At 42.7% G+C, this 288,358-nt stretch overlaps 3 protein-coding genes across 3 annotated transcripts; 1 reads left to right on the forward strand and 2 right to left on the reverse strand.

Annotated features, from left to right (window-relative positions):
* The first annotated feature begins 74,882 nt into the window (after positions 1–74,882).
* LOC137384497 (myosin-4-like) lies at positions 74,883–145,935 on the forward strand. Its single transcript, XM_068058635.1, has 39 exons — positions 74,883–75,083; positions 75,192–75,335; positions 75,418–75,574; positions 75,706–75,733; positions 75,835–75,955; positions 76,065–76,157; positions 78,382–78,445; positions 78,543–78,641; positions 79,020–79,123; positions 79,476–79,614; positions 83,088–83,206; positions 83,301–83,450; positions 83,559–83,729; positions 83,824–84,124; positions 84,230–84,300; positions 84,739–84,826; positions 85,772–85,889; positions 85,998–86,121; positions 86,447–86,583; positions 86,723–86,978; positions 87,071–87,313; positions 87,427–87,603; positions 87,698–87,843; positions 89,288–89,378; positions 89,489–89,878; positions 89,999–90,125; positions 90,221–90,339; positions 91,376–91,572; positions 91,662–91,845; positions 91,936–92,101; positions 92,217–92,341; positions 95,523–95,831; positions 96,048–96,251; positions 96,350–96,475; positions 96,598–96,768; positions 96,895–96,999; positions 97,136–97,231; positions 102,491–102,630; positions 145,890–145,935. The coding sequence occupies exons 1-39, from the start codon at positions 74,883–74,885 to the stop codon at positions 145,933–145,935; spliced, it is 5,847 nt and encodes a 1,948-aa protein (XP_067914736.1).
* Positions 145,936–146,025: 90 nt separating this feature from the next.
* LOC137384498 (myosin-4-like) lies at positions 146,026–176,693 on the reverse strand. The gene is made up of 39 exons (XM_068058636.1): positions 176,490–176,693; positions 176,246–176,389; positions 176,005–176,161; positions 175,046–175,073; positions 174,820–174,931; positions 173,271–173,363; positions 173,046–173,109; positions 172,846–172,944; positions 172,589–172,692; positions 172,361–172,499; positions 171,692–171,810; positions 171,452–171,601; positions 167,681–167,851; positions 167,253–167,556; positions 167,070–167,140; positions 166,691–166,778; positions 166,390–166,507; positions 166,179–166,302; positions 165,954–166,090; positions 165,588–165,843; positions 160,698–160,940; positions 160,279–160,455; positions 160,028–160,173; positions 159,850–159,940; positions 158,878–159,267; positions 158,652–158,778; positions 158,443–158,561; positions 157,872–158,068; positions 155,325–155,508; positions 155,068–155,233; positions 154,591–154,715; positions 154,158–154,466; positions 153,777–153,980; positions 153,543–153,668; positions 153,284–153,454; positions 153,075–153,179; positions 152,843–152,938; positions 152,580–152,708; positions 146,026–146,145 (listed from the first exon to the last, which is right to left on the reverse strand). Exons 1-39 carry the CDS (start codon positions 176,691–176,693, stop codon positions 146,026–146,028), a joined length of 5,907 nt encoding a protein of 1,968 aa, XP_067914737.1.
* A 1,063-nt stretch (positions 176,694–177,756) lies between these two features.
* Positions 177,757–227,206, reverse strand: LOC137384499 (myosin-4-like). The gene is made up of 39 exons (XM_068058637.1): positions 227,003–227,206; positions 224,076–224,219; positions 223,834–223,990; positions 223,656–223,683; positions 223,443–223,551; positions 222,842–222,934; positions 222,600–222,663; positions 222,407–222,505; positions 222,110–222,213; positions 221,886–222,024; positions 220,701–220,819; positions 220,409–220,558; positions 220,153–220,323; positions 219,740–220,043; positions 219,571–219,641; positions 216,561–216,648; positions 216,347–216,464; positions 215,616–215,739; positions 215,383–215,519; positions 215,042–215,297; positions 210,765–211,007; positions 210,491–210,667; positions 210,265–210,410; positions 210,091–210,181; positions 209,607–209,996; positions 209,385–209,511; positions 208,952–209,070; positions 208,484–208,680; positions 208,209–208,392; positions 207,958–208,123; positions 207,726–207,850; positions 205,189–205,497; positions 204,635–204,838; positions 204,418–204,543; positions 204,120–204,290; positions 203,827–203,931; positions 201,426–201,521; positions 199,644–199,778; positions 177,757–177,900 (listed from the first exon to the last, which is right to left on the reverse strand). Exons 1-39 carry the CDS (start codon positions 227,204–227,206, stop codon positions 177,757–177,759), a joined length of 5,934 nt encoding a protein of 1,977 aa, XP_067914738.1.
* Positions 227,207–288,358: the final 61,152 nt, after the last annotated feature.

Here is a 288,358-nt window from a genome sequence, read left to right on the forward strand (position 1 = left end):
CCTGTTTGTGCTGGTTTCTTTGCCTTATAATTGGAAAGCAGTGAACAAGGATTCACCAAGGGGGAACTAAAAACACGGTGTGTTTAAAATTAAACCCTGTTACAGTAAGACCAGGTGAAGGCTGAAAGAGAACCTAGACCTCTTTCACACCTGGTCGTAACACTAGTTAGAACATAAGAACATAAGCCATTGGAGCAGGAGTAGGCCATTTGGCCCCTTGAGCTTGCTTTGCCATTCAATAGATTATAGCTGAGCTGATTGTGTCTCAACTCCGCTTTCCTGCCTGCTCCCCATAACCCTTGACTCCCTTGTAAATCAAACATCTGTCAAACGAAGCCTTGAATATATTCAATGACCCAGCCCCCACTGCTGTCTGGGTAGAGAATTCCAGAGATTTGTGACTCTCAGAGAAGAAATTCCTCCTGATCTTAATCTTAAAAGGAAGACCTTTTATTCTGAAACTGTGACCCCTAGTTCTAAATTCCCCATGAGGGGTAGTATCCTCTCAGCATCTACCCTGTCAAGCCCCCTCAAAATCTTATATGTTTCAATAAGATCACCTCTCATTCTTCTAAATTCCAATAAATATAGGCACAACCTGCTCAAACATTCCTCATAAGACAACCCCTTTATGGCAGGAATCAACCCAGTGGACCTTCTCTGAACTGCCTCCAATGCAAGTATATCCCTACTTAAACAAGGAATCCAAAACTGAACGCAGTACTCTAGGGGCTGGATTTTACTAGCTCGTCAGCGAGCTTTCAAAATGGCGGTCTGCTTGCGTGGACTGCCTGTCGTGGAGCCGCTGCGATATACAGCACGGCAGCTCATTATCATCATCGTGACGTGCCGTCCCCCCCAAATGACGTGGAAGGGGCGGGATTTCCGGCGTTGGGTCAGGTGAGCATCACGTGCTGGGTCCCTATTTAAAGGGAAGCCAGTCCTGCATTAGTGTATTAAAGCCTCAGAAGGAAGCTGCATACAGAAGATAGTGAAGTGTTGTGCTCCTGAGAAAGCTATTCATTTTTTGCACAAGCCAAATAAAGAAGATGACAAGATGACAGAGGGGCATTCCAGGGTGGCCCCATGGTTCAGTGATGCCTCCCTGCTCACTTTTCTCCAGGCTGTGCAGGCAAGGCGAGAGGTCCTTTTCCTCAGTGATGGCAAGAAGAGGCTCTCCTGCCTGACCAAGTCAGCCTGGCTGGAGGTGGCAGAGGAGATCAGTAGCTGTGGCGCCATGTGGCGTGACTGGGTACAGTTTCGCACACGTGTGCCACTGCCATGCCAAAGACATGGAGGTTGGAAGGGGAGGAATGGCGTGACAAAAATGGCTGAATGTATGAAAGAACATACCCTTGTCTGCTGCTCAGAGCATGGCACCTACATGAGTGGCTCATGCAGTAGTGCATACCGAGCATCCCCCACCTTTGGGCCCAGCATACCTCTTGTGATATATGTCGTGTTGTTGATCTGCCATGCTTAATATCTGCTTCATTGCTCCTCCAGTCTAAGAGGGCCCACAGTGCAAGGGAGGCGATTCGCACCAGTGGAGGAATGCCACATGTGAGAAGGCTCACAGAGGCTGAAGAGGAGGCCCTGGAAATTTCTTCAATTCACGTTGACCGCTCATTCGAGGATGTAGAGCTCGGGATCCTGGATGAACATACAGCCATTTGATATGCACAATGATAACTGTGATATTGTTATTGTTTGAGACACTGTTGTCATAAATGTCACATGCGCAACATCAAGACTGACAGTGTGCTCTTCTACATAGGAGCAGGAGTAGGCCATTCAGCCTTTTGAGCCTGCTCTGCCAATCACTGCAATCATGGCCATCATCCACTTTTAATGCCTTTTTCCCACACTATCCCCATATCCTTTTATGTCATTGGTATTTAGAAATCTGTCAATCTCTGCTTTAAACATACTCAATGACTGAGCTTCCACAACCCTCCAGGGTAGAGAATTCCAAAGATTAACAACCCTCTGAGTAAAGAAATTTCTCCTCATCTCTGTCCTAGGTGGCTTCCCCCTTATTTTGAAACTGAGACCCCTGGTTCTAGACTCCCCAGCCAGGGGAAAAATCTTACCTGCATCTACCCTGTCTATCCCTTTAAGTATTTTGTAGCTTTCAATGAGGTCACCTCTCATTGTTTGAAACTCTAGAGAATACAGGCCCAGTTTCCCCAATCTCTCTTCACAGGACAGTCCCACCATCCCAGGAACAAGTCTGGTGAACCTTTGCTGCACTCCCTCTATGGCAAGGGGACCAAAACTGCACACAGTACTCCAGGTGCCGTCTAACCAAGGTTCTATACAATTGAATCAAGACTTCACTACACTTGACTCAAATCCTCTTGTGATAAAGGCTAACATATCATTAGCCTTCCTAATTGCTTGCTGCACCTGCATGTTAGCTTTTAGTGACTTATTGACGAGGACACCCAGGTCCCTTTGTACATCTACACTTTCTAATCTCTTACCATTTAAGAAATACATTACACATCTGTTCCTCCTACCAAAGTGAATAACCTCACATTTTTCCATATTATATTCCATCTACCATGTTCTTGCCCACTCACTAAGTCTGTCCAAAACCCCTTGAAACCACTTTGCATCCTCCTCACAACACACATTCCCACCTAAAATAAAAGCAAAATACTGCGGATGCTGGAAATCTGAAATAAAAACAAGAAATGCTGGAATCACTCAGCAGGTCTGGCAGCATCTGTGGAAAGAGAAGCAGAGTTAACGTTTCGGGTCAGTGACCCTTCTTCGGAACCTTATTCTTATTACACATTCCCACCTAGTTTTGTGTCATCTGTGAACTTGGAAATATTACATTTAGTCCCCACATCCAAATCATTGATATATGTTGTGAACAGCTGGGGCCCCAAGTCCCAAGTACTAATCCCTGTGGTACCCCACTAGTCACAGCCTGCCAAAGCACGAATGACCCATTTATTCCTACTGTCTGTTTTCTGCCTGTTAACCAATCCTTAATCCATGCCAGTATATTATCTCCTATCCCATGTGCTTTAATTTTGCTAACCAACCTCCTGTGGGGGACTTTATCGAAAGCCTTCTGAAAATCCAAGTATACCACGTCCACCGACTCCCCTTTAACAATTCTGTTAGTAATATCCTCAAAAACTCCAACAATTCGTCAAACATGATTTTCCATTCATAAGTCCATGCAGTCTATGCCCAATCAGATCATTATTATCCAAGTGTCCATTTATCACATCCTTTAGGATAGAGTCTAGCATTTTCCTTACTACTGATGTATGGCTAACAGGTCATAGGGAGATACAGCACTGAAACAGGCCCTTTGGCCCACCAGGTCTATGCTGACCATCAACCACCCATTTATACAAATCCTACATTAATCCCATACACCCTACCACATCCACACCGTCCCTCAATTCTCCTACCACCTACCTACACTAGGGGCTATTTACAATGGCCAATTTACCTATCAACCTGCAAGTCTTTGGCTGTGGGAGGAAACCGGAGCACCTGGCGGAAACCCACGCGGGTACAGGGAGAACTTGCAAACTCTGTCGACAGTAGCCAGAACTGAACCCGGGTCGCTGGAGCTGTGAGGCTGCAGTGCTAATTGCTGCGCCGCTGTGCTGCCCCAGGGTCTGTAATTCCCTGTTTTCTCTCTCCCTCCCTTCTTAAATAGTGGGGTGACATTTTCTCCCTTTCCATCTGCAGGAACCGTGACAGAATCTATAGAATTTTGAAAGAGATCACCAATGCATCCACTATCTCCATAACTATCTCTTTCAACGCTCTGGGATGTAAACTATCAGGTCCTGGGCACTTATCATCCTTCAGCCCCATTACAACCTTCTTACTAATACTAATTTCCTTCAATTCCTCATTTTCCCTAATCCCTTGGATCTTTAATTCTGGGAGATTTCTTGTATCATCCTCAGTGAAAACAGACACAAAGTAATCATTTAGCTTCTCTGCCATTTCTGTATTCCCCATTATAAATTCTCCTGACTCTGCCTGTACTGGACCCACATTTGTCTTAGCCACACGTTTCCTTTTTAGGTACCTATAGAAGCTTTTACAGTCCACTTTTATGTTTTTTGCTAGTTTACATTCATACCCTATTTTCCCTTTCTTTATCAGTTTCTTTGTCCTCCTTTGCTCCATCCTAAAATCCTCCCAATCCTCAGGTTCACTATTATTTCTGGCAATTTTATAAGGCCTTTTCTTTTAATCGTATACAATCCTTAACTTCCTTTTGGGGTTTTTGTGCTTTGAAGGAATGTATAGTTGCTATAAACTATATAATAATTGTTAAATTCCAGAAAGCTTGTTATGGAAGGATAATGCTGGAGCTGATATTTACTCAGTTTCACATTTATTGTGCAGAGTAAAAGGATTACAAACATGTAGCTTCTCACTCAAAACCTCTCCCAGTCCCAGTGAGTGTCTGCTTCGAAGTGCTCAACTAAAACCCCAATTAACACCCTTCACCTGCATATAATCAAACCATTGACATAGAATTAACAGATTCCCTTCTTTCTTTTACAATACAATTTAGATTAACACGCTCGAAGATTTCAAAATAAATTCCATATTATGCACAAAGTATTAACATGCTCAAAGAAAATTTCAAATTAAATCAAAATAAATTCCATAATGGGTAAAAAGTTTTTTTTTACATTGTAAGACCCCCTCCTCTAGCACCTCTAACAATTTCTTTGTACTCACATTTATTTTTGTGAAGCAATCGGATAGCTGATGACTTGCATCTACCCATTTAAGTTTGGAGATTTTCTTTCTCTCCAACATTTGTTTCAATCCAGCAAGATCGATACATAGACTTTTCTCAGTCACACTTTTTGTCGAATGTACATTGTCCCACAAAGAATGATTATCCACATAACATTCAATGGGTATCCTATCTTCAGGATGTCCCTTGTTCAGAATTTCACCCAAAATATTCGACAAATAGAACCCCATGTTCACTGCCTCCACAAGACCCAGTGTTTCCACAGCTAACTTGCTTTTAACAACGCATTTTATTTTCTTAGCCTCCCACTGGGACTAGGAAGACAGACAGAGCGAGAGAGAGAGAAAGAGAGACGGAGTGGAGGTTCAAAAAGCGTGCCAAAGCCCCAGAGTCAGAGACCGGAGACAGACAGAGCGAGAGAGAGAGAGAGAGGGAGAAAGAGAGAGAGAGAGAGGAGCAGGGGAAAATTCGAAAAGCGACATCAGAGTGACGTCACAATCAACAGAGAGAGCAGGGAAGAAGCTATCTGTTTGGTGAGTATCTGATAAGTGATTCTAATCCTACCTTTAAAATAGTAAAGTGGTAAGCTTAATAAAATATATTTAAAAAAAGGAAAATAAAATAAACAATTGAATAAGATAATTAAGTAGTTCATTAAAACACATTAAGGATGGCAAGACAGGTGATGTGGCACGGCTGCAGCATGTGGGAGCTCCTGGATGCCAGTGTGATCCAGGGCAAACACGTCTGCAGTAAGTGTTTGTGGCTCGAAGAGCTTCGGCTCAGAATCATTGAACTGGAGTCCGAGCTGCAGACACTGTGACACATCAGGGAGGGGGAAAGTTACCTGGACATTTTGTACCAGGAGGCGATCACACCCCTTAGGATACAGTCTTTTGATTTGGTCAGTGGTCAGGGACAGGAGACTGTGGCTGCAGCTGAGGCAGGTAAGGGGACCCAGAGGGCAGGAGTGTAGGAGCCTCAGCCTTTGCGATTGTCCAACAGGTCTGAGATTCTTTCAGCTTGTTTGGATGAGAGTGGGGGCTGCAGGGTGGATGAGCAACCTGACCATGGCACCATGGTACAGGAAGCCATTCAAGTACAGGGAGAGAAAAGGAATGTAGTGGTAGTCGGGGACAGTATAGTTAGAGGGATTGACATTGTTCTCTGCAGCAAAGAGCGAGAGTCCAGATAGCTGTGTTGCTTGCCAGGTGCCAGGATTCGGGACATCTGCTCAAGGCTGGAGAAGAACTTACAGTGGGAGGGGAAGGATCCAGTTGTCATGGTCCATGTAGGTACCAATGACATAGGCAGGACAAGGAAAGAGGTTCTGCATAGTCAGTATGAAGAACTAGGCATCAAATTAAGAAGCAGAACCTCAAAGGTAATAATCTCTGGATTATTACCTAAACCACATGCAAATTAGCATAGGGCAAATAAGACTAGAGAAATTAATGCGTAGCTCAAAGACTGGTGTGGTAGAAGTGGGTTCGGGTTCGTGGGGCACTGGCACCAGTACTGGGGAAAGTGGTGACTGTACCGTTGGGATGGTCTACACCTGAACTGTGCTGGGGCCGGTATTCTAGCAAGCCAATTAACTAGGGAAGTAGAGAGGGTTTTAAACTGAATAGTGGGGGCAAGGGATCAAATTTAGGAAGATGTGGAAATCAAGGAGTAGAAGCAAGGCAAGAGAGGAAGGTATTAATATGGAAAATGAGAAACAGACTGTGACAGGAAGGGACAGAGCATACAAAGCTAAGAGTAAGTCAACAGATAAGGCTAGACGTTACAAAAATAATAAATGGACACAACTAAAGGCTCTGTATCTGAATGCACACAGCATTTAAAACAAAACAGATGAACTGAGAGCGCAAATAGAAATAAATAAGTACGATCTGATAACCATTACAGAGACATGGCTGCAGGACGACATAGATTGGGACCTGAATATTGAAGGGTACATGGCATGTAGGAAGGACTGGAAACTAGGAAAAGATGGAGTGGTAGCTCTGTTAATTAATGGTAGTATTAGTGCAGTAGAGAGGGATGACCTAAGTTCAGGAGACCAGGACATAGAAGCAGTTTGGGTAGAGATGAGAAATCATAAAGGCAAGAAGTCACTTGAGGGAGTGGTATACAGGCCACCTAACATTAACCACAATGTAGAATGAATATAAAGGAAGAAATAATGGCAGCTTGTCACAAAGGTACTGCGATAATTATGGGGGAATTTAAGCTACATATAGACTGGAAAAATCAGATGGGCAGAGGTAGCCTAGATGAGGAGTACATAGAATGTTTTCGGGATAATTTCTTGGAACAATATGTTCTGGAGTCAACCAGAGAGCAGGCTATACTAGACCTGGTATTGTGCAACGAGATAGGATTAATTAATGACCTCATAGCTAAGGCGCCCCTAGGTAGCAGCGATAATAATATGATTGAATTTTACATTCAGTTTGAGGGAGAGAAGAGTGGGTCCAACCCTAGTATTTTAAACTTAAATAAGGGCAATTATGAGGGCGTGAAAGCAGAGCTAGCTAACGTGAACTGGCAAATTAGGTAAGGGATAGGTCAGTAGAGATGCAGTGGCAGACCTTTAAGGGGATATTTCAGAATACACAGAATAGATACATTTCAATGAGAAAGAAAAAATCCAAGGGTGGGACCTGCCATCTGTGGTTAACTAAAACAGTTAAAGATAGCATCAAACTTAAAGAGAAAGCCTATAAATTGCACAAAGATGGGACACAGGTCGGAAGATTGGACAGAGTATAAAAAACAGCAAAGAAGGACTAAAGGATTGATAAGGAAGGTAAAATTAGAGTATGAGAGAAAGCTAGCTAGAAATATAAAGACAGATAGTAAGTGTTTCGATAGATATTTAAAAAAGAAAAGAGATAACAAAGTGAGCGTTGGTCCTATAAAAAGTGAGTCTGGAGAATTAATAATGGATAATACGGAGATGGCAGATGAATTGAACAGATATTTTACATCGGTCTTCACTATTGAAGATACAAGTAACATCCCAGTATTAGCTGTAAGTCAGGAAATGGAAGGGAGGGAGGAACTCAAGAAAATTACAATCACCAGGGAAGTGGTACTGAACAAATTGTTGCAGCTGCAGGCTGACAAGTTCCCGGGTGCTGATGGACTTCATCCTAGGGTATTAAAAGAAGTGGCCAGTAAGATAGTTGATGTGTTAGTTTTAATTTTCAAAAATTCCCTAGATTCGGGGAAGGTTCCTTTAGATTGGAAAATAACGAATGTAACTCCTTTATTCAAAAAGGGAGGGAGACAGAAAGCAGGAAACTACAGGCCAGTTAGCTTAACATCCGTCTTAGGGAAAATGTTAGAAGCTATTATTAAAGATGTTATAGCAGGGCCTTAAAAATTCAAGGTAATCAGGCAGAGTCAGCATGATTTTGTGAAAGTGAAATCATGTTTAACCAATTTATTGGAGTTCTCTGAGGGAGTTTCATGTGTTGTGGATAAAGGGGAACCAGTGGATGTATTGTAATTAGATTTCCAGAAGGCATTTGATAAGGTGCCACATCAAAGGTTATTGCAGAAAATAAAAGCTCATGGTGTAGGGGGTAACACATTGGCATGGACAGAAGATTGGTTAACTAACAGGAAACAGAGAGTAGGCATAAATGGGTCATTTTCTGATTGGCAAGATGTAATGAGTGGTATGCCACAGGGTTCTGTGCTGGGGCCTCAACATTTTACAATTTATATAAATGACTTAGATGAAGGGGCCGAAGGTATGGATGCTAAATTTGCTGATGACACAAAGATAGGTAGGAAAGCAACTTGTGAAGAGGACATTAGGAGGCTACAAAGGGATATAGATAGGTTAAGTGAGTGGGCAAAGACCTGGAAAATGGAGTATAATGTGGAAAGGTGTGACATTGTTCACTTTGGCAGGAAGAATAAAAAAGTATTTATCTAAAAGATGAGAGATTGCGGAGCACTGAGATGCAGAGAGATCTAGGTGTCCTAATGCAGGAATCGCAAAAGGTTAACATGCAGGTACAGCACGTAATTAGGAAAGCTAATAGAATGTTATCGTTTATCGCGAGGGGAATTGATTACAAAAGTAGGGAGGTTATGCTTCAGCTATACAGGGTGTTGGTGAGACCACATCTAGAGTACTGTGTACAGTACTGGTCTCCTTATTTAAGGAAGGATGTAAATGCTTTGGAAGCAGTACAGAGAAGGTTTATTAGACTAATACCTGGAATGGGAGGGCTGCCTTATGAGGAAAGGTTGGACAGGCTAGGCTTGTATCCGTTGGAATTTAAAAGAGTAAGGGGCACATTGAAACATATAAGATCCTGAGGGGTCTTGACAGGGTGGATGTGGAAAGGATGTTTCCTCTTGTGGGAGAATCTAGAACTAGGGGTCACTGTTTAAAATTAAGGGGTCACCCATTTAAGACAGAGATGAGGAGAAATTTTTTCTCTCAGGGGGTCATGAGTCTTTGGAATTCTCTTCCTCAAAAGGCGGTGGAAGCAGAGTCTTTGAATATTTTTAAGGCAGAGGTAGGTAGATTCTTGATAAGCAAGGGGGTGGAAGGTCATCAGGGGTAGGTGGAAATGTTGAGTAATCAAATCCACCTCCAGGCGCGTATCCATTGTCTCTCGAGATAAGGAGGCCCAAAAGAAAAGAAAGAGAAGAAATTCAGCCATGAACATATTGAATACTTCAAGGGCCGAGTGGCCTACTCCTGCTCCTAATTCGTATGCTCATAAGCTAAAGTTCGTTTAACGACCCCTTTTTATTTTCTTAGCCTCCCAAGTTGAAAGGCAACATTTTCCATTTTCACCCATCAGAAATATTATGAAGCCAGCTGCAATCGAATACCTACCAGGAAGATTAGCATGTGAAGCATCACTAAAAATTATTAGCTTCATGTTCTTTGGGTCACCTAAGGATGGGAACCTCAGGACACATTGCTCCAGATTTAGCTTTTTCAACGTCTTATTCGCCCTTAAAACACTCATCGTTTGGATGTTTCATCATCATGCTTTATTCCAGCACATCAAACCTAACATCAGGCCTAGTTTGAGAGCCCAACCAGTTTAATTGACCCACCAGGCTTTGCAATTGCTCAATCTCTGCTTTGGATAGATCATCTTTCTGTGATGACCTAACACGATTAACCGGGATGGGAGTAAGATTCTCTAAATAGGATTGTTGATTCAAACTTATTCCAAACTTAGTCTGCTTATTATCTAAACCAATATATTTAAAGATCCCACAAGCCTGACTCCCAATCTTAAATTCTGCCCTGATCTTATTAATAACATTTCTCAAAATCCGCAGTACCACCCCATAAGAAATCATCAACGTGCATCATGAAGATGCTGGAAAGTTTCCCTTTATGATACCAATAAAAGATTGCAGGATCTGCTTTTAGTTGAACACAACCAATTTTCAACAAAACAGATCTCACCGAGAAGTACCACACCCTGGAAGCTTCATGAAGGCCATAGACGCACTTGTTCAGTTTCCATAATTTTTCTTCTGTATCTGCTGTCTCTTTAGGTGGTTTCAGATATATTTCTCGCTGAAAAGTATCACCTTGCAAAAATGCAGCTTTTATGTCAATGGATCTACATTCCCATGAATATGTGGCCACAAGAGCCAAAAAGATTTTCAAGATTACTTTTCTAGCTGTGGGAGAGTCCACTCTAAGATCGGTATCCCCCAGTCGCTCTTCAAAACCCCTCGCAACTAATTTCGCTTTAGCCTTCTCAGTTCCATCGGGAAGGAGTTTTTCAGTACAAATCCATCTATGTAACAAGGCTGGCTATCTCCTATCTGGTACCTCAGAATAGACTCCAAACTCTCTCCAACTCTCTAATTCCTTATGTTTTTCTTCTCTTATTAGTTTATCCTCAAGTTTATTGGCAGCCACCAAAACTTCACGATCATGAGGAATTCTGATTCTAGTTCTATTCTGAGACTGCCCTCTCGCCTTCGTTTCATTGTGGAATCTGTTCATACTACAGCCTCTATGAGCATTTTCATGTTTTTCGGAACTATTGCTAGAAGATCTCCCTCGTACTTTATCGGAGGTTCTTTCTCCAGTACGTGATCGCTTCCTTATGCAAGAGTCAATCCCTGCCCTACTATCAAAACTTGTACTGTGCTTTCTTACCCTCCACTCTTTCACCCCATTCTACCAATCATGGCTCTGGCTTCTTGGCCATCATCTTGAACATTTAACCAATATTTAAACTTGCCTGTAGATTTTCCTGCACACCCCACAATTGTCGTATCCCTCCATTTATCAGACCCCTCTGGAATATATGTCACCTGAGTACCTACTCGAGGCAACTGGTCTTTGGATGTGATAGCTCTTTGCTGAGCATCATGATCGGTTACATTACTATCCAATTCCTGATCTACCTGTGCCTCAGGACCTTCATCACAAAACACATGAGTGTTTGAGGTACAAGGTGCCTCTTTTCCCTCTAACAGCTGCCCAGATTCTGAGATTTTGTAATCAACCCCGATTAATCGTGAAGAATGAACCTTAACAGTTTGATTTCCATGTTTGATAACTACTGTCTTACCATCATGACCGATTACCTTACCAGGGCCCTTCCATTCCCTATGATCATCTCTTTTATAATAGACCAAATCTCCTGAACTAAATACTGCCTCAGATGGCTTTATATGATTCCTCAGAGCTCTGCGAATTTTTTCAGAGACCTCAGCCTTGATGAAAGCCTGTCTCCCTGCATGTAAAGCTTTCAAATGTGCAGAAAAAATGGAACTAATTGCAGTACCTTCTACAGCAGGAGGACTGTCGCACAGTACAGAAGGAAACTTGGGATTCTGCTAATAGACCAATTGATAGGGACTATATCCTCCAACCATCTGAAGCGAATTCCTCGCATGAACCACCCATGCCAGGGCAGTTGTCAACTTGCAGTTTGGCTGGTCAGCTAAGATTTTATGTAACATTTCATCAAACACTGCGTGATTCCTTGCACAAAGCCCATTGCTGAAAGGACTTTCAGCTGCAGTATTCATAACCATAATGTTCATGTTTTCACCCATATCCCTGAACTTGTCATTGACAAATTCCCCTCCATTACCAGTCAGAAACTTAACTGGTGCACCAAGACCAGTCTGTATCCATTTCTCCATAATTTTGTCTATAATCACCCTTTTTTCCTTGCTATTTATTATTGTAGAAAGACTAAATCTATTTGCTTGGTCCATAAAATGCAGTGTGAAAATATTCTTGTCTTTGTCCCATACCTTTAAATCCAGGGCAACTACCTTATTAATGTCACGTGCCACTGGAAGGCTGACAATAGGACGCGATGGTGTCCTCCGATACTTTTTACATATTTCACACTTTTCACTAATCTCTTCCAGTATCCTCGTATACTCTTCATCAATCACACTTGCATCTTTTCATCGGGTTTTTAATCTCTGACAAGAAGGGTGAGCAAATTGTCTGTGTAACTTTTAGACAATTTGCCTTTTATCTCTCTGATTCATAATACCTGATGCCATCAATAGATTTAGATTTAGATTTAGAGATACAGCACTGAAACAGGCCCTTCGGCCCACCGAGTTTGTGCCGACCATTAACCACCCATTTATACTTATCCTACACTAATCCCATATTCCTACCACATCCTCACCTGTCCCTATATTCCCCTACCACCTACCTATACTTGGGGCAATTTATAATGGCCAATTTATCTATCAACCTGCAAGTCTTTTGGCTGTGGGAGGAACCCGGAGGAAACCCACGCAGACACAGGGAGAACTTGCAAACTCCACACAGGCAGTACCCAGAATTGAACCCGGGTCGCTGGAGCTGTGAGGCTGCGGTGCTAACCACTGCGCCACTGTGCCACCCCAACACTCTGACTAGCAACATCAGGTTTTGTTAAGGGGATACAATAGTGCCCTGACTGGGTAAATTGCAAATTCGCTGGCTTCCCAAAAACAATTGCCTTATCATGCTTCCCATCAAGTTTCATCTGTGCTTTTTTCATTGAAGGCTTACTCAAGAGTAAAGGTATCTCACTGGAGACTACATCAGTACTGATAAAGTGGCTTACCCCAGCCATTTTACATGGAATTACTACTCTCTTCAGTGACTTCAATGTGTCATCATCACCAAACCTAAAGCTGGTAGTGATTTTATACTCCTTAACCTTGCATCGATCCTCACTACTGAGTGAATCCAAATAACACTGTAACCAATCAGTCCCACATACTATTGATGTACAAGCACTATCCAGCATCACACAGTTGAACGAATGCACAACCAACACATTCATCACAGGACTAAAACTCCTTGTGACCAGTACAATTTGTTCAGATTCATCAGTATCTTCCTCTTCTGCCTCAGAATTCTCTGCGTCATGTGTTATTTTGAAGACTCTGCCTCTCCGCTTAGGGCAGTTCATTGCATAATGATATTTTGAGTCACATCTGAAGCACCTATTAACTGTTCCTTGGGCATTCCTGGGATTCACTCACCTTTGATTGCTATTCCAACCCAGTCTTCCACTGTAATATTCAGACCTGCTAAAGCTGCTTCCATCCTCATTCCTCCTGTCTTTAACTCCTCCATTGTACTTAGACCTGCTTCCAGTACCTGAATTATTTCTAAATCTTATAAACATCGAGTCCTCCATTCTTTGTGTCACCGCAGAATGCCTTTCTTGTTCTACCAGGACTGCAGGAAATGTCTGTTTCCCCAGGAATTTTTTAAGGCCACAGACATTTGATCCAACAGAGTCTTTGTCCAAGAACCGAACCCCAGTTAGAACCAGGAGCCTGTCCATATGCGACATCTGAGCACAATCTAGCAATTTAAAAGCTAACACTGAACCAGGGATCGCCAAACTGAATTTCTTCAATCTTTTATACAAGTCTGTTGAAGTCCATGATATATTCCTCCATTGAATAACCATCTGGTTTCCAAAATCTATCAAAGTCTGATGATGCCTCATATGCATTCAATAGGTCATCTTTCTTGTAAATTTCATCCAAAAATTCTAACAGAAGATGCAACCCTTCATCAGTATCCAACTGACAAGCATCCAGTTCACAAAACACTTTACTTCTGATTTTACTTTTGGTAGGAAGTGACAATACCAAGGCCATTCCTTGTTTCCTTTTTGGTCGAGGTGTAACCCGTGACCACATATCCACTTCACTCTTCCACTGGTCATATGGTTCAGACTCCAAAAATACCAGAGGATAATCATAACCTGACAATTTGCATGTGCTTTCTGCCATATCCTTCACAATAGACCTTGAGATTTTAGCTTTCTATCAAAAAAAATCCTATTTCCCAACTTTCAGCTTTAGGCAACCACCCTCTGCTACCACGTTAAATTCCAGAAAGCTTGTTATGGAAAGATAATGCTGGAGCTGATATTTACTCGGTTTCACATTTATTGTGCAGAATAAAAGGATTACAAACATGTAGCTCCTCACTCAAAACCTCTCCCAGTCACAGTGAGTGTCTGCTTATAAATGCTCAACTAAAATCCCATTTAACACCTTTCATCCGTATATAATCAAACCATTGACACACAAGTAACAATAATTCTTGGAAGACTATCCATTGTCTATGCACTGTCATACCTTTTTAATGTATTTTCCCAATCCACCTCAGCCAATTTTCCCCTCATACCTTCATAATTTCCTTTGTTCAAATTTAAAACCCTGGCTTCAGATTGAACTACATCGCTTTCAAACATAATGTAAAATTCTATCATATTAAGGTCTCTCATTGTATTTTGCAGGTCAACACTCTGAATCAATCCTAGCAGCCCACGACACCTCCCACACCTCAGAGGAAGAGACATCCTCCAAGGAAGCAGCATCCCATGACATGAACTTATGTTTCATTGTTAGCCACTGCTTAAGCTGCAGCACCCATTGAAGAATCCTGACCAAAGCAGGCCTAACAACTGCCCCACTCATCGCTGTTAAAACTTCTGGGAGAGGTCCTAAATCATGCTTTGCACTCCTTGTTTATACAAGCAAGGAAGCTAATGCCTGTTTAGCTGACTGTCAATGAGGCCCGGAAAATTGTCCAATGCAATTTTAGGTTGGACCTTTTTAGGATTCTTTGGGCTGCAGGAAATTTGTCTTTGAAATTAGGCCTCAGCGCATTTAATTTCTGTTGAATTTGGCTTGCAGATGAATTCTACTGTTTTACATTTTCTTTTAAAGTCCGTTTTTTTCATTTTTAATATTGCAACTCATGTGCAGGTCGATTACTGAGAAAAGACGACAAGTGGCCATTGTTCATGTAAGCTGTCATGCTATTTGATTATGGAAGGTATCAAAATCAATTACTGAATTCATTGTACACATGTTGCACTTTTTCACACAATGCCGAATAATTTATCCCTAGTAACATAAAATTTCATTTGCCACTGGTCTGACCGATTGCATAAATGATCTAAGCCTCAGTACAAATCATCAACTGCATCCTGTCTTCCTGCTGGTCTTCCCATTTTGGTGTCACCTGCAAGCTTACAATTAGTTACAAATCCAACAAGTTTATGTAGTTTGGTAACAGGAACCCAAACTATCACTCCTAAGAAACTACTCAACAGTTGACAAGATGGAAAAGTAACAAGAAAAAATCAAAGGTGATGACACTCAACGTAATAATTTCAGTGAGTTAAAAGGGGATTGGAAACAAAGATTGGGGCAAGTAAACCAGCAAATGAGCAATGGGAGGCAGCCAAAGAGGAGATAGTTCAAGTACAGACGAAACACATTCCTGTGAGGAAGAAAGGATGGGGATCCAAACCTAGAGCTCCATGAATGATTAAAGAAATTGAGATTAAAATGAAACAGAAAAGGAAGGCTTATGATAAATGTCAGATTAAGACAGTAGAGAATCAAGCAGAATACAGAAAGTATTGTCCCAGACGAGGACTGAAAAAGGAAATAAAGAGGGGCAAAGGGAATGGACAAGTAAAGATTAATGGACAATATAAAAGATAACCCTAAAGTCTTTTATAAATGCATAAAGATTAAATGGATAGTCAAAGGAAAGACAGGACTGATTAAGAGGCCAATTAAAAGGAAATCTTCTTGTGGAGGCTGAGGCACTTAATGAGTACTTTCCATCAGTCTTCATGAAACTGGGGGTGCCAACGCTACAGTAAAGAAGCAGGTAATAGAGCAATTGGATAGGATAAAAATAAAGAGGTACTGAAAGAGTTGGCAATGCTCAAAGTTGAAAACTTACCCTGTCCAGATGGGATGCATCCCAGGTTGCTGAAGGAAGTAAGGGTGGAAATAGTGGTATTTTTGGCCATAATCCTTCAATCCACTTTGATATGGTGGCGATGCCAAAGGACTGGAGGGTTGAAAATGTCAGGTAAACAAGTAAATGAGCAATGGAAGGCCACCAAGGAGGAGATAATTCAAGTACAAAAAAGAACTTCATACACCAAACTATCTGTTCTTTCCACTTCAGCAATACATCCTAATGTTGGCTTCAGGACATGAAAATGTTTGGAAAAAGAGGGTTATAAAAGTTTATAATTTTCTGCTGCAAATGTATCCACTTTACCTGTCTCAAAACTGATGAATGACCAAGCAGGCCATGTATTCTGCAAATATATCTGTTGCTACAAAGCAAAACAGATGTAATTTTGAGTTGATTCTTTTCAGGGTGAACAAACTGAGCTAAAATAATCTAACACATTGAACTATGTTTTGCAGCTGTGTTATCTCTATACTTTGATGGTTTATTGACTTTGCATCTGCAAAAGTGTAGTTTTATTGTTCTAACTTACAATTTTTAGTATGTGTTCCTAAAATAATTGTTAGTTTTACCTTAACCAAAGCAGATTGAATTTTGCTCTTGACCCGCTCAACTGCCCTCTTTCTCTTTTCTGAGGCTTGTCACCTACATCCAATGGCTGAGATGAGAGATCTCTGTTTTTTGAATAATATATGCATTGCAAAGTCATAATATTACAGCAATCATTTAGTACCAAATTTTCAAATGAACAGAAATAGTAAAGACACATGTTGTTGATTCTTATTCTCTCTTGATTTAAGTTGATTCAGAGATTCTTTGTAGGATTTTGTTCTCAATTTAACCATCTCAAAGCTCAGAGTGAAGGCTTCTTTCTGAGTTGCTTCCAGTTCAGCCTGGCCTTTCTTGAATTTCTGCTTCTACTCTGCTGGAACCTTTATTGTACAATTGAGCATTTAATATGGAGCACAGGCCATGCAATGTTACTTTCTCATAATCCCTCCGTATTTGACATTCCCATATCTATCATAAGGGGCTGAATTTTATGAGGCCTCCAGTGCAGGGGCCATGGGCTGGAAAATTCTTCCGGGAGAGGCCCGCCATGACCCCCGACACTGAGAACGATTTATGTGAAAGGGAAACTGTATTTAACAAATCTATTAGATTAACCGCTACACAAGAGGTTCTGCCTTGGCCCTCTGTCGGGGACCCCCATTGCCATCTCAATTAATCGCCCTCCATCGAGGACCCTGTCGCTTTAAGGGATGAGCTCCTGCCTCCAGAGCTGCTTCTGCAGTTCTGGCATTATCACTGGGAGCGGTGGCCACTGCCAATACTGCAGAAAGCTCTGCAGTACTGAAGAATGGATGAGACCCCGGGACAGGTAAGTGGGGTGGGGGTCACCAGGGCCATTCAGGCAGGCCCTGGAGACATGTGGGGGGCCGGTGGTTGGTGAGGGTAGGGGTAGAGGTCTTCCTGGGGGACAGTCATCACCGCTGGGCAGACCCTCTGGGGGCCCTGGATTGCCGCCAAAGGAGGGACCCTTCCCCAACCCCACTAGGCGGCATCCCCATGCAGCAGCAGGCCCCTCTGCCTTCAATTAAACTAAAGTGAAGGCAGGAAGAGGCCCTTACGCGGCCATTAAATTTTCACAAATACTGTAGCTGCTCCAAACTCTACTCCTTCTGAACCCCCATGGCCTTGGGTTAGAATCATATAAATTTCAGTGCAAGTGTTAATTCAATTCAATTAGTACCCGTACCTGTGTCGGATCTACCTTGAAGCTAACTCCATAAATCCCATTTTCCCATTTTTTCCCTTAGTATATTTTAGCTTTTCTCTTCAAGTATTCCTCTAATTCCATTTTAAATACTCTGATTGACCTGCAGAAATGCATTCTGTATTTTAATTCTTCATGTGAAAAATATTCTTGTAACTTCTCCCTTTATACTTTTGGTATTAATTCAAAAATTATGCCTCCTAAATACTCATCCAAAGACAGAAATAATCTTTCACTATTTACTTCTGAAACCCTGTCAAAACTTCAAAGACTTTCATTAGATCCTTCTTTACCTTCTCTGTTCTAATGAGTACATATCCCTGATTATTATATCTCTCCTCATAATAATATTCTCTAATCCCTGCCTATCATTCTAGTAAATTTATGTGGCATGTTTCCCAGGCCTTTAATATTCAACACTGCACACAATTATAGCCTAATCAATCGCCCATAGAGATTCATCATCACATTGTTGCTTTTGATTACAATGCCCCTATATACAAAACCAAGATACACATTTGTTCTTTGTATGGTTTCTCTTCCTACGATCTTGCTTCTAAAAATGTACATTTCCATATACTCTTCCTAAGCTTGATTCAGAATTTTAATGTTTACATTATATTTCCATTCTCACCCACCCGAATTATGTACTACTGTACTTCATTTTCATCTACGTTGGGGAATATCTGCCATATATCTGTTCATTTCTAACCTGCGCATGTTTTTTTTCACTCTGCTGTATTCACCCTCATCATCTGTCAAGATCCCTGATTTAATGTCTTTATGTATGTGGAGAGCTCACACCATAAAAGCCAAAGGCATACCATTTAACATCTTATCAATCTGTTTACTCTCTGTCCTATCAACAACTTGCCTTTTGTTATCTCTTGCCCCACCTCCGCTTTATTTGTTTAAAACCTATTACATTTCTAACCTTTGCCAGTTCTGATGAAAGGTCACTGACCTGAAACATTAACTCTGCTTCTTTCTCCACAGTGCTGCCAGACCTGCTGAGTATTTCCAGCATTTCTTGTTTTTATTTCAGATTTCCAGCATCTGCTGTATTTTGCTTTTGTTTACTCTTACCATCAGTTCTTGGATCCTTCAGCCATCCCACTGCCCATGCTGCTACATTACCTTTAATGCCATGGGCCTTTATCTTCACACATATTTTCATCCTGCTTTATCAAACACATTATAACAATGTATCCAGTGAGCTTCCATTGTCCATATCGTTGATTTTTGTAAAATGGTTCAGCTGCCAGGAAAAGAAGACTGAATAATTTCCATCTCCGCTGTCTGTGGCGCATTATGGGTATATCCTGGCAGGACAAAATCACAAATGTGGCAGTCCTCTTAAAGGCATAGCTCCCAAGTGTGTTGGCACTAATCAAACAGAATCGGATTGGTGGATCGGACATGTCCACAGGTTCCAAATCTGTGACCTCTACCAACTAGAAGGACAAGGGCAGCAGTTGCATGGGAACACCACCACCTGCAAGATTCCCTCCAGGTCTAAATGCTGAAACTCTCTTCCTAACAGCACTGTGGGTGTACCAACCTCACATAGACTGCAGTGGTTCAAGAAGGCAGCTCACCACCACCTTCTCAAGGTCAATTAGGGATGGACAATAAATGCTGGCCTAGCCAGTGATGCCCATATCCCATGAATGAATTATAAAAAGGATGGAAGACAGTCACATACCCAAGGAACTTCTGTATGGTGAGGTAGCCGGGGCCAGATGAACAGTGGAGGAACCAAAGTTCCACTTTAAGGATGCTTGCAAGCATGACATGAAGGCCCTAAATGTCGACTATCGAACTTGGGAGTCACTAGCTGGCAAAACGGGGAAATGGCGATACATCCTGTGGACTGATGTGCACTACCACGATGACCAGTTACTACAGCAGCTTGGCAACAGGCACCAACATCAAAAACAACAACTGACAGCGTCACTTGGCAACTTCCTATGCAACACTTGTGGCAGAACCTGCCTCTCAAGGATTGGCCTTCACAGCCATCGACAAAGATGCACCAAGGGAAGACACCCCACTCAAATGGATTGTTTGCTGTACGTCGTAGAGTCATAGTCATAGAGTCATACAGCATAGAAACAGGCCCTTCGGCCCACCGCATCCATGCCGACCATAATGCCTATCTATACTAATTCCACCTGTCTGCATTAATTCCATATCCCTCTATGCCTTGCTCATTCAAGTACCTGTCCAGATGCCTCTTAAATGTTGCTACTGTTCCTGCCTCCACCACCTCCTCTGGCAGCTCATTCCAGATACCCACTATTCTTTGTGTGAAAAATTTACCCCTTTGATCCCCTTTAAACCTCCTCCCTCTCACCTTAAATTTATGCCCTCTAGTTTTAGTCACTCCTACCATGGGAAACAGACTCTGGCTATCTACCCTATCTATGCCTCTCACAATTTTATATACCTCTATCATGTCCCCTCTCAGCCTCCTTCGCTCCAGGGAAAACAGACCCAGCCCATCCAATCTCTCTTTATAACTCAAGCCCTCCAAACCAGGCAACATCCTTGTGAATCTTTTCTGCACCCTCTCTAGCTTAATCACATCATTCCTGTAGTGCAGCGACCAGAACTGCACACAGTACTCCTAGTGCGGCCGAACCAACATTATGTACAACTGTAACATGACGTCCCAACTCTTGTACTCAATGCCTCGGCCGATGAAGGCAAGCATGCCATACGCCTTCTTCACCACCCTGTCCACCCCTGTCCATCATCTTTTGTAGATGAAAGGATGCCAATCAAAAGTTTCAGCTTTACCCTCCTCCATTCCTTTTTTAACTAAAAAAGTGGAACGTGGTTTCAAATTTGGAAAATCAGTACAATTGAATACTCTATAATATTTTGCTTTAATAATGCTGCAAACGAAACTAACATGTGGGACAGGGGTGGATGGAGTTGTGATACCATGTTAACACAACTTTCTAATTGAATTTCAACTTGTCTAACAAATAGTCGTTTGGTAGTACAGAACTTGAGTATTGCTGAAAATAGAGACACGTTGTCGAAGTTTTCGTCTTGCACTCATCAGGACAATCCGCAAGAATACTGTATGAGAAGAGAGTGCTGATTGGTTAGCAAGTGAACTATGATTGGTCGAGGTGTTGCCATGGAGAATCCACCAGTTAACATTGACTGACCGTTAACTGCCAAGCTTTGTTTGAAATTTAAACCAGGCAGCTTGACTCTGATTGGTCAAGGCATTGCCCTGAGGAATGAACCAGCGAATGGCTGTCGCTTATTTTGTTTAGCTGAAACAGGCGCAATGTTTGTACATATTCTTTCTGTATGCAAAGAACAGGGCCCTGTGTATTAATATATGTAGCTTTCAGTACTGCAAATGCACCCTACTGCGAGCCCTACTGACAATCTTAAATTGGTTGTCAGCATAAATTTTAGCACACTGACAATTATTTAGCAAATGTTGTCCAATTTTGGAATCACATATAATTTTGGACACTGGGTTTTGAGTTTTGCAAGCATGGGCTGGTTGGATACGGCCTGTACCTTGCCCATTGCGAACAGCAGAGGGACATGTTGATACAGTCCGCCAGTCTTTGGGATGTACAGCCTGTATACCTAGCATCACACTCGCATTGTAATTCATATATCACATTACTCATTTGTGTGATAGACAGGACATCCTTTTGGCTTGACGGCAGTATCCTGCTAGTGGCAAACACCACACATATTGCTACTGCATAGTGGAAGCGTAAAACAGCCAGCTTCACCTGTTGCTCAAATTTTTGGGATACATTACACTTCCAGGGTAATTTGAGGTAGACTGGGCACTTTTCAGGGCCAAAAATTACGGCCTTCGGCCTATTCATAAGTTTGCGCGATATACAGCGAGAAATGATCTGATCAGGGGAGCCATTGTTATGAAGATGTCTTTGATTCGCCCTATTTCAGCATCAAGCTTGCATGGTGAGCAAATGGCTCGGGCCCTACTTATGAGGCTGCCGATAAGGCCAATCTTATAGCGTGTGGAACTGTAAGAATCTCAATGCGTGTATTGACCAGTGAAGGTAGGTTTGCAGTAGATCGTGGTAGAGAACCCCTTAGCAGATTTCTCAACTAGTACCTCAAGGAAAGGGAGCTCATTTGACGGCTCCATTTCAAAGGTGAATTTGAGTGCAAGATGGAGCCCATTAAGATGTGTAAGGAAATTATTACATGCAGCAATAATTCACTTGCCAACCAATCAGCACTCTCTTCTCATACAGTATAAAGTTGCTGTTTTCCCTTACATTGGTATTCTTGCGGATTGTCCTGATGAATGCAACACGAAAAGCTTCTACAACATCTCTATTTTCAGCAATTGCCTAACAAAATTAATTCAATATATTAAATAGAAGATTTTTCAGGTTCATTACATTTCAACTTCTGAGTTAATGTAAACGCAGGAAAAGGCCGAGAGTTTGTACAGACGATACATAACGTATGCCCTGATCAACTGTCACGGCATTTGATCTGTGATATTTTGTGTACATCCTTTCTGAACCTGCTGCTTGTAGTAAGGTGCTGGCTAACAACCAGTGTGCGAGTGATAATGACTAATTAACATGCAGTTGAGCTTCATGTGTTATCTTTGGAAAATAAATAATCAGCAGTTTCGATCAAATTTAATTTTAATCTATTAAGGTTTGTTTTCTCCCTATGCGTTTTACTTCGGATTCGGCTGCATTAGCATCCCCTACCTTGATTTATTCGCCTAATGAGAACAATGTGCACGGCAACTGCAATAAAAGAAAAAGATAGATGAATCATCCGTATGTATTACTGAAAAAAGAAAGCGCTATTTAAAAATTATATATAATACGGTTTACAAAATCGTTTCATTTTACGTGAGTCAGTCTCAAAACAATGTATATTTTCTTGTACAACTACAATGTATACAATGTATAACTACAAAATAAAATTTCTGTTACGCACGATGAGATGTTTCAATAACTAACTCAAAATACTACAAATTTCATTCGGAGTGTGACTATAATATCGTGAATATTCTAATTAGCTTGAAGAAAATCAATGACGGAGAGACTTGATGGGTGGACGCCTAAAGCGTCCAATGTTCTGTGGAACAACTTATATACACAGTATTTTTTGTCTGCACAGCAGGTTCCGTTCCCACTTGTAATTTCAAAAGCCTGAAAACCACATTTGATTATCACATCAGGATAAAATTAGAGAAGCATTGTCAGTAGTTTTGTGTAGAATTATCAAGGCATTAATCCAGACCTCCTCTGTCTCCACAACTGACCACGTCAAGTTCGCATGCAGCAAATTTTATCAAATGCAAACTCTTCAACGATTTGAACCTTTAATCATAGGCAAGTGGCTCTTTCTTGGCCGGCATAAACTGCAAATAAAATTCAATGGGAGTTATTTTGGCCAAAGAGTGAAAAGAGGCACTAAACAGATGTGCTAAGAAACGCTTGTTTTGAACGTTTGGATTTAGCACAGAATTTTCCACTTAATTGATGATTATCATGATTTGAACATGTCTACAAGCATGTGTTATGACTGAGGCAGGAGGAGTGCACTGTCTTTTCTAGTTCCCCTTCTCCACAGGTCACAACATAGATTTAAATGCTTACCCAGTTACGGATACAGTCAATCATATATTCTACTCTTCATCCTCCAATAAAATACACCAACCAGGTTTCTTTAATAAACAACATTATCAGTTTATTATAAAACAGGACTTATCCAGTAGTGAAGCAAAGTGTTACGACCAGGTGAGAAAGGGGTCTAGGGTTCCCTCTCAGTCTTCATCTGGTCTTACCTTAACAGGGTTTAATTTTAAACACATGGTGTTTTTAGCTCCCCCTTGGTGAATCCTTGTTCACTGCTTTCCAATTATAAGGCAATGAAACCAGCAAAAACAGGTTTTCTTAGGTTTAAAGAAGAAAGGTTGAAATTTATTAAACTTAAACTCTAATTCAGTTAACACCTACGGATACACAACGCGCCCATGCTAGGATGCATACATGATACACACATGCAGATAGAGACAGAAAAGAGCAGAAGAAAAATAAAGTGGAAAAGTTTGAGGCAATCTCTGAAGAGGGTTTTTGTTATGGTTCTTTGATCTCACTGTAGGGTCCTTGATTGTAGGTAGATCTTGCTTTTCATTGGGGTTCAGTATTCTTCTTAAACCTTGTTCGCTATAGGAGACTTTTCTCTCTTGGGGTTCATGTGTCTTCCTTGGATTTGGAGTTCCGTGAGAAAGAGATGGGACCAGACAGGAGAGGCTGCGGCGAGCCAGCCAGGCAAGGTCTTTTCAGTCCAGGAACAAACAGACGCTCTTGAGTTCAAACTGTTTGTACAATTCAGAAAAACCCAGGTTGCCAAGTAGGTTAATCATGTGACTAGCTGATCTGACCATGTCTGTTTGTGGATTCTCTGGTCTTAGCCGAGCCTGGAATGTCTCTGCTTACACACAATACCTGGCGCTCAAAGTCCATTGTGGGTTGAATTGGACAGGGATTAGCCCCTTTGTCCTTCCAAGTACTGGATGTTGGTATTCAAAAATGTTTTTCCAGACAAGGACCTGGTGATTTTTTTAAGCAAGTCCTTTCTTCACGTCAGCAACAGTTCGAAATTTAATGTCCACATAGTGAAATTAATATGCCTCATTCTTAGCAGGTGGGGGGGGGGCGGGTCTAGCATGACACACAGCAGTGACACACAGATTGAAATATGAAAGTTCCCTTTTTACCTTAGCCCTTCACCACCACCACCCACCCCCCATCCCCACACACACACCGGTTAACCAAAAAATTAGAGATTTTTTCTGCAGAGCTCTTTTACAAAAAAACACACACACACAGAAAAAAAATACTCTGGCCAAATACTTGTGAATTGTTGAAGAAAACGGATGAACTATGTTGTGTCCCAAAACGGCATACAGTCTGGCATCTGAGTGCACGTAGACAGGTCACTGGGATCTTTTCTGGAGCAGCTCTTTTCCAGCAGCATCGAGAATTAATCTGGCAAGCTTTCCATGAGCTCCTCAGGAGAAACACAGCATTGCACAGAGACAAGAGAAAGAAGGCAAACTGGGTGTTTCTCTCTTGGCAGGTTGATTTCCAACTGCTTTCACTCACAGTCCACACCCCAACTGAACCAAAACAATATCTCAGAAGCGAAACCAAACAGCAAGTCTGAATCTCCTGACCCTCATAAATCGTTACGTCACTTCTCTGTAAACATCTCCTCCAAGGTTTCTGTTGTTTATTGAGCTTAAAGCATGTGACTTCCAGTAAAGGTTGTTTTCAAACAAGACCTCAAGTGTCCTTCTGGCGACGTTTTTTAAAAAACAAAGTCCAACATGTATGGGATTACTTCAGTTCTTCAACAAATCCATTTCCACAATTCTAACACACAAATCCTCAAGAATTTTTTATTTTTTTTTAAAAGAAGCACCTTCATAACACATCCATCCTTGGAGGAATGAAACACCATTTTAAAATGCATTTCATTACAAAGTATGGAAAAAACAGAAGATGAAAAAAAATTAAAACACATTTACACACTCATTTTCATTCACCCTTTACCTGCACCGAATACAGTTCTGCTTTATACCATCTTTGCACTCAGATAACTCAAAGTAGATTTAAATCCTAGACAAAGCATGCACAATTACATTATGTTCCCTGCAATGTGGATAATCTTTCAGTGATAAGGTTGCAATAGTAAACTCCATCGAAGTAGTCTGGCATTCTGGTTTTTGAATTTTTCTACAAAGGCTACTGGGTTATGATCAGTATATACCAGTGTCTCTCTGTCATCGTGGTGGACATATAATTCAAAATGCTTAAGAACTAGTAATAAGCCCAGGGTTTCCTTTTTCACTGTTGAGTATTCCTTTTGGTGTCAATTTAGCTTTTTGGAAAAGTATCCCACTGGCCTTTCGACACCTGATTCATCGTCTTGTAACAGGACTGCATTGACCCCCAGGGCACTAGCATCAATTGCTACCTTGAAGGGCTTAGTGAAATTTGGGGCAGCCAACACTGGTTCACTAATCAAAATGGCTTGCAGCCTCTGAAAAGATGTTTGGCACTCCCCTGATCACCCTATCTTGATTTTCTTTTTTGTAGCAATTCTGTCAGTGAGCAGCTTTCATACTAAAATTTGGTGCAAACTTGCGGTAGAAACCACACATCCCCAGAAACCTCATGATTTCTCATTTAGTCTCACGGGTAGGGAACTCCAGCAATACTTGCACCTTTGCTGTTCTTGGCACCACTTGTCCTTGCCTTACTATATACCCTAGGTAGGTTACCATCGCTTTTGCAAATTCACTTTTGGCAAGGTTTATTGCTAAATCTGCCAAGTGTAATTTTCTAAACAGAGCTTCTAGTTGTTTCAAGTCGTCCTTCCAAGCGTCACTGTATACCAACACATCATCAAGGTAAACTACATAATTAGGAACACTGGCTGCCACTTGGTTCATTAGTCTCTGAGAAGTGGCTGGGGCATTTTTTTTAGCATGAATGGTATCACTCGGCATTGGAAAAGACTGTCTGGTGTGACAAAGGCCGATATTTCTTTATCTCGGGGTGTTAAAGGAACTTGCCAGTATTCCTTTAACAAATCTATTTTTGTAAGATAAGTGGCACCGCCCACTCTGTCAATACAGTCTTCCAAATGAGGAATTGGGTAGGAGTCTGCCTTTGTTACTGCATTAACTTTTCAGTAGTCTATGCAGAATCTAGTTGAACCATCAGGTTTAGGCAAAACACAACTGGTGAACTCCAGCTGCTTTGACTGGGTTCAATTAGGTCATTTTCCAGCATGTATTGGATTTCTGCTTTTGCCTGGGCCTTTTTCTTTGGACTTAAGCGATAAGGATGCTGTTTTATAGGAAAGGATCCATCCACATCATGTATAGCTAAGGTTGTACATTCTAGTTTGTCCCTATGACCCCTTTAAATGCTGTGAATAGCCTTGCTAGGTCTTCTTGTTGTTCTGCATCTAAATATGAAAGCATAGTGTCCAATCTCCCTGACAATTCCGTATGAGCTAACCGAATAGTAGGAGGTTCAATTTGGGAATTGTCTAGGCCTTCTTCTGCCTCATCCTCACTATCCCTTTCATCTTTCACTGTCCCTACTACCTGACATACCTGTGTTTGCTTATTCTCCTCTTGGCGATGATATTATTTCAACATATTGATATGACACAGCCAATTTTTTTTCCAGCAATCTGGGGTATCAATCAAATAATTTACTTTACCAATTCTTTTGACCACTTTATATGGACCACTGAACCGTACTTTCAGCTATTCACCCTGTAAAGGCAGTAATACTAACACCTCATCCCCTGGTTGAAATATTCGGGTCTTGGCATGCCAGTCTGCTCATTTCTTCATGGTTGTTTGGGAAGCTTTCAAATGTTCCTGAGCCGCTTTGCAGGCTCTTGTGAGCCATTCCCATAACACGGATACATAATCTAACACAGAAGATTCGTCCCACTGTTATAAAAACCTTTCTTTAATTAGTTTTAGAGGACCTATTACCTTATGTCTATAAACCAATTTGAAAGGACTAAAACCGGTAGACTCATTAGATGAATCCCTAGTGGCAAACAAAATAAATTCTAGCCCTTTATCCTAATGATGGGGATATCCATGACAGTATGCCCTGATCATCGTTTTGAGGGTATGATGGTACAGTTCTAAAGCCCCTTTTGTCTGTGGGTGGTATGCTGAAGAATTTAACTGTGTTATACCCAAATTACTCATAACATCCTGAAGAATTTTAGACATAAAATTGGAACCTTTTTGGTCTTTTATGGGCCTTACTCTTTTCTTAGTTATCCTCTTGCTCTTAATGTATCGACAAAACATCTTTGGGTTCACCTAAATTTTGCTTGTCAATACTCTTTCATGCTCTCTCTTAGCTTTCCTACTTTCCTTTTTATTAGGGGCGGAAGATGTTGGTATTGTTCTTAACGAATACTTTGCGTCTGTCTTCACAAAAGAGGGGGATGATGCAGGTATTGTAGCTAAGGAAGAGGGGTGATGATGAAGCAACAGTCAGGTCACAGTCAATATATACATTACAAATTACACCTTAACTATCAGATACAACAGAGATGGGTCTCATGGCTTCACTGGACAGTCCACCCATGTTAGCTGATATTATTAACAGTACACTCTCCTCGGGTAGTGTTTTCACTACCACCAAACCTCCCCCCCACTCCCCCACACCCGCCCCCCACCTTTTCAAATCTGTTGTCTTAGATTATGATTAGATTAGATTAGAGATACAGCACTGAAACAGGCCCTTCGACCCACCGAGTCTGTGCCGAACATCAACCACCCATTTATACTAATCCTACACTAATCCCATATTCCTACCAAACATCCCCACCTGTCCCTATATTTCCCTACCACCTACCTACACTAGTGACAATTTATAATGGCCAATTTACCTATCAACCTGCAAGTCTTTTGGCTTGTGGGAGGAAACCGGAGCACCCGGAGAAAACCCACGCAGACACAGGGAGAACTTGCAAACTCCACACAGGCAGTACCTGGAATCGAACCCGGGTCCCTGGAGCTGTGAGGCTGCAGTGCTAACCACTGCGCCACTGTGCCGCCCCCAAAGTCTTCACTCTACTCCTCAAAAAACCTTCCCTTGACCCTCTTTCCTTGCAAACTATTGCAAAATCTCCAACCACCCTTTCCTCAGAAATCCTCGAGCACATTGTTGCTTCCCAATTTGTGCCCATTTTTCCTGCGATTGCATGTCTGATTCCCGTAAATCAGTTTTCCGGCCTGGCCACAGTACTGAAATGGCCCTTGTCAAAGTTACAAATTACATAATTTGTGACTGTAACAGTAATAAACTTCCCCCCTCATCCTTCTTATCTTATCTGCAGCCTTCAATACGGTTGACTGCACCATCTTTCTCTGCCTCACCTCTGTCGTGCAGCTGGGTTGAACTGCCCTATTGTGGAGTCCTATCTAGCTAATCGCAGCCAGAGAATCACCTACAATGGCTTCTCCTCCCACTCCCTCTCCATTACCTCTGGAGCTCCCCAAGGATTTATCCTTGGCCCCCTGATATTTCTTGTTTATTTGCTGCCCCTTGGTGATATCATTCAAAAACACATCAGGTCTACATGTATGCCAACGACACTCAACTCTATCACAGCAACAATCTTTGGACCCCTCCACTGTCTCTGATTTATTACACTGCTTGCCTGATATCCAATGTTAGATGAGCAAAAATTTCCTCCAACAAAATTCCCAGAAGACTGAAGCCATTGTCTTTGGTATCTGCCACAAACTCTTTCCCTTGAACACTTTTTCTAACCCTGGAAATTTTCTTCAGCTGAGTAAGACAGTCGACAACTTTGGTGTTGTGGTGGACCTGGAGATGAGTTTCTGACCACATATCTGCACCATCACCAAAATTGCTGACTTCCATCTCTGTAACATTGCGTGACTCTGACCCTGACTCAGCTCATCTGCAGCAGAAAGCCTCATTCATGCCTATGTTACTTCTAAACTTGACTATGACAATGTTCTCCTGGCCAGCCTCCCATTTTCCTACATAAACTTGTTGCTCATTAAAAATTCTGCTGGCCGTAGCTTAACTCACACCAAATCTCATTCACCCATCGTCCCTGTACTTGCTGACTTTCACTGGTTCTCAGGAGCTTCATTCTTATTTTTAAACCCCTCCATAGTCTTTGTCCCTCCCTAAATCTGTAGCCTCATCCAGTCCTACAAGACATCAAAATCTCTGCACTCTTCTAATTCTGTTACCTTGCATAACCCTTATTTTAACTGCGCCACCATTGGCAGTCCTACTTTCAGTTACCTGAGCTCTGGAATTACCTCTCTAAAAAATCGCTCCACTTCTCTACCCCTCTCCCTCCTGTTTGAAGATGCTCCTTAAAACCTATCTCTTTGATCAAGCTTTTAGTCATCTGTCCTGAAATCTCCTTCTATACCTTGGTGTTTTCATTGACCTCATGCTTGCTAAGCACCATGAGACATTATACAAAGTTAAATGCATGAAATAAATGTAAGTTGTTTTTTATTGTTGACTGCCACAGGCAATGCCATCCTGGCTGTGCTGTAATGTTTGAGTCTTCATCGTATGAAGCCACAGATCTCTGTAACGGCCTCCTTGGTAAAGTACAGCCTCCTCATGCACTGCTGTTGGATCCTGTGAATGTAGGAGTACTGTTCTCTGAAGACCTAGGTGGATAGAGCTTCCTACTGAGAGCCCTCCTTGCTTACTTGTCTTCCCTCCCTGACCCTCTCTTCTGCAGTATCTGGTACTGTTCTGTCTGTCCTCATCTCCTCCTCCAATTCCTCATACAGAGCAAAGGGGAACCCCTGACAAGATACCCATGATCAAGCACTCCTTTAATCCTGGTGACTTCTATAAGGTAGAATAGGCAGCACTCTCTTTTTTAGGTGAAGTCCTGAGAGAATATTCAAAAAAAATGTTGATAGTGTTGGCAAGTCTTTACAAACTATCCCAGAAAATCTCCCAATGTGTTTCAAGAGTCCTCTTCAAAGCTCCAGCAGAAAGCGAAGAGTGAAAGCTGAGTATGGCTTTAAGTAGTGCTTAAAATCATTAGCAATGACTTTCTAACTTATTCCTGCTCAGCTGGTCGCAGTTTGGAGAGGTCCTTAAATGAAGTATTCGCCACAAAAATTGCATGCAGTCTTTTTACTGAATGTTAGCAGGTAATTTAATTGTCAATCAGCCCTCTAACGATCCTCTAGGCAGCTGCTCCTAGCATTGTCTTCAACTCCTTTACCAAGTTGGCCTCTTGCGTTAAATATGGGCTGAACTGGTGTTGTAGTTTAAGACCCCATCTTTTTCACCTCTTTACTCTTTTGTGTCTAAAGTATTCAGCCAAAATTACCCCCAGTAAATTTACTCACATCAAAATATTTTGTCGTCTAGAAGTTCAGTAATTTCTTAATTGCTACTTTAGATTAGGAAGCAAAGCCAAGACCTTTTGCACACATTTAGATCAATGCATGGCATTTACCAGGGGTTTATTATTTTAATTAAAATACAAAAATTGTTTCACCACTCCTGGAAATTTCACATGGACTACATGCAGAAAGCATCATGTTTCTTGCCCTCTGGCAGGATTCTAATAAATTTTGAATCTTGCTTCATCGAATTGTTGGAAAATTGTGTGAAAGTGCCAATTAAATGGCAAAAACAGTGTGTTGGAGAATAGAACTTCTGGCTGCCTTGACATTTAGTTGACATAGACAAATTCAACTGTCCCATGAAAGTGAAGAGGTTAAGCAGAATTAAACAATGTATGCAGAATTAAGAAATGTGAATTAAAATAGTTAAGTCAGGATGGGAAAAAGACAGACAAGCTGTTATGGCAAAGACAGGATTAGGGAGTGAAGGTTGATGGTTGGGATCTGTACAGACTTCACAATATGGAATGTTTGACTAATGGTTGACGAATAGATAATGGACCCAGGCTAGAGACATCTGGACTGGGCACTGATAAAGACTAAGAATGGTGTATTCATTACAGTGCATGATCAATCATCCACTGTTTGACCATATTGCGTGAGAAAACAGGATATAAGTTTGTATCCTTGTGTGTAAATCAGAGCATGCTCTCAGGACTGCCTGAGGTGGACTCTCCTTACATATGCTCTAATAAATGATCATTTACCTGTACCTGAGTCTCCTCGTGTGGTGATTGAGTTGTCCCACAACAAAAGTATATGAAAGGAAATATTGGAGGTCAATTAATATGAGAATTATTATGTAGACAGTGAATGTTTGTGATTGGATGCAGGTGGGAGTTTAAGTCGGGAAAAATTCTGAGCACATTGGGAAGCTGGCTCCAATGACCGATTTTCGTATTTCACTGCAGTGATTTGGCTGTGTGCTCGCAAGCTCCTCAGGAGAGGTGGGTGTCAATTGATACGTTAATTGCTCAATTAAAATGATATTGATATGGGTTTTGCCATTTAACATTGGGTGCATGGGTTTCCTCGGTTTCCTGGAACCCGCTAATGAAAGCAAGATGAGATCACAGAGGCAATTGAAAGGGCTGAAGCTATGACAGGGAAATATGCCACTAATTATTAAGTGCTCACAGCTGCTTTCTTACTTGCTTGTGTGAAAGGGTTTGTATATGGTACTTGTGCTGAAATGATACTTCAAGCACTTTGGAAGTTACTTTATACATCTTGGATGTATCATCTACAGGTTGGAGGTCTGATCTATCAGCATGGGTGCCACCTATGCTGTGTTACTAGACTTCAGATAAGGACCAAAATGGCCAGCATCAGGAGCAACAGCCTGCTGCTCTACAGGCCATTCCCAGCACACAGCGTCTACAGGCAGAGGATAAGCTTCCTCACCATGTCGGAACACCAGAGTCTCAGAAGGCTCAGGGTATTCCATCAAGTGATAGCAGACATTTGCAGGCTGCCAGAACAAGACGTACTGCCAGCTGGACCTTTTGGTCATGCTTTACCAGTGGCTGTTAAAGTCACCACCGCACTCACCTTCTTTGCTCTGGTTCCTTCAGATCCTTCTGTCAGAGAGATTTGCAGGATATTGCAGCCAGCTGCACACAAATATATAAGATAGGTGACTTATGTTTTCTTTGCCAGGGCCAGCAATTACATCAAACTTTTCCTGCAATGACACCAGTCAGAATAAATGGGCACTCGTGTTTGTGGCTCTGACTGGCTTCCCACAGGTGTAGGGCATCATCAACTGCACGCACATGGCAATTAAGGTCCCCCAGTTCACCTAGGGATGTTCGACAACCACAAGGACTCCACTCCATCGATGTGCAGCTGGGGTGCAACCACAGAAAGATGTTTATACAGGATTCCCAGGCGGTTGCGATGATGCTTTCATCCTGTGTCAGTCCACCCTCCCTAATCTCTTTGCATCTTGAAGCAAAGTTACCAGCCAGCTGATCAGAGACAAGGGATACCCACTTAAAATGTAGCTGAAGACTCCTCTCAGAAACTGAGGAATGAAGCCAAGGAGCAACACAATGAATGCCATATGATCACAGAATGTTCAGTAAACAAGCCACCTGTATGCTGAGGATGTACTTCAGGTGCCTCATGATCTGGAGGCGCCCGTCAGCACACACCAGCCAGGCTTTTCAGAATGCTGGGATGTGCTGCACTCTGCAGAATATTGTGCAACAGCAAGGTTTAGACCTTCAGCAGGGACAAGACTCAGAGCACAGAATCTCTTCGGCTGATTCCAAGGAAGAGGAGGAGGAGGAATTGGTGGAAAATGATGCGTACAATGCAACAATGGCAGTCCAAACTGCTGCCCTCATTATTGCAAGGTTCACTTAGGTACCACCAGTGCACCCACCTAACAACCATCTGCAAAAGTCACTTTTTCTCCACCTCCCCCCACCCCTAATCCCACTAACACAAAGTAGTCCTGCAAACAATCAAGCCTCCCTTTCACATTCCCCCATTGCTTGACATCAATTCATGACTTCCCATTCACCATTATACACCCGAAAAGGCCATTTGCCAGCCAGCAACCAAGAATGCAAGACAGGAAAGTAATGGAAAAGAATATTTACCTGGTTCAAACAGACACAGGAAACTTACCAATCTAACAAGGTGTAACAAGCGCATGTACATACCCTTGTGCAACTACAATTTTTACTCTTCCTTTTCCAAATACTTCAATGTAGTGCAGCTCCTCTGGCTTCAGCAGAGGTACAGACAGGCTCGTCTCATCCCTGCTCCGACTACTGAGATGCTCATGGCCTATGTTCTCTGGGTTTTAGAGCCTGTGAGGGCCCTGCCACAATTTGCTCCACCTACACCTGTGCAAGGGCAGACTTGGCCATCAGGACAGGAGACAGCATGTAAATGACTAACTGGGGGTCAATGGGTGAAAAATGGAAGCACGAGGAGCAGAGTCCCTTTTCCATGTCCCATTTCACCATCATCCCTCCATTGGCCGAGCTGCACTTCCCTGCTAGCAATGTGCTGAAGAACACTTTGCTAGCAGATCAGTGGGGTGATAAAAAGTATCATTCATTCTAGTTAAGCTGGTACGCATGTTGCGCAAGCCATTTTTGAAAGCCTGTATGTCTTTAGTTTAGTTTAGAGATACAGCACTGAAACAGGCCCTTCGGCCCACTGAGTCTGTGCCGATCATCAACCACCCATTTATACTAATCCTACACTATTCCCATATTCCTACCGCATCCCCACCTGTCCCTATATTTCCCTACCACCTACCTATACTAGGGGCAATTTTATAATGGCCAATTAACCTATCAACCTGCAAGTCTTTGGCATGTGGGAGGAAACCCACGCAGACACAGGGAGAACTTGCAAACTCCACACAGGCAGTACCCAGAATTGAACCCGGGTCGCTGGAGCTGTGAGGCTGCGGTGCTAACCACTGCGCCACTGTGCCGCCCCAACCATCTTTCTAACTTGTCCCATGGAAGTGTGTCCTTGTGTGATTGCTGTGTTTGATGCACCATGCAGTTGGCCACTAGTCTTTCCATGGAAGAAAACATCATTACAAAGACCTGTGCCATCATGCCACTCATGTTTGAGGTGGTCTCCTCCAATCTCTCTGCAATGATGCACAGTGCAGCTGGAATGCCTGTCACTACATCGCACATTCTCTGCTGCTGGTCAAGAAGTATCCTATTTGTTGATGACCACACTAAGGTGCAGCATCTGTGTCCAGTTGAGCAGAGCTAGGAGATTCCTGCAGACTCCCCCTGCTCGCCTTGATTCCACCGTCTGCTTGTACACTTTGTGAAGTGTGATTCATTGTGTGAAAATGCAACCATCTTTCTAACTTGTCCCATGGCAGTGTGAGTATCTGAGCTGGTGCATGGTCTGCATAAGTCCTGCGATGGAGCACCCTCAGAGGGAGTGAGCTGCTCTGAGCAGTCATCATTGTCATGGGCGACCAGGACCACTCCTGCTAGAAGGCCCTATGGGAGATGATAGACATGAATGAATACTGTCAATGCAGAAATGCTTGAAGTGGTCATTATGCACATGATCATATTTTAGTGTCAGTTCACATCAAGTCAACATGACTGAGTGTTGTATGGCATGTGGCTGGCTAGGGATTTAATTCTGCCACAAGGTAGCGGTGAGGTTCCCATCTCCGATGGCCAGGCAAGCTGCAATTCCACTGATATCCAGTGCCTCCTCCTCTGCAGATTTCAATCAAGGGATGGCTGGAGGGTCACCTTCACTTCTCTGCCTCAACCTGGTGTTCTCTGCTCTCTTCTGCCAGAGGGAAAGAGGAGACCTTTGAGTGAGAGTGATGGCATGTGTTCACCCAATGAAAGGAGAGCATTTGTTGAGGGTGACAATGAGGGACAGGCATGAAATCGCATAAGGATGAGTATGAGTGTCAGTGATGGATGGTTAGATGGGGATGCAAGGAAGTACATAGAGAGAAAGAAATGGGTGCATCTACAAGGTAAGTTGTTGTGAGGAGTGAAGTGCTGAAATAGGCTTGAGAAGGCAGAGTGAGGCGGGGAGTGTTAGGGTGATATACACATCAGGGACAGAGAAGGCTGAGGGGAGATCTCATTGAAATGTACAAAATTTTGAGGGGCCTGGATAGAGTGGAGGTGAAGGGTCTATTCACATTAGCAGAGAGGTCAGTGACGAGGGGGCATAGATTTAAAGTGATTGGTAGAAATGTTAGAGGGGAGATGAGGAAAAACCTTTTTACCCAAAGGGTGGTGGGGGTCTGGAACTCACTGCCTGAAAGGGTAGTTGAGGCAGAGACCCTCAACTCATTCAAAAGCAGTCTGGATATGCACGTCAAGTGCCATTAACTGCAGGGCTACGGACCAAATGCTGGAAGGTGGGATTAGAATAGGTGGATAGTTTTTTGACACAATGGGCCAAGTAGCCTCTTTCTGTGCCTTAAACTTTCTATGATTCTATGATTTTATGTAGGTGAACATTTCTGGACAACCCACTTTACAGGAAAATGCCTGTTGCCATGAGGTACACTAAACCTGTTTGGATTAATTATGGCATAATGGCATAGTTGGAATTAGAAATTCATCCAATGTGCAACCATGGCCACCAAATTTAGCTCTGTGGTGCCGCTGGCAGTCAAGTAGCTTCCGACCACTTCTGGTGTGACTCATACAGTGCCCCAGTTGGGAAGAACCCTAGCACAGGCAGGCCATACATGTGCCAGAAGATTGTGAATTGAAACAGCCTCTCAAGCTGATTTGACACATAGAGTCATAGAGTTTTACAGCACAGAAACAAGCCCTTCGGTCCAACGCACCTGCGCTGACCATCAAGCACCCGTCCAAACTAATCCCATTTTCTAGCACTTGGCCCATAGTCTTGTATGCTATGGTGTTTCAAGTGCTCATCTAAATACTTCTTAAATGTTGTGAGTGTTCCTGCCTCTACCACCCCTTCAAACAGTGTGTTCCAGATTCCAACCACCCACTGGATGAAAAATATTTTCCTCAACTCCCCTCTAAACCTCCTGCCCCTTACCTTAAATCTATGCCCCCTGGTTATTGACACCTCCGCTAAGGGAAAAAGTTTCTTCCTATCTATCCTATCAATGCCCGTCATAATTTTGTATACCTCAATCAGGTCCCCCCTCAGCCTTCTCCCTTCCAAGGAAAACAACCACAACCTATGTAGGCTCTCTTCATAACTGAAATGCTCCAGCCCAGGCAACATCCTGGTGAATCTCCTCTGCACCCTCTCCAATGCAATCACATCCTTCCTACAGTGTGGTGACCAGAACTGTACACAGTACTCCAGCTGTGGCCTAACCAGCATTTTATACAGCTCCATTATAATCTCCCTGCTCTTATATTATATGCCTTGGCTAATAAAGGCAAGTATCCCATATGCCTTCCTAAACACCTTATCTACCTATGCTGTTGCTTTCACTGATCTATGGACAAGCACCCTAAGGTCACTCTGACTCTCTGTACTCCCTAGGGTCCTACCATCCATTGTATGTTCCATTGCTTCGTTAGTCCTCCCAAAGTGCATCACTTCACACTTCTCAGGATTAAACTCCATCTGCCACAGCTCTGTCCATCTTACCAGCCCATCTATATCGTCCTGTAATCTAAGGCTTTCTTCCACACAATTTCCGACACCACCAATTTTCATGTCGTCTGCGAACATACTGATCATACCTCCTATATTCATGTCTAAACCATTAATGTACACTACAAACAGTAAGAGTCCCAGCACCAATCCCTGCGGTACCCCACTGGTCACAGGCCTCCATTCACAAAAACAACCCTTGACCATCACCCTCTGCCTCCTTCCACTAAGCCAATTTTGAATTCAATTTGCCAAATTACCCTGGATTCCATGAGCTCTTACCTTCTTAACCAATCTCCCATGTCGGACCTTATCAAAAGCCTTACTGAAGTCCATGTAGACTACATCAACTGCTTTACCCTCATCTACACACCTAGTCACCTCCTCGAAAAATTCAATCAAATTTGTTAGACATGATCTCTCCCTGACAAAGCCAGGCTGACTATCCCTGATTAATCCCTGCCTCTCCAAGTGGAGATTAATCCTGTCTCTCAGAATTTTTTCCAATAATTTCCCTACTCACAGGCCTATAACTACCTGGTTTATCCCTGCTTCCCTTCTTGAATAATGGTACCACATTCGCTGTCCTCCAGTCCTCTGGCACCTCTCCTGTGGCCAGAGAGGATTTGAAAATTTGTGTCAGAGCTCCTGCTATTTTCTCCCTTGCCTCACATAGCAGCCTGGGATACATCTCATCTGGGCCTGGGGATTTATCCACCTTTAATACAGCTAATACTTCCTCCTTTTCAATGCTAATTTGATCAAGTATATCACAATCCCCCTCCCTGATCACTACACTAACATCGTGCCTCTCCATCGTGAACACAAATGAAAAGTAATTATTCAAAACCTCACCTATGTCCTCCAGCTCCACACACAGATTGTCTCTTTGATTCCTAATGGGCCCCACTTTTTCCTTGGTTATCCTCTTTCCCTTAAAATACTATAAAACGCCTTGGGATTTTCCATTATCTTGTCTGTCAGTGATTTTTCATGCCCCCTCTTCGCTCTCCTAATTACTTTTTTAAGTACCCCACCTACACTTTCTATATTCCTCTAGGGCCTCCGCTGTTTTCAGCACTCTGAATCTGCCATAAGCCTCCTCTTTTTTCCTTATCCAATCCTCTATATCCCTTGACATCCAGGGTTCTCTTGACCTGTTGGTTCTACCCTTCACCTTTACGGAAACATTTTGGACCTGAACCCTCACAATTTCCCTTCTGAATGACTCCCACATGTTCTGTAAACTTGAACGGCAAATGTCCAGTAAACATCCTCTCCTGATCGCGTACAACTGAACATGTGTTCAGCTGCAAAAAGGACCCCCCCCCCCCTCAATTAGTACTGTTTAAAGATCCAACCAGCCAACTTGCAGGTGAACCACTTTGGAAGTACTGTGGTGTATTTTTGTAGGAGTTCTGGTGATTTGTTGGATTTAGGACATAGTGTTGCTGCATCCTGACAGAGAGGTCAAGGATATTGTGACCTGTCCACTGAAAGGCTGTTACATTTATGGAGGCCTCTCGGTCTGCAACACGACAGGGAAATGAAACTGAGGCTGCAGAGAGGGGAAGCTCTGCACAGAGGCCCCACACACACCCACACTGGGAGCACTTGGCCTACCTCTACATCAGTCAGAAGCAATGCCTGAGGAACGTACAATTCAAAGGTGATCACAGAATTGTGCCATCTCTTTCAACGGGATCCACAGCCCCATATCAGGGTGAGGATGGCACTATTAGTGGCCATCAAGGTCACTGTTGCTCTCAACTTCTACGCCAGTGGATCCTTCCAGGTGGGAATAGGTTACATCGCCAGCATTTCCCAGCTCGCCATCCATCGCTTCATCCAAGAGCTGACGGAGGCCCTGTATGCCATGAGAGAGAACTTCATTGTGTTCTTGCTAAGAGCAAGAGAGAGCAGCAATATGAGCAGGCATGTAGCTTTGCCAGTGTAACAGGGCTCCCAAATGGTGCAGGGAGCCAATGACTGCATGATGTAGCTCTGCGGGTCACACATGTAAACAGGGAGATGTACTGTAACCACAAAGGGCTTCACTCCATTAACGTGCAGATTAATTAACAGACTAGACATGTACAGATGTTCTCTCGCAATGCAGTGTCACGCTACTACCCTCAATAAAGGAACCCGCTATTTAAGTGTTAGTCAAGTTTCAGATTATAGAAACAGGAGTAGACCATTCAGCCCCTTAAACCTGTTATGCCATTCAGTTAGAACACGGCTCATCTATAGCTTAACTCCATCTATCCAACTCAGTTCCATAACTCTTAATACTCTTGCCCAACAAAAATCTATCAAGACCAGTTTTTAAATTTTCCAATTCCGACTACGCAAAGACCACTATGTTAGTGAATGTCTGCTATCCTGGTAGCAGCCTCCGTACCTTCATCTTGAGGCAGTCTGCCATTCCTACCATCTTCAGCCCACCGTGAAGAACCATAGGCTGGCTGCTTGGCGACAAGGGATTATACACAAGGCTCATTACTCCCCTCTGCCATCCAATCTTGCCAGTACAACAGGCCTACAACGAGAACTGTTGGGTGCACTGGAATGAATGTTGAGACCTCGATCACCGGACGCTGCATCACCGGCGGGTATGCAAAGGCTGTCATGGAGTTGGCCACCACTTCCACGCCGGAAAGGATGGGCTCCAACCTCTGTGCAAAGCCCTGTGCCAAGTTGCAGCCAGACTCCTCCATGCTTCTTGACAGTGACAACAGGTACCTATGAGGCCTTCCCTGTATGCATGCTTATCAGCATTCTCCTGTATGCCACCCCATTGTGGTCCTTATCTGAGTCCCCTGCAGTGAACATGTCTGCAACATTGTCCTTCAGGGAGATGGCAAATAAACCTTGGCCAGGCTGAAGCCCACTCATGTCCGGTGAGTTACCATAAACTGATCCCGACTATACCACCATCTAAGGTACGTGCAGTGCCAGTGTCTGAGCAGGTGGCTGTGAATATCAGATCAAGTGACAGTCCTTCCTCCTACAATTGTGCTCTTCTTCTGGCCCTTCATTGCCAGGCGCCACTGGCCGGCCAGGCAGTAATTCTTGGGTATCTGAATGCAGAAGTGCAGAAGAGAAGGGTTCAGGTGGGGGAAGGAGAAGGTGGGATAGAAAGTGAGAGGTCCATGATCACACCACTCGCAGCTAGCACTTCATGTCAGCTAACAGGATGAGGGTGAGGTGTAATTTGAAAAGGGGCATAAAGCAGAAGTTCTCAGTGGCGGCGGATGCAACAGCCTCTGTCACATCCTGCCTCATGATACTGAGCACAGTGTCCTCCAGCAAGCTTCAGAGAAGGGTGGCACAGTGGCGCAGTGGGTAGCACTGTAGCCTCACAGCTCCAGCGACCCAGGTTCGGTTCTGGGTACTGCCTGTGTGGAGTTTGCAAGTTCTCTCTGTGACTGCGTGGGTTTCCTCCAGTTGCTCCAGTTTCCTCCCACATGCCAAAGACTTGTGGGTTGACAGGTAAATTGGCCATTGTAAATTGCCCCTAGTGTAGGTAGGTGGTAGGAGAATTGAGGGAAGGTGGGGATGTGAGAGGGAAATGGGATTAATGTAGGGTTAGTATAAATGGGTGGTTGATTGTCGGCACAGACTCGGTGGGCTGAAGGGCCTGTTTTTTTTATTCATTCATGGGATGTAGGCGTCACTGGCCAGGCCAGCATTTATTGCCCATCCCTAATTGCCCTTGAGAAGGTGGTGGTGAGCTGCCTTTTTGAATCGCTGCAGTCCATTTGAGGTAGGTATACCCACAGTGCTGTTAGGAAGGGAGTTCCAGGATTTTGACCCAGCGACAGTGAAGGAACGGCAATATAGTTCCAAGTCAGGATGGTGTGTGACTTGGAGGGGAACTTGCAGGTGGTGGTGTTCCCATGTATTTGCTGCCCTTGTCCTTCTAGTTGGTAGAGGTCGTGAATTTGGAAGGTGCTGTATCAGTTTCAGTGCTGTATCTCTCTATGACTCTAAATGCAGGCATACCTATTCCCTCCAGTTCTGTTCTGCTCCCTGCAGTTATGGGCCACCTTATCCTGCAAGACAGAGGGAAGAATGTTAGTGATTGTGTTGCTTTGTGTTTAGGTGATGTGCCTGCCACATTAGAATAGCTAGAGATATCAGGAAGCAGCAAGAGTTGGATGTGAGGCTGTCAACATTGGAAGATGTGTGAGGGTGAGATGGATTATCTGCATGCTAGGCCTTTGTCCTGAGTGTGATGGAGATGAGGTGTATTGAGAAGTGTGCAAGGTTGCACATGTGGTGAGCAATCGCTGACCTTGACTACCCACGTGAAGCATTGCTGCCACATCATGAGAGAGAGACTCCGGCACTGCCTTCCTGGCCATCTGCTCCCATTCCCTTCTGAGGGTGTTCCTTGAGGGACTCCTGGCCCACTGCAGAATCCCTCTCTCTCCTCCTGCAACCTTCTGGACTAAGGCCCCCAGTGCCGTATCTGAGAACCTGGGAGCCCACTCTCTTGGCTGTTGCTCCATTTGATGTCCTTCTCCTTACAGCCCTGGGAGTACAGGCAGTCAGCAGCAGCTTCTGCATATTGAGTGCAGCTCCCCTTGCAGAGGGACAAACTGACTTTAACAGGTGTCGGCTAGCTGGTACACGTACTTGCCATGCATGCTGCTGGGCCTCTTGTTGAAGATTCAGCTAGCAGCCTGGGTTGCACTTGACTGAATGCTACAATCATTTGAATGCGAGGCAGCACAATGTTTACATGCTGCCTGCCTCAATGGGACTGGAGGCGGCCTGATCACAAATTGCGACCCCCATGCCAGAAAACTGAGGCAAACCAATTTTTAGCCTCATATATTTAAATTGACAATTTATCATTTTTATTGCACATGGTGTTGAGGAAGAGACATAAATACTATGCACATGCTTTCCAAATTTAAATATTATGTTACATAGTTACTTGATACCTTTAGTTCAAAGGAGAGTTATATTTCAGTCTGAAATGTAAACACTAGCTGCTAACGTTAATAGCAGCCTTAATATTTGCAACATCCACATTTTAGAGGGCAATGTAACATAATCTTTCAAGGGATAGTTGTAGATTTTGAAGTGTTGGTTATTCATGAAACAAAATTTGTTATCGCTTTCATAAAACTGTAGGTTCATTTAAAATTATTTAAATCTCTGTTCAAGGCATTTTTGAATATAACAATTAAATATCTTTTTAGCTTCATTTTTCATTAAAAAAACTTTCATTCTTACATCTGCCATCACCATGCACCAGTCTGTACTCAGGAGGATAATTACATGCAAGAAAAATTGGTTATCCTTATGTCTGATGTTGTAGTGAGAGGTCTAATTTTAGGCTTGGAGCTCTCAAAGCATCAGAATTAGAGCCACTGTCAATCATGAATATTAGTATAGTACAGCATTGGTAGGAGTTTACTTACTTGATATTTAACTCACTTAAAGAATTAACTCATTTTTGCACACTAACAGTGTGTTAAGTTTAGTTTATTTTCCCTCCCATTTCAACACACTTACAGGAGCACACAGCTTTACGTATTACGTATACTTTGTGTTTGGATCTGCTATGGCTAATGTACAACTGAGAATTCAATCAGGAAACATCTGCAATAATAGCATTGAATCACCCATACAAGACATATAAGTGTTCTGCTCTATGCAGGGCCCAATAAGCCTGCCAGGCAAACTTAAATGCCAAGGTGAGCAACAGGGATGATTGTCAACTACGTTATGCTGATAAATATGGGTATGACTGTCAATTGCTTTGCACAGCTACATTTACCAATTGCCTTGTGTTGGTTCAAATGGGTATGTAATTAGAATACAGGTGTAAGCCATGTTTAGCTAAATAGTTGGATTGAAAAGTGTAAACTTAAATTTTGTTAATTTGTGTGAAATGGAAAACAAAAGGACACTGAGTGTGAAGGTCTGCATTGAGTGTGAAGAAGGAAGTTTGGTAAGTGAGTGAATTGTCGGGTTAATCTCTCAAGACTAGTTTTTGTTTTGTTTACATCTAGCAATTAATTGAAATTCCTGTTTCAGTTAAGAGGTAAGTTAGGTTTCTTGCAGTTTTAAACAGAGGTATACTAACACTCTGAGAGTAGCTGTAGCTAGTTAATTAGTAGCTAGCTTAAACAGGTTTCTGAGCTCTAGCAGAGCTCTAGTAGAGCTGACACAGCATTGTTTTCAGACTATAAGTTCAGGGGACTCTCAGTGCTGCTTCTCTGCATTGAGTGCTGTTGGAGGGCAGAGTGTGAAGAAGGGAGTTTGGTAATTGAGGGAGTTCGGTAAGGAGGGCAACTATAAATGAAGAAGAAAATAAATTTGAGTGCACAGAGTGTAAAGTGGGAGTTTGGTGCGTGAGCGAGGGGTTCCTTTCTTTCTTTCTTCTACCTTTTTGCAGCCTCCAGAAGCTGCCTCTCTCTTTGGTAGAGGGGAAGAAGTTGATTAGTGAGTAACTAGTAAGTTATTTAACTTCTCATTGTAATAAAAAAATTTTAAAGTTATGATATGGCAGGTCAGCTCGGTCAAGTGGAATATACGTCCTCCGGTATGTGGGAAGTCATGGACGCACCACGTGTCCTAGCCGAATACCTTTGTCGGAATTGTCACTGGCTGCAGAAGCTTGAGCTCCGGGTTTCGGAACTCGAGCGGTGGCTGGAGTCACTGTTGTGCATCTGCGAGGCAGAGGACTACGTGGATAGCACGTTAAGGGAGGTGGTCACACCGTATGTTAGGAGCATGCAGGCAGAGAGGGACTGGGTGACCACCAGGCAGTCTAACAGAATTAGGCAGGCAGTGCAGGAGTCCCCTGATCATATCTTGCTTGCCAATCAGTTTTCCATTTTGGATACTGGTGAGAGCAATGGTTCCTCAGGGGAGTGCAGCCACAGCAAAGTCCGTTGCACCACAGGTGACTCAGCTGCACAGGCAGGGAGGAAGAAGAGTGGACGAGCAATAGTGATTCGGGAGTTCAATAGTCAGGGGATCAGACAGGCATTTCTGCAGCAGTTAATGTGACTCCAGGATGGTGTGTTGCCTCCCTGGTGCCAGGGTCAAGGATGTCATGGAGTGGCTGCAGGACATCCTTCTGGGGGAGGGTGAATAGCCAGAGGTCGTGGTCCACATTGGTACCAATGACTTAGGCAGGAAAAGGGATGAGGTCCTGACAGCAGATTTTAGGGAGTTAGGAAGGAAATTAAAAAGCAGGACCTTCAAAGCAGAAATCTCAGGATTACTCCCAGTGGCACATACTAGTGAACATAGGAATAAAAGGATTGATCGATTGAACGGGTGGCATCAGATTTCTGAGGCCAGGTGGGACCAATACAAGATGGACGGGTTACACCTTAACAAGACTAGAAATAACATCCTCGCAGGGAGATTTGCTAGTGCGGTTGGGGAGGGTTTGAACTAGCTTGTCAGGGGGATGAGAACCTGAGGTGGAGCTCAAATTGGAAGGAAGTAAAACTGGTTACAGGAAGTAGAAAAGTAGCAAGTGACATGAATAGGCAGGCGAAACAAAGGCAAGCATCAACTAGGCTAAGAATGCAGAATGTCAAGAATACAAGGTTAAGGGCACTCTACCAGAATACACACAGCATTCGCAACAAGGTAGATGACTTAAAGGCCCAAACAGAGGTAAATGGGTATGATCTAATTGCCATAACAGAAACTTGGCTACAGGGTGACCAAGAGTGGGAACTGAATATTCATAGATATTCAACATTTAGGAAGGACAGGCAAAAAGGAAAAGGAGGTGACATTGTGCTGATAATAAAGGATGGGAGCAGTACAGTAGTAAGGGAGGATCTCAGATTGGAAGAACAAAATGTGGAATCTGTTTGGGTGGAGCTAAGAAACAGCAAGTGGCAGCAATCATTGGCAGGAGTTGTTAATAGGCCACCAAACAGTAGTGGTAGTGTGGGACATGGCATTAATCAGGAGATTAGAGAAGCATGTAGCATGGGTAATACAGTAATCATGGGTGCTTTCAATCTGCATATAGACTGGGTAAACCTAATGAGCACGAATGCTGGGGAGGATGAGTTTCTGGAGTGTGTTAGGGATGGTTTTCTAGAGCAGTATGTTGAGGAACTGATGAGAGAACAGGCTGTTTTAGATCTAATATTATGTAATGAGAAAGGGCTAATTAATAATCTTATTGTGAAAGAATCTTTAGGGATGAGTGACCATAAGAGGATAGAATTTTACATTATGTTTGAAAGTGAGGTAGTTCAATCTGAAACCAGGGTGTTAAATTTGAAAAAGTAAATTATGAAGGTATGAGGGGCAAATTGGCTGAGGTGGATTGGGAAAATACATTAAAAGGTGTGACAGTACATAGGCGATGGATAGTCTTTCAAGAAATATTACATAGTTTACAGTAACTATACATTCCGTCAAGGCATAAAAAACCCAAAAGTAAAGGTAGTCAACCGTGGCTAACAAAGGCAGTTGAGGATTATATAAGATTAAAAGAAAAGACCTATAAGGTTGCCAGATATAGTAGTAAATCTGAGGATTGGGAGGATTTTAGAATACAGCAAAGGAGGACAAAGAAACTAAGAAAGAAAGGGAGAACAGAATCTGAATGTAAGCTAGCAAAAAACTAAAAACGGACTGTAAAAACTTTTGTAGGTATGTAAAAAGGAAATGTTTGGCTAACACAAATGTCGGTCCAATACAGGTAGAGTCAAGAGAATTTATAATGAGGAATAGAGAAATGGCAGAGAAGCTAAATGATTACTTTGTGTCTGTCTTCACTGAGGAAGATACAAGAAATTTCCCAGAATTAGAGATCCAAGGGATTAGGGGGAATGAGGAATTGAAGGAAATTAGTATTAGTAAGAAGGCTGTATTGGAGAAATTAATGGGGCTGAAGGTTGATAAGTCCCCAAGACCTGATATTCTACATCCCAGAGCGTTGAAAAAGGTAGCTATAGATAGTGAATGCATTGGTGGTCATCTTCCAAAATTCTATAGATTCTGGATCGGTTCCTGCAGATTGGAAGGTCACAAATGCCACGCCATTATTTAAGAAGGGAGAGAGAGAGAAAACAGGGAACTACAGACCTGTTAGCCTTACATCAGTAGTAAGGAAAATGCTAGACTCTATTCTAAAGGATGTGATAAATAGACACTTGGATAATAATGATCTGATTGGGCATAGTCAACATGGGAAATCATATTTGACAAACCTGCTGGAGTTTTTTGAGGATGTTATTAACAGAATTGATAAAGGGGAGTCTGTGCACGTGGTATACTTGGATTTTGAAAAGGCCTTTGATAAAGTCCCCCATGGGAGGTTGGTTAGCAAAATTAAAGCTCATGGGCTAGGAGATAATATGGATTAAGGATTGGTTCACAGGCAGAAAACAGAGAATATGAATAAATGGGTCATCTTGCGTTGGGAGGCTGTGACTAGTGGGGTACCGCAGGGATCAGTACTTGGGCACCAGCTGTTCACAATATATATCAATGATTTGGACGGAGAGGCCAAACGTAATATTTCCAAGTTCGCGGATGACACAAAACTAGGTGGCAATGTATGTTGTGAGGAAGATGCAAAGTGGCTTCAAGGGGATTTGGAAAGACTTAGTGAGTGGGCAAGAACATGGCAGATGGAATATAATGTGGAAAAATGTGAGGTTGTCCACTATGGAAGGAGGAACAGATGTGTAAAGTATTTTGCAAATGGTAAGAAATTAGAAAGTGTAGGTATACAAAGGGACCTGCGTGTCCTTGTCAATAAGTCACTGAAAGCTAACCTGCAGGTGCAGCAAGCAATGAAGAAGGTTAATGGTATTTTAGCCTTTATTGCAAGCGATTTGAGTACAGGAGTCGTGAAGTCTTGCTTCAATTGTATAAACCTTGGTTAGACCGCACCTAGAGTACTGTGTGCAGTTTTTGTCCCCTTACTTTCTCTCTTCTTTGGCCTCCTTGTCTCGAGAGACAATGGGTAAGCGCCTGGAGGTGGTCAGTGGTTTGTGGAGCAGTGCCTGGAGTGGCTATAAAGGCCAATTCTAGAGTGACAGACTCTTCCACAGGTGCTGCAGAAAAATTTGTTTGTCGGGGCTGTTACACAGTTGGCTCTCCCCTTGCGCTTCTGTCTTTTTTCCTGCCAACTGCTAAGTCTCTTTGACTCACCACACTTTAGCCCTGCCTTTATGGCTGCCCGCCAGCTCTGGCGATCGCTGGCAACTGACTCCCACGACTTGTGATCAATGTTACAGGACTTCATGTCGCGTTTGCAGACGTCTTTAAAGCGGAGACATGGACGGCCAGTGGGTCTGATACCAGTGGCGAGCTCGCTGTACAATGTGTCTTTGGGGATCCTGCCATCTTCCATGCGGTTCACATGGCCAAGCCATCTCAAGCGCCGCTGACTCAGTAGTGTGTATAAGCTGGGGATGTTAGCCGCCTCGAGGACTTCTGTGTTGGAGATACGGTCCTGCCACCTGATGACAAGGATTCTCCGGAGGCAGCGAAGATGGAATGAATTGAGACGTCGCTCTTGGCTGACATACGTTGTCCAGGCCTCGCTGCCATAGAGCAAGGTACTGAGGACACAGGCTTGATACACTCGGACTTTTGTGTTCCGTGTCAGTGTGCCATTTTCCCACACTCTCTTGGCCAGTCTGGACATAGCAGTGGAAGCCTTTCCCATGCGCTTGTTGATTTCTGCATCGAGAGATAGGTAACTGGTGATAGTTGAGCCTAGGTAGGTGAACTCTTGAACCACTTCCAGAGCGTGGTCGCCGATATTGATGGATGGAGCATTTCTGACGTCCTGTCCCATGATGTTCGTTTTCTTGAGGCTGATGTTTCGGCCAAATTCGTTGCAGGCAGCCGCAAACCTGTCGATGAGACTCTGCAGACACTCTTCAGTGTGAGATGTTAAAGCAGCATCGTCAACAAAGAGGAGTTCCCTGATGAGGACTTTCCGTACTTTGGTCTTCGCAGCATATTATTGCCATAGAGGGAGTGCAACGAAAGTTCATGAGACTTGTTCCCTGGATGATGGGACTGTCCAATGAAGAGAGATTGGGGAAACTGGGCTTGTATTCTCTGGAGTTTCGAAGGATGAGAGATGAAACCTACAAAATACTTAAAGGGATAGACAGGGTAAATGCAGCTAAAATGCTTCCCCTGGTTGGGGAGTCTAGAACCAGGGGAGACAATTTCAAAATAAGGGGGAGGCCACTTAGGAAAGAGATAAGGAGAAATTTCTTTAGTCAGAGGGTTGTGAATCTTTGGAATTCTCTCCCCCGGAGGGTTGTGGAAGCTGAGTCAATGAGTATGTTTAAAGCAGAGATTGACAGATTTCTAAATACAAACAATATAAGGGGATATGAGGATAGTGCTGGAAAAAGGCATTGAAGTGGAAGATCAGCCATGATCATATTAAATGGTGGGGCAGGCTCGATGGGCTGAATGGCCTACTCCTGCTCCTATGTTCCTAATATTTTGTAAGTACCAGAATTGATCACAAGTCGTGGGAGTCAGTTGCCAGCATTCGCCAGAGCTGGCGGGCAGCCATAAAGACAGGGCTAAATTGTGGCGAGTCGAAGAGACTTAGTAGTTGGCAGGAAAAAAGACAGAGGCGCAAGGGGAGAGCCAACTGTGCAACAGCCCCAACAAACAAATTTCTCTGCAGCACCTGTGGAAGAGCCTGTCACTCCAGAATTGGCCTTTATAGCCACTCCAGGCGCTGCTTCACAAACCACTGACCACCTCCAGGCGCGTATCCATTGTCTCTCGAGATAAGGAGGCCCAAAAGAAAGAAAAGAACCAGAATTAGCACAAAATGCAGATATGGTCAGTAAGAGCTGGCAAAAAATTGATTAGCTATCCCATGCACAGACTAAATGAGCTGACTCAACAATGTACTCACTACTTTTCAAACTTCAACTCGGAAAGTACTTTTTTCATTCCACTGTTTCTGCAATATGCAAATCACCATGCAGCCCTTGTTTCTTTCTGAAAAGTTGAATCTCAAATGATGCATAATATTGTTTTCTTTATTAAAAAACTATGTCATTGAATAGGTACTGCCAGACCAGAATAGTGGTAGTTTGCAACAAATAATGGCCACTTTTAGGCACCAGTCACAAGGCCAACAAATCCTTCCTAAGTTGTGGTGCCCAGAACTGAACACAGCACTCCAGCTACGGTCAAACTAGGGTTTTGTATAGCTGTGGCGTGACTCCTAAGCTCTTGCATTCTAGTTTTCTAGATATAAAGGCCAACATTTCAGTAACCTTATTGATTTATTTGGTACCTTTTCATGACCTTTTAATGATCTAGCAACATGGCCCCTTAAGTTTCTTCGGACCATTTAGAAATTGGGACGTTTGAGTATCCCATCTTGGAGAGACCAGGTTGTCATTAACATATGTAAAGCAAGTTCCTATGGTGTAATTGGGAGCCCAATTTGAAATTAATGCTTCTGCCCAAGTTTCCCATGGGTCACAATGCTGCAGCAAGGACTGCACGTGCAGCAAGAACAAACGATTCAGCAACCCTCATTTGATGAGGATTCTAATAGTGAGGAGGAAGAAGATGGGGTGGGGGGGGGGGGGTGGGCACAGCACCAGACCAGCCAATCACATTGCTGCTTGAGATGCTGGAGGTTCCCCAATAGCTTGAATGTTCAGTTAGTCTCTCACACTGGGCCATAGTAATTATAACAATCCCTGATCTCCCCTGCCCCCACTTCCCTTACAAAAGCACTCCTGTAATCATCCATCCACACATTCCATGGGCTGGATTTTACTAAGCCCATGGCGTCGGGCTCCATGGCAGTGGGGTGGGGGGAGCAGGGGGTGCAGTGCTGGAAGATAAGTCGTGATGTCTCGGATCGTGTTTTTGGGATCCTTAAGGGGGAGGGGGAGCAGCCCCAAGTCGTGGTCCACATAGGCACCAACGACATAGGTAGGAAGAGAGATGGGGATTTAAGACAGAAATTCAGGGAGCTAGGGTGGAAGCTTAGAGCGAGAACAAACAGAGTTGTTATCTCTGGGTTGTTGCCCGTGCCACGTGATAGCAAAGCGAGGAATAGGGAGAGAGAGGAGTTGAACACGTGGCTGCAGGGATGGTGCAGGAGGGAGGGTTTTGGTTTCCTGGATAATTGGGGCTCTTTCTGGGGTAGGTGGGACCTCTACAAACAGGATGGTCTTCACCTGAACCAGAGGGGTACCAATATCCTGGGGGGGAGATTTGCTAGTGCTCTTCGGGGGGGTTTAAACTAATTCAGCAGGGGGATGGGAACCTAAATTGTAGTTCCAGTGTACAGGATGTTGAGAGTAGTGAGGTCAGGGATAAGGTTACAAGGACGCAAGAGGGCACTGGCAAGCAAGAACCTGGTTTAAAGTGTGTCTACTTCAACGCCAGGAGCATCCGGAATAAGGTGGGTGAGCTTGCAGCATGGGTTGGTACCTGGGATCTCGATGTAGTGGCCATTTCGGAGACATGGGTAGAGCAGGGGCAGGAATGGATGTTGCAGGTTCTGGGATTTAGATGTTTCAGTAAGAACAGAGAAGATGGTAAAAGAGGGGGGTTGTGGCATTGTTAATCAAGGAGAGTATTACAGCGACAGAAAGGACGTTTGAGGACTCGTCTACTGAGGTAGTATGGGCCGAGGTTAGAAACAGGAGAGGTGAGGTCACCCTGTTGGGAGTCTTTTATAGACCTCCAAATAGTTTTGAGATGTAGAGGAAAGGATAGCGAAGATGATTCTCGACAGGGGCGAGAGTAACAGGGTAGTTGTTATGGGGGACTTTAACTTTCCAAATATTGACTGGAAATACTATAGTTCAAGTACTTTAGATGGGTCAGTTTTTGTCCAGTGTGTGCAGGAGGGTTTTCTGACACAGTATGTAGACAGGCCAACCAGGGGCGATGCCACATTGGATTTGGTACTGGGGAATGAACCCGGCCAGGTGTTAGATTTAGATGTAGGTGAGCACTTTGGTGATAGTGATCACAATTCGGTTAGGTTTACCTTAGCGATGGGCAGGGACAGGTATATACCGCAGGGTAAGAATTATAGCTGGGGGAAAGGAAATTATGATGCGATTAGGCAAGATTTAGGATGCGTAGGATGGGGAAGGAAACTGCAGGGGATGGGAACAATCGAAATGTGGAGCTTATTCAAAGAGCAGCTACTGCGTGTCCTTGATAAGTATGTACCTGTGAGGCAGGGAGGAAGTTGTCGAGCGAGGGAGCCGTGGTTTACTAAAGAAGTTGAAGCGCTTGTCAAGAGGAAGAAGAAGGCTTATGTTAGGATGAGACGTGAAGGCTCAGTTAGGGCACTTGAGAGTTACAAGCTAGCCAGGAAGGATCTAAAGGGAGAGCTAAGAAGAGCAAGGAGAGGACTCGAGAAGTCATTGGCGGATAGGATCAGGGAAAACCCTAAGGCTTTCTATAGGTATATCAGGAATAAAAGAATGACTAGAGTTAGAACAGGGCCAATCAAGGATAGTAGTGGGAAGTTGTGTGTGGAATCAGAGGAGATAGGGGAAGTGTTAAATGAATATTTTGCGTCAGTATTTACAGTAGAGAAAGAAAATGTTGTCGAGGAGAATACTGAGATTCAGGCTACTAGGCTAGATGGGATTGAGGTTCACAAGGAGGAGGTGTTATCAATTTTGGAAAGTGTGAAAATAGATAAGTCCCCTGGGCCAGATGGAATTAATACTAGGATTCTCTGGGAAGCTAGGGAGGAGATTGCAGAGCCTTTGTCCTTGATCTTTGTGTCATCATTGTCGACAGGAATAGTGCCGGAAGACTGGAGGATAGCAAATGTTGTCCCCTTGTTCAAGAAGGGGAGTAGAGACAGCCCTGGTAATTATAGACCTGTGAGCCTTACTTTGGTTGTGGGTAAAATGTTGGAAAAGGTTATAAGAGACAGGATGTATAATCATCTTGAAAAGAATAAGTTCATTAGCGATAGTCAGCACGGTTTTGTGACGGGTAGGTCGTGCCTCACAAACCTTATTGAGTTTTTCGAGAAGGTGACCAAACAGGTGGATGAGGGTAAAGCAGTGGATGTGGTGTATATGGATTTCAGTAAGGCGTTTGATAAGGTTCCCCATGGTAGGCTATTGCAGAAAATACGGAAATATGGGATTGAAGGTGATTTAGAGCTTTGGATCAGAAATTGGCTCGCTGAAAGAAGACAGTGGGTGGTGGTTGATGGCAAATGTTCATCCTGGAGTTTAGTTACTAGTGGTGTACCGCAAGGATCTGTTTTGGGGCCATTGCTGTTTGTCATTTTTATAAATGACCTGGAAGAGGGTGTAGAAGGGTGGGTTAGTAAATTTGCGGATGACACTAAGGTCGGTGGAGTTGTGGATAGTGCCGAAGGATGTTGTAGGGTACAGAGGGACATAGATAGGCTGCAGAGCTGGGCTGAGAGATGGCAAATGGAGTTTAATGCGGAAAAGTGCGAGGTGATTCACTTTGGAAGGAGTAACAGGAATGCAGAGTACTGGGCTAATGGGAAGATTCTTGGTAGTGTAGATGAACAGAGAGATCTTGGTGTCCAGGTGCATAAATCCCTGAAGGTTGCTACCCAGGTTAATAGGGCTGTTAAGAAGGCATATGGTGTGTTAGCTTTTATTAGTAGGGGGATCGAGTTTCGAAGCCACGAGGTCATGCTGCAGCTGTACAAAACTCTGGTGAGACCGCACCTGGAGTATTGCGTGCAGTTCTGGTCACCGCATTATAGGAAGGATGTGGAAGCTTTGGAAAGGGTGCAGAGGAGATTTACCAGGATGTTGCCTGGTATGGAGGGAAGGTCTTCCGAGGAAAGGCTGAGGGACTTGAGGTTGTTTTCGTTGGAGAGGAGGAGGAGAGGTGACTTAATAGAGACATATAAGATAATCAGAGGGTTAGATAGGGTGGATAGTGAGAGTCTTTTTCCTTGGATGGTGATGGCAAACATGAGGGGACATAGCTTTAAGTTGAGGGGTGATAGATATAGGACAGATGTCAGAGGTAGTTTCTTTACTCAGAGAGCAGTAGGGGCGTGGAACGCCCTGCCTGCAAAAGTAGTAGACTCGCCAACTTTAAGGGCATTTAAGTGGTCATTGGATAGACATATGGATGAAAATGGAATAGTGTAGGTCAGATGGTTTCACAGGTCGGCGCAACATCGAGGGCCAAAGGGCCTGTACTGCGCTGTAATGTTCTAATAGTTGCGGCAGACGCCCGCCACGGAGACCAATGCCGGGAGGGCCGGGCCCTATTCTCTAGGCGCTGGTGAAGCTCCGTGGTGGCTCTTCGGCGTGCGGCCCGCATGAGCCTACCGCCAGCTCTTAAGATCCAGCCCCACATCCGCCAATTGGTGTTCATCAACTCATGTCTCCATATTCAGCAGGAAACAACTGAATGCAGAGTTGGCACTTACCATTCAAGAATGCGGAACATAGGAAATAATAAATTAAATGTGATGTAACAAATATTCAAAGACACTTAAATGTTTACCCTTGGTGAACTATGCAGTCTTTTTCTTCTTATCCCCACCATTTCTATATGGTGCTATCCCTGTAGGTTCAACACAGGTAGTAGCAGTCTGCTCTGATTTTTGTCCTGACTTCTGAGGTACCCGCGGCTAATGATCTACAGGTGTTGGAGCCTGTCAGGGCCTTTCTAATGACTGCTCCGTCTACACCTCTGCAGGGGAGGCTGGGCTAGCGGGAGAAGTGACAGCATGTTGGGTGCTAGTTCGGGATGGGTGAGGGTGCCAACAGGTGTAATGTACAAACTCTTTGAGACAAGTTTGTATTTTCATCTCCCTCCTTCTCCTGGTCCAGGGGAACATCAATCCTGCCATTCTGATGGAGAGCAGCTTAGAGGAGATCAGTTGGAAGCAATAACCTCTTTAATTTTATTTTTCATTGTGCACCGTCTGTTCATTTGAATGCGCAGGACCTTTAAATATTTTTGATTGACTGCGCACGCACTGTACCTATAACCTGTGAGTGACGTGTGCGATACATTCCTGGTTGCTGTGTGGCTGCATGCACATGCATCTTACAGTGAACATTGCTTGGATGCCCAGTCTAATCTGTCTACCAGAGTCTGTATCATACCTGCCCACTCGCGGTAAAGATGCAAAAGCCAGAAGTAAAATGTTAATGAGGCATCCCCATTGAAATTGAACATTCCCATGCATCCCATGATATTGTACGCTTGTCACCAGCTATTGCACTCCCCCCTCCCCCCACGCCTCCATTACTGTCTCCGTGTTAATACCAGAGCCATGGAATGAAACACCTTGCAAAGTTGCATTCTGGCAATGAAAGCTATCTTGTTTATGTTATATTGTTTTTCCTTGAGGCAGGCCTGGCTTGGGAGACAGCATTAACACATAAATTGAAGACTACACATGTTATTAAAAAGACTAAAACAACAATATACTTCAGATTTGTTTTACACCATTCTTGTAACACATACATTAGCATGTCAAGTCAGGGGCAAGGCAATTTATCATCACTAGTAGAGAAGCCAGAATCATCCCACAAATATTTCCATGTCATTTAATAGGTCTACAAATGGAAGAGATAACTTTCTTGCCCCATAGACTAGAAATATAGCAAATTTATAGCAGAAAAGGAGGTCATTCGGCCCATTGTGTCTGTGTCAGCCAAAAAAAAGAGTTAATCCAGCCTAATCTCACTTTCCAGCTCTTGGTCCATAGCTTGCACTTCAAGTGCATATCCTTTTTTTCAAATGTGCTAGGGTTTCTGCCTCTACTACCCTTTCAAGCAGTGAGTTCCAGACCCCCCCCATCACCCTCTGCTTAAACATTTTCTCCTTCACTCCCCTCTAATCCTTCTACCAATTACTTTAATTACTTGTTATTTTACTTAAATTATAAAGTTAATATTATAATGTTATTAATGGGCTATGTTGAGTGCGTATTATTTGCCAGGGCAAACAGGTATATAAGATACCCCTGTGATGACCGCATCCAGAATAAGCAAACATTGGGATGCATATCTGGCTGGCTTCCCATAGATGCAGGGTGCCATCGGCTGCACACGTGTGTCAATCCAAACACCCTTGACCAGCCAGAAGCATTTGTGAACTGCAAAGAATTTCATTCCATCAATGTAAAGCTTGTGTACAATGACAAAAAATGGTATATGCAGGGCTGCATGAGATTCCCAGGGAGATGCCTAAATGCTGGGAGGTCCAACAAAGAATCATAAAATGGTCACAGCACAGAAAGAGGATGATTAGCCCGTCATGTCCGTGCCTGCTCTCTCCAAGAGCAGCTCCTTTGGTCCCCGTAGCCCTGCAATTTTTTTCTCTTCAGGTGCTTATCCAATTCCCTTTTGAAAGTCCTGATTGCATCTGCCTCCACCACTCTCAGGTAGTGCATTCCAGATCCTAACCACTCACTGTGTAAAAAAGCTTTTCCACATGTCACCATTGTTCTTTTGCCAACTGCCTTAAATCAGTGTCCTCTGGTTCTTGACTTTTCCATCAATAGTAACAGTTTTACTCTATCTACTCTGTCCAAACCCCTCATGATTTTGAACACTTACATCAAATCTCCTCTCAACTTTCTCTTCTCTGAGAAGAACAACTCCAGCTTCTCCAATCCATCCATGTAACTGAAGTTCCTCATTCCTGGAACCATTGTCGTAAATCTTTTCTGCACCTTCTCTAAAGCCTTCACATCCTTCCTAAAGTGTGGTGCCCAGAACTGGACATAATACTCTAGTTGAGGCCAAACCAGAGTTTTATAAATAAAAGCAAAATACTGCGGATGCTGGAAATCTGAAACAAAAACAAGAAATGCTGGAATCACTCAGCAGGTCTGGCAGCATCTGTGGAAAGAGAAGCAGAGTTAACGTTTCGGGTCAGTGACCCTTCTTCGGAACTGACAAATATTAGAAAAGTCACAGATTATAAACAAGTGAGGTGGGGGTGGGGCAAGAGATAACAAAGGAGAAGGTGCAGATTGGACCAGGCCACATAGCTGACCAAAAGGTCACGGAGAAAAGGCAGTCCAGTCCTACTCAGGCCCCCTCCCCCAACTCTTTTTCCGGTACATTGATGACTGTATCGGTGCCGTTTCCTGCTCCCGCCCCGAACTAGAAAACTTTATCAACTTTGCTTCCAATTTCCACCCTTCTCTCACCTTTACATGGTCCATCTCTGACACTTCCCTTCCCTTCCTCGACTTCTCTGTCTCCATCTCTGGGGATAGGTTGTCTACCAATATCCATTATAAGCCCACTGACTCCCACAGCTACCTCGACTACACTTCTTCACACCCTACCTCCTGTAAGGACTCCATTCCATTCTCCCAGTTTCTCCGTCTCCGACGCATCTGCTCTGATGATGCTACCTTCCATGACGGTGCTTCTAATATGACCTCCTTTTTCCTCAACCGAGGATTTCCCCCCACTGTGGTTGACAGGGCCCTCAACCGTGTCCGACCCATTCCCCGCACCTCTACCCTCACCCCTTCCCCTGCCTCCCAGAACCGTGACAGGGTTCCCCTTGTCCTCACTTTTCATCCCACCAGCCTCCATATCCAAAGGATCATCCTCCGCCATTTCCGCCACCTCCAGCGTGATGCCACTACCAGTCGCATCTTCCCCTCCCTTCCCCTGTCAGCATTCCAAAGGGATCGTTCCCTCCGCGACACCCTGGTCCACTCCTCCATTACCCCCACCACCTCGTCCCCGTCCCAGGGCACCTTCCCCTGCAATCGCAGGAGGTGTAATACCTGCCCATTTACCTCCTCTCTCCTCACTATCCCAGGCCCCAAACACTCCTTTCAGGTGAAGCAGCGATTTACTTGTACTTCTTTCAATGTAGTATACTGTATTCGCTGCTCACAGTGTGGTCTCCTCTACATTGGGGAGACCAAGCGCAGACTGGGTGACCGCTTTGCGGAACATCTCCGCTCAGTCCGCAAGCAGGACCCTGAGCTTCCGGTTGCTTGCCATTTCAACACTCCCCCCTGCTCTCATGCTCACATCTCTGTCCTGGGATTGCTGCAGTGTTCCAGTGAACATCAACGCAAGCTCGAGGAACAGCATCTCATCTACCGATTAGGCACACTACAGCCTGCCGGACTGAACATTGAGTTCAATAATTTCAGAGCATGACAGCCCCCCATTTTACTTTCATTTTTAGTTATTTTTTCTTCCTTTTTTTTACATTCCTTTTTACATTTTTTACAATCTTTTTTTGCATTTATTTCATTTCATCTTAGTTTGTTCAGTTTGCTTACCCACTGTTTTTTTCAGGTTGTTTTTCTTCAGGTTTGCACTTGCTGCTGTTCAATATTCAGTGTATTCACACCTAATCTGTACTAATGCTTTGTCTTTCAACACACCATTAACATATTGTTTGCCTTTTCTCCGTGACCTTTTGGTCAGCTATGTGGCCTGGTCCAATCTGCACCTTCTCCTTTGTTATCTCTTGCCCCACCCCCACCTCACTTGTTTATAATCTGTGACTTTTCTAATATTTGTCAGTTCCGAAGAAGGGTCACTGACCCGAAACGTTAACTCTGCTTCTCTTTCCACAGATGCTGCCAGATCTGCTGAGTGATTCCACAAGAGTTTTATAAAGGTTCATTATAACTTCCTTGCTTTTGTACTCTATGCCTCTATTTATAAAGCGGTGATCTCGCATGCCTTTTTAATCACTTTCTCAACCTACACTGCCACCTTCAATGATTTGTGCATATATACCCTCAGGTCTCCTTGTTCATGCACTCCCTTCAGAATTGTACCCTTTATTTTATATTGTCTCTCCTTGTTCTTCCTATCAAAATGTACTACTTCACTGCAATAACTTTCATTTGTCACCTGTCTATCCATTCCATCCACCTGTCCATGTCCTCTTGAAGTCTATCATTGTTCTCCTTACAGTTCACAATACTTCTAAGTTTTGTGCCATTCGCAAATCTTGAAAACATGCCCTTCACATTCACGTTTAGATCATTGATATATATAAATCAAGAAAAGTATTGGGCCTAGTACCGCTTCCTAGGGAATCCTATTTTAATTCTTCCTCCAGTCCGAAAACAACCATTCACAACTCTGTTTCCTGCCAACTTTGTATCCATGCTGCCACTTTTCCTCTAATTCCATGGGCTTCAAATTTGCGAGCAACATACCAAACATGTTTAGACCTGGGATGAACCTGAAAGGATAGCTGCTTGGGGACAAAGGATTCTCCCTTTTAAACTTGGTAATGAAAGCTCTAATGAACACCACCAATCAATGACAAGGCAGGTACAACTCCAGTCACATGACAAGGAGATGTGTCATCGAGCAACCGATTGGCATGCTGAAACTGCACTTCAGGTGCATGGACATGTCTGGAGTGTCTCTGCAGTACTTAACATTGAGGATCTTGAGAAAAATCGCTGTATGTTGTATGCTGCAAAATATAGCATAGGGATATGGAGATCGGGCAGGAAAATGGAATTGAGGTCAAAGATCAGCCATGATCTGATTGAACGGCGGAGCAGGTTCAAGGGGCCATATGGCCTACTCCTGCTCCTATTTCTTGTGCTCTTATATTCTTATGGGTGAGGTGTAAAAACATTCTGAGAAATGTGTGCACTTGCTTCTCCCTTCTTGCCATCCTCCCTCTCCTGGAACGGCAGAATATCAGGCTTGCCTGTCTGTTTGGAGGAGATCAGTGATGCATTAGAAACCGATGTCTGGTCTATCTGTCAGCTGTGAAGCCAGTAGAAATATTGGTGGCTAGAGTATGCAAAATTTCCATTTGTGCCTGCAGGGATTCGTTTGTACACCTTGATACAAGTTCCCTAGAGACAATGCTGGAAAATTGCATTGGAAAAACCCAGTAACATCTCCCTACAAATAGGTGAGCTGGACTCCTCCATCTCCTGTGCCCTTGTAGAAAGCATGCCTGGCAAGACTGCCATTACCTCGCACAGGTGATTCTGATCCTCAAGCATTATCCTTTTCATTGATGACCACCTGTGTTCTGCATCTCTGTTCTGCTGAGCAGAGTTTGAAGAGGACACTGCCCTCAGAAGCATACTCTCTTCAGGTGCATTTGATCCACTCTTTCTTCATGCTCAATTGTACTGTGACAAACACCAGATGACATTCCAGCTAACTGTATCTGCCCCGATGACTACCACACATGCCACCTGTAATGGTGCACCCTCAGCTGGAACGTGCTCCTCTGAGGAGTCCTTTTTCTTTCTGGTCAGGAGCTCACATTCTTGATGGCCCAGGAGGAGAGAAGAAAAGGATAAGATTTAGTAATGAAATTTTATAAATATTGAAATTTACATGATCAGATTTGATGATGTGCTGAAGTCAACTGAAGGTGACTTTGTATTGTGGGAGATGTCGGTCTGAGAGTTTAATGCTGTCACCCTACTCTGATGGACTGCCAACCTTATCATCTTCAATGGTCAGGGTGACAGAGATGCCGCTTATATCCAGAGTCTTTCACTCCACTGGGTAAATTTCAACAATTGCTGGAGGTCCGCCATCGATCATTGCCCTCTCCTCAGCATTCCGTGCTCTCTTTTCTTGCAAGGATGGCATAACAGAGTCGCACTGAGGACTGGGTGCATCCATTGGATGCAGAAAATGCAGTGAGGTTCACAATCTGTCAGATGCATTTGAGTAACGTGTTCACAGTGCTATTTGAGGCTATGTGCTGAGAATTTGGGGAGCTGAATGAGGTGGTATCACATGACATAATATTTGGGCTGACTGGCAGTGGTCAATGGAGGAAACGGGAGATGAGGATGTGAGGGGAGTGAGGTTGAGACGAGATGCATATAAGCAGTATGATAGGTGCTGATGAAAGTGAGGTGGGTATGAGGTGTGCAATGAATGGAGTGCAACTGACAAAATAGAGTGAGAGGGGTTTCACTGCCTGATCTAGCTGCACATAGACATTTGTTGACCTTTCCTGACCTTGAAATATTTGCAGCACTGGGTCCAAGACCTCATGGTCAAACACCAGTTGCTCACGTCTTCTGGCATGTCCATCCATGCTTTTTCTTCCCACTGCTGGGAAACAGCACCTAGCAGAAAATTCAAGGAAACATCTGTGATCCTGGGGGCAACCTACCTTCTTCTTGCAGCAATACCACACTTCTTTGTCTTTTTGGACAAGTTCAATTAACTTCCAGACCCCTTTTTCCATTTCAGTGTTGCACTGGGCCTTTAAAGAGTCACCGGGAAAAGGAAACATTAGGGTGGGCACCATGCCTGCTCATGCATAATTAAAATCAGTCAGGCTTAACCGTCTTGCTATGTGTGTTCGTCAAATGCAAGCATCCCACCACCACTCCATTCTCCATTCCTGTCTTTGGTTTAATACTTGTGTTACACTGTATTGGCAACATAGTTTACATGTGATGTTTGAGTAAAGTAGCTGCTTAGTAGCAAGATACCAGTATCTTGGTATCAAGCTATTGATGACAGTGGGCTAAGTGTCAAATAGTAAATTTCTGTCATTGCTGTATGACAGCCAACTTGACTGTTGCCTGTCACTCCATCTCTTAATGAAGATGTAAAAATGTCATGGAAATTCCAGGCCTAAAATTAGACATCACACTACAACCTCAGCCAGAAATTCTTACCCCTTTTACTTCCTGCATGTTACACAGGATAGAGGGAGCGGTGTGCATGATCAAGTGAGACTTGAGGATTAGGGAAATAACAAAATAGAAAAACAAATGTAGAATGGTGGTTAGCTGTTATATTGAAAACAATGGCAGATGAAACCATTTTAAATTAGTCTACAACTTTATGCAATTTTGAATAATTTTTAATTAATAAGTAATACTTGGCTTTTATAGCAAGGGGGATGGAATAGAAAAGTAGGGAAGACATGCTACAACTGTACAGGGCATTGGTGAGACTGCACCTAGAGTACAGCGTACAGTTTTAGTCTCCTTATTTAAAGAGGGATATACTTGCATTGGAAGCAGTTTAGAGAAGATTCACTACATTGATTCTTGGGATGAAGGGTTTGTCTTAAGAGGAAAGGTTGAGCAGGTTTGGTCTATACTCCTTGAAGTTCAGAAGAATGAGAGGTGATCTTATTGAAACATTTAAGATTGTGAGGGGGCTTGACAGGATAGATGCTCAGAGCATGTTTCCATTTGTGGGGGAATCTAGAACTGGGGGCACAGTTTCAGAATAAGGGGTCTCCCATTTAAGATGGAGATGAGGAGGAATTTTTCTCTCAGTGGGTCATTAATCTTCGGAATTCTCTACCTCAGACTGCAGTGAGGCTAGGTCACTGAACATATTCAAGACTGAGTTAGACAGATTTTTGATCTATAAGGGAGTAAAGGGTTATTGGGGGCAGGCAAGAAAGTGGAGTTAAGGCCACAATCAGATCAGCCATGATCTTACTGAATGGTGCAGCAGGCTCAAGGGGCCAAATGGGCTAGTTCTGCATTTCTTATGTTCTTACGTTCAAATCACAAATATTCCCTGAACTATTGCGCTGTTCTGATCTTGAAAATGTGGATGCTGCAAATATCTGGATTACTATAAATATTAGGCTGAAAATATCTGGATTAATATATATATTATGGGGAGGCAGTTGTGTCGTGGTATTGTCACTGGACTAGTAACCCAGAGACCCAGGGTATTGCTCTGGGGGCAGGGGTTCAAATCCCACCAAGGCAGAAGGTGGAATTTGAATTCAATTAATGAATCTGGAATTAAAAGCTAGTCTAATGATGTCCAAGAAACCATTGTCGATTGTCGTAAAAATCCATCTGGTTCACTAATGTCCTTTAGAAAAGGAAGTCTCTGTCCTTAATTCATCTGGCCTACATGTGACACCAGATCCACAGCAATGTGGTTGACTATTAATACGCTCTGAGATGGCCAAGCAAGCCACTCAGTTATATCAAACCACTACAAAGTCAATCAGGAATGAAACCAGACGGACCACACGGCATTGACCCAGGCACCGGAAACGACAACAGCAAACCCAGCCCGGTTGGCCCTGCAAGGTCCTCCTCATTACCATCAGACAAAGTTGGGAGAGCTGTCCCACAGACCAGTCAAACAGCCTGACATAGTCATACTCATGGAATCATATCTTACAGACAATGTCCCAGACACCAACATTATCATCCCCAGGTATGTCCTGTCCCACTGGCAGGACAGGCCCACCAGAGGTGGCGGCACTGTGGTATACATAGAACATAGAACATAGAACATACAGCACAGAACAGGCCCTTCGGCCCACAATGTTGTGCCGATCCTTTGTCCTCTGTCAAGGACAATTTAATCTATACCCCATCATTCTCCTTTATCCATATACCTATCCAAAAGCCTTTTGAAAGTCCCTAAAGTTTCTGACTCAACAACTTCCCCGGGCAAGGCATTCCATGCCTCGACCACTCTCTGGGTAAAGAACCTTCCCCTGACATCCCCCTTATATCTCCCACCCTTCACCTTAAATTTATGACCCCTTGTAATGCTTTGCTCCACCCGGGGAAAAAGTTTCTGACTGTCTACCCTATCTATTCCCCTGATCATCTTATAAACCTCTATCATGTCACCCCTCATCCTTCTCCTTTCTAATGAGAAGAGGCCTAGAATGTTCAGCCTTTCCTCGTAAGACTTATTCTCCATTCCAGGCAACATCCTGGTAAATCTCCTCTGCACCCTCTCCAAGGCTTCCACATCCTTCCTAAAATGAGGCGACCAGAACTGCACACAGTACTCCAAATGAGGCCTTACCAAGGTCCTGTACAGCTGCATCATCACCTCACGGCTCTTAAATTCAATCCCTCTGCTAATGAACGCTAACACCCCATATGCCTTCTTCACAGCCCTATCCACTTGAGTTGCAACTTTCAATGATCTATGCACATAGACCCCAAGGTCTCTCTGCTCCTCCACATGCCCAAGAACCCTACCGTTAACCCAGTATTTTGCATTCATGTTTGTCCTTCCAAAATGGACGACCTCACACTTTTCAGGGTTAAACTCCATCTGCCACTTTTCAGCCCAGCACTGCAACCTATCCAAGTCCCTTTGCAGACGACAATAGCCCTCCTCGGTATCCACAACTCCACCAACCTTTGTATCATCTGCAAATTTACTGACCCACCCTTCGACTTCCTCATCCAAGTCGTTAATAAAAATCACAAACAGGAGAGGACCCAGAACTGATCCCTGCGGCACGCCACTGGTAACTGGGCTCCAGGCTGAGTATTTACCATCTAAGACCACTCTCTGCCTTCTATCAGTTAGCCAATTCTTAATCCAACTGGCCACATTCCCCACTATCCCATGCCTCCTGACTTTCTCCATAAGTCTACCATGGGGGACCTTATCAAATGCCTTACTAAAATCCATGTACACCACATCCACTGGTTTACCCTCATCCACTTGCTTGGTCACCTGCTCAAAGAATTCAATCAGGCTTGTGAGGCAAGACCTACCCCTCACAAAACCGTGCTGACTGTCCCGAATCAAGCAGTGTCTTTCCAGATGCTCAGAAATCCTATCCCTCAGCACCTTTTCCATCAACTTGCCTACCACCGAAGTAAGACTAACTGGCCTGTAATTCCCAGGGTTGTTCCTATTCCCTTTCTTGAACAGGGGCACAACATTTGCCACCCTCCAATCACCTGGTACCACCCCCGTCAGCAGAGAAGATGAAAAGATCATTGCCAGCGGCTCTGCAATTTCATCCCTTGCTTCCCATAACATCCTTGGATATACCCCGTCAGGCCCGGGAGACTTGTCTATCTTCAAGTTATTCAAAAACCCCAACACATCTTCCCTCCTAACGAGCACTTCCTCGAGCTTACCAGTCTGTTTCACACCGTCCTCTTCAGTAATACACCCCTTCTCATTCGTAAATACCGAAGAGAAGTACTCATTCAAAACCTCACTTATCTCTTCCGGCTCAACACACAGTCTCCCGCTATTGTCCTTGACCGGACCTATGGTCCCCCTAGTCATCCTCATATTTCTGACATACAGTCATCCTCATATTTCTGACATACAGTCGGGAAGAAGTTGCTCTTGGAGTTCTCAACATCGACTCTGGACCCCATGACGTCTCATGGCATCAGGTTAAACACGGGCAAAGAAACCTCCTGTTGATTACCACCTACCGCACCCCCGCTCAGCTGATGAATCAGTACTCCTCCATTTTGACCACTTGGAGGAAGCACTGAGGGTGGCAAGGGTGCATAATGTACTCTGGGTGGGGGACTTCAATGTCCGTCACCAAGAATGGCTTGGTAGCACCACTACTGACTGAGCTGGCCAAATCCTAAAGGACATAGCTGCTAGACCGGGTCTGCAGCAGGTGGTGAGGGAACCAACAATAGGGAAAAACATATTTGACCTTGTTCTCACCAATCTGCTTGTCGCAGATGCATCTGTCCATGGCAGCATTGGTAGGAGTGACCACCGCACAGTCCTTGTGGAGACAAAGTCCCATCTTCAGATTGAGTGTTGTGTGGCACTACCACCGTGCTAAATGGGATAGACTTTGAACAGATCTACTGACTCAAAATTGGGCATCCATGAGGCGCTGTGTGCCATTAGCAGCAGCAGAATTGTACTCAACCACAATCTGTAACCTTATGGCCAGGCATATCCCCAATTCTACCATTACCATCAAGCCAGGGGATCAACCCTGGTTCAATGAAGAGTGCAGAAGGGCATGCCAGGAGCAGCACCAGGCATACCTCAAAATAAGGTATCAACCTGGTGAAGCTACAACACAGGACTACTTGCATGCCAAAGCAGCAAGTGATAGACAGAGCTAAGCGATCCCATAACCAATGGATAAGATCTAAGCTCTGCAGTCTTGCCACATCCAGGTGTGAATGGTGGTGGACAATTAAACAAATAACAGGAGGAGGTGGCTCCACAAATATCCCCATCCTCAATGATGGGGGAATCCAGCATATCAGTGCATAAGATAAGGCTGAAGCATTTGCAACAATCTCCAGCAAGAAGTGCCAAGTGGATGATCCATCTTGGCCTCCTCCTGAAGTTCCCAGTATCAGAGATCCCAGTCTTCAGACAATTCGATTCACTCCACGTGATATCAAGAAACGACTGCAGACACTGGATACTGCGAAGGCAATGGGCGCTGACAACATTCCGGCAATAGCACTGAAGACCTGTGCTCCAGAACTTGTCATGCCCCTAGCCAAGCTGTTCCAGTACAGCTATAAAACTGGCATCTACCCAGCAATGTGGAAAATTGTCCAGGTAAGTCCTGCACACAAAAAGCAGAACAATTCCAATCCAGCCAATTACCAGCCCATCAGTCTACTCTTGATCATCAGTAAAGTGATGGAAGATGTTGTAGACAGTGCTACCAAGTGGCACTTGCTTAGCAATAACCTGCTCAATGACGCTTAGTTTGGGTTTCGCCAGGGCCACTCAGCTCCTGATCTCATTAGAGCCTTGGTTCAAACATGGACAAAAGAGCTGAACTCAAGAGGTGATGTGAGAGTGACTGACCTTGACGGCAAGGCAGCATTTGACCAAGTACGAAATCAAGGAGCCCCAGCAAAGGTGGAGTCAATGGGAATCAGGGGTAAAACTCTCTTCTGGTTGGAGTCATACCTAGCGCAAAGGAAGATGGTTGTGGTTGTTGGATGTCAATCATCTCAACTCCAGGACATCACTACAGGAGTTCCTCAGGGTAATGTCCTAGGTCCAACCATCTTCAGCTGTTTCATCAATGACCTTCCTTCAATCATAAGGTCAGAAGTGGGGATGTTTGCTGATGATTGCATAATGTTCAGCACCAATCACAACTCCTCAGATACTGAAGCAGATACTGAAACAAGACCTGGACAATATCCAGGCTTGGGCTGATAAGTGGCAAGTAACATTCGCGCCACACAAGTGCCAGACAATGACCATCTCCAACAGGAATGAATCTAACCATCTCCCCATGCCATTCAACGGCATTACTATCACTAAATCCCCCACTATCAACATCCTGGGGGTTACCATTGACCAGAAACTGAACTGGAGGAGCCATATAAATACCATGGCTACAAAAGCAGGTCAGAGGCTAGGAATCCTGCGGCGAGTAACTCACCTCCTGACTTCCCAATGCCTGTCAATCATCTACAAGGCGCAAGCCAGGAGTGTGACGGAATATGCTTCACTTACCTGGATGAGTGCAGCTCCAAAAACATTCAAGAAGCTCAACACCATCCAGGACAAAGCAGCCCGCTTGATTGGCACCCCATCCACAAACATTCACTCCCTCCACCACCGACGCACAGTGGCAAAAGTGTGTACCATCTACAAGATGCACTGCAGCAACGCAGCAAGGCTGTTTACATAGCACCTTCCAAACCCGTGACCTCTACCACCGAGAAGGACAAGGGCAGCAGTTGCATGGGAACACCACCACCTGCAAGTTCCCCTCCAAGCCACACACCATTCTAACTTGGAAGTATATCGCTGTTCCTTCACTATCACTGGGTCAAAATCCTGGAACTCCCTGCCTAACAGCACTGTGGGTGCACCTACCACACATGGACTGCAGCATTTCAGGAAGGCGGCTCACCACCACCTTTTCAAGGGCAATTAGGGAACGGATAATAAATGCTGTCCTAGCCAGTGATGCCTACATCCCATGGGTGAATAGATAACAAATTAGCCACCCACCTTTAAATTTCAGACTCAAATACAACATTCAGTTGGCTCAAAGTCTTTAGTAACTCTAACATAAAATTTAAAGTTACATAACATACATAACATACAAGGTAGATACAATATTTTATTGTTCATGCATCTTGGCATTGTGCCACAAAGTAGGAGGACATGGGATTAAGTATGTGATGTGGTGAACTTCTATTCTCATCACAAAATGTACAGAATAGACAGGAGGATCTATATCATGATGCACATGGAAAAATCACAGGGTGAATCAAGTCAAGCACATTTAGTTTATCTGTCAGTAAGTCGATCAAGAGCATCATGGTATAAACATGTGAATGGGTTGCCTAGCTATCCTCTTCAACACCAAATCCAGCATTGTCTGCGACATGGTTATAATTTGGAGATTTAGCATGATCATCTTTTGCAACAGTTTAACAGGAGTGGATCGACTTAATTACAGTCTGAAAATTGCACCTTTTATATAAAAACTCTTATTAGGTACTAAAGGTTCAACAATTAGCCTCCTTGAACCTTATTGAACCAACAACGTCTGGCACTATGCTTTCATACACCATTTATAATGCTGAATATTAAGCACAGACCACATCTTAGAGAATAATTAATATACCTATTAAAATTAAATGAAAAAATTAAGCACAAAAATACTGGAAATGTAACAGATAATTCAAGAAATTAATCCATAATGGGTTAATTATCCTTTTTAAGAACTTACGAAAAGTATTTTATTTTTGAGCAGCAATGTCCTGTTTACTGGCTATGTAAATTCAGTAGTTTATTCTCTTTGATTCACATTCATTAACAGAGCAACATGCTACATGTTGTGACCAAGTGAGAAAGAGGTCTAGGGTTCCCTTCCAGCCTTCGCCTTGTCTTACCGTAACAGGGTTTAATTTTAAACACACTGTGCTGAATTTTAATGGCCCCTCGACACCGTGGGTAGCAGCGCAGGAGCCATTAAAATGCTGCGGCGAGAGGCCCGCCTCGTTCCGCAACATCGAGAAGGGCCCACCACATATTACCGGCACCGGCGGCAGGACCTCGGTGCGGCCCCCCCTGCTGCACGGCAGCACCACCACAATTAACATATGGTAAATGGTACTTACCTTTGCTAATTATGCAGCCCTCCGCCTCTCCATCACCACTTCCTGATTTTTTGACGAACGGGCGGCCGTCACTGGCCGTCCCATTCACGATTAGAAAAGCCGGCAGGTCCACAGAGACAGAAGGTTTCACGGCAGAAGGTAAGTTTCTTTTCAGGGGTCTCACTCTGCATACTGGAGGGAGGAGAGATAGGGGGATACACAGGGTCTCACTCTACATTCTTAAAGGGAAGAGGGAGAGGGGCATTACAGGGGTCTCACTCTGCATACTGGAAGGGAGAAGGGAGGACGGAGGAGCGGGCATTACAGGGGTCTCACTCTGCATATGGGAGGAGGGGGGATAATTGCGGTGGTGCTGCCGTGCAGCAGGGGTCTCACTCTGCATTCTTAAAGGGAGGAGGGAGGGGGAGGATACACAGGAGTCTCACTCTACATTCTTAAAGGGAAGGGGTTTGGGATTACTGGTGGGAAAGCTCTGCTGGTATGAAGGGAGGTACTGTGTACCATCCCTCCATTAACAGTGTACGCTCTGTGTTTGTTCATGTTTGTGAAGGAGCAATGGCACACTAGGCACCCTGTGTGTGGGGAGGATGCCAGAAAGGGCAGGAGCATTAAGGTTATATGGATGGTGGGGGCAATCTATTCATCCAGTAGGATCTTGATGTGGTCATGCTGTGCCACTCTGAGTGCTGGCCAAGATGGGCAATGCCATGGCATGCCACATAGTTGATCCAGGAAAGCAGCTGATGTGCCTGTCAACACCAATCCCTGCTGTGTTAGGAGCATCGAATACATGAAGGGTTCAACTTTACTTATCACATGGAAATAGGTATGGCTCATCCTGCATTGTGTGATCCTTTGGTCGTGAGGATCGGTATGCATCAGAGGCAATATCAACAGGCAGGTACGATCCAGGTAGAGGCCCTCGGTCGTGAGGTCACTCATGTGCCCATCAGGCTTCCTGCCAGGCTACCACCTGCAGATCACCATTAAAGGAGCCCTCTCAATCTAGGTGATGCTGATATGTGATCACCGCAGATGCTTGCTGTGAATGTGTGACTGCTTCTCAGGCAGCTGCCATGTCACCTGGGTCTTGCACCAGTCCCGGCTGCCACTGCTGTTCACTGAACTGGCTCAGATGGAGGGGTGGCTTCTTGGAGATAAGGGCTATCCTTTGCAGCCATAGCTCCCGGCACCAGTGAGAGACCCCAACACTGTTACAGAGCAGAGTTACAACACCAGCCAGTGAGCTACATGAGCCACCACTGAGCAGGAGATCGGCATGCTGAAAGAGCGCCTCCAATGCCTGTATGGATAGAGTGATGCCCTGTACTACGGGCCGAAAAGGCCAGCTCCTTTCTTTGCTGCTCTGCACAACTATGCACCCAGTAGGGGCTAGGCCTGGCATGATGAGGAGAGACGTCAACAGGATTCCTCATCGGAATATGAGTACTCTGAGGACCTACAACATGAAAGACGCATTGGAGGCAGATGGCACCCAGGCTCTGCACGCAGGCTAGTAGTGAGCTAGGGATGTATGGAAGTGGCTTATCAGACAAAGGCTGTCTGCTCCATAGGAACCGACATGAGCTCTGCAAGCCACACATAATCCTCGCACACCTGCTGTGCACCAGTCCACATCTGCAACATCCCTGTGCAAACCATTAGATGCAGCAGCTGATTGAGCCAATGTCCATGTCACAGCATCTGTGGAGACGCTCATAAGTAATGGTGACATGGCAATGATGTTATTGCATACGTTGACTCTCCTAAAGGGCCAACGGTGCAAAGGGATGTGAGATTGGTGCTACATGCTGGCACACATCATTCACACAGAGAAAAGGACACACATGTTGGTGAGGAACATTTAGTGAAAGATGTATTTACATTGCTGTGACACCTGTGCATTCCCATTTGTGTCAGTGAGCTACCTGTAAACCTCTGTAATGGTCTATTGAAGTCTCACGTTCTGGAATGTGCAAATTTAACATTATTCACCCAGGTATAGCATACCTACGAGAAGGAATGTTACACTTGAGTGCTTCTCCCAGTTGCCTCCAGAGAAGTCAGCAAATAAAGAGGCCAGAAGCCAGTAGGGCCATCATGATGGAGGTGAAGTGACAGTTGCGGTTGAGGCCTTTCAACCATCATTAGTGCTTGGAGCCTCCTGCCTCGAGGAGCTGAGTGAACAGGAAGGCAGCTGTGTATCTGATTGACTAAGCAGATTGAAGGATTCTAAAATTAACAGTGCAAGGACTGAGAAGAAAGTACAACTTACAGTGAGTCAATTCAATGTCAAATCAGGTATAGAAAGAGAAATAAAGGGAAGGGAAAAAAGGTTGGATTACGAGATTGAGAGAGAAAAGAGACATGGGGGACTTTAATTTTCATGTAGACTGGGCAACCTAAATTTGCAATTATAGTATAGAGGAGGAGTTCATGGAATATATACTAAATAGTTTTCGAGATCAGTATGTTGAGAAACTAACTATGGAACAGTCTATTTTAGATCCAATGGAAAAGGGTTAATTAATAAACTTGTAGTAAAACAGCCTCTGGAGGAGAGTGATGCAACAATAATTGAATTTTATATTGAGCTTGAGCATGATTTATTTAAGTAAAAAAAAGGTTTTAAATCTGAACAAAACTAGATAAGTAGAAGGGTGGAAACTAGTTTAAAAGGTGTGACAGTAGAAAAGCAATGCAATATTTAAAGAATTAATTCATTATTTATAACATATATACATTCCTTTAACAAAATTCCCATGGGAAAAGTGTTCCATCCATGGCTAATAAGAGAAGTTAAAGACAGTTTTAGATTAAAGGAAGAGGCTTATCATGTTGATAAAAAGAATAGGAAGCTTGAGGATGGGATAATATTGGAATTCAGCAAATGATGACCAAGAAATTGATAAAGAAAAAGAGAATATGTGAGTAAACTAGCAAGAGACATAAAAACAGATTGTAAAAGGTTAGATAAGTATGCAAATAGGAAGAGATTTATGAAAGTAAATGTGGATCCCTCAAAGGCAGAGGCAGGAGAAATTATAATAGGGAATAAGAAAATAGCAGAGACATTAAGCAAATACTTTGTATCTGTCCACATGTTAGAAGCCACAAAAAACATTCTGGCAATAGAGGCAAACCAAGGGTCTAGTAAAAATGAGAAAATTGAAGGATATTTTTATTAGCAAAGAAATAGTACTGGAGAAGTTAATGGGACATACAGTTAACAAATCCTCTGGGTCTGATGGCCTGAATCCTAGAATTTTAAAGCGATAGCTACAGATATAGTGGATGTGTTGGTTTTGATCTTCCAGAATTCCCTAGATTCTAGAATAGTCCCCATTGATTGGAAGGTAGCAAACATAACTTCACTATGCAAGAAAGGAGGGAGATAGAAAGCTTGGAACTATTGGCCAGTTAACCTGACATCAGTAGTAGGGAAACTGCTAGGATCTATTATTAGGGATACAGTAACACAGCACTCAGAGAATCAGAACATGGTTACACAGAGTCATCATGGATTTCTGAAAGGTTACTGTTTTTTGAGATTGTAACTAGCAAAGTAGATGAAGGAGAACCAGTGGATATAGTGTATTGGGATTTGTAAAACGCATTCGATAAGGTGCCACACAAGTGGTTATTACTAAAGGTTACGGCTCATGGGATTGGGAGTAATGTATGAACAGAGATTGAGAATTAGTTGACAGACATAAAATAGAAAGTTGGAATAAATAGGACATTGTGGATTGGCAGGGTGTAACTAACAAGGTACCACATGGAACAGTGCTTGAGAATCAGCTGCTTACAATCTATATCAATGACTGAGATATGGGGGCCAAGTGTAATATATACAATTTTGTTGATGATACAAAGTTAAGTGCAAATGTAATCTGTGAGGAGGATGCAAAGAGGCTGCAGAGGGATATAGACAGGTTAAGTGAGTAGGCAAGAACATGACCGATGGAATATAATGTGGGGAAGTGTGAAGTTCTCCACTTTGGAAGGAAAAATAGGAAAGCAGGATACTTCTTAAATGGTGAGAGATTGGGAAATGTTGGTATTTAGAGGGATCTGGATGTTTTTGTACATGAATTACTGGAAATTAACAGATGAGTATAGCAAGCAATTAGGAAAGCAAATGGTGTTAGCCTTTATTTCAAAGGAATTAGACTTTAAGAGTGAGGGAATCTTACAGCAATTGTATAGGGCCTTGGTGAGACCACTCCTGGAGTACTGTATACAGTTTTGATCTCCATACCTAAGGAAGGATATACTTGCCTTAGAGGGACTACAACGAAGGTTCACTAGACTGATTCCTGGGATGAAGGGATTATGCTAAAAGGAGAAATTGTGTAGACAAAGCATATATTCCCTAGAGTTTAGAAGAATCAGAGGGGATCTCATTGATACATTTAAGATACTTAAGCAGCTTGATAGAGTTGATGCTGGGAGGATGGGTGGCTGGCTGAGGAGACTAGAACTAGGGGTCACAATCTCAGAAAAAGGAATCGGCCATTTAGGACTAAGGTATGGCAAAATTTCTCCACACCAATGGTTGTGGATCTTTGGAATTCTCTACTCCAGAGGATGTTGATGCTTATACATTGAATATATTCAAGATAGGGATTACTTCTGTGCCTATTATGCTCTTATAACCTCTAGATGTCTCAAAGCATTTTACAGAAAATTAAGGTTTTTTTTGAAAAACAGCAACTTCACACATATGAACATACGAATTAGGCCACTCAGCCCCTCGAGCCAGCTCCGCCATTCAATAAGTTCATAGCTGAACTGATTACTCCACATTTCCACCTATCCCGATAACCTTTCACCCACTTTCACCCCGTTTAATGCATTTCAATGGTGAGACAGGCAAAGACATGCCATTTTCGCAAAGCAACTGAGAAAGCAACTTTTACATTTTTGAGTTAAACTGTGCATTTGCCTCTCATCCAAAGTGCATAAATAACAGCAGAGCTTTATCACTATTCTGACAGCAAAATCTGACAATGTATCTTTTTTGTTGCAAATTGCCAATTTTTTTACAAATGAATATTGGTGAGTGCCGTTAATTTGCCATTATTTATCCAGAAATTTTTGGATCAATATGTGTAAAAGCCTGTAAGAAAGGTATCATTTTCTATTTGATATTTCAGAAAAAAATACATCTCAGTAATTTTGCATTTTAATTAAAAATACACCCAACTAAACTTTCTATATTGATGCAAGGTGCCGTAGCCATACTTTCAAAATATATATTAACAACAAAGGAATGAGTAGATTTATAAACAGCACAGTATTTTTTGGCGAACAGATTTCTAAATTATAAATGCAGCCTGTGCTTCTCAAGAAAGTGCCACCTGTTCTGCACAAGCCTATTTTAAAGGTTCAGTGGAATGACGATTCTAAAAACTGGACTTGTTATATGTCAGCTTTATATGTTCAACTTATATGGATACACATGATGATGACTGGGATTAATGTTAAAGAATTCCAAACCAAATTGCTGACGTTGTTTCTGTAATTATATCCTGATATTAGAATATCAGTTAATTCAATAAGAAAATCTGCTCATCAGGGTTTTTTATACTAAATATAGGAATTGAACCTGCTGTGCCCACAGAAAAAAACATATATATATGTTGTCTAGAGAACACAGAAAACTGCTGGTGTCCAACCATCAGGGTAAGTTTCTCACTAAATTTCTTTATTTTAATTAGGGTACCGATATTTTTTTTCTCAGTAAAGCAGAGGGGAAAGGATCTAAGCAAGTTATGTAAAATATTAAATTATATAACAGAAAAATAAACCATAAAATTATGTCAAACTGTGTAATGGCCAAATTACATAATTGTAATTGGTATATTTAACTCAGATAAAAATAAGTAAAATTAATTTATCTATTCTGTCTTTTCTTCTGCTAGAATTGCTGTGGAAGATTTTTATTCTTACCTGGGACTGATAAAGGTAACGGATGTTAAGACAAGCAAATGTAAACTACATTCCTTGAATAGAAAATTAATCAGATGAGTTTACTATCAATGTCTGAAATTGAGCTTGATGGCAAGTGCTGGGTATCTTTCAGACAAAAGACATCCAGTTTAATTAGATGTCCGTTAGACACTAATGATTGCCAACCGGTTGTTATCCAATACTGCACTACAAGCAGATGGTTCAGCAGCCATAAGCACAGCATATTGTAGCAGTCCAATGACATATAAATATTGCACACTGTAACAGTGGGGGTGGGGCGATCATCATTTCCTACAGTTACAAAACACTTAATCTAAAAGTATTTAGTGTAATCGAAACGAATTATACGAATATCTACATTCCAACGAACGATGAGTAAAATCACTGTCAAGCAATACATAAATATATATCAATATGCTAGACAAATGAATGTTAACATTAAAAGATATGTTAACACGGTGCTTTCGAACTATTTGTCTCGTTGCAGCACTATTAAATCAAGCAGTATATAATTGCTCTGGTTCTGAAAATTTAAAGCCACATTCGGTCTTTTGGCAGTAATACGTGAGTGGCAGACCAAAGTCGCGTTTTAGTTCCTTTTAAAAACTACCAGGAAAATCGCAACAATTTGCTTCATGTGAGAAACAGTTACGCTGGGTATAATATATGGTTCATCAAGGCTCTTTATACAATCTTATAGTCCTGAACATATAAACTGTATTTTACAATCCGGTGTCCATCAAATCACCAGAACATCAATTTGAAGCTTACACTAAATAATAAACGATGCGATATTTAGCAGATCTCGCAATTAAATGCAACGACTTTTAACAACATGCTATCAGATGAACTCTACTTCGTGAATTACTGTGACATGGAACAAATTCAAATAAAACAATGGATCATCACAATTCAGAAATAAAGCGATAGGAATTAATTGTTTAATTAGTTAATCTGTCCCCTACAAGCAGTAGCTAATTAGATTAAGTTCAAACGTGACATCTTTCTTTCAAATAAGAGGAATTATTTACTCGTGTCAAGAAGTAATGCACTAAAATATGCTGACTTTATTCGGTATTACATTATTTATACAAATATGCATGTACACTCTAGCAATAAACCGAAGCCATGGGGGATGCGGAAATGGCAGTGTTTGGAGTGGCGGCGCCGTTTTTGCGGAAGTCTGATAAGGAAAGACTGGAAGCTCAGAATCGACCATTCGATGCTAAATCTGCCTGCTATGTCCCTGACGACAAAGAATTGTACGTTAAAGGGACAGTCACGAGCAAGGAGGGTGGCAAAGCCACAGTGGAGACATTGGATAAGAGGGTCAGTTGAAAAACTCAAAATAAGTAAATCATCCTGAAAAGCCTGACTTGTCTTCACGAAAACTACATTTCTTTAAATAACACGGTAGGTCTGCTGATTATTTTTCAGACAGTGACTGTCAAAGAAGACCAAGTTCTCCCAATGAATCCGCCAAAATTCGATAAAATCGAGGACATGGTCATGTTGACCCACTTGAATGAAGCATCTGTGCTGTATAACCTCAAAGAGCGTTACGCAGCCTGGATGATTTATGTGAGTACAATAGCTTCAGATTACAAAATGAAAGCGATAATTGAAGAAATTCAAGATGGTTAATTGCTTTTCCCGACTTTAGACCTACTCTGGGCTATTTTGTGTGACCGTGAACCCCTACAAGTGGTTGCCAGTGTACAACCCCGAGGTAGTGACTGGTTACAGAGGCAAGAAGCGACAAGAAGCTCCTCCCCACATCTTCTCCATCTCTGACAACGCCTATCAGTTCATGCAAACTGGTAAGTATGTATGTAGGCTTTTGATTTTTTTATCTGTTCAGCAGTTTTTGATTCTCGTTAAAACGAGAAGGACGGAACAAATTTATGCAACATTCTGTTATCTGCACTCTCAACATTGATCTTATTTACAGATCGTGAAAATCAGTCCATCTTGATCACGTAAGTGTTGCTGGTTTAATATATTCCCGCAAAGATTGGTCGTTAAGTAGTGGAATTGGAATTGACTCCATTTCTTCATTTTCCACTCTCGCTCCTTCCAGCGGAGAATCCGGTGCCGGAAAGACTGTGAACACGAAACGTGTCATCCAGTACTTTGCATCAGTTGGAGCCTCTGGGGACGCAGCCAAGAAGAAGGAAGCTCAACAATCTGGGAAGATGAAGGTTAAATAAAACTGATACTATAAAATGTGGCAACTTTGTTGTTTAACTGTAATTCATTTCTTCACTTGGTAAATGGTCCAACTCCTGGTAATCCAAATTATTTTTTCAGGGGTCCCTGGAGGATCAAATCATCCAGGCTAACCCATTGCTGGAAGCCTTTGGTAATGCCAAGACAGTGAGAAATGACAATTCATCTCGCTTCGTAAGTGTCATGAGCATTTGCTGCAGTTGCATATATTACAGCCCATAGTGTATAGGATTCTTATTAACAGATATGGTATATAAACTATTTCTGCTGGTTGGGGAGCTTAGGGCTGGAAATCTATGGCCCCCAAACCAGCAGGCATGGATGGGGGAGGTAAAATTGAGTGGGAGGTGGGGGATCCATTCCCAACCCCTTCCCGCTGCAATTTTACACAGTGGCAGTGAGAAACTGCCCACCCCAGGCCAATCAAGGCACTTAAGTGGCCAATTAACTGGCACTTCAGGGCCTCCTCCCACTGCCACGGTCATTTTACCAATGACACCTTAATGGCCACCTCAAGAACCCTGCCTGGTAAAACCAGATGGCCTTCTTGCAGGCTTGGGAGTGCTTCCTGATAGGGCACGCTGTGCCCCACAGAGGGCCGCCCTCGAAGCCCCAACCGCCCCCAACACACAATATTCCGTCCGCTTCCCCCCACCCCCCTGCCAGCTCCCCTTGCCTTGCTGGGCCTGATGGCTTTTCCTGGGCGAGGCCCTAAAAACTTACCTGTCTTCCGGGGCCATCCTTCACCTTGCTTGCAATAGTTGGGTGTAGTCCCAGCAGTGGCCACCACTTCCAGTGTCGCTGCTGGACTAAGATCTGCCAGCCCGCTCATTGGCTGGCAGCTCCATTAGGCAGGATTCCTGCCTCAAGGAGGTGGAAGTCCTGCGCAAGACCAATTAAAGGTTTCTGGAGCATAAAATCCCAGCCTAGCTCCCCAGGCCCGGCGGAGGTGGGCTTGCCATTGACATTTCGGCAGTTGTGCGGGGCCTCCCACCAACACAAGATTCTGTCCAAAGTCTAGGGGCATGGTCTAAAAATTGGAGCCAGACCTTTCAGGTATGAAATTAGAAAACATTTGTACACACAAAGGGCTGAATTTTATTCGGGTGCTGCACTCTGCAGCGGCACTCTTTAATCTCAGCGCAGCTCCCGCATTCAATGGCAGCCGAGGATCCCCCATGATATTAAGCGCAGGGGCTCATTTAAATAGTGGGGGCGGAGTGGCCACCCCCGATGATATAAGTCCTCAGGAGAAATTTAAATTTTTAAAGGTAAATTATGAAGAATTATTGCCTAAAAATTACAGACATAATGGAGGCCCTTTCCCATTTCCCCCCCCCCCCCCCCCCACCCCCAATTTTTTTTTAAGGGACATCGGCATAAAATAAAACTTTATCAACCTGTACTTTCCCTTCCAACCTCTTTACATTTGCCCTTCAACCCCTTCCCACCATCCCCACATCCAATTAAAATTGATTTTCCCACTCCTCCACCCCTCCCTCCCTGAAAATTTTATTGCTTCCCCCTCTCCACCAGGTTCTCGCCCGGAACTCTGTATTGAGTTCCGAAAGCGCGCGCAGCACGAACGGCGGCCGTAATATCGGAGTGGGACGGCTACCGCCTGCAGGTAAGTATATTTAAATATGTCAAATGTTCATTTGCATATTTAGATGAAGGGCCCGCCGCCATGCAGCTGGGGTGGGGGGGGGGGTGGGGGGCTGCACCATGGTCCCAGCGCCAGTGGTAATATGCACCGGGCCCTTCTCGACGTAGTGGGTCAAGGCCGGCCTCTCCCTGCAGCAGTGGGTCATCCTTGCTGCTGGTTTAATGCCAGCTGTGGGGGAGGGGGGGGGGGGGGGGGTGGGGAAGAGGTCCTTAAGTGGCTGTTAATAGGCCTCTTAAGGACCGCAGGTGACCTCTGGGCAGGAAGGCAGTCTTCAGCCTATCCGACCCCCAACAAAATTGCAGAGCGACAGGAAGACCCTCCACCTCTTTGCCAGAACTCAATGGGTCCTCCAGAGTCCTAGGTTGTCCCGGGTGGGGCAGGGGAGGGGGGAATAAAATTCAGCCCAAGGTGTGGTAGATGTGTGGAACTCTCTTTCACAATCTTGATCCTACACCAATTATAAATATTAAGGATGAGGTTGATAGATTTCAAAGCTGTAAAGGGAGATGGGCAAAGGCGGGTATATAGAGTTAAGTCCCAAATCAGCCATGATCTCTTTGAGTGACGACAGAACAAGCTACAGGCCATAAATGGCTTATACTGTTCCTAAGTTGCTATGTCCCTAACAAATTAATGTAACAATCAGGCTGTTCCAATAACACAAATTATATAGTGTGCATGTTCCGATATCATGTTTCAAATCTCTGATTTGAATAACCTTTACATTTTAAGGGTAAATTCATCCGAATTCACTTCGGCACCACGGGGAAACTGGCTTCTGCTGATATTGAAACCTGTAAGTGCTGTTGAACTTGTTTTGCTATAAATCAATTTTTGGACTTACACACAGGTTCTTCAGTAAATCTACATTTATATGTGTACATTCTCTCCAGATCTACTAGAAAAATCCAGAGTAACATTCCAGCTGAAAGCTGAAAGGAGTTATCACATTTTCTACCAGATGATGACTAACCATAAACCAGAAATTGTTGGTAAGGAATGACGTTTTGGAATGTTACTACCTTCAATTTTTTATTGTCTGCTAATATACAAACAATTTATTTTTGCAATACATCTTTATCTCAGTCTATAATTAGATAGATAGAAATAAAACCCTAGTTCATCTATTATAATTTAATGACTTTTATTTTCATACTTCCCTTTCAACTTTATCTGATTTTCATTTTATAAGCCTATCTCCTGTCTATATTGCTTTCAGTGGTGTCTTAGTACAGTGTTGAATTAAACTAATTTTGAGACGTTGGCTGAAAGGTTTCCCCTTCCAAACAGTAATACTGGCGATATGGTACCTTTCTTTCATTTAGTTAATCAAAAGTTTTCTGACAAAATGTTTATTTTGCTTTCTGCAGAGGCTTGTCTCATTACCACCAACCCCTATGATTATCCATTCATCAGCCAGGGTGAGATTACTGTCAAGAGTATTGACGATACAGAAGAATTGGTTGCAACTGATGTGGGTAACAGCTGTACATCTTTATTTATATTTTCTTATCCCAACTCGTGCATCTTAAGGCATATACATTTTTGCGCAGTCATCACCAATAACCCATTTTGCTATAAAAATGCACACATTTAGAATGAAGATGTAGAATATACATAGAAAAGGGTAATAATGAAAAAGATGTCACCAGCAGTGTTTATCTGCACTGTCAGAAAGGAAGTTAAAATTTAGAATTTTTGAATTAGAAGATGCAACATAAAAACATTTTAAAGTAAATTTTAAAAGTTTCCACAAAGAGTAGATGAAGCTGTTTCAGCATATGTATCTTTTTGTTGGATTCTAACTCTATTGTTTGAATTTAAAGACCGCTATAGATATCCTGGGCTTTATCACTGAAGAGAAATGGGGCATCTACAAACTCACTGGTGCAGTCATGCACTTTGGTAACATGAAATTCAAACAAAAACAACGTGAGGAGCAGGCTGAGCCCGATGGCACAGAAGGTAACAATTACATACCTCTCACTTCACTGCAGTATTTACTAACATATATACTTATTCAAAATAATATTTCAATTCAACACATATAAACAGCGGTATAACTGCACTTGCCTGGTTCCATTCTTATCTATCTAATCATAGCCATAGTAGCACTTGCAATGGCTTCTCTTACTGCTCCTGTACCATTATCTCTGATGTTCACTAATGATCAGGCTGAACAAGACTGTTTGCAACCTTGGTGTCATATATAACCTGAGATGAGCTTCTGACCACATTTCCATGCCATCACCAAAACCGCCTATTTCCACCTCCCTAACTTTGCCCAATTCAACTGATCTACTGCTGATACCCTCATCCATGCGTTTGTTGCCTCTAGACATGATTATTCCAACATAGTCCTGGCTGGCCTCCACATTCTGTCCTCCGTAAACTTGAGGTCAAGCAAAACTCTACTGCTCGTGTCCTTCATTGCGCCAAGTTCTGTTCCCCCATCGCTGATCGACATAGACTCCTGGTTAAGCCATGCCTCGATTTTAAAATTCTCATCCTTGTTTTCAAGTCCCACCATGGCCTCTTCCCCCTCCCTATCTCTGTAATCTCCTCCAGCCCCACAACCTTCCGAGATATCAGTGCTCATCTAATTTTGGCCTTTTTGAATATCTCCAATTTTAACTGCGTCCGCTGCATGCACTGGAAGCAGCTGATATGGTGCTTTTATGACATCACTCAGTTCATGCAGCTGATGTGATACTCAACTCTAAATTTGGACCATGCTAGTCCAAATTCACTTCCCACTCACTGAAGATCAAGCATTCAGCTGCAAGGGTTGCTCAGTACTAGCAGGGACAGGGACCCAAATCGCAGGTTAAGTAATGTTGAATAACCTCTGTCATTGCAAAGTCTCTGGAAGCACTAGAGTATTTTTGGAGGTGTTGTGCTGAGTTCCCGGATTTGGCAGGAAATGTTTGCCACATCCTCACAGGAAGAGCAAAGGATTTGGTGACCTGTTCCCACAAAGGCTGCAACTGGCATGGGGGCTGCAGTTGAAGTGACTCTGGGACTGCAGAATGACAGGGAGGTGAAGCTGAGACTGCAGAGATGGGAAGCTCTATGTGAGGGCTTTCTGCCTGAGGGCTCTCTGCCAGCCAGGAACTGGACTCCTCCTTGCTCTCTGGGAGGCCATCTAATCCATACAGCATCTCTCTGTGCACGACCTGTATGTGCCCTTTAGAGATCCTCATCCGAGTCCCCTGTAACAGAACTTGTCTGCAACCTTGCCTTCTGTTGAGCTGGCAAACAAATCATCCTTTACCCCTGGCCTGGTTGCAGCCCACTCATACCCTGTGACTCAACAAGTGCTGATCTTAACTCTGTACTAGCTTCCAAGGAACGTGCAGGGCCAGTATCTAAGCTGGTGCCTGCAAATATCAGATCATGTGATAGGGCATTGTTATGACCGAGGCAGGATGAGTGCACTGTTTATTCTAGTCCCACTTCTCCACAGGTCACAACATATATTTAAATTTCCCCACTTACCAATACAGTCGATCATATACGCTATTTTTCTCCAAAATAAAACACACCAACCAGGTGTGTTTTATAACAGTTTATTATAAACCAAGTCTTAACCAATAATGAAGTAAAACATACAAGTTGAAATATTAAAGCCCCTTATTTATCCTAGCCCACACACACACACACATGCTTACACACCAGTTAAGCAGGAAAAAATATAAAAGGGATTTTTGTTTACAGCTGTTACAAAGAAATAGAAGGAATAAAAAAACATCATTTAGGCTGAAAAGGTATGGAAAGATGTCCTTTTGTCGGTTTGGTGTCCGAAATGTGCAAAGACAGCCATCACTAGGATCTTCCTAGAGCAGTTCTTTCCAGGTGATGTTGAAGATCAGTCATGGTAGGCTTTCCAAGAGATGCAGCTACAGAGGCTCCAAATAGGTCTTACAGCAGGAATGCAGCAACAAGGTTTTGGTTCCCACATATTCGATATACAAAGTTCCTTTAAACATACAGGGTTTCTTCAAATACAGGAGGAAATGGGAAACTGCCACACTGTATACAGGGTTTGTTTTCAAAAGTGAGAAAACTGAGGTGTTCTTTCTTCCGGCAGGCAAAATCAACTTACTGTTGTAACAGTTCAAAATGAAACTAAAACAGTTCAGAAGTCAAATCACCTGACGTCCATAAATATTGGCCTGTCACTCCTCCTTTGTAAATATCTCTCCATGTCAAAAATAACCCCTGCTGGTTTTTTTGAAAACAGACACATTCCAGTAACTGTTTACAGTTCAAACTCAGTCCAAACCTTCTGGCAACCTCCTTTAAAAAAAACACCCAAAGTTCCAGCATCTATGGAATCCTGTTCCATTTTAAAATACAAATTCTCAAAATTTAACACAAAAATGGAAACACTCATAACAGCATATTCACCAGTGCTGTGCTGCTGTTCTTCTCCTCCTGGTGCTGTTAGCGATTCACAGACAGCAGTTCTTTCCTGTCTGAAAACAGAAAATCAGAAGGGGAAGGTTGGGGTAGGGAAACAAGTGGAGGGGTGGGAAGTAGGATGTCCATGGTTGCACCAACTGCAGCTTGCTCATCATGTCAGATAGCAGGATGAGGGTGAGTTGGGTGTTGAGAAGGGGCATAAGACACAAATGTACCATAATCCTCAATATTCTCAGCAATGCCAGATGGCATGGGCGCAGTCACAGCTGGCCCCATGATGCAGAGACCCATCTCCTCCATAAGGTTCAGGAGATGTCCTCTGCCAGTTCTGCTCTGCTCCCTTCTATAGTGTGCCACTTTGTCCTGCAAGAGAAGGGGAAGGATATCAATCATTGTGTAGCACTGTGGGTGACGTGCCTGCCATAGCTGAATAGTTGGAGGTATGTGGAGGTAGCAAGCGGTGTGTGTGAGGCTGATAGCATTGGAATTTACAAATTCCAATGGCTTAACATTTCAAAGAAAGCCCCTCCATTGGACTATTCAGTTTCCATGTGCAAGTGGTATCAATGATAAAAACCAGTAGGCTGCTACAATGAGAAAAGACAAAATTAAAAGTTTGTCAAAATAAACCTAACTGAAGCAAATTTTCAAATTGTATTGACCTTTTAACAATAGTGATTGCATTTGAAAAGTAATCCATTATTTATGAAAAGATTTAGGACATTCAGAGGATGTGATACTGCTTGATAAAGAGCTGTTTTTTTCATTTACCCAATTTGCCTAAAGTCATATAAAATATGCAATACAGAGAGAGTCTGCTCTTGTCATATTCACATCTGTGCAGCATTATTAATCTGAAAATCAAAAAGTGTGTAGGTGTTCAACTAACATTTAAAAATATATAAAGCAGTTAATTAAGTGGCAGAAAAACATATTTAATGTTTTTTTTACCCCAAGCATCAATTCATACATAGTTCACAAATATAATTAATTCCCTTTTATTTTTTGGTCAGATGCTGACAAGGTTGCTTACCTGACTGGATTCAACTCTGCAGATTTGCTAAAGGCTTTATGCTATCCCCGAGTAAAGGTTGGCAATGAATTTGTAACCAAAGGTCAGACTGTTCAGCAGGTACATTTTCCAAGAATTTTAGTAAAACAATATTTAAGTAAACATTTAATTTAGGCTGCTGCTTTAGGCTAAAGCGTATATTGTGTTCTTTCAGGTCTACAACTCAGTTGGTGCCCTTGCCAAATCAATTTTTGAGAAAATGTTCTTGTGGATGGTTGTCCGTATCAATCAGCAATTGGACACAAAACAAGCCAGACAGTTTTTCATTGGTGTGCTGGATATTGCTGGGTTCGAAATTTTTGATGTAAGAATCAGAAACATAAATATCAACAAAATAAGTTAGTTAAACTTAACAGCATTAAAACCATAATCCAACGATTAAATAATACTTTAAATTGCTCTACATGTTCAGTTCAACAGCTTGGAACAGTTATGTATCAACTTCACTAATGAGAAACTGCAGCAGTTCTTCAACCACCACATGTTTGTTCTGGAACAAGAAGAGTACAAGAAGGAAGGAATTGAATGGGAATTCATTGACTTTGGTATGGATCTGGCTGCTTGCATTGAACTCATTGAAAAGGTAGGTGAAACAATGTACTTTGTTAATGTGTATCATTTTATTAATTTCAAGAATGAAAACTAGCTTGATGTTAATATATGTGTGGTAACCTCAGCCCATGGGTATCTTCTCAATCCTGGAAGAGGAGTGCATGTTCCCCAAGGCATCAGACACTTCTTTCAAGAATAAACTGTATGATCAGCATCTTGGCAAGTCAAATAACTTCCAGAAACCCAAGCCTGCCAAAGGAAAGGCTGAAGCTCACTTTTCACTGGTCCATTATGCTGGCACTGTGGACTACAACATTACTGGCTGGCTGGATAAGAACAAGGACCCCCTGAATGAAACTGTAATTGGACTATTCCAGAAATCATCAGTAAAACTTCTGGCTCAACTCTATGCTGCATCCACTGAAGGTAAAATTCCACTACATTCAAATGTTAGTATTGCTTTTTGCTCGCATTGTATTCTTCCCTTTCTTAATAAGTTTAGAACAAACAAACTTCTTGTTTTTTTTGTAGCTGAAACCACTGGCAAGAAAGGTGGCAAAAAGAAGGGCTCTTCCTTCCAGACAGTATCTGCTCTGTTTAGGGTATGAATTTCTCTGACATGTACATTTTACAACATGTACTGAATTAAGTCTTAATAAATTTTAGTGGCTAGCAAAACATTGATTTCAGTGTGTCAAATAGGATTAGTAAAATACTCTTGTACTATCGATAGAATCATAGAATGGTAACAGCACAGAAGGAGGCTGTCAGGTCCAGCGTGTCTGTGCCGGCTCTCTGCAAGAGCAACTCACATAGTCTCACTCCCCTGCTTTTTCCCCATAGCCCTGCAAATTTTTTCTCTTGAGGTAATTATCCAGTTCTCTTTTGAAGGCCTTGATTGAATCTGCCTCCACCACACTCTCAGGCAGTGCATTCCAGATCCTAACCACTCGTTGCCTAAAAATGTTTTTCCTCATTATTGTTACAAATAACATGGGATGAAACTGGAGATCAATATAACTTTCTTTTTCACCTCACAGGAAAACTTAGGCAAGCTGATGACTAACCTGAGAACTACGCATCCACATTTTGTGCGATGTATAATCCCCAACGAGACAAAGACACCAGGCAAGTGTGATTCCCTCGCTATACACTACGGGCTGGATTTTATCAGCCCCCCAACATAGGGGGTCGTGGCGGGGGTCCTGTAAAATACCTCTGGGAAATGCCCGCCACAGGCCTTGATGCCAGGAAGGCCCCGCCCCACATTAACAGCAGCGGCGAGGCTTTGTGGCGGCCCCCCCCCACCCACTGCTTGGCAATGGAAACCTCATTTAAATACGGTAATAAATGTTAATTAATGAATAAATACTTACCTCATCATGACGGCTGCCCCACTTCGATATTCTGGCTGATTGCCAGAACTCCCGCGGGTTCGGATCTCCATTCGGAGATCTGAGGTGGGACACTGGTGGGGAGGAGTTAAGTTTTCAGGGCAGGAGGGGGAGGGGAAACAGGGAAAACTCTTGTGATTGGTGGACGGGATGGTGAGAAGGGGTTGAAGGTGAAAGAGAATAAAGTTCGAGAGGGAAAGATTGGGATTGGAATGTCAGTTTTTTTGGGGGGAGCAGAGGGAAACTAATAAAGATTTTACACATTTTGTGGGGGGTTGGGAGAGAGGATTGAAACTGTTAATAAAGTTGTCAATTTAATTTTCATGTCCTGCAACTTTAAAAATGTAAATCGAACTGAAGGGCTGGAAGCCCTTTAAAAATGGCACCTGACGCCATTACCGGGAGGGAGTGCCTGCCCCCTCTACGTCATCGGGGGCGGTTGAACCGCCCTGGCCATGAAAATGAGCCGCCACGCTAAATATCGTGGCGGCTCCATGGAAGACACCTTGCGCGTGCTCCGTGCCTTTTTTGAAGCTTGAGCTGGAAAAATTCAGCCCTACATTTACCAGAAAATAAATCACAATTGAAATCAGTAATGGATGCAGTCCTGTTTTTGATTTAATAGGTTATAAGAAAATACTTTGGTGTGCTGATTTAATCATTGGGTTGCATCCAACAGGTGCCATGGATAACGTCCTTGTCATACACCAGCTGAGGTGCAATGGTGTGCTTGAAGGTATCAGAATTTGCAGAAAGGGATTTCCAAGCAGAATCATCTACAGTGACTTCAAGCAAAGGTAATGAATCTCAAACTATACATTTCAATTTTCGTTCCTATGAAATTGTTGAGTATATGCATTTCTAATGAGAAAAACAATAACGTGCTTAAACCTCTAATACAACAGATACAGAATTCTTAATGCAAGTGCCATTCCTGAAGGTCAGTTCATTGATAGCAAGAAGGCTTCAGAGAAGTTATTGGGGTCCATTGATGTAGATCATACACAGTACAAATTTGGACACACAAAGGTAATTATATTTAAAATCTAAGTTTCTCACTGTGAAATAATATGTTGATGAACCTATGAACACAACTTTAAATTTAAGTTGGAAAGCATCAAAGTTGCCTTATTGCTCCTGTGTTATTACGGAACTAGACACATGGAGCTATTCCAGACCAATTACAAACTGCTCCACGAGGATGAGGACAAACCAATTGCATGCAGTGCAAATGCCACACAGACTTTCTAGTATCATTTCAACAAAACAAAAACAAATTTAATCATGTTTTTAAAATTGATTATATTTAGTACGTTGAACATGAAAGGTGAACACTTGCTTCAATTTATTTAAGGTGTTCTTCAAGGCTGGTCTCTTGGGTACACTTGAAGAGATGAGAGATGAAAAATTGGCACAACTCATTACCCGCACCCAGGCTCTTTGCCGTGGATACCTAATGAGGGTTGAATTCAGGAGAATGATGGAAAGGAGGTAAATATCATCACCTAGGAGCATCCAAAAATATATTTTCCAGTAAAAAGTATTTTATACAATACTATACTATTTAACCCTTACACAAAAAAGCTACAAGACGATTGTTATGAACTGTGTTGCCCTGACTTTCTTTTAGGGAAGCACTGTACACTCTACAGTACAACATCCGTTCCTTCACAAATGTCAAACACTGGCCATGGATGCAATTGTATTTCAAGATCAAACCTCTCCTGAAGAGTGCTGAAACTGAAAAGGAAATGGCGAATATGAAGGATGAGTTTGAGAAAACTAAGGAGGCACTTGCCAAATCTGAAGCACGAAGGAAGGAATTAGAAGAGAAAATGGTGGCTATTGTACAGGAAAAGAACAATCTTGAACTTCAAGTCCAAGCGGTATAAACATTTGCAATTTTAATATAACACACTTTGTATATAATTTATAAAAGCCGTAGCCTGGTATAATTCATTGTATCACTTTTTTGCAGGAAAGTGAAACTCTGGCAGATGCAGAAGAAAGATGTGAGGGACTCATTAAAAATAAAATTCAATTGGAGGCTAAAGTGAAGGAAGCTAATGAAAGATTGGAAGATGAAGAGGAGATAAATGCTGAACTCACAGCTAAGAAGAGAAAACTGGAGGATGAGTGTTCTGAACTGAAGAAAGATATTGACAATTTGGAGCTCACCTTAGCCAAAGTTGAAAAAGAAAAACATGCCACTGAGAACAAGGTATGAATAGATGATTTCTACATTTGATAGATATGCAATTCATGGAAGGATTTTCATATCTGTTGATGCATTTCGTGAAATTCTTCTAAATATTTTATCCTTACTGAACATAGGTTAAAAACCTCACCGAAGAGATGGCTAGTCTTGATGAAAACATTGCTAAAATAACAAAGGAAAAGAAAGCCCTCCAAGAGGCCCATCAGCAGACTTTGGATGACCTTCAGGCTGAGGAAGACAAAGTCAACACTCTAACCAAAACAAAGACTAAGCTGGAACAACAAATTGATGATGTAAGTATTTTTAAACACAACTAAGTCAAATGGGGTTGACAATATCATCATTGTTTAAAGCAAATCCGGACAAAACATGTTTTTCTTCTAAAAGCTTGAAGGTTCTCTAGAGCAGGAAAAGAAACTTCGCATGGATCTTGAACGTGCTAAAAGGAAGTTTGAAGGTGATGTGAAGCTGTCACAAGAAACCATAATGGATTTGGAGAATGATAAGCAACAACTAGATGAGAAGCTAAAAAAGTCAGTCTTCATCTTACTATAAATCTGGGACTTTAACTGCTTTGTTCGCAAATTGTTGCTTGAGTTCTAAACCCACCTACTATATAGTTGATCAGCTATCAAATTTTGATTGGCAGATACTGATTCTTAGGTAGCTGATTTTCCAGACTTTGAATACGTGAACTCATAGGAACAGGAGTAGGGTGATCTGTATCCTAATTCCATCCATCTGCTTTGGATCCATATTTCATAATACTGTGGGCTAGCAAAACTCCATCCATCTCAGATAACATTTGTTAATTGAGCCAGCATCTACTGCTTTTTTTGGGAGAGAATTGCACCTTTCTACCAAGCTTTGCATGAAGATGTGCTTCCTAATTTTCGTTCTGAAAGGCCTGGCTCTGATTTTAGGGTTATGTCCCCCATCAGAATAAAAAATTTAACTACCTATCAATTCTTTTTAAAATCCTAAAAACCTCAATCAAATTACCCCTTAACCCTCCATATGCATGGAAATACAAGCATATTTTATGTACTGTCTCCTCATAATTTCATCCTTGGACCACTTGTCTGTAGTTAGATAAGTTAGCGAGTGTAAAAACATTTTTCGTAAAGAATTATATGATGGTAACTCAGAATTAAGGCTTTATTCTAAGTATCCCTAGCTATCCTATTTCTATTGTTGACTAATTGGGTTGGATTTTATAAGCTCGCCACCAATCTCATTTCAATGTCTCATTTAAATGGAGGGGGTGGAATGGTCGCCCCAAATGATGTAGAACGCGGCTGCTCCTTCGCCGGCAATGGCAGCTGGCATCAACGTGCAGGTGCCAGTGCCAGTTTTAAAGGGCTTCAAGCTCTTCAACCGATTTTTACATTTTTAAAGAAGCATAGCTTTCACATTCTTTGATTGTAAAAAAAAATTCAATAAAGGGTGAAAGCCCCTCTACCCCCCTCCCCCGCAATGACCAAATACTTTATTTTTGGGCCTTTCCCACCAAAAAAAGCTTTATTCCCAAGCCAAACTACCCCCCCCCCCCCCCGCCGAAAATTTCACTCCTTCTCCCTCCCGACCAGTGTCACGCCTCAGATCTCCAAATGGACATCTGAAGGCGCTGCGGTGCCGACCACCTGCCGGAATATCGGCGTGGGACGGCCATTGGGCAAGGTAGGGTTTTTTGGCATTTATTTTAATATGTAAATGAGGGCTCCGCCTCCGAGTAGGGGTGGGGGCAGTGCTGCACCGAGGCCTCACCACCTCTGGTAATATATGGTGAGCTTTCCCAGAGCAGGGGTCATGGTGGGTGTCTCCTGGAAGAATTTTCCAGGCCCCCCTGCCATGATCCCTGACATCGGAGGGCTGGTAAAATTCAGCCCATCATACCAAGGAAAATAATTGGTTTCCTTTTGTAAGTTCATTGATACGCAAAATCTGTATCTTTATTTTTCTTTCATATTATTAAAGGAAGGAATTTGAAATCAGTCAGCTTCAAAGTAAAGTTGAAGATGAGCAGGCTTTGGCTTCCCAGCTACAGAAAAAGATTAAAGAATTACAGGTGATGTATAGGTCCAGAGAAATTAAATGAGATGCTACCTTTGTAAGGATTATATGCATTAAGTAATGCTATTTGTTCTAAGATTATAAAAGGCACACATTTATTTTAAGGCTCGCATTGAAGAGCTTGAAGAAGAAATAGAAGCTGAACGCACCTCCCGTGCTAAGACTGAGAAACAGAGAGCTGATCTTGCTCGGGAACTTGAAGAAATCAGTGAACGACTGGAAGAAGCCGGAGGTGCAACTGCAGCACAGATTGAAATGAATAAAAAACGTGAAGCAGAATTTCAGAAAATGCGCCGCGATCTAGAGGAATCTACCCTACAGCATGAAGCCACGGCTGCTGCTCTTCGTAAGAAGCAGGCTGATAGTGTAGCAGAACTTGGAGAACAAATTGACAACCTGCAACGTGTGAAACAGAAGCTTGAGAAGGAAAAGAGTGAGCTGAAAATGGAAATTGATGACCTTGCTAGCAATATGGAATCTGTATCGAAAAGCAAGGTAATGTTTTGGATGTTTCTGAACCTCATTCCCTCACCTAATTATATTACATTTAAATAGTTGCGGCTTTTCTCACCTACAGAATCTAAATTATTTGAGAATTCTGTATATTGGTTTTAGGCAAACCTTGAGAAGGTGGCCCGGTCTCTTGAGGACCGGGTTAGTGAACTAAAGACCAAACATGATGAGCATCAACATCTGATCAATGATTTATCAACTCAAAAAGCACGTCTTATAACAGAGAATGGTAATTATCAGTTCCATAATTTTGAATTGTTGTCACATTGGTTTGCTCATGGTATTATTTTGCTTCATTCCTTTCAATCCCTTCTGATTTTGCAGGTGAACTGAATCGCCAAGTAGAGGAGAAGGAAGCCTTGGTATCTCAGCTGACAAGAGGAAAACAAGGATTTACTCAGCAGGTTGAAGAGCTCAAGAGGCAATTGGAAGAAGAAACAAAGGTACAAGGATAATGCAAGCAAGTTTTAACAAATTTTATAACGAGAATATAATACTTGATGTATTCATATTGATTTTTAACCAGTTCATAGATTCTTTTAAGTGTTGTTGCAAGCCTGCGATTTTATAAAGTAATAGATCGTGTTATATGATTTTGACTGCTGATTGATTTATAATGGTACTTTTGGAAGTACAAACGTTTTTAGTGATGTTGTGACAAAGTACAATATATGCTTAAGCATAGGCTTTATTGGGCTGGATTTTGCAGTCAGTGATCAATGAACGGTGCCAAAGGTTTGTTACACTTGCAGTTGCCATAGGCTTTCTATGGGCTTTTTTCACTGGAAGCTCCTGCCAACCAACATCTGCCAACCCAGCACTCTACAGGGAAATCTGGAAGATGTGTGAACAGGGCAAGTAACTGTGTATCTCCTTAGCCAATCAGATTAAAAAATCGTTAATAAGCAGCACAGAGTCTGAACCAGAAGTGTCGGTTAGAATAGTGAATTCTATGTCAAATCAGGTACAGAAAGCAAAATAAAAAGAGGAAATATTGAATTAAGAGAAAGATAAAGGAGACAGAAGGAAAAAAGTTTTTTAAAAATGTAATTTACTTGTTTTATTTTTTTTTAAATATCCGGCAATAAATAAGGTCTGAATGAATGAGACTCCACACTTGTAAAAGTTTTTAGTGCCAGCGACAAGGTTGTTTGGTAGTAATTAATATACCATTGAAAGGGTCCTTACACTGGAATGGACAAGAATTAACTTTCTTTGGAGAGTAGTTCATATATACTTGGCATGTAAAGCAACTTCACAATGTTTAATGTATTTGAATGGTGAGTCAGCTTTTGGAGGAGCAGGGCATCTCAGACAGCAACTTTTTGATTTCCACATTTAACAGTACAAGTATGTTTGCCAGAAGTTGATTTACTCCTAAAGAATGGTGAGAACTGATAGCTCAGTTACTTTTACTGCAAAATCTGGTCCAATCCAATTAATTGCATCTCATTATTATCAGTTCTTGATCAATTTCAGGCTAAGAATACCTTGGCACATGCTCTGCAATCTTCCCGCCATGACTGTGATTTGCTCCGTGAACAATTTGAAGAGGAACAAGAAGCAAAGGCCGAACTCCAGCGTGGCATGTCGAAGGCCAACAGTGAAGTCGCTCAGTGGAGAACGAAATATGAAACTGATGCAATCCAGCGCACAGAGGAACTGGAGGAGGCCAAGTACGTTATAATTAAATCGTTTTCATACTATTCATTCTGTCAATTAATATTTTATGCGACTTCAATAACTTTTGTTTTGCCCTTTTCAGGAAAAAACTTACTCAGCGTCTGCAGGATGCAGAAGAGCACATTGAGGCTGTGAACTCCAAATGTGCTTCATTGGAAAAGACAAAACAAAGATTGCAAAATGAAGTGGAGGATCTTACGATAGATGTGGAGAGGGCGAAGTCAACAGCAGCTGCTCTTGACAAGAAACAGAGGAACTTTGACAAGGTAAGAGTCATATCCCAAAGACCTGGTCATATTCTCCCTCTTTCTCTCTCCTCCCATTTGTTTTATACCTTTTGCAATTGTATAATAAAGGTTCTGGCAGAGTGGAAGCAGAAATTTGAAGAAAGCCAGGCTGAACTGGAAGCAACTCAGAGGGAAACCCACAGTTTGAGTACTGAGATCTTTAAGATGAAGAATGCGTATGAGGAATCCCTGGACCAACTCGAAACTCTCAAACGAGAGAACAAGAATTTGCAGCGTAAGTCTTGATCTCTTGTTACTTCAATGTTTTAGAGTGCTGGAATTTTTAAATTTCCACATTTACCTTAGAGTGTTTTCATTAGAGTTACTATAATTTTTTTTTTCATAAACAGAGGAGATCTCTGATCTGACTGAACAGATAGGTGATAGCAGCAAGGCCTTCCATGAGCTAGAAAAAGCAAAGAAAGCTTCTGAGCAGGAGAAAAGTGAAATCCAGTCTACTTTGGAAGAGGCAGAGGTAAAATTATTTATTTTAGAAATTCATATTAAAAGATTTTTACTTTAGAACAGCATTTGTTGAAACCAATGTACAAAATATCTATATTACATTTAAAATCTTACAGTAGATACAAACCTTTTATCATTCATTCTTGGGATGTGGGCATAGCTAGCTACGCCAGCATTTATTGCCCATCCCTAATTTCCCTTGAGAAGGTGGTGGTGAGCCACCTTCTTGAACCGCTGAAGTCCATATGGGGTAGGTACACCCACAGTGCTGTTAGGAAGGGAGTTCCAGGATTTTAACCTAACGACAGTGAAGGAACGGTGATATAGTTCCAAGTCAGGGTGGTGTGTGACTTGGAGGGGAACTTGCAGGTGGTGGTGTTCCAATGCAACTGCTGCCCTTGTCCTTCTAGGTGGTAGAGGTTGTGGCTTTGGAAGGTGCTGTCTAAGGAGCCTTGGTGCATTGCTGCAGTGCATCTTGTAAATGGTACACACTACTGCCACTGTGTGTCTGTGGTGGAGGGAGTGAATGTTTGTGGATGAGATGCCAATCAAGCGGGCTGCTTTGTCCTGGATGGTGTTGAGCTTCTCAAGTGTTGTTGGAGCTGCACCCATCCAGGCAAGTGGAGAATATTCCATCACACTCTTGACTTGTACTTTGTAGATGGTGGACAGGCATTGGGGAGTCTTATTCACGAGCCATAAAATTAGTTTTCATTACTTTTGGTCATAATTTAGTATCAACATTGTCCATATTTCAAATTGAATTTTCCTATGTCAACTATAACTGCAATATCCTGCCGTTGCAATACCTTCAGTTCTTGTCACTCAGCCTCACTATCATGAATGGTACCATAGCACTTTCATTCCCATATTTCAGCCTCTACTATTTCACTACTCAACTAGTTGCTTATCCATGCATCTTCTCCCACTGCAATTTAAAAGAAAACCACTGTTGCAGTCCCCACTGCCTCCTAGCCTGGCTTCCAGCACCTCCGAACTGCTGTAATTTAAATTACTGACTCGTGTCATTTTTGCTTTTGTCTACCTTGGGCATTGCCAGATGCTGGCCATATCTGAACCTTGATTTCAGCAGATCCTTCTCACCAGTTCCACTCTGAATTTTTTGTAAAATTCTGTCTGCCTCAGGTGTTGTATCTCAGCTGGCCCTAGCCCTGTTTGTGGTTGTTATATGTTTCTTTGGTACGCTGCCACCTTAATTATTCTAGCTAGAGAGATTCTTAGTCTGTAGTAGACAAACATTACTCTTTATTACATTATAACTACTTACTCTCCACACTATCCTGTGACTCCTCCAAAAGTCATGCTGCATGTATTCTCGAGTCTCTCTCGCATGTGGGGCTGGATTTTGTTCCCAGCCCGACATCGGGTTCTGTGACAGGGGGGTGGGGGAGGCAGGAGCATCGGAGCGGCAACGTCTGCCATGGAACCCGACACCAGGATTGCTGGGCCTGATCTTCCCGGCACTGGGGAAGCACCATGGCGGCCCCTTCACTGCTCTGCAACGGAACCCTGCTTTCCATATCCTAATTAGATCTCAGCAATAATTAAAATGTAATCCGCAGTAATCTTACTTTCAGTTCCCGATATTCAAGTGGGATGTGCGGCACTCACGCGCCTTCACTTTCCCATCCAGGGAAAGCTGGCGCCATCAAGGTGGGTAAGGGGTCAACTTTGTACTATGTACTGCATTGGTGGGGGGGGGGGCAGAAAAGATGAACTCTACACTATGTATTGGGTTGGGGGGGGGGGGGGTGGAGGATGGAGGATGAACTCTGCCATATATACTATATGGGGGGAAGGGGTCAACTCTGCACTATGGATTGTATGGGGGAAACGGGTGAACTCTGCGTTATGGTATGCTGCTTGTAAGGCTGGCAGCCTTTTAAAAATGATGCTGGCACCTGCTCATAATTGAAGATGGCGGCCGCCGTGCATATGCAAAGTGCTCGTCACACACAAGATCACAGCGGCATGGCACCCACCATTTTCTGCACCTGCCGCCGCTCCCGGCAGCGGGAGAACAAGATCCAGCATGTGATCTGTTCCATCATGGTAGGTGGTATTCATTACACTCTCTCAAGATTTACCCTTTCAGACCCTTATACTACAATGGTGGTCTTAGCCTGTCAGGCTTCCAGACTTTCTCCTGCTGCTTTCCCCAACTCAGCCCATTCCCCATCTATTGACCCTGCTGTTGATTTTCAGAACCACATTAAGCCTACTCTCCCTTCTGTCAGCTGCATAAAATGTTTAAAAAGTGGAACCCTGCTCCTGATCTTCAGTCCCCAATCCCCAATATATTTTGGAAGCAATAAAATTGCAAAATTAGTAGTATACTAGAATTTTAAAAATTCACCTTGATCAACTGAAAGGCATCACTAATTCATACATTAAATACCTTTAAGAGGATTTTGTGAGGACCTTTCAAAAATCAAGTTTACTTAACTTTGGGCGAGATCTAAATTGTTGTCATGACATCATATTGGTTGGATCCAAGTAATGTATCAAACTTTTTGCAGTGCAACATGCTAAACCTTTAAAACTCTTTTCTCATATGTTCTCATTTGATGATGCATTGCTAAAGTAGGAAAGTAGATAAATCGGAATCTTTGAAGGAATCTGATCGTTCACAATAGTGACATCCCTATGTAGGTCCACAGCTTTAACAAGCTGTAGCTACAATTATTAACACCATGAGACAGGATTTTGGTGGTCAAATGGGGGCAGGAACTGAGACTGGTGGGCAACCAGTTTCCGAAGGCCAGCCGTCGTGCCCGTTTCCTGAGGAGGAGGAGAAAGTAGCACCCAGCGACCCACCTCTAGCCAATTAGGGCGACCTCTGGGAAAATCATGATTGGTGACTACTTCTCCCTCAGAAAGGGGTTGGGACTCGGAAATGGTACCAACGTCAGTGTCCAGACCCCAAAAGGAAAATCCTGTCCCAAATTTTAAAATCTGGAATTCAAAATGCAAGGGCTCTTGACATTAAGAAACTTAAATGATTGCTCATCAAATAATATTATAGCAGTTGCAGCATTCTTTTGTTGAAATAATTAAAAGTTAACATAAAGATGCTTGCAGTTAGTACACACTAGCAAAGGTACCTTAAGCACTTCTTATAACTACAAATGTATGACACATTGAAAATTTTGGGCGCGGTCCTTTTGCAGGCTTCTCTGGAACATGAAGAGAGCAAGATCCTCCGTGTTCAGCTGGAGCTGAACCAAGTAAAATCTGAAGTTGACAGGAAAATTGCAGAGAAAGATGAGGAGATTGATCAGCTGAAGAGGAACCACCAGAGAGCTGTGGACACAATGCAAAATGCCTTGGAGTCTGAAATCAGGAACAGAAATGATGCTTTAAGAATCAAGAAGAAAATGGAAGGCGATCTAAATGAAATGGAGATTCAGTTGGGACATGCAAACCGTCAGGCTTCAGAAGCTCAGAAACATCTCCGACACCTGCAGGGTCAATTAAAGGTCTGCATAATAATGCATAAGTGCTTATTTTTCATTTTTATTGGTGAGAGTAAACAAACTATTACTTACCAGTAACTTTAGACATTTAAATTGCTAAACAAGTAAAAAAGGAACTTATTATTCACTGTGCTACTACTGAAAATGCAGCATACAATGTAAATGTTAAGTTTACAACAAAATGTTACATTCTACTAAATGCTTCCGTGTTGTGAATAGGATACCCAGTTACAGCTGGATGAAGCTTGCAGAGGCCAGGAAGACTTGAAGGAGCAATTGGCCATGGTTGAGCGCAGAAGCGGCCTGCAACAAGCTGAGATTGAAGAAATGAGAGCAGCACTGGAACAGACAGACAGAGCTCGCAAAATCGCTGAACAAGAGCTGATTGATGTCACTGAGAGGGTACAGCTGCTGCACACTCAGGTTTGTCTACACACAAATGTCCGTTTGGGCTAAAGTTTTTTTTTAAACAGTTTACACATCCTACAAATCAAGTTCTTACAAATTGATTTTTCCTGCAGAACACGAGCCTCATCAACACAAAGAAGAAACTGGATTCTGACCTGAATCATCTTCAAACTGAAATGGAAGAAACAATTCAGGAGTCAAGGAATGCTGAAGATAAAGCAAAGAAAGCTATCACAGATGTAAGTCAGAAGTTTTCTCCATATTTTTACAAATACTGATTGTCTCACTTCAGTTACTTTGTTAATGTTATTTCAAACTTGAGCTTGAATAATGATTTGCCTAATTACCTCACGGTTATAAGGCTGCCATGATGGCTGAAGAGCTGAAGAAGGAACAGGATACCAGTGCTCATCTTGAACGAATGAAGAAGAACCTGGAGCAGACTGTAAAGGACTTGCAGCATCGCCTGGATGAGGCTGAGCAACTGGCAATGAAAGGAGGAAAGAAACAGCTCCAGAAACTGGAAGCCAGGGTAAGTGACATGATTGTACTATTGTATGCTGCATATATTGAAACAACTTGGAAAAAATAATTTGAAAAAGCACTGTAAAATTTGCATGGAGGTCAAACAATTAATACCATTTGGTGACTGGTTTAGGTGTGCGAGTTAGAAAATGAACTGGAAGCTGAGCAAAAGCGAAGCAGTGATGCCACCAAAGGTATTCGGAAATATGAAAGAAGAGTCAAGGAGCTGTCCTATCAGGTATTGTACAGTTTTCTCGTGTCAATTTCAGAATTCTATAGTCTTATTATCTGCAGTGGCATTACGTAGTGCCACCAAGACTAGTTATTATTTTCATGATATATATGTAAATCTTGTTCCATTGTATTATTCTCAGTCAGATGAAGATAGAAAGAATATTCTGAGACTGCAGGACTTGGTTGATAAACTGCAGCTAAAAGTTAAGGCCTACAAGAGACAATGTGAAGAGTCTGTAAGTAATTCTTCCTTTTAAACCTCAAGGATAAAATATATACAACTGCATTTATATTTCTTTAAAAATATTTTTATAAAATCATATTATAGAAATTTATAGTAAGGTTGTTTAATAGTTTTTTAATAACAGCTACAATGAATGTCCAACAATTGCTGTACTTATTGTGACGACCAGGTGAGAAAGGTGTCTAGGGGTCTGTTGCTGTCTTCACCTGGTCTTATTGTAACAGGGTTTAATTTTAAACACACTGTGTTTTGAGCTCCCCCTTTGTGAATCCTTGTTCACAGCTTTCCAATTATAAGGCAAAGAAATGAGCATAAACAGGCTTTCTTCGGTTTAAAGGAGAAAAGTGAAATTTATTAAACCTTAAATTTAAACTCTAATACGGTTAATGCTTATGGATATATGACGCGCCCATTCTAGCATGCACACGCAATACACACATGCAAATAGGGACAGAAAAGAGCAGAAGAGAAATAAAATGGAGAGGTTTGAGGTAATATCAGAAGAGTTTCTTGTTTACTGCGCTGTGTTTCCAGCTCACCTTAGAATCCTTGATTGTTAACAGCTCTTACTTTTTGTTGGGGCCCAGTATTCTTCTTAAACCTTGTTCACTGTAGGAGACTTTTCTCTCTTGGGGTTCATGTGTCTTCTTTGGTTTCCGAAGCTGGTGAGAGTGAGATGAGAACAGACAGGAGAGAGGTCTTCTTAGTCCAGGAGAAAAGTGCTTTTTGATTTCTTTCCCTGTTGAAAGTTCAAATTCAAAAAACTCCAACAGTCAGTCGTGTGACTAAAACTGGTCTGACCACTTCTTCTGTGTATTGGGGAAGCAAAAGACTGGGTCCCTTTGTTCCAACACTGTGTTACTATGCAAATGTCTTTCCAGTCAGGGGCTTGCAATTTTAAGTTTTAATGTTCATGTGGCGAAATAATGTGTGGATGAAGAGTCTGTAAGTAATTCTTCCTTTTAAACCCCAAGGATAAAATATATACAGCTGTATTGATATTTCTTTAATTTTTTTTAATAAAATCATATTTATAGACGTTTATAGTAAGGTTGTTAGTTTTTTTAATAGTTACAATGAATGTCCAACAATTGCTGTACCTATCAATCATCAATAATTTATATTTACATAAGAATGCATGGAACTACCTTAGTAAGAAGGCGGCCTGTCTAATTTATTCTCAAAGGAAAAATCTAGATTCTTCCTAATCCCTAAAGAAATTCAAGTGCAAAGTTAATCTTTTGCCATATCTCTACTATTTAGCCACATCCCATTTTGCTTTGCACACATTCCTCCCCCATCCCTATGACAAAAGCACAGAGACTATCCTGTTCTATGTTATATTTAATCATCTATTGTAATAACCTCCATTCCCATCTCCAATCAGTCATTCATCAAGCCCTTTTTGAAGGCACTAACTGATAGTCAGCTGCTTTGATATGAGTCAGCTTTAAGTTTTTAAATTTTAAACAGTTCTTCTAATTTTAAGCTTGCCATCTAATTTAAATAGCCTGCATATATCTATGTCAAATATGCTTCTCAATAGTTTGAAGACTGAACTATGTCCTTCAAAATTGGCTGAGGAAAAGCCCACCCATGTGAGTCTATCCTGATAGAAAAGAGCCCTGAGGTGTAGTTATCTTGCTTCACTTATCTGAAGCTGCCACAATGAATCAGTTCTCTTTGAAAGTCAAGGTGCCAACAATTGCCCACAGTATTCCAAATGTATTCTCATTAGTGATCTGCATAAAATTGAAATAACATCTCTCAATTTCTTCTTCTTTGGTCTCCTTGTCTCGAGAGACAATGGGTAAGCGCCTAGAGTCAGTGGTTTGTGAAGCATCGCCTGGAGTGGCTATAAAGGCCAATTCTAGAGTAACAGACTTTTCCACAGGTGCTGCAGATAAAATTGGTCGTCGGGGCTGTTACACAGTTGGCTCCCCCCTTGTGCTTCTGTCTTTTTTCCTGCAAACAGCTAAGTCTCTTCGATTCACCACTCTTTAGCCCTGCCTTTATGTCTGTCTGCCAGCTCTGGCGATCACTGGCAACTGACTCCCACGACTTGTGATCAATGTCACAGGACGTCATGTCGCGTTTGAGGACGTCTTTAAAGCGGAGACATGGACGACCGGTGGGTCTGATACCAGTGACGAGCTCGCTGTACAATGTGTCCTTGGGGATCCTGCCATCTTCCATGCGGCTCGCATGGCCAAGCCATCTCAAACGCCGCTGGCTCAGTAGGGTGTATATGCTGGGGATGTTGGCCGCCTCGAGGACTTCTGTGTTGGAGATGCGGTCCTGCCACCTGATGCCAAGGACTTTCCAGAGGCAGCGAAGATGGAATGAATTGAGACGTCGCTCTTGGCTGACATACATTGTCCAGGTCTCGCTGCCATAGAGCAAGGTACTGAGGACACAGGCTTGATACACTTGGACTTTTGTGTTCCGTGTCAGAGGGGCCATTTTCCCACACTCTCTTGGCCAGTCTCAATTTATAATTAATTAAATCTTGGTGCTTATTTTATTCTTTGATTAAACTGCTTAGTGGGTTTCACATTAACGGAAAATCTACAGTGAATGGTCAATAATCACAGCAAAATGTTTTCTTCTTCATTTTTGCTGATGAGACACCCTTTCATCATCTATGCGTTTGCTGTGTTGTTTCAATATGCATTGTTTTATAATGATCTCCATTAATTAGGTGGTCTGCTTAGGTGGTCCAGATTTATTGAAGCTTTTTATTTCCCTTATATTTCCCACCTGGCCACACTAACAGTAAATTTTATAATATTACACAAGAAAAACTGCTCTACCAAGTCATTAATGAATATTGTGAACAGCAGAGGACTTGGAACAGTTACCCTTGGATCTCCACTAGTCCCTGCTCTCAAACAGAGCTTTCTCATTTACCACCTTCAGATTCCTGACCACCTCCAGGCACTTACCCATTGTCTCTCGAGATAAGGAGGCCAAAGAAGACCTTCAGATTCCTATTGCAAATTCTCATCACACTATTATAATAAAAGCAAAATACTGCGGATGCTGGAAATCTGAAATAAAAACAGAAACTGCTGGAAACACTCAGCAGGTCTGGCAGCATCTGTGGAGAGAGAAGCAGAGTTAAAGTTTCAGGTCTGTGACCTTTCATTAGAACATCAAGGTTCAAGGTTCTAATTTTGAGGCACCCTCTCTGTCTCTGGCCTGACACAGTTGTGAGTGCCTCTCCCGGTAGCACTGCTGAAGCCTTCAGAGCTGCCGGCCCTCTGACTGGGCCAGCAGTGTGGAGATCCCACCCGCAATACTTAGATGGACGGGGGGCCTGGTGGCGGCCAATTAGGAGGCTGCCTCTGGTAAAATTGCCGAGCAGGTCCCACCGCCTGCAAGTTCGAGTTCGTGACTTTCATTTGGTCCCAACGTCAGAGTCCTGAAGCCCACAGGAAAATTCAGCCCATTGATTCTGGCCACAAGGAGACTTCTTCAATAATTCTGAAGTGATTCTCTCTCACTATGTGAGGTGCACCCTGCACAAACGGGGCTGGATTTAATGGGTCCCCGGAGACAGGCTAAGATGTAGGGATGCCGACAGAATTTCGACAGAAGGCGAGGAGCGGAGGGCCTGTCACTTTCCCATCGCCCCGCCTCCCCATGGCACCACGATTAAGTAGGAGGTGGGAAAAGCCAAAGACGGCCTTCCCGCCCAGAAGCCAATTGAGGCCTTTTTATGTGGCCTATTATTAGCCAGATAAGGGTCTCTTCCTGCTGCTACTGGGATTATTCTAGCAGCTGAAGGGTGGGGGTCTCCCACTGAAGTGAGGCAACCTCCCTGCCGGCTTTGGGGGGCATTCCTCCTTGGACAGTCTGTGGCCCATTGAGGGCCCCCGCCGGCAAACAACCCACCTCTGGTAACACCCTTCCCCTGCACTCATCGCCACCCTTCCCCTCCCCCAATTGCCAGGGCCTGCCAAACTGGCCCCGGCAACCCCGCCTCACTTACCTTCTCTTCGGGTCTCCAGCGATAGGCCCACTCCCAGGCCTCCTGTAGCACTGGCAATGGCTACCACTCCCGATTGCGCTGGGGATACTCCTGAGCTGCTGGCCCTCATTGGCCAGCAACTCTTGGAGGCGGGATCTCTTAAGTGACTGAATGCTGTTGAATTGCCCTGGGGAGGGGCGAGGCGAGGGCTGCAAAAGTCTGAGGCGGGATTCCCAGTGCCTTTACAGCCCGGCACTGGGAGCCCGCCAGCACAACTAAATCCAGCCCACGGACTTCTCCTGTGAGGCATGCAAATTTAGATTGACAGGCAGCTCTCTATGTAATGATGGCATCAATAGGTCCATTAATTAAGGAGGAACTCTGATGTGATAAACAAAAGAGAAAATGTTGTAAATGCTCAGCAGGCATGTGTATTGGAGAAACAAAGTTAACATTTCAGGTCAATGACCTTTCATCTAATGAAAGATGATTGACCCAAAACATTAACTATGTTCTCTCTCCACTGATGGTGCCTGACCTGCTAAGTATTTCCAGCATGTTCTGTTTTTATTTCAGAATTCCAGCATCCACAGTATTTTGCTTTTGTGATAAAGAAACGTTGTCTGCAGCTCCGCTTAAATCAGCACCTACGTAAATAATGAAAAAGAGTAAGAGAGGCTTGCCAACTGTTCCTCAAATGAAGCCAATCCAATGCACCTATAGCTGCCATGTTCTGACTGAATTTGTCCTATACAGCGGACCCCAAATTGTGAACCAACCTAGCAAAATGTCAGAAACGCAAACAGAAAATGCTGGAAATAGGTCAGGCAGCATCTATGGAGAGAAAAGCAGAGTTAACGTTTCACGCCGGTGGCCTTTCGGAAGAGCTAAATATCAGTCAGAATTCTCCCTTGCATGCCAGTGTCCTGGTACATGATCCCCACTGGGTAGCTGGCAAGTTCAAGGGAATTAGTGATGGTCTGGAATTTCCATGATCGATCTCAGATTAATATTCCATTATACTCTTAAAATTAACAGTATGTAAGAAATTGATTCAGATCTTCTCACAGGTCAAGACTTAAGACCAAAGGTCCCTTAACTAGAATAGCGTGTAGAGTTTAATCAAAAGCTTATATGTTAAGACTGTTGTGAATGTGTATTTAATATATTTACCATTTCTTTATTCTTCATTTAAATGCACTTTTCAGTGACTATTCATTTATTTTAAGCAATGGGAAACATTTTGTACTGATCATTTCTTGTATGTATTTTCTTTAGGAGGAGCAAGCCAATGCTCACCTCTCCAAGTTCAGGAAGGTCCAACATGAGCTAGAAGAAGCTGAAGAGCGTGCTGACCTAGCCGAAACCCAAGTTAACAAATTTAGGGCTAAGAGCCGTGATGTTGGTGGCAAGGTAATGCAAATAATTTTAAAACAGATTAAGTTACATAATAAAATATATATTAAATTACAATATGACTGCAGTTATACTACCACTTTCACATCAGTGCAAAGTCATTTGAGTGTGCGGCAACACAAAAAAACAGCAGTAGACTTTGTCAGCTCTGCCAACTGACTCTCAAGAATACTCAAGTAACAGTAGTCTTGCATTGGAGTAGCACAAATCCAGTTTGACACACATTTTAAATTGTTCAAGTTCCTTTTTGATACTGCAAGGTGCACTGACAATATCATTGATGTCTAGCAGCGGAGCATTGCATTCAATAAATAGTCTAAGACTAGTACCTTTTAGTGTAACTGGGTGGATGTTCTAGTTTAAATTAGTAATACATTAAAAGCATTCTTCTCATTGTATTAACTGAATAACTTGCATTTTTCACATTAGACAGCCAAAGAATAGAAGAAAAGTTGAAATACTCCAAAGAAGATATTTGCAAAATGTGCATTTCTTTGTGACATAATTTTGTAACTTTCTTTAATAAGTTTAGTCCTGTCCGGAGAAATAAAATCGCAATTCTAAAAATTCTTCCTTGTTGTACTGTTTTTGAGTTCTGAAAATACATTTAATACATATGCAAGTCTTAACGATCAAAAAGTTCTCAAAATGTTATTGCATCACTGAAACCAGTCACAATTTATAGTTTTTATTGTTCTTTTCATTAAAGGAATGCTCTGAAATATAAATCCACGTTGAGATAAATTTAGGTGTTGCTAATCTACTTCTGATCAAGTCTGGTAAAATTGGACTTTTCCTAAACTATTGCGACCAGGTGAGAAAGGTGTTCAGGGGTCTTCTACTGTCTTCACCTGGTCTTATTGTAACAGGGTTTAATTTTAAACAAACTGTTTTGCGCTCCCCTTTTGGTGAATCCTTGTTCACTGCTTTCCAATTATAAGTCAAAGAAATGAGTACATCAGCTTTTCTTAAATTTCACTTTTCTTCTTTAAACCTATTAAACCTTAAACTCTCATTCGGTTAACGTCTACGGATACACGCTGCGCTCCACGCTAGCATGCATACGCGATACGCACTTGCAAATAGAGACAGAAAAGACAAGAAAAGTAAAATGGAGAGGTTTGAGGCAATCTCTGAAGAGGGTTTTTTTACTGTGCGTCGAGCTCACTGTAGGGTCCTTGATTGTAGGTAGTCTTGCTTTTTGTTGGGGCCCAGTATTCTTCTTAAACCTTGTTCACTGTAGGAGACTTTTCTCTCTTGGGGTTCATATGTCTTCAATGGTTTCTGAAACTGGTGAGAGTGAGATGAGAGCAGACAGGAGAGAGGTTTTTTTCAGTCCAGGAGTAAACAGCCTTCTGAGTTTTAATTCCCTGTTGGAAGTTCAAATTCAAAAAATTCCAACAATCAGTTAATCATGTGACTAAACTGGTCTGACCACGTGTTCGTGTATTCGGCCATCTTAGCAGTTAACCTGGAATGCGAGCCTTTCCACCTTCAACGTCTGGTAATCAAAAGCCCATTGTGGATTAAATTGGAGCAGGGAATAGCCCCTTCGTTCTTTGAAGTACTGTCTGTTGATAAGCTAATGTCTCTCTCCAGCCAAAGTCTCCAATTGTTTTTTTAAAGCAAGTTCTTTCTTAACCAACAACAGTTTAAAATCAATGTTCATGTGGTGAAATTAATTTTCCTCCTCCTTGGCAGGTGGGGGGCTTGCCTGGCACTATCTTTATGTTCATTGTCACCTCATCTACTAAATTATGATGTTCCCAAAAGATAAAATTTATGTACCTTTTGATAATTGTTAATGTTATTAGGGTGCCCATTGTTAGGTGAAAATTAACATTTAAAATAGCATAGATTTTGTCAAAGATAAAATAATGCTTGGCAATCTCCTGTGGCTTTGCACAGAGGTAGTCAGGGCCGTCCACAAGTCAAGAAGGTTAATTAGACAAAGGAAGGGAAAGATAAGCATGAATAATTGTAGAAGCAAGGTTAAATGATGGGCAAGGAAGGGGAGAAAAAGAAATACTTTTTATTTGTTCATGGAATGTGGGCATCCCTGGCAAGGCCAGCATTAATTGCCCATTGCCAATTACCCCTGAGAAGGTGGTGGTCAGCCACCATCTTGAAACACTGCAGCCCTTGTGGTGTAGGTAAACCCACAGTGCTGTTATGGAGAGAATTCCAGGATTTTGACCCAGCGACAGTAAAGTAATGGTGATATATTTCCAAGTCAGGATGATGTGCGACTTGGAGGACAACTTGCTGGTTGTGGCGTTCCTGTGCTCCTGTTGCCCTTGATCTTCTAGGTGATAGAGAACCTGGATTTGGAAGATGCTGTCGAAAGAGCCTTGGCAAGTTGCTGCAGTACATCTTGTAGATGGTACATGCTGTTCCCACTGTGTGCTGGCATTGGAGGGAGTGAATGTTTAAGGTGGTCGATGGGGTGCCAATCAGGTAGGCTGCTTTGTCCTGGTCGGTGTTGAGTTTCTTGAATGTTGTTCGAGCTGCACTCATCCAAGCAAGTGGAGAGTATTCCATCACACTCCTGACTTGTGCCTTATAGATGGTGGACAGGCTTTGAGGAGTCAGGTGAGTTACTCGCCACAGAGTTCCCAGCCTCTGACCTGAACTTGTAGCCACGGTATGTGGCTGGTCCGTTAAGTTTCTGGTCAATGGTAAGTCCTCAGGATGTTGATGGTGGGGAATTCAGCAATGGTAATGCTGTTAAATGTCAAGGGGAGATGGTTAGACTCTCTCTTGTTGGAAATGGTCAAAGCCTGGCACTTGTGTGGCGTGAATGTTAGTTGCCACTTATCAATCCAAGCCTGAATGTTGTCTAGGTCTTGCTGCATGCGGACACATACTGCTTTATTATCTTAGGAGTTACGTATGGGACTCAACATTGTGCAATCATCAATGAACATCCTCACTTCTGACCTTAGGATGGATGGAAGATCATCGATGAAGCAACTGAAAATGGTTAGGCAGAGGACACTACCCTGAGGAACTCCTGCAGTGTTGTCCTGGGGCTGAGACGATTGGCCTCCAACAACCACAACCGTCTTCCTTTGTGCTAGGTATGACTGCAGCCAGTGGAGAATTTTCCCCCTGATTCCCATTGGCTTTAATTTTATTATGGTTCCTTGATGCCATACTGAGTAAAATGCTGCCTTGATGTCAAGGGCAGACACTCTCACTTCATCTCTGGAATTTAACTCTTTTGTCCATGTTTTGACCAAGGCTGTAATGAGGTTTGGAGCTGAGTAATCCTGACAGAACCCAATCTAGGCATTGGTGACCGGGTCATTGCTGAGTAAGTGTCACTTGATAGCACTGTCGATGACACTTTCCATCACTTTGCTGATGATTGAGAGTAGGCTGATGGGGTTGTAATTGGCTGATTGGATTTGTCCTGGTTTTTGTGGACATGACATCCCCAGGCAATTTTCCATATTGTTGGATAGATGCCAGTGTTGTAGCTGTACTGAAAGAGATTGGCGAGGGGTACTGCTAATTCTGAAACACAAGTCTACAGCTGGGATATTAGTGGGGACCATAGCCTTTGTTGTGTCCAGTGTGCTTAGCCATGTCACGTGAAGTGAACTGAATTGTCTGAAGACTGCCATCTGTGATGCTGGAGTCCTCAGAAAGAGGCAGAGATGGATCATCCACTCGTCACTTTTGGTTGTATATGGTTACAAATGTTTCAGCCTTGCATTTTACAATGGTGTGCTGGGCCTCCCCACCATTCAGGATGGGATGTTCGTGGAGCCTCCTCCCCCCATCAGTTGTTTAATTATTCAGCATCATTCATGACTGCATATGGCAGGACTGCAGAGCTTTGATCTGGTTGTGGGATCGCTCTGAGCGCTATAGCATTCTATTTCTGCTATTTAGCATGTTTATAGTCAAAGGGCTCCCCTCTTCTTGTTCTCTTTATTTGACCTCAACAGATTTATTTCCTTTTTAAGTGGATATACTTCCCAATTCAGTGAGTGTTTAACTTGTTTACAATCCGTGATCATAAAAAGAGCCAACTGGACAGGTTTTCTCAAGTTTAACAAAGAAAGAGGTTAACTTTATTGTACTTAAAATGATCAAAGTAAAATAATAAACTACGCTCCAAATTACACGCACGCATGCACACACACAAACAAATAGGTTACAGAGGGAGGAAGGATTGATTGGTTGAATTAGAGTCCAGAGAAATAAAAGAGGTATACAGTTTATGGAGGTTGCTGACTTGACTGGCTTCAGGCTGAATTCAGTAGTCCTGAGGTTTCCGGTTTGAAGATGTGGATGCTGATTCAGTGCTAATCTGAGAGACAGCAATGCAGCTGATTTCCTTCGAGAGAGGCCTCTGTCTGTTTGTTCTGGAAATTTCTCTCCTGTGTAGCTGAAGGAGGTTTCTTTCTGGGAATGTTCTCTCTCTCTCGCTCCCTCCTCAGGCTTAAGTAAGTAGACAGAATTCGAAGCTTGCAAGGTTTGAGTGGTCAGCAGACAGAATTCGAAGCTTGCAAGGTTTGAATGGTTTATCTCCAACAGTTTAATATTCAGATTTCCAGCCAGTGGATTAAAAAAAATCATCCTTCAACCTAGCATGTTTTCGTGACAATGGACACTGAAGTCCCCAAGCACAGTACATTCTTGCTACCCTCAGTGCCTCTTCCAAGTGGCGCTCATTTTGGAGGACTACCAGCTCATCAGTTAAGGAAGGGTAGGAGGTGGTATTCAGCAGGAGGTTTCCTTGTGCATGCTTGGCCTGATGCCAAGCGACTTCATGGGATTTGGAGTCAATATTGAGGACTCCCATGGCCACTCCCTCCCAACTGTATACCACTGTGCTACCACCTCTGGTGGGTCTGTTCTGTCGGTGGGGCAGGACATACCCAGGGATGGTGATAGTGGAGTCTGGGACAGTGGTTGTAAGGTATGAATTGGTGAGTATGACAATGTCAGGCAGCTGCTTGACTAGTCTGTGGGACAGCTCTCCCACATTTTGGCACATGTGCCCAGATGTTTGTGAGAAGGACTTTGCAGGGGCTGGATGTGCCTTTGTCGTATCGATGCCTAGGTCAATGCCTTTGTGGTCCTTTATTGTTTTATTCTTATTTGGCTTTTCTATCACAGTCTGATACAACTGAGTGGCTTGCTAGGCCATTTCATAGGGCAGTTAAGAGTCAACCACATTACTGTGGGCCTGGAGTCACATGGGTCATACAAGGTAAGAACATTAGTGAACACAGGAGGGGTTTTTATGACAGCATAATAGTTTCATGGTCACCATTACTGAAACTTTTATTCCAGATTTATTTAATTAATTGAATTTAAGTTCCCCAGCTGCCATGATGGGATTTGAACTCATGCCTCCAGAGCATTAGTTCAGGCCTCTGGATTGCTAGTCCAGAATCACAGAATTGTTACAGGGCAGAAGGAGGCCAACTTATATTGCACCTTTCATAACTTCAGTACTTTCCAATGCACTTTACAACCAATTAAGAACTTGCAGTCACTGCAGGGAATACAGCAGCCAATTTGCACACAACAAGTTCCCACAACCAGCAATGAGATAAGGACCAAATAACCTGTTTAGTGATCTAATGTGAGGGATTTGATCCAGCACAATCGGGAGAACTCCCTTGCTGTTCTTTGAAATAGTGGCATGGTATCTTTAACGTCCACATGAGGGAGCAGATGGGACTTCGGATGTAGCTCTCATCCAAAAAATGGTACCTCCGACAGAGCAGCACTCCCTCAATACCGATACTGGAGTGTCAGCTTAGACTATGTGCTGAGGTCTCTGGCACAGTAATTGAAGAGGCTTAAGCAAGGGAAGGGGTATGGTAGGGAGAGAAGAATGACAGTAGAGGGGGTGCGGGAAACACCCTTAGTGGAGGTGCAGCTGACGGAATGGAAAAGTACCTCAGTGGGGAGACACACTGCTGTTCCAAACATTGAGAGTCTGATTTTCAATAACTTAGGTAGTAATTTTTCTAACAGTGAAGAGGCTTTGAAATTTGAAAAACGACACAGGCTCCAATGTATTGCTTTTAATAGACCCTGAATTTTCAGACAGTGAAGAGGTCTTAATAGTTCAAAAAAAAAGACAGGCATGCCCATCTATTCTGGTAAGAATTCTTCATTCTGACCAGGAGCAAATTTCTCTGGGTTCATCCCTGAGATACATAACATGAACATGAGCATTGAAAACCCCTATTACAGTGCCACCAATGGGTGCAATCAGTATTGTAGGTAATTGTGGGCATTTTTTAAATGGGATTTTCCATAGTATTAGGTTCGCAAAAAGGCCTAGAAATATGCTGCAAAATGGTCTCTTAAGCTTCTAATATGGCAAGCAGAAAGCAGGGCACATTTCTGGCCGGGAGTCTGCCATCTGCCCTAATGGATAAGGTGGTCGTGTTGGCATCAAAAGTGTATGTCAGGCATATTAAAAGCCTGAAATAATTTATATAAATTAGGGTCCTGATTGGCCCATTCTCGATTTTTGAATGCCATGTGCTGAACTCACACAGCTTGTACTGTGTTAACCTATAGGAAGACACCCACATTTACTTGAACGTGCAAACTTCTGGAAATACACAGTCGGGACAGGAGTGCTCCTCCAGACCCCAGATTAAAAGAGCACTGTTGCAATCCCCCCACCTTGGTGGCCACTAATTTCCCTCCCACCCACTGGCCTGGCCACCAATTGCCACAACTGGCCAGAGATCCCCTTAACCTGACCAGCAACCACCCCCAACCTCCAACCCGACCATCAATTGCTCAGCCCTGGCCTGTGGTCTGATCTCCTCCCACCACCCATCCTCAACATTCAATCACCAATTTGTCCCTCCCCTTGTTCAAGGCCCCATCTCTCCCCTCCTGGTCACTGATCACTCCCCCTGGCCAACATTAGCTCACCTTTGCCCCACTACCCTTAGCTTCTAATCACCCACACTTAATAAAGCGGCTTCCTCCCCACCTCTGCCCCCAGCCACAATTACACTACCCTACCCCCCTGTTCCTCCCATTCTGGTTATCCCCTTCCTCATTTATCTGAGGTCTACTGCTGCCTGATCTTCAATGAGGCTTCTTGGGTGAGCTGGGGAGTTTAAGAGGCAGGTCGCCTGGCTCACAGGAATGAGGCCTAAAGTTCAATATTGGGGGTGCATCAGGTTTCATCGTTCAAGCACAGGGACTGTACCCTGTGCCCCTTCTGCCTGAAAATGGGTACACTCGAATATCTAGGCCAAGGAGTTATCTCTGCATTTTAAAATGTACTATTCTTTAGAATATATTAAATAAAATAAAAATGCGGAATTCTGGAAATGCACAGTAGGTTCATCTGCATCTAAGAAAATTTAGACTTTACTGGAAGAATGTCAGCCCCTATATGGGACAGAACAAAACGAGAGACAAAATAAGTCAAAAGTCAGCCTGACTCCTGTCACAAAGAAATGGTGGATTTAATAGTCTACAAATAGTATTGCAAAGCTGGAAAATTGAAGTAGTATTGGATAATATATAAAGATTATCAAGTCAGATACCTAAAATATAATGGGCTTGATGTTCCTGGAAATTTACACCATTAGAGCAAGGGCCCTGGAAAGAGGCAAAAGAAAGAGGAAATTATGGAGTAAGGGGCTAACACCATTAATTATGCCACTCGATATTTTCCTGGGACCTTTACACCAGTCCACAGTTACCCTCGCTGTAAACAATGTGAAATTAATTATCTTAGATCCAGCCCATTCAAAAGAGCAGCAATGGTGCCCTTTCTTGATTCATGCTAGCTTTCTCACCACTTTACAGATATGTGGTAATGAAAGGCATAAATGGGTACTTGACATATGATTGCTTTCAAAAATGAAAGATAAAAAAGCCACCGATTGAAAACTTCAGCAGACTTGTGCAAGTCTGATGCTAAGTTAAATACATAAGAGATCCAATAGGATAGGAGGACTATAAAGCTAATGTGCATATTGTTTTTCTTACTCTGGCTATCCCTATCAATCTAAAGTGCTGCCATTAATGCCTTATGAACCTCTACCTTCAAATCGTCTGTGCTTCCACAGCACTGAGCCTAATTACTGCTGTGTCTTTTTTTTAATTAAAACATATTACCTCACACTTATTGCCATTGAATTCCATTTGCCACTTTGTAGCCTATCCGCCCATCATTTCAATAATTATGAACCTGAATCATTTTTGGAAATCTCCCTTTCACCTCCACATGCAAGTGAAGCCTTGTTTCTGGTTTTCAATTAATTACAAGGCACTAATATTTTTATGTTAGAAGGGTCCAGCTGAAAGCAACAGTGTGGGTCTCCCACTATCAGCTGTACTTAAGAAATCTGGACCCCAAAATTGGGTTCCATAGTGCCACTGGTGTCAAAGCTATGGGAGTTCAGAGGTGTTGAAAATGGCAGCCAATCTGTTTCCGGCCACTTCCATTACAGCCCACGCCGCTCACAGTGCTTCCAAAGGCGATAGTGTGGGCGTGCTGTGCATGCGGCAGAAGCATGGAGAGTGGGCAGATTGTGCCGCTACTCAAGTGTCTAATGCTGATTTGGCGCCCGACCTGCAACTTTGGATCGAACATACGAATTAGGAGCAGGAGTAGGCCACTCGACCCCTCGAGCCTGTTCCACCATTCAATAAGTTCATGGCTGAACTGTTTACTCCACATTTCCACCTACTCCCGATAACCTTCCTCCCTTTTGCTTATCAAGAATCTATCTACCTCTGCCTTAAAAATATTCAAAGACTCTGTTTCCATTGCCTTTTGAAGAAGAAAATTCCAAAGACCTTCTGAGAGAAAAAAAATTCTCCTCATCTCTGTCTTAAATGCACGACACCTTATTTTTAAACAATGACCCCTAGTTCTAGATTCTCCCACAAGAGGAAACATCCTTTCCACATCCACCTTATCAAGACCCCTCAGGATCTTATATGTTTCAATCAAGTCACCTCATACTCTTCTAAATTCCAGCGGATACAAGCCGAGCTTGTCCAATCTTTCCTCGTAAGACAGCCCGCCTATTCCAGGTATTAGTCTGGTCAACCTTCTCAGTACTGCCTCCAATGCATTTACATCCTTCCTTAAATAAGGAGACCAGTACTGTATACAGTACCCCAGATGTGGGGCTGGATTTTACCCTCGGCGGACAGGATTTCGTCACCGCCTTTTGTGTTGGTGGCGAACCCACGTCTGCCTAGCCTGGGGATCCGTCCCCTATTTTACGGGTCCCCAGGCTTTAATTGTCCCGAGGCAGGACTTCCACCCGCTTGAGGGAGGAAGTCCTGCCTCAGTGAGCTGCCGGCCAATCAGTGGGCCAGCAACTCTTAGTCCCAGCAGCGCCACCGGGAGCGGTGGCCACTGCTGGGACTGCAGCCCAGCTGACACCATGGAGCCTAGAGAGTGGGTAAGTAGGGGCAGGCCTCACCAGGGGGATCAGTTGTGCCCTGGTGAGGCTAGGGTGGTCGTTTGGGGGGAGGGGGCATCTTGGGTCCCGGGGGTGGGTTGGGAGGCAGGGGCAGGCCTCAATCGGGCACCCTGTGCCTGACTGCCATGGCCTCCCCCCGGGGCGCGGAAAGGCCGTCAGTTTTCGCTGGGCGGCCTTTCACGCCCCCAGCACATCCGCTTGCCACGGGTAAAATACCCGTGGAGGCGGCGAGGGCCCTTAAGTGGCCTTTAAGTGGCCACTTAAGGTCCTTGATTGGCCTTGGGCGGGCGGGTCGTTTCCTCCCCCCGCCCGACCGCCGTAAAGTTCACTGGAGGCGGGAGCTGGGCGGGTAGGCCTCCTGCTCAATTTTGCGCCACCCCCACAGCATCATCCTACCTGCTGGGGCAGCGTAAAATTCAGCCTGTGGTCTCACCAATGCCTTGTATAGCTGAAGCATAACCTCCCTACTTTTGTATTCAATTCCCCTCACAATAAACAATAACATTCTATTACCTTTCCTAATTACATGCTGAACCTGCACACGAACCTTTTGCGATTCATGCACTAGGACACCCAGATCCCTCTGCATCTCAGAGCTCCGCATTCTCTCACCACTTAGATAATATGCTTCTTATTTATTCTTCCTGCCAAAGTGAAAAATTTCATATTTTCCCACATTATACTCCATTTTCCAGGTCTTTGCCCACTTCACTTAACCTATCTATATCCCTTTGTAACCCCCTTATGTCCTCTTCACAAGTAACTTTCCTCCCTATCTTTGTGTCATCAGCAAATTTAGCATCCATACCTTCGGTCCCTTCATCTAAGTCATTTATATAAATTGTAAAAAGTTGAGGCCCCAGCACAGATCCCTGTGGCACACCACCCGTTACATCTTGCCAAACAGAAAATGAACCATTATGCCTACTCTCTGTTTCCTATTAGCTAACCAATCTTCTTGCTATGCCAATATGTTACCACCTACACCATGAGCTTTTATTTTCTGCAATAACCTTTGATGTGGCACCTTATCAAATGCCTTCTGGAAATCTAAGTACAATACATCCACCGGTTCCCCTTTATCCACAGCGCATGTAACTCCCTCAAAGAACTCCAATAAATTGGTTAAACATGATCTCCTTTCACAAAACCATGTTGACTCTGCCTGATTACCTTGAATTTTTCTAAATGCCCTGCTATAACATCTTTAATAATAGCTTCTAACATTTTCCCTAAGACAGATGTTAAGCTAATTGGCCTGTAATTTCCTGCTTTCTGTCTCCCTCCCTTTTTGAATAAAGGAGTTACATTCGCTATTTTCCAATCTAAAGGAAATCTAGGGAATTTTGGAAAATTAAAACTAACACATCAACTATCTCACTAGCCACTTCTTTTAACACCCTAGGATGAAGTCCATCAGGGGACTTGTCAGTCCGCAGCTCCAACAATTTGTTCAGTACCACTTACCTGGTGATTGTAATTTTCTTGAGTTCCTCCCTCCCTTTCATTTCCTGACTTACAGCTAATACTGGGATGTTACTTGTATCCTCAATAGTGAAGACCGATGTAAAATATCTGTTCAATTCATCTGCCATCTCCTTATTATCCATTTTTAATTCTCCAGACTCACTTTTTATAGGACCAACGCTCACTTTGTTAACTCTTTTCTTTTTTAAATATCTATAGAAACTCTTACTATCTGTCTTTATACTTCTAGCTAGCTTTCTCTCGTACTCTACTTTTACCTTCCTTATCAATCTTTTAGTCCTTCTTTGCTGTTTTTTATATTCTGTCCAATCTTCTGACCAGCCTCCCATCTTTGTGCAATTATAGGCTTTTTCTTTAAGTTTAATACTATCTTTAACTGTTTTAGTTAACCACAGATGGCAGGTCCCACCCTTGGAATTTTTCTTTCACGTTGAAATGTAACTATTCTGTGTATTCTGAAATATCCCCTTAAATGTCTGCCACTGCATCTCTGTTGCCCTATCCCTTAACCTGATTTGCCAGTTCACTTCAGCCAGCTCTGCTTTCATGCTCTCATAATTGCCCTTATTTAAGTTTAAAATACTAGTCTTGGATCCACTCTTCTCTCCCTCAAACAATACCGCACCTGCCCCCACCTGCTCCCCCACCCCCCCCCCCCCGCCCCAACTAGCGAGATTTAAAGGCATCAGCATGTGACTCTCAGGTGAACTGCTTTGACTTTATTTTGTTATTGCAGAGTTAGTGGACGTACTGTGTACAGTGCTGTTGGAGGAACTGTCACAAGTTTCGGGTGTCAGAAGGGAGTGTTGCTGGACTTCTCCAAAGAGTTCAGTCGAGTTTGAAGGCCTCTCAGCTGAAAGCCTCATCGGGGTTATTGTTGCAGTCCCTCTTGGGCTGCAGCATGACAGGGAGATCGAGCACAGGCAGCAGAGAGGGGAAGCTGTGCACAGAGGGAAAAAGAGAGAACGGCTCTCAAAAGAAGGCTCTACCTGCCTGAAGTCCTACCTACCTTTGGTATTCAGAGGGCACTTCTCCTACTTCCACTTCAGGCAGGAGCATTGTCTGAGGAGGCTACAATTCATCGAGGAGGTGGTCACTAGACTATGCCACCTCTTCCAACCGGACCTGCAGCCGAAGAGCAAAGCAAGGACGGTGCTACCAGTGGCTGTCAAGATCATGGTGGCCCTCAATTTCTAAGCCTCAGGATTCTTCCAGACTGGAACCAGCAACATCACCAACATCTCACAGTACATCGCTACATCGGGGAGGTCACAGAGGCCCTGTACACATAAAGAGGGGACCTCATGGTCTATACTCTAAGCAGACAGAAGCAGGAGGAGCAAGCACAGGGGTTTGGCAGGGTATCAGGCTTCCCAATGGTGCAGGGAGCAACTGATTGCACGCACATGGCTCTGTGGGTACCACATCTCAACAGGCAGATGTACCAGAACCGCAAAGGATTCCACTCCCTGAATGTGCAGTTGGTGCATGACCATTCACGAAACATCATTTAGTTGATGCCTGCTTTTCCGGCAGTCATGATGCCTTTATCCTATGCCAGTCAGCCACTCCATTTTCAAGTCACCAAAACGAACCAGAGGGTGGCTGCTTGGTGACAAGGGCCACCCGCTCTAGCAGTGGCTCCTGACTCCCCTCTGCCGCCCGCCCTCATGTAGACAGTGCCCATACACCATCACCATTAGTGCAGAGTGGCTGCAGTGTGTACCATCTACAGGATGCACTGCAGCAATTCATTAAGCTACCTTCCAAACCCATAACATTTACCACCTAGAAGAACAAGGGCAGCAGAGGCATGGGAACACTACCACCTACAAGTTCCCCTCCAAGTCACACACCATCCTGACTTGGAAATATATCATCATTCCTTCAGTGTTGCTGGGTCAACATCCTGAAACACTCTCTCTAACAGCACTGTGGGTTTATCTACACAATATGGACTGCCGCAGTTCAAGAATCAGCTCACCACCTTCTCAAGGGCAATTAGGGATAACCAATAAATACTGGCCTTACCAGCAATGCTCGCATCGCGTGAACGAATAAAAAAAAAACAAGAGCCATATTGCGTCCAGATACATTGTTGAGTTTTCTAAAATAATTCTGCTGCCTGGACCACTCAGGGAGAAGCCCTACAATACAATACGCATCACAGCATGTCTCTAAATTCGTGCTGGTCTTCTGCATTCTAAATAACCTGGCTCTCATGCCCTTGCCACCAGGTCTTCAGCAAGAACCTCAAGAAAGGGAGAGGAGGAGAGGGAGGAAGCATCTGAGACACTATTGCTCCGGACAGGATGTCCGTGAGCAACTAATTAGACTCCAGTTCCCCTGAAAACATTTCCAGGTCATCATCAGTCCACAACTCCCCATCTTGCTGTCATCACTCATCTCCTCAAAAAACCAACCTTTGACCCCATCATCTTTGCAAGTCCCATCTCCAACCTCTCTTTTCTCTTCAAAGTTCTTGAATGCGTTATTGCCTCCCAAATCCATTCCCATCTGACCTGGAACAGCATGTTTGAATGCCCCCAATCAGGTTTCCACCCCTGCCACATTACTGAAACAGCTCTTATCAAAGTCACAAATGGCATCCTAAGTGATTGTGACAAAGGTAAACTTTCGCTCCTTGTCCTTCTTGAGACACAGTTTACCACACCATCCTCCTCCAATGCCTCTCCAGCTGGAGGTGACTGCTCTCCACAGTTCCCTTCTTGTGGTATCATGGTAATAGCTTCTCCTACTCCTACACCGTTACCTCTGATGTCCCCCAAGAATCTATCCTGGATCCCCTTCTATTTTTCAACTAATTTCTGCCCCTTGGTGACATCATCTGAAAGCACTGCATTCGTTTTCACATGTACGCTGACGACACCCAGTTCTACCTCACCACTTCTCTCAACTCCTCCACTGTCGCTAAATTATCAGACTGCTTATCTGACATTCAGTACTGGATGAACAGAAGTTTCCTCCAATTAAATATTGGGAAGACTGAAACCATTGTTTTCAGTCCCAGTTCCAAACTCTGTACCCTACCTACTGACTCCATCCCTCTCCCTTGCAACAGTCTGCAATTAAGCCTGTCTGTCTGTTCACAACCATGGTGTCACATTTGACCCTGAGAATGAGCTTCTAACCTCACATTCGTGCCACAACTCAGACTGTGCATTTCCACCACCGTAACATCACCCAACTTTGCCCCTGTCTGAGCTCATATGCTGCGGAAACCCTCATTCATACCTTTGTTACCTCTAGACTTGACTATTCCAAAGCACTCCTGTCTAGTCTCCTGTATCCTACCCTCCGTAAACTTGATGTCATCCAAAACTCTGCTGCGCGTGTCTTAACTTACACCAGGTCCCATTTCCCTATCATCCCTGTGCTCGCTGACCTACATTGGCTCCCAGTCAAGCAGCGCCCTGATTTTAAAATTCTCATCATTGTTTTCAAATCCCTCCACGGCCTCACCCCTCCCTATCTCTGTAATCTCCCCCAGCCCCACAACCCTCCAAAAAACTGTGCTCCTCTAATTCTGGTCTCTGATTTTAATCGCTCCACCTTTAGTGGCCGTGTTTTCAGTTGCCTAGGCCCCAAGCTCTGGCATACCCTCCCTACACCTCTCTGCTTCTCCACCTTGCTTCCCTCCTTTAAGACACTTCTCAAAACTTACCTCTTTGACTAAGCTTTTGGTCATCTGACCTGATATCTTCTTCTGTAGCTCAGTGTCATACTTTGTTTTATAATGCTCCTGTGAAGCGCCTTAGGACTTTACATTACGTTAAAAGTTGTTGTTGTTGAGGGCCTCCTAGCTTCATGGAAATATCACATCTCTCCTCCTTTGTATCTCCTGGACTAATGCCTTCAGCGCAGCATTAGAGAACCTGGGAGCCCTCTATCTGGCCTGCGGCTCCATTAGTATTCTTTTTATTCTTTTTGAGAAACATATTTGGAGACAGTTCCACCATCTGCTGTGACCAGAATTCATCTCCCCTTTAAGTGGTGCAGGCTGGATTTAAGAAATGGAGGTCAGCTTCTAATTATGCTAGCCACACATACACACATCTGGGCCCCCTGCTGAGGGTGCAGCTAGTCTGCTGCATGTTTAGTGCTGGTCTACATGCCACAATCATGGTGATGAGCAGGCAACACAAAGTTTGTATGCTACCTAAAGCTTGCGTGCTGCCTATATCACCTCGACCTGGCATGGAGTAATCGCGCATTGTGATCTCTGCACCCCAAAACCAGGCTTATCAAACTTTTAACCCTTGAACCTGAAGACATACTTTTATAATGGATTTTGCAAACTGCAATCAGGTCTCCCTTAAACGTGAAAGCATGGAATCCATTCTCTTTAACAGGTCACCCGCTCAACTGGGTCACTGCAACCCCAGTGGATACTGTGTGCAGCATTTCATTTTCCCAGTAAACTCAAAAGGTATTTGTACAAAGTATTTGAAGCCTTTTTACATTATATTTTAGTTCTGTTCCCCAAATCAATTGTATATGATGGGCTGGATTTTGCCGACCCCAGGCACGGGTTCCATGGTGGATGAGTGGGAGGGTGGTCTGAAGATGCCTCCAGGAGAGTGCTGCCATGCACACTGACGCCGGGAGGGCCCAGCCCGATATTATCGGCGGTGGTGAGGCCTCATGGTGGCCCTGCCCTGCCACTCGGCAATGGGACTCCAATTTGAATACTTAAATAAATTAGAATGAATTAATTAATGAAGCTCACGTCGCCACCTGATGTGCCGCTGCAATATTCGGCCTGGTGGCCGGCACTCCCGCGTCTTCGGATCCCCATCTGGGAAACGAAGCACCACACTGGTGGGGAGGGGTGAGAGGTAAGTTTATCAGGAGGGGAATGGGGGGGCACAAGGTCAAATTAACATCAAGGGGGTAGGGGATGGTGGGAAGGGATGTAGCTGAAGGTTTCTGCAGTTTGGGGGGTGGGGTGGTCAGATGGTAAAGGTAAATGTTTTGGGGAGGGGAAAATAATAAATTTCATTGTTATTTGGGGGTTGGAGACAGGCAAAAGAAATGTACTTATTTATTTTAATTCACTTTACCTTGAAATATTTAAATTAGCCGGTAGGGCGAACAGCCTTCATACCGGCAGCTGATGCCGCTTCTGGGGACGGACAGCCCACCCCCTCTACGTGATCGGGGAAGGTGGCCCGCCCCGGCTATTTGAATGAGCCGCTGTGCTGAGAATCACGGCTGCTCTGTGACACGTGGCCTGCCCGCATTATCGCCCGCCGCCGAAATCAGCAGCGGGCACATAAAGTTCAGCCCAATTTTCCACAGCACTGCTTTCATCTCAAATACTGAAGTAAAGAAAGACGCCACAGCCATTTTCTGATGAACCCACACGTGTTCAAATGGGCTGCATTGAACATAGTTTTCTAGATCTAGGGAAGCGATTAATTTCGATCTAGTATCGTGCAATCAGACAGGGTTAATTAATAGCCTTGTAGATCAGGAGCCTCTGGGAAGATTGGTCATGATATAATGAATTTTATATTGAGTTTGTAAGTTATTCTGTTAAGTACATAACCAGGGTCTTAAATATGAATAAAGCAAACATGTAAGCATGAGGGATGAGTTGGCTAAGGTAGATTGGGAAACTATATTAAAATATATGATGGTAGATCAGCACTGACAAAGAGTTAAAGAAATAATTCACAATTAACAAGCATACATTCCCTCAAGGAATAAAAACTTCATGGGCAACGTGGTCCAACCATGGCTAACAAGAGAAGTTAAAGATAGTATTAAAGGGAAAGGAACAAAGTTGCAAAAAAAGTAAGCCTGAGGAATGGAAGGATTTTAGAATTCAGCAAAAGATGACCAGGGAAAATAGAATGACAATAAACTATCAAGAGATATAAAAACAGTTTGTAAAAGCTTCTAAAGGTGTGTAAAAAGAGAGTAGCAAAAGTAAATGTGGGTCCCTTAGAGGTAGAGACAGGTGAAATTATACTGGGGAATAAGGAAATGGCACAGATATTAAACAAATATTTTGTAAGTGTCTTCATAGCAGAAGAAGCTCAAAGCATCCCCGAAATAGTAGGAAACCAAGGGTCTGGTGAAAATGAGAAATGTAAAGAAATTAGTATCAGTAAAGAAATAGTACTGGAAAAATTAAAGGGATTAAAAGCCAACAAATCCCCTGGATCTGATGGCCTACAATGTAGGGCTTTAAAACAGATAACTATAGGGATAGTGGATGCATTGCTTTTGAACTTCCAGAATTTCCCAGATTTTAGAATGGTCTCAGGGGTTGGAAGGTAGCAAATGTAACTCTGCTATTCAAGGAGGGAGAGAGAAAACAGGGAACTATAGGTCAGTTAGCCTAACATCAGTAGTAGGGAAAATGCTAGAATCTATTATTAGGGATATGGTAATAGGGCAATTAGAAAATCATAACATGGTTCAGCAGAGTAAACACAGATTTATGAAAGGGAAATAGCATTTGACAAATCTGTTCGCATTTCTTGAGGTTGTAACTTGCAGGGTAAATAAGGAGTAAATCAGGGATGCAATATATTTGGATTTTCAAAAAGCATTCAGGAGGTTTTTATACAAAGTTAGGCCGGACGGGATTGGGCTAATATATTAGCATGGATTGAGGATTGGTTAATGAATAGAAAACAGAGTAGGAATAAAAGAGTCATTTTCAGGTTAGCAGGCTCTAAATAGTGGGGTACTGCAAGGATCAGTGCTTGGGCCTCAGTTATTACAATCTATATCAATGACTTAGATTAGGCGACTGAGTAAAATGTATCCAGGTTTGCAGACAATACAAAGCTGTGGGAAAGTAAGCTCAAGAAGATGCAAAGGGATGTAAACAGGTTAAGTGAGTGGACAAGAACATTGCACATGGAATATAATGTGGAGAAATATGAAGTTATCCTCTTTAGTAGAAAAACATAGAAAAGTAGAATATTTTTTAAAAGATGAAAGATCAGGAACTGTTGGTATTCAGAGGGATCCGGACATCCTTGCACACGAATCACAGAAAATTAACATACAGGTGTAGCAAGCAATTAGGAAAGCAAATGGTATGTCAACCTTAATTTCAAAGGGATTTGAATACAAGAGTAAAGAAGTATTACAGAAATGTTATTGGGTATTGGTGAGACCACACCTGCAGGACTATGTACAGTTTCAGTCTCCATACCTTAGGAAGAATAGACTTACCTTAGATACAACAAAGGTTCACTAGACTGATTTCTGGGATGAAAGGATTTGCCGATGAGGAGAAATTCAGTGCACTAGGCCTCTCTCTCTCTCGCTCTCTCTTTGGCCTCCTTGTCTCGAGAGACAACGGGTAAGCGACTGGAGGTGGTCAGTGGTTTGTGAAGCAGCGCCTGGAGTGGCTAAAAAGGCCAATTCCAGAGTGACAGACTCTTCCACAGGTGCTGCAGATAAAATTTGTTTGTCGGGGCTGTTACACAGTTGGCTCGCCCTTGCACTTCTATCTTTTTTCCTGCCAACAGCTAAGTCTCTTCGACTCGCCACACTTTAGCCCCGCCTTTATGGCTGCCCGCCAGCTCTGGCAATCACTGACAACTGACTCCCACGACTTGTGATCAATGTCGCAGGACTTCATGTCGCGTTTGCAGACGTCTTTAAAGCGGAGACATGGACGGCCGGTGGGTCTGATACCAGTGACGAGCTCGCTGTACAATGTGTCCTTGAGGATCATGCCATCTTCCAGGCGGCACACATGGCCAAGCCATCTCAAGCGCCGCTGGCTCAGTAGGGTGAATATGCTGGGGATGTTGGCCGCCTCGAGGACTTCTGTGTTGGAGATACAGTCCTGCCACCTGACGCCAAGGATTCTCCGGAGGCAGCGAAGATGGAATGAATTGAGACATGGCTCTTGGCTGACGTACGTTGTCCAAGCCTCACTGCCGTAGTACTGAGGACACAGGCCTGATACACTCGGACTTTCGTGTTCCGTGTCAGTGCGCCATTTTCCCACACTCTCTTGGCCAGTCTGGACATAGCAGTGGAAGCCTTTCCCATGCGCTTGTTGATTTCTGCATCGAGAGACAGGTTACTAGTGATAGTTGAGCCTAGGTAGGTGAACTCTTGAACCACTTCCAGAGCGTGGGTGCCAATATTGATGGATGGAGCATTTCTGACATCCCATTACATGATGTTCGTTTTCTTGAGGCTGATGGTTAGGCCAAATTCGTTGCAGGCAGCCGCAATCCTGTCGATAAGTCTCTGCAGAAGGTCTTCAGTGTGGGATGTTAATGCAGCATCGTCAGCAAAGAGGAGCGCTCTGATGAGGATTTTCCGTACTTTGGTCTTCGCTCTTAGACGGGCAAGGTTGAACAACCTGCCACCTGATCTCGTGTGGAGGAAAATTCCTTCTTCTGAAGACTTGAACGCATGTGAGAGCAGCAGGGAGAAGAAGATCCCAAACAGTGTAGGTGCGAGAACACAGCCCTGTTTCACACCACTCAGGATAGGAAAGGGGTCTGATGAGGCGCCGCTATGCTGAATAGTGCCTTTCATTTTGTCATGGAATGAGGTGATGATACTTAGTAGCTTTGGTGGCCATCCAATCTTTTCTAGTAGTCTGAAGAGACCAGGTCTGCTGACGAGGTCAAAGGCTTTGGTGAGATCAATGAAAGCAATGTAGAGGGGCATCTGTTGTTCGCGGCATTTCTCCTGTAGCTGGCGAAGGGAGAACAGCATGTCAATGGTGGATCTCTCTGCTAGAAAGCCACACTGTGCCTCAGGGTAGACATGCTCAGCCAGCTTCTGGAGCCTGTTTAAAGCGACTCGAGCGAAGACTTTCCCCACTATGCTGAGCAAGGAGATTCCACGGTAGTTGCTGCAGTCATCGCGGTCACCCTTATTCTTATAGAGGGTGATGATATTGGCATCGCGCATATCCTGTGGTACTGCTCCCTCGTCCCAGCACAGACAAAGCAGTTTATAGAGTGCTGAAAGTATAGCAGGCTTGGCACTCTTGATTATTTCAGGGGTAATGCCGTCCTTCCCAGGGGCTTTTCCGCTGGCTAGAGAATCAATGGCATCACTGAGTTCCGATTTTAATGGCTGTACGTCCAGCTCATCCATGACTGGCAGAGACTGGGCTGCACTGAGGGCTCCACCCAGCGGTCCATTTGCTTGCGTTGGTCAGTGATTGTGTCCCCTGATTTAGATTTGAGGGGGGCAATCTACTTGATGGTTGGCCTAAAAGCTCTCTTAATACCATCATGCATTCCTCTGATGTTTCCAGTGTCAGAGGCCAGCTGAATATGACTGCATATGTGTTGCCAGTAGTCATCTGCGCAGCGTCTGGCTGTTCTTTGTGCAACGCTTCTGGCTGCTTTAAGTGCTACGGATGTGAACTCGCTGGGGGCTTTCTTGTAGTTCAGCAGTGCAATGCGCTTAGCGGCTATGACAGGTTCCAGCTCTTCAAAGTGAGATTGAAACCAGTCTGCATTCTGCTTCACACGTTTGCCATAGGTGGTCATTGCTGAGTCATAGATGGCGTCTCTGATGTGGGCCCACTTCATCTCTCCATCCCCTGTAGGAGAGTTTTGAAGGGCTTTTTCAAGTGAATTTAGAAACTTATGTAACAGCTGTGGATAAGAAATTCTGCTCGTGTTGATGCGCGGGCGGCCCTTCTGCTTGGAGTTATGCAGCTTCTTTGGTTTGAGTCTCACTTTGCTGCACACCAGGGAGTGGTCGGTGTCGCAGTCCGCACTGTGGAAGCTGCGTGTGATTTGAACGCTGTTTAAAGAGGCTCGCTTTGTGATGATGAGGTCCAGCTGGTGCCAACGACGTGATCTTGGGTGCCTCCAAGAAACCTGGTGACAGGGTTTAGTATGAAAGAACGAGTTGGTGATGCAGAGGTTATGATAGATACACAACACAAGCAGTCTCTGTCCATTCTCATTCATCCTTCCAATGCCATAGCGCCCAAGGCAGGAGGGCCATGAGTCATGGTCAGCCCCAACCCTGGCATTAAAGTCCCCCAGCAGGAACAGATGTTCGGATTTGGGGATGCTACTAATGATATTATGGAGTTCCTCGTAGAACTGGTCTTTAGCTTCAGGTGGGGAGCAGTGTTGGAGCATAGATGCTGAGTAGGTGTACTGGACCAGAGGCGGTGAGCTGTCAGATGGACAGTATACGTTCCGAGCCATTTGAGGGTGGCTCTATCATGCTGAGCAAAGGGTTTCTGATGGCGAAGCCAACTCCATGCTGTCTTGGTTCTTCAGGATCCTACCCTGCCAGAAGAAGGTGTAGTCTTGCTCTCTTAAAGATCCGCTCACAGGGAGGCGTGTCTCCTGAAATGCTGCAATGTCCACATTGAGTCTACTGAGCTCGTTGTTAATGATGGCGGTCTTCCGAGAATCGTTGATTTGTGTAAGGTCTTCCGACGGGCCAGGACACATAGTTCTGACGTTCCAGTTTGCAAATCGAAGGGCTGGTACCTTCTTTCCTTTTTTTGTCATGCTGTTTGGTGCGGTATTGCAGTCCACTTTTCGGGCAATGACCCTGAGCTCCAAGCACCCATTGAAGCAGGTGGACTGTGGCAGGACGGAACCTTACTGACCGGGGGCTACCTGGTTTGAGGTGGACGATAGCTGTCCAGTGAGATGCAATGACCTCTCCCACCGACAAAGGCAACCCATGGCGGCCAATCTCTACGCCAATTGAGCTGTACTTATAACCCGTAACTGCTGCCTTCTGTGTTGCTTTGGTAGCTGTGAGGCGACTATGGAGTGACCTCTCCATGTCGCATGCCTGGGCGGATGTATGGAGATTGTGAGCTGCCCAAGCATCAAAACCCCCCTCTCTAGACCTCTATTTCCTAAAAATAGTGTTATGGCCATGTGGGTGATGGTGTGGCTTGTTCCCACTGTTCATCTCCCCACTGACCACAGCAAATGTTTTTGTTACTAGTATTTTAACCCCTTGTGTTTTACTTGGCAAATAAAGAGACAGAGACAGGTTTTCTCATGGCTAAAAAAACTATTTATTTTAAACAAATCCCGAAATGATCGCAACACCACTCATACATGCATTCACTCTCGCATGCACTCTCAAGAGAAGTTAAGATAGAAAAGTACAGGGTAAGAGGTGTTCAGAGTTTAGGTTGTAAAAGTCTGTTGTTTCAGGAATAACCTGTGGGATACCCCTTGGAAGGTGAATTTTTAAAGTTGCAGGCCTGTTTACTGGTTGTCTGGTATTTGTTGGGCTGTTGCAGTCTCCTGGCAGTTCACTTTTGATTGAAGATGATGCTGATGTCACTTTCGGTAGAAAAGTCATTTTTGCAAAGGCACTCTCTGGTCTCTACTACAGCTAGTTTCCAACGTGTCTCAGCAGGGCTCAACTGTATTGACTGGAAATTATCTTACTCTCTCTCTCTCTCTCTCTTAGTCTTGCTGGAATTCAAAATGGCTTTTTTGTTGTTGTACTGTGAGAGCTGAGGACAGACCAGACTGATTTATTTATTTTTTTTATTTCCAAAATATACTTTATTCATAAAAATCTGTAAAAATTACATTGCCAAACAGTTTCCAAACAGCACCAAAAAATACAAACATTGCAAGGGAGATCAGTTTCCTTCAATACTGTCATGAGTTTCTTCCCAACCCTTCCGTTTCACAATTGTCATGTCCATTACAGTTTTACATTTGCAGCAATTGAGAATATTAACGATACAGTTCGAGGGGTTTCCCATTGATCCAGCCCCTCAGTCCAGCTTGGTGGGGGAACCTTACACTGTGGTCTTTCCCCATTGAGCCTTTGCTGCGGCTGCCCCAAGCTTTAGTGCGTCCCTCAGCACGTAGTCCTGGACCTTGGAATGTGCCAGTCTGCAACATTCGGTGGTGGACAACTCTTTGCGCTGGAAGACCAGCAAGTTTCGGGCAGACCAAAGGGCGTCTTTCACCGAATTGATAGTCCTCCAGCAGCAGTTGATGTTTGTCTCGGTGTGCGTCCCTGGGAACAGCCCGTAGAGCACAGACTCCTGTGTTACAGAGCTGCTTGGGATGAACCTTGACAAAAACCACTGCATCTCTTTCCACACCTGCTTTGCAAAGGCACATTCCAGGAGGAGGTGGGCGACCGTCTCTTCCCCACCACAGCCAACGCGGGGGCACTGTGCGGAGGGGGCGAGACTTCGGGTGTGCATGAAGGATCTGACGGGGAGGGCCCTTCTCACCACCAGCCAAGCTACGTCTTGGTGCTTGTTTGAAAGTTCTGGTGATGAGGCATTCCGCCAAATGACTTTGACGGTCTGCTCGGGGAACCATCCGACAGGATCCACCGTTTCCTTTTCCCGTAGGGCCTTGAGGACATTCCGTGCAGACCACTACCTGATGGACCGGTGGTCAAAGGTGTTTTTCCGCAGAAACTGCTCCACGAAGGATAGGTGGTACGGCGCCGCCCAACTGCATGGTGCGTTCCGCGGCAATGTGACCAGGCCCATCCTTCGCAACACCGGGGACAGATAAAACCTCAGCACGTAGTGACACTTGGAGTTTGCGTACTGGGGATCTACACATAGCTTGATGCAGCCGCACACGAAGGTGGTCATCAGGATGAGGGCCACGTTGGGTACATTTTTCCCGCCCATGTCCAGAGATTTGAACATCGTGTCCCTCCGGACCCGGTCCATTTTAGATCCCCAGACGAAGCGGAAAATGGCTCGGGTGACTGCCACGGCGCAGGAGTGGGGTATGGGCCAACAACGTGAGCGCCTCGCACCTGATGACCAGGTTCTTACCCACAATGGAGAGAGATCGCTGCCCCCACATGCCCAACTTTTGTCGTACCTTGGCTACTCGCTCCTCCCATGTTTTGGTGCACGCCCCGGCCCTTCCGAACCATATCCCCAGCACCTTCAGGTAATCTGACCTGACAGTGAAGGGGACAAAGGATCGGTCAGCCCAGTTCCCAAAGAACATGGCCTCGCTCTTGCCGTGGTTAACTTTGGCTCCCGAGGCCAGTTCGAACTGGTCGCAGATGCTCATCAGTCTGCGCACGGACAGCGGATCCGAGCAGAAGACGGCGACGTCATCCATGTACAGGGAGGTTTTGACCTGAGTGCCTCCGCTGCCTGGGATTGTCACCCCTCTTATGCTCGCGTCCTTCCTAATAGACTCAGCAAAGGGTTCAATACAGCAAACAAACAAGACCGGGGACAGAGGACAGCCCTGTCTGACTCCAGATTTGATCGGGAAACTTTCCGATTCCCACCTGTTGATTGAGACTGCGCTACTGATGTTTGTGTAGAGCAGTTGGATCCAATTGCAGATTCCCTCCCCAAACCCCATTTTGGAAAGCACGTCCATCATGTAGGTGTGCGATATCCTGTCAAAAGCCTTCTCCTGGTCCAGGCTGATGAGGCAGGTGTCCACCCTCCTGTCCCGTACGTAGGCGATCGTATCCCTGAGTAGCGCGAGACTATCAGAGATCTTCCTGCCGGGTACAGTACAGGTCTGATCGGGGTGAATCACCAACTCCAGAGCAGACTTGACTCGACTGGCTATGACTTTGGACAGAATCTTGTAATCAACATTAAGCAGTGAGATGGGTCGCCAATTTCTGATTTCTGCCCTCTCCCCCTTCTGCTTGTAAATGAGGGTGATGATGCCTTTTCTCATGGATTCTGACATGCTGCCGGCCAGGAGCATACTCTCGTATACTTCCAGCAGGTCTGGGCCGACCCAGTCCCACAGGGCCGAGTACAACTCGACCGGTAAGCCGTCGCTCCCGGGAGTTTTACTCGTCTCGAAAGACTCGACGGCCTTTGTCAGCTCGTCCAGAGTTAGCGGCTTGTCCAGTCCCTCCCTCCTGCTGTCATCTAAGACCTCTGTGATAGATGACAGGAAGGACTGGGAGGCTCTGCTGTCTGTGGGCTTCGCGTCATACAGCCCAGCATAAAAGGATTTGCTGATCCTTAGTATGTCGGGCTGCGAAGACGTTACCGAGCCATCTTCTTCCTTCAGGCTGCTGATAACAGAGCTCTCTCTGTGTACCTTTTGGAAGAAGTAATGCGAGCACGTCTCATCCTGCTCGATGGAGCGGACTCTGGACCGGAAGATGATCTTGGAGGCCTCCTTGGCAAAGAGCGAGGCCTGCTGGCTCTTCACCTCTTGGAGGTCCTCCTTGACCTCGACCCCCATTGACTGCAACCGGAGTAGATTTTGCATAATTTTCTGGAGTCGGGACACTTCCCTCTGTCTCTCTCTCACCTTCTGAACACCTTTGTGGATGAAGAACCTCTTGATGTTCTCCTTAATCGCTTCCCACCAGTGAACTGGAGACTCAAAGAGGGGTTTCACGGTCCTCCAACCATTGTAATCCCTTTTGAGTTCCTCAACGTTCTCTGGGGTCAGCAGTGTCGCATTGAGCTTCCACGTCCCTCTGCCAACCCGCTGGTCGTCCTGTAAGTGACAGTCGGCCAGTATGAGGCAGTGGTCGGAGAAGAACACCGGCTTGACGTCGGTGGATCCGACCGTGACCGCACGGGACACAAACAGGAAGTCAATCCTGGAACGGGCAGACCCGTCCGATCTTGACCATGTGTATCTGCGCTGCGCTCCGTCTGCAGGTTTGCTGAAGACGTCGTGCAGTTTGGCATCCTTAACTGTTTCTATTAGGAATCTGGACGTAGCGTCCAGTTTGCTGTCGTCACTGCCGGATCGTCCAGCCGCATCGATGATGCAGTTGAAGTCACCGCCTAGGATGACCGGCCTGGACGTCGCCAGCAGCAGTGGGAGCTGCTGGAAGACGGTCAGCCGCTCGCTGCGTTGTACCGGGGCGTACACCAGACCAGACTGATGTTGTTGTTTCTAGTCCTGTCCTGAAAAGACTCCCCCACTTTATTGCTCAAGACAATTTCCTTTTAAGGTGAATTTTTACAAGGGTTGGCTTTGCCCATGTGGCTTCAGGTTTCAGTTCTAGCTGGGCTATAATGGCCTTGTTGATGGCCCCATTCTGAGGAAATGAGAGTCAGTCACACTCCATTGTAATGGAGGTTATTCAGAGACGAGAAGTCTGAAAAAAGCCTTGTCTCATTGTGTTTGAGTATTGCTCACATCCAGGTGTCTTACTTCCATGCAGACGGAGTTGATTGGTTTTCAGTCTTAATAGACAATGGGTGTGGATATCCAGTGCAGGAAGTGGTATGATTCATGACTTGTCCTCCATTTCGTTGACAGTACATGTACCAGTCTCTTTAAAATTGTTCCAATTTTTAAAAACTCTTCAGTTTTGTTCTGTATTTTCATCACTGCACTTCTCATGAGTGTGACAATTGAACTAGGAGAGTTGTGTATCTTCAGAATTCTTTACCCCAGAAGGTTATGGATGCTTAGTAGTTGAGTATATCCAAAATAGAAATCGATAGATTTTTTTGGGATACTAAAGGAATCAAGAGATATGGGAATAGGGCAGTAAAGTGCAGTTCAGAAGAAGATTAGTCATGATCTTATTGACTGGCAGAACAGGTTCAAAGGACCGAACGGTCGACTCCTGCTCTTATTTCTTATGTTCAAACCCAGTCCACCATGTACACTCAAATTCCAACAAAATATATTTGTTAAAGTACTTATTCCCTGGAAGGCTTTGATGCTGACATGGATGGCACAAGATTGCAATATTATTTCTCACCTCTAACATCAACCACCTTGGTCAGCACCCTACATTTTTTTTAAAAAGGAAAATCTCTTTCAATTAAAAATTTTAAAAAGAAAGCAATATCACATTTAACCCATTCAAGAAACATACTGTAATTCATATCCAGGGACAGCACAGTGGCGCAGTGGTTAGCACCACAGCCTCACAGCTCCAGCGACCTAGGTTCAGTTCTGGGTACTGCCTGTGTGGAGTTTGCAAGTTCTCCCTCTGACCGTGTGGGTTTCTGCTGGGTGCTCTGGTTTCTTCCCACAGCCAAAGACTTGCAGGTTGATAGGTAAATTGGCCATTGTAAAATTGCCCCTAGTGTAGGTAGGAGAATTGAGGGAAGCTGGGGATGTGGTAGAGAATATGGGGTTAATGTACGATTAGCACAAATGGGTGGATGTTGTTCAGCACAGACTCAGTGGGCCGAAGGGCCTGTTTCAGTGCTATATCTCTCTCTATGTCTATAAAAGGAATGCTGGAAATCTGAAATACAAATAGAAAATGCTGGAATCGCACATTAGAGCAGTCAACATCAGAAGAAAGTGCTAGAAATACTCGGCAGGTCCGGCAGCATCTGTGTAGAGGGAAACAGAGTTAACGTTTCAGGTCTGTGACCCTTCATCAGCTCAAACTTAAGGAAAAAACATATAATTGTGCAAAGATGAGTGGCAGGTCAGATGGATAAGGTAGTCAAGAAGGCATACGGCATGCTTGCCTTCATCGGTCGGGGCATAGAGTATAAAAATTGGCAAGTCATGTTGCAGCTGTACAGAACCTTAGTTAGGCCACACTTGGAATATTGCGTGCAATTCTGGTCGCCACACTACCAGAAGGACGTGGAGGCTTTGGAAAGGGTACAGAGGAGGTTTATCAGGATGTTGCCTGGTCTGGAGGGCATTAGCTATGAGGAGAGGTTGGAAAAACTCAGATTGTTTTCACTGGAACGACGGAGGTGGAGGGGTGACATGATAGAGGTTTACAAAGTTATGAGTGCCATGGACAGAGTGGATAGTCAGAAGCTTTTTCCAAAGGTGGAAGAGTCAGTTACTAGGGGACATAGGTTTAAGGTGCGAGGGGCAAAGTTTAGAGGGGATGTGCAAGGCAAGTTTTTTACACAGAGGGTGGTGAGTGCCTGGAACTTGCTGCCAGGGGAGGTGGTGGAAGCAGATACGATAGCGACGTTTAAGAGACATCTTGACAAATACATGAAAAGGAAGGTAATAGAGGGATATGGGCCCCGGAAGTGCAGAAGGTGTTAGTTTAGGCAGGCATCAAGATCAGTGCAGGCTTGGAGGGCCGAATGGCCTGTTCCTGTGCTGTACTGTTCTTTGTTCTTTTAATATAAAGAATGGCAGAGAATGACTAAAAGGCTAATCAGGAGAAAAAAATTAGAGCATAAGAGGAAGCTGGCTAGAAATGTAAAAACAGATAGCAAGAGTTTCTACAGGTATTTAAAAAGGAAAAGAGTAAGTAAAGTGAGTGTTGGTCCTCTAGAGAATGAGACTGGGGAGGTAACAGTAGATAATAAGGAAATGGCAGATAAAATTAACAAATATTTTGCTTCTGTCTTCAATATAGCGGATACAAAAAACATTCCAGTAATAGCTGTAAATCAGGAGGTGGATGGAAGAGAGGAACTTGGTGAAATTACAATCGCCAGAGAAGCGGTGCTGAGCAAACTGAAGGAGCTGCAGGCTGACAAGTCCCCAGGTCCTGATGGGCTTCAACCTAGTGTCTTAAAAGAGGTGGCTAATGAGGTAGTAGATACATTAGTGTTAATTTTTCAAAATTCGCTAGATTCTGGAAAGGTTCCATCAGATTCCGGGGTGGGGGGGGGGGGGTGGGTGGAGTTGGTGGTGGAGGCAGAAAACAGGTAACTATAGGCCAGTTAGCTTGACGTCTGTCATGGGGGAAGGTGTTAGAATCAATCATTAACGAGGTTATAGCTGGGCACTTGGAAAAACGCAAGGTAATCGGGAATAGTCAGCATGCCTTTGTGAAAAGGAATTCATGTTTAACCAATTTATTGGAGTTCTTTGAAGGAGTAACATGCGCTGTGGATAAAGGGGAGTCCGTTGACGTACTGTACTTGGATTTCCAGAAGGCATTTGACAAGGAACCACATAAAAGGTTATTGCGCAAAGTAGGAGCTCATGGTGTAGACGGTAACATATTAGAATGGATAGAAGATTGACTGACTGGCTGGCCGAAAATAGAGTATGCATAAATGGGTCCTTTTCTGATTGGCAGGATGTGACGAGTCGAGTCTCACAGGGGTCAGTGCTGGGGCTTCAACTTTTTACAATTTATATCAATGACTTAGATGAGAGGAGCATAGTAGCTACATTTGCAGATGATACAAAGATAGGTAGGAAAGTATGTTGCGAAGAGGACATAAGGAGGTTGCAGACCAATATAGATAGGTTGAGTGAGTGGGTAAAAATCTGGCAGATGGAGTATAATGTGGAAAAGTGTGAATTTGTTCACTTTGGCAGGAAGAATAAAAAAGCAGAGTATTATTTAAACAGAGAACAACTGCAGAATTCCGAGGTGCAGAGGAATCTAGGTGTCTTTGTGCATGAATCACAAAAGGTTAGTGTGCAGGTACAGCATGTAATAAAGAAGGCAAATAGAATGCTATCCTTTATTACGAGAGGAATTGAAAATAAAAGTAAGGATGTCATGCTTCAGTTATACAGGGCATTGGTGAAACCACAACTCAAATACTGTGTGCAGTTTTGGTCTCCTTATTTAAGGAAGGATGTAAATGCATTGGAGGCGATTCAGAGGAGGTTTGTTAGATTGATACCTGGAATGAGCGGGTTGGCTTATGAGAAAAGGTTGGACAGACTGGACTTGTTTTCGCTAGAGTTCAGAAGAGTGAGGGGAGACTTGATTGAAGTATACAGGATCCTGAACGGTCTTGACAAGGTGGATGTGGAAAAGATGTTTCCTCTTGTGGGGGAGTCCAGAACTAGGGAGCACTGTTTTAAAATTAGAGGTCGCCCTTTTCAGACAGAGATTAGGAGAATTTTTTTCTCTCAGAGGGTTGTGCGACTTTGGAATTCTCTGCCTCAGAAGGTGGTGAAGACGGGGACATTGAATATTTTTAAGGGGGAGGTCGATAGATTCTTGTCAGGCAAGAGAATCAAAGATTATCGGGGGTAAATGGGAGCGTGGAATTCGAAACACAAACAGATCAGGCATGATCTTACTGAATGGCGAAGCAGGCTCAAGGGGTCGTATAGCCTACTTCTGCTCCTAATTGGTATGCTTGTATGGCTCACTCTGTTTCTCTCTACACAGATGCTGCCAGACCTGCTGAGTATTTCCAGCATTTTCCGTTCTCATTTCAGAGTTCCAGCATCCGCAGTATTTTGCTCTTATATCAGAAGAAGAAAGCTTGATGAATAGAGATTCTGGGGCAATTTTAACTTTGAGCGGTAGTATAAAACTGGCCACCAGGTATTCTCCTCGCCCCGTTCTCAAGGTGATTAACTGGTGGCCAAACTAGTATTACCCGTTTTCCATGATCACCAAAATTCAAAATCACTCATTCATCCCTTAATTACACCTGAAATATTAACTGCATCCAAAGCAACCCAGTCACTGTTCCGCAAAGTATATTTGGGGTTCCAGTCCATTGGGTCAAACAACAACAAACGTCATCCACCAACCGTCAACCTGCCTCAAAATTGATTTCTTTTCTGCGAAAATGATGCCACCCGGACCGCAGGAATCGCTGACAATTTGCTGAAGCAATCCGGTAACGGACGCCGCAGCCCGGGAACGGAGCATGCGCCAGCGATTCGAGCGCGTGTACCCGCGCTTGGCGGGGTGCCCGTGCTTTCTGCGCGCCCACGGGCTCAGAACTTCTGGCGGAAGGCGCCATATCTTTGCTGCAGCCAGTCTGGTGAAAACCTTTCTTCCGTCTGTCTTAACTCTGCAACTGAGTAACTCCTGTTGCGAGGTAAAAGTGGGCATTAATTACCTAGTGCTCTGAAGGACATTTTAAATGAAAAATGTTTAATGGAAGTGGCTGGTAACGGGTTAAACTCAAAGCGTGTGGATATTCAAATTAAACTAGGTGGCAGTCAATAGTGTAAAACAGCAAACTCCCAATTTTAAATACACTGGAGGTTAAATTGGACAACATCAAATCCCCTCCCCCTTTTCCAAAAAATATACTTTATTCATAAAAATCTGGAAAAAAAAATTACAGAACAGTTCCAAGTTGACATTCCAGAAAGTGCAAAAGAAATCAGTTTCCTTCAATACAGAATGTGAGTGCCTCACAACACTTCCATTGCATTTTACATGCAATATACATTTGCATTACACAGGAAATCCATATTTAGGTGCATACAGCCCGAGAGGTTTTACACAGGTTCCAGTCCCTCGGTATCCTATGGCGGGAGGACCTTACACAATGGCCTCCCCCCCGCCAGAAAGGCATGGAGATTAACCCACACCAGTTGATTGCATTGCAGGCCTTTTAAATTCTTACCTGTGTAGCCAACACCACCCACCCTGTTCACTGGCTGCACCTATCAGCAGGCAGCCTGCTGTTGCAGGTGGCTAGCGCTACTTAAAGGCAGCCTGCACTTCTTAAAGGGGAGGTACATGTGACTACGCAAAGTTGTGGGAGTCTTGTGAACTGAATCTATCCTGCAAGAGAATGGCTGCACGAGAGAGAGCCTACATCAAGATTTTCAGATGATGTCCTGAAGACATTGGTGCTAGACATGGAGAGGAGAGATATCCTGCATCTGCAGGATGGGGGCCAGAGGCCCTTCAGACAGATGCTCAGGAGGCAGTGGGAAGAACGTAGCAGCGGTGGTCAAGGTCAGCAGTGTAGCTCCAAGAACATGGATGCAGGGCAGGAAAACGTTTAACCATCTGACACGAGTTCTCAGCTAGGTTCGTAGAATCTTCACATGACATATACCAACTGCACCACTAGCCTCATTCGGTGCTTAATTTACTGCACCCCCATCACCTACCTACCAACAATTGCTATCAATCAGAACTCAACCCTTCAATTCATATGGTTGACTTCACACACTTAGCACTTTTGCAAGGTTCACATCCACAACTCAGCTCAAACAATGGAGCTATTCCACCATGATAGCAGGAAGACATTGACTACTTGTGCAAGCAAAAAAAAAATGCTAGGTATCTCACTAAATCAGTGTCCAACATCGCAATGAGAAAGTAGGTCAATAAATTAGTCTTCTCATTTAAAGCTTCTTCACAAAAATGCACATTTGTTGTTTTGATTAATAGTGTTACGAGCACTTACATTTTTTGTTAAATTTTAAAGATTTGTGTTTTAAAACTGGAAAGGAGTCCAAGGATTTTTTTTTTACAAGGGTCACTGAGAGGTTTTATGATTAGAGATACAGCACTGAAACAGGCCCTTCGGCCCACCGAGTCTGTGCCGAACATCAACCACCCATTTATACTAATCCTACACTAATCCCATATTCCTACCAAACATCCCCACCTGTCCCTATATTTCCCTACCACCTACCTATACTAGTGACAATTTATAATGGCCTATTTACCTATCAACCTGCAAGTCTTTTGGCTTGTGGGAGGAAACCGGAGCACCCGGAGAAAACCCACGCAGACACAGGGAGAACTTGCAAACTCCACACAGGCAGTACCCGGAATCGAACCCGGGTCCCTGGAGCTGTGAGGCTGCGGTGCTAACCACTGCGCCACTGTGCCGCCCTAATGGTGTGGATTGTAAACAGTTATTGGAAGGCACCTGTCTTCAAATAATTTCCTAGCAGGGATTGTTTTTGACTTAGGGAAAGATGTTTACAAAGAAGTTACAGTTCAAGATTTATAGGGGTCAGGAGGCTTGATTCTTGTGACATTGTTTTTGGTTTCGCTTTGGACGGTGAGCTGGGATATGGACAATGTTTTGAAAGGACAGTTGGAGAAAACTTGCCAAGGAAGCAGCACGCAGCTCAGTCTGTTCCAGCTCTTTGAAAAAGCCTGCCAGTTTTCCATCTTTCGAGAAGCAAGTGTTAGAAATTGCCTGAAACCCCTGTTGCTGCATTTTCTCTGGAAAGCCTGAGACAGCCATCTATACATATTTAGGATGCCAAACCAGAAAAGAACTTCCGACATCTTTTCTTATCTTCTCTTTGTTTCTTCAATAATTAGCAAGTATTTTTGGAAAACGTATTCTTTTTTGTTGTTTGTACTAGAGCTCTAAAGAGTAAATCTATACTTTTTTCAGTTAACTGGTTTATGTGTGTGTGTGAGGGGCTAAGGGAAAAAGGGAACCTTTATATTTCAATCTGTGTGTTTATTCTTAGCTTCATTCAGACTTGTTTTGTAATAAACTGATAACTTTGTTCGTCAAGTTTCTTTAGTCAAGAAACCTGGTTGGTGTGTTTTATTCTGGGATAAAAATAGAGCGTATGATTGACTGTATCCATAAGTGGAAAAAAAATTAAATATATGTTGTGACCTGTGGTGAAGTGAAACTGAAATAAACAGTGCATTCCTCCCGCTTCGGTTGTAACAAAATTGTGTCAGCACCCCTTATGTAAGACAAAAATTGTAATGTGGCCCCCACACAAAAAAGTTGGACACCCTCTCTCTCTCTCCCCCCCCCCCCACCCCCGCTTCTCTCTGTCCCCCTTCTCTCTCTTTCTTTCTCTCTCCCCCCCCCTCTCTCTTCCCCCATCTATCGCTATCTCTCTGTCCCCTCTCTATCTGTCTCTTTCCCCCACTCCCTAGCAGCTAGGTTATTTTAAAGCACAAGTTTAAAGGCTTGTGTTATGTAAACTCATTTTAAAATGGCAAAAGTCACTTAGGGAATGTTTCAATTTCTACGCTCTGGCATACATTACTTTCATTTGGGACACAAGCTCAGTGACATGTTGAAAGTTGCTGGACTTTTACTTCTATATAAATATCACAATTCCGCTCCTTTCCATGTGGAATCATATTGTTCCAGAACTTGTATTGAGTGAAAAACAGGCAAGAAAATCCAAGGAATCTCCAGAAGTCAACATTGTAAATTCCTCATGAATACAAGAATATGGGGTATGGGGCTGAATGATATTGCCAAAAGCAGGATGATGCTGACCCATATGCAGTAGTTAGTAATTACATGTAACGGATAGCTTTAATAAACCTTAATCTATGATGAACTATCTGTGATTCCTTAACAAAATCCATGCTGCATTTGCAGTTTTAAAAACTGTCAGGGAAGACATAGTAAAAATTTATTATGTTTCAATGACCATATTTGAAACAGGCGTTAACTATATTTTTTGCTGCAAATTACAAGTATGTCAAAGATCAGTAACTGCCATGTGCATCATTTACTATCCAATTTGAGGGCAGATAACCTGAATGGCCAATGTCATTTGAAATTTGTCTTTATCATATAATTATATTACGTTAAAAGTGCACCTTTGCTAACAGGTAAGAGATTGGTTAGTCTGGAGTACAATCTTATAGATAGTGACTAAGCATTTTATAACTGAATAATGCATACAGTAACAACCACTCAATATTTGCATAATTATCTTGTCAGAGCTGAATCGAAATTGACAGTGATAGACTGAGATATAGATATAAGTGAATTTAAGAGAATTGCTTTATTGGAGGAACTGAAGGGGGCTCTTTATTTGTAATTGTGCTTATCTAATTTTGTCACTAGCTTTGGTGAGTAAATGACACTTTGTTCATGAGAGATTCTATGGTTTCTGTATTTTAGAATCCAGGATCTGGTTTAACAGCCCGTCAAGATGAATAAACTAGTCTTGGCTACCTACAGTTACTCTCTCTGTCCCTTCCTGTCCCACTCTGCTTTTCAGTTTTACATGACTCTTCTGAAGTACTATATGCTCCATCCTATGAAATTCTCCTGATTTGTAGATCACTGCCCCTTTGTTGGCTGTCCTATCTTCAGACACATATTACAAGCAGGTGGAGAAGTTGCACAAACATTGACCATCACGGGTTAAATTGTGTTTTGACAATCTCAGTATGAGAAATGGTCCGTCTTCCTATTGCTTATTTTTCTACTGCCTGACCTCAATAACCACAATAACAAGCCTCTCCTTGAGTGTCATGGTTTATTGGATGAATTTGCACTCCTAACACAGTGTGAATTCACAGACGTCATCTAATAAGATCCATCTACCACCCTGTGACATGGTGATATTCTCTATTCTGACAACAAATGTAATTCACATTGACATTGCTACTATTTGCTTGCTAGCTAGCTAACACAGTTGTGCTGCTCTCCATTGACTTTTGTATGCTTACCTACTTTATTTATAGGGAGAAATGTGTTTTAAATCGGACTGTGTTTTGATGGCATTAGATTGGCTATACACTTTATAAACAGATTTCAATATAGTATACTGTATTCGCTGCTCACAATGTGGTCTCCTCTACATTGGAGAGACCAAACGCAGACTGGGTGACCACTTTGCGGAAAACCTCCACTCAGTCCGAAAGCATGACCCCGAGCTTCCAGTTGCTTGCCATTTCAACACTCCCCCCTGCTCTCATGCTCACATCTCTGTCCTGGGATTGCTGCAGTGTTCCAGTGAACATCAACGCAAACTCGAAGAACAGCATCTCATTTACCGATTAGGCACACTACAGCCTGCTGGACTGAACATTGAGTTCAATAATTTCAGAGCATGACGGGCCCCCCATTTTACTTTTATTTTTAGTTATTTTTTCTTTTTTTATATTTTTGTGTTTATTTTATTTTATCTTAGTTTGTTCAGTTTGCCTACCCACTGTTTTTTTCATGTTTGTGCTTGTGGCTGTTCATTTTTCAGTCCATTAACACTCTATATCTACTAATGCTTTGTCTTTCACCCACCATTAACATATTGCTTGCCTTTGCTCAATGACCTTCTAGTTGGTTATTCTCTGTGACTGTCCTATCTACACCTTCTCCTTTGTTATCTCTTGCCTCACCCCACTTTACTTGCTTCAAGCCTTTCACATTTCTAATATCTGCCAGTTCTAAAGAAGAGTCACTGACCTGAAACTTTAACTCTGCTTCTTTCTCCACAGATGCTGCCAGACCTGCTGAGTATTTCCAGCATTTCTTGTTTTTATTTCAGATTTCCAGCATCTGCAGTATTTTGCTTTTATAAACAGATTAGTTGCCCAATGTCTGTGGCTGAGCAAATAATTTTTGTCAAATGTCTGCGTGCAACATGTCGGTGCCTATCCATGCAGGACACTCGGACACACTTTCTTATTTGTACAAGTAGGTGACGCAGAGTAGGAGGAAACACATTTTCACCCTCATGGAGGAGTCCGTGCAAGCCATCATGGGAAGGGATATCGCTGAGACTGTGATGGTTGGTAGCATTGGAATTGATGATGTGGGTATCTGCATACGTAATCCTCTTTCTCTCAACCCACTTCTTGATCCCATAATCACTTCTGACTCATAAGCTGCAGATGATATAAGTATGCACTTCTTACTTTCTCCTCTCCCTCACCTTGTCCAACCTTTGTCCCTATTTCATTTAAGATACCGAAGAACTGGAACCTTTCCAGTCAGAGGAGGAAGAGGAAGAAGACAGAGAAGATGAAGAGACACGATTACTCGATCTTACACTCACAGCTAGTAGCTCAGAGACATATACTTGTGAGTATTTTAGAGGTTAGGAAAGAGGAGGGATCTGCATGTGGTGAGACATAGGGAACCAGTGCAGAGGGGCAAAGGATAGCACAAATGCCAGAGAGAGAGAGAGAGCTCACATGCTCATTCTGCTGCAAAGAAGTCAGATGAAGACTTCAATGGCCCACTTTACAGAAGAAGACTGATGGGTGTACACAACCAAATGCTTGGTACACTGGACACCTTGCCAAAAAGGTGGCACACAATGTCAAGGAGCTTGGAGGAGTTCAGCTCTAACTTGGCACAGGGCTTTGTGCAGAGCTTGGAGCCTACCCTTCCAAACATGAAATGAGTAGTCACCTTCATCTATGGAACCCACCATGGAGGCCAATGTCGTAGCTTCATTACATCATAAACCGCTTCCATCAAAGATCTGAGTACTGCATAGGAATCTCAGACTGCTAACTTGCAACACTGCTGCTGGCTCTGGATACCACAGTTCAAGGGGGATTCTATGGCATCACAGCAGCTGTTTGCCAACAGATCTGCAGGATTGCTGAGGTGCTGCCTTGTGAGAGTGGCAGCAGCACCAAGGAGTATGAACCTACTGTCCTTTCTCAGGATGGCAGAATTCTTTCTCCCACTTTGCCAGTACCCTTGCTGTTGCCTGTCAAGCAGCTAGGCCAGACTGCTGCTACCCATGCTGAGATGGTGCAGTCTGGGTCATTCTCCAAGGCCATCTGCACACTCCTCAATTGAAGATCAGCAATGCTGCAGCCACAAGGGCAACACCTCTTAGGAACACTGGGAGGCTAAGGCACATGGACAGCAGGCACGAAGGGTGATTATTTTAATTTTGTATGCATTATTTAATGTGTCAATTTATTAAATTGTATTTGAATTTCTTTCCTGTGGGTTTTATTTTTTCTTGTCAGCTGTTCAGTGATAGAGGAAAGCTAAAGAGTGTGGGAATGTTGATGAATGGGGTGGTGTAGTTGAGGTTTCTGGTATTGCTGATGAATTAATGATGCTGCTGGTGTGCTCTAGAATGTTCCATTGTGCAGCATGGCTCTCACTGTGGGCTGGCTGTGAAGCAAGTGCTTCAGACTAGATAAGACTTGTTGGCCAATAGCCAGCCTTTGACTTCCATGGTGGGTCAAATGTAGGTGGAACAGTGTACAGCTGCTCAATGCGTTGTGACTACTGCCAGGATAACAGGCATAAACCTGAATGATGTACTGCTTGTGGTCACACACCAGCTGCACGTTGAGGGAGTGGAATCCCTTTTGGTTTATGAAGGTAGCCCAGTTCACATGAAGAGCATGCAAAGCAATGTGAGTGTAGTCAATGGCACCCTGCACCATGTGGAAGCCTGCAATCCGAGCAACCCTTGTGCTCACTTCGCCTGTCTCTCTCTGATGAGGATATTATTTGAATGAGTCTTTCTGTGTATGGACAGCCTCAGTGACCTCCCTTATACAGCAATGGACTGTGGCCAATTCACTTGACTGACTGTAGCTCAAATAGCATTCATCAATGTTAGATGCTCAGTAAGAGCCTTATAGAATAAGGGGATTATTTTGGCCAAGTGCTGAAAACAAGCACGAGATGGGTGCAGTGTTAATACAACTAGCCTGTTCGACAGTCTGGATTTAGCACACAATTTTAGTCCTAATTGCTTATTACAATAATTGAAAAGTGCCTGGAGATGCTAAATAGATACCTTCACATTTAGCACTCAAATGCTGATTAGACACAATTTCCGTGGAGCAGTGTCTGTAAACTCTCGCACCCGTTTCCATTGAAGCTGTGGAGTGCTCTGGTTGGAACAGCAGCAGGTTGGAGGATGGCTCAGGGTTCAAGGAAAAGGGTGCACAGGTTCTCGGCTGCAGCACTGGAAGTCCTAGTCGAGGAAGCTCAAATGAGGGAGAATGTCCTATGGCTGCAGGGGCAAAAAGAGTCCACCTTGCCTTCCTGTCCATCTCTCCTGCAGCAGCTGGTACTACCCTGCCTAGCCTCACCATCTTCTCCCACTCCTCATCCAGACCAAGGCGATGACTAGCAAGATGCCCATGACCAAGCATTCCCTTTCTCTTGGTGACTCCTATAATGTAGAATAGCACAGCACCTAGTCCTTTTGGGTGAAGTCCTCAGAGAATTTTCAAATATCATCAGAATTATTGTGAAGTCTTGACAAATTATCCCAGAAAGTGTCCTGATCTGTTTCAGAGGTCCTCTTCGCAATTCCAGCAGCAAGTGAACATTAAATGGTGAGTATCCCTTGAAGTAGCACTTCCTCTTTAATGAGTGCTAGCAGGCATTTTAATTGGCAATCAGCTGTTTAACAAACGTCCAGACAACTGACAGAGGAAAGTAGCTCGTGCCAGCATGCAGCAAGACCTGGAACAACATTCAGGTTTTGGTCTGATAAGTGCCAAATAACATTTTCTCCACACAAGTGCCAGGCAATGACCATCTCCAACAACAGAGAATCTAACTATCTCCCCTTGACATTCAGTGGCATCACATCACTGAATCCCCCACAATTAATATCCTTGACGTTACCATTGACCAGCAATTTAACTGGATCAAGCCACATAAATAATGTGGCTGCAAGTGCAGGTCAGAAGCTGGGAATTCTGCAGTGAGTAACTCACCTCCTGACTCCCCAAAGCTTGTTCACCATCTACAAGGCATACGTCAGGAGTGTGATGGAATACTCTCCACTTGTCTGAATGAGTGAAACTCCAATAACACTCAAGAAGCTCTGCTTCAGGACACAGCAGCCTGCTTGATTGGCATCCTATTTACCACATTCATTCCCTCCAGCACTGGCACACAGTGGCAGCAGTGTGTACAAGATGCAATGCAGTGACTCACCAAGGCTCTTTCAACAACACCTTCCAAATTCACGACTTCTACCACTTAGAAGAACAAGGGCAGCAGGAGCATGGGAACACCACCACTTGCAAATTCCACTCCAAGTCACACACAATCCTGACTTGGAAATATATCACTGTTCCTTTGCTGGTGCTGGGTCAAAATCCTGGAACTCCCTCCCTAACAACACCATGGATGTACCTACACCACAAGGACTGTAGTAGTTAAAAAAGGCAGCTCATTACCACCTTTTCAAGGGCAATTAAGGATGGGCAATAAATGCTGGCTTCTCAGTCCCTGAGCCATCCTGAAAACTGCCTCTGTGTACCAGGCAGAGCACTTCATGCCTTCAGCGGAATTGGGTGCATGGAGCCCACATGTCCTTCTGGAAAATTGTGTCTAGTCACCACTTGAGTGTTAAAAGTGCAGGTGTCTACTGAGCACCTCCAGGCAAATTCAAATTATAGTAATCAGCAATTAGGACCAAATTGTATGCTAAACCAGACTTTCAAACAAGCATGTCTTTTTGCATTGCACCCATTTAGCATCTGTTTTCACCCTTTCGTGAAAACAACCCCCAGAAGATTTAAGAGGATGTCAAACAGATAAAAGCAATAGGACTTTGAGAGTTTCAGCAACTATTTATTCAGTCTGTAATTAATCATTAAATTTATATTTTTGTGACATACATTTATTTCATAGGAAGAGAGATTGCAGAAATTCCTTTAAGGATTCCAATAGATGGACACAATTAGCTTTGATTCATTTATTACAATGCTTGTGCATCTGGTTTTGCCGCATAAAAAGATAGGGGGTTCATTAATGAGGGGACAAAGTATTTGGTATTGTAGCTTCAGATACATTCCATTTTATTTGGGATTCTGGTAGTCTTCTAAACATATTGACTGGAGTAGCAGACAAGGGATGCTTTAAGGCATTTAGTTTAGAAAAAAGATAACTTCATCTGCAGATAGATGGTCCCCAGCACCAAACCAAAATCAATTTGTTTCATTCAGTCAAACTGGTAACAGTTGTAGTACCAGATAAATACAGCCTTGTTGACTGGCCTTAATTATGTCATTGTGCCAGAGATGGAACAAATGCCATATCTATTAATTTAAGAACCATTGGAGGAGTAGTAACCATGAATGATTTTTCTAGTTTGAAGTTCCTGAAAAATGAGAACAGACTGTTCATCCTACTTTGCCAAAGACACAAGCCATCTAGTAATTAGATTTTATTTCCATCTATATTTGTCTCAAAGACAATATTGCATATCTTTGAATGGTTTCTGTTACTTTGCCTGAACAGTCACAACTGGTGTATGCCTCAATTTGCAGTGTCCTGTATATGCTACCAGTCAGTGCCATCATCTGGAAGTGTGGGTTCAGCCTCCATATGTATGCTGTTACGATCCAGTTAAGAACCATTAACTTTTAAAAAGAGAAAGGCGAATTCCCCATTATTACTGAAAGAATTATGGCACAAGATTTCATGTTTTAAACAAAAACTTTACTGTACAAGAGTTAGAGCTCACATTTTAAACAAAAACTTTACAAGAAATAAACAAAGCAAAACTACTAACACTACAATTTGGAAAAACTTGTACTTTAAACTTACAATCTTAATGGAACATAAAGGCAAATACTTTAAACTCTAAATCTCAGAACACTTCTGTTTAACTGTTACTTCCACCCCAAGAGTTCCCCTTTACATTGCAGGATCTTGTTATTTGTTCACTTGTCCTGGGACTAATCCAAAGTGTACCATAGCTCTTAGAAATTCACTTCACTTTCCTTAATTTCTCAGCTGTCTTCTGAGGTGTCAGATCTCCTGAATATGGACTTCCCAACTTGAGCACAGGCCTTGCTCAAAACAAAAAACACCCCTGCTTCCTGATGGCCTCTTAGCTCCAGAGTTCAACTGACTTCCAAAAGCCAGCTGCTTTCCCAAAAGCCAACTACTTATCTGTCAGCAAGTACACAGATCAAAACACCAACCAGCATACCCTGTATCTTCTGTTTCCAAGTGGTACATATGGGATGTCCCAGATAGCAATTTAAACTAATTATTTCCAACTCCAAATCTTCTCTTTGTTCTGGGAAATGAATAATTTAAACCCCTGATTATGGCAGATACAGACACACTGTCTTGATCAAGAAGTTCAGAGAGGTTCCTGTTATTTATTTATTTATTTCGAGATACAGCACTGAAACAGGCCCACCAAGTCTGTGCCGACCAGGAACCACCCATTTATACTAACCCTACAGTAATCCCATATTCCCTACCACCTACCTACACTAGGGGCAATTTACAATGGCCAATTTACCTATCACCTGCAAGTCTTTGGTGGTGGGAGGAAACCAGAGCACCCGGCGAAAACCCACGCGGTCACAGGGAGAACTTGCAAACTCCTCACAGGCAGTACCCAGAATTGAACCCGGGTCCCTGGAGCTGTGAGGCTGCGGTGCTAACCACTGCGCCGCCCCGTAATATAATTGTTTAGGGTCTTCACAGTTCCCATTATGGCCTTACAAAATAAACTGGGCTACTGTTTGATTTGTGACCACCCTAGGTCTGTTTGTCAACTTCTCAAACTAGGAATCTTCATTTATCTTTCATTTAAAAATCAATTCCCAAATTATAAGTTACATCTAGAAAATTAAATATAAACCATGAATCAGGTAATCGTAACAGCTGATAATACAGAGCTCTATCTTTCTGCATCCTTTCTTGATTCCAAGGCTATTTCTCAACTCAACTGCTGGTCTGAAATCAAGTCTTGATTGGTTGAAATATTCCCTAATGAACGTAGGCAAAGCTAAAACTTATTTTTAGCTTCTGTCGGTTCTTTTGTGCCTCTTCTCAACCCGAATTCCATTTCTGGCTAAGTCCAATATTTCGGCAGTTTAGTGTATTGCTTGATCTTGGGATTATTTTACTTACCACTGGTATATTCTGGAAGCCAATAGGTCAAGGATGATACTGGAGCCGATCTTTTCTCGGTCTTACATTTATTTACAGAGTGAAACATTACAAGCATTCATCTCCAAACTCAAACACCACAGTTTCAATAAGCAATATGTGCTCAAGTAAAAGCCTAAATAATGCCCATTACCTGCATACAATTAAACACAATTGTATACAATTAAGATTCCCTTCTTTCTCCATAAATAAGAATTAGTTAATATGCACAATCAGAATTTCAAAATAAATCAAAAATACTTCTATATTCTGTGCAAAGCATTATATTATGAGACACCCTTCTTCGGCAATTTCTTGGTACAAGCATTTCTTTTTGTAAAACAATCAGACAGTTTATGACTTGCATCCACCCATTTAATTTTGAGATTTTCTTTCTCTCCAGCATTTGTTTCAAGCCAGTAAAGTCAGTCCTTAGCCTTTTCTTACACTTTTCGTAGTATGTACATTCTCCCGCAATGAACGATTATCTACATAACATTCAATGTGTATACTATCTTCAGTATGCCCGTTGTACAAATTCTCACTTAATAACTATTTGACAAATAGAATCCCATATTCACTGCCTCCACAAGAGCCAGTGTTTCAGCAGCTAAAATATTTTTAACAACCGCTTTTATTTTCTTCGCTTCCCAAGCTAAAGGACAGCATTTCCCATTTTCACCCATTAGAAATACTGTGAAACCAGCAGCACTTGAATACCCATCAGGAAGATTAGCTTGTGAGGCATTGCTAAAAATGACTATTTCATCCTTTTTTGGCTCACCTAATTACAGGAACTTAAGTACACATTTCTAGAATTTCAATGTTTTTAATGTCTTATTTGCCCCTAGAACATTCTGGACTTTAGGGTGTTTCATCATAGTACTTGACTCCAACACAAAAACTAGCACCTGGTAGCGTCTGAGTTCATGACCAGTTCAATTGACCAATCAACTTTGCAATTGTCCCATCTCATCTTTAGATATAACATCCTTCTGTGATGACTTAGCATGATTAATCAGAATGGGAATGACACACTCTAAAAATAGGATTGTCGATTTAAAGATATTCTAGACCTACTCTGCTTAATATCTAAACCAATAAGCTGACTCCTAATTTTAAATTCTACTCTTTTCTTATTAATAACACATTTTTCATACCACAGTACAACCCCATATGAAATCATCAACACACATTATGAAGATGTCTGAAAGTTTTCCCTTATGATACCAATAAAACATGGTGGGATCTGCTTTTAGCTGATCACCTATTTTCAGCAAGACAGATGTCACCAAATAATATTACACCTTGGAAGTATCATTCAGGCCATAGACGTGTTGAATTAGTTTCCATACTTTTCCTTCTCCATCTGCTGCCTCTTTGGGCAGTTTCAGAAACACTTCTCTCTGAAAAGTATCACCCTGAGAAATGTGGCTTTTATGTCAATTGATCTACATTCCTATGGTTATGTGGCCAAAAGAGTTAGAAAGATGTTCAAGATTATTTTTCCAGCTGTGGGAGAGTCTACTCTCACATCTATCACCCAGTCGCTCTTCAAAACCCCTACAATTAGCCTTGCTTTAGCCTTATAAGACCCATCTTGAAGGACATTTTCAGTACAAATCCACCTATGTGAAAAGACTGGTTTGCCCTTATCTGGTACCTCAGAATAATCTCCAAACTCTCTCCAACTATCTAATTCCTTTTGTTTTGCCTCTCATTAGTATATCCTCAAGTTTATTGGCAACCACCAAAATTTTACAGCCATGAGGACTGCTGCTTCTAGATCTGTTCAGAGACCATTCGGTAGCCTTCATTTCATGGTGCAAACTATTCAAGCTATGACCTCTACTTACACTTTTATGTCTGTCGGGACTACTACTGTGAGATTTCCCTCTCGCACTTTTGGAGGCTCTTTCTCCGGTATGTGATCATTTCCTGACACAAGAGAGTCACTTCCAAACCCACTATTGGAACTTGCAATGCGCTACTGTACTCTCCACTCTTTCACCCTATTCTCCCAGTCCATGAACATCACTTTTCGGCCATCATCCTGAACATTCAACCAATATTTTAACTTTCCAGTAGCTTTTCATGCACATCCCACAATTGTCGCCTCCCTGCATCCACTTGAACCCTCTGGAATATAAGTCACCCAAGTACCCACTCAGGGCAGTTAGCCTGTGGGTGTGATACCTCTGTCATGTGCGTCATGATCACTCACATTACCACGATCCAGCCTTTGATCAACTGTTTTGTTCCTCAGGACCTTCACTACAAAATGCATGAGCATTTGAGGTACAAGTTACCTTGTTTCCTTCTATTAGCTGCTCAGAGTCTGATTAATCATGAGGAATGAACCTTAACAGTTTGATTGCAATGTTTGATGGGTATTGTCTTATCAGCAGATCCTATTACCTTACCCCGGCCTTTCCATTCCCTATGGCCCTCTCTTTTATAATACACCAAAACTACTGAAATAAATTCTGTCTCGACCTTATACAATGCCTCAGAGCTCTTCAGATTTGATGAAAACCCATCTCCTTGCATGTAAAGCATTCAAATGTGCAGAAAAAAGATGAACTAATTATAGTACTTTCTAGAGCAGGAGGACTATTGGACAGCACAGAAGACAATTTGGGATTTTGACCGTAGACTAATTGATTGGGATTATATCCTCTAACCACCTGGAATAAATTCTTTACATGAAATGCCCATGCCAGAGTGGTTATCAACTTGCAGTCTGGTTGATCATCTAAGATTTTGTGCAGCATTGCATGAGTCACCACATGCTTCCTTTCACAGAGTCCATTGCTGAATGGACTTTCAGCTGCGGTATTCATGACCATAATGTTCACGTTTTCACACCTCTCTAAACTTGTCATTGGCAAATTCCCCTCCATTATCAGTCAGAAATTTAGGTGGTACCCAAGTCCAGTCCCTATCCATTTCTTCATGATTTTGTCCATAATCATTCTTTTGTCCTTACTATGTATTATTGTAGAAAGACTAAAATCTGGTTGCCCGGTCTATAAAATGTAGAATGAAACATTTCTGTCTTTGTTCCATACCTTTACATCCATGGCAACTACCTCGTTAAAGTCATGAGCCAATGGAGAGTTTACAATAGGACGTGGCTGCATCTTCCAGTACTTTTTTAGATTTCACACTTCTCACTAATCTCTTCTATAAGCTTTGTATATCCTTCATCAACCACACCGGAACCCTTTAGCAGGGTTTTAATCTTTGACCTGTAGGGTGAGCAAATTGTCTAGTAACTTTAAGACAATTTTCTTTTTTCTCTGATTTTTAGCACCTGATGCCATTCCTATTTGTCTAACACTCTGACAAGAAATATCAGGTGTTGTTAAGGGGATACAATGATGTCCTGATTGGGTGAACTGCAGATCCACTGACTTTACAAAAATAAGTCCCTGATCATGCTCCATGCCTCTTTCATGAAAGGCTTACTAAACAGCATGGATATCTAACTAGAGACTACATCAGTACTGATAAAGTAGCTTACTCCAGCTATTTAACATGGAATTACAACTCTCTTTAGTGACCTCGATGCGGTGCCATCGCCAAACCTAAATTAAGTGTTATTTTTATACTGCTTAATCTTGATTAGTGAATCTAGATAACATTTTAACCAATCTGCTCCACATACCGAGGAAGTGCAAGCACTGTCTAGCACAACACAGTTGAATGAATCTGCAACTAACACATTCATCACAGAACTAAAACACTTTTGTGACCAGTATAATCTGTTCGTATTCATCATTACCTTCATCTTCTGCCTCAGAATTCTTTGTATCATGCGTCATTTTGAGGACCCTCTTCACTTTGAGCAGTTCATCGCATAATGACACTTTGAGTCACACCTGATCACCTATTAACAGTTCCTTGGGCATTTCTGAGAGTCATTGCTGTTCTAATTCTGTCTTTTGTTGTAATAGCCATATCTGCTAAAGGAAGTTTCATCCTCATTCCGCCTGACTGTAAATCTTCTATTATACTGGTGCCCGTGTTCAGTATTTCGAACTCCAGCAATCATTGAGTCTCCTTTTTTTTGTGTCACTGCGGGATGTCCCAGTGTTCCACCACGGCTGCAGGAAATGACTGTTTCCCCAGGAATTTTTTTCAAGGCAGCAGACATCTGATCCTACAGGGAATCTCTCTCCAAGAACCGAGCACCAATTAGAACCAGAAGTCTGTCCATGTGTAACACCTTAGCATAATCCAGCAATTTACACATTTGCACTGAACCAGGGATCTCTCAATTGAATTTCCTCAATCTTTTATACAGTCTGTTAAAGTCCATGATATAGTCCTCCATTGAATAACCATCTATCAAAGTCTGACCATGCCTCATAGGCATTTAATAGAACATCTTTCTTGTAAATATCATGCAAGAATTCTAATAGAAGATCCAAAACTTAATGAGTAGCCAACTGATGGGCATCCAGTTCACAAAATACTTTATTCCTGATTTTATTTCTGGTAGGAAGCGATATTGCAAATGCCATACCTTGTTTCCTCTTTGGTAGGGACATAACCCATGTTAGCATATCTACTTTATTCTTCCACTGGTCATATTGTTCAGACTCCGAGAACATCGAAGGGTAATCGTACCCCAACAATTTACACTTGCTTTCTGCCATTTCTTACAGTGATTACTAGGATTGTAGTTTTCTTATTTTTTCTTTTTTTAAAGCTTCCAACATTCATCTTTAGGCAACCATCTTCTGCTACCATTTTATATTCCAGAGAGCCAGTAGGTAAAGGTAGTACTGGAGCCAATCATTTCTCAGTCTTAGTTATTTGCAAAGTGAAACATTGCAGGCATTCACCTCCAAACTCAACCACACCACAGTTTCAATAAGTATTTCTTTATAAGTGATCAAGTGAAACCCCAATTAACATCCACCACCTGCATATATTTAAAGAGTTAATCTACAATTAACACCCTTATCCCAAACTCCCTCTTTCATCTTGGAAACATTACTTGCCTCCACTCCTACCTCTCTCACTGCTGTCAAAACTCTAACCTATGCATTTATAATCTCAAGACAGCAAGTTATGACCTGGAATGCACTGCCTGAGAAGGTGGTGGAAGCAGAATTAATAGCAATTTTCAAAAGGGGATTGGATATATACTTGAAAAGAAAAATTTACAGGGTTATAGGGAAAAAGCAAAGGAGTGGGACTACTTGGATCGCTCTTTTAAAGAGCTGACACAGGCATGATGTGTAGAATTGTCTCCTTCTGTGTTTCATGATTCTACATGTACAACTAAATTAAGAAAACTTGTTTATGTACATAATACTGTCTTTGCCTTAAGACAACCTGATCTTGAAAAACATTATATCACATTCATTTTCAAGACTTACACATGAGGAGTGGTTGCTTGGGGAAGGTTGTGGAGTGTAAGATCAGCGAGGGCATCAAGCATCTAAAGGGCCTATTCCCAGCTGACAGAATCATAGGACCTTACAAGGTTAGCACAAAGCAAATCATTTGGCCTAATGCAACTGTGCTGGTGAAGGAGGAGAGCAGCACAGGCTGCTTTCTACTCTTCCAGCTCTCCCTAGACAATTATAGCAACCTACCCTGCATGGTTGAAATCAATTAACTTAGCATCTAACTTGACAATCTTATCTATCTGGATAAATAGCTGAGTTATTGAGGAAGCTTATTCATATATTTCAGTTTGTATTTGAGAATCAAAGATTAGCAACACAAATGAGACCAAATATAATTGATTTTCATATCAACTTGACTTTTGATATATTTCTGATCACATAGTAGACTTATCTTTGATTCTCTCCACTAATTTATCATGAATAAATAAATTAGGACACGACAAATCTCAACAAGTTGATGCTTTCTTTATTAATAGTACATAACTAACAAGTCTAACATAATATAGAAAAATAAGTTACAAAGAAAAGCACATTCTGTGAATTTCTTCAGTGTACTCTTCAAGCTTGTAATTACTCTTCAGCAAGTACTACCTTCTGCTAAAATTAAAAAAAAATTCCATTGAACAAACAAGATCCAGTTATTAAACTGCATTAAAAAAAAATGTATTCTTCTTTGCACATACTATAATTTCTGGGAAAGCACTATATTTACAATTGCAGATGTATTTACAGTACAAAGTTTAGCACCACTGCGCAGCAGCAATTGCTAGCAATATACTAGCAGAGGCCAACCTGATACCAGAGTGAGACTCCCTAAAAGAGGTAGTTTCACATAGCTTCAGCTTGAAACCTCAGAGCTTAAACCTCCCCACCCACCTTTCTCTGCCTTGCTTAAATCCTGAAAGGACTCTATTCTATTCTCCCTGTTACTCTGTGTCTGTCACATCTGTTCTGACGATACCACCTTCTATACCAGTGCTTCTGGTTTGTCTTCTTTTTTCCTCAACCGATGATGCTCCCCCACAGTGGTTGACAGAGCCCTCGTATGCATACCATTTCCCACACTTCTGCTCTCACCTCTTCCCCTGCACCTCCCAGAATCACAATAGGGTTCCATTTGTCCTCATCTTTCATCCTACCAGCCTTGTGTTCAACCCATCATCCTCCGTCATTCCCTCCAAATCCAGCATGATGCCACCAATAAACACATCTTCGCCTTCCTTCCCCTTTCAGCTTTCCAAGGGCACCATTCCATCCACGGTACCCTGGTCCACTCTTCAATCACTTGCAACAACCCCTTCCCTTTCCACGGCACCTTCTCATGCAAGGACAGGAGATGCAACACTTGTCCTTTTACCTCCTCCCTTAATCGTTGTCCAAAGTCCTAAACACTCTTAGTAGGTGATACATGAATTTATTTGTACTTCTTTCAATTTAGTATATTGTATTTGTTGCTCACAATGTGGTCTCCTCCACACTGGGAAGACCAAACGCAAGTTGGGTGACTGCTTTGCAGAACACCTCCATTCTGTCCTCAAGTGCGACCCTGAGCTTCTGGTCACCTATCATTTTAATTCTCCACCTTGCTCCCACTCTGATCTTTATGTCCTTGGCCTGCTGCAGTGTTCCAATGAAGCTCAATGTAAGCTCAAGGAACAGCACCTCATTTATCAACTAGGCACTTTACAGTCTTCCAGACTCACCATTGATTTCAACAATTTCAGATCATAACGTCTGACACCTTTTTTGTTTTAGGACGGCAGCTTTTGGTGATGATTCTGCATTACCCATTTACACATCTTCTGTTTCTTGTCCCATTACCATTTCTTTTTGCCTTGTAACATCACCCCTTTTGCCATTTAATTCTTCTTTCCATCCTTTAACAGACCTCCCTTTCGTTCTTTCTTTCCCTCACCCCTTTACTTGGCTTGATTAAAAACTATTATATCTCTAACTACTCCCAATTCTGATGAAGGGTTACTGACCTTTTTCTCCTTCCACAGATGCTGCCAGATCTGCTGAGTATTTCCAGAATTCCCTGTTTCTCTCTCAGATTTCCAGCATCTGCGTATTTTGCTCTTGTATTAATGTTTAATCCAATGCATTGTCATACCTGTTTTACAAAATGCTCAGGGTCCAACTTACATCATCTTAAATGTTTAGGAAGTAGGGATTCTACCTACTTTCTAAACATTTACATTTTTAACTTTTAAAGAGGCTCTGCCCTTGGCGGATAAGACTGTTAAGTTGCATGGCTTTTGTCTGGCTGTAACTGTAAGTGTAGTTCAGCCAAGCTGGAGCCCAACCTCAGCTACCAGCACGTTAATATCTGCAGTTAGAATCAACTGATTGAAATAATATACAGTTATAGGCTTCAGATTACTGTATGTGACAATATAACTTGCTGCATTTAAAACAAAAAATTTTACCTGGATGTCACGGCTTTTAGCCCTGAGTTTGTTGACCTGGGATTCCGCAATATCAGCACGCTCCTCAGCCTCCTCAAGCTCGTGCTGTACTTTTCTGAACTTAGACAGATGAACATTAGCCTGTTGCTCCTAGAATTATGTCAAAAAGGGTTAAGGTTAGGCATAAATATATGCATATAATGGAAATATTGCGCTGAAGTGTTTCCAGCGGGCATAACCAGACATCAAATCATCTCAACTATGTTCCATTCAGAATTACTTACAGACTCCTCAGATTGCCTCTTGTAGGCTTTAACCTTCAGTTGTAATTTGTCAACGAGATCCTGCAGCCTCAGGAGATTCTTTCTATCTTCCTCAGACTGATAAAAATAGTAACAAGAACATGTAACTTTAGTCCACATCTAGTACCTTGTAAGCAAATATATTAAATGGTGGGATATCAATATCAATAAATTGGGATACTTTTTTGTTATGTTTAAAATGTGAATTTCATACCTGATAGGTGAGCTCCTTGACCCGCCTTTCATATTTGCGAGCGCCTTTGACAGCATCTGCACTACGCTTCTGCTCAGCTTCAAATTCACTCTCCAGTTCACGTACCTAAGGTAGGAAAATATAAGGTTATATTTTCATGCCAAGTGAATGCTCCAGATTTCTGTACTGCTATTCAGACAAGTAATTTATGGTTCAGTATTATTCCATACCCTGGCTTCCAGTTTCTGGATCTGCTTCTTTCCCCCTTTCATGGCCAATTGTTCGGCCTCATCCAAACGGTTTTGCAGGTCCTTCACCGTTTGATCAAGGTTTTTCTTCATTCTCTCAAGGTGGGCACTTGTATCCTGTTCCTTCTTCAACTCTTCTGCCATCATAGCAGCCTTATAGTAATTAAGTGTGATATATTTATTTATATAAATCAGTATAAAACATCTCCGTGTTAATGGCAACTTTAAATATAAAACTTACATCAGTAATTGCTTTTTTTGCCTTCTCATCAGCATTTCTTGCCTCCTGAATGGCATCCTCTACCTCAGACTGAAAATGGGAGATATCTGTTTCAAGCTTCTTTTTGGTATTGATGAGGTTGGTATTCTGTTAAAAAATAAACAATGATTCTCAATTATATGGGAACAGTACTAATCATTTGTTCAGAATAACACTTTTGAACAATATTGTGCAAATCTTCGAGCAGGAAATTACCTGAGAATGCAGAAGTTGTACACGTTCACTGGCATCAATAAGTTCTTGCTCAGCTAGTTTGCGAGCTCTTTCTGTCTGTTCCAGTGCTGCTCTCAGTTCTTCTATTTCAGCCTGCTGAAGGTTGTTTCTGCGTTCAGACATAGCCAGTTGCTCCTTTAGGTCCTCGTTGCTCCTCAAAGCTTCATCTATATGTATTTGTGCATCCTTAATAGCGTAAAGGAGAGTTTTTCATTAAGTTACAATTGCTTACATTTTGTAATACCACAAGTGAATGCTGCAAATAATGACTTTAGCACCTGTGGAGGTCATTTAATTCAATTTTAATACTTATTTCAAGTATATGAAGGGATACAGCAAAGCAACTACATTACTTTCCCACACCTTAAGTTGAGTCTGTACATTCCTGAGATGCTTAGTTGCTTCTGTAGCCTGGCGATTTGCATGACTCAATTGAATCTCCATTTCATTCAGATCGCCTTCCATTTTCTTTTTGATTCTCAGAGCATCATTTCGGCTTCTGATTTCTGCCTCTAAAGAGGTTTGCAGGGTGTCTACAACTCTCTGATTGTTCCTCTTAATTTGATCAATTTCTTCATCTTTCTCAGCAATCTTTCTGTCGATTTCTGATTTTACTTGATTTAATTCCAGCTGGATACGAAGAAATTTGCTTTCTTCATGCTCAAGGGTTGCCTACATAGAAAAAAAATGCTTTTGTTTTAACCAAGTCTCAGATGCTGTGTGTTTAACTCACTTTCAAATTTGTTGGAAATGGTGTAATCTTCTCAATGAAAATCATGGCCATTTATTCACATACCTCTGCTTCTTCCAGAGCACTCTGGATTTCACTCTTTTCTACCTCAGCCTGTTTCTTAGCCTTTTCCATCTCATGCAGTGCCTTACAACTATCTCCAAGTTGTTCAGTCAAATCAGAGATCTCCTCTGTTTAAAGAAACATGTTTGACAGTGAAGCAGCTTTCTCTACAACAACAATTTGAATTGTATAGTACCTTTAATGTAGTAAAATGTCCAAAATAACTTCACAGTAGGATGACAAAATAAAATTTAACAACCGAGTCAAATAAGGAGATATTAGGACAGTTGATCAAAGGTTTGGTCAAAGAGGTAGGTTTTAAGCAGCATCTTAAAGAAGGAGAGAGGTAAAGAGATGGAGAGGTTTAGGGAGGGAATTACAGAACTTAGGGCCGAGATAGATGGAGGCATGGTCACCAATGATGAAGTGATTAAAATTGGGGATCACGCAAGAGTGCTATAAATTTGAAAAGTAACACACGCTGAAGGTTCTTGTTCTCTCGTTTGAGGGTTTCAAGTTGGTCCAAAGATTCCTCATAAGCATTCTTCATTTTGAAGAGTTCAGTACTCAAAGAACGAGCTTCCTTCTGAGATGCCTCTAGTTCAGACTGGCATTCCTCATATTTTTGTTTCCAGTCTGCCAGAATCTGTAAACACACAAGAGTCAAAAGGTTGAAGGGTGAAAAAGGATCATAACTTTTCGACTTTACTAATCAGATTTACAGATCTGATTTATACCTTGTCAAAGTTCCTCTGCTTCTTATCAAGAGCAGCTGCAGCAGCATTAGCTCTCTCCACATCGATCATTAGATCTTCAACTTCGTTTTGCAGTCTCTGCTTGGTCTTTTCCAGCGAGGCACATTTGGAATTCACTGCCTCGATTTGATCCTCAGCCTCTTGGAGACGCTGGGCAAGTTTTTTCCTGAAAAATACAAAAGTATGCAAAATTGAAATATGGCAAAATCTTGGCGAAGGAATGGAAAAATGAATAAAATTAAAATACAAAGCACTGGGGTTCATCTAGAGGAAAATAATTGAAAAGCAGAGACATTGGGCTGAATTTTACGGGCTGCTTGACGCTGCAGGTTGCAGCACGGGGGCCAGTAAAATTCTGCGGGGAGAGGCCTACCTCGACCTGCGATGTTGAGAAGGGCCTGCCGCACACTACCGGCAGCAGAGGGACCTCAGTGCGGCTACTCCGCCACCTGGTGGCAGGCCCTTCAACTCCTTATGCAAATGAATGCTAATAAGATGTAAATGTACTTAACTGCAGACGGCGGCCGTCCCACGCCGATTTTGCGGCCGCCATTCGTGTTCCACATGCCTTTGGAACTTTGCAGTGAGTTCCGAGGCAAGAACCTGGTGGGGGTGGGGGGGTGGGGGGGGAAGTAATACAAATTTCAGGGCGGGAGGGGTAGAGGAGCGGGGAAATCAATTTTTATTGGATGTGGGGATGGTGGGAAGGGGTTATAGGCCAAATGTTAGAAGTTTAGGAGATGAAGTTTGGGTAGGGAAAAAGGCATGTGTTGGTTATTTCGGGGGGTGGGGGGGTTGGGTGTTGTGGAAAGGCCATACACAGCTTCCTTATTTTTTAATAAGAATTTGACACTGCTGAACCTTTAAAAATTAAAAAGTAATTCTAATGGCTTAATGCACTTTAAAAATGGTGCCGACGCCAATGTGGTGGCGCCAGACGAAGTTGCCGGGGACGCAGAGGCTGCCCCTATACGTCATCGCGAGACGTCCGCTCCACCCCCCTGCCATTTAAATGAACCCCTGCACAAAATATCGCGGGGGCTCCTTGGCAGCCCTTCCATGTGGGAAGGCCGCTGAGGTGAAAGCGCGCCGCTGAAAAACGCGGCGCCCGATTAAAATTGAGCCCATTATGTTAAGCTTGTATAGAACCTTGGTTAAGCCATATTTAACTGTATTGTTCAAAATTTGGGTCTCTATTATTAAAGGAGTTAGAGTAACTGGAGAAGGTGCAAAAATGATGTACAAGGATTATACCAGAACTGAGAGGTTTTAACTATCAGGAAAATTTGACTAGTCTGGGGCTTCTTTCTCTCGTAAAGAGAAGGCTGAAGGGTAACTCAAGTGAGTTAGTTAAAATTATGAAGAGAATTGATGGGCTAGACAGAGATGTTACCACTTATAGGTAGTCCAAAACCAGTAGCTATAATTATAAGATAATCACTCATAAAATCTGGTAGGAAGTTCAGAAGAAACTTCTTTAGCCAGAGAGTGCTTGGAATGTGGAACTCACTATGACACAGGGTAGTTGTGACAAATAGACTCTATGCGTTTATGGAGAAACTAGCTACTTATGGGCTGGGTTTTATGCAGGAGGTGGGGCTCCCAGTGCCAGGCCGAAAAGGCGGGGGAAACCCCGCCTCTGCATTTTTTCCGACCCCAGAGCAATCCTCTGGTTTTTTGGGGTCAAAGTTTAAGGAGGCAGGATTTCTGTCCCTTTCAACACTTACTAGGGATGGGGACCCCGCCCCTAAGAGCTGCCAGCTAATTACAGGGCCAGTAGCTCAACAGTATTGGCAGCTGCACTTGGGAGCGGTGGCCACTGCCGGTACTGCAAAGGTCTCAGACCCAGGCCCAGAGTTGTAACCCCGGACCCATGGTAAGTGAGGTAGGGTCACCGGGGCTAGTCTGGAAGGCCCCGAAGAGGAGGTGTGGGCGATGGGCGTTCGGTCCAGGGTAAGGGTGTCCCGTGGGTACAGTGGTTCCCGGGGGGGGTGGTGAGGGGGGGCCCACCATGTGCTACGAATTGCCCGTGAAGGAGGTACACCACCACCCTCCAAGCCCGCAGAGAGGGCACCACGTTTTCCAATGCGTCCTCACTGCACGGCGCAGGCCTCCCCCATTGGTAAGATCCCAGCAGTGGCGCGAGAGGCCTTTAATTGGCCACTGATAGGCCACTTAAGGGCCTCAATTCGCCTCTGGGTGGGAAGGCAGACATTGATCTATCCCGCCCCCGGTAGAATCAGGTCCAGCAATCCCGGGTTCCGTGACAACCACTACCACTCCAATTCTCTAGCCCCCCGCAACCAACCCCCACTCCGCCCCACCACGGAACCCGACAATTGGGCTGGGTACAAAATTCAGCCCACATGAAGGAGAAAGGAATAGAAGGATATGCTGATAGGGTTAGACAAGGTAGGGAGGTAGGAATCTTGTGTGGAGCATAAAATTACAAATCAGCTGGGTTGAATGACCTGTTTCTGTTTTGTAAATTCTATGTTAAAGAAAATGAATATGGTGATCAGAACACACTTGGCATCTTCCAGTTCCTCTGTGCGCTGGATTGCATCAGTTTCGTATTTTGTTCTCCACTGAGCGACTTCACTATTGGCCTTCGACATGCCACGCTGGAGCTCGGCCTTCGCTTCCTGTTCCTCTTCATATTGCTCACGGAGCAAATCACAGTCATGGCGGGAAGATTGAAGACCATGTGCCAAGGCATTCTTAGCCTTTAAACAAGATACAGATAAAAGGAAATCATCAAGTGGAAATGTCAAAAATAATCTTGTATTTCAAGCATTTGAATTTAGAAATGACATTTAAGAATTACCATAATCCTCAATGGAAAATGCATGTATGTATGAATTTGCTGCAATGCTTCCCACGTGATATATTACCAACTCTAATTTAGTCAGATAAAGCTTACTGTATTATTATTCTTCCCTATTTTTAATCAAGATTTGTGCTCATTAGTTAGCTGAATGGAACAATATGGGCTAAAGCTTTCTGCACAAAACTTGGGACCTGAACTTGGCATCTTGTTATGCAGTTTGCCATTTTATCTCCTGTGTATCACACTCAGATTGCCCACAAAGTTAAATACCTTCAGTTCTTCTTCCAGTTGTCTCTTTAACTCTTCAACCTGTTGAGTGAATGCTTGTTTTCCTCTTGTCAGTTGAGAAACCAGGGACTCCTTCTCTTCCATTTGACGTGCGAATTCGCCTAGGAATAAATTAAGGATTGACTGCAACCTATTTTTTAAAAATATGCCATAAATGGTAATACTTAACTGCTAGAAATTCCAATGATTACCATTTTCAGTTTGCAGACGAGCTTTCTGAGCTGATAGATCATTAATCAGCCGTATGTTCTCATCATTCTTTGCCTTAGTCTCACTAAGTTGGTCCTCGAGGGCACGACAGAGCTTCTCATAATTAGCCTTTAAAGGAAATAGTCACAATAGGTTTCGTATATTAAACTAAGGAATGTGATAATTACTTTTAATACACCCAACAATGAAAGCTTTTTAGAACCGTACCTTAGATTTAGATACAGATTCTAGGTTACTGGTGACGTCATCAATTTCCATCTTCAGCTCGCTCTTTTCCTTCTCCAGCTTCTGTTTCACACGTTGTAGGTTGTCAATCTGTTCCCCAAGTTCAGCAACGCTATCAGCCTGCTTTTTGCGAAGAGCGGCTGCTGTTGCTTCATGCTGTAGGGTAGATTCCTCCAGATCGCGGCGCATCTTCTGAAACTCCACTTCACGTTTTTTGTTCATTTCAATCTGTACTGCAGTTGCACCTCCAGCTTCTTCCAGTCGCTCACTGATCTCTTCAAGTTCCCGAGCAAGATCAGCTCTCTGTTTCTCAGTCTTAGCACGGGAGGCCCGTTCAGCTTCAATTTCTTCCTCAAGCTCTTCAATGCGAGCCTAAAATACATATTTATATACCTTTATCTTTGCAATCCACATTATGTAATTGTGCATAATACATAAATTGCTCAAAATCTTCTCAAATTTGTTTTTATATTCTCCAGGATATTGCCTGGGCTGGAGCATTTCAGCTATGAAGAGACTGAAAAGGCTAGGGTTGTTTTCCTCAGAGCAGAGAAGGCTGAGGGGGGACATGATTGAGGTATACAAAATTATGAGGGACATTGATAGTTAGATAAGAAGAAACTTTTTCCCTTAGCGGAGGGGTCACTAACCAGGAAGCTTAGCTTTAAGGTAAGGGGCAGGAGGTTTAGAGGGGATTTGAGGAAACATTTTTTCACCCAGAGGGTGGTTGGAATCTGGAACGCACTGCCTGAAGAGGTGGTAGAGGCAGGAACCCTCACAACATTTAAGAAGCATTTAGATGAGCACTTGAAATGCCATAGCATACAAGGCTACGGGCCGAGTGCTGGAAAATGGGATTAGAATAGTTAGGTGCTTGATGGCTGGCACAGACACGATGGGCCGAAAGGCCTGTTTCTGTGCTGCATAACTCTATGACCCTATATTGTGACTTGCCTGAAGTTCTTTGATTTTCTTTTGCAGCTGACTGGCTAGGACCTGTTCATCTTCAATCTTGCTTAGTAGTTGATTAATTTCAAATTCCTTTCTGTAATACAAAATAGATTAATTTAAATAAATGTATACAGAAAAATTATGCAGTGTAGCAGTTTAAAACAACAGCGTCAATTCTCACTTTTTCAGCTTCTCGTCCATTTGCTGTTTGTCATTTTCCAAATCCATTATTGATTCTTGAGCTAGTTTCAGATCACCTTCAAGTTTTCTCTTGGACCTTTCAAGATCCATGCGAAGCTTCTTCTCTTGTTCCAGAGACCCTTCAAGCTGATATGCATAGCATAAAAGCAAGCACACATATTCAGAGTGAGTTCAGGAAAAAAAGGACCGATGGTAGAGTTATATTTAATTTCCATTTTCTTGGACACTTACATCGTCGACTTGCTGCTCCAGCTTTGACTTGGCTTTGGTCAGAGTGTTGACTTTGTCTTCCTCAGCCTGAAGATCATCCAGAGTCTGCTGGTGAGCTTCTTGTAGAGCTTTCTTTTCCTTCGTTAACTTGACAATGTTTTCATCAAGGCTGGCCATTTCCTCTGTAAGGTTCTTTACCTGTTTGCGCAAAAGAATATGTAAAGTCCACCTCTATCTACTGTTTTTAACATTATTCAGATAAGTTAATTATTTTATCACAGTAACAGGAAAAAATCTGTATGTTTTGCCATTCTGTAAAAATTTCAATATCACTATGTATTCTGAGACATTAAAGTTAATGACACTAAGTGTTATTGCATGATCAGCATATTCGCTCATAGATCTACAGATAATTGATTTATATCTACATGTGTTTGTACCTTGTTTTCTGTAGCATGTTTCTCCTTTTCAACTTTGGCTAAAGTAAGCTCCAGGTCGTCAATATCTTTTTTCAGTTCTGAGCACTCATCTTCCAATTTTCTTTTCTTGGCCGTGAGCTCGGCATTTATTTCTTCTTCATCCTCTAGCCTTTCATTTGATTCTTTAAGTTTAGCCTCTAGCTGAATTTTGTTTTTAATGAGCCCCTCGCATCTTTCTTCAGCATCTGCCAGAGTTTCACTTTCCTGACAGACAAAATATGCATTACTACGTTTCAAAAACAAAGATGAATAAATGAGACATGTAAATTTCACTGTATGAAACCTGATACAATGGGCTAGATTTTCATTTCTGGGTCAGGACCCTGACATCAGGAGCATTTTAGGGTCCTGAGTCTGCATCGGCGCCTGACGTGATTTTCAAAGAGCAGGCTAATTAGTGGCCAGATGGCGCCATGGCCTTCCAATAAGGGGCAGCAGAGGCAGGGAGTAGGCGGGAGAGGAACGTGGCACATTCAATTTAAATGGCAAACAGCAACCAGGACAGGCACCCGTGCAAGGGCAGACCTACTATTTACCGATGCCTCCTTTGAGGTTCTTTTAGAAGTGGTGGTATTACAATGGAGCATTTTATTTCCGGTGAGCAGCAGGAGAAGGCCAGCCAGCCAGATGAAGCAGGCAAAGCTGGAGGTGGCCCAGCAAGTGAATAGCCACAATTTTGTCAGGAGGATGGGTAAAATGGTAGAAGGACTTCAGTGGCCTTCTGAGAACTGGCAAGTGAGTCCAAAGCGACACCCAGATGACAGGTCTGTAGTCACAAGCATACCCATGAGCTGAGCAGCCTGAGGATGCACAGTCCTCCTGAATATTGAAAATCTGTGTGCCCAGGAGCATTACAGAGCCAGGGGCAAAAATCACAACAGTGGCAATAGTGGAGGAGGCGACACTGAAGACAGTAACATCATATATGTTAGTACAGCTGAAAGTAGTGAAAGAGGGCACTATAGACCTAACTCTCACACTTTTGACCTGCTGGAGAAAAGAGCACACAATGCCAGAGAAACGACTCATTCAGGTGGTGGAGTGCCCCATCTAGCGATTCAAATATCCATGGAGGAGGTGTCCTTTGGCATGGCCTGGGTGGAAGCGCATCAGGGAGGGGGCAATGGTGAGATGGGAGTCTGTCCAAGACAAGGTGAAATGATGTGAACATCTCCAGGTGACAGGGATGGAGCTGCTTCTTCGCAGTTTCCTCCATGCCGAAAGCATAATCTCTAATGGTCTGCTTCAAATCTGCAGAAACAGCTGCTGACAGAGGTAATTTTGCATAACCACCTTCTTATGTCTGCCACAGGGCCAGTTGTGAAGGGGGAGTCAATGTAAGCCATCACTGTCATCATCTTCAGAGGAGGAAGCAGTAAGCGAGCCTGCACCATCACACCAGTCAAGTGTAACCTCCACCAGCGCAGATACACTCACCTCAGTGGGGCCTCATGTGATCGAAGAATGGGTGGCACAGGGTGAGCAACACCTCACGAGTGAACAGGATGAGGTGAGGGAGGCAGAGGCAGCTGTGAGTAGTCTCCACGGCTGATGGAGGACAGACACAGCCATGCTCAGCTGTGCAGAGATGCACAGTCTTGGAGTCACACACAAGGCGGGTACTCCTGGACCAGCAGTGGGAGGTGTTTGCCCAAATGTTGGAGTTTCTTGAGGTGGTGTAGAGTCATGGACAGAGAATGGAAGAGTCCATTCATCACACATGCACCGCAGTGTCTCAGGTTTTTGAGTGCATGAGCTCTTCCATTGAGAGTGCCCAACCTCATGGAGAACACAGGGAACAGTTCACTGACATGTACAGAATGTATGATACATTCTGTAGCATTGATTGGTCAATGATGCTAATGGTGCAAAGATCCATGGAGTGGATGCCAGTTGCATCTCAGCTGGTGGTTCCCTCTGATGATGAAGTACTCCATGAAAGCAGTGAGGGAGTCAGAGATGTTATTGAGGGGCCGCCCCTAATGGGGCACCATCATCATCATCATCTGCCACCTTGGTCCCTCCGAATGAGGAACCATCTACACAGCAAGGCCCTGTGGCAGAGGTTGCCCCTGCATTGACACTGGTGGAGTAGCCTGTGGAGGTGCAGCCACTGGCACCTCCAAAAAGAAGACAGCTGCCATGGGCATCTCAGCTGCATGCAGGCACGAGCAAACAGGCTGCCTCCACTGCATCCCCAGCCACAGGGGCAGCAACCTATAGATGTGGCTGCGAGCGCAAGGCTCAGTAATTTCACATTGTGGTTCACTTGGGTGAGGTGTTACGTTTGTGCAAAGTACCAAGGACTCAATGAAATGGATATGTTTTTTGAACCCAGACTTGTCTGTATCCAATCTTTGATGATATCAGAGCAAAAGAAGGAAGAAATGTGGGAGCAATGCAAAGGTGTATGTTCGGAGTAAATGTGCGACTTGTAGAAATTGTGCTTCATTCAATGTGGGGAATAATGAAAGTATTCTGCATAATGTGCATGATGGATGCACTCTCATATTCAGATAAAGGTATCAGAGCCAAGTGCAATGTAGCATGAGGTGCCCTCAGGAGAAACGAGCCTGAATTAGAGCTGCCCCAAGCTTCCCTACCGTTACGATCAATGCTTTGGCTGCAGATTGGGACCTCTGTAATGCCTTGCAATGCATGGGCAGCGTACTCCACTGCCTCTTCTTCTTCCTTGTCCTATGAAATGTGCTGCCCCTCCGCTTCTCCCTATTCAAGATCCACACCTCTCTGGAGGGCCGTGTAATGGAGAGCACAGCAGATCATCATAATGCAAGAGACCCTTAATGGAGGCTACTGGAGGGTGCCACAAACCGGTCAAAGCACTGGAATTGCATCTTCAGAAGTCTGATGGCCTGCTCAATGGTGGTCCTGGTGATGAAATGGCATTGACTATAGCACCTCTGTGCCTCCGTTGCAAGGTCGCACATAGGTACCAGTAGCCATCTCTTCAGGGGATATCCCTTGTCCCCTAACAGCCATCCAAGGAGTCTCCCAGGTGCCAGGAAGAGCTGCAGCACCTGCAATTGCCTGAGAATGAAGAAGGCATGGCAACTGCCAGGATACCATGCACACACCTACATGAAACACTTGTGGTCACTGACCAGCTGGATATTTACGAAGTGAAATCCCTTGCTGTTAAGGAATCTGTTTGGCTGCTCAATCAATGACTTGATGGACACATGGCTGCAATCGATGACCACCTGCACCTTAGGGAATCTAGCAATGCAGGCGAATCCCACTGCCCTCTGAGCCTGCATTACCTATCCGTTTGGAACTCTACGTAAGAAGCAGCCCTCTTGAATAGTGCATCCATGAACTGCATTATGCAGTGATGAGGAACTGCTTGAGAAATGCCACCAAGATCAGCAGCTGTTCCTTGAAACAACCCAGATGCAAAGAGGTTCAGAGCCACTGTGACTTTTACAGCTATTGGCAGGGCGTACCCATGAGACCTGCTAAGCCCGGGGTAATCCTCTACAAGGACACACAGGTCCGAAACCAATTGCCTGGATAGGCGCAGCCTTCTCGAGCACCGATGTTTTGACTTCTGTAGGAGCTTATTCTGTACTCGGTACACCCCATGATGAGGTATCACCTTCCTTTCCTCCCAGCCTCTTGCTGTGTTCCTCGTGGCCAAGGATCTGTCTCTGCTGCTGCTGAGGCTGCCCCTCATCGCTGCTCATTTCCAATTCAGAGTAGCTAATCCCATTTCTAGGAATGGCCTTGACTGACTCCAGCTGCACTATCATGGGTTCCTGCACCACCCTGCTATGGCCCCCAGATCCCTGCAGGCTCATTCCTTCCCCAACTTCCCCAGCTCTCACTGGTCACTCAGGGAGCACTGATCACGTGATGGTCACTGTGTGCCAATGCAAGATGTTATCCATGAACCTTCCCCTTCTCATGCAGTGCACAACTGGCTCCCGCTGCAATGCCACCTCCTCTGTGTTTCCCGTGCCTCCTTTCAAAAATTGCAAACTGCCCTTCAACTAGCTGACAATTAGCTCGTTTGCAAGCTAGATTACAGCTCCAACATTTCCGGGCAGCTTGCCACTTGCCGCTTCACAACTCCTTTGCAAAAATCGCAGCACATTGGAACCGTGTGGAAAGTTCGTCACGCTGTTCGGCAGCACGATTTTGCAAGTGCGCACACTTCCGACTCGCTACAAAGATTTGGCCCAATATGTCACTAATTTGGGAAAGATCTTGAAACAAATACAATGTTTCAAATAAACCTAATTATGCCGATGAATTTTGGCATATTTATTCACTAGTTTCAGATTTCTATCATTGGATTAGCCAGTCCATTTTTTTATTAACACATCATAACCAGATATATTAAAATATAATTTTTACCGATACTAAAGCTGCACCTCTGAGGTCTAAGTTCCATACCACCTACACTATTGGAATGAAATTACACTCACACTAATATCCCTATGGGATCTATGTGAAATGTGTTTGGCAGTCTCAACCATTCCTAGTGGGCATGAGCCACAGCAGAGAATTGGCCATAATTTGGCATAAACTGGCAATATTTCTTAATGAAATTATAAGGATGGCTGATACGAGAAGTGAAAACTTCCCAAACTAGCTTCAAGGCAAACAATTGGAGCAGAGTAAAGAGGATCATTCATTTGTGCTTGCAATGTGTGAAAATAATGTACAGAAGTGTTTAATGTCCTTCACAATGAGTGCAAAAAGGTTTGAATGCTTGTTAAATAATAAAGTAAAAGTGAACTATGTAAGTAACAGAGTGTGCACTGAATTACCTCATCAACTATCCTATCCCTCGACGCATATAAATGTATGTGCAATAAGAAAGCATACCGCCTGTACTTGAAGAGTCAGATCATTCTTTTCCTGTATCAGAGACACCATTTTCTCCTCCAATTCCTTCCTTCTTGCTTCAGATTTAGCAAGTGCTTCTTTAGTCTTCTCAAACTCCACTTTCATATTTGCCATTTCCTTTTCTGATTCGGCGCTCTTTAAAAGAGGTTTGATCTTGAAGAACAGTTTCATCCATGGCCAATGTTTGACGTTCATGAATGAACGGAAGTTGTACTGCAGGGTAAAGACAGATTCCCTGGAGGAAACAGTAACAAAGAAAATTGTACAAACAAGATCAATGCATAACTTGCTTCATTCTCCATCCCTTAAAACAAAACATATCGGGTACATAGAAGTTAACTTTACCTTCTCTCCATCATCTTCTTGAATTCAACTCTCATGAGAAATCCGCGGCTAACAGCTTGTATGCGGGTAACAAGTTCCGCCAATCTGTCGTCTCTCATCTCTTCAAGAGTACCCAGGAGACCAGCTTTGAAAAACACCTTTAATTAAATAAATAACTTAAGATGGTGACAAAATCTCATCATCGTACTGTAAAATGACAGGCACATTTATCAAACAGCCTCTTACCTTAGTATGACCAAACTTATACTGGGTATGGTCAATATCGATAGAACCCAAGAGTTTTTCAGATGCCTTCTTGCTGTCAATGAACTGTCCTTCAGGAATTGCACTTGCATTCAGAATCCTATATCTGTTAAGTTTAACGTTTGAGAATTTTAAAAAGTAAAACTTTATGCTGATTTCCATTCAATTATAGCACATTTACATAACTCCTTACCTTTGCTTAAAGTCACCATATAGAATTCTGCTTGGAAATCCCTTTCTGCAGATTCTAATTCCTTCAAGCACACCATTACATCTGAGCTGGTGCATGACTAGGTGATTATCCATAGCACCTAAGATATGGAAGGAATGATGAAGAATTATTCATATATTAGATTTTTTTTTGCTTTAGTTTATTCCAAAAATCAAATTGGTTGGATATTCATTAGTGAGTACAAAAAGATCTCGGAAAAGAAAAGGAATTTTACTGCAAGATTTGTTTTGTTTGAATTATATAAACAGTCCACTTCAATTACCTGGAGTCTTCGTCTCATTGGGAATTATACAACGCACGAAATGTGGGTGAGTGGACCTCAAGTTTGTCATCAGCTTATTCAGATTTTCCTGTAAAAGACAACTTATCTTCAGTATTTTACAAGCATTTCCATGAATGCAAATGCAGTATTATGCTGTATTGTTACAAATTTATGAGGCCATTCCAATCAACAGGTAATCTGTCTTAGAACCAAATAAAAAGATTCAAGCTAACAGACCAGCCGGGGAAAGTTATAGAAGGTTCCAAAGAGCGAAGCTCCATTCTACCTTTTCAATTACAGTAGCAAAACACTGAGAATCTGTATACCTTTCTCCCACGACTAAATCATGCAGTCCTGATATGTTAGAAAGAAAACATACCCTAAACAAAGCAGAGACAGTCTGAAAAGATGATCCCTTCTTTTTGCCTCCCTTCTTGCCACCAGCTTCAGCTGCAAAGCATATTTTCAGCAATTAGTCATGGAAAAGTAATGGGCAATTATTAGCAGTTCAATAAAATATTCTCTAAATAAATAAAACAATTATGTGCATATAAAATCATACCTTCTGCACTGTGACCAACATAAATTCCTTGCAAGAGTTTCAGAGAAGCCTTCTGGTACAGCCCAATAACAGTTTCATTCAGTGGGTCCTTATTCTTTTCCAGCCAACCAGTGACATTATAATCCACAGTGCCAGCATAGTGGATTAAGGCAAAGTGAGCTTCAGCCTTGCCCTTTGCAGGCTTGGGTTTCTGGAAGTTTTTAGTCTTTCCAAGATGCTGGTCATATAGCTTATTCTTAAAAGTAATATCAGAAGCCTTGGGAAACATACACTCCTCTTCCAGAATTGAGAAAATCCCCATGGGCTATTAATTGAAATATACATGTATTGGAATGAAGTGCATCAGATATTTATTCAATTATAAACATTCATATTATGTGCCCATTATTGCGTTAATTCGTATATATAATGCATTTTAATTTCCTTACCTTTTCAATTAGTTCAATGCAAGCAGCCAGATCCATACCAAAGTCAATGAATTCCCATTCAATTCCTTCCTTCTTGTACTCTTCTTGTTCCAGAACAAACATGTGGTGGTTGAAGAACTGCTGCAGTTTCTCATTAGTGAAGTTGATACATAACTGTTCCAAGCTGTTGAACTGAACATGTAGAGCAATTTAAAGCGTTATTTAATTATTGAATTGTCCCAAGTTGTTGCACTACATTTATAGATAAGGTAAGCACCATTTGCATCTATCTGTAATACATTAAACATTTTACATCTGTGAGTAATTCCTGTCAATTTTTCCCATTTCAAATTCATATATCCACATTTATAATGGAAGTTGTCCATGTAAGTTTCACACCCTGTAATTACACCCTACCACAATGCCACTACTGGCATAAGCATGCAATTATTGGGTGAGAAGATTACACCAGCAGTTCCACCATAATTGTAAACATACAAATTTCTAATAGATATAAAAATAACCAGAGAATGCAGACTGAATTGCATCTGTACACCAGGTCCAATTATTCCTTGCCCTCTAATCTTGCTTTGTCTGAAGTCTGCTCTTGATCTTGACAAGAGATTGATTGGTAATATATTAAAAATAATTCATCTGCAGCACACCTTGTTCATGTTTTACATTATAAATTCCCATAACCACTCTTGTAATGAAAACTGCCAATGTAAACTTATCACTATGTAAAGAAAGAAAAAAACTTGAATTGATATTGCAGCTGATGTGACCTCAGGATGTTTCAAAGTACTTTACAGCCAATTAAGAGCTTTTGACTGTAGTCATGGTTGTAATGTAGGACATAAGGCAGACAATTTTCACAGTGCAAGGTCACACAAACAGTAATGGCCAGATAATCTGCTTTAGTGATGTTGGTTGAGGGATACTTACTATCCAGCAGACTGGGAAAATTCCCATGCTTTTCTTTAAATAGCAATGGGATCTTTTACATCCACCTGAGAGGACAGACGGGACCGCCATCTGAAAAACAGCACCTCTGACAGCACAGCACTCCCTCAGTACTGTATTGAAGTGTCAGCCTGGATTACATGCTCAAGTCTCTGGAATGAAACTTGAATACACAACTAAAATAAAAGCAAAAAATAGTGCAGATGCTGGAAATCGGAAATAAAAATGGAAAGTGCTGGAAATACTCAGCAGGTCAGGCAGCATCTGTGGAGAGAGAAGCAGAGTTAATGTTTCAGCTCTGTGACCTTTCATCAGAACTGGTAAAGATTAGAAAAGTATTAGGTTTTAAGCAAATGAAGGGTTGGGGGGGCTGGGGTGAGGTGGTGGTGTGGGGGAGAAGAGAACAAAAGGGAAGGTGTGCGATAGGGCAGTGGGCAGGAGAGATTAAATAGCAAAGATGTCATGAGACAAAGGCAAAGAGAGTGTTAATGGTTGTGTTGAAAGACAAAGCATTTGTCCAGAGACAGTCTTAATGGCAGAGTAATGAACAGCTCTGTCCAAAATCACAACATGAAAAGACAAGTTTAAGACAGGCACATGGTTAAAAAAAAAAAAAAATTTTAAAAACCGCCAGTCATGCTTTGAAATTGTTGAACTCAATGTTAAGTCCGGAAGACTATATGGTTCCTAATCAAAAGTTGAGGTGCTGCTCCTCGAGCTTGCGTTGATGTTCACTGGAGCAATGCAGCAGGCCAAGGACAGAAACATAAGCATGAGATTGGATGTCCAATCTTTCTACACCTCCATCCTTGACCAAGATGGTCTAAGGGCTCTCTGCTTCTTCCTTGAACAGATGCCCAAGCAGTCCTGAACCACCACCACCCTCCTCTGCCTGGGTGAACTTGTTCTCAGATTGAGCAACTTCTCTTTCAACTCCACTCACTTCCTTCAAATAAATGGTGTTGCTATGGGTACCCACATGGGTCCTAGCTATACCTGTCTTTTTGTGGGATATGTCTAACATTCCTTGTTCCAATCCTACTCAGACCCCCTCCTTCACCTCTTTTTCCGGTACATTAATGATTGTATCGGTGGCACTTCCTGCTCTCGCCCCTAACTGGAAAACTTCATCAACTTTGCTTCCAATTTCCACCCTTCTCTCACCTTTACATGGTCTATCTCCGACACTTCCATTCCCTTCCTCGGCTTCTCTGTTGCCTTCTATGGGGCTAGGTTGTCCACTGGTATTTATTATAAGCCCACTGACTCCCACAGCTACCTTGACTACACTTCCTCACATTCTGCTTCCTGGAAGGACTCCATCCCATTCTCCCAGTTTCTCAGTCTCTGCCACATCTGTTCTGATAATGCAACTTTCCACAACAGCGCTTCTGACATGTCTTCCTTTTTCCTCCTCAGAGAATTCCCCCCCACTGTGATTGACAGAGCCCTCAACCATGTCCGACCCATTTCCCACACTTCTGCCCTCACCCCTTCCCCTCCCTCCCAGAACCGCGACAGTGTTCCCCTTGTCCTCACTTTTCACCCCACCATCCTCAACATCTAAAGGATCAACCACCGCCATTTCCGCCACCTCCAGCATGATGCCACCACCAAACACATCTTCCCTTTCCCTCCCGTCAGCATTCTGAAGGGATCGTTCCCTCCGCAACACCCTGGTCCACTCCTCCATCACCCCGAACACCTCATCCCCTTCCCATGCAATCGCAGAAGGTATAATACCTGCCCCTTTACCTCCTCACCAATCCAAGGCCCCAAACACTCCTTCCAGGTGAAGTAGCGATTTACATGTACTTACTTCAATTTAGTATACAGTATTTGCTGCTCACAATGCAGTCGCCTCTACACTGGGGAGGCCAAATGTAGATTGGGTGACTGCTTTGTGGAAAACCTCCGCTCAGTCCAAAAGCAGGACCCCGAGCTTCCGGTTGCTTGCCATTTCAACACACAACCCTGCTCTCATGCCCACATTTCTGTCCTTGGCCTGCTGCAGTGTTCCAGTGAACATCAACACAAGCTCGAGGAGCAGCACTTCCATCTTTCGATTAGGCATTCTACAGCCTTCCAGACTCAACATTGAGTTCAACAATTTCAGAGCATGACTGGTGTTTATTATTCTATTTCATTTATTTTTAAAAATTATTTTATTTTATTTTTTAACCATGTGTCTGTCTTAAACTTCGCTTTTCATGATGTACTTTTGGACAGAGCTGCTCATTATTCTGCCTTTAACACTCTCTCTGGACTAATGCTTTGTCTTTCACCACAACCATTAACACACTCTTTGCCTATATCCCATAACATCTTCGTTGTTTAATCTCTCCAGCCCTCTGCCCTATCACACACCTTCCCTTCTGTTTTCTTTCCCACCACCCACCCCTCCTTCACTGGCTTAAAATCTAATACTTTTCTAACCTTTGCCAGTTCTGATGAAAGGTCACAGACCTGAAACGTTAACTCTGCTTCTCTCTCCACAGATGTTGCCTGACCTGAGTATTTCCAGCACTTGCTGTTTTTATTTTTGAATACAGAAGTTTCTGATTCAGGCGAGAGTTCTGCCACTGAACCATAAGTGACAACCTTGCTCCCAGGGGAGAAACTGCCACAAACAGCAGGAGGGTGTGATTACAGCATTGCACGTTTACATAGACAGTTTTCACTTTAAATGTACACAGAAATTTATAATGAAAATAAAAAAAGTAATAGATTCATTACTTTAAACTGAGCACTACTTTGTATCAGAGTACACTATTATAAAAATAAATATCGGAGGTTAGATACTCTTAACAGTAAAGTCTTGTCTCTTACATCAAAGATTTCGAAGCCAGCAATGTCCAGCACACCAATGAAATACTGCCTGGACTGTTTTGTGTCCAATTGCTGATTGATACGCAGCACCATCCACAAAAACATTTTTTCATAGACTGATTTTGAAAGGGCACCAACAGCATTGTTCACCTAACAAGACAAAGTGTGCATCAGTGAGAATGTGTATCAATGGGCAATTTCAGAAGAATCTCTCTTTAGTATCAGAGGTGAATATAGTACCTGTTGTACTGTCTGGCCTTTTGTCACAAATTCATTGCCAACCTTTACTCGTGGGAAACACAAAGCTTTGAGCAAATCAGCAGAGTTGAGACCCATCAGGTAAGCCACTTTGTCAGCAACTAAAAAGTAGAAAAATGGTTCAGTTGCAGAGTAATATAGCACAGAATGAGACCATTCAGCCCATCATGCTTGTACCAAATATTTGAAAGAGCTATCTAATTAGTCCCACTGCCTGCTCTTTCCCCATAGCACTCAAAATATTTCCCTTTTCTGCATCTATCCAATTTTTTTTGGTAAGTTATTAAATCTTCTGCCACTCTTCAGATTGAACTCTAGCATGTCACTTTTTCCGAATTCTCTGTGCACAATGCATCATCAGTAAACATTTGAAATCCCTTATCGTTAGCAAGCAGTATTTGTTATTATAACTAGCACATGAACAATGAAAAGGATACATATGGGGATGACATGCACCAAAAGCAAAAGGTTGCTCCTCCAAATAGAAGGCATTCTATTATCCATGCATCAACTGTCAATGTAGACAGTGACGAGCTAATAGTCCTTGCACTGTGCAAATTGACCAATTTGCCTGAATTTTGAGGTGCAAAAATACTGATATCATTGATACTTTACAATATTCCTAACCATATGAAATTGCTTTCATGTTACCTTCAGTGCCATCAGGCTCAGCTTGTTCCTCTCGTGGCTTCTGCTTGAACTTTAGATTACCAAAGTGCATTACTGCACCAGTGAGTTTATAGATGCCAGTTTTGTCTTCATTTGTGAAGCCCAAAATGTCGATGGCTTCCTAGGAACCAACAGGAGCAACCAATAACATTATAGTGGCATGAACAATTGCTGGAATATTAAATTCACAGCTATAGTGATCTAACTTACATCAGTAGCCATCAGTTCGTCTCCGTCATCGATACTGGCCACAGTAATCTCACCCTGGCTAACAAAATGGAAATCGTAGGGGTTGGTAGTAATGAGCAACATTTCTGAAACCAAACAATAGATTTAGACTGCAGCGCATAAATGGGTGATTTTTAAGTCTTCAATTTGTAACATATGCATTTGAAATATATTAGTTAATAAAAAATAAAGTAACAATTGGTGGAAATTTCAAGAAAGTTAATGTCAAGATCTCTTACCAATAAGTTCTGGCTTTTTGTTGCATGTAACCTGGTAAAAAATGTGATAGCTTCTTTCAGCTTTCAATTGGAATGTCACTCTGGATTTCTCCAGTAGATCTATATTAGGAACATCATAGCTAGTTAATATTGCCTCCCCATTAAATTAATTGCAGCATTTTGAACTTTACTTAGCTCAGATTTACAAATTAAGTACTTACAGGTTTCAATATCAGCAGAGGCTAGTTTTCCAGTGGCTCCAAAGTGAATCCTAATGAATTTACCCTTAGAATTAGAATTTTAGAAAACATTGATTAGCTGAATTACTTGAGCAGTGTCTCACAAACTGAGTATAATGTATGTGCTTAGTTTTTTTTTCAGTTTATTTCCTGTAGGTATAAGTGAGGGGTCTCAACATTTTATGTTGCTGCTGTCCAGACACTTACAAAGCGAGATGAGTTGTCATTTCTCACTGTCTTGGCATTACCAAAAGCTTCCAGCAGAGGGTTAGCCTGGATGATTTGATCCTCCAGAGTTCCCTAGAAGTACATTTGGCAAGTGTTAATAATGAAACAACGAATTCATGGATGAAAAGAACAAACATACAAAGACAATAATGTTTAACTGGTATGAATGGTCTGATTTTTATTAGAACAGATGTGCTTACAGAATGGTTTAAAATTGTGAAGAGATGGGACAGAGTAGATAGAAACAGACAATGCAGTTGAGGGGTCTAGAATGAAGAACCTAGAGATGTAAGAGATTTAGGACAGGGAGGAGAAACTTTCTTTTTACTCAAAGGGCTGTGAGGCTGCAGAATGCGTGACCAGAGATAATGATTGAAGCAGAGAATGTTCTCGCCCAGTTCTATTCTAAGCGCAGCCAAAGTATCACTTGTAATGGTTTCCCTTTCCGCTCCCACACAGTTACCTCTGGTGTCCCCCAAGGGTTTATTCTTGGTCCCCTCCTATTTCTCATTTACGTGCCGCCTCTCAGCAACATCATACAAAACCACAACATTAGTTTTCACATGTATACTGATGACACCCAGCTCTACCTCATCACCACCTCTCAACTCCTCCACTGATTCTAAACTATCACACTGCATCTCCGACATCCAGTAGTTGATTAGCAGAAATGTCCTCCAATTAAATACTGGGAAGATTGAAGCCATTGTTTTCAGTTCCCACTTCAAACTCTATTCCCTAGCTACTGACTCCATCCCTCTGCCTGGCGACTGTGAGACTAAAGCAGATGGTTCACAACCTTGGTGTCATATTTGACCCTGAGATGAGCTCCAACCATACATTTATGGCATCAATAAGACCATGTATTTCCACCTCTGTAACATTGCCTGACTTTGCCCCTGTCTCAGTTCATCTGCTGCTGAAACCTTCATTCATGCCTTTGTTACCTCTAGACTTGACTATTCCAATGCACTCCTGGCTCGTCTCCCACATTCTACCATCTGTAAACTTGAGGTCAACCAAAACGCTGCTGCCTAAGTCCTAACTTGCATCAAGTCCCATTCACCTATCACCACTGTGCTCACTAACCTACATTGGCTCTGGGTAAAGCAATGTCTTTTGAAATTTTAAAATTCGCATTCTTGTTTTTAAATCCCTTCATGGCCTTGCACCCTTCCCATCTCTGTAATCTCCTGCAGCCCTGGGAACAGATGGGACACAGAAGATTATGACAACAGCTCCTGTGGATGATAGACACCAACACAGACTAGTTAGGCCCAATGACATGTTTCCTTGCTGCAATTTCAAGTAATTTTATGTAAAATGTTCAACAAAGACCATGGTATAATTGCATCCAAGTATATAGGCTTCTGATATATTAAATTGCTGCTGATGTTCTGGTACCTGCAAATTATTACCATCTAACATTATTGCATTGTTGGTGAGAGATTTGCTGTCTTTTTATAACCGAAGCTTCAGGGTTTTCTTCAGTTTAACCATGTCTTTACAACAGAACTTGTCAATTTACCTTCAGCGAACTTGTATGTTCCTTCTTCTTGGCATCGCCACTGGCCGCAACTGATGCAAAATACTGAATGACACGTTTTGTGTTCACAGTCTTCCCGGCACCAGATTCTCCACTAGGGGCAGAAAAGGGAATAAATTAAGAAATTCCAAAGAGGCCTTTAAAAAAAAAATCAGAAGTCTCTTAGTTCCAGCTGCTAAGTATAGATGTGAGAACTTAAAAATCTTACGTGATCAGAATGGACTGATTTTCACGATCTGTGAACAGAAAAACCAAACATAAATAACTGTTGGAGTATCTGGAAGCCCTCCAGTATATTTACTAGTTGCTTATTAGGATAAGTGCTTAATTAGAAAATGTAGCTGTTAAAATACTGCTACTATGCAATCCCAATAATATCTATACACATATGCAAGCTTTGTTTTACCTCTGTATTAACCTAAGAGACCATTATACCTTGTAGGTTCAGATAACATTAGGAAAGGGGCAGTAGGAGAAGTGGACAATTAAAAGAGATTAATGGATAATATGGCTAACTAAATTAAGAGAACAGCAAAAATAAAAGAACAGAACAGCAAGCAACGGCAGCTACATTCCCACGAGAACCAAAGCTAGGTGTTTTAACTGGAATGTGATAAGCGGTAAAGGAGAGCTGCCTTTAGCCGGAATCATTAGGCCATCACGGCACTACATGTCTACTGTGAAAAAGATGCTCCTTGGTATTGCCACAGCTGCACTGATAACAGCTACAGCAGTAGGAAAACAAGTGATGTCACGGGTCATTAGACTGAAACCAGGCTTTGTGTATGTGCTATGCCTAAAATTGGAGAATAACTGTGTCAATGATTCGTCTAGCAAAATGTAGTGGTTTTGGAAGATAGAAAGGGGTATAAAAATGGGGTCCAAATAATCAGAGACACTCGGAGAACAAGCGAGGGGTTTTGGTGATGAGGGGTGGGGTTGGGAGATGCGTGGGGGGCGCAGCTTGTATCGGAGCCCTGGCTGAGAGACCACAACTTCAGGATTTCCACGCTCATCTGTACAAACAAGACAGTTCGCCATCAAACCCCTACCTCGCAAAATCCAGCCCAAAAATGTTTTGATTTAACTTGATGAAATAGCAAACTAGATGTTGATCACTGCATTGATAGCCTTTCATAACGTCTTAATAAAAGCCTACATACTTACCAGTTTGCATGAACTGATAGGCGTTGTCAGAGATTGAGAAGATGTGGGGAGGAGCTTCTTGTCGCTTCTTGCCTCTGTAACCAGTCACTACCTCGGGGTTGTACACTGGCAACCACTTGTAGGGGTTGACGGTCACACAAAATAGCCCAGAGTAGGTCTAAAATCAGAGAATTGAAGTGTTTTAGAATTCTGCAAATCCCACTTATAGCAAGTAGTATTTCTGCTTTTACTTCCCACTTACGTAGATCATCCAAGCTGCATAACGCTCTTTGAGGTTAAACAACACGGCTGGTTCGCTCAGGTGGGTCATCATGGCCATGTCTTCAATTTTATCGAATTTTGGAGGATTCATTGGGAAGATTTGATCATCTTTAAGAGTTACAGTCTGCAAAATAGCCAACAGATTTTTTTTTTAGATTCTTCGAAAAAAAATTGTGACCGCATTTAAACCTTTCTAAAATTAACTTTTTTTCTGAAGCACGTGCCTGCTTATCCACAGTTTCAACGACCACTTTACCACCTTCCTTGCTCTTGATTGTGCCTTTTGTGAATTCATCCTTTGGATCGAAGCAGAAAACTGCAGTCTTAGCTTCGAAGGGTCGATTTTGGGCTTCAATTCTTTCTTTCTCAGGCTTTCTCAGATATGGCGCCGCCACCCCAAAAACGGCCATTTCAGCGTCCGAGCTCATGGTTGCAATTTACTGTGAAAACAAAAAATCAGCATAAATAAAAGTATTTAGAATGTAATTGAAAAGTATTTTAAAATGAATTTCAGTCCAATAACATGGTAGTTCAGATGTATCCGTGTGTCCATTTTGCATTACACCGAGCTGCAAAGGAACATGCTTTGCTGTTTTTAAAAGTAGTGCATAACCTGCCCACGCACATGCCAACCCAGGTGTTGACAAAGACGTGGTAGGCTTTTTGTCGTTGCCTTGCTTTTGTGTGTGTAATTCTGACACCCCTTAGCGAATGCAAAGCAGTTTCCACGCGAAAATGACAATCTGTCTGCCAAATATTGTGGAACAAGAAATGTTAGACAATCTGTAGGATTCACAGAGCGTGGGGTTGAAGCCAGATTTTAAAAATGCCCAGGCACCCACTGATTAGAACTTGGCATAGACTTCCAGTTGGAGCAGTGGAGTTAAAATCTTAGTGATTGAAGACATATGGGGATATTGTGATGGGGAATGGGTTAGATTTTTTTTTAAACAGATGATTTAGGGTAGGCCAATTTGCCTTCCTCGTTTTTTGTTTTAATGTCGGTGCTCTCGTCACGTTAAGCGTGCAATGCATGCCCATTGCTAAATTGTGGCAGTATGTTAACAGAATTAACACTGTACGTTGCAGATGCTGGCCTCAGGCCACCAGTTCTAGCACAACTGTTTGAGGGACTGGCACCAATAACCTGTGAGCAGCATAGTGGGATCTGTCTTCTGAGTGAGCATCGAGCATTAAACCCGACGGGTCAAAGATCTGTAGTCTCCGTATTGTGGCTGAGCCGTTTCTTGTGGGTATCGTCAGAAAAGAGAAATGCAGAATGCTTGTTCTGTAACAATATCTGTCTTGCATATTCGCAGGAAGAAACCAAACCAAATGCGAACTCTTTAACAACTCAATATAGATTAACGTTAGAGGACCACGTCATCAATTACAAGGCTATTGCTCTGCATAGTTCATATGCCAGGACCTTCAAGGAGCAATTCAATAGCATTTGAAATATCTACGAGTTTGAAATAACATATTTGTCAACTAGCTATTAGTCATTATCCGAGTATATGTAACACACCACAAGTCCTCTCCAATCATGGAAGTATCGTATTTTCCGGAGACTTTGTAAGGCTGGCTCGATTGTTTCTTTTTATACAGCAGCTGCTGACCACCCTGCATCATGTACTGCCATGTTATATGTAATATTACATTCAGAAACACCAGTGGTATCTGCAGTGCATTCTTAATACAATTACACAGTTGCTCTTTGAATGGCAATTGGTGACAACTCGCGTTACCAAGAATGTGTTTCCAGAGCACAAGAACTAGTTACTAGCACATACTGTTTCAGCTCATCTTTTTCGTTTCCGTTTTGTGTGCAAAATGTCTATATTTACACGAAAGTCTTTACAAGCTTCTTCTGGTACATCTAAGTGCTAAGTTGGACTCTTCAAAAATTTAATTTTTGGATGATTCCACTGGATTTATTTAGTAAAAGATCTTTCGCATATTTCCATTTTTATGCTGCGATAATCAGTTCACAGCCATCATCTGTAATGTCACAAAGTGCAGTCAATTCACGGTATTAATAATCAGATCAGTTTTTCATGAAAATCTCATGCATGGACTGTGCAATTAAATTATCTTACCTTGTTCGATACAAGTAGCTGGAAGTAGTGAATCCTGTACAGCTGCCAGAAGATGTAAGCAGAGAGACGATAAGTGCCATTAACCAAGTAAAGCGTGGACTTTTTTCATTGATGTAAAAATTGGACCATTTTTAAAAACTTTGAACAGGTGCTTCGTCTTGAAAACTATAGTAATGTGATATATGGTCTGCAACAGTGCGCTTCGACCGCGGGTTTAGAAATCTAGCCCACCTACCCAATTTCTTCAGCACAGTACTGGCCAACATTTACAACCCGAACTTTCATAGCCCACGTTTTCTAACGTGACTTCAGAGCCAGATATTTTTTATCCGTCAGCATCCTTTGAAGTTCAAGTCTGAGTGCAGGTTACGTGGTGCACTGTACAAATAATTGCATTCTACACTGAACAGTGATAGGCACGGCTGCCGCGGGTGGTTACTAGCTACCTTGACCAATCATCAATATATTTTATAGATTTCTGCAATTCAACTCCACTGGGATAATTTTTGGTTGTTTTTTTTTTTAAAACGCAAGAAATCTCAAGTCAGCTTAAACAGGGCAGAAATTGTGAAATATAATCCGTGAGTAATATAGCAGGGAAATGTGGCAAAAAAACGTTAAAACATTGCATTTTGCCCAATCAGAAATAGATGGGGACCAGTAGCATGTATATATAACAATTAAATAGAAATAATATTTTGCTATTTCACAAGAAGATACTTTTCCTAGCAGCATTAACTAATGTTTACGTTAAATAACCATGTCCATTCTATTACGAATGTATAACTTCGGAGAGTGGACCTATTAGAACCTACCTTGCTGTTCGCTCAGTGGAGGATGCTTGGTGCATCTACTGCACTTGCTTTTAAAAGAAGAATGTTGTCCACTCAGCAACAGTCTTCTCCAAATATGGAAAATGCAACAATTGGCCTGATTCATTGACCTGATGAGGTTGTCAGCTATCATTTTCACAAGGAGGGGTTATAATTAGTAGAAAAGCATGTAACTCTTTAGATATTGGAATGATATAGTCATAAATTTTACTGCCACTAAAAAATCCACCGGTTTGACGCTGTTACACAGCCACAAAGATGGTTATATAAAGCAGTGGATGATACTTGTGCTAACTTGTCTCTCTTAGTGATGTAGTGATGATGTCTGGTTTGAGTTAGCTTACAATTTATTGCTAATTTCAAATGAATACTAACTGTACAGATGGTGTGAGTGAATGAACGGCATAGTGGCAGTATACTGAACTTGCTTTTAACTGTACAAGGAGCTTAGTACATGGAACGTAAAAGAAAAAGAGGTCTGTAAGTTAGATTCAAGCCGCAAATTCAGACTAATAGATGAAGTATTGGTTGTAAGGCTGCAACACTGATCCTAAATAATAGCAGCATTACACCAGAGCCAATGTGACGATTTGTGGTGTTTTTACCTCGAACTATTGCATTTGTTTAATTGTGTACTCTGGAACATTCCTGTACCGATTATTGATTTGCAACACGTATTAAAATTTGTGGAAGTTCGGACAAAAAATACTTCCGACGTTCTACGAGATCTTGTTCCAGAGAAAATGTTTTCCCATTCAAATTTCTTTCTTTAAAGATGCCTCATTCCATAAAAATTGAAAATGGTTATGAAAATGTGAATTACAGTACTCAATGCTCTGGGTAAAAAGTTGTGTTCCTTTCCACGCCTTCAAAAACCCTACCAGAGACATAATTTGCGAAAGAGTTAAATAAGAATATAAAATATATATAAATATATGAATTCATAAGTACTTCATATATAAATATATGAAGACGGGATTCTGAAAGTTTTTAGACTTGCACATTGAAAACTGTCTGTATGCAGTTCATTAGGACCAACCACTAAGAAATTGAGGGGGATACTGGAATTGGATCATCCGTGATATTGCGGTAACACACTGTTTTGAAATGTTCTCAAAGGGCTGCGAAATGAAACCAAAAAGTTAGAACATCACCACCTGCAAGTTCTCCTCCAAGTCACACACCATCCTGACTTGGAAATATATCATCCTTCCTTCACTGTTGCTGGATCAAAAACCTGGAACTCCCTCCCTAACAGCACAGTGTATCTGGAACACACTGACTTGCAGTGGTTCAAGAAGGCAGCTCACCTTCTCAAGTCCAATTTGGGATGGGCAATAAATGCTGGCCTTACTAGCGACACTTACATCCCACGAACGAATAAAAAAATAGATTAAGACAAAAATTGCCGGCTAGAAGCTAACCATGTAAATTTAATGGTTACGGTACTGCCTGCTGCTATAGCGTCCCGATTTGTGTAACTTTTATAAGATCTAATTGGAGTCAATTTTGCTTCGCACAATGGAAATTCATGAACATGCCAAGTGAAACCCATCTAAATCAGTCCGGTAGACGACAGACAACTCGTTTTCCTGCGGTCTGCCTTCTGTTTTACTTTTATATTACTGTATTCGGGTTACTGTGGGTTGTGCGACATTATTTGTGTTCAGTCACGTGGGGTAGTTTATAACGAGTATATAACTACGTGGAGCTCTCGTAACTTTTCCAGTTGGATCGAAGCCTTGTTGGAGAGAGCTAGAGGTTTGCTGCTTACTCTGACTGCAACAGGAATCATTCCCAAATGTAATAAAATACATAAGCCACGTTTAAACAGAGTTTAATTTCGAGTAAATAACTGTTTGAGAAAAATAGAACAGGTCAGACTGGGAATTAAATGGCAATAACCTTTGGTGAGTAACTGCACACAGTATGATTGCAGTGAAGAAGTTTTCTAATGTATAGTCGATTAAAATGTAGTGCTCTTCAATAATGAGGCCGAAGTAAAGACTTTATGTGCAGTTATGTAATGAAACTAGTTCCCTTTCCCGACCTTTATGCGCCTTATTTAAACAATGGGAATGACAAGACTCGGAACTCCGCTCATGTGTAATAATTGTATGAGTAGCAGCCTAGACAAAGTTAACTTACTGTAGCAAAGTGGGGAGTCTGCCAGATTAAAACCTTAAAGTGTTGCCCTTGTCATTGTGATTGGGTCAAGTACAACAGTATGAAAGCTGGAAAGTCAATATAGGGGCTAGTTTTGAACTGAAGTCAAAGATCTAGTTGAAGAGCCACGTCGTTTTATTAATTGCTTTGTAGTTCCCGTTAACAGACTAGCCAGAAAACCCGGTTGTTTGACAATGCGAAGAAGCAGGATAGCGACTAAATACAGATAACTGAATGGTAGACCTGGATAATGTACGACTCAAGATTTCATATTTCAAAAGTAGAAAACGTTTTGGCACAGGCGGGGCAAAGTAATGCAGAACCTCCCAGAAAATTAAAAACAATAATTCTCCCACTAAATCAGAGCAAAATTAATCAAAAGTCCGAAAGTTTGAAGGCAGTATTACAATCCTAATGCTGTCTAGAATCGTTTTCCATTTCTGAGCAATATCAGCATTCTGGAGGTCCCCAATTGCCAGGGGTACTGTTGCTCCCAAGCCACCAATAACTTTGGAGCAAATTTTCTAATCCATTGTTTTGTATTTCCAACAATGAGGTTTACACTGCCATTTTCCTGTATCTTTCCCAAACATTCTCTCTGAAAGGCCAACGTTAAAACATAGAACAAAATACAGCACAGAAGGAGGCCATTCAGCCCATCGTGCCCGCGCCAGCCAAATAAGCAATCCACCCAAACTAAACCCACCTTCCAGCACCTGGTCCATAGCCCCGCAGGTTATAGCACCTTAGGTGAATGTCCAGGTACATTTAAAAAGAATTGAGGGTCTCTGTTTCCACCACCGATCCTGGCAGTGAATTCCAGACACCCACCATCCTTTGAGTGAGAAAGTTTCTCCTCATGTCCCTTCTAATCCTTCTACCAATCACTTATAAATCTGTGTCCCTGGTAACATGCCTCCCCGCCAGGGAAAACAGATCCTTTCTGTCTACTCTATCTAGGCCCTTCATAATTTTGTACACCTCAATCAAGTCACCCCTCAGCCTCCTCAATTCCAGGGAAAACAACCCCAATCTATCCAATCTTTCCTCATAGCTGCAACCCTCAAGCCCCAGCAACATTCTTGTAAATCTCCTTTGCATTCTCTCCTGAGCGATCATGTCCTTCCTGTAATGTGGTGACCAGAACTGCATGCAATACTCCAGCTGCAGCCTAACCAGCACTCTATAAAGCTCCAGCATCACATCCCTGCTTTTGTACTGTATACCTCGGTCAATACAGGAAAGCGATCTATATGTCTTCTTCAGCACTCTATCTACCCATTCTACCACCTTCAAGGACCTGTGGACATGCACTCCAAGGTCTCTCACTTCTTTTACACCTCTCAATATCCTCCTATTTATTGTATATTCCCTCGCTTTATTTGCCCTCCCCAAATGCATCACCACACACTTCTCAGGATTGAATTCCATTAGCCAATTTTCCGCCCACTCAACCAAACCATTGATATCATTCTGGAGTCCATGACTCTCCTCACTATTAACTACATGGCTATTTTTTGTGTCATCAGCAAATTTCCCAATCATGCCTCTCACATTTAAGTCAAAATCATTAATATATACCACAAACACTAAGGGACCCAACACTGAGCCCTCTGGAACACCACTGGAAACTGCTTTCCATTCACAAAAACATCCCTCGACTCCTACCCTTTATTTCCTGTCACTGAGCCAATTCTGGATCCAACCTGCTACCTTCCCCTGTATCCTATGGGCTTTCATTTTATTAACCAGTCTGCCATGCAGGTCCTTGTCAAATGGCTTACTAAAATCCATGTAAACCACATCCACTGCATTACCTTCATCAACCCTCCTTGTTACTTCCTCAAAAAACTCAATCAAGTTAGTAAGACATGACCTTCCCTTAACAAATCTATGCTGACTATCCCTGATTAATCCATGCCTTTCTATGTGACAGTTTATCCTGTCCCTCAGAATAGACTCTAACAATTTACCCACCACCGAGGTCAGACTGGCTGGTCTATAATTACCTGGTTTATCCCTCACACCCTTTTTAAACAATGGTACAACGTTCGCGGACCTCCAATCATCTGGTACCTCGCCTGTATCTAGTGAGGATTTGAAGATGATCCTTAGCACATCCGTTATTTCCTCCCTGGCTTCCTTTAACAACCTGGGACGCAAAACATCTGGTCCTGGCGATTTATCCAATTTCAGGGATGTCAGACCCTCTAGCACTTTCCCTCTCATTATGCTTATCTAATATTTCACACTCCTCTTTAACTTCAATGTATGCATCAACCCTCTCCTCTGTGAAGTCAGAGACAAAAAACTCATTAAGAACTCTGCCCACATAGAACATAGAACAGTACAGCACAGTACAGGCCCTTCGGCCCACGATGTTGTGCCGACCCTTTAACCTACTCTAAGATCAAACTAACTACCTACCCTTCATTCTACTATCATCCATGTACCTATCCAAGAGTCGCTTAAATGCCCCTAACGTATCTGCTTCTACTACCACCGCTGGCAGCGCATTCCACGCACCCACCACTCTCTGTGTAAAGAACCTACCTCTGACATCTCCCGGAAACCTTCCTCCAATCACCTTAAAATTATGCCCCCTGGTGATAGCCCTTTCCACCCTGGGAAAAAGTCTCTGACTATCCACTCTATCTATGCCTCTCATCATCTTGTACCCCTCTATCAAGTCACCGCTCATCCTTCTTCGCTCCAATGAGAAAATCCCTAGCTCCCTCATCTTCTGCATCCACGCATAAGTTCCCCTGTACATCTCTGATAGGCCCTACCCTTTCCTTAGTTATCCTCTTACTCTAAATGTACTGATAAAACATCTTCGGGTTTTCCTTGATTTTACCTGCCAATAATTTTTCATGTCCTCTCTTTGCTTTTCTAATTTCCTTTTTTACTTCACCCCTGCACTTTCTATACTCCGCTAAGCTTTTTAAAGTATAAAGATATTTGTGATCATTATAAGCTTGCTTTTTTTGCTTTAACTTACCTTGTAAGCTTCTAGATAACCAGGGAGCTGTAGATTTGGCAGTACCACTCTTTATCTTTGTTGGCAATGCCTACACCGTGTCTGTAGAATGCCTCCCACTGGTTTGCTACTGATTTTCCTTCAAGTAGCTGTATCCAGTCCACCTTCGCCAGGTCACCTCTCAGTTTCATAAAATTTGCCTTCCTCCAATTTAGAACCTTTGCTCCTGTTTTATCTTTGTCCTTTTCCATGATTATGCTAAAACTAACTGTACTATGGTCACTATCTCCAAAATGGTCACCCACTGTTACTTCATCCACTTGCCCAGCTTCATTACCAAAAATTAAATCTAGAATTGCACCCCCTCTCGTTGGGCTTGTTACGAACTGGCTAATAAAGTTCTCTTGAATGCAGTTCAAAAATTTTGTCTCCTCTGTGCCCTTCACACTGTTTGTATCCCTGTCGATATTGGGGTAGTTGAAATCCCCAACCATCACCGCCCTAAAGTTATTGCGCTCAGAAATTTGCTTACATATTTGTTCCTCTATCTCCCTCTCACTATTTGGGGGTCTATAGTACACTCCCAGTAATGTGGCTGCCCTCTTTTTATTTCTGAGCTCCACCCATATGGCCTTATTTGATGATTCATTTAGCATATCATCCCTCCTCAAAGCTGTTTTTGATACCTTGACTTAATAATGCTACACCCCCTCCCTTTTTTTATCTCCCTCTCTATCACGCCTGAATACTCTAAATCCAGGGATGTTGAGCTGCCATTCTTGCCCCTCCTTAAGCCAAGTTTACGTTCTAGCAACGATATCGTGTTGCCATGTGTCTATCTGTGATCTCAACTCATCTGCTTTATTTACTATACTCCTTGCATTTAAATAAATACCCTTTAACACTGCCAAATTCCTGTGTTGCACACTTTTTAACCTTTTCTGGTTCTGGTGCCTATCAGCAGCACTGACACCCAACATTCCCATGGTTGGATCTTGGAGTTTCTTTAAGCATCTATAAATTAGTGGCTGAGAGAGACTGTAGTTGAAGGCGCCAACTTTAATTGATATCCATATCTTGATAGCATGGGCTAGGGCACCCACACCCTTAAAAAAACTCTGTTTAACTTTGGAAAATGTTCAGAAACCCTGGGCATTTTGAATACAGCTGCACACTGGACTAAAATTATACTCCATGTGCTGCCAAGTCCAACCAACATTGATCTTATTTCACACTGCTGCATTCTGCGATCAGGTCAAGATCTACCTGAAATTATACTGTCACTTTTGCATTACTGTAAAGAAGAACCCAGTTCACAGAGATGCACAAATGTCAATAGAACGACACCCATGTTCCATATTCCAAATTCAGAAGCTTTCTTACCTAAAATACATAAAAAAAAGTCTTGGGCAGAAGTTTCTGCTAGGTTGTGCTGTATTTTTGCAATGCAAATCTCCTGAAATCAGCTAAACCTGCGCAAGAAATCGAGGAATTTGAAGCGCAAATTACATTCAGTGCAAATCGAGTATACATAATTTTCTGTGCTAATTTTTTAAAAATCCACAGAAATCCAGTCCCACCCACAAACTGGTCTTGCCCCGAGAGCTAATTAATCAACATTGCGATATTTCCTCTTATTGTACCCATTTGTGAGCCTTTGAGGAGGTTCTTAAAATTAAGCTGGGTTCTTAGGCATAAGGATACTAATAGGCATGCTGTAAAAGCTTTTAAATTTTTTTAACTGCCTAAGAAAGTGACTATAGCATATCAATGTAATTAATAAACAATTCTGTATAGTTCTATAAAATAATTTTAAAATCGGATAGGGACCAAACATTGATCAAAAATGCTTATTTTTGTATGATAAACCCATTTTCAGCTGTAGTAATTAAACTGCACCAGGTTACCATGCTAATGCCAAGTTTTTCCTTTGGGGCTTCCATAGCACTGGCACCGGAGGGTCTATGGAGCCCAATTTCACAGCTCATGTTTGTGACAACTGATATTTGTAATAAATTGTCATTTCCTACCTATTCTTGATTTTATTACACACAATTCTTGTACACCCCACAATTGGATTGCAGAACTTTTCATCAGCCAAGGATAGTGGCATACAGCCCTTTTTATTAGTGCTTTTTAAGACCTATAGGGTAAGGACAACTTTGAGTGAAACGGTTGGCACAAAACTCAAAAGCTGACACTGCAGTCCAGTACTGAGGAAGTGCTGCATTGTTGGAGGTGCTATCATTCAGATGAGACGTTAAACAGAGGCCCTGTCTGCCCTCTTGGGTGGATGTAAAAGGTCCCATGCCAATATTTTGAAGAAGAGCATAGGAGTTATCCTTGGTGTTCTGACATATTTATTCCTCAGTCAACATCACTAAAACAGATTATCTGATCATTATTACATTGATGTTTGTGGAAGCTTGCCCTGCGCAAATTGGCTGCCATGCTTCCTACATTACAACAGTTGCTACACTTCAAAAGTACTTAATTGGCTGTAAGGTTCTTTGGGACATCCTGTGATCATGAAAGGTACAATATAAATGCAAGTCTATTTCTTTCAGAGCTAACAACTAACCAGTCCTGCAGCCTTGAGTGAATTATAGGCCTGACCTATGAAGCCTACCTTCCTGTGACTCACGCTACTAAGTGCACATATTTATAGCAACAAATGAGACAAAGTGAGCCTTTGTAATTAGTAAAATCTATCAGATCTCCTGTTACATTGTTCACGGTGAGTTAGAGGATGTACTCTTTTATAATAAGAAGAACATTTATGCCATGTAGGGGATTAACATCAAGGTCACTGATTTACAGTGGCTGAATAAGTCAAATTCCATTTTTACCATTATGCAATTTTTACTGGTGTTTTGAGGATTGAATTCCATGACTCTGTCCATTATATTGTAAAAATAATACTCAAATGGCCTTTGTCTAAAAATGGTATATGCTTGCAGTATTTCAGAGATGGTGCAAAAAGCACTACATTCATCTTTGAATAGATCCCTTAGAAAGGTAAAAGAAAATCAGTGTTGCGAGAAATGAGCTCATGAAACCAGTGCCATCAGTCTGTTCCCCTCACCACACTGCCAGTGAGAAAAATTTCACATCCCCCAATTGTGCCAAACCTCATGATCATCTTCACAGTTCTGCCAAAGCCGAAGGCTTTCCCTGCAAAGATACAAGATGTTGCTAAATCCCAGGAGTTCCCTGCAGTATTATCAATCACAATAACCTCTAGCCCAGTTCTGACAAACCACAAGCCATTTCCTATAAAAGGGCAGGACCATCCCTAATGCTGCCGATGCATAGGACTGCTCGAACAGGAAGAATACCATTCCCCACACAACCCACCCAACCATCTGATATTGCTAAATATCTACTATTTCTAATTGTTACTTCATGCATACTATTTTGCTGTGCATGTTCAGATTTAAAAATGGTAAGCACTAAAAATTAAATGCATAGGTAAAACTGTGTACATATATGTTAAATAAGGAAGGTGAGAGAGGGAAACTAGGGAATTATAAACCAGTTAGCCTAACATCTGCTGTCAGGAAATTACTATAATTAAGGATAGGGTGAACACCTTGAAAATTTTCAGCTGATTAAAGAGAGCCAGCATGGATTTGTACAGGATAGGTCATGCCTGCCGAATCTGATTGAATATTTTGAAGAGGTGACTAAAGTAGTGGACAGGGAAATGTCTATGGATGTTATTTATATGAACTTCCAGAAGTCATTTGATAAAGTCCCTCATAAGAGACTGGTAGATAAAGTTGAAGCTCATGGAAATGAAAACAAATTATTGACCTGATTAGGAAATTGGCTGAACAGCAGGAGACAGAGAGTAGGGATAATGGGCAGGTACCGTAATTGGCAGCATGTGACCAGTGGTGTCTGGCAAGCATCTGTGTTGGGGCCTCAGTTATTCCCCGTATTTATTAATAACGTAGATGAGGGATAGAAAGGCACAAATCCAAACTGGTCAACAACACAGAGATGGCTGGCAGTCTGGATGGAAGCGGAACAGTACAAAGAGATATTGATGGATTAAGTGAATGAGCAAAACTGTGGGAAATGGATTTCAGTGTAGGCAAATATGAGGTCATCAACTGTGGACTGTAAAAAGATAGAACGGTATTTTCTAAATGGTGAAAAGCTAGAAAAAGTGGAGATCCATAGGTATTTGGGGATCCAGGTACATGTATCATTACAATGTCATGAACAGGTACAGAAAATAATCAAAAAAGCTAATGGAATGCTGGCCTATTTATCTAGAAGACTAGAATACAAGGGGTAGAAGTCATGCTTTAGATATACAAAACCCTAGATAGACCACAACTGAAGTATTGTGTGCAGTTTTAGGCACTACACCTTAGGAAGGATATATTGGTCTTGGAGGGAGTGCAGTGTGGATTGACCAGAATGATGGACTCCAAGGGTTAAATTATGAGGAGTGGTTACACAAACGAGGTTTATGTTGCCTGAAAATTAAAAAGCTAAGGGGTGATTTGATCAAAGTTTTCAAGATATTAAGAAGAACAGTATGGTAGAAAGAGAGAAACTATTTCCACTGGTTGGTGAGTCTCGGACTGGGGCGTGGTCTAAAAATCACAGCCCTACCTTTTAGGAGTTAGGAAACTCTGCTATGCACAAAAGTTGTAGAGGTTTAGAACTCTCTTCCACAAATGACAATTGATGCTAGGTAAATTGTTAAAGTTAAAATTGGAATTAATAGATTTTTATTAACCAAAGGTATTAAGGGATATAGGACAAAGGCAGGTATATGGAGTTAGGTCACAGATCAGCCATAATCTCATTGATTGGTGGAACAGGCTCGAGGGGCTAAATGGCCTGCACCTGTTCCTATGTTTTTATGTCACCTGTTCATGGTTTCCACAAGATAATGGGGAGAGTTCTGCAGAATATCAATCAAAATTCAGAAATACCATTTTAAAAATAGGGAATGTGACTTATTCGGTTACTGTATGGTAACTGACCTGATATCATTCCCTACATGCAGTAATATAATAACAGGAATAAGCCATTTAGCCCCTCAAGCATATTCCACCATTCTGTTAGATCATGGCTGATCTGAACTTCAACTCCATTTACTCGCCATTGTTCCATGTCTCTTGATGTTATGAATGCTGGACTTTGCAGCATGATTAAAAACTGAGATTTTTAACGCAATTTAAGATGGAGTCAGAGAAGTCAGGTGACCTCACACCAATTCTGCTTAAAGACAAGACAGGGGATCTTGCTTACCAGGACAACAAAGAACCCAGATCAAAAACCTTTTTGAAAAGTAGAGACTGCAGGGGTATAACACTTGAAGAGCAATGGGTTTCACCCTCCCAGACTTTCAGATCATAAACAAGGAATCAGTGACTATAGTCTACTCCTGCTCCTATTTTCTATGTTTCTATGATTCTGAGAATGTAAATGTGAATGGCAATTGCTAACACCTGGAAACATTGGAAAGCCTGGGTGGCTCTGTTGTAGCCAGACTTGTGGACTTTGCATATTGAAAAGACAATTGGCTATTGAATTTTGATTCCGGATAAATTCAACATATTTTCAGCAGGCAGGCAGGCTGTAAAGAAGACCAGTGGTGGCAGAGAATGCTGTGAGGAAGACTGGATGATGACCAGCAGTGGAACCTCAGAGAGGAGAGACAGAGAGAGGGAGAGAAAGTACCTGCTCTCAGAAGACTGATACAGCAAAAGGCTACAAAGTCCTGAACCTGTTTTGAAAGTTGAAGTTTGCAGAGAAGTAAAAGACCAGCAGGATCACCAGAGATTGACTTATTCCCGGACGTCCAGGTTGGAAGAGTTCAGAAGGAGTGAACAAAGAGGACATTGAGAAAATTCTGGGAGATCCAACCCATTGCAACTGGGAGTAGTTTGGTACTTTTAGCTGCAAAGATTTCACCATCAAGGAGGATTGTGTAACGTATAAATGTGGTGTGAGGTTTTCAAGTGTTTTAATAAGTAAAGAAAATATCTTCCTCTGTAATTTGGGGAATCAGCTATTTACAAAGTACTATTTAGTTAATGGGGATTTCTTTTAGTTTAGTCATTATAATAAGTCTTAAAATGTGAAATTTTGTTGTATAATTCTTTCATTTGGTCTGTGGAGTTCATATCTCGTGTTTTAATGTTAATGGTCTCACTGAGATTGTACCACTTGACAGCCTTACTTAAGAACAATCTGTCGATAACATAAGCAGAAAATGCTGCAAATATTCAGCAGGTCCATCAGCATCTGTGGAGAGAGAAACAGAGTTAAGCCCGATTTTAACCCTGTGCAAGTGAATGGGTTTTGAATGAGTTTGCATGCAGCAAGCAATTAGGAAGGCTAATGGTATGTTAGCCTTTATCGCAAGAAGATTTGAGTACGGGAGTAGTGAAGTCTTGCTTCAATTGTATAGAACCTTGGTTAGACTGCACTTGGAGTACTGTGTGCAATTTTTGTCCCCTTACTTTAGGAAGGATATTATTGCCATAGAGGGAGTGCAAAGAAGATTCACCAAACTTCCTGGGATGGTGGGACTGTCCTATGAAGAGACTGGGGAAACTGGGCCTGTATTCTCTAGAGTTTTGAAGAATGAGAGGTGATCTCATTGAAACCTACAAAATGCTTAAAGGGATAGACAGGATAGATGTAGCTCAGATGGTTCCCCTGGTTGGGGAGTTTAGAACCAGGGACATAATTTCAAAATAAGGAGGAAGCCACTTAGGACAGAGATGAGGAGAAATTTCTTCACTCAGAGGATTGTGAATGTATGGAATTCTATATCCCACAGGGCTGTGGGAGCTCAGTCATTGAGTATGTTTAAAGCAGAGATTGACAGATTTCTAAATACAAATGACATAAGGGGATATGAGGATGGTGTGGAAAAAGGCATTGAAGTGGATGATCAGCCATGATCATATTGAAGGCAGAGCAGACTCGATGAGCTGAATGGCCTACTCCCACGTTTTATTTATTTATTATTTAGAGATACAGCACAGAAACAGGCCCTTCGGCCCACCGAGTCTGTGCCAACCAACAACCACCCATTTATACTAACCCTGTAGTAATCCCATATTCCCTATCACCTACCTACACTAGGGGCAATTTACAATGGCCAATTTACCTATCAACCTGCAGGTCTTTGGCTGTGGGAGGAAACCAGAGCAGCCGGCGAAAACCCACGCGGTCACAGGGAGAACTTGCAAACTCCGCACAGGCAGTACCCAGAATTGAACCCGGGTGCCTGGAGCTGTGAGGCTGCAGTGCTAACCACTGCGCTGCCCCATTGCGTCACTGCGCCACCCCACTGCACCTATTCTTATTCCTATATATCCCTATAAAATCTTACCCAGTGTTTCAGATCGTTGCCCTTACATCGGAATTGGCAAAATCCAGAGATGAAACAGGTTTTAAGTAAGTACAAAGGCGGGGAAAAGCGGAAGGAAAGGAACGAAATAAAGGGAAGGTCTGTGATAGGATGGAAGGCAGAGATGATTAAATGCAAAAGGGATGATGAGGCACGGCAAAAGGGTGTGGTATTGGGATAAGAAAAGAGACAAAAGATGGGTCTAGATAAGCCGTAAATGACAACAGCAGAATCATTACCAGCACGTGGTGTCCAAAAAAATGGGAACCATGGTTATGATCTGAAATTGTTGATCACAGTGATGAGTTGGAAGCCTGTAAAGTGTCTAATCAGAAGGTGAGGTGCTGATCCTCCATTGAACTTCATTTGCATTGGCCCAGTATCCACAGCCTTTTGGGGAAGTGAGTTACAGATTTCTACTAACATGTATAAAAAATGCCTCCTGACTTCACACCCAAATGGCCAAGCTCTAATTTTAACATTATGTCCTGTTGTTGTGGATTCCCCATAAGAAGAAATAGTTTTTATGTGCCTACCCTATCAAATGCCTTTATCATTTTAAATCCTTTAAGCCCTAGTATCATTCTGGTTTAATCTGTGCTATACCCCTTACAAGGTCAGTTTATCCTTCCTGAGGTTTGGTTCCCAAAATTAAACATAATTCACTAGACAGGGTCTGACCAAGGAGTCTGTACAACTGAAGCATCATTTCCTTGCTTTTGTATTCTAACTCCTTTGAGATAAAGGCCAACATTCTACAAGCATTTTTGATTACTTTTTGTACCTATACACTATCTGTTAGGGATTTGCGTAGCTCAACACCTGAATCCCTTTTGTTCCTCCACAGTTCCTAGTCTTACCATTAAGAAAATATTCTGATTTGTCTTTCCCATGATGACCTCCCACTTCCCCACATTGAACTCCCATTTGCCATGGTTTTTTTCTAATTCACTTAGACTGTCCATAGCCTTCCCTTCTGCTTCCATTCTTACACCTTACTGTGTCTCCTAAATGAATATTCTTATAAAATCGGAATCTTCTGATTCACCAGGAGGCATATCATGGGAAATCAATATATATTTCTTCATCTACATCTTTAGTCTTTATTAATTATCAGTTTTAATGACAAAAATACACAGCAAGAGGGTATGTAAGATGTTGCAGTTGGAATTTATTATTTGATATATAGGTGTACGAGGCAGGAGATGGGGGGGGCTGGAATTTGTTTGTGTAGCACCGCTTTTAGTGGGGCTAGCAGACTAATGTCCATTCCCCAGGGCAGACAGTGCAACAGGCCATTACCTGTGCGGCCTGCTTGGGCTTCCTTATTGATATTGGCGAACACTGCGTGGGTCGCACAGGTAGCAGTTGGCAGCACTGTCTTGGGGAATCAACGTAATATGCATAGTGCTGCCTGAAGTGGCACTATGCGAACAAATTTTTCCCCCATAGTGTTTAGCAGCAGTGGACTTTTACATCCCTGGTAATAGTCCTATGTCTGGTGTGGTGTTGCCAGAATTTGACAGAGTGGGAGAATTCATTGGTTTGGCATCCCTGAGAAAGGTTAATCTGGGACTTGGTAGAGGTGGATGGAATCTAGGGTTTGGCTCAGTGATCAATATCTGGTTTCAGTCAGCAGTGAGGAGAAGGTATTGACATAACAGCGGTAGATGAAGGAATCCTAGGTTTGGTAACATTGACGCTAACTTTCTAAGAAACTGCACCAGACTGTTCAGGCTCGAGGATTCCTCTTTGAAGATTGCAGTGTGGAGCCCCCAAACTCTTAACGAATTCCTAAAGGAGGTTAATAGTCCCTTAATTGGAGGTGAGCGGCTACCCCATTCCCAGCCTTCAGCCCTCACATAAAAAATTGCGGACTGTCCTGGAGGTGTCGGGTTCTGGAGACGGTGGGTGGAACTTTACGCTTGCAGCGGGGGTCTCTATGTCGGTGGAGGAACCGACGCCGAGATCTCTGCGCCAGCTCTTGTACAGAAGGCCCGCCAAATTTAGCGCCAATCAGGCACTTAACTGGACAGTGCAGGCCTTCCATACGATTTAGGACCCTATTGCCAGAAGTCCCGGCCTTGAAGAGCTGCTGGCCAATTAGAGGCTGGCAGCTGCAGCGCCACCATGGAGGCAGTGGCTTCTGCTGTAGCTGCAACCACCAGACACAGAGTGGCGCTGGAACCAGGCTGAAGGTAGGTCAGGGCGGGAGGAGTCTCTTGGGAGGAGGAGTGAAGGAGGGGTCGGCAGCAAGGGCAGGGGTGTGGCCCAAGCTCCACAGCCAGGACAGGAAGCAGCCTGTGTGGTTTTTTTGTGCCGTGCTTCCCTTGCGCTGACTGGGCTGCCCGCCACATGGGTAATTGCGGCTGCAGTGGGAAGAGGCCCTTAATTAGGGGTTAATTACCCAGTTAAGGGTCTCAGTTGGCAGCGGGGCAGGAAGGCCATTCACAGGCCTTCCCACCCCTGACTAAATTTCAGGAGGCAGGATGGGTTGGGGTCTCCCTTTGCCACCATCCCACCCAATTTTATGCTCTCCCACCTCCAAACCTTCAACTACATTTGTATTTGTAATGATTTGAACTCCATTAGCTAATAGCATGTATTTCACAGTACTTAACTTTTGTCATGGGATTAATTATGCTAACATACATGTTGTTAAATAAATAATATTCTTCATAGATGCTGCCTGACCGGTTAAGTATTTTCAGCATTTTCTGTTGTTGAATAAAGTATTATTCAGAAAAATAAATTTTTTCTGATTTTTGTCTTTGATAATTCTGGTAAGGAATAATTAACTGATTTCACAGCATTGCACATGCTATTCTGTGGTGATTTGGACTGGGTAATGTCTGACAGTTCAAAAGTGAGCTAATCAAAGAAGTGTATAAACCTTAGGATGACGAGTAGATTCCAGTCCAGCTCCTATGTATGCATGTTAGGAAAAAGATTAGAAAAAATATTGATCCAGTGTTGAAGCGACCAAATTTAGTGGCCTGATGTGTTTAGTTGCAAGTGGAAGTTGCAATTGGAAGTTGTGGTGCATAGGTAGGGTAGCCCTGGTAGCACTAAATATTCAGTTAATATTTACTTTCAAGAACATTTTATACTTAGTGGTTTAAGGCCATGCAGGCAGATAGCTGAGCAGCTCTATCACTTTAACAAGCGAAATTGGAAATCTGTACTTTCATGTATGCAGAGAGCCCTGATCGCTAGTTTCCAATTGCTGACCGCATGTGGCGGTCGGGGAAGTCGGCACATGTTGGCATTAATAACATTCAAAATTCCATTTACAAATTCCCAGGAAGTCTCAGATCCTTTGTAGCATTGCATTCCATAGTCAGATCATTGACATAGCTCCCCAGTTATACTTCATGCTTTGTACCGATGAGTGTATCAAATTAATGCAAAATTCCTCCTATAGTTGTGTTGCCTAATCCTTCAGAAGCTCATAGAAAATATGCAACCTATGCAATCAATTTCTGGCAACTAGATTTATATTCTTGGTTTCACAAGATACCTCTAATTTTGAGTGCTTCACAAATATGAATAATACTTATTCCTGATTTTCTCAATCACGCACAAGAGAAAACATATCAACATAAATAGCACACTTTTCACTCATGTTGTAGGAACAATAAAATATCTATCCAACATTTTCAAGAACACATAGGAACCATGCAAGTTAACTTTTCAGTTTAATATTAGACAAGTTTAAATGATCAGTAAAATAAGCCTGGGCAGCACAGTGGTGCAGTGGTTAGTACCGCAGCCTCACATCTCCAGCAACCCAGATTCAGTTCTGGGTACTACCTGTGCAGAGTTTGAAAGTTCTCACTGTGTCTGTGTGGGTTTCTGCCGGGTGCTCCGGTTTCCTCCCACAGCCAAAGACTTGCAGGTTGATAGGTAAATTGGCCATTGTAAATTGCCCCTAGTGTAGGTAGGTGGTAGGAGAATGGTGGGGATGTGTTAGATAATATGGGGTTACTGTAGGATTTGTATAAATGGGTGGTTGTCGGTTGGCACAGACTCAGTGGGCCAAAGGACCTGTTTCAGTGCTGTATCTCTCAATAAATAAAATAATTCATAAATTAATATTGAATAAAGCTGATAAATATTTGGATTGCAAGGAACTAAAGATTTTATTCTGTTAATTGATCACAAAGAAATTTACATTATGCAGATTTCTTGTATTCACTGCTGAATTTCCAAATCAGGTTCACTCTTCACCTTCTAGTCCCTTCTGTAAAGTAGAATTACAAACAATAGTTACACCAAGGCTGATATGCATATAACTGTTATTGATACTTGGACATCTTTTGGCCAAGAATTTACAGTCAAAATAACAGTTAGGGTAATGGCATTCACTGCTATTTATGCATAAATGCTTTAGCAACTTCAAGCGAGGGGCAGATGCCCAGTTAAACTTAAATATCCAAAAGTTGCTGTCTGAGTTGCACACCGCCACCATGAGCTTTTCAAAAAAACAGCATTTCACAATTAACATGCTTTGAATGTCATTAAGTTGCTGTATTTTTTTTACGAGATACAAGCTAAACCTGCTGCAGAAATTTACAGTTGTAATTAGTAGCCTAAGTACTCTGTTAGTTGTTAATTGTTGCCAATCAACCTCTCTGGCACTGAAAGTTAACATTACAGTTGTTAAGTCGCATTCCTTCAGGTTTTGAATTTTTTGAAGTAAATTTGAAAAATGTCATTTAAATGTATTTGTCTTCTTTTTCTGTCTCTTTTTCTCTTAATCCAATGTTTCTTTCCCTCTCTTTATTTCTCTTTCTGCACCTAATTTAACATTGAATTCATCCCTTTAATCCTTTGCCTCCGTCTCATGAGTGAGTCTCATTTGCCTCCTCTGTCCTTCCTATGTTTATTTCCCAAACCTTAAACATCACTGGGCTTAAGGAGATACTCTGTTGGTTGCCCTGTTTACTTTGGTTCCCTCTCTGTGCTGTTATCAGCCCACAATTTCCAAGACACCACCATCACCATCCCTGGGTATGTCCTGTCCCACCGACAGAACAGACCCACCAGAGGTGGCGGCGCAGTGGTATACAGGCGGGAGGGAGTTGCCCTGGGAGCCCTGAACATTAACTCCTGACCCCATGAAGTCTCACGGCATCAGGTCAAAAATGGGCAAGGAAACCTCCTGCTGATTACCACCTACTGCGCACCCCCCACCCCATCCACCCCCCCCCCCATGGGCTGATGAATCAGTGCTTCTCCATGTTGAACACCAAGAGGAAGAAGCACTGAGGGTAGCAAGGACACAAAATGTACTCTCAGTGGGGGACTTCGATGTCCATCGACCGAGCTGGCCAAGTCCTAAAGGACATAGCTGCGAGACTGGGTCTATGGCAGGTGGTGAGGGAACCAACAGGAGGGAAAAACCTACTTGACCTTGTTCACGCCAATCTATCTGTCGCAGATGCATCTGTCCATGACAGTACTGGTAGGAGTGACCACCGCACAGTCCTTGTGGAGACAAAGTCCTGTCTTTACACTGAGGGTACCCACCATCGTGTTGCGTGGCACTACCATCGTGCTAAATGGGATAGATTTTGAACAGATATAGCAACTCAAAACTGAGCATCCATGAGGCGCTGTGGGCCATCAGCAGCAGCAGAATTGTATTCAACCACAATCTGTAACCTCATGGCCTGGCATATCCCCCCACTCTACCATTACCATCAAGCTGGGGGACCAACCCTGTTTCAATGAAGAGTGCAGGAGGGTATGCCAGGAGCAGCACCAGACATACCTAAAAATGAGGTGTCAGCCAGGTGAAGCAACAGCACAGGACTACTTGCATCCCAAACAGTGGAAGCAGCATGCAATAGACAGGGCTAAGTGATCCCACAACCAACAGATCAGATCTAAGCTCTGCAGTCCTGCCACATCCTCTCGTAAATGGTGGTGGAAATTAACAACTGACAAGAGGAGGAGGCTCCACAAATATCCTCATCCTCAATGATGGGGGAGCCCAGGACGTCAGTGCAAAAGACAAGGCTGATGCGTTTGCATCCATCTTCAGCCAGAGGTGCCGAGTGAATGAAAATTCTCAGCATCCCTCTGAGGTCTCCAGCATCACAGTTGCCAGTCTTCAGCCAATCCGATTCACTCTATGTGATATCAAGAAACGGCTGAAGGCACTGGATGCTGCAAAGGCTATGGGCCCTGACAACATTCCGGGAATAGTACTGAAGACTTGTGCTCCAGAACTAGCTGCACCCCTAGCCAAGCTGTTCCCGTACAGCTACAACACTGGCATCAACCTGGCAATGTGGAAAATTGCCCAGGTATATCCTGTGCACGAAAAGCAGGACAAATCCAATCTGGCTAATTACCGCCCTAGCAGTCCACTCCCGATCACCAGCAAAGTGATGGAAGGGATCATTAACAGTGCTATCAAGTGGCACTTGCCCAGCAATAACCTGCTCGCTGACACTCAGATTGGGCTCCACCAGGGCCACTCAGCTCCTGACCTCATTACAGCCTTGGCCCAAACATGGACAAAAGAGCTGAACTCCAGAGGTGAGAGTGACTACCCTTGACATCAAGGCAGCATTTTACTGGTATAACATCAAGGAGCCCTAGCAAAACTGGAGCCAATAGAAATTGGGGAAAACTCTCCATTGGTTGGAGTCATACCTAGCACAAAGAAAGATGGTTGTGTTTGTTGGAGGTCAATCATCTCAGCTCCAGGATGTCACTGCAGGCGTTCCTCAGGGTAGTGTCCTAGGCCCAACCATCTTCCGCTGCTTAATCAATGACCTTCCCTCCATCATAAGGTCAGAAGCGGGGATGTTCGGTGATGATTGATCAATGTTCACCATTCGCAACTCCTCACATACTGAAGCAGCCCATGTTGATATGCAGCAAGACCTGGACAACATCCAGGCTTGGGTTGATAAGTGGCAGGTAACACTCACGCCACACAAGTGCCAGGCAATGACCATCTCCAACAAGAGAGAACCTAACCATCTTCCCTTGATGTTCAATCGCATTACCATCGCTGAATCCCCCACTATCAACATCCTGGGGGTCACCATTGACCAGAAACTGAACAGGACCAGCCACATAACTGTTGTGGCTACAAGAGTAGGTCAGAGGCTGGAATTTCTGCGGCGCGTAACTCACCTTCTGTCTCCCCAGTGCCTGTTCACCATCTCCAAGGCACAAGTCAGGAGTGTGATGGAATACTCTTCACTTGCCTAGATGGGTGCAGCTCCAACAACACTGAAGAAGCTCAACACCATCTAGGACAAAGCAGCCTGCTTGATTGACACCCCATCCACCACCTTCAACATTCACTCCCTCCCCCACCGACACACAGTGGCAGCAGTGTGTACCATCTACAAGATGCACTGCAGCAACTCACTAAGGCTACTTAGACAGCACATTCCAAACCCAGGACCTCTACCACATAGAAGGACAAGGGCAGCAGATGCATGGGAACACCATCACCTGCAAGTTCCCTTACAAGCCACAAACCACCCTGACTTGGAACTATATCGCCGTTCCTTCACTGTCGCTGGGTCAAAATCCTGGATATCCCTTCCTAACAGCACTGTCGGTGTACCTATACACAAGGACTGCAACGGTTCAAGAAGGCAGCTCACCACCACCTTTTCAAGGGCGATTAGGGATGGGTAATAAATGCTGGCCTAGCCAGCAATACCCACATCTCCCAAACGAATATATTAAAAGAAGTTGCAGAAAGTTACAGAGGGCAAAGATTTTTTGAACTGCAGGGTGCAGGGTCAATCTAACTACTGGTAGACATTGTTAGATACCCCACTACTTCCAAAACCTGACCCATTATTTGAATGTTTTAACTAATCATCATACAGCACACCAATACATGAAGTTTGAATTTCCAATACACACATTACCTTGCTGGTAATATCACGACTTTTAGCTCTGAGTTTATTGACTTGGGACTCTGCAATATCAGCACGCTCCTCTGCTTCTTCCAGTTCATGCTGTACCTTCCTAAATTTGGATAAATGGACATTGGCATGTTCCTCCTGAAAGGAAAGGTAGAGCAGTTGTGACTAGCTACAGATAGGCAATTACATTTATAGTTGTGAAAGCAACATTAATTTGATTGGAATACATAGGGCAGTTGTACTACATTTTTGTATCTCTGCCAAGTGGTTTAGCATTTGAGGGACACAAATTATGCAGTATCCATTCTTATCCATCTAACTGCAGCCAGAGAATCACCTGAAGTGGCTCCTTTGTCCACTCCTATATTGTTATATCTGTTGGCCCCCAAGCATCTATCATTGGCCCCTTCCTATTTCTCATCTACAGGCTATCCCTCAGCACCATCATCCAAAAACACAGCATCAGGTTCCATATGCATGCAGCTGACACCCAGTTTTACCTCACCCCCACCTCTTTCAACCCTTCCACTGTCCCTAAATTGTCACACTGCTTGTCTGACATCCAGTACTGGATGAGCAGAAATTTCCTCCAACGAAGTATTGGGAAGACTTTGTCTTCGGTCATTGCCACAAACTGACATTTGACGCTGCGATGAGCTTCCAACAACATATCCACACCATCTCTAAGACCCCCTCTTTATAACTGCTTAATATCGCCCGGCTCTACCCTTGCCTCAGCTCATCTGCTGCTGAAACCCTCACCCATGTCTTTGTTACCTCTAGCCTTGACTAGTCCAGTGCACTCCTAGCTGGCCTCCCATTTTCTACCCTCCGTAAACAAGACATTATCCAAAACTGCTGCCCATGTCCTAATTCACACCAAATCCTATTCACTGATCTCTTTCTGCTCACTGATCTACATTGGCTCACAGTCCAGCAACGACTCAGTTTTAAAGTTATCATCCTTGTTTACAAATCTCTCCATGGCCTCACCCCTCTTTATCTCTGTAATTTTCTGCAGTCTTAAAAACCTCCGAGATATCTGCACTTCTCTAATTCTGGCCTCTTGTACATCCACGGTTTTAAGCTCTCCACGATTGGCAGTCATCCTTCAGAGGCTGAAGCCCGATGCTCCCTCCCTAAACTTCTCTACCGCTGTACCTCACTTTAAGGTGCTCCTTAAAACCTATCTGTTTAACCAAGCTTTTGGAGATCTGCCCTAATACCTCCATATGCAAAGCAACGTCCAATATTGTTTGACAACAAAAACAGTAAGTGCTGGAAATACGCAGCAGGTCTGGCAGCATCTGTGGAGAGAGAAGCAGAGTTAACGTTTCAGGTCAGTGACCTTTCATCAGAACTTCTGACGACAGGTCACTGACCTGAAACGTTAACTCTGCTTCTCTCTCTACAGATGCTGCCAGACCTGCTGAGCATTTTCAGCAGTTTCTGTTTTTATTTCCGATTTCCAGCATCCGCAGTATTTTGCTTTTATTATATTGTTTGACAACACTTCCATGAAGTGTCTTAGGACATTTTATTATGTTAATGGTGCTATATAAATACAGGTTGTTGTTGTTGATTTAAAACTTTCTTTTGCTGCTTATTACATATTTGAGACAAAATTAAGATTTTGAAATAAACAGTGACTTTAATTTATAATTTTAAAACTTTGATATAACTAACTGTCTAAAGGATAAATACACAAACACAAAAGCATGGACCAGAATGGATTCACATTTCCTTTGCTGCATGCTTGCATTTGAAAGTATGATGGTTACTTACTGCCTCCTCAGACTGCCTCTTATAGGCTTTAACTTTCATTTGCAGTTTGTCAACCAGGTCCTGAAGTCTCAGATTATTCTTTCTATCTTCTTCAGTCTGTGTACAGAATTTGTGAACAGAAAGTTATATAGCATGTGCACTAATGATATGGCTATTTGTAAAGCTTTACATTTGCATATCTATTAAAAAGTTAAAAATGCTTAAAAGTTTTCAGACCAACTCCCTTGATAGCTCAGTGTGTTTTTTCTCCATGAGAGAAATCATACAAAGCAGGAAAATCCCAAGATTGATCCACAATCTCTTCAATTTTGGTGATCTCAGAAGTGGTATGATTAGCCTCAGCGCTTTTGGGTTAGGGAACTAAAGTATCAGCCAAGGCTTCTGCTCGCGGTCACATTCAGTTACTCCTGCGGGTACTGTATATCTATGGAAGATGGGTCAGAACACAACGATGCTGAGTGATGGTGGTATCACAATGACGCTGAGTGATTGTGGTATCAGGCTGGGCCATGACACTCTGTGGCTGAATAACCATCACGGACAGACTGTCAGAATATATACATGAATAATCATCACTTGGAGAGGTACTGAAGGGTGTTCAGCCATTCCCAACAAGGCAAAGCCTTAAGGAGAGTGAAAACTGATGAGAAACAAGAAATGAAATATGGGAATACAATCTATTTGAGTGCATTATTGGGTAAAATTACTGTGCATTGTGAGCCTGAGCCAGAAATCAGCAAGTTCCACTTTTTATTCCTCTTTGAGTTACTTCTCAATCAGGGCGAATATTAGGACAGTAAAATTGCTCTCTGTCACCCTTAGCCCAGGAAGGAGAATCAGCCTGTTACTACCCAGTGTCAAATGCTGGAAAGTATGCATGTGTGGATCAAAGATTTTATAGCAGAGCACTTAGAGAACAGTGGTAGAATCGGGCAGAGTCAGCATGGATTTACGAAAGGGAAATCATGCTTGACAAATCTACTAGAATTCTTCGAGGATGTAACTAGTAGAGTTGATGAGGGAGAGCCAGCGGATATGGTTTATTTGGACTTTCAGAAGGCTTTAGACAAAGTCCCACATAAGAGATTAGCATGTAAAATTAAAGCACATGGGATTGGGGGTAGTGTATTGCGATGGATAGAAAATTGGTTGGCGGACAGGAAACAAAGAGTAAGGATAAATGGGTCTTTTTCCAAATGGCAGGCAGTGACTAGTGGGTTACTGCAGGGATCGGTGCTAGGACCCAGCTATTCACAATATATATTAATGATTTCGATGAGGGAACTAAATATAATATCTCCAAATTTGCAGATGACACAAAACTGGGTGGGAGAGTGAGTTGTGAGGAGGATGCAGAGGCGCTTCAGGGTGATTTGGACAAGTTGAGTGATTGGGCTAATGCATGACAGATGCAGTATAATGTGGATAAATGTGAGGTTATCCGCTTTGGTAGCAAAAACAGGAAGGCAGATTATTATCTGAATGGCTATAAACTGAGAGAGGGGAATATGCAGCGAGACGTGGGTGTTCTCGTACACCAGTCGCTGAAGGTATGCATGCAGGTGCAACAGGCGGTAAAAAAGGCAAATGGTATGTTGGCCTTCATAGCGAGAGGATTCGAGTACAGGAGCAGGGATGTCTTGCTGCAATTATACAGGGCCTTGGTGAGGCCACATCTGGAATATTGTGTGCAGTGTTGCTCTCCTTATCTGAGGGAGGATGTTCTTGCTATAGAGGGAGTGCAGCGAAGGTTTACCAGACTGATTCCTGCGATGGTGGAACTGACGCATGAAGAGAGATTGAGTCAGTTAGGATTATATTCGCTGGAGTTCAGAAGAGTGAGGGGGGATCTCATAGAAACCTATCAAATTGTAACAGGACTTGACAGGGTACATGCAGGAAGGATGTTCCCGATGGTGGGGAAGTCCAGAACCAGGGATCATAGTCTGAGGATACGGGGTAAACCTTTCAGGACTGAGATGAGGAGAAATTTCTTGACCCAGAGAGTGGTGAGCCTGTGGAATTCACTACCACAGAAAGCAGTTGAGGCCAAAACATTGTATGTTTTCAAGAAGGAATTAGAAGCGGGAACAGGCTACTGAGTTGGATGATCAGACATGGTCATAATGAATGGCGGAGCAGCTCGAAGGGCCGAATGGCCTACTCCTGCTCCTATTTTCTATGTTTCTATGATCTCAAGTGAGAATAGAATTGGGCCGAGTTATGTTGCTATTCATAGTTAAGTAGCCTGCCAACACACACTGGCTGGGATTTCATGTTTACCTGATTGAGGTACTGAAGGATGCAAAGTTCTGGAATCCTATTCCAGTAAGAGTCAGTAAGCAGAAAGTGCCCTTTTAAAAAAAAAAATTAACAGTCAATTCAAAATAAATCTCTCTACCTGGTAGATGAGCTCCTTGACCCTTCTTTCATATTTACGAACACCTTTAATGGCCTCTGCACACCGCTTTTGCTCAGCTTCAAGTTCATTCTCAAGCTCACGTACCTGCAAAGAACATAAAAACACCTTTTAAAAAAACTAAGAACACCTGAATACGTTTATATCTGGTCCAGTGGAAGCATTATTAGATTGTCTTTGCTGAAGATCACATCATTCTTAAGGAAGGTGATGGCAGCAAAAGAAAACAATTGATCATATCCTAATTTAGTATGTTATTGCTTAAGAATTCATACCCTGGCCTCCAGTTTCTGCAGCTGTTTCTTTCCACCTTTCAGAGCCAGCTGTTCAGCCTCATCCAGACGGAGTTGCAGATCCTTCACAGATTGCTCCAGATTTTTTTTCATTCTTTCCAAATGAGCATTGGTATCCTGTTCCTTTTTCAACTCTTCCGCCATCATAGCAGCCTTGTCATGACATTATGAAACAAAATTGTCATTATTGGCTTAATGTTTGGCTTAAATATGTTGTACAGTGATCTTGAAAAGTAATCTGCTTTTCAGATTACTATTAAAATTGAAACAAGAGCCTTACATCCGTTATGGCTTTCTTTGCTTTCTCTTCTGCATTTCTTGATTCTTGGATAACATCTTCAACTTCACTTTGAAGCTGGCTAATATCAGTTTCAAGTTTCTTCTTTGTGTTTATAAGGCTGGTATTCTGTTGGAAGAATTATCAGAGTTGCTATGGTCCATGTACCATAATGTTGCATACCTATGTCAATCTAAAATTGCTGGTTGTTTTATTTTACCTGAGTATGCAGGAGTTGCACACGCTCACTTGCATCAACCAATTCCTGCTCAGCAACTTTGCGAGCTCTGTCTGTTTGTTCAAGGGCCACTCTTATTTCTTCAATTTCAGAAAGCTGTAAATTGCACCTTCTTTCAAGCATGGCCAGTTGTTCCTTTAGATCCTCCTGGCATCTGAGAGCCTCATCAAGGTGCAACTGGCATTCCTTAAAACCAGATTGTTGATTGATATTAACTAATTGTACCTTAAAAACTCTCACATATAACCTAACTTTAACCAATGGTACATTCAGGCATCATTGATATCTGTTATTTAATTTTTATGTTACAATTTTCCAGTTTACGCCTGTATTGAAAGTTCCTGAATGTTAACAAGTTTGAGTGTGCATACTGGCAACAATGCATTTTGGCCACAGTGGAATTATGCATGTGAAATAAATAATCTCAAAGATAGCTTCTAAAGATCTACCAAACAAAGGTGTGGACAAAAATTCAACTTTAACCACATTCATTTACATTAACTTATTGTTACTGCATGAACTGAAGCTTCACAAACCTTGAACTGGACTTGCAAGTTTCGAAAATGTTTTACAGCGTCCGCAGCTTGACGGTTTGCATGGTTCAACTGAATTTCCATTTCATTTAAGTCTCCTTCCATCTTTTTCTTGATTCTCAGTGCATCGTTTCTGCTCCTAATTTCAGCATCCAGCGCAGTCTGCATGGTGTCCACTGTCCGTTGATAATTCCTCTTTATTTGCTCAATCTCTTCATCTTTTTCAGCAATCCGTCTGTCCACTTCCGATTTCACCTGCGTCAATTCGAGCTGAATACGCAGGATCTTGCTTTCTTCATGTTCCAAGGATGCCTTAAAAAACACACCAGAGCACAACATAAAGTACTTATTAGGGTATTATATTGTGCAACTGCTATATAATTCCAGAAAACCACTCTGAGAAAAGGTTCATAGAAGTGCAACTGGTCATTTTACAATCATTATTATAAAATATAAAAACTAGCTTATCATAATGGTAGTGTTGCCATGAGTTTGTGTTAATTTTGACTTGACAAGCTAATAACCCAAATTTTGCAGCAGTAATGTCATCAAAACTGTCAGTGTTTGCTGTCATTACTCGTCTGAAACTGACAGCAACCTCTGGAGTCCACACATACACAGTTAAACACGGAAATCCAGAAGTTGCTGTTATTGATTCTACGCTTCTCCAGAGGGTGCACTATTGAGCTCCCCCGCAATAAATTAGAAATTATTGAACTGACGAGAACTTCCACTCATACAGTCTTAAGGGGGAATTTTATGCTCTCCCCCACGACAGGTTTGGAGGTAAGGAGGGCATATAATCGGGTGGGACGGTGGCAGGGGGCCTCATTAAAAGGCATATAGTGCCTGAATGAGAGACCCAGCATCGGGAAGGGGGTGCCCCTGAGATCCAGCTCCCTGCCCTTGCTGCCGACTACCTATACCACCCCTCTCCCGCGGCCCCCACCTGTGAGACCCTTCCCACCCTGACTTCCCTGAGACCTGGGTCCAATTCCGATCCTAGGCCTCGGGTGGGTGCTCCAGCAGCAGCAGCTACCACCTCCATGGTGGCGCTGCTCAGTTAAAGGGCTGCGGCCTTTGATTGGCTGACAGCTGTCAGAGGGAAGGACTTCCGTCGCCGGGGTCCTTGATCCCATGGAAGGCTCATCACTGTCCAGTTAAGTGCCTAATTGGCACTTGATTCAGCAGGCCTCCCACAGAAGGGGCGATGCGGGGTTCTCACCAGTGCTTTTGCTGAGGTCAGGACCCTCATCCCCCAGATATAATCCCAGCCTTAGTCTCACTCAATAAACACTTGAAAAAGTTACATCTTATTGCATGAGGTGTAACTGGGTTTTTAATGCTGTACTAAGTTCATAATTAATGCTAAACAACCTCACTGGCCCTGAAAGAGTAATTTTATATTTGTTGAATGCCAAATTTAGCCATTATGATAAATTCCACATATTTCAAAAACAATATTTTGCTTAAAGTTGTTTGATATTTTAGTTTCTACCTTAATTCTGTGTGTGTAACCTAATCATTTATTCTGCTCTGTAAAATTGAAAAATTAAAAATGAAGGGATTCAGTGGTATCTGTTTCCTGGTTTGCTGTCTGTGACAATACTTCAATATGATTGGGTGCTTAACCTGCTCGATGAATCATTGTTGCTGAATTCCTGGAGATCCTTTGATGTGGGACCAGATTCAAATTTACATTGGGAAAAGAGAAGTCTGCGTCACAGATATCACGAGATCTTTGTGGGCAGCATTCTTCAAGGTCAGTGGCGAGTGCCATTGCTTCACCACTGACAACAACATCCAGCCTATTCAAATTGAAAATGATGTGCAAATTGGCTGGCAAATTCAGCGATTGATACACTGTGAGTTGCGAATCTCCAGAATTTGCTGATGGATTTATGCTACTCCATCATTTACTTTGCACAAATGGCACCCATCCTCAGCCTCCTTGTTATTTTTAAGAATGTAGCAGCTTTGCACATTTATTGCTCATTAAACTCATCACAAAGTTAAATTTGGTTATTAATAGCATAATTTTTAATGACGTGATAATTGTTAACTCAATGCCAACCAACCTTTCTGGCCAAGAATGGAAACAATTTAAAGTGTTCAAACTCATTCCTGCATATAATCAATTCTTAGAGATTGTTAAAATTTCAAATTTTTAATCATAAAAGTTCTTTCTTACTGTTTCTTTCAGCCCCTTTTCTCAATCCAATCTTTCTTTTCCGTCTCTTTATTTCTCTTTCTGTATCTGATTTAACTTTAATTCACTCTATTTCCTTTTCAGTCCTTCCTCTTTTTCTTTCTCAATCCTTAAATCTCATTGGTTAAGGACTGCTGGTACCTCCATTCACAAAGATTCCAAATGTCCCATTGCTCACACCATGCCATTATTAGCTCAGACATCCAGCGAATTATGGCACAGAAAATCTTTGAGCTGAAGGGTGCAGAAGAAGGTCTAACAAGGTGTATGTTACAAGATGTCTCGCTTCAGCAAGAACCCTATGAATCCAAGCCAAAACCAGTAAACGAACCTCAGCCTCTTCTAATGCCACTTGAAAGTCAGCCTTTTCCTGCTCAGCTAATTTTTTGGCCTTTTCCAGCTCATGGATTGTCTTTCCATTCTCGCCAATCTGTTCTGTTAGATCTGAGATCTCCTCTGTTTAAAGAAATACATTTTTTTGAAGTAAGGAATAATTTATCATTTAAATCTTATGTCCATATGTTTGCAGTAAAGGAACACTTTAATCACTTAGTAAAACTCACGCTGCAGATTCTTGTTCTCTCGTTTAAGAGTTTCCAGGTTATCTAATGCCTCCTCATAAACATTCTTCATCTTGAACAGTTCAGTGCTTAGAGAACGGGATTCCTTCTGAGTTGCCTCCAGGTCAGTTTGGGTTTCCTCATATTTCTGTTTCCACTCTGCCAGAATCTAGGATGTCACAGTAATCCACAGTAAGCACGTTATTTAAAAATACATGTAACTGTCTCTAAATAACTCACTGTTGTGCCTGTACCTTATCAAAGTTTCTCTGTTTCTTATCAAGAGCAGCTGCAGCGGCATTAGCTCTCTCCACATCAATCATTAGATCTTCTACTTCACCTTGCAACCGCAGTTTTGTCTTTTCCAGTGAAGCACATTTAGAATTCACTGCTTCAATATGATCCTCAGCATCTTGGAGCCGCTGCGCAAGTTTCTTCCTGAAGACAATAGTGACCACATGCTTATCACCAAGACATTTAAAATTTCACCCAAAGAAAGCATAAACTAAAATTCTCTTAATGCACATACTTGGCCTCCTCCAGTTCCTCTGTGCGCTGGATTGCATCAGTTTCATATTTTGTTCTCCACTGAGCGACTTCACTGTTGGCCTTGGACATGCCGCGCTGGAGTTCGGCCTTTGCCTCCTGTTCCTCTTCATATTGCTCACGGAGCAAATCACAGTCGTGGCGGGAAGATTGCAGAGCATGTGCCAAGGCACTCTTAGCCTGAAATATTTTAATTTGAAAGATACTGGTTAAAGTATTATTGTTAAAATGAGCAAACACAAAAACATCTTTTTTCAGATAAAATAAAAATAGTCCATCCAAGAATCAGTCCTCTATCACCTTCTGTGTCAAAACAATTGCAAAAAATTATCATTAGTATAAATTTAAGCATCTGTAATATTTGATTGCAGTTCTAAAATAGAGCAAGTGCTTATAGAATTTCTTTCATAATCCAGCATATGCTAAGATATGATCACAGTGCAGGTCTCACCTTAGTTTCTTCTTCCAGTTGCCTCTTTAGCTCCTCAATTTGTTGCGTGAATGCTTGTTTCCCTCGAGTAAATTGTAAAATTAGGGAATCCTTTTCTTCAACCTGGCGACTTAGCTCCCCTTAAATTAAAAAATAATGGAATTGGAACAACATAATGATATTAATGGTAATAACCCTGGTCTAGTCCTGGAGCACTTATGTTAAAACCTCATCCCACAGAGCTGTAGGTGGAACACAAGTAGATACAACAATTCTAAGTGCCGAGCTACCTTTACATCAGCCCTTCTAACTGGACATCGATGCATGTAGTAAATGGCTATTGTGAGACTGATAGCATACCATAACAGCAGATACAAAGATCCAAAATAGATAATTAATTAATTAATATGGAACTTCAAGTATTCATTAAGTATATATTTCACTAGAGGCATACCATTTTCTGTCTGTAATCGAGCTCGTTGCGTTGACATATCATTCATAAGACGCATTTGTTCATCATATTTTGTCTTTATTTCATTCAGGTGGTCCTCAAAGGTTCGGCAGTTCTTTTCAAGATTAGCCTGGAATGCAATTATTTTAGGCACATAAATAGTGTGTATACAGTGAAAGCTTGTTTGCAATACTTACCGTAGAACAAAAAAAATCTGTGACATACCTTGGCTTTAGATATAGATTCCATATTGCTAGCAAGGTCATCAATTTCCATCTTCAGCTCACTCTTTTCCTTTTCAAGCTTCTGTTTCACACGTTGCAAGTTGTCGATTTGTTCTCCAAGTTCAGCTACACTATCAGCCTGCTTCTTACGAAGAGCAGCCGCCATTGCTTCATGCTGTAGGGTAGATTCCTCCAGATCGCGACGCATTTTCTGAAATTCTGCTTCACGTTTCTTATTCAATTCAATCTGGACGGCAGTCGCGCCACCAGCTTCTTCTAGTCTTTCACTGATTTCTTCAAGTTCACGGGCATAGTCGGATCTTTGCTTCTCTGCCTTAGCACGAGCTGTACGTTCAGCTTCAATTTCCTCTTCGAGTTCTTCAATGCGGGCCTAGAATTTGGAATAGTTAGACCTTATATGAGTTCTGACCATGCTTTACTCAATAGTATCCAAATATACTCAGGTTTCTCCAATTTAAGCATACTTGCAGTTCCTTGATTTTCTTCTGCAATTGGGCTCCAAGAACCTGCTCATCTTCAATCTTACTCTGATACTGGCTTATTTCAAAATCCTTCCTGCAGTACGAGTATAATGAAAGTTAAAATATATTATAACATAAATACCATGAATGCATTACAAAAGCAAGATCACTTCTTACTTCTTCACTTTCTCTTCCAATTGTTGCTTGTCATTTTCTAAATCCATTACCGATTCCTGTATCAGCTTCAAATCCCCTTCAAGCTTCCTCTTGACTCTTTCAAGGTCCATGCGAAGCTTTTTCTCTTGCTCTAGAGAACCTTCAAGCTACAATAAACAGGGAAAATTGTCATAGTGATCAAGACATAACTTCAAATATTCAAAGTTACGTATTTCCTAATACTAACATCATCCACTTGTTGTTCCAACTTAGCTTTGGTTTTGGTTAAAGTGTTGACTTTGTCTTCTTCAGCCTGGAGATCATCTAAGGTCTGCTGATGGGCCTCTTGGAGGGCTTTCTTCTCCTTTGTTAATTTGACAATGCTTTCATCCAGGGAAGACATTTCTTCTGTCAGATTCTTGACCTTTGGGTAAATCCCATTTTTAAAATTAGTTAAATGTGCAATTGTATCCACCAATTTATACAAATTAAGTAATTTTACTGAAAATGCAAATAAATACCTTGTTTTCTGTGGCGTGCTTTTCCTTTTCAACTTTGGCTAGTGTGAGTTCTAGATCATCGATATCCTTCTTTAATTCTGAACATTCGTCTTCAAGTTTTCTCTTCTTGGATGTCAGTTCTGCATTAGTTTCCTCTTCATCCTCTAATCTTTCATTGAGTTCCTTGACCTTTGCTTCTAACTGAATTTTGTTTTTGATGAGCTGGTCACACCTTTCTTCGGCATCTGCTAGGCCATCTGCTTCCTTTTGGGAACAAAAGAGAATGTTTCTTTGTCCAACCAGCTTATGAACTCCCTCCCGAACAGCACTGTGGGTGTACCCGCACCAGATGTACTACAGAGGTTCAAGAAGGCAGTTCACCACCACCTTCTCAAGGGCAATTTGGGATGGGGCAACAGATGCTGGCCTTGCCAGCGACATCCACATCCCATGAAAGAATTTAAAGAAGGCTAATTAACAAAACTTTCTGTGCCTTTTTGACTTAGCTTTTACACAATTAAATATGTTCTGAAGTAATGCAGAAGCCTATCATCGATGCTTAAGAATTTCTCTGGCTAATGAGAAGGCTACACCCACTTATAGGATTTCTACTTGCCCAAAATTGACTGCACACTCTCTTCCTACAAGGACATATCCCTCTTGAGTCCAAGAAACTTAAATGCAGGTTGATAGAACCACTGCTTAGAGACCTCCAAGTGTGTGCAGGAGTATTGCTGAAGTTTAAGCAGTTAAAATTATGGTGTTTACCAAAGCAAATTACCTGTTGCTTGTCCAGCTAACACAATCTACCCATTAGGACTTTCGCCTGTGGGGTTAGTTGGAACTGGTAGAAACAATTCAAGTTGCCCAGTAACACATCAACCCTTCTAGGTTCCATAGTAAGTCATACTGACTGGACTGTCATCAGAGACAGAGCACTGTGAAAGTGCCTGGATCATTAGATCACAAAATCTTCCAATGTAATCCCTTTCCCAAGTCACTGTCTGAAGCTGAACTAGTCCTTTCACAACCTTGTCATCCTTTTAGACCCTGAGCTGAGCTTCCAACCACATATCATCTCCATCATTAAGAGCACCTACTTGTATCTCAGGAACAATGCCTGTCTCCACTTCTGCCTCAGATCATCTGTTGCTAAAACCCTCTTCTATACTTTTGTTACTTCTGGACTTGACTATTCAATCCACTCTTGGCCAGCATCCCATCTTACCCCCTATATAATCTTAAGCTTGTCCAAGGCTCTGCTACATGTAACCTAACTCGCACCAAGTCCTATTGGGAAAGATTTGGTTCAGCCTCAGACAGTGACCTGGGAGAGAGATTTAGTTGGTGGTGAGGAAACAGAGTATGTAGTGGAGAAAATCGGCAATGGTATTCTTTATACTATACCCTACACTGTGCTCACTGACCTGCATTGGCTTCCAATTCAGCAATGCCTCAATTTGAAAATTCTCATCCTTGTTTTCAAATCCTTCCATGGCCTCACCCCTCCCTTTCTCTTTAACCGCCTCCAGCTTTGCAACCCTCTGACAGCTGTGCACACCTCCAATTCTGGCCTCTTTCCCACTCCTTATTTTCCTCATTACACCATTGGTGGCCATGCCTTACCTCCCAAAACGTCTCCACCTCCCTATTTCTCTTTCTGCTTTTAAGATATTCCTTAAAATCTACTTTTTTGACCAAACTTGGTCACCTGTCCCAACATCTCCTTATGTGGTTCAGCATCAAATTTTATTTGATAACTGTTATGTCCAGGTGAGGCAGGGGTCTAGGGCTCCCCTCTCAGCCTTTTCCTTGTTTGGCCATAACAGGGTTTAATTTGTAAAAACACTGCGTTTTTAGCTTCCCTCATTGAGTCCTTGCTCACTGCTCTCTAATTACGATTGCAAAGAAATCAACCAGACAGTTTTTCTCAGATTTAAACAGGAAAGGTGTAAGTATATTAACGTTAAAACTCTAACTCAGTTAAAACGACTAAGAATGCACGATGAGACCACGCTAGCATGCATATGTGATAAACACACACACACAAATAGAGACAGAGGAAGAGAAAGAATTAAGGGGGAAAGGTTTTAAGTAATAGATGGAATTCAGTTACTGGTTCTGGGTTGGATGTAAAGTATTTGATTGAAGTTAAATCTTGCAGTTCTCGTTGGGGCCCAGTGCACACTTTCAAATTTGTTTCACTGGTCTTTTGTCTTGTGGCTTAAGTTACTTCTATGGGTCCCTGAAACTTTGCATGGGAGAGAGAGAGAGAGAGAGCTGCTTTCTTCTTGAAGTTCAATTGAAGTCCCTTCCAAAACTGTTCTGTGTCAGGCACAATTCAAAAAAAACCCAGGTTGGCCAGCAGGTCAGTCATGTGACTACCTCCTTGTTTGGAGCAGCCTCACCTGTGAGATTTGTGGATTCCTACAAGCTTACCAGACACACTCAGTAGTGGGGCATGGAATGCTGGCTCAATGACTCTCAATGTCTCTTGATCATCACTATTGACAAATACCATCTGGCTAATTGAATCAGGGAATACTCCCATTGTTCAAAAATAATGTTCCATATGACAAAATTAATATGTGTCATTTTGGCAGGTGTGGTTTCCATCACATAATGTTCCTGTGAAGTGCCTTGGGATGTTTTAATAAGTTAATTGTGCTGTATAAATGCAAATTGTTGTTATTGTAAATACTCCCTTCCTGCAACCTTTTTGACACACCTCATGGCTTGATCCTAGATCTTATACGGAGGCTGAAGGAAGCATTTCCATTGAATATCTATGAATTTTAAAGCATGAGAAAGAACTGTTTGGACACAGATTGCATGTGGTAATCAGAGTTGGGCCAGAATTTACTGTGGCTGGTGAACAAACAGCGTCCATCCTTCGTTAGACTTGCCCTTGTCCATTTAATTTTTATGACCTGTTTCACTGCAAGTTGCTGTAAGTTAAGGTTCAAAATGATATTGTGTCCTCTACTGGGAAGAAACACCTTATAGTATTAATTCAATGTCAAATCAGGTACAGAAAGGCAAAATAAAGAAAGACTGGATTAAGAGAGAGAAAAGGCACAGAAAGAAAAAGTAATAAAAACTTTTTTTTTAAATCTTCAGCAATAATTGAAATCTGAAGGAATGAGACTCCACTTTGTAAAAGTTAATTTTCAGTGCTAGTTGGGTTGTTTAGCAGTAAATAACACTTATCACACCATTCAAAAGGGTACTTAGTCTGAAACAGACCAGTCCTAACTTTATCTGATGGGTTTAATCCATATCTATATTGTAAGTACAGGAACTTCATGCCATTCTGTAGCTTTGAATGGGGTGCCAGACAGCAAGGTGTCACTTTTGTACAGTTTCTTCCGTTCATTCATGGGTTGTGAGCATTGCTGGTAAGACCAGCATTTATTGCCCATTCCTAATGTCCTTGAGAAGGTGATGGTTGTTAAACTCCAGAAATCTTGTTGTGGAAGGATGATGCTGGAGCCTATCTTTACTCAGTTTCACATTTATTGTACAGAATAAAAGGATTTACAAACACGTAGCTCCTCATTCAAACCCTCCAGAAGTCTCAGTAAGTGTTTGCTTATAAGTGTTCAAGTAAGACCCCAATTAACACCCTCCACCTGCATATAATTAAACAATTGATACACAATGAACAGATTAACAATGATAAGCTGTCGCCTTGAACTACTGCAGTCCATGTGGTGTAGGTATACCCATAGTGCTGTTAGGGAGGAAGTTCCAGGATTTTGACCCAGAGGCAGTGAAGGAATGGTGATACAATTTCAAGTCAGGATCATGTTTTACTCGGAGGGGAGCCTGCACGTGGTGGTGTTCCCATGCATCTGCTGCCCTTCTCCTTATGGGTGGAGTTTACGGTGGAGCTGCATATTTTGGACAGCAGGCTGGAGGTCAGATGTATAGACCAGAAGCAGCCAGCTTTCTGAGGTTGTTTTGAATTTGTAACAAAATGGGACATCTGGAATAAAGCCTATACGTATGTTAGACATTGAGTTTTGAATATATTATAGCTAAGTAGTTGTGTATTAAAATACAATTTCCAACAACACAGTTTACTTGTCCTGCACTAGCAGTAGTTTAATAGCTCTCCCAGAATATTTCCTGAGCAGACCAATGAATACCCCATACCTAACATGAGGCAGATTGAGAAAAAATATAGGACTGCATCTCATGTAACTGTGTCTAATGTACCTTTTCCTAGGACCATATGAATACCAGAATTCTTAAGTCAAACTATAGAAAAAGTAAGACTTGTTTGCATTACTTACTGACTGAACTTGAAGCAGTAAGTCATTCTTTTCTTGAAGCAGGCTAACCATTTTTTCTTCCAGTTCCTTCCTTCTTGCTTCAGATTTAGCTAGTGCTTCTTTAGTCTTCTCAAACTCCACTTTCATATTCGCCATTTCCTTTTCAGTTTCTGCACTCCTCAAAAGAGGTTTGATCTTGAAATACAATTTCATCCATGGCCAGTGTTTGACATTCATAAATGAACGAATGTTGTACTGGATAGTGAAGACGGCGTCTCTGTAGAATTGCATTTAACAGAAGTGCGGTTATTACTTGTATTCCTTTGTCTGCATTACTTAAAACAATTAATTTTTCTATTTACCTTCTCTCCATCATCATTTTAAATTCTACTCTCATCAGGAATCCGCGACAAATGGCCTGTGTGCGCGTGATGATTCGGGCCAATTTGTCATCTCTCATTTCTTCAAGAATACCCAGGAGACCAGCCTTGAAAAATACCTTTAATGGGATAAGTAATACATTAGCTTTGAGAGTCATCAGTGGGTCACTGTTCTTTAGTTCTGTCATATGGCATTTTGGAAATTGAACACTTACTTTAGTATGACCAAACCGATACTGGTTGTGGTCCACATCGATGGAGCTCAGCAGTTTCTCAGAAGCCTTTTTGCTATCAATAAATTGCCCTTCCGGTATGGCACTCGCATTTAAGAGTTTGTATCTGTGTTTTCAAAAAAATATATTATTTCTTTTGAGTACAAGCACTATTTAATTGATCTATTATGGAATTAAGAGGCAGAAGCTAGATAGAGGCTAAAAATCACCAATAACCACCTATATCAATAAGGGTGTCAACTTTGGCTCAGTGATAGCTCTATTACCTCTGAGTCAGAAGGTCATAGGTTCAACTTACACTCCAGAGAGTGGAACACATAATCCAGAGTGACACCTCAATGCAGTACTGAGGAAGTGTTGCACTGTTGGAGGTGCCATGTTTTGGATCAGACGTTAAACTGGTCTGCCCTCTTGGGTGGACATAAAAAGATCCCCCAAAGCTACTCGAACAAGAGCAGTTGAGTTCTCCTAGTATGCTTGCCAATATTTATCCCTCAACCAGCATCACTAAAACTCTATTATCTGGTCATGAAACTCTTTGCTGTTTGTGAGACCCTGTTGCTCGTAAATTGGCTGCTGTGTTTCCTATAACTGTGAATACATTTGAAGATTTTCTTGAATGGCCACAAAACACTTTGGGACATCCAACATTTGTGAAAGTCACTATATCAATTCAAGTTCTTTCCATTTCATTTTATATTGTAAATTGTTACCTTTGCTTAAAGTCAGCATAAAGGATTCTGCTTGGGAATCCTTTTCTGCAGATTCTGATACCTTCCAACACACCATTGCACCTCAACTGATGAATGACTAGGTGATTTGCCATTACACCTAAACAATGAACATTGTATTAGTTGAATCAATACAGATCTGCTAGAAAATAGAATATCAATTTGAATGTCAACAGAATTATCTAAAAATCCTTACCTGGACTCTTTGTTTCATTGGGGATTATACAGCGTACAAAGTGTGGATGAGTGCTTCTTAGATTGGTCATCAGCTTATTCAGATTTTCCTGCAATATATCAGAGAGATCATTTTATCACAAATAACCAGAAAGCAAATCAAACTTTTTTAACAATTTGATGTAATTTAGTTCATTACTCTTAAAAGTTTTTCTTAAAATTGCCAAAGAAATAAGAACGTAAGAAATAAGAGTAGGAATAGATCATACTGCCCATCAAGCCTGTTCCACCATTCAATAAGATCATGGCTGATCCACCTAAACTCCACTTTCCTGTCCATTCCCCATATCCCTTGATTCCTTGTGAGATCAAAAAATCTACCTATCCCAGCCTTAAATATACTCAGCTCTCTGAGGTAGAGAATTCCAAAGATTCACAGCCCTCTGAGTGAAGCGATTTCTCCACATCTCAGTCCTAAATAAACAACTCCTTATCTTGAGGCTGTACCCCCATGTTCTAAGTTCCCCAGCCAGGAGAAATAACCACTCAGTATCTACCCTGTCAAGCCACTTCAGCATCTTGTATGTTTCAATTAGATTAAATTCTTCTAAACTCCAGAGAGTGTAGGCCCAGTTTACTCAGCCTCTCATCATAGGACAACCCTCTCATCCCAAGAACCAAGCTAGTGAACTTACACTGTACTGCCTCCACGGCAAGTACATCCTTCCTTAGTTACAAGGATTTTTTGTTTTTGTTTTAAAAACTTAGGATTCTATGTGTTTTAAAAAACTGCAAAAGGATTTCAGTGGACATTGAGACATCTGAACTTTATAGACGTTTTGAATGGAAGCTTAACAAAACTCAATGGATGTTTTGAAAGGAAGTTCAACAGGGGCTAAACTTGTAAACAAGGACAGGAAAGCAGGTAATTTCAAGGAAACCAGCAAGGGGTTTGACCTCAGAGCTACTTTTTGAGTGACAGAGAGACTTTATGACTGGGTATGTGACCAGTTTCTTGAAGTATAAGTTTCAGTTTTTGAACTTTTAAAATGCCAGTGAGTTTGGACACAAAGCAGGCATTTGAAATTTGATTCTGACCTGCCTGGAGATCAGAAGAAGACCCAGAAAAAGTATTAACTCTCTGTAAAGAAATCTTGTTTTCTTGAGAAGAAACTCTGTATTTCAAATATGGCAGATACCTATTGCCTCCTGTCTCTGAAGAATCCCTGCATCAGGCTGCCCTGTTGCCTCCTGTGTTTTAAGAAATCCTGAAATTTGAAGAAACCTTCTACTGCTATACTGCTTCTGTAAGACCTAAGAAGACCTGTTGCTGCACAACTGATGTGAAGTTTTCTACTGTTGAGGTTCTTTGAATGCCTACCCATCACAGACTGTTCATCAACCTCGGTTGGAAAGACTTTGAGTGGCATCCAACTGTTCAATTTTGGTACACCTCACCAAATCGAAGAACTTCCTCCCAGATCATGACAGACTAAGTTTTTTATTATTCCTTTCATTCCTATGAAACGGCTGTAAACCAAAATCCCTTTTTTTCCTGGTTAACCTGTTTTGGATGTATGTGCGTGTGCACAGGGAAAAATAAGGAGCTTTAATATCTCTATTTGTATATCGATTTACATCATTATGGGTTAAGACTTGGTTATATAATAAATAGTTAATTTGGTTGTTGATTAAAGAAACCTGGTTTGTGTGCTTTATTCTGGGGACAAATAGAGTAATTGGCTGTTTTCAGGAAGTGGGAACATTTATTGATATGCTGTGACCCGTGGAGAAGTGGGCCTGAATTAACAGTGCACTCCTTCTGCCTCAGTCGTAACACTTAGATATGGAGACCAAAACTGTGCACAGTGCTCCAGGTGTGATCTCACCAAAGCTGTACAATTATAGCAAGACTTCCTTATTCTTATGCTCTAAACCCCTTGCAATAAAGACCATGCCATTTGCCTTCCAAATTGCTTGCTGTACCTGCATGCTAACTTTTTGTGTTCCTTGTACAAGTACACCCATGTATCTGAACATCAACATTTAAAAGTTTCACGCCTTTTCAAATATATTCTGCTTTTCTACTCTTATTACCAAGTGAATAACCTCACACTTCCCCACATTATATTCCATCTACCACCTTTCAGCCTACTCACTTAACCTGTCTACATCTCTTTGGAGCCTCTTTGTGTCCTCCTCATGGCTTACATTCCATCTCGCTTTGTATCATCTGCAAACTCAGTCTCTTCACCTTCGTCTAATCATTCACATAAATTGTAAATAGTTGAGGTCCCAGCACAGATCCTTGCAGCACTCCACTAGTTATAGCCTACCAACTTAAAAATGCCCTGTTTATCCCTACTTACTGCTTCCTGAGTGTTAAACAATCCTCCATCTATGATAATATGTTACCAACAACTCCTTTTGTGTGGCATCTTATTGAATGCCTTTTCAAAATCCAGTATATTACATCTATTGGCTCCCCTTAATCTACCCTATTTGTTATGTACTCAAAAATGCTAATAAATTTGACAAACATGATTTCTGTTTCATAAAAACAGGTTGACGTTGTCTGATTATACTATGATTTCCTTAGTGCATTGTTACGACTTCCTTAATAATAGATTCCAGCAATTTCCAAATGACTGGTGTCAGGCTAACTGGTGTGCAGTCCCTTGCTTTCTCTCTCCCTCCTTTCTTGTATAGTGGTGTAACATTTTCTAACTTCCAATCCACTGGGACTGTTCTAGAATCTAAGGAATTTTGGAATATCATACCAGTGCATCCCTATCTCGGCAACTCTTTTAGAACCCTAGGATGTAGGCCATTAGATCCTGGAAATCTGTCAGCTTTTAGTCCCTTAGGTTTCCCTAATATTTTTTCTCTGTTGATATTAATTACTTTAAGCTCCTCTGTCTTATTATCTCATTGGTTACCCTCTATTTCTGATATGTAATTTCTGTCTTCTACTGTGTTAATTATGTTGAATAAGTATTTCTAATTGTGGAAACATTAAAGTTCAAGGATACCCTAAAGAGTGCAGACACGGTTTGAAAAGAAGAGCCCTTCTTCTTGCCACCCTTCTTAGGAGCACCAGTATCTGTCAAAAAGAAAATTGAAAACAGATATTGGTAAATGCTGTTTCTCCAGTCAGCAAGAAAATGAATTAATAGCTCTTGTTAAGTTAAAATATTTTACCATCACCACTGTAGGCAACAAAGAGTGATGACAGAAGCTTTATCGGAGATTTCTGATATAGGCCAACAACAGTTTCATTCAGAGGGTCCTTGTTCTTTTCCAACCAGCCACTGATGTTATAATCTACAGTACCAGCATAGTGGATCAATGAGAAATGAGCTTCAGCCTTTCCTTTGGTAGGCTTGGGTTTCTGGAAGTTGTTTGACTTTCCAAGATGCTGGTCATACAGTTTATTCTTGAAAGTAGTGTCCGAGGCCTTAGGGAACATGCACTCCTCTTCTAGGATTGAGAAAATCCCCATAGGCTTGAATGTAAAAATAAACTTTCTTAATCTTTAGGAATCCTTTGTGTATTTTTCATACAATATTAAAGTTCTTTTTTCAGGTCTATTTGATTTACTTTTGTTTCCTTACCTTTTCAATGAGTTCAATGCAAGCAGCCAGATCCATACCAAAGTCAATGAATTCCCATTGGATTCCTTCCTTCTTGTACTCTTCTTGTTCCAGAACAAACATGTGGTGGTTGAAGAACTGCTGTAGTTTTTCATTGGTGAAGTTAATGCATAGCTGTTCCAAGCTGTTGAACTGGAATTCATGAAAAATAATAATGAAAACGTGCAAGCTCAATAGAAAAATGTGTTTATTCAGGAAATGAAATTTTTGGACTTACATCAAAGATTTCAAAGCCTGCAATATCCAGCACACCAATGAAATATTGTCTGGGTTGTCTTGTTTCTAATTGCTGATTGATTCGCGTAACCATCCATAAAAACATCTTCTCGTACACAGATTTTGCCAGTGCACTCACTGCATAGTGCACCTTGAATCAGCCCAAAAAAACACATTATAAGCCTTAGAAATTATAGTTGGATGAAACATATTTCATTAATTATTATAGAAGCACTGCAACAGTACAATTTTATAGAATACCAAAACAATATTCATATTGTTGCATATAATACCTGTTGTACGGTTTGACCTTTGGTTACATACTCATTGCCAACCTTTACTCTTGGGAAGCACATAGCTTTTAACAATTCTGCAGAATTCAAGCCCATTAGGTAAGCAGCCTTGTCAGCAACTGTTTAAAAAACAAAATCTGCTAAGAATCAATGGATAAAGGGTTTATGGCCACAAATATACTGCACAAGGGCTGAGACTGGTAGATTCAAATTGAAAAATGCAGCTGGCAAGACCAAAGTTATACCGTGCTTTATCCTTGTGTGAATCTAACTGTCACAAGAGTCCTCTGTACTTACAAAAATATTTAGCACTCAATCAACATCACAAAAACAGATTATCTGGTCATTATCACATTGCTGTTTCTGGCATCTTGCTGTGCATAAATTCACGCCACCTTTCCTACATTACAACTGTGACTAGACTTCAAAAGTTCTGAAGAAGGGTCACTGACCTGAAACGTTAACTCTGCTTCTCTCTCCACAGATGCTGCCAGACCTGCTGAGTATTTCCAGCATTTCTTGTTTTTATTTCAAAAGTACTTCAACTTTGGGGCATGCTGAGGTCATGAAAAGTGCTATATATATATAGCACTTATATATATATATAAAAAAACAGGTCTTTTTTTAATAAAAATCTATCAATCTGAGTTTTGAAATTCTCAATTGACCTAGTCTGAACAGCTTTTTGGGAAAGAGCGTTCCAGATTTCCACTACTCTTTATGAGAAAAGGTGCTTCCTGACATCACCCCTGAGAAAAGACTTAATACTAATTCAATAAACTGTTAGGACAGCCAGAGACAATTTGTTAGTACCATATAATTACCATGGACAACAGAAATATTCCTGATTCAGAATTTTCAATTTAACCAATTATGTTCATAATTAAGTCATCAGTGGCATTGCACATGGACAGTTGATAAATATAGGTTTTTACATACATGTATAGAGTTGGGACAGACTTTGGAATCTTGCTCCATAGTACCACATAGTGGCCAGAGCCTGCAGGTACATTGTGACAGTTGACATAGCAAAATTAAATAGGAAATGTTGGCACAGTAATTTACAAAGGTAAATGTTGCTGGATAATTGTAGCAAAAGCATGAAAACAGGAAGAAAGCTTTGTGAATAGGAAGTATGCGTCCCATTTTGTACACAAGATTTTTAATAATATATCAATATTTTACCTTCAGTGCCATCAGGTTCAGCCTGCTCCTCCCGCTGTTTCTGCTTGAACTTTAGGTTACCATAGTGCATTACTGCACCAGTGAGTTTGTAGATACATGCTTTTTCCTCAGAAGTAAAGCCCAAGATATCAATAGCTTCCTACAGAATCAAAGGAAGAACATTATCATTGCTGCAGAATCCTTTGCATCAGTAGTTCAATTATTGCCTGTATGTCTTAACTTACATCAGTAGCCATCAATTCCTCTTGGTCATTGATACTAGGCACAGTAATTTCTCCCTGACTAACAAATGGAAAGTCATAGGGATTGGTGCTGATGAGCAACATTTCTGAAGTGAAAAGATTCAATGAATTTGCAATTAGTTACAAATATTTTTGGAAAACGATCAAGAATTTCAGAACATTTTTTTGCAAAATTTAGCAATTACTTGAAGTGTCTTCATACTTACACTAACTCTTGTATATTAGTATCAAAATGTTTACTTAAATATAACTGGAATGCCAAAATTCATTTTCATTTACCAATTAGTTCTGGCTTTTTATTGGATGTAATCTGGTAGAAAATATGATAGCTTCTTTCAGCTTTCAACTGGAAGGTAACACGGGACTTTTCCAGCAGATCTGTTGAGTACATTTATGTTTGAGTTGATGTATCTGCAACTTTTGAACAAAGAAAATCACACATCACGAATAATCCAAATATAATCATACTTACAGGTCTCAATATCGGCTGAAGCCAATTTCCCTGTACCTCCAAAATGGATTCTGATGAATTTACCCTTGGTGTTAAGAGAAAATGCTTCTGTTAGTCATAAATCTGTCTTTCAAATGCCATTTCCTAGCAGTTTCCAAGGTCCATTTGATGACTATATTGGTTGTAATATTATACTATTCATAATCAATGTTTGTACACTGGTATTTTACAGTAGTATAGAAATAAAGTTTCAGGAAACTTACGAAGCGCGATGAATTGTCATTTCTCATCGTCTTGGCATTACCAAAGGCTTCAAGCAGTGGATTAGCCTGAATGATTTGATCCTCCAGTGTTCCCTAAAATTTGTACAAGTATTCATAAGGTAACATTTTATCTATTAAAAAGACTGAGGTAACAAAAATTGAACATATGAATATTAAATATTCAGATTTAGAAGGTTAAAGAGTGATCTATTCTAGATGTTTAATGATAAAGGGATTTATTAGGGAGACACACACAGAGAAATTATTTCTTCTGGTGGGCGAATCCAGAAAAACAAGGCATAAGCTTAAAATTAGACCCCGACCATTTAAAAGTGAAATCAAGGAGCACTTTTTCACAAAAATGGCAGTGGAAATCTAGAACTTGCTTCCCAAAAGGCTGTGGATGGTGAGTAAATTGGCGTTTTTTTCAAGACTGAGAATGGATATCTTTTTGTTGGGTAAGACTATCAAGGGATATTGATCAAAGGCTGGTAAATGGAACTGCACAGACCAGCCATGATCCAATTGAATGGTCTACTCCTGCTCTTTTGCGCCTATAAATACCACATGCATACTAATTAAGATTGTATTTGTTATTTACCTGCATCTTAGACTCCTTTTTCTTGTGAGCATCACCACTGGCTGCAATAGATGCAAAATACTGGATGACACGTTTCGTGTTCACAGTCTTTCCCGCACCGGATTCTCCGCTAGGGTGGAAGCAATGGGCAGCAAAATTAAATATAAGACAAATAAATTGTTATAACTCTTAAATATTGTGCTTATAATTGTAATTAAAAGTATTAGTTCTTACGTAATCAGAATGGACTGGTTTTCACGATCTGTGAAATAAAAATCATGTTAAATTGAATAAAGCTTGTTTAAAATTTAGGTGAATCGAAGTAATCTAGTATTCGAAATAGCAAAGCGCATATATTTACTGTTTGCAGCGAATAAGAGTCATGAAGTTCATAAAAAGAATACATTATTACCCGTTAACATGAACTGATAAGCGTTGTCAGAGATGGAGAAGATGTGGGGAGGAGCCTCCTGACGCTTTTTGCCTCTGTAAGCAACCACAACGTCAGGATTGTACACTGGCAACCACTTGTAGGGGTTTACAGTGACACAGAACAATCCAGAGTAGGTCTGCAAAACAGAATATAGGCATTTGTGTAGATTATTTTGGTGATCCCATTAAAATAAGATTTCGTTATTACTCAAATCTACTTACATAGATCATCCAGGCTGAATAACGGTCTTTGAGGTTAAACAGAACAGACGCTTCATTCAAATGGGTCAACATGGCCATGTCTTCGATTTTATCGAACTTTGGAGGGTTCATTGGGAAGATTTGGTCTTCTTTAACAGTTACTGTCTGCAAAGACGAACATGCAACAATGCTAAACTGATTCTAATGATTGTAAAAATGTAATATATATTGACACTAAGGCTTCAGTTAAACTGTAGTGTCCAGTCCCAGATGACTTCTGTGGAGTTTCATGCAGTCAGCAAAGCCCCGTTGTGGAAAACCTGTCCTTTGTTTAATTTAAAATAAATACATTGAAAAAGTTGTTTATACCTGAGCCATTAATTGTTCAATGATTGCAGATTTTCTGTTTCAACTAGTAACCTGTTTGCTTGGGATTGTTCAGTTCTTTGAAATAAAATATTGTGGGGATTGGGATTGAAAAGATCGTAAGGTGCCTGAGTGATACTGTGAACCACCTCAAGCACCTTTGAAACATTTGACTGGAAACGTTAGAAAGGACCTGGCTTGCAAGTTATACTAAAATAAAAGCAAAATACTGCAGGTGCTGGAAATCTAAAATAAAACTTAAAAAGTGCTGGAAATACTCAGGTCTGGCAGCATCTGTGGAGAGAGAAACAAAGTTAACGTTTCAAGTCAGTGACCTTTCATCAGAACTGCCAAAGGTTACAAATGTAATAGGTTTCAAGCAAATAAACTGGGGGTGGGGCAAAAGAGAACAATTGGGAAGGTGTTGATAGGATACAGGGTCACAGAGAATAACTGACAAGGAAGTCATGGGGCAAAGACAAACAGTGTGTTAATAGTGTGGTGAAATACAAAGCGTTAGTGCAGAGAGGGTGTTAATTGACAGAATAATGTAAGCCCTAGCCACAAGCAAAAACATTTAAAAAAATTTAAAGTGGCCAGGCACATGGTTAAAAAATAAGTGTAACGATGAAACAAACTAAAATGAAATGAAATACAAATAAAAAATACAAAGTCAAACTAAAAAAAAGAGGGGCCAGTCATGCTCTGAAATTATTGAACTCAATGTTCAGTCTGGTCGGCTGTAGCGTGCCTAATCGGTCAATGGGGTGCTGTTCCTCGAGCTTGTGTTGATGTTCACTGGAACACTGCAGCAATCTCAGGTGGATATGTGGGCATGAAAGCGGGGGGAATGTTGAAATGGCAAGCAGCAGGAAGCTCGGGGTCATGTATTCGGACTGAGTGGAGGTGTTCTGCAAAGCGGTCATCCAATCTGCGTTTGGTCTCCCATGGCTACCTTGACTACACTTCATCACACCCTGCCTCCTGTGAGGACTCCATTCCATTCTCCCAGTTTCTCCGACGCCTCTGCTCTGATGATGCAATCTTCCACAACAGTGCTTCTGATATGTCTTCCTCTATCCTTAACCAAGGAATCCCCCCCCACTGTGGTTGACAGGGCCCTCAACCGTGTCCTGCCCATTTCCCGCACCTCTGCTCTCACCCCTTCCCCTCCCTCCCAGAACTGCGACAGGGTTCCCCTTATTCTCACTTTCCACCCCACCAGCTTCCACATCCAAAGGATCATCCTCTGCCATTTCTGCCATGTCCACCGTGATGTCACTACCAAACACATCATCCCCTCCCCTGTCCTGTCAGCATTCTGAAGGGATCGTTCCTTCCGCGACACCTGGTCCACTCCTCCATTACCCCCGACACCTCGTCCCCTTCCCACGGCACCTTCCCTTGGGAAGGTGTAATAACTGCTCTCTTATCTCCTCTCTCCTCACTATCCAAGGCCCCAAGCACTCCTTTCAGGTGAAGCAGCGATTTACTTGTACCTCTTTCAATATAGTATACTGTATTCGCTGCTCACAGTATGGTCTCCTCTACAAATGCAGATTGGGTAATTGCTTTGCGGAACACCTCTCAGTCCGAATACATGACCCCATGCTTCCTGTCGCACGCCATTTCAACACACCCCTATGCTCTAATGCCCACATATCTGCCTTGTTCCAATGAATATCACGCAAGTTTGAGGAACAGCACCTCATTTACCTATTAGGCACGTTACAGCCTACTGGACTGAACATTGAATTCAACAATTTCAGAGCACGACTGGCACCATTTTTTGTTTAGTTTACACTGTATTTTTTTATTTGTATTTAATTTCATCTTAGCTTGTTTCATCATCACACTTTTTTTACCATATGCTTGCCCTCTGTTTTTTAATTTTTTTTTTCATGTTTTAACTTTTGGCTCGGGCTTTCATTATTATGTCAATTAACACCTCTCTGCACTAATGCTTTGTATTTCATCACACCATCAGCACACTTTTTGTCTTTGCCTTTGCCCCATGACCTCCTTGTCAGTTATTCTCTGTGACCCTATGTCCTATCAACACCTTCCCATTTGTTCTCTTTTGCTCCACCCCCGTTTTATTTGCTTAAAACCTATTACATTTGTAACCTTTGGCAGTTCTGATGAAAGGTCACTGACCTGAAATGTTAACTTTGCTTCTCTCTCCACAGATACTGCCAGACTTGCTGAGTATTTCCAGCACTTTTTTAGTTTTATTGCAAGTTATACTGCCCTGTTTGAATTTAGTGTCCCGACATCTCTTTGCAAAGGCGATAAACTGTCAGTTTAACTGCAACCTTAAAGATAAAACTTTTGAAAATCTGAAATAGAAACAGAAACTATGGATCTGAAAGGTTAGCATTTAGATGGTGGGTTAAGATTTCTTCTGGTCCCTATGTACAGTGACAATGGGGAATGCTTCTATGAATATTTCCTCTGTTGGCAATTGTAAATGTATTCTTTTAGAATATGGTTACCATTTAGCTGCAAATACAATCAAAATAAATCGTCACATACTCAGTTAAGCTGGTAGAATTCTTATCACAGGATCAATGGTCACGAACCTTTTTATTTATAGTTTCCACTGTGACCTTGCCACCTTCCCGACTCTTGATTGTACTTGGTACATATAACTCATCTGGGTCAGTAACATAATAGGCTGTTTTCGCATCAAATGGTTTATTCTGGGCTTCAAGCCGCTCTTTCTCCGATTTGCGGAGAAAATGAGCAGCCGCTCCAAAAACCTCCATTTCCACGTCGGAACTCATCTTTGCTGTTTACTATAAAAAAAAAACAAAGAAATAACAGCGTTTAATGGTGAATATTTTCCCCAGTCTGAAGTTTGACATGGTCTTCAGATAGCTGAATTGGAAGCCAAACAGGCGTATGTTCTTTTTGCCTTATTGTATGCTAAGGTTGATGTTGCTAACCAAGCTAAATTAGGATGCATTCACAGTCCAACTGTAGAATTAGTGGGAAGAGTTTGGCTTCCTACTCCCCTTATCCCCATCCCTAGCTGAAGAGACATATAAACGTAGGCTGTCGCATCCACCTGAGATGACAGAATGTGAAGGCGCTGTCTAATTCCACTTCGCTTGGCCTCCATTTGCCTCAAGTAGTAGGTGGGAAACGATTTCTACTTATCACCAATGCACAACTTGTTCAGTCTCACTGCGCTCCTAATCATCTAAACATCGCCCAAGCACACACAGCTTAGGATTTTGATGCAACCTTTTGTATTTTTTGTATACTTTTTTAAAGCCCATAACAGTATCAGAACCAATCTCCAACCTCCCTTTCCTCTCCAAAGTCCTTGAACATTCTGTCACTTCCCAACACCTTGCCCATCCTTATGGGAATTCCATGCTTGAATTCCTCCAATCAGGTTTCTTCCCCTGCCACAATACTAAAATGGCTCTTAATCAAAGGCACAAATGGCATTCCACGTGACTGTGACAAAGGTAACCTATCTCTCCTTGTCCTTTTCAACTGTCTACAGCCTTTGACATGGTTGACCACACAATTCTCCTCCAGTGCCTCTCTTCCATCATCCAGCTGATTGGGACTGCACTTGCCGACTTCATTCTTATCTATTCGGTCATAGCCAAAGAATCACCTGAAATGGCTTCTCTTCCCCCTCCCATGCCATTACCAATGGAGTCCCTCAAGGCTTTATTCTTGGCCCCTTCCTATCTCCCATCTACATGCTACCCCTCAGTGACATCATCAGAAAACAATGTCAGATTCTACATGTACACTGATGACACCCAACTCTACCTCAACACCACCTCTCTTGACCCTTCCACTATTGCTAAACTATCAGACTGCTTGTCCGACATCCAGTACTGAATGAACAGAAATTTCATCCGATTAAATATTGGGAAGACTGAAGTCATTTCCTTCGGTCCCCGCCACAATCTCCATTCCCTAGCCACCAACTCCATCCCTCTCCCTGGCAACAGTCTGAAGCTGAACCAGGCCAATCGCAAACTTGGTGTTGTATTTGACCCTGAGATGAGTTCCGATCACATATTTGCAACATCACCAAGACTGCCTACTTCCACCTCTATAACATCAGCCAACTCTGCCCTGCGTTAATTCGGGGGTATGATAGCATAGTGCTTATGTTACTAGACTAACAATCCAGAGGCCTGGACTAATGATCTAAAGACATGAGTTCAAAACTCACTATAACAGCTGAGAATTTAAATTCAGTTAATTAAATAAATCTGAAATTAAAAAGTTAGTATCAGTAATAGTGACTATGAAATTATCAGATTGTCATAAATACCCATCTGGTTTACTAACATCCTTTTGAATATCAGCTCTCCTTATCTGGTCTGGCCTATATGAAACTCCAAACCTACAGTAATGTGGTTGAATCCTAACTGCTCTCTGAAACATGTGAGAAAAACTTACTTGACTTCAACTTCACCATCTGTTGCAGATGCGCCTGTCCATGACACTATAGGCAGGAGTAAACATTGCAGAGTTTTTGCGGAGACAAAGTCCTGTCTTCACATTGAGGACACCCGCCATCATGAAGTTGTGGTCATGTAGGTTTTTCTCTCATGTTGCCTTTGTTACCACTTGTTACAGGCCCAGTCTTGCAGAAGCTGGGTCAGTAGTGGTGCTACCAAGCCACTCTTAGTAATGGACATCAAAGTCCCCCACCCGCAGTATATTCTCTGCTATTGCTACCTTCAATGTTTCTTCCAAGTGATGTTCAGCATACAGGAGTACTGATTCATCAGCTGAGGGAGGGCAGCAGGAGGTAATCAGTAGGAGCTCTCCTGTCCCATGTTTGAGCATCCTACTATGTGGCATGACCACTATGCTAAATGGGATAGATTAAGAACAGCTCAAAACTGGCGATGCATCAGCTTAGTGGCCATCAGCAGCAGCAGAATTGTATTCCACCACAATCTGTAACCTCATGGCCCAGCATATCCCTCACTTTACCATTACCATCAAGCCAGGGAACAACCCTGGTTCAATGAGGAGTGTAGAAGAGCATGCCAGGAGCAGCAATAGGCATTCCTAACAATAAGGTGCTAATCTGCTGAAGCTACAACACAGGACTACATGCATGCTAAACAGCGGAAGCAGCAAGCTATAGACAGAACACCACAAACAATGAATCCAATCAAAGCTCTGCAACTCTACTACATCCAGGTGTGAATGATGGTGGACAATTGCATAGCAGATGGGAGGAGGAGGTTCCATGAATATCCCCATTTTCAATGATAGTGGAGCCGAGCAAGTGAGTGCAAAAGACACAGCTGCAGCATTTGCAAGTATGTTCAACTAGAAGTGCCAAGTGGATGATCTGTCTCCGTCTGCTCTTATGGTCCCCATCATCACAGAAACCAATCTTCAGCCAATTCGATTCACTCCACATGATATCAATAAATGGCTGAGCACACTGGATACAGCAAGGACTATGGGCCTTGACAACATGCCAGCTTAGTGCTGCAGATGTGTTCTATAGCGAAGCTGTTCCAGTACAACTACAACACGGGCATCTGCCTGACAAATTGGAAAATGCCCAGGTATTTCCTGTCCACAAACAGTAAACAATTCTAATCTATACAATTACCGCCCCATCAGTCAATTATCAGCAATGTGATGGAAGATGTCATCAACACTGCTGTCCAGCAACACTTACTCACCAATAACCTGTTCACTGATGCTTAGGGCTGGATACTCAAATGGGAGTTGGGATTTTGGATCCTGACTCCATGCTGCCAATGCATCCCTCACGCGATGCTATCTTTAAATATAACTACCCTAATTGGGCTGAAGGTGATCTTGGCGCCCAATTAGTGGCGCCAAGTGTCACCAGGAGGCAGGAGCTGCCTGCAGCGTGTGAACGGCAAAGGCAGTCAGCAGCCATGACAGGGTCTGCTGCTGCCTTGCAGAATAGAGCAGGCAGCATCTCGGAGGGCCAGCAGCTTCAACAAGCACAAAAGAGGCCAAGTGGCCAAACGGAAGGTAAAGCGCATGTTCAGACTCTCGATGCCCTAGCACCTGAAACTTTTCATCACCAATAAAAAGACTGTAAACTCTTCCCGCTTGAACCCAACAGCTGTGCACTAACGTGCACCAAAATATTTAGGTTCGGTGATCTCAGCTTTGAAAATCACCTTCTCGTCCTCCTCGGCCCGTTAACAAGCTCCTCAACGAGCTTACTGGGCCATTAATTGGAGGTGAGCAAGTTCCCCACTCCCTTTGAAAATTGTGTTGCATTCTGGAGGCGGCGGGATCCAGTGCTGCCTTCCGAGAATGCAATTTTCAGATCACATCCGCACCCCTCCCAACCTCACCGGCAATTGAAAATCCTGGCCTCAATTTGGGTTCCACCAGAATCACTCAGCTCCAGACTTCAGTACAGCCTTGGTCCAAATATGGACAAAATAACTGAATTCCAGAGGTGAGGTGAGAGTGACTGCCCTCGACATCAAGACAGCATTTGTCCGAGTGTGACATCAAGGAGCCCTAGCACAATTGAAGTCAATGGGAATCAAGGGGAAACACTCCACTGGTTGGAGTTATACCTAGCACAAAAGAAGATGGTTGTGATTGGTGGTATCCAATCATCTCAGTCCCAGGACATCACTGCAGGAATTCCTCAGTGTAGTGTCCTAGAACCAACCATCTTCAGCTGCTTCATCAATGACCTTCCCTCCAACATAACGTCAAAAGTGGGGATGTTTGCTGAAGATTACACGGTATTCAGTACCTCACTTAAGTAGTCCATGTCCACATATAGCAAGACCTGCACAACATTCGGGCTTGGGCTGATAAGTGGCAAGTAACATTCGTACCACACAAGTGCCAGGCAATGACTACCTCCAGCAAGAGAGAGTCTAACCACCTTCCCTTGGCATTCAACGGCATTACCATTGTTGAATTCCCCGTCATCAAAATCCTGGGGGCCAAAATTGACCAGAAACTTAACTGGACCAGGCAGATAAATACAGTGGCTACAAGAGCAGGCCAAAAGTTGGAAATTCTGCAGTAAGTGACTCACTTCCTGGCTCCCCAGAGCCTATTCACCACCTACAAGCCCAAGTCAGAAGTGTGATGAAATTCTCTCCACTTGCCTGGATGAGTGCAACTCCAACAGTATACAAGAAGATCGACACCATTCAAGAAAAAGCAGCCTGATTGTTTGGCGCTCCAATCAGCACATTAAACATTCACTCCCTCCACCACTGGCCTACCACAGCTGCAGTGTGCAGCATCTACAAGATATATTGTAGCAACTCACCAAGTCTTCTTCAACAGCACCTTCCAAACCTGCAATCACTACTACCTTGAAGAACAAGGGTAGCTAGTGCATGGGAATGCCACTACCTCCAAACCTCCCATCATTCACCTTCCACAAATTTGAGCTTATCCAAAACTCTGTATCCCATATCCTCACTCACACCATGACACATTTACTGATATCCCCTGTGCTCACTGACCCACATTTGGTAACAATCTGGCAATGCCTCAATTCTGAAATATTCATCCTTGCTTTCAAATCCCTCTATGGCCTTGCCCCTCCCTCTCTCCATAACCACTTTGAGCCCGACAAGCCTTCGAGATATCTGCACTCCTGCAATTCTGCCTCTTTTTTTATTAGTCCATGGGATGTGGGCCTCCCTGGCTAGGCCAGTATTTATTTCCCATCCCTAATTGCCCTTGAACTGAGTGGCTTCCTAGGCTATTTCAGGGGGCATTTAAGAGTCAACCACATTGCTATGGGTCTGGAGTCACATGTGGACCAGACCAGGTAAGGATGGCAGATTTCCTTCCCTAAAGAGCGTTAGTGAACCAGATAGATTTTATTACAATCGATAATGGTTTCATGGTCACCATTAGACTAGCCTTTTATTTCTAGATTTATTAATTGAATTCAAATTTCACCATCTGCTGTGGTGGGATTCGAACCCATGTCCCCTATTTTCATTGCTGCACCATTGATGACTGTGCCTTCAGCTGCCCAGGCCCTGAGTTCCGGAATTCCCTCCGCAAATCTGTTCAGCATTCTACCTCTTACTCCTCCTTTAAGAGGAACTTTGAAATCTACCTTTGACCGAATTTTGGTCATCTCCTAATATCTCCTTTTGTGGCTCGGTGGCAAATTTTGGTTGGTAAGGCTCCTGTGAAATGCCTTGGGAAATTTTGTTACATTAAAGGTACTATATCAATGCTTTTCTCGTTATAGATTCAAAGTTGTTTTGTCAGGCATTCCAGTTAATAGGAAAAGGTTGTCAATGTTGTATGGTTGTCTGTTCAAAATGGATGGTCAGTACAGTGCTAGTTACCTGTTCTCACCACCTCCCATTAAAAAGTCATCAATTAAAACGAGTCGTTCTGACTTCTCAGTCCTACCAAGCTTATGTCTCTCCATTGCACTATTATTTCCTCTAGTAATTACTGCCAAGAGTTACGTCAGAATTAATCACGTTTTAGTTTGTACCAAAGTACTCCTTTTGACTTAACACGTATGCCGTCCTTACCTGTTGTAACAGGAACCGAAGGCCCGAATGATGCTCGTACTGTAAGAGACAAGACATAGATATTTATATATAGGCAACCATACAGATAAACTTGAATAGAAATATCTAAAATACATATGAGATTGGTGTGACCAATTTTATATCGCTTGAAGTCAGTTCTTAATTCAAAGGAGTTTTGCAAGAAAATGTGCAATAAAATTGATTTCATGGGCTCTCAAATGATATTGCTGTATAAAATAAGCCGAGAAACTTGAAGATATTGCAATACCGTACAAAAGTACAAAATCATCAATCCCTTCGCTCGCCCAGCCCTATTTCTGTAATAGTTGCAAATTCTTACACTGAAGGTTGAGCAAGGAACCCAGTCAGCACAAGACAACTGCACTTTTATAGGGAGGTTCGGTCGGAGAGGCGATCTTTGTAATTGGTTGGCTCCATTCTGCTCACAGCTTTTGCTGTAATTTTTGATATCATCTGATATAATTAGAAATGCTTTATTGGCCTATTGGCCTATAAAATATTTCAACAATGTAATTCTACATCGATCAGCGGCCAGCTAACACTATCGCTTTCGCTTTTTTTGGCAGTGTACTATAATTTTGATAAAAAGTGAATGCAGCAACTTTCTTCATTTGGAACATTGCGGGCTGTAAACGTCTTAAACTGTGTCTTTTGTAGGATGTTACGAATACCTTGAGAAAGTAGCTACGAAACAAAAAACAAATAATTCAATTATCATAGTTGACAATGTGTTACATTTACCAGCAATTTGCAAGCTATATTGCTTAAATATATACTTATGGCTCAGACCCAAATAATTTGTCTTTCTGGTTTGGTATGCTTCATTGATGATGAACTTACAGAGGTGTCACTGTGCAATCTAATATCACAAGAGGTAGCTATCTTTCCGTTACCCCTAATTTGAAACAAGAGTATATATGGCGTTTCTAGTTTCACACAACTGAATAACCTTGATTGTCATTGGTGAACATGTGGCACTGTTTCTTTGCCCTGGCTAGCATTGGAGTTAACAATGTTGTAATGTTTCTGTTTTAAATGTGCTGACAGAGAACTGAGAACATATATCATATGGGATGGAAGTTCAGAAGAACGTTGAACACCCTTGGAGTTGCAAAATACTTTGCCCAAACTCGTCTGTATTAATTCCAAGCGTCTCAACCTGATCTTTTTTTTTCTTATTCATTCATGGGATGTGGGCGTTGCTGACAAGTCCAGCATGTATTGCATTCCAAAATTTAAAATATTTATACGTTTTGCTCCCTGCAACAAGCTGCGATTTGATTGACTTTTATTTCAGACTTCCAGCCTCTACTGTACTCTATTGTATCTTATTACCTGTTTTATCTCAGTGTATTTTTTCCAGTACATAATGCTTTCCTAAAGACCGGAAATATACCATACGAATCTCTCTAACTTGGAGATCAAGACATTGAGCAAACCCTGTATCAGTTGCTTGACACCCCTTGCTGAAGACTATTTTATTAGCCGTGATTATGCAAATGATTTCCTCAACTCTTTTAATGCGAGAGTGACAAATCAGTTCCCACTCATTTAAAATTTTATGTGAAAAAATTAGAGATTTTCAGCTGGCTGTGGCAGTGTTTGTTATTATTTATACCACTTGTTTAGGACTACCTACATTGAATGCGTTTTAATCTTCATTTCTGTCAATTTCATATGTTGCATTAGCTGTTCAGTTCTTCATTGATAAAAAAAAAAAGACCTCATTGGATCTAAGACTACTTTTGTATTCTAAGTTTCCCCATCCTCCATTGCTCAGGAGCAATGCATGTTGAGCAGTGATTGCAGTCATCAGCTAGCACTTTATACAGCAGGTCCTGGTCTGTTACTAGTGCATGTAGAAAATCACAAGGCTTGCATAGCAAAGTTACATCACCAGCTCCAACATTGCTTCAACAACTCTTGGATACCAAAACCTCTCTGGATCCTTCTTTCCCTTCACTTTCCTCTGACCTCATCTCTCCTCTCAATCTTACCCTTTGTCATGTTTACACTATCCCTCTGACCTTCCCGTTTCTGACCCTGAATGATCAGGCCTCAGCAGAGGCCTTAGTTTCACCCCATTACACCCTCCACTTCAGTGAATTTCAAGCTCAACATGATGCTCATCTCCTCGTCCGTCACCTCTATGCCCACTTCTTTGGCTTGTAGTCTTGCCTCCACACAGCAGACCCTTTCTCCCGTCTTCAGAATTCTTGTTCCACATGAACCCCTCCCTTTGCCTCTTAACTTCTCTAAATCTTTTCATTGGGAACTGGCATCATGACATCAGCTGTCTCAATTTTTCTATTCCACTCACTCACTCTAACCTACCTTCATCTAACTTGAAGCACTTCTTTCTCTCTCAGGTGCAACCTTAACATTGTCATTAAACTTGCTGACTAGGTGGAGCTGATGTCATTGTTTGATGAACCAACCTCTACCTTGCAGAGGCTAAACGCCAACTTTCTGCCATGTCTTCCAGCTCCTCTTCAACCATGACCACACATCAAGCCATCATTTCCCAGACTGTCACTGACCGCATCTCCTCTGGACTCCTTGCTCCATGGTGTACAATCTTATAGCCCCCTAATCCGCTTCTATCTCCTTCCCAACATCCACGAACAGGACTCCCTGGTAGCCCCCTTGTTTCAGCCTGTGTTTTCCCAACCAGACTTTTAAAAAAATTATTTCTTGGGATTTGAGCATTGCTAGCAAGGCCAGCATTAATTGCCCTGCTCTAATTGACCTTCAAGAAGCCATCTTCTTGAACTGCTGCTGTCCATGTGGTGTAGGTACACCCACAGTGCTTTTAGGAAGGGAGTCCAGGATTTTACCCAGCAACAGTGACACAGCTGGCAATATAGTTCCAAGTCAGGATGGTGTATGATTTGACGGGGGACTTGCAGGTGGTGGTGTTCCCATGCACCTGCTGCTTTTCTCTTCTAGGTAATAGAGGTCGCGCGTTTAGAAGTTGCTGCTGAAAGAGCCTTGGCGAGTTGCCGCAGTACATCTTGTAAATGGTATGCACTGCTGCTACTGTATACTGGTGGCGGAGGGAATGAATGTCTTGAAGTGTAGTAATATAATGTTAGCATACAGCAACTAATTTGCACACAGCAAACTTCCATAAACAGCAATGTGTTAATGACCACATAATCTGTTTTGTGTAGTTGATTGAGGGATAAATATTGGCCAAAGCACCAGGGATACCACCCTTGCTCTTCTTCAATACCTGACCAAGCAGATGGGGTGTTGACTTAAAGCCTCATCAGAAAGGCAGCACCTCCAACAGTGCAGCAGTTCCTCAGTACTGCACTGGAGCATCAGCCCAGATATTTGTGCTCAGGTCCTAGAGTGAGACTTGAACAGAGTACGTTATGAGTCAGAGGTGAGAGTGCTAAGAACAGGGCCACAGATGACACACTGTGTGACTGCTCTTGGAGCTGCACTCATCCAGGTATGTGTAGAGTATTTCATCACACTCCCGACTTGTGGTTCGTAGATGGTGTATAGGCTTTGGGGAGTCAGGAGGTGAACTACCTGCCGTAGATTTCCCAGCCTCTGACCTGCCTTTGCAGCCACAGTATTTATATGGCTGGTCCAGTTACATTTCTGGTCAATGATAATGCCCAGGATGTTGATAGTTTATTCATTTATTTAGAGATACAGCACTGAAACAGGCCCTTTGGCCCACCGAGTCTGTGCCAACCACCAACCACCCATCTATACTAACCCCATATTCTCTACCACCTATCTACACTAGGGGCAATTGACAATGGCCAATTTACCTATCAACCTGCAAGTCTTTGGCTGTGGGAGGAAACCGGAGCACCCGGCGAAAACCCACACGGTCACAGGGAGAACTTGCAAACTCCACACAGGCAGTACCCAGAATCGAACCCAGGTCCCTGGAGCTGTGAGGCTGCGGTGCTAACCACTGCGCCGCTGTGCCACCCTGGGGACTCAGTAACGGTAATGCTGTTGAATGTCAAGCAGAGATGATTAGATTCTCTCTTGTGGAGATGGTCATTGCCTGGCACTTGTGTGGCGCAAATGTTACTTACCACTTATCAGCCCAAGCCTGAATGTTGTCCAGGTCTTGCTGCATTCAGACATGGACTGTTTCCGTATCTGAGGAGTTGCAAATTGTACTGAACACTGTGCAATCATCAGCAAACACCTCCACTTATGACCTTATGTTGGAGGGATGGTCATTGATGAAGCAGCTGAAGATGCTTGGGCCTCGGACTTTACCGTTAGGATCTCCTGCAGCAATATCCTGAGCCTGAGATGATTGGCCTCCAACAACAACAACCATCTTCCTTTGTACTAGGTATGATTCCAACCGGTGGAGAGTTTAGATTTAGATTTAGATTTAGAGATACAGCACTGAAACAGGCCCTTCGGCCCACCGAGTCTGTGCCGACCATTAACCACCCATTTATACTAATCTTGCACTAATCCCATATTTCTACCACATCCCCACCTGTCCCTATATTTCCCTACCACCTACCTATACTAGGGGAAATTTATAATGGCCAATTTACCTATCAACCTGCAAGTCTTTGGCATGTGGGAGGAAACCGGAGCACCCGGAGGAAACCCATGCAGACACAGGGAGAACTTGCAAACTCCACACAGGCAGTACCCAGAATTGAACCCAGGTCGCTGGAGCTGTGAGGCTGCGGTGCTAACCACTGCGCCACTGTGCCGCCCAATTCCCCCAATTCCTATTGACTTCAATTTTACTAGGGCTCCTTGGTGCCATACCTGGTCAAATGCTGCCTTGATATATCACTGTCACCTCACCTCTGGAGTTCAGCTCTTTTGTCCATGTTTGAAACAAGGCTGTAATGAGATCTGGACAGAACCCAAACTGAGCATTAGTGAGCAGGTTTTTCTGAGTAAGTGCCACTTGATAGAACTGTCGACTACACCTTTCATCACTTTACTGATGATTGAGAGTAGTCTGATGGAGCAAAGATTGGCCTGATTGGATTTGTCCTACTTTTTGTGGACAAACATACCTGGGCAATTTACCACGTTGTTGGGTAGATGCCAGTGTTGTAGCTGTACTAGAACAGTTTGGCTATTGGGCAGCTCGTTCTGGAGCACAAGTCTTCATACTACAGCCGGCATGTTGCCAGGGCCCATAGCCTTTGCTGTATCCAGTGTCTTTCATCCATTTTTTTGATGTCACGTGGAGTGAATTGAATTGTCTGAAGACTGACATCCATGATGGAGGGGGCTTTAGGAGAAGGCCGGGATGGATCCTCCACTCGACACATATGGCTAAAGATGGTTGCAAATTTTTCAGCATTGTCTTTTACACTGACATGATGGACTCCCACGCTTTGAGGATAGAGTATTTTTGGAGGCTCCTTATCTGGTTGGTTGTTTAATTGTCCACCACCATTCATGACTGGATGTGGCAGGACTGCTGAGTTTTGATTTCCCCTTGTTCAGTTTCTTCCTACAACTGTGACTCTTCCAGCACACTCTGCTACTTTAACAGTTTAACTATTTCCAGCTTCCTGGCTGAAGCCATCTCCTTTTCACCATGGACGTTCAGTCCCTCTATACCTCTACCCCCATCAGGATGATTGAAGGCTCTCCATTTTGTAACTAGTTCAATTTCTGACACCAGATTATGGTTTGCAACAACCCTTGTTTAAATTGTAGGAGTCCAAGTCCAGATACACACCCTTTCTTTACGCAGTAGACATACAATTAAATGAAACAATTAAATTACTGTCTCTTCTTTCCACAGGTAGAGATGTAACCCTATTGGTGTCCCTTTCCAATCCTGAATCTTTCTACAACAGGGTTATCCAACCAATTCATGTGGGGAGCCTCATTACAATTTTTGTCTTACACAGGGACCCATGAGACAATTTTGGAAAGATAAAGGCATTAAAAATTTATCTTACCATTAATCAAAATAACAACCAATGTACTTTTTTGTAAAGAAGCTTTAAATGAGAAGATTAACTTATTGACTTACTTTCTCATCATTATGTTGGACACTGATTTAGTGAGACACCTGGCATTTTTTGATTACACAGGTAGTCACTGTTTGCCCGCATACTTGTTGTAGTGATGCGGAGTATTCCAGATAGATGTCCATCTGTTAGGAGTGATCTTGATCTCCCTCTCTCTCTCTGTCCCCTTTCTCTGTCTGTCTGTCTGTCTGTCTCTCTCTCTCTCTCTGCCCCCCCATCTCTCTCTCTGCATCCACCCCACCCTCTCTGTCTTTGACAGTTGCAGGAAGTGGGAATGCTCAGAACAGCAGCTCTGTGGTTGGTCAGGTTTTTCTTTAAATTGCATTGTCCGTTTCACAGCTGGCAGGTGCTGACATCGGAAACACTGGTTTCTGAACTTCAGACAGATTCGGGGTTTCCAGCATGCTTTTAAAAGAAAGCTGGAACCCACCGGAAAACCCCAAATCTGTCCGAAGTTCAGAAACTGTTTTCCTGATGTCAGCACTTGTCAGCTGTGAAACTGACAGTGCGATTTTTTTTAAAAAGCCAGTCTGGAAGAAGAAGACAATGGGAAATTGCTCGTCACTGAAATACATCAGCAGGCTGGATGGAAACCTTTGCCGGGCTGGATCCTGTTCTACAACTTGTTAAAAAAAGCTTGAGATGCTTAAAGTCTGTTTCTCATGAAACCTTGAGATTGACAATTTATTGTGGCATGCCAAGTGTTGGTGTGAACAAGAGTCCCCAGAAAGGATGTATTTCCTTCAAAACAACAGGTTGTTTTCATGTTTTCATCCTGCCTTACTTGCTCCATGTTTTAAAATCTCAGAATTGCCTTAGCTGTTTCCCAATGTGGCCATGAAACAAGTCAAGAGACAACAAATCTTACATATCCTGTAGTTTCAGCAAACAGTTAAGCAGTGGTGTTAGCTAAATTGTACCCTGGCACATAAAGGCCTAAAACATTCTGCGCATGAACAACTTTTTAACCATTTCAGTATTTCTAGCTACAAAACACATCTACAAGCTGTCTATACATAATAACAGACAAAAAAAACTTTAATCAAATGAGATTAAACCAAATGCTCGTCCTACATATATATGTATACACTCCGAAGGTATCTTACAGCTTCTTCCTTGAATGGAGGCTCAACCAGTCCCCATCCACCACCACTCTCTTCAACCTTGCTAAACTTGTTCTCATATTTAACAACTTCTCCTTTGGCTTTACTCACTTTGTTCAAATAAAAGGGGTTGCTACAGGAATCTGAGCCATGCCTACCTTTTTGTGGATACGTACAACATTCGTTGTTCCAGTTCTACTCAGGGCCCCTGCATCACCTCTTCTTCCAGTACATTGATGACTGTATCTGTGCCATTTCCTGCTCTCACTTGGAACTGGAACATTTCATCAACTTTACCTCCACTTTCTACTCCTGTCTTGCCTTTGCATGGTCCATCTCTGATTCTTTACAAGGCTGTCAACCAATATCTACCATAAGCCCACTGACTCCCAGAGCCACCTTGATTACACTTCCTCCCACCTCACTTCCTGTAAGAACTCTATTCCATTCGCCCAGTTTTTCCATTTCTGTCACGTCTGTTATGATGATGCCACCTTCCATTCCAATGCTTTTGGTGTGCCTTCCTTTTCTCTCAACAGGGAATTACCTGTCACTGTGTTTAGCAAGGCCCTCAACTGTGTATGTCCCATTTCCCTCACTTCTGCTCTCACCCCTTCCCCTCCCTCCCAGAACCACAATAGGATTCTCCTTGTCCTCATGTTCCACACACAAAGCTCCACATTCGACAGATCATCCTCCAGCATGATGCCACGATCAAACACATCTTATCCTCCCCTCTCCTTTCAGTATTCCGAATGGATCACTCCCTCTGCGACACACTGGTTGACTCTTCAATCACCCTAAACACCCCTCCCCTTCCCACAGCACCTTCCCATGCAAGCGCAGGAGATGCAACACCTGCCCTTTTACCTCCTCCCTTCTCACCATCCAGGGCCCCAAACGATCCTTTCAGGTGAAACAGCAATTTACTTGAATTTGTTTTAATTTAGTATACTGCATTCACTGCTCACGATACTGTCCCCTTTACATTGAACAGAAGAAATGCGGATTGGATGATCACATTGTGGAATACCTCCATTCAGTCCGTAAACATGAACCTGAGCTTCCGGTCACTTGTCATTTTAATTCTCTGCTGCAGTCCTACACTGACCTCTCTGTCCTTGACTTCCTACACTATTCAAATGATGCTCAATGGAAGCTCAAAGAACAGCACCTCATCTTTCTAATATGCACTTTACAGCCTTCTGGATTCAACAATTTTAGATCATAACCACTGTTCCCATTTTTTGCAGACAGCAGCTGTTGGCAATGAAACTGCTGTGATCATTTATAGCCCCTCTAGACCCATCTTTTGTTTCTTTTCTTGTCCCATTACCACCCCTTTTGTAATTACCATTACACCATCATCTCTTTTGCCATTTAATCACTCCTACCTTCCATTCTATCATGGACATTCCCTCTTGTTCTTTCCTCCCCTGCTTTGGCACTTGCTTAAAATCTGTTACATTTCTAACATTTTCCAGTTCCAATGAAATGTTATCTCTGTTCCTCCCTCCACTGATATTGCCTGACCTGTTGAGTATTTTCAGCATTTTCTGTTTTTATTTCTGATTTTCTGAAATACTTGTACTTCAATTTACTTGTACTTCCTTCAGTTTAGTGTACTGTATATGCTGTTCACAATGTGGTCACCTCTACATTGGGGATATCAAATGCAGATTGGGTGATCAATAGATTACATTATTTTGCTTTTGTGCCAACATCACTCTCTGCAGGATTGGTGCCCATGGCAGTTAAGGTTCATTATAGAGATTTCAGTAGCCTGTTAGCTCAGTTAGTTAGTGTGTGGTGTTAATAATGCCAAGGTTGTGGGCCTGATTCCCTGTAGGGGCCTTTCCTTTCCTTAAGGATAAGGCTGGTCTCTTTTGTCATGAACCTTTTTTTATCTCTCTGGGAAATATGTGGTGTGTCTTTAAGGCAGCAAAGGATCAGTACTGCTTTAAGAACCAGCAAGTCTCAGGACTTGGAGAAAGTGCACTTTGGTTGCCGTTGGATAGAAGCATACGGAGAGGGAACCAACCAGCTTCAAAGAATACATCCTGGTTACCTGGCAACAGCCATTCAGGGACCAAGGAGCAGATAGACAATGTTGCCATTATTTTTTGAACTGGCTTTTTAGTTGAAGACAGTCTGTTCTAACAGGACACAGACAAACAGCTGGTGTTGGCACCTGACAGCCATTTAAACTGAAGGAAGAGAATTTAGTCTGTTTAATTATTATTAATTCTCAAAATTCTAAAAAAAAGTCAAGCCAAAACAGATCTCTGATAATTTAAACTGAAGGAAGGGAAGTTAGACTGTGACAATCTTTTATCCCTCAAAAACTCTAAAGTCAGATTGATTCTATTGAAAGTGTTTGCAAGTTGTGAATTGTTGAAATCCATCACTGGAGAAGGAAAGCATCACTTACTGCTGGAATTAGACTACAGACTGTTCTACTGTTGAAGAACCTTTTTCCCCATCGGATGGCTGTGAGGACTTCAGGCAACACTGGACTGCAAATTTGCAAGGACTCTAATTTTTTCTATTTTAAATGTTGTTTATATCTTCATAGTGTTTAAGAATTTAGTTTTTTTAATTAAACAGTTAATTTGTTGATTTAAATACACCTGGTTTGGTTAGCATCATTCGGGGTTTAATAGATGGTACAATTTGGCTGGGTTTTTCTTTAATTTGGCAAGTTTAAAATGATATGTTAGGCGATCTGCGGAGGCACTGGATTGAATTAACAGTGCGTTTCTCCCACCACCATCAGAATCGTATATTTTGATTGGGGGCTTTGACTGGAGCGTCAGTCATAACAATATTCAAGATATCAAGGGATTTGGGGATTTTGCGGGAAAATGGCTTTGAGGCAGAAGATCAGCCTTGATCCAGTTAAATGATGGAGCAGGCTCGAGGTGCCGTATAGCCTACTCCTGCTCCTGGTTCCTATATTCCTAACTGAGGTTTGTCATCTTATCCACGAAGGCCTGATGGGATGAAGAATGTGATTTGCATTTTCATTTGTGCTGCCTTATTTGATTCATCTTTGCTAACAATGCATTGTAACAGTACAGCATTTTTGGCATAAACTATTTTCTCACAGTGACCAAAACAACATGGAAGACAGCAGTTAAGTCCAGATCAGTTGCTCCGTGTCGTTGGGAGAGGTCATCTCATATCATTGGACAGCTACCGCTCGCCTCAAACCGGGCAGCCCCGGTCAGAAAGGTTCTGTCCCACCACAGTCCACCTGCTTCAATCGGTGCTTGGAGTTTTGGGTCATAGCCTGACAAGTGGACTATAATACCGCACCAAACAGCACGACAAAAAAAGGAAAGAAGGTACAAACCCTTCGTTTTGCAAGTTAGAACATCAGAACTATATGTCCTGGCCTGTCGGAAGATCTTACACAAATCTATGACTCTCGGAAGACCGCCATCATTAACAACGAGCTCAGTAGACTCAATGTGGACATTGCAGCACTTCAGGAGACATGCCTCCCTGCGAGCAGATCACTAAGGGAGCAAGACTACACCTTCTAATGGCGGGGTAGGGATCCAGAAGAACCAAGACAGCATGGAGTGGGCTTTGCCATCAGAAACTCTTAACTCAGCATGATAGAGCCGCCTACAAATGGCTCGGAACGCATACTGTCCATCCGACTGCTCACCGCCTCTGGTCCAATACATCTACTCAGCATCTATGCTCCAACACTCTGCTCCCCACCTGAAGCTAAAGACCAGTTCTACGAGGAGCTCCATAATATCATTAGTAGCATTCCTAATACTGAACATTTGTTCCTCCTGGGGGACTTTAACGCCAGGGTTGGGGGCAACCATGACTCATGGCCCTCCTGCCTTGGGCACTATGGCATTGGAAGGATGAATGAGAATGGGCAGAGATTGCTGGAGTTGTGTACCTCCCACAACCTCTGCATCACCAACTCATTCTTTCAAACTCAACCCTGTCACCAGGTTTCAGGGAAACACCCGAGATCACGTCATTGGCACCAGCTGGACCTCATCGTCATGAGGCGAGCCTCCATAAACAGTGTTCAAATCACATGCAGCTTCCACAGTGCGGACTGCGACACCAACCACTCCCTGGTGTGCAGCAAAGTTAGACTCAAACCAAAGAAGTTGCATCACTCCAAGCAGAATGGCCGCCCGCGCATCAATACTACCAGAATTTCTTACCCACTGCTGTATCAAAAGTTTCTCAATTTGCTTGAAAAAGCACTTCAAAACACCCCTGCAGGGGATGCAGAGACCAAGTGTGCCCACATCAGAGACGCCATCTAGGACTCAACAATGACCAGCTTTGGCAAACATGAGAAGCAGAATGCAGACTGGTTTCAATCTCACTTTGAAGAGAAGGAATCAGTCATAGCTGCCAAGCGCACTGCACTGTTGAACTACAAGAAAGCCCCCAGTGAGTTAACATCCTTAGCACTTAAAGCTGCCAGATGCACCACACAAAGAACAGCCAGACGCTGTGCAAACGACTACTGGCAACACCTATGCAGTCATATTCAGCTGGGGTAACATCAGAGGAATGTATGACGGCATTAGGAGAGCTTTTGGGCCAACCATCAAAAAGATCGCACCCCCCCACATCAAGTCTAAATCAGGGGAAACGATCACTGACCCAAGCAAGCAAATGGATCGCTGAGTGGAGCACTACCTAGAACTGTACTCCAGGGAATATGATTCACTGATACCACCCTCAATCCAGTCTCTGCCAGTCAGGGACGAGCTGGATGAACAGCCAACAAAATTGGAGCTCAGTAACGCCATCGATTCTCTAGCCAGCGGAAAAGCCCCTGGAAAGGACGGCATTACCACTGAAATAATCAAGTGTGCCAAGCCCGCTATACTCTCAGGACTCCATGAGCTGCTTTGCCTGAGCTGGGATGAGGGAGCAGTACCACAGGACATGCGCGATGCCAATATCATCACTCTCTATAAGAACAAGGGTGATCGCTGTGTGAAACAGAGCTGTGTTCTCGCACCCACACTGTTTGGGATCTTTTTCTCACTGCTGCTCTCTCATGCGTTTAAGTCTTCAGAAGAAGGAATTTTCCTCCACACAAGATCAGATGGCAGGTTGTTCAACCTTGCCCGTCTTAGAGCGAAGACCAAAGTATGGAAAGTCTTCATCAGGGAACTCGTCTTTGCTGATGATGCTGCATTAACATCCCACGCAGAAGAGTGGCTGCAGAGACTCATCGACAGGATTGCGGCTGCCTGCAACGGATTTGGCCTAACCATCAGTTTCAAGAAAATGAACATCATGGGACAGGACGTCAGAAATGCTCCATCCATCAATATCGGCGACGACACTCTGGAAGTGGTTCAAGAGTTCACCTACCTGGGCTCAACCATCACTAGCAACCAGTCTCTCGATGCAGAAATCGACAAGCGCATGGAAAAGGTGTCTACTGCTATGTCCAGACTGGCCAAGAGGGTGTCGGAAAATGGCGCACTGACACGGAACACAAAAGTCAGAATGTTTCAAGCCTGTGTCCTCAATACCTTGCTCTACGTCAGCGAGGCTTGGACAATGTGTGTCAGCCAAGAGCGACGTCTCAACGCATTCCATCTTCTCTGCCTCCGGAGAATCCTTGGCATCAGGTGGCAGGACCGTATCTCCAATGCAGAAGTCCTCGAGGCAGCCAACATCCCCAGCATGTACGGCCTACTGAGCCAGCGGCGCTTGAGATGGCTTGGCTATGTGAGCCGCATGGAAGATGGCAGGATCCCCAAGGATGTATTGTACAGCGAGCTTGTCACTGGTATCAGACCCACCGGCCGTCCATGTCTCCACTTTAAAGACGTTTGCAAACGCGACATGAAGTCCTGCTACATTGACTACAAGTTGTGGGAGCCAGTTGCCAGCGATTGCTGGAGAGAGCCAACTGTGTAACAGCCCCGACAACCAACTTTACCTGCAGCACCTGTGGAAGAGTCTGTCACTCTAGAATTAGCCTTTGTAGCCACTCCAGGTGCTGCTCCACAAACCACTGACCACCTTTAGGTGCTTATCCATTGTCTCTCGAGACAAGGAGGCCAAAAGGAAGGAAAAGGAACAATGCTCTATAACAGTACAGCATTTTTGGCATAAACTATTTTCTCTCACACCCTGCTTTGTCATGTGTACATGTCTACACTAATATTTATATAAAAAATCAAATGATTCATGACAAGAATCTTAAAAGTAGTTAGTTTTGTTCTTGGTGTAGTGTTCCAACATAATGTTATAGCTTTTAGAAAACATGGTGCTGCTCATTACAAGCAGACACACTGAAATATTATCAGCAGCTACCTGGCTGATCTTAATTGACATTGTAATAAACAACAACTGATCAGCATTGCCAGTAGCTAATTAATTTACTGAACATGTTTTGATGTTTCTACACTTGGCTTATAATGCACCAATGCAAAACGGAGTGCAGATTGCAAGCTGAGTGTGGAGATTCAAGTTTGGTGAATGGGGATTTTAAGTGCTGTTATCTTTATAAAGGTCTGGTCTGCAGTTAGCATTTAACTGGGATTTACCCTGTAGATAAAGTAGGGTTAAGAAAGTAAAGTAAGTTTCTTACAGTTTTAGGCAGGGATTAACAGGCTGTACTGCAGAGTAGCTGATTAGTTAAGTAGCTGACCAGTCAAATTAGATTAGATTAGATTAGAGATACAGCACTGAAACAGGCCCTTCGGCCCACCGAGTCTGTGCCGACCATCAACCAACCATTTATACTAATCCTACACTAATCCCATATTCCTACCAAACATCCCCACCTGTCCCTATATTTCCCTACCACCTACCTCTTCTAGTGACAATTTATAATGGCCAATTTACCTACCAACCTGCAAGTCTTTTGGCTTGTGGGAGGAAACCGGAGCACCTGGAGAAAACCCACGCAGACACAGGGAGAACTTGCAAACTCCACACAGGCAGTACCCAGAATCGAACCCAGGTCCCTGGAGCTGTGAGGCGGTAGTGCTAACCACTGCGCCACTGTGCCGCCCTCAGGTTGCTGCAGTTTCAGCTTCAAAAGGTATAAATACAGAGGTCTGGGTGCAGCCAGCAAACGGTGTGCAGATTGCAAGCTGAGTGTGGAGATTCGAATTTGGTGAGTGGCGAGTTTGGTGAAGGGGGGAGGAGGTGCACCATTTCTCTCCTTTTTTAACCATCCAGTATTTGGTTCTTGCTTCAGTGCAGTGGAAGGAGCTGTTTGGTGAGTACCTGGTAAGCTATTCTACTTATAATAAATGTTCTGTAAAGTCAAGGTATGGCAGGGCAGCTCTGCCAAGTGGAATGTACAGTCTGTGGCATGTGGGAAGTCATGGACTCACCATGTGTCCTAGACAAACACATCTGCAGGAAATGTCACCGGCTGCAGAAGCTGCAGCTCCTGGTTTCAGAACTCGAGTGGCGGCTGGAGTCACTGTTGTGCATCTGCGAGGTGGAGGACTATGTGGATAGCACGTTTAAGGAGGTGGTCACACCACAGGTTAGGAGCATGCAGGCAGAGAGGGAATGTGTTACCACCAGGCAGTCTAAGAGAACCAGGCAGATAGTGCAGGAGTCCCCTGATATGATCTCACTCGCTAATCGGTTTTCCATTTTGGATACTGGTGAGGGTGATGGCTCCTCAGAGGAGTGCAGTCAGAGCTAAGTTTGTGGCACCACAGGTGGCTCAGCTGCACAGGAGGGGAAGAAGGAGAGTGGAAGAGCAGTAGTGATAAGGGATTCGTTAGTTAGGGAACAGACAGGTGTTTCTGCGGCAGTAAACCTGACTCCAGGGTGGTGTGTTGCCTCCCTAGTGCCAGGGTCAAGGATGTCACGGAGCAACTGCAGGACATTTTTCTGGGGGAGGGTGAACAGCCAGAGGTCATGGTCCACATTGGTACCAATGACATAGGTAAGAAGGAGGATGAGGTCCTGAAAGCAGATTTTAGGGAGCTAGGATGGAGATTAAAAAGTAGGACCTCAAAAGCAGTAATCTCTGGATTACTCCCAGTCTCACATGCAAGTGAGCATAGGAATAGGAGAATTGAGTGATTAAACACGTGATTGGAGAACTGGTGTAGGAGGGAGATCTTCAGATTTCTGAGACATTGGGACCGGTTCTGGGGCAGATGGGACCTGTACAAGATGGACGGGTTGCATCTTAGCAGGACTGGGATGAATATCCTCGCAGGGAGATTTGTTAGTGCTGTCAGGGTGGGTTTAAACTAAATTTTCAGGGGGGTGGGAACCTGAGAGGGAGCACAGATTGGAGGGAAGCAAAACTGGTAAGCAAAAGGGGTATGGAAACCAGGTGCAAGTATCAGAGAGGACTACCAAGGGGCACAGAATATTGGGGGAGATAGATAGCACAAGAGTTGGGAATAGTATGTTATTAGGTGGGGTCAGAGTAAGGGAGAAAGTAATAAAGTCTGAATTAGGGTTAATGTGCATGTATGTGAATGCACGCAGTGCAGTTAATAAGACTGGTGAGGTCCAGGCACAGATTGCCATGTGGAAATATGATGATGTGACTATAACAGAGACCTGGCTCAAAGAAGGGCAGGACTGGGTATTAAATATTCCTAGATACAAGGTGTTCAGGAAAGATAGGGAAAGGGTAAAAGGGGGGAGGGGTGGCGGTATTGATTAAGGAGAGCATTGCAGTGCTGGAGAAGGAGGATGTACCAGAGGGGTTGAGGACAGAATCAATTTGGCTAGAGCTAAGGAACATAAAAGGTGCAGTTACATTGCTCTGTGTTGTCTGTAGGCCACCAGCTAGTGGGAAGGACGTGGAGGAACAAATTTGCAAGGAAATTACAGGGAGGTGCAAAAATTATCGGGTAGTTATAATGGGGGACTTTAATTATCCAAACCTAGACTGGGATCATAGTAGTGTACAGGGCAGTGAGGGGCAAGAGTTCCTACAGTGTGTTCAGGAAAATTTCTACAACATTATATTGCTAGTCCAATGAGAAAGGAGGCACTGCTAGGCCTGGTTCTTGGGAAAGAGATGGACCAAATGGCTCAAGTATCAGTAGGAGAGCATTTAAGGGATAGTGATCATTGTATCATAAGATTTAGGCTGACTATGGAAAAGGACAAAGAGCAATCCAGAGTAAGAATAATTAACTGGGGGAAGGCCAACTTCAATGGGGTAAGAATGGAGCTGATGAAGGGTCACTGACCTGAAACGTTAACTCTGCTTCTCTCTCCACGGATGCTGCCAGACCTGCTGAGTATTTCCAGCACTTCTTGTTTTTATTCAGATTTCCAGCACCTGCAGTATTTTGGTTTATTATACTAGAGGGGTTTAAAATTGATAAAGAGGAAGTATTAGATAGGCTGTCTGTACTCAAAGTGGATAAAGCACCAGGGCCAGATGCGATGCATCCCAGGATACTGAGGGAAGTGAGAGTGGAAATCACAGAGGCACTGGCCATAATTTTTCAGTCTTCCTTAGACTCAGGGGTGGTGCCAGAGGACTGGAGAATTGCAAACGTTGCACCCTTGTTCAAAAAAGGATGTAAAAATAAGCCCAGCAACTACTGGCCAATCAGTTTAACTTCGGTGGTGGAAAAACTTCTAGAAAAAATAATTTGGGACAAAATCAATAGTCACATGGACAAATGCAAGTTAATTAAGGAAAGCCAGCATGGATTTCTTAAGGGAAAATCATGTTTAACTAACTTGTTGGAGTTTTTTGAGGAGGTAAGAGAGAGGGTTGATGAGGGCAATGCTGTTGATGTGGTATACATGGATTTTCAAAAGGTGTTTGACACGGTGCCAACACAACAGATTTGTGAGCAAACATGTAGCTCCTGGAATAAAAGGAACAGTATCAAAGTGGATATGAAATTGGCTGAGTGACAGGAAACAAAGAGTAGTGGTTAATGGATGTTTTTTGGGCTGGAGGAAGGTTTGTAGTGGAGTTCCCCAGGGATCAATATCAGGACCCTTGCTTTTCCTGATATATATTAATGACCTAGACCTTGGTGTACAGGGAAAAATTTCAAAGTTTGTAGATGATATGAAACTTGGAAGCATTGTGAACTGTGAGGAGGATAGTGTAGAACTTTAAAAGGACATAGTCAAGTTGGTGGAATGGGCAGACAGATGGCAGATGAAGTTCAATGCAGAGAAATGTGAAACGATTCATTTTGGTCGGAAGAACATGGAGAGACAATATAGAATAAAGGGTGCAATTCTAAAGGGGGTGCAGGAGCAGAGGGACTTAGGTGTATATGTACATAAGTCATTGAAGGTGGTAGGGCAGGTTGAGAGAGCGGTTAATAAAGGATACAGTATCCTGGGCTTTATTAATAGAGGCACAGAGTACAAAAGCAAGGAAGATATATTGAACTTGTATAAGACATTAGTTCGGCCTCAGCTGGAGTATTGCATCCAGTTCTGGGCACCGCACTTTAGGAAAGACGTGAGGGCATTGGAGAGAGTACAAAAAAAATTCACAAGAATGGTTTCAGGGATGAGGAACTTCAGTTGTGAAGATAGACTGGAGAAGTTAGGACTGTTTTCCTTGGAGAAGAGAAGGCTGATTGGTGATTTGATAGAGGTATTCAAAATCATGAGGAGTCTGGACAGAGAAGATGGGGAGAAACTGTTCTCACTCATGAAAGGATTGAGAACGAGAGGGCATAGATTTAAAGTATTTGGTAAGAGAAGCAAAAGTGACAAGAGGGAAAACGTTTTCATGCAGCGAATGGTTAAGGTCTAGAATGTGCTGCCTGAGAACGTGGTGGAGGCAGGTTCAATTGAAGCATTCAAGAGGGAATTAGACAGTTATATGAAAAGGAAGAATGTGCAGGGTTATGGGGAGAAGGCAGGGGAATGGAACTGAGGGAATTGCTCTTTCAGAGAGCCAGTGCAGACACGATGGGCTGAATGACTCCTTCAGCACTGTAACAATTCTGTAATTCTATGGTAAAAGAAGACCAATTGTTAATCTTGCACAAGTACTTAATAAATTTCAAACCATGGGCTTGATTTTCAAAGCGGGGTCAGGATCCCGACACCCAAATAATTTCCGGGGTCCCAATCCCGTGTTGCATCAATGTCACTCATGTAATGCAATCTTCAAATGTTAATGCCCTAATTGGGCTGGGGATGAGCTTGGTATCGAATTAGTGGAGCCGAGCTCTGTGAGCAGGAGGGAAATGCCTGTTGGAGCAGGAGCCTCAAAGGCAGTCAGCAGCCACAATGGGTCTGGCCGCTGCCTTGAACAAGAGAGGAGGCAGGACATCGGAGGATCAGAAATCTCAGTGCTCAGACCAACAGCCAAACAGCCAGGCCAACGGTACTGCGCCTGATCTCGCAGCGAAAGCCTTGGTGGCAAAAGCTTTTTCGGTTTTACAAAAATCTTTGCAGCTTCCTACTTTGTCCTGTTTTGAACCTGACAGCTGTGTACTGACGTGCAACAGATTGTTTGGGGTTGGTGATTTCAGATTTGAAAATCACCTCCTGGCCCTCCCAGGCCTGTTAACAAGCTTCTCAAGGAGCTTAATGACCATTAATTGGAGGCGAGTGCGTTGAAGCATGGCTACCTGACCCGAACCCGACGGGACCCGACAACATGTGTCTGGTTTGGGTCGGGTCGGGTTGCTCTTCCGGGTCCAGCATTCGGGCTCGGGTCGGGCCGGGTCGGACACACTCTATCACCACCTCCAGTACGTGGCTCCAATGTTAATGTACTTTTTGGACTTGGAAGGTGGTTTAGTTACTATTTTTCTAAGCTTGTGCAGATAAACAACAAAGTGAAAAACGATAGCTATTTTAACTGATGGTTGGGTCGGGTTGGGCACAGGAATAAATGAAAGGACTCGGGCCAGGTTGGGGTCGGGTCGGATGTGGTTCTGTCGGGCTCAGGTCGGGTTTCATTTGCAGACCTGAGCCGGCCTTTAGAACGGGTCCCCAGTTCCTCCCCTGCCCTTCCTTTGAAAATTGCATTGCATTCTGGAGGCGTCGGGATCCAGTGACGCCCTCTTTTTAATGCACGCCCGCACCCTTGCTCGCCCCCCTCCTGCAGTTGAAAATTCAGTCCCATATGTGTAAATTTAAATACAACTTTTATTTTGTAGACTGTTGGAAAAATTTATATATTAACATGCATAGCAAAAGGTGTAGGTCGTTCAGCCCATTGAACTTATTCTGCTATTCTATTAGAGCTTGACTGATTGGTGTCTCACTTCTGTTTACCTGCCTTTGTCCCATATATAATCCCTTGACATTTTACCTAGCTAAAATTAGCCAAATCCCAGAAGAAATTTCAGTATAGGGTGCAGGAAATGACAAATTTTAAGATGTCCAGAGATTCCTGAAACTGCCTCAAGGCCTGTTACTGATCTTAATAGCAATCATTTCAATATATGTTTGCACCAGCCAAATATTGCCTATGAATCAATTGTTCAGGGAGATTGTTGGCAACCTACACCATTTCTTAAATAATCATCTGTCGGAAGAGTCTTTCATCATCCTTGCTTTCCATGTGGCAGCCAAGATATGAACAGCTGTCAATTTATTAGCCGCTATTAGTTTTCAGGATTCAAGAAGGAGCATCTTGATATGGCTAATCAAGAAGGTGGCTCACCACTACTTTCTCAAGGGCAACTAGGAATGAGCAATAAATGCTCACCTTGCCACTGACACCTTCGTCTCATGAATGAATAAAAATAAAATTTAGTTCACAGACACATCAGGGCAAATTTGCTGGAAACCTGTGCCACTGTAATGACACATTAAAGGCGTGCATCATTATTCAAACCCAGAAGTTCCATTCAAATAATGGAGTAAGGGAGTTATGCCATTAGTCGTGTTGCACCATAATTTGCTGGGGTATTCGTGCCACTCCACCAATAGCCTCAGCTAAGCCAATAAAATTTTGTTTTCATTGCTCAGTCCACCATTATTGTCAATGGTATTCACTAATTTGCTGGATTTATGCCATTATTCATGCCACAGACACTTGGAATGAAAGATAATTGTGTGGGTGAGCTGGTATTAACGCTATTTATGTTCCTCACATGACTCTCAGCCTGGAAGGTTAATAAAAGGACCATTAAATCTGCAGAGCTTCATCCCATCAGTCCGGAAATTGTTCTCAACGCTTTCTTTTACCAATTCTCTTTTATCGACAGTTTTGTCATTCAGTTAGTGTCTGAAGGCAATTAATTTCAGGAGCCCCTCACCTCTTTCTACACATTAGGAAAGTGAAAGCATTGTAATGGTATATCCACATACATTCCTCTGTTCTTGATTATTATGGACAATTTAGAAGAGGAGGAGAAGGAGGAGGTATGGTGCTTGAGGCACCACGGTCAGAAACTGAACTGACCTCATTACTTTCACTCCCACAGAGAGTGTACAGGGTATCGAATGCGATTTGAGACAATGTGAGAGGACCAGAAAAGTAGTGCTGTATCACTCTGAATATTGAACAAAAATAAAGTTTTAAATTGGGGAAAGGCAAATTTTACTGAGTTGAAAGGTGATTTGGTAAAAATGGACTGGAAACAGATACTTGAAGGTAAATCAGTTTCAAGGCAGTGGGAGGCATTCAAGGAGGAGAGGGAGAGGGTTCAGAACAAACATGTTCCCATAAAGAAGTATGGAAAAGATGCTCACAAATCCAGCCCCCACAGCATGTCAAAAAAGCAGAGTAGGATAAGGCAAAAAAAAAGAAAGCTTATGTCAGATGCCAAAAGCTCATTACTGCAGAAAGCCTAGAGGAGTCTAAAAAGTGCAGGGGTGAAATTAAAAAGGAAATTAGGAAAGCAAAGAGAGGGCATAAAAAATATTGGCAAGTAAAATTAAGGAAAACCCAAAGAGGTTTTATAAATACTTAAAGGACAAGAGGATAACTAAGAAAAGAGTGGGCACTATTAGAGACCTAAAAGACAACTTGAGTGTGGATATGCAAAACATGGACACTGTTCTTAATGAATAGTTTGCGTCCATTTTCACAAAAGTGGGGGAGAAGGTCAACATTGTAGTTGAGGAGGAGTTTGAAATATTGGATGGTACAAACAAAGTGAGAGAGGAAATCCTTAAAAGTGAATAAAGCACCAGGCCTGGATAAAATATATCCCAGGCTGCTAAGAGAAGCAAAGGAAGAAATAACAAAGAATCTGACCATCATTTTCCAATCCTCTCTGGCTACAGGCGTGGAACCGGAGGACTGCGAGTACTGTACTGTTGTTTAAGAAGGAATGAAGGGATAGCCTGAGTAATTACAGGCCAGTCGGCCTAACCTCAGTGGTGGGCAAATTATTGGAAAAATTCTTTGAGACAATGGCCGGAATTGAACGCACCCCACCTCCCCACCGGGCTAGGAAGCATAAAATAGTGTGGGAAGTGGGAGTGCCATACCCATCATCTATCCATTCCCATTGCTATTTTACAATGGGAGGGTGGGAGGTGGCAAATGGCCCACCTGGCCCAGGCCAATTGAGGCCTTTAAATGGCCAATTAATTAACACTTAACGGCCTCTTCCTGCCACCGCTGGCATTTTATGGGCACTACGGCACCTGAGGAGGCTGCCTATTAATACATGACAACCTCCTTGTAGGCTGGGGGGGGAGGGGGGTGGCCCTCCTGATCAGATGCCCAGCAGTATGGGCTGCCTCCGCTAAATCTGCCCCCTGCTCTGCTCTGCGATCCACCCCCACCTCACTGAAGCCTAGCCAATTGTCCCTGGCAAGGCCTGATCCCCACTTACCTCTTTAAAGGGCAATGTCCATTGTCCTCTTCTTGCTGGGAGCTGTCCCAGCAGTGAATACCACTCCCTGTGGTGCTGCTGAGAGTGAGGAGCTGCTGGCCCTCTGATTGGTCGGCGGCTCTTGAAGGAGGGGCTTCCTGCCTCAGAGGGGTGGAAGTCCCAACCGAGAACAAGTAAAGGCAAGGGCAACGCAAAATAGCAGCATGGCTTCCAGACCCGTTGGAGATGGGCTTACCCCCGATTTTTCAGTCGGTGGCCACCACCTCAACATATCCACAGATCCCTGAAAGTAGCAGGACAGGTAGATAAGGTGGTCAAGCAGGTGTACGGGATACTTTCCTTTATTGACCGAGGCAGAGAATATAAGAGCAGGGAGGTTATCCTAGAACTACATAAAACACTGGTGAGACTGCAGCTAGAGGACTGCATACAGTTCTGGTCACTGCATTACAGGAAGGATGTGATCACACGAGAGAGGGTACAGAGGAGGTTAACAAGGATGCCAAGAATGGAGAATTCTAGCTATGAGGAAAGATTGGATAGGCTGGAGTTGTTTTCTTTGGTACAAAAGAGGTTGAGAGGAGATTTATTTGAGTTGTATAAAATTATAAGGGTCCTAGATAGTGGAGACAGGAAGGATCTATTTCCATTAGCAGAGAGATCAATAACAAGGAGGCATAAATGTAAAATAATTCGTAGGACGGTTACAGAGAAGTTGAGGAGTAATTCTTTCACCCAAAGAGTGGTGGGGTCTGGAACTCACTGCCTGTAAAGGATGGTAGAGGCAGATTCCCTCATTGCATTTAAGAATACTTGGATATGCACTTGAGGTGCCATAACCTAAAGGGCTATGAACCAAGAGCTAGAAGACAGGATTAGGCTGGATGACTCTTTTTCAGCCAGCAAGGATATGGTACGCTGAATGGCCTCCTTCTGTGCCTTAACTTTTCCTATGTTTCTATGTTCTATGTTTACTTAGCCAAGGAAGAAATTGACCACCTCTGATATGCTCCATGAAGACCTGAAGCTGTGGTTTACCTACCACGGGCCTCGTCAGTAACAATGAAGGTGATGAAAGCCCTCAACTTCTATGTCTTGGGTTCCTTCCAGGTAAACACTGCAGACCTCTGTGATATCAGCCAAGGAGCTGTGAGGACCTGAATTCAATAAATGACAGATGCTTTTCTGAAGGACATTCAATTTAATTAAATACGGCATGTCCCCAGCGCAGCAAAGGGACAGGTCCATCAACTTCCATAGAATGTTGGGCTTCCCCGCAGTTCAAGGACCCATGTGCCGCTGAAGGCTCCATTTAGGAACTTGTCACTTTTATCAACAGCAAGGTTACCGCTCATTAAATGTGCTAATTGTCTGCGGGGCTGAATTGAGGATTCTACAGGTCAACATAGAGCATCAGGGAAGCACACATGATGCCTCTGTCCTTCCATGACTTAATCAACAGGGAGGGAGAAGGAATTGGATGGATCCTGGCTGACAAGGCCTACCCACTGAAGTCTTGGCTGATGATACCATTCTGCATCACCAACAACACAGAACAGGAAAAGAATCTTAAAGACACAGTGTTCTGCAGATAATAGAGTGGACCTTTGGGGAGCTTCAAGCATACGTACGGTGCTTGGACAGGCCAAGGAGGATCCTACAGTATGCCTATGATAAAGTTGCAAAGATTACAGGTATCTTTACTGCACAATTTCGCTCTACATGTAGGGCTCTCCTTTGACATGGCAGACAAGATGCCCATGGAACTGGAGGATCCTGACCCACATGTTCCTGGGCATATGAGTGGTGGTCTCCTGGAGGAAGGAATGATGGCAGCAGACAGAGAGATCAGAGATCAGCTGTTTGGATAAGAATAATCTGTCCCAATTCTTACCCCACCGCCAACTCCTCCCTGCCCTGAAGCTGCACCAGTGAAGTGGAGGTGGATCAGGAATCTGGAACAATTTTCTGATGGATTGATACCAATCCTGATGCAAACAGAAAGAAGCACAGGAAAAATTTAAACAAGCAATTGACACTTATTCAGTGCAATAACAAACAGTCTACATACAATATCAGTGAAAAAAACAGATGTGAACAAAAAGGCAGTGAACTCTGATGATAATATCGCAACAAGAGACAACAATGATTATGAGCCATAGCCAGAGGGAATGTCTCTTATCGTCCAATAGCCAGTCTGTAATTTGACAGCCTGATTGGAATAAAGGTGACACGAGGACTAGTGCAGGACTAAAAGGTTGAGAGTGCTGCCAGGACAGTCAGCACAAGCATGAATGATGTGTTACCTGTGGACTCAAACCAAATGGATGTTGAGGAAGTGAACTACCTTTTAATTGATAAAGATGCCTGGCTGGTATTAGGGAGCATGCATGGTAATGTGTATGTAGTCTATGGCACTATACCACTTGGGAAGCCTGACATGCGAATGAAGCCTACGGCTTGCTCCTGCTTTGCTCTGTCCATAGTGGAGGAGATGTATCTATTTCCTTTGGTGTAATGAGCCTTGGTGACATCCCTGACACATTGATCTGACTGCAAACTGAGAGATGTTGCTTCTTTCACCTATTGTAGCCTGAACAAATCCCATGGCATCAAAGTTAATGTCCACAATGACCTTGTCATGCACAGGCAGTGATGTCCATGTCCTGGTTTGAGGCTTGAATTGTGGATGGAGGCAGTGGCATAGCTTGGTGACAGTCTCTTGGTCCAGTGAAGGTGCCTGAGACATTGCTCCTGAGTAAAGTTAAGCTAAGGGAAGTGCTGCCTAAATACCTGCTATAAGTGTGGTCACCTGTGCAGTGCACTCCATGTCCTCCTTCTTGTGGCAGCTTCTCCTGCTCTTTGCTCTCTTCCTTGCTGCTTCCCTTCATTCTCCAGCTCATTTGAAGACGTTACCACCCATGACGGCAGCCAAATTATCTTGTGAGGCAGCCAACAAATGTGCAAGGTATGTTTTTGCTCTCTTTAGACAAATTGAGCTTTCTAGAGTAATGAAATACATCAAAAAAAAAGTCCAAAAGTTGGCATAGCAGGAAATGAGAAACCAACAATTAACCTGCAATATCCCTTTAAATATCGCTGGTGAGGGGCCCTATGGGAGGTCCTAGGGCTGAAATCATTCGAAGTTGGTCGCTGGGGTCTAGAAACACTCCAGAGGAAGATTCTGAGGACTCAAGCAGGTTCTGGGATCACTAGGAAATAGGTTCTGGGAATGTAAGGGCATTGGTGGATGATCCTGGGATCAGAGGATTTTGGGAGTGGAGATGAAGGTGTGGCAACAAAGGATGGGAGGCCCAGTCCAATTAAAAGGCTGGACCTCATTGGAATTCGATTGGCAGGCTGCAGGTGGAAATTAAGCATCCCAAGAAAGCCTAATGGTCCTGGGTCACTGCCATATTAGGCGGCCCAGCAGACCTTCAAACCATAAAATGGTAAGTCCATGGGGTGCGGGGAGACCAATTTAGATGGTGCGGTACCCAGAGTAACAGCATACCAGGCTGATTTTGCAGAGCATAGAGAAAAACACATGCTCTCCCATAAACACAAAAATAAACATAAACTACCTATAGGCTCCTGCACAGAACATATGCATCACATATTCTTCCCAATAATGTCCTAAAATGGCAAACCGCATCCTATGTACATAGTAGTACCCCAATTTGCAGTTTCTTTGGGCTTACTTAACTCAGACGGGTACTCCAGCTGCTCAGAAGAAAGGTTGTGGCAGCCACTGTGACATGGCAATAATCGTTCCCCACCATTTTCGGAGTGCAACCATCCCATTTCCAGTGAGTGGGAGGTCGATAATGGATCATTGTTAATATATTAAAAGTGAAATTTATGTGAAACAGTGCCGTGAGAGCTCAGTCTCCAGTTTATTTCCAAGTCGTTAAGGAAAAAGCAAAGGAACTCACAGATCCTCACAACAGGAAAGGAAACACCCTATACTTCAGTTCAGAAACCTACTGATCCATGCCAAGAAACTGAAATCTCTACATGCTCAAAAAGCATTAATTTCATATGGAAAAATTCTGCAAAATTCAGAATGCACAGTTGTGATTAGTAGCTCGTCAACTCTTCTAGGCATGGGTATAGTGAGATGTGGGGGTTGGACATCAAATTTAAGCCCAGGCATTTGAGAGAGAAAGAACTTCAGCATAAAATGCAAAGTTGAGAGAAAGTCTTAGAAACACAAAAGGTAATTCAGTGGGTAAATTTAATCATGTTGTTATGAAATATGTGTTTTCCGATGAATAAAATCTTTAGCTGCCAATGGAAGATAGTACAGTTCAATCGCCAACAGGCTGGAACCAGTTTTCCTCACCTTGACGTCTTGTGCACCAGTTTCTGTAGTGCTGGGATGTGTTTCACATACATTTCTTGGGACATTTCCTGTATGTGCAGGAAGAAGCCAAATGAAAGAGACAGAGCATTTAAATCTTGTGTAAGTGACATGGGAGTGATATCACAAACATCCCCCAATGTTATTTTTTTTTAATTGTTTGGCCAGTGAAGAATACCCAAGGAAACTGGGCCTTGGAGGTTGTGGGCTGGCCTCATTAGGAGCAGCCAGCAATCCTCCGGGATCTTCAAGAAGATAAGTACTTTCAGTGCAGCAGGATTGCACTGCTGATCTGGCTACCTTTTGATTGCTGTTTCTGACAGCAGCCAGCAAGCTCACTGTCGATTAACACTGCTACAGGCCTTTAGGGCCTGCATCAATTTACAACTATCCTGCCCCAATTTCAAGGGCGTGTGGACTCCCAGCTGGTACTCAGCAGTCAGAATACTTAAAACAGCTCAACATGACACCTAACTTGCACTGAAGTGAGGTGGGCTGTGGAGTGAGGATGGGGGATGGAAATATTCAGCCCCATTGTCATGTAAGGCTGGAGAATCCAGAATGTTGCTTCAGTTTTCATACTGAGTTGACTGGTCATTTAAGTGATGTAACAGCATTCACCTATGGTGTTCCATCTCCCGACTGATCTCAGACTAGTCTTTAGAACCATATTTCAGTCAGACAAGGTCTAATTTAAAGAGATGCAGGTCCCAGGTTTCTGCTAGAGGGTGAGAAGGTGGGAAACTGTTTTAATGTAAAATAAATAGGTAAAAAAAAATGTAAAATTTGTAATAAAAAATCCAAACCAAGGATTAGAAATTTGTAATAAAAAGTTCCAACCAAGGATTAGAAATTTAAAGAATAGAGCCAAAGGAATGAGGGGGAGAAAGTTAAATCGAATAATTTCCTTAGAAATTGTGTTTTTTAAAAAATTGTTAAATGAATTATTTTATTAGTATTATTCACATTATATCAATAAAACTACTGATGCCTGAACAACATTAATACTGTAGCATTATGTTCTGTTTCAATGTCATAGTGTGTCAACTGAAAGCTTTTTTTTAATAAAGTGCTTTGCCTGCCAGGGAAGCAAAGAATTCCTTGGTGCTGCCAGTGAGCTAAAGGTCAAACAGCTAACTAACAGAAATGTGCTTGTAATTGATATATTTGAAAAATTATCTAATTACTGCAAGGTTTTTCATTACTTTTTTTTTAATACACTTCTTTCATTTTGATCTTTTGATCCCAATCACTTTCATCTCTCAGTTCTTATGTCACAATCAGTAACATTCTCACCACTGAGTTGGAAGGCTGTGGGTCCAAGCTCATTGGTCACTGATCTCATTGATGTTTGTACAAATGGCTACTGCATTTGACAAAAAAATAATATTGATGGCATTTCAAATTAATTCATTTTGTATGAAATGCTATGGGGTGTTTGTGAGATTTGTTAGATGCCATATAAATACATGTTCCTTCTCTCTATCATTTATAAAATTGTGTTGAGTTCTTCATCTTAGCATGCCTTGTTCTTCAATTGTCAACACCTACTGTCTTAGTGACACATTCATGGAAATTAAATATTGCTAAGTTCAAAGGCTGTTCAGTCATCTGGTTAAGTGACTAAGCTCATGGAAAATAGAAAATATCTGCAAAAATATCACAAGAACTAGGGAAAATACTTCAATCCAAATTTTGATCTGTCTGAGATTTATACCAAAGTCTGAATGTACCTCAACCTCCATTCCTCAATGGTAACTGTGTCATAATATGATTTCGATAATGCTTCTTTGAGGTGTGTAAAAATTCAATTTTATAGGGACTATTATAAGAAGCATAATTAATGTGACCAAGTTTTCACACTGCTGCTATCATTCTGTACAAAGTTCAATAGCAAATGACAAAAGAATTGATCAAAAAAACAAACCATAAGTATATCAACACAGTAAATTTCAATAACTACAAATATGCAAAAAGTTATTTTATAAATGTAGATATAGCAATAATGCTGACACAGGAATCATACATTAAATAATTTCAAGGCATATAAATGCATATAAGTTTGAAGTAGCATTTTAATTTCTTTTGTTTTTAATTCTCTATGCTTTGATTTTTTCTTTACTTTTTAAACATTGAGAAGGCCCAAAGTACATGGTACAGGACACTATCAAACTTGAAAAGAATAGAATAAATCAAGAAATAAAAGTCAATTGTGGGAAGGATTTTATGCCAGCCTTGGAGACAGGAATGGAAACGCAGAGGGGCAAACAAAATGGCAAGGAGTGACATTCCCGATGTTGTCTGGGCTCCCTGCCATTTTGTCCGGGTAGGAAAGCCAAGGATGGCCTTTCTGCCCCAGGCCAATTCATGGCTACTTAAGGGCATCTTCCCGTCTCCACTCCAATTTTGTGGCAGATGGAGGGGCCCACCACTGCTTGGAGATGCAGCCAGGTGACACATGGCGGCCTCCTCATAGGGTCGGTGGGCAGGGGGGTTATTTCCCTCCTTTGGGGGAAACCGATGGCCCCCAGAGTGCCCCCCAGTGGTGGTGGCTGCCCACCCACTGGAAGAACCCTCCACCCTCAGCAACCATGCCACCCTCCACTATGTCACCGAGCCTTCCCGATTGGCCCTGACAACCCCAACGCCTCTCACCTATCCCAGGCCTCCTGCAGTAGTGGCAGTGGCCACAACACCCAGTGGTGCTGCAGGTACTGCAGAGCAACTTGCCCTCCGATTGGCTGTCGGCTCTGGAGGCAGCAGCTCATCTCTTAAAGGAACGGCACACCCGATGGTGGGCAGTTCATTGGCTGCCCGCTGTTAAATTGCAATAGAGGTCTGACAGGGGTCCAAGGTGTGTTCTCCTCCCACTTTCCAATCGTCGCCAGAATAAAATCCAGGAGTCTGACAGAAGATGCTGAAAATATACATCCAGTTCATTAGCATCTTGCAAGGTAAGTTAATATTTCAAGTGTTGGTTTTTGCGTGAGATCAGGGTCAAGCTCAATCAAGATGAACAACTGAATAATGACCACCTGGTGAAGAAAGGAAAGACCTTGCATTTATAAAGCACCTCTCATGATCTCAGGATGTCCCAAAGCACTTTATAGCCAATGAAGTACTTTTTGAAGTGTAGTCGCTGTGGTAATATAGGCTGGAATTTTACACCCTCCCGCACGAGTGGGCTGGAGGCGGGGCATGTCGTAAAATTGAGTGGGAGGTGGGGGAGGGCCGTTCCCGTCGCCTTCCCGCTGCCGCTGCAATTTTACGATGGGCAGTAGCGGTGAGAAATAGCCCGCCCGCCCCAGGCCAATTAAGGCCCTTAAGTGGCCAATTAACTGCCACTTAAGGGCCTCTTCCTGCCATCACCAGTATATTACCAATGGCGGACGGGCGGCTCAGGACCCCCAGGAGGCTGTTCAGTAAAATCTGGCAGCCTCCTTGCGGGCTTGGAGGGGGCTCTCCTGATCGGGCCTCCTGTCCCAAGGAGGGCCCCCCACAGCCAACCTGCCTCTACATTCCTCACCCACCACTTCCATCCTCCCCACCACCCCATGCCCTAGCTTCACCAGGGCCTGGCCAATTGTCCCCAGCAAGGCCCCACACACTTAACTTTCTTCCTGGGCCAGCGCCCTCTTGCTCCTTTCCCTGAGTGCTGGGACTGAGAGCTGCCAGCCTGCTGATTGGCCAGCTTCACTTGGAGGTGGGACTTCCTGCCTCAGAGGGGCAAAAGTCCCATCTGGGGCCAATTAAAGGCCTGGGCCATGTAAAATCATAGCATAGCTCCCAGGCCTGGTGGAGACAGGCTTGCCCACGACTTTTTGGCCAGTGGGCAGAGCCTCCTGCTCAATGTAAATTTCCAGCCGTGGGAACCCCATCAACCAGTTTGCACACAGCAAGCTCCCATAAAGAGCAATGTGATGATGACCAGATAATCAGTTTTAGTAGTGGACAATAACTGTCACCTGTGGAACCTACCCATGTCCAATTTCTCCATCAAAGGGGATGCAGTGAGTAGCAACAGCATTTGGGTGAGACTTCATATACTTGGATAATTTCCAGTGGAGCAGAGGATGACAAGAGCAGATTTCATAAAGGTTTTTTAACACTATGAGGGTTTTGATAGAGTGAATGGAGAAAGACTATTTCCTCTGGTTTGAGAGCCAGTGACAAGGTTTAATCAATTTTAAAATTGTCACTTGACATGAGGAGAAAGGTTAGAAGTTTCAATACACAACAGATTGTAGCATAAAATGCTTTATCGCAAGTAGTTGAAACAGAGCCATTGCATCTTTTAAGGGAAAATTGAATACATATTTGAAGCAGAGGGCAACACAGTGGCGCAGTGGTTAGCACCGCAGCCTCACAGCTCCAGCGACCCGGGTTCAATTCTGGGTACTGCCTGTGTGGAGTTTGCAAGTTCTCCCTGTGTCTGCGTGGGTTTTCGCCGGGTACTCCGGTTTCCTCCCATCACCAAAGACTTGCAGGTTGATAGGTAAATTGGCCATTATAAATTGCCCTAGTATAGGTAGGTGGTAGGGGAATATAGGGACAGGTGGGGATGTGGTAGTAATATGGGATTAGTGTAGGATTAGTATAAATGGGTGGTTGATGGTCGGCACAGACTCGGTGGGCCGAAGGGCCTATTTCAGTGCTGTATCTCTAAATAAATAAATAAAAGATATGGAGCCTTGGAAACAAAGTGGTGCAGTGGGATTAGCTATGGATTGCTCTGGCAAAGAGCTGGCACAGGTATGTTAGGCTGAATGGCATCTTTCCATACTGTAAACTTCTATGGTTATAAAGAGATATAACTGGGGTTTCTTGGTGAATTACTTCTTCACCAGGCAGCCAACAAGTGGAACTCCAGTGAAATATTCAGTTTTATACCCAAGACTTGTATCCTAGGCACAGGTCATAAACAGGAGTGTTACCTGGCTACGGAGAGATTAGGAAGTGTCTCATTTTACTGGGTGACTTCCCCATGTGGCGGAGCTCCCTCCCCCAAAGAGGTGGACAAGAGTTAGAACTGAACCCCTACACGGCCCCTGTGCTGTTAGTCTGCTTATTCAATTTCCAGTCTTGGATGAGGCTAAATTTATTTCACAAACTTTCCACAAACCCTCTACCCTCACTGTTGACCCCATTCCCCTCCCAGGCCACTGTCTCACGTTAAACCAAATTGTTTATAACCTTGGTATCTTATACGATTCTGAGATGAGCTACCAAACCAATATCCTCTCCAGCGCCATAATGATGCTCCACCTCAACCTCCACCCATCTGCTCCTGAAACCCTCAACTATGCCTTTGTCATCTTTAGACTCAATAATCCCAATGCTCTCTTGGTCAGCCTTCCATCCTGCACCCTCCCTAAACTTCAGCATAACCAAAGTGTTGCTGTCGGTATCCTACAAGTCCTGCTCACCCATCACCCCTGATCTCACTGACCAAAATTTACCTTGAGCCGACAGTGCCAAAAATTTTGACTCTTGTCCTTGTGTTTAAATCCCTCCATTGTCTTACCCCTTCCAATTTCTGTAACCTCCTCCAGTGCTACAATGCTCCTCCAATCTCAGAACTCTCTATTCCTTTGACTCTCATTTCATCATCTTCATCTTTGGCCTCCTTGTCTCGAGAGACAATGGGTAAGCGCCTGGAGGTGGTCAGTGGTTTGTGAAGCAGCGCCTGGAGTGGCTATAAAGGCCAATTCTAGAGTGGCAGACTCTTCCACAGGTGCTGCAGATAAAATTGATTGACAGGGCTGTTACGCAGTTGGCTCTCTCCTTGCACTTCTGACTTTTTTCCTGCCAACTGCTCAGTCTCTTCGACTCGCCACACTTTAGCCCCGCCTTTATGGTTTCCCGCCAGCTCTGGCGATCGCTGGCAACTGACTCCCACGATTTGTGATCAATGTCACAGGACTTCATGTCGCATTTGCAGACGTCTTTAAAACGGAGACAAGGACGGCCGGTGGGTCTGATACCAGTGACGAGCTCGCTGTACAATGTGTCCTTGGGGATCCTGCCATCTTCCATGCGGCTCACATGGCCAAGCCATCTCAAGTGCCGCTGGCTTAGTAGGGTGTATATGCTGGGGATGTTGGCCGCCTCGAGGACTTCAGTGTTGGTGATACAGTCCTGACACCTGATGCCAAGGATTCTCCGGAGGCAGCAAAGATGGAATGAATTGAGACGTCGCTCTTGGCTGACCTACGTTGTCCAGGCCTCGCTGCCGTAGAGCAAGGTACTGAGGACACAGGCTTGATACACTTGGCCTTTTGTATTCTGTGTCAGTGTGCCATTTTCCCACACTCTCTTGGCAAGTCTGGACATAGCAGTGGAAGTCTTTCCCATGCGCTTGTTGATTTCTGCATCGAGAGACAGGTTACTGGTGATAGTTGAGCCTAGGTAGGTGAACTCTTGAACCACTTCCAGAGTGTGGTCGCCGATATTGATGGATGGGACATTTGTGACGTCCTGTCCCATGATGTTCGTTTTCTTGAGGCTGATGGTTAGGCCCAATTCGGTGCAGGCAGCCGCAAACCTGTCGATGAGTCTCTGCAGACACTCTTCAGTGTGAGATGTTAATGCAGCATCGGCTGCAAAGAGGAGATCCCTGATGGGGACTTTCCGTACTTTGGTCTTCGCTCTTAGACGGGCAAGGTTGAACAACCTGCCACCTGATCTTGTGTGGAGGAAAATTCCTTCTTCTGAAGACTTGAACGCATGAGAGAGCAGCAGGGAGAAGAAAATCCAAAACAGTGTAGGAGCGAGAACACAGCCCTGTTTCACGCCACTCAGAATAGGAAAGGGGTCTGATGAGGTGCCGCTATGCTGAATTATGCCTTTCATATTGTCATGGAATGAGGTGATGATACTTAGTAGCTTTGGTGGGCATCCAATCTTTTCTAGTAGTCTGAAGAGACCACGTCTGCTGACAAGGTCAAAGGCTTTGGTGAGATCTATGAAAGCAACGTAGAGGGGCATCTGTTGTTCACGGCATTTCTCCTGTAGCTGTCGAAGGGAGAACAGCATGTCAATGGTGGATCTCTCTGCTCGAAAGCCACACTGTGCCTCAGGGTAGACACGCTCAGCCAGCTTCTGGAGCCTGTTTAAAGCGACTTGAGCAAAGACTTTCCCCACTATGCTGAGCAGGGAGATTCCACGGTAGTTGTTGCAGTCACCGCGGTCACACTTGTTCTTATAGAGGGTGATGATATTGGCATCGCGCATGTCCTGTGGTACTGCTCCCCCGTCCCAGCACAGGCAAAGCAGTTCGTACAGTGCTGAAAGTATAGCAGGCTTGGCACTCTTGATGATTTCAGGGGTCCTTCCCAAGGGCTTTTCCGCTGGCTAGAGAATCAATGGCATCACTGAGTTCCGATTTTGTTGGCTGTACGTCCAGCTCATCCATGACTGGCAGAGACTGGGCTGCATTGAGGGCGGTCTCAGTGACAACATTTTCCCTGGAGTACAATTTTAGGTTGTGTTCCACCCAGCGGTCCATTTGCTTGCGTTGGTCAGTGATTGTGTCCCCTGATTTAGATTTGAGGGGGGCAATCATCATGATGGTTGGCCCAAAAGCCCTCTTAATGCCAGCATACATTCCTCTGATATTTCCGGTGTCAGAGGCCAGCTGAATATGACTGCATAGTTGTTGCCAGTAGTCATTTGCGCAGCGCCTGGCTGTTCTTTGTACAGTGCTTCTGGCTGCTTTAAGTGCTGCGGATGTTAACTTGCTGGGGGCTTTCTTGTAGTTCAGCAGTGCAATGCGCTTAACGGCTATGACAGGTTCCAGCTCTTCAATGTGAGATTGAAACCAGTCTGCATTCCGCTTCACACGTTTGCCATAGGTGGTCATTGCTGAGTCAGAGATGTGGGCCCACTTGGTCTCAGCATCCCCTGTTGGAGTGTTTTGAAGGGCTTTTTCGAGTGAATTTAGAAACTTACGTAACAGCTGTGGATGAGAAATTCTGCTAGTGTTGATGCACGGGCGGCCCATCTGCTTGGAGTGATGCAGCTTCTTTGGTTTGAGGCTAACCTTGCTGCACACCAGGGAGTGGTCGGTGTCGCAGTCTGCACTGTGGAAGCTGCGTGTGATTTGAACGCTGTTTAGAGAAACTCGCCTTGTGACGATGAGGTCCAGCTGGTGCCAATGGCATGATCTTGGGTGCCTCCAAGAAACCTGGTGACAGGGTTTAGTGTGAAAGAATGAGTTGGTGATGCAGAGGTTATGATAGGTACATAACTCAAGCAGTCTCTGACCATTCTCATTCATCCTACCAGTGCCATAGCGCCCAAGGTAGGAGGGCCATGAGTAATGGTCGGCCCCAACGTTGGCATTAAAGTCCCCCAGCAGGAACAGGTGTTCGGTGTTGGGGATGCTACTAATGATCTTATGGAGTTCCTCGTAGAACTGGTCTTTAGCTTCAGGTGGGGAGCAGAGTGTTGGAGCATAGATGCTGAGTACGTGTATCAGACCAGAGGCGGTGAACAGACGGATGGACAATATGCGTTCAGAGCCATTTGAGCGTGGCTCTATCATGCTGAGCAAAGAGTTTCTGATGGCGAAGCCAACTCCATGCTGTCTTGGTTCTTCAGGATCCCTACCCTGCCAGAAGGTGGTGTAGTCTTGCTCTCTTAGAGATCCGCTCGCAGGGAGGCATGTCTCCTGAAGTGCTGCAATGTCCACATTGAGTCTACTGAGCTCGTGGTTAATGATGTCGGTCTTCCGAGAATCGTTGATTTGTGTAAGGTCTTCCGACAGGCCAGGACACATAGTTCTGACGTTCCAGCTTGCAAATCGAGGGGCTGGTACCTTTTTTCCTTTTTTGGTCGTGCTGTTTGGTGTGGTGTTGCAGTCCACTTGTCGGGCAATGACCCTGCGCTCCAAGCACCCTTTGAAGCAGGTGGACTGTGGCGGGACAGAACCTTACTGACCGGGGGCTGCCCGGTTTGAGGCGGGCGGTAGCTGTCCAGTGAGATGCGATGACCTCTCCCACCGACAAAGGCAACCCGTGGCGTCCAATGTCTACCCAATTTCTACCCAATTTAGCTGGACTTATAACCCGTAACTGCTGCCTTCCGTGTTCATTTGGTTGCTGTGAGGCGACTATGGAGTGACCTCTCCATGGCGCATGCCTGGGCGGATGTATGGAGGTTGTGAGTTGCCCAAGCGTCAAAGCCCCCCTCTCAGCCATGCTGGTGGGGTCTAAGGAGTGCAGAGCACGACATTTGGCACCGGTATGGCTGCAGGAACTGCTGGAAACATGCCAAAGGTGACACATGACCGCCTTCGGTTTCCTCGCGGGCCTTCCCCGCGGCTCCAGCTCGGCTCCCGGGTCCCGATCCCAGTGGCGGTGCATCATTGTGGGGGGGACGATGGTGGGAGCTGCTGAGGTGTTTTGTTGCCTGCACCCCCTCCCCCCACCCCCCTCGCACCCCCTTCCCAGCTCCCCACTCGCTCCATCTTCCCCTCGCACTCCCTTCCCCTGCACCCCTCTCCCCTACCCCCTGCAGCCCCCTTCCCAGCTCCCCCTCGCACCCCCTTCCCTCCACCCCTTCCCACTGCACCCCTCCTCCTTGCACCCCCTCCTCCCCGCGCCCACTTCCCCCCACCTCTTCCCACCGGCATCCACCTACCCCTGTGTAGGGGCCCTAACAGCCCCACTGCCTTGTGGGCGTCTCGGGAGAGACCAAGGCTAAGGGAGTAAACCCGAACAGAAAGTCCGGAGTGGAACCCCGAAAGTGGTCATGTGTCAACTTTGGCATGTTTCCGGAAGTTCCTGCAACCTTTGACTCTGGTCTCTTACATTTCACCCCGACCGTCACCCCATTAGTAGTAGCCAATGCTTCAGTTATTTCCTCAACACTCCACCTTTCCACTTCCCTCTCCTCCTTTAAGATCTTCATTAAAATCTATCAATTTGACCAAACTTTTAAGCATCCGTCAAAACATTTATTTCAATGGCTCAGTCTGCATTTTTCTGTCATGCCTTTCTGAATGTGCTATAAAAATGCCAATTTTTGCTGTATTTTGTGTACAGGTCTTGCTTCAGTTCACATGGAAGATGACTTTGGTGTTGTACATGAGGAAAAATGTATATAGAGAATTCCAAATTGTAGCAGACATAGCATAAATGCCAGAAAACCATGGAGGAGGGGGTCACAGAAAAGACAACATTAGAGTCATAGAGTTATACAGCACAGAACAGGCCCTTCAGCCCATTGTGTCTGTGGCAGCCATCAAGCACCTTTCTATTCTAATCCCATTTTCCAGCACTTGGCCCGTAGCTTTGTATGCTATGACATTTCAAGTGCTCATCTAAATAGTTCTTAAATGTTGTGAGGGTTCCTGCCTCTACCACCCCTTCAGGCAGTGTGTTCCAAATTCCAACCACCCTCTGGGTGAAAAGATTTTCCCTCAAATCCCCTCTTAACCTCCTTAAAATCTACACCCCTGGTTATTGACACCTCCGTTAAAGGAAAAAGTTTCTTCCTATCTACCCTATCTATGCCCCTCATAATTTTGTATACCTCAATCAGGTCCGCCCTCAGCCTTCTTTGCTCTAAGGAAAACAACCCTAGTCTATCCAGTCGCTCTTCATAGCTGAAATGCTCCAGCCCAGGCAACATCCAGGTGAATCTCCGCTGCACCCTCTCCAGTGCAATCACATTCTTCCTATAGTGTGGCAACCAGAACTGTACACAGTACTCCAGCTGTGGCCTAATTAGCATTTTATACAGTTCCATCATAACCTCCCTGCTCTTATATTCTATGCCTCAGCTAATAAAGGCAAGTATCCCATATGCCTTCCTAACCACCTTATCTACCCGTGCTGCTGCCTTCAGTGATCTATGGACAAGTACACCAAGGTCCCTCTGACCTTCTGTACTTCCTATGGTCCTACTACCCATTGTATATTCCCTTGCCTTGGTAGTCCTCCCAAAATGCATCACCTCACACTTCTCAGGATTAAATTCCATTTGCCACTGCTCTGCCCATCTTACCAACCCATCTATATCGTCCTGTAATCTAAGGCTTTCCTCCTCACTATTTACGACACCACCAATTTTCATGTCATCTGCGAATTTACTGATCATACCTCCTACATTTACGTCTAAATCATTAATGTACCCTACGAACAGCAAGGGTCCCAGCACCAATCCCTGCAGTACACCACTGTTCACAGGCTTCCACTCACAAAAACAACCCTTGACACCCTCTGCCTCCTGCCACTAAGCTAATTTTGGATCCAATTTGCCAAATTGCCCTTGATCCCATGGGTTCTTACCTTCTTGACCAATCTCCCATGCAGGACCTTATCAAAAGCCTTACTGAAGTCCATGTAGACTACATCAACTGCTTTACCCTCATCTCCACACCTAGTCACCTCCTCGAAAAATTCAATCAAATTTGTTAGACATGATAGACAGGATGGCACAGTGGCGCAGTGGTTAGCACCGCAGCCTCACAGCTCCAGTGACCCAAGTTCAATTCTGGGTACTGCCTGTGCAAAGTTTGCCCTGTGACTGTGTGGGTTTTTGCCAGGTGCTCTGGTTTCCTCCCACAGCCAAAGACTTTCAGGTTGATAGGTAAGTTGGCCATTATAATTTGCCCCTAGTATTGGTAGGGGAATATAGGGAAGGTGGGGATGTGGTAGGAAGATGGGATTAGTATAAATGGGTGGTTGATGTTCAACACAGACTCGGTGGGCTGAAGTGCTGTATCTTAAAAAAAATATGATCTGCCCCTGACAAAGCCATGCTGACTATCTTTGATTAATCCCTACTTCTCCAAGTGGAGACTAATCCTGTCCCTCAGAATTTTTTCCAATAGCTTCCCTACCAATGATGTTAGACTCACTGGTCTGTAATTACCGGTTTTATCCCTGCTACCCTTCTTGAATAATTGTACCACATTCGCTGTCCTCCAGTCCTCTGGCACCTCTCCTGTGGCTAGAGAGAATTTGAAAATTTATGTCAAAGCCCCTGCAATCTCCTCCTTTGCCTCACATAACAGCCTGGTATACATCTCATCTGGGCCTTGGGATTTATCCACTTTTAAGCCCGCTAAAACCGCTAATACCTCCTCCCTTTCAATGCTAATTTGTTCAAGTATATTGCAATCCCCCTCCCTGATTTCTACACCGACATTGTCCTTCTCCATAGTGAACACAGATGAAAAGTAATCATTTAAAACCTCACAGAGTCTTGCGTTAACCCCAAGAGCTTGCTAATCAGGAACACCTCCCCCCCTTTCCCCAACAGCTGCGCCCACCAAGTCCTGTATGCTGTCAGTTCCCTCACTCAGGTCTCGCATCAACTTGAAAGAGCGATTTGATTGCCAGTTTAAGCTGACAGAATCACAGAGCCAGGCACATTGACAGCTACTCACTGTTATACATCGTGATCATCAGTCTCCCCTCATTAGAAAAGAGGACAGCATGAAATAACAATGCACAAAACATTGGAAGTTATTTATTTATCTTTTTTTTATAACTTTGTTGTAAATTTACATGCAAATATGCTTTATCTTGTGCTGGCAGTCATAATATAAGCCACTTACAGCAAGAAAACAGCTTTCTATATTTTCATCTCCAATTTGTTAATTAAAAAATGAGAATATTTTATCTTAGTACATTGAGTAAATTTAGCATTGTGCAAACTATGGAATTAAGACCCTGGCCCGATTTTTAGAGGACTATCTTTGAAATATGAGGAAGAACTTTTTTACTCAGCGAGTGGTAATGACCTGGAACATGCTGCCCACAAGGGTGGTGGAAGCAGAGACAGTAACTGACTTCAAGAGGAAATTGGATTTCCACTTGAAGGAAATAGACTTGCAGGCTATGGGGATCGAGCAGGGGAGTGGGACTGACTGAATGGCACCGTGGAGAGTCCGCATGGACTTGATAGGCTGACTGGCCTCCTTCTGTGCCGTAAATGACTCTATGACAGCACAATAATTATCAAAATCCAGAAAATGATGATCACTACCCAAATAAATCCCGACTCTGATTTATTAAGCATATTCACTAAAGCTTAGTGTTTCTTTTTGAAATGGTACATCAAATGTAGCTTGCTTCCCTTGCTTTATCTATAGTCCTTTCCCTTGTCTTAACCCAATTGCCGGCTTACACTTTAAAAGCATGCCAACAATCCAAATGGCACTGCTGCTCAAGTGACAGCTTCCATTTAAAGGGCAGCTGCTAATTCACTTTTGTAGTGAATCATCAGCTGTCGGGATACATCCTGGTTGTCTAAATGCAGCAACTTTGTCTTCTACAATCTTGGTCATGGTGGAGCCAGAAAGGGCAATGTTTTGGATAATGACTTCTATTTCTGTTCGGGAGAGTAAAAACAGAGGATAAATTCTAAATCCAGGGCTACAACAGCAGTTACATGTAACTTACGCTTGTACTTTTCTTCACTCCTCTCCTCCAGTTGTTGACTAATGCTGTGGGTCGAGCTCCTCGGGTACTGGTAGCCTATGTAGCTCACTCAGCCTGTAGTAGTGTGCCCAAGTAGCCATTCATATGTGTCATTATACTGGTGATATGAGACCAGGGTGGCAACGCAGCAGAGCTTATCCTCACCCAACATCTACAGACGTGCACTTTACAGCACAGCTCACAATATGTCAACATATTACACTGGTTGATTTTTCTATTCATTCCTCCAAGCATGACAATGGTAGAGCTCCTACCGCTGCCTGAACTAACCCAGCACAGGCCATGGATAGTACTTTTCATCAAAGCTGCTTTGTTTTCCAAACATCTACTATTAAATAAATATGCGCATGGATCTTCATGTGTCAGCATTTTACATATATTAAACATTATAAACTATAATTAATACTTACAAGATGAAGTAATATTCAGCATAGATACAGAAAAATAAACTTTCAGATGGCCGCATATCAAACTTACAGATACAATTTTATGTTCAATAGCCCTGCTTATCAACAATTGATGATATGTATGCCATTGTCTTCCAATGCTATTTAGTGTTAATTTGCATAAAGCTGTCATTTAAATAGAACCATTTTAATTTAGTGAAGCCTGAAGTGACTTTTCCTGCCATGAGTAGCCAGAATTGATGTTAGTGGCAAGTAATTTCTGCATTGATAACAGTAAAATAAAGCTACCATCAGGCTTTCCTCTCTCCACTCTGGTGGGAAGAAACCAGCACTAAAAATTTGTTCTAAAAGTGATTTGGTCAGGAAATCAACTGAGTTTTCTCATCAGCTACATGATTGATGTTTGTTTTCTTGCAAGGTGGAAGGAACTACACCATGCAGCTTGCAGTGTTGATGTTCTAGATGTTCCAAGTCTGATGCCACTTATCCAGCTTGCTCATCACCAATTGCTTAATGCAGGTTTTCATATGAAGAGATATGTTTCTTCCCCTAAGGTGTGGGCCTGAGGCTTTCACCCTGCAACCAGTTACTCTTTTTGCCACATATCCACCATACAAATATTCTATATTATATCTATATACTTCAAGGCTGCACATATTTCCAATGATATGAAAATTGATTTAAAACAATGGCACACAGTTAACCTTGATTAAGCAATGTAGGGCCACTTCCAACTGAAAACTAATGTGCAAAACCTTTGCAAACTAGCACCTTAAGTAGATGGTGATACTATAGGCCATTCAAACAAGAAACCGCAAAATAATTTAATTCTAGATATTATCTGAGCTATAGCACACCATAAAACATAATTCAGAAATTTATTTTAGTTAAAGGTTTGACAATTTAGTCAACTAACTGAAGAAACCAAATTGAGGATCGAGCAGCTTCTCATTCTAACATAGATTTTTTTGGACCAAAGCTCAAATAGGCATTTATAAATTGTCAATTTTAGGTTTGACATGGTTTTCATATCGTTTACAAAGTCCATGAAGGCAAAAGGAAATAAGATGTTGTTTCAATATTAGCATATAACCACTTAACACATTCATATGAAAGTTTAAACTGGTTGATGTGCGCATTAACACAGGACATAGGAATGGCAAACAAATGGTTGTCTACTAATGTTGGCAAATTATTTCTACTATAAATTTTAATATATTGTTTGCGATTCATGAATACCTGCCTGATTACCATCTGTCACAGAATGAAGGAGAACACATCCAACTGATCCCTATTCATCTCGTGGTGATAAAACGATTGGCATTTCAAAGTTTATGTCATTGGTGTTGTTAACTAATGATGTAATGCTTGGCTTTGATTGGTTCCAAGATCAGCTGCAAACCACAAGATCAATCTAGAGCAATAAATGTCATTGGGTTAGGATGAACAGACGATTCCCAGTGTTTTCAGTTTGTGAGATTAAATGGGTTTGGTAGACTACATGACAACAGGGCACAAGGAATGCATAGATTTGTTCAACAGTTGCCTTTTCTGTCTTCATATAAAGTGAAAAATCCAATTTTATTAAATGTCAAGCTTTTCAGTTGTTTCCAGTCCCATGTTGGAGTCTATAAAGGCTTAGAGTTTAAGTCAAATATAACTAGTTATATCGGTTCAAATTAAACAACATTTGTCCAGTTTAACAGCATAACCATCTATAATATATCTTTCAAATATTTAATTCCAATAGTGTTAATTACAATTGTCACAGGACTTTTTGTTGCACTATATTGAAGCTTCATTAAATGTAGTTAAACTCAAAATACCAAACATTCTCAACACTAGGTTTAGCTTGACCCTGAATGATTGGAGCCTTTGTTGCTGATTTGTCATCAAGAAGCATTAGATTAAATATTAGAAAATATTTCCCCTACTCTCCTTACCATGATACGGTTCCCCACATGGCACTAACATTCTGATATCTTGCTCATGTGCCATTGTCATCAGTGAGCCTAGATTGTGGGCATTGCAGTCTATTTGTCCAGGGGTGGCATCATGCCAAATTTAATCCTGTGCTTCCTCTTTATTTGCAAACGTGCACAATCCATCAGTGGACATTGGATAGCAATCAACTTGATAACCAGGCTGATTTTTATTTTCTGGTTGCTAGCCTGAAAACATTTAAGTAAATTACAGCGCCCTTTACTAACACCCAGACTGAGATGAGCTTACTCAATCCACTGCTGGTGGATGTTGGGCATGTAGGAGTAGAGTTTCTACTTTGGGGGTAATCGGAAAGTGTGCTTGAAATTGTATCTGTCTAAAGTTTCTGCGAAAATGAATTTGTATAACCACAAACATAAAATCTTCCATGAACCATCAAAATTGGGCAGCATAGTTGAACATAAATCATTTATTTTTTTCTTTTGATTAAAAAGTATCCCTTGATATATTTAAGAGTAATACCTGGTGCAGTTTTATTAATACAGTTGAAAATTGGGTTATCACTAAAATATGCATTTTTTGTAGGTCCTTCACCTGTGAGTAACTTGATTTAATGAAAATGACTTATAAGCAACCATTTTGCTTTTATAAGAAACCATACTGAACCATTTAATAGTTTTGTTGGTGTACACTAGACTGTTTTTAGTAAATTCAATATTTTTGATATGATAAAGCTTTGAAAACATGTCTATGCATCTAAGAAAATGAGCGTAATTTGAAGAGCCGTCCCGAACCAGTGCAATCAGCGGAATCTTGCAATTTTAACCTGCAGGTGTACCCTGTGTGTGGGAGGAGCCTGATTTGGGTGATTTGGAACATGAACCAGAGTAAAAGATTGCAGAAAACAAGAACGCAAGTGGTTTGGGGCATAACTCACTTGCAATTAAAATTTCCCAATCTTTTATGTTTGTTCGGTCAATTGTGCTGGAATCTCGGCACAAAACTAGCTGAAACAAGCAGAAATTATACCCCATAGTTCCTAAAAGCTATCCACAATTGGCAGATTTTCATCACATAGGGCAGGATTTTCTCTGCAGGCTTCAGGATCCTGCCATCAGGCTCAAATGGGGGTCAGCAGCCTGCACTGTGTGGGGAATAATCACGGTTGTGATTTTCCCTGAATTGGCTAATTAGTGGCCAGAAGACAGGCTCACCCTCCAAATAAGGTTAGTGGGTGGGCCTCCTATTGGCCCTCCAGCACTGAAAAGCACAAACTTGCCTTTCAAGGTAAGTGAGGGAGAGAGCCCAAGATGGCACCCTCTCTCCAACTTTTCAAAATTTCAAATAAAAAAGTCCTTAGCAGCTAGTCCTGGAGGCCCCGGCAGCTACACTGTGCCCCAACACATCCAGGGATCTGGAGGCTGACTGGAACATTAAGGTCAGCCTCCAACAATAGGCTTTAATAGGCCAGGAACAAGGGCAATTTGGCTACCCACCACTTGCAGGCGGGTAGCCCTGCCTCTCCCCATCCCACCTCTGGGAAAATAGCCCAGGGGCGAGATGGAGCCGGGGAACTGGTATGCCAGCCAGCGGCGCGAAATTCTGCACCCTCCTGCCTCTGAGCTTGCCCCCATCGGGGCCTAAAAGTTCAGCCCTTTATGTCTGGGTCTGTTGTAGTCTAATTTATAGAGATTGTTTGCTATGATTGTTCAACAACTCCATTATTGCTGGATCGTGAGACTACCAGAATTGTAGTAAGTGAACGAGATGCCTTTTGGCATTTAATTATTCCTGACTTCCACCCAATCACAGACTTTCCCTTTTGTTCTTTCCTCCCCTCTTCAACGCCTTCCCCCTTTCCCTGCCTCTGTACTTGCTTAAAATCTGACACATCTCTAACGTCTTCTAGTTTTAACAAACAGTTATTGACCTGAAACATTAACTGTTTCTCTCCTGACCTGCTTAGTTTTTCCAGCTTTTCTGGTTTTACTTCAGATTTCCAGCATCCCGTAATATTTTGCTTTTGTTTTAGATGGACCTTGGTCTTTTTCATCTAGCAATTCTTATGTTCCAATGTTTTTATGGTAACAGGGGCCTTCATGATTTGTCTAGCCTACAGTGGTGATGTATCTACTGTTTGAGTTACCAGGACATTTTGTTCGTTCTGGAGATAATTTGGGGCTAGTTTTTTTTTGAATATTTTTCTTGTTCCCTTATTACAGTGTGTTTGGCAACTATGTTTTGCACAATTGGACATGTTTAAACTCATGGTGAATCACAGGATAATTATGATTGAGTAAGGTGAGATGGTCTATCTTAGTTCATCCTAGACTCTGTCATGTGAGCTTCTAAATTTTTCTTAAATGATTCATCTCTATTAACTAATCTAAAGTCCATTCTGTAATTGATGACTCTTTTTGTGGAGAATGTACTTACATCAGTCTAAAATTTCCCTTTATTTCTTTGAACTTGTATCTCTTTGTCCTACTCTTGCAATTAGTTTTAAATAATATGCTGGATTTACACTTTCCATCAAGTTTAGCATCATTTCCCCCTCTAGAATGAGGGGACAGGTCAAACCCTTGGCAAGTCCTAGATTGGGGTCCCAGGGGGAGGGGGAAGCAGAGCTATAGCTGCAGGCCACTGGAAATTGGATATATTTAGTTCAGCATTCTGTTTGCTTGATTGATTGATGCTTTGTAGTGGTTGAATTGATTGAATTTTGTGTTTGCTGGGAACCTTCGATCTCTTTCAATCTAATGATGTCAACACTATTCATGGAGTGCATGAGTCGACCTTTCATCTTTGCAAATGAAGTACCTTACACTATTGTTCACATAGGTTTTCTTCTTTTTTATTGGGATTGGGCTTCATTCTCTCCACCAGTATCTGTATATTTTCATTTCTAATCCCAATTTAGAAGCAATATGTGGTTATAATTCAAAGCCAAAGCACTGCCTTTAAGAATGATGAGATTCATAGACATCAACCCTCTACTTTTAAAGGAAAAAATATCTGATTAGGTGACTTCAGCAATAAGGTTACATAACAAGTCAGATTTGAACAAATATCTATGCCTTGATTACACTCCTAGACCTCATTGAGTACTTTAGAATAATGATGCATTTTGAGCAACACAAGCACAATGACAATATACTAAATCAAAGAATTTTCTTATACAGTTCATATTTTATACAACACGTAACCAATAACATCATGAAACAATATACCTTCACTCAAGTTTGTGGAATGTAGTCTAAAGTGGAATTAACAACCTGGACACATTGAGCATTGAGCCTACTAAAATTCGTGGATCTCTTTCAATTTATTTAGTATATATTTGCTCCTTTTCTTCCTATGTGCATTAACATACATGTTTCTTTTTAATTTTGCTGTGATTGTTATCTTAATAGCACAGGATTTCCATATTGGCCCACACCCATATGAACGGTATTGGAACTTGCCAAACTCATTTTAGAAAGTGCCATGGGATCTTTTATGTTCACCTGAAAAGGGTTTCAGTTTAACATCTCATTTGAAAGACTCTTATACCAGCAATGTGAAATTAGCTCACAGCCACTATCTTCCAGTTTGAAATCCATCTGCCATTACAGACTGTGCATGCCAAGCAGTCACAGTTTAAATAAAACAGAATTCATGTTGCATCTAATCAAAAGACAGTATGGTAGAAAATGATTAATACCACAGCTGTACCCACATACTTCCCATGTTGCTTTTTATTTCATACCTTGCCTACCTTGCACTGTATTCCTTCTGTTGTGCATACCATCTTTAAGTACACTGTAGCCCAACTTTCATATGTTTACAGAACGAATGCCTAAAAAGATCACTACCATGGAGTTATACAAGTGAGAATTATTAGTACAAAACTGACAGATTGATTCAATTCACACCAGTGGATTCACATGCAGATCCCAGGTTCTGGTACTGGGTGCTATTATTAGCTCATCGATAGAAAATAATATGTTGGAGGAATTTTGGTTCAAAAATTGAAGTATCAGTATATGCATAAAATCATGAGAGGTCTTTCTTACTGATATTTTTCTGTTGGAGTGTAGGTGCAGGGCAGAGATAAATGGGGTGGAGTCTAATATTGATATTAATATTCCTCTGTTATACTGCTTCAGGATTTTCTGTGCCTCCTCCAAGCAATGTAATGGATCCTGCTCCTGTAGCAAGGTAAAGGCCCAGCTTTTGCATTCAAACATGTGGGAAGGGGTACTCTTGGCCTCCTGCCTCATTCTTCCTCTCAGTCAGCACTTTAGCGGTAGGCTTCCTGTTGAAAGACAGTGCAAGGGCCCAGCTGAGATCCTATAAACTGGAGGGCCTGCAGGGGTGCCAGGGCAGACACAAGATAATGAGCTGAATTTTAACTGAAAAAAGTGGACAGATTTGGGTCAGATGGGGCTTCAAGTCTCCGATTTTTTTTTTATTCGTTCATAGAATGTGGACATTGCTGGCTAGGCCAGCAATTATTGCCCATCCCTAATTGCCCTTGAACTGAGTGGCTTGCTAGGCCATTTCAGAGGGCATTTAAGAATCAATCACATTGCTGTGGGTCTGGTGTCACATGTAGGGTAGACCAGGTAAGGATGGCAGATTTCCTTCCCTAAAGGACATTATTGAACCAGATGGGTTTTTACAAGTTGACAATGGTTTCATGATTACCATTAAACTAGCCTTAAATCTGTTTCCTGATCCAAACCCACCTCCAATTCACCCATTTCCAGTTTTAACTGAAGCCGGAAGGTGGGGGCTGACCAACCCAATCCAGGGAGATGAATTTCAACTTTAAATATGATAATGAGATTGCGAGTTTCATTGTCATTCAGCTTTTCAAATGTAACTGCTTTTCATCTGGGTTTCCCAAGCATCAGGTAACCCAGCAGCTTGCTCAAGTTGAGGATTTGGTGGATTCAGGAGGTAAATGCCTTCAGAATAACTCCCTGGATCCAGGTTCCTACCTGAAGAGCCCCTGTGATCACACCACCCCCCGCCCCACCCCGCCAATGACCTACCGCCCCCCCAAAACCCCTCAAGGCATCCGAACCCCTTCCCCACCCCCACTACCAGGCCCTGATCCTACACCATGCTGAGGTCAACCCACCGTTCCCAGCATGGACAGACTTACCTCCCTGCCCAACTGGAGGCCCAGTTGTCAATCAAGCTGGTCTCCAGGCAGGGAAACAATCTGTGACATCAGAGACACAGCATGTAGAAAATCCTGAATTGTGGATTCCCCACAACTTTCTTACCAATGCATTCCCTGCGGGTCAGGTCAGTAAAAATTTTGCCCAATGTTTCAGTTTTTTAAAATCCCTCCCCTCAGACAATTAAAAGCACTTATGGCCTTCTGAGTGTTTAGGCACATTGGTAGGAGTGTAGATGGGCCATGACTGGATTTTCTCCCTGCCATGCAAAGCATCCTGAGGAGGAAAGATTTTCATAGAAGCCATGTATGTGATCTACAGTGCCCATAGAGGAAAATCTTTCTTATATAAATGTGCATCTGTATTTGTTGTGTGACTCCCATCATAAGATGTTATTTTTAGGTAGCATACTTGAACTGGTCATTTCTCATAATCTCTGTAATAACAATAATTAGATATTTGAAACACAATAGTCCTCCAAATGAAGGACATTTTCAGTGCAATCCAAATATAGTAGGTGGAATTTTAACCACCCCTTCTCAACGGGAAGCTGGTGGGATCAGGTTCAGTGCTAGTTTTCTACCCCGCCTGATTTTACTGTGGATTGAAGTCATTGAAAAGTAAAGTTGTGTGAGGTGTAAAACCATTGATCCACCCCATCCCATCAGTTTCCCATTGAGTGGGCTAGGTAAAAATGACTCCTGTTCTGGATCAGCCTTGGTTCAGTGTTAGTGCCCTCACCACTGATTCAGAAGGATGTGGGTTCACACCTCACTCCAGATACTAAAACACAGAATTTGGGCTGATATTTGAGGTTGGTTCTGAGGGACTGTTCCACTGTAGGATATGTTGCCTTTATGATGAAACATTAAACTGAAGCCCCATCACTCTCAGGTGAATGTAAAAGATCGCAAAGCACTACTCAACGAAAAGGATGGTCATTCTTGCCCTCAAGTAATATTACTAAAACAGATTATCTGGTCATGACCACATTGCTGATTGTAGAACCTTGCAGTAGATAAATTGCCTGCAGCATTTCCTACATTACATCAGTGACATAACTTTAAAAAGTATTTAATTGTCTGTGAAGTGCTTTTGGAAGTCTTGAGCTCCAAAAAGGTGTTACATATGTGCAAGTTAATTCTTTCCTTAACCTCCTCCTGAAAAAAGAAAACACATAAAGCTACCTCCTTATGGTTGAGGTACAGTTTTATTAATTATGTTGATAATTAAACCTGATGATTTACCACCTAGATGGTATTTTGATCACATAATCCCCATCATTAACTTTGGCTGCCATAATGTAAAGAACTTCCAATTAGGCTTGTAATTGATGACATCTCACTGCAGTAAAACTAATGCTCTCTGGTTTATCAGATACACTGTCTACCCGCACTATGGCCAAAGCAGAAATTCTGGCTTGTTTGTGCATCTTCCAAATTCTCCTGAGTACATTCTGCTGGAGGTTTCATGGCTTTCTTCTTCCAGGCCATTTACTCCGATGAATTCTTATCATTATCAGAGAATTTCCTGACTGCAACCCTGGTCCCTAGAACAACCTAAATGGTGACAATCCTTTGATACTTACAGTATCTCCCTTTAATTAAAACAGAAAGAAAGTCAACTTTTGATCCTAGTTACAAAGATTCTGCTTAGATTTGTTTGTACCATTCACTTCAGAGTTAATTGAACCTTTCTAATATTTCAGTTACCTGAAGATGGTACAGAGTCATTTAAAGTTTTTTGATGTAGCACTACTCCCTCCCATAGTTCTGTAATTAACTTAGCATAAAATGTGTACCTTTGACAGAACGTTTTCTGACTTCACATGAAAAAAAATTCTGGAAGGACATTGGTCCTTATATAAACTTCATTTGACATAAACTTGTGTCTGGATACCTAGATGCATAATTCACTAACATCAAATGTACAATTTGCTAGAGTTATTCTGGGAATGGCGTGGTCCCACTAAATTTATGTCCATCCTTTTACAAGGTTTGCTGTAATAGCTAGGGACAGTTACAATGCATTAATTTGATCCCACAGTTTTACTCATTTAAAAAAAATATAGGCCAATAAAAAGGATATTACACTTCTTAGCCTTCACCCCTTTTAACAATGCTTTGTGGCACACCTAAAGTAACAATATCTGTTGAAATATTTTAAGTTCAGTGATAATGGATTGCTTTAAGTGCTTTCCCACTAATAATCCTTCCATATGTAGAATGTCCCTATTGGCTCAGTTTTCACTTCAGGATCAATGTTCTGGACTTGAATTAGCCGAGCAAACAGTTACTGACCATCATTCCATCCCCTGAACTTGTGTAACTTTGACCTGTTCTACAGGGTTGTCCTTACTTACACTTTCGGCTCTCCCCCTGCAAACTTTGACCCCACGAAGCAGCAACACAATAGCCAGTGGTGAGGAATGAAGAAGCAGCTGCAAGTTTGATAGAATGGTATTGCAGCTAGTTTTTAAAAATATCATAGCACAAAACACATTTCTGATGGATCCATTTAGTATAGGAACATCCCTGTAAAAATACACACTTGCATTCAAAAAATTAAAATCTCCCTTGGAATAAATTCACCCTAATGGTACAATAGATCCTAATTCTAAATCGAACGCTAACCCCAAGCCCAAACCTAATCTTCAGCTAACTAAAACAAAGCCAAATTTTCTCAAGCTTCATCTAGAAAGGTTTTACAACAACAAGAGCAGAGACAGCAGCAAAAAGATTGACTAGGAGAAAGAAAAGACCCGATAATAGGTTTAAAAATAAAGACTTACCTGCACCAGTAACAGGCTGACCTGGGAGCTTATGGTAGTAAGTCTGAAGAACCAGAAATGAAGCAAACATGAAAGTATTTTCCTCATTTCATGATGTACAGTAACCAATGAAAAAGCCAACTTTGGAAATTTTGGGAGGTAACCCTAAAGCTGTCCTCTAAGTACCCCCCACTGAATGGAAAAATGAACTGTGTCCTGGAACAGCCCACTTTAACAGTTAATATATGGTCTCCAGTTTTGTAGTGGTCCCCAGGCCTCTAAAAGTTCCACTACACTCATATTTCTCAGGGTGCCTTGAACAGCTGTACCTTGAATCATACGGTTTACAGAATTTGCTACCTCTCCATATGCCCATGTTGTGTCCAGAGTTACTCGAGAGGATCCCTCTTTCCCAAGCTGTCTTAGTTCATCTCCATATTTAGGTTGGAGAAGCCCTATAGTCCCTTATAATAGCTTTAAGGTTCACTGCAGCTAGCAGCTCTGATACTGTATTAGCTTGACACAGTCTTGCAGGCCTTTCTTGATTCCAAATAACTACATAGACTACCTGTACGTTGCAAATTAAATCATTCCCTACATACATAAGCTAAAAGTGCAAAGTTTATACATTTACCATGAGCATAGATGATGGACAATGATGGTAAAACACCAACAGGAAAGCTATAAATGATTAAGTTACTTTTGAAAATAGAACAGAAAAAGGACCAGCTCTTACCCTTGCAATCTTTGACCCCAGGGAGCAGCAGCACAATGGCCAGTGGTGAAGGTGTGAAGAAGCAGCAGCAAGGCCAGTAGGATGATATTGAGGATAGTCCATCGAAGCTATCATGTACAGCCATGTTGCAATTGACCATTATGATTCTTAATGTCCCACCTCCCTTACTGAGCAGCTGCCATGTAATCCCATGGGAAAGGCAATTGAAAAAGATTTTAAAACCCTAGGCTACCTTAGGGGAAAAATTCCAAGAAATTATTTTCCAAGCCCTGAAGATGATCAAATTGAGTTCCAGGAAACTTGTGACCATGAGACCCAACATCCAATACTGCACTTATCTTTTGTGTGCCGTCACATAAGCCATAGCCAGGAACCTGTGCAGCTCCTTTTAGAATGCTTTCAATGAATCTGTACTCACTGCATGAGCCAGCAACTTGTTCCATATGTTGGTGACCCTCTGCAGAAGGAAAAAAGTTCCATACTTATGTAACTTATAGAATCATAAAACAATACACCAAAGAAGAAAACCATTTGGTCCATCATGCCTGTTCTGGCTCTTTGGTAGCACTATGAAATAAATCATACTCCCCTGCTCTTTCCACAAAGCCTTGCAAATATTTTCTGTTCAAGGATTTATCCAATTTTCTTTTGAATGTTACTGTTGAAGTTGCTTCCACCATCATTTCAGGCAGTGCATTACAGAACACAACAATTCAGTGTATAAAAAAAGGTTTCCTCATGTCACCTCTGATTCTTTTGCCAATCACCTTAATTCTGTGTCCTATGGTTAATGATCTTCCTGTCACTGGAAGCAGTTTCTCTTTACTTACTTTATCAAAGCCATTAATGATTTTGAAACATCTCTACCAAATCTCCTCAACTTTCTCTATTCTAAGGAGAACAACACCATCTTCTTTAGTCTCCCCACATAACTGAAGTGCCTCATCCCTGATACCGTTCCAGTAAATCTCTCCACAGCCTTCACATCCTTCCTAAAGTATGATGCCCAGAATTAAACGCAATACTCCAGCTGAGGCCTAATCTGTGTTTTATAAAGGTTTAGCATAACATTTCCTTGCTTTTGGACTCTATTCTTCTATTAACAACATCAAGGATCCCATATTTTAACAGCCTTCTCAGTTTGTCCTGCTATTTTCAAAGATTTATGTACATACACCTCCAGGCCTTCTGGATCCTGCATCCCCTTTAAAATTCCTCATTCTTCCTACCAAAATTTATCACTCCACACTTCTCTGTGTTAAATTTTGTCTGCCATGCGTCTGCCCATTTGACCAATTTGTCTATGTTCTCCTGAAGTCCATTCCTATCCTGCCAACATTTACTACATTTCCAAGTTTCATGTCTTCGGCAAACTTTGAAATTATGCCCTGTATACCCAACTCCAGCTCATTAAAATATGTCAAAGGGAGCAGTGATCCTAATACCAGCCTCTGGGGAATACCACTTTCCTCCAATCAGAAAAACAATCATTCACCACTACTCTCTGATGTCTCTTAGCCAATTTTGTATTCATGCTGTTACTGTTCCTTTAACCCCATGGGCTTTTATTTTGCGAACAAATCTATTATGTGTTAACTTCCCAAATGCCTTGTGGAAGTCCACATGCACAACATCAACTACATTACCCTCACCAATCCTCTCTGTTGCTTCATCAAAGAATTTGATCAAGTTAGTCAAATATATCTTACTTTTAGCAAATTCATGCTGACTTTCATTTATTAGCCCATACTTTTCCAAATGCCATTTAATTTTGTCCTGATTATTGTTTCCATCATCGATGTTAGGATGACTGACCTATAGTTGCCAGGTTTATTCCTCTACATTTTTTTTAAAATAGGGTTAGAACAATTGCAATACTCAATCCTCTGGCATCTCCACCATAACCAAGGAGGATTGGGAGATTGTGGCCAGAACTTCTGCAATTTCCACCCTTACTTCCCTTAGTAACCTAGTAAGCATTCCATCTGGATTGGGTGACTTTGCTACTTGAAGACTGCCAATCCTTTAGTTAGCTCCTCTTTATTTTTAATCTGACATGTCCCTAGTTCTTCCGATTCTATGTAATTCAAATAGTCTAGTCACAGGAACACGATCTAGTCCCTTCATTGAGTATTTTAAAGACTGCAATTAAACATATGGTCACCAACTCAAGTTTAGATGCACTTAATCTCAATTATTTGAGAAGTCACTTCATAAAAATACTCTCTCTGCTAAATCTACCTTTGAATTTGTGAATTGTTCAAATTATTTTAATAATTTGAAGTAATTATACTTCATTGGTAAGCTTTTGAATGATTATTTGGTCCAGACCAGAAATAAATGTAAAAATAAATGTTGTATAGTTTCCTGATGTAATATAACTTGATTGTGGACATCCAACAATAGAAGCCCAACAAGGTAACTTATACTCAGTCGCACTTTGGGTGTGCTGGAAGCAGTATATGCCACAATCTATACAAAAATTATCAGTTTCAAACTCAATGGTGTTCCCAAAATCAAGAGAGCTGAATAAAATACAAACACGGATATTAGGTAAGATGACATGTAAGTGGGAGGGCTCAGGAGTGTGTGCTAAAGCCATGAGATTTTTAAAAAAGCAAAACAAATTGAAAGAGAAACTGCAAACACCACTGGTGAAAGAAACAGCCCAGTTCCCCAGATGGCTTGCTTGAGAATTATACCATTTGGTGCAGCACTGAGCTAAACATACATGATGGTCCCAAGTTTCATTTCCAGTCTGTGCAGAGCTATCTAATCTTGGCTGAAGAAATCACTGAAGGGACACTATAACCAGCCTCAATGTTCAAGCGTTCCTCCATCTGTCCAGCATCTAGTGGTCCTCCCTGAAATTTTGATCCAGTGAATGTTGGATAAAGGCTGGATCAAGTTTGGCTATCATCTACTACAGGTGAATAACCTGACAACATATATTGACTGGAAAAGAGAATGATTCCATAAAGTAATATCATACAGGAAGAAAAACATCACATGCTATATAGTACATTTTCCATGTGAGTTCATACATTGTGAAAAATGTCAACATGACTGCATTTAGTGTACTTCTAATAATTTAACATTTTTTTGCCCTAAAAAAGTCGATGGGCTGATAATTTGAATTAAGTACCACAAATAATACAAGCTGAGAACTTAATCCTTAACAAATTGAATTAGCAAATATTTTGAATTAAGTGACTTTGAATTGAGCAAAGCAAATTTTGTAGTGTGGTTCTTGTAATACGTGGCTGTTTCCAAATAGTGTGAATGTTTAGTATAACTGCACCAGTAAGAAAAGCTGTGGGATCAAACTTATTTGTTTTAAGAATGTTAAGACTGTAGACCAGTTGAATCTCAACAACCTGAAGTAACAGCTGTGGGATATATATGACTTTTAAAGATCTTAAGACTGTTATTCTATTTAAAGAGAAGACTGGAGTTCTGGAAGCAAGTAGCTTTGAACAAGAACTGTAAGAGCTTAATAGCTTTACCATACAGACTGAAGAAATCCATTTTAGTTATCAATAGAAATATAGTAGTTTCTGTAAAAAGTTGCATTTTCTTCCTTTTGTTTTAATATTTAGATGAAGAATGTGTTCATTCAGCTCTCCTCTCATGTGAAATTAATCTATCAGGAATTCACCAACAAATATCATGACCCCACGCTTTCTAATGATAGTAATTGAGGTCATATCATCAACTCATAGTCTTAGTAAATACTGCTTTCACTGCCCTGTCTGCAAAAGGTTATATAGGTGATAATATTTAAATTCACCATTACATTTCTCCACACAATCATTTAAGGAGCTGATCAGTGTCTGAGGCGAGAATGTCCCTTAAAAAGTTGAACAAAGATCTGGAATTGTTGGACAGTTCTAGAAAGCCAATATTTATTAGTGCACAACAAAGTACGAGAATGTAGCACTAGACACCAATTACTTTAGGAATGAGCTGAAGAAAAGCGTGACTTGATTTTATCCAAACCTCACAGCTCAGCTCGTAACATTAGATATTACATTCGTTTCATTATGATAGCATATAGTAAGTTTGAAATAGTTCAGATTTTATTTTAAGTGTATGTTCTTTAAATAAGAGTTAGCACAATGGGATGTATATGTGTTGTTCATGTCAATTCTTGTTTAATGACAGATGCAGAAGCAAGATCTTATTAAGTTATTGCAGTGGAATAAATGGTAGAGAGTTCTCTTGGAAGTTTTGACGATGGAAAATATATTCCTTGGATAACTAAGTTGTGGAGAGTTGGGCCCACTGGTGAGAAGTGGCTCAAATTACCTGCTTTTTCAGGTCGCATGCTTTTATATAAACTGACAGGAGATTAATTTACAAAATTAACCACACATCCATTTTGCAAATGGATTTCAATCCACTGCTATTAAAAATAAAGTTTTTTTCCAGTAAAGACCTCTTTAAAAAGATAACTTCGCTCAAGTGTCAACCTTTTGGTCACCTTCTCAATTCGTACTGGGATTCCAACATTTGCAATATTAATTTCATCTGAATATTACTTCTAGTATAGAAACTTCAACAAACAATGCCAGTATTAATATTCATGAACATTAATACGATCACCTTTTATCTATCTAATAGTGATGTAGTTATTCTACTTTATGATATATTCGCGACTCTTTTATTTTGGAAAACGTATTTAGC

Source organism: Heterodontus francisci, chromosome 26 (assembly GCF_036365525.1).
Source record: "Heterodontus francisci isolate sHetFra1 chromosome 26, sHetFra1.hap1, whole genome shotgun sequence".
Lineage (NCBI taxonomy): Eukaryota > Metazoa > Chordata > Chondrichthyes > Heterodontiformes > Heterodontidae > Heterodontus > Heterodontus francisci.

Excerpts from the sequence above, each read along its gene's own strand:
- LOC137384498 (XM_068058636.1), bottom strand. The coding sequence starts at position 176,693 with ATGAGCTCGGACGCTGAAATGGCCGTTTTTGGGGTGGCGGCGCCATAT. Across the intron at positions 166,508-166,690 it reads CAATGAGACGAAGACTCCAG|GTGCTATGGATAATCACCTA; the intron begins GTAATTGAAGTG and ends TCCATATCTTAG. Across the intron at positions 158,779-158,877 it reads AATCTGTATCTAAATCTAAG|GCTAATTATGAGAAGCTCTG; the intron begins GTACGGTTCTAA and ends TTTCCTTTAAAG.
- LOC137384497 (XM_068058635.1), top strand. The coding sequence starts at position 74,883 with ATGGGGGATGCGGAAATGGCAGTGTTTGGAGTGGCGGCGCCGTTTTTG. Across the intron at positions 79,124-79,475 it reads AAGAATTGGTTGCAACTGAT|ACCGCTATAGATATCCTGGG; the intron begins GTGGGTAACAGC and ends TTGAATTTAAAG. Across the intron at positions 91,846-91,935 it reads AACAGAGGAACTTTGACAAG|GTTCTGGCAGAGTGGAAGCA; the intron begins GTAAGAGTCATA and ends TGTATAATAAAG.
- LOC137384499 (XM_068058637.1), bottom strand. The coding sequence starts at position 227,206 with ATGAGTTCCGACGTGGAAATGGAGGTTTTTGGAGCGGCTGCTCATTTT. Across the intron at positions 220,044-220,152 it reads GCATTGAACTCATTGAAAAG|CCTATGGGGATTTTCTCAAT; the intron begins GTAAGGAAACAA and ends TTTACATTCAAG. Across the intron at positions 204,839-205,188 it reads ACTTGCAAGTCCAGTTCAAG|GAATGCCAGTTGCACCTTGA; the intron begins GTTTGTGAAGCT and ends TCTGGTTTTAAG.